The sequence below is a fragment of the Heteronotia binoei genome, chromosome 11 (assembly GCF_032191835.1).
Source record: "Heteronotia binoei isolate CCM8104 ecotype False Entrance Well chromosome 11, APGP_CSIRO_Hbin_v1, whole genome shotgun sequence".
Lineage (NCBI taxonomy): Eukaryota > Metazoa > Chordata > Lepidosauria > Squamata > Gekkonidae > Heteronotia > Heteronotia binoei.
In genome coordinates this window covers 84063420-84342655 of record NC_083233.1, presented here as the reverse complement: position 1 = coordinate 84342655, position 279236 = coordinate 84063420, and the positions used below count along the sequence as shown (strand labels likewise).

Genomic DNA, 279236 nt, shown 5'->3' with positions numbered 1-279236 from the left:
GTGCTTCTCTCCGCAAAGCTGCTGCCAGGTGGGAGGGAGTTCCACAGCTGCTGCCAGGCTGGCCACGGGTGCTCTGGAGTCCACAGGGGAGGCTGGCAGGAGAGCAGGTAGCCTCTTGATGCCCAGAATCATCTGCTTCTTTTGCTTCTGGGGGAAACCCACGAAGGGTGGAGGCCAGCTCTGAAGTTCAGCTGGTGGGGCCAGAGGCTCCTCTTCAGACTTGGTAGCAACAGCAGGGGGGGCCCTGCTCTTCGGGGGTCGGCTCTTGTGTCGACACCTCCTGGGTCCCCTTTTGCACAGCAAGACCACAGCGGCCATTTCTTTTGCCCCACCTGCTGATCTCTTGAACTCCCTTGCCTTTTGAACTCCTGCATTCCAGGCAGCCAGCCAGTGAGAAGCACCACAGCAGCACCAAAGGTAACGATGCGCTTAAGAAGCAGACGGCAAGAATGTGGATGGAAAGAGCTGGGGCCAGGAGGCAAGCGGAGTGCGTCAGCAGCCGCCTGCTGCAAGAATCAGGGTGCTCTCTGCCTGGTCTCCTGGGCCAGGCCACAAGGACCAGGCAGCTCTGGAATCGATCTACTTCTGACAAATGCAAGAAGACGGAAGAGAAGATGGTGAGGGGTCTGCAGACCGAGTCCTGTGAGGAAGGGCTGAAGGAGCTGGGCCTGTTTACCTGGAGAGGAGGCAGCTGAGAGGTGATAGGGTCACCATCTTCAAGTCCTTGAAGGGCTGTCATCTAGAGGATGAGGGGTCTGGAGACCAAGTCCTATGAGGAAGGGCTGAAGGAGTTGGGCCTGTTTAGCCTGGAGAGGAGGCGGCTGAGAGGTGATAGGATCACCATCTTCAAGTCATAGAGAGGATGGGGTGGAATTGTTTTCTGTGGCCTTGGAAGGTAGTAGGACCAGAAGCAATGAGTTGAAATTAAAAAAGAGTTTTTGGCTCAACATCAGGAAGAACTTCCTGACCGTTACAGTGATTCCTCAGTGGAACAGGCTTCCTCCTTGGGAGGTGGTGGGCTCTCCTTCCATGGAGGTTTTTCAACAGAGGCTGGATGGCCATCTGACAGCAATGAAGATCCTGTGAATTTAGGGGGAGGTGTTTGTGGGTTTCCTGCATTGTGCACTGGGTGGACTAGATGACCCTAGAGGTCCCTTCCAACTCTAGGATTCTATGAGAAAGAAATGGATTCTCTGTCCCCAGTTTCTCATTCAAAAAACTGAATTGGGGAGAGCACTCCCTATCAACCTGTGATCATGAGACCCAGACGGTTCTCTTTGCCGGGAAACCGGAGGGAGTTTGGGTTGGGCACACTCAGAACCCTTTACGTGGCGCTAAAACACTGTGTGTGAGCCCAGCCACAGCCGCCTCCTCCCTTGCCTTTGCCGGGGAATGCTGCCTTAGTGCGGCCAGCAGGAGGCGCTCTCCCTTTCTTGTGCCAGGCGAGGGATCGCAGACATTGGGGAGTTGGGGCTGAAGGGAACCCTTTGCTGAGAAGGGGAGTAAAAGCATTTCTGGAACAGAACGCGGATCGGGGTTGCCTGAACTGCTGCGCGGCGCGGCCTCCTGCCTTAACGGAGATGCTCTTGAAGCCCTTGTGCTTCCCCCACCCCCTCGGCTTCCTAGGGAACCCTGCTGCCCCCTCCCTGCTGGCACCGGGAGCCCCCTCCCTCCGCTTGAGCAAGGCATGGCATGAAGGAAGACATCGAAGCAGGTGCAGCTCGCCTGGGGAATGAGCCCCCCCACCCCCCGCCAGGCGGAAGGACAGCAGGCTGCCTCCCCCAGGGAGGGACCCAAGCCGGGACTCGGCAGGTGGGGCGGGGGCTTCTGCAGCACCGACTGGCTTGGAACAGGGACGTCTCCTCCTGGCGCTATCCCTAGGAGGCCCGTCTAGAAAAGGAGTGGGAGGGCCAGCAAGGGCAGAGGAGGGGCTGCCCTACCAATGCCCTCCAGGCACAGAGGCACCAAGTCTGTGGAGGGGCAGATGGCATCAGAGAAGCCATCTTGGATCAGGCCAATGGCCCATCCAGTCCAACACTCTGTGTCAGACAGTGGCCCAAGAAACGCAGGTGCCATCAGGAGGTCCACCAGTGGGGCCAGGACACTAGAAGCCCTCCCATGGTGCCCACCAAGCACCAAGAAGACAGAGCATCACTGCCCCAGGCAGAAGAACATAAGAGAAGCCAAGTTGGATCAGGCCAATGGCCCATCCAGTCCAACACTCTGTGTCACACAGTGGCCAAAAACACCTAGGTGCCATCAGGAGGTCCACCAGTGGGGCCAGGACACTAGAAGCTCTCCCACTGACCTAGCCAGGCCATTCTGGTGTTTGAGGTGAAGAAACGGTGGCTGGGCAGTGGAGATGCGGAGTAGGAGGGGGGAAGGCCAGATGTGGTGAGGAGGGGTCCTTATTCCCCCCCCCCTCAACAAGAGCAGCTGCTGTCTGGGCCTGGCCCTGGGAGGGGGGCCTTGCAGCGTGTCCCACAAGGAGGCCTTCTGCCCCCCCTCCACGTTCCTTTGAGTCTGGAGTGGGGGGGGGAGTCCTTGCTTGCTGGCTGCCTGTCCCTCCCTCCCTCCCCCCAGATGGCTCATCCAAGCTGTTCTGATCTGATCCACACACCGGGACTGAGGAGGGCCTTCCAAACACACAGCACAATCCCCCGCCCCCCCACACCCAGCCAACGCGCGGCTTCTTTGATTAACCGGAGGGCGCAGCAGGTTTGGAAGGGGATGTCAAAAGAAGAGGCCTGGGAAATATGGTCTGTTCCCCTCCCTTTAGAGGGGTGGAGCCTCCTCCCCACTTTGCCCTCCTCAGCGGAAGGGGCAGCGAAGGCTCACAGCAGGCGGAGATCCTGCGGGAGGGAGGCCTGGGGGCACCCCCCACATCCCCCTTTCTGGCATCAGATTCACCAGCTGCGCTGTGCTGTGAGCAGGCCCCCCACCTGCCTGCTCCAGCCCTTGGCCAAGTGCATTTAGCACTTCAGGACCCCCTGGAGGCTCTGCTAGTTAGCCTCAGGGCTAAGCAGGCAGGAAGGCGGCTTGTTCCTTGCCCTGGTTGCAGTGCTGTGCAAAGTGGTTCTGCCAACATCCCTGCACCCCCTAGGGTCCTTTCTCCCATCTTTCTCAAACCTGAGCTGGAGCAAAGCAAAGTTTTGGGAAAGATCACAGGAAAGCCACACACACACACACACAGGGCAGCCATTTCCCCCAAATGCCCCACAGCAGCCACTCCCCCACCCCACGCTGCCCACCATAACTGAGCCCCAGCCAAATAAGCCTTCCCCCCATCTCTCCACAACAAAAGAGCAGAAGCGGTCTGAGAGGCAAAAACAGCCCTGGGAAAAGCGCCCTCCCCAACAGAAAAGGGAGAAAGGAAAACTCAGCTCCACCCTCCTCCACCCTCCCCCTGCCACACCCAGCAGAGCCACAAACCCAGGAACCAAACCCAGCTTCAGGCCTTAATGCCAACTTTTCATGTCCAATTTGAGTTCATTGTAGCTGATACTATTAAACCCTGTGGGGTTGTGTTCATTTACTGGCCCATCATCCAGCGGACTAGGGGACATCTGTGCCCTCATGCACCCTTCTGCTGTCTACACTGGACAAACAGATTGGTCCAGAGGTGAAAGAATCCATGAATGCAAATCACACCATCTAGAAGCCAGTGGGAAGACATTTGTATCTTCCTGGACAGACTATTGCAGGCCTGAAAGTCACTGTTCTAGACATAAAAAATAACTTCCAAGGGAATATAAAATGTGAAAGTGCTGGATTAGAATGCATCCAATATTACACTCTGTCCATCACCCAGGACTAAATGGAGTCTTGGAGTTCCTTAGTCATTAATGGCTCTCTTTGTAGCCACTTTGTAGGGATTTTGACTGGCTGTTCTTACTATAACTTTATACCAGGACCTGTACATTTCCATTTAAACTTATCACTTTGCTCATCTGTTCAAACCTCTGACCTCTCTCATCATCCATTATTTATAACTGCTAATTCTATGTCAGATATACAGAGAAATCGCACTTTGAAGTTCTACAGCTGGATTGACACCTAACCTCTCTACCAGCTCCACAGATTTACACTTGAAAGATTCGCGATGGACTTCAGCCTGTATGCCTCCTCCCCTCCTTCCCCTCGTATCATCTCCCCCAACTTGGCTCCCACAAATCTGAGGAAGTGGACTTGTTTGTTCTGAAGGGGCCCGGCATCTTTTGCAACAGGGCTACCCCTTTGCAATCAAAGTTAGTCTACGTCTGCCACTCGGCAAGCATGGCATGCGAGATTTGCCCCAAAACGGGGAGGGACATGATACCTCTCACCAGGCTGCAGAATGATGGGAGCAGAACTGGAGCAAAGCAAGAAATAACATTGAGGGGGGATATTTCTGGCTGGCCCCACTCTTGGGAAATGGCCTGGAAAATTTATTTATTTATTTATTCATTTATTTATTATTACTCCTCACAGTACCTGCATCGTCCTCTTCCAAGGGCTGGTACAGGTGGGAGCTTTGAACCTGTGATCTTGGCTGGGTAGCTTTGCACTGGTTCAAATGCAGAAGGAAGGGAGGCAGGGAGGGAAGGTGGGAGGGAGGGAGGAAGGAAGATAAAGGGAGGGGGGAAGGAAGAAAGGGAGGGAGGCAGCTCCCTGCCATACACCGGGGATTGTCCTAGCAGAGCCTGAGACGAAAGGCTAATGAATGGTCCTTCATGCCCACACTTAAGTTAGAAACAGCAGAAACCTGGCAGGAGGTGGTGGTGGTGGTGGTGGAAGCTCCCCACTTGCTTCCTCTGGCTCTCCTTCCCCTCCCCTTCTGTTGCCCACCACATTTATTTTTGCATCCTCCTGCTCTTGCAGTGATGTGGGGGGGAGGGGTTATTTTCTGCAATTGATGTCTGAGGGCATCCCACATCACACTGTGGAGCCAGGGGGTGCCTGCTTTCTGCTGTGGTGGGGCTGCAACTTCTGCATTAGCAGTTTCCACCACATCAAGTGTTCTGAGGCCAGAGCCAGTAAAGGTCTTCCTCCTGGCGGCTGATGAGGCCCAGTTACACCAGGGCTTTTCTGATGTTCTTCTCAAGGGAAGGTCTCGGCCTCTCTGCCCTGGTACTGGCCCTCCAGAGGAACTGGTTGGCCTCTGTGTGAGTCAGGAGGCTGTGCTAGATGGACCCTCCCTGGTCTGATCCAGCAGGGCTCTTCTGATGTCCTTCTCAGGGGAAGGCCTCAGCCTCTCTGGCCTGTTGTTGGCCCTCCAGAGGAACTGGCTGGCCACTGTGTGAGGAGACAGAGGCTGGAGTAGATGGATCCTCACTGGTCTGACCCAGCAGGGCTCTTCTGATGTTCTTCTCAGGGGAAGGCCTCAGCCTCTCTGCTCTGTTGTTGGCCCTCCAGAGGAACTGGTTGGCCACTGTGTGAGACAGGAGGCTGGACTAGATGGAACCTCCCTGGTCTGATCCAGCAGGGCTCCTGTGATGTTCTTCTCAGGGGAAGGCCTCAGCCTCTCTGCCCTGTTGTTGGCCCTCCAGAGGAACTGGTTGGCCACTGTGTGAGACAGGAGGCTGGACTAGATGGACCCTCCCTGGTCTGATCCAGCAGGGCTCTTCTGAGGTTCTTCTCAGGGCAAGGCCTCAGCCTCTCTGCCCTGTTGTTGGCCCTCCAGAGGAACTGGTTGGCCACTGTATGAGAAGACAGGAGGCTGGAGTAGAAGGACCCTCACTGGTCTGACCCAGCAGGGCTCTTCTGAGGTTCTTCTCAAGGGAAGGCTTCAGCTTCTCTGCCCTGTTGTTGGCCCTCCAGAAGAACTGGTTGGCCACAGTATGAGAAGACAGGATGCTGGACTAGTTGGACCTTCACTGGTCTAATCCAGCAGGGCTCTTCTGATGTTCTTCTCAGGGGAAGGCCTCAGCCTCTCTGCCCTGTTGTTGGCCCTCCAGAGGAACTGGGTGGCCTCTGTGTGAGACAGGATGCTGGACTAGTTGGACCTTCACTGATGTAATCCAGCAGGGCTCTTCTGATGTCCTAATGTCATAAAAAGGCTGAGGGGCACTTATAGCTTCTGTTCCCTAAAACCTTTTCATCCACTCCTTCATCCTGAGCCTGTAATCTCCTGATGCTTTGATAGTGTCACTCTTATCCCAATGCTCTCCCCCCCTCCTCCCAGTAGCTCAAGGGCATCCATTGTTGAGAGCTCTCTCCTTTTTTGCCTCCTTTTCTAGTAGCTGCACAGAGTGAAGGGAAGGAATCCATCTATTCCCCCAGGAGCCCCACTTCTCAAAGGCATAATGTGCTGCCTCCATTGTGGTCGTGAGCAGATCTCCTTTGCTTGAGAGCTTCTTCTGGAGCCTGAGCCACAGAGTCCATTGCCTGCCTTTCTGGGGATCCGCAGGAAGCACTGTGCGTGGCGGGACAGGCACTTGGGTAGCCATGGTGTTGTAATGGTAAGAGTGGCAGGCTATTATCTGGAAGGCCCAGGTTCAAATCCCCACTTGGGCCAGGGAAGCTGGCTGGGTGACCGTGGGCCAATCACACACACTCTCAGCCCCACCTGCCCCCCAGAGTTTTGGGGAGGAGAAAATGGAGGAGAGGAGAATGTTGGAAGAAAGACATGAATGAAAGGACATGAAATACTTTGGGAGTCCAGCAGTTTCTTGCGGGGGGGGGGGGAGTGGTCATAACTTGGATGTGTTGCAGAGCCCAGTTTGCCCAACCTGTTCCCCACACTCAGATGACTTTTCTGCTCTCTCAACTGATAAAATGCTGCCCATTTATCATGCGCCAAGATGGTTCAGTTCTGCTGGCCCCCGCCCACCCACCCACTGGAGGGAGGTCTAATAGCCCAGAATGGATCTTCTGTTCCCGCTTATCTCTGGCAAACAAGTCCAGGGCTGCTCTTGTATCTCTGGAGCGGAATCAGAAGACACCTCTTTCTCTCATCAGTGCAGCTGCTGCTGAGGCCAAGGTTTCTGAGCCCCTAAAACCTACTGTCTTCCTTTGCTTTGTTTAATTTGAAACACCCCCATGTCCAGCTTGCTTTGGATCAGTCGGGGTGGGGTCACACACCAGATAAGAATGTATTATGAATGGTGTTCCTGCCTGGCTCATTGGAGCCTTTAGGCCTGAGCTTGGAGACTCAGGACCAATGGGCAGGAGGATCTAAATCCCTGCTGGCCTGCTCCAATCACAGGCCCCCTGCTGGTTTGAATGGCCCAATGGGGTCCTTGCACGGGAACCCTGAAGTATATATAGTTGGCCCCGTTGGCCCAGCTCCTCAGCCTTAGAGTTCGGCCACAACCATGCTGTGCTTAATAAAAGAGATCTGGTCACTGCAACCTTGTCTCTCCATGCATTGAACCCACTCTATTCTGCTTTCAAAAGGTGCACCGACATGAAGGGGGCATGAACTGGCAAAGCAATTGTGCTACGGAACTTCTACACCTGGGCACAACTGGCGTAGAGTTCAGCTCCCTAAGAAGATGAAGACGGCGGCAACCCCCTTCCCCCATTCCAGAGGGGGACAGCAGGGACTCTTCCCTCCTACAGGAGGGCTGGCATGAAGCTGCAGAGGCCTAGGCCCTTGTGTCTTGGGGAGGGGGCTGGGAGCACAGCTCATCCTGCAGAACCCCACCTCTGGCTCACCTCTCAGATGCACCCAGCCCCTCCCTGGCCTCGCATTCAGACATCTGCCTGTCCTTGTCCTTTTGCACCTCTCATCACCATCATCAGAGCAGAGAATCTCAACCACCAGGGCAGCTTCCCCACCTCTGTCACCCTGTGACAGGAGAACCTCTCTCTCTCCATCTATGGGAGGTAGGGGAGCTCCCCCCCCCCAAAGACTGGCAGTTGCACCTCTCCCCACAGCAGTGCCTGAGTGGAGCAAGGGAGCGGGGGCGGGGGGGGCTGTTTTCACAGGCTGAAATGAAAGAGCCATCCTGCAAGGAGCTGTCTTGACCCAGGAAGCTCTTTCTCTCTTGGTGCAGCCGCATAAGAAAGAGGCTTCAGATGGATTCATTGTCCCCTGGCACAAAGGGAAGAAGAAGGTAAGAGTGCATGTGCAGAGTGTTCCCCTCCCATCAGAGAACAATGAAGCCAGGCTGCATACCTCAGAGATTAGGGGGTGGGCTCCCAGTTTATTTGGTGCAGCTTTCAGGCTGGCCAGAACCTCCCCCCCTCACCTCACCTCCCCCTCTCCATTCAGATGCTGTGCCTGTGTGGACTTCACCACAGTGCCGAAGAAGCCTGTTTTGCATTCCCCTCCAGCACAGCAGAGAGGAGCGGACAGAAGTTCCCAGCAGCCACATGGGTATGCTCTCCCTCTCCCATCTTGCTTTGAAAAATAAAATGAGAATTCTGAAGCACAAAGAATCCACCCAGAGAGACTCATTGAATGCGACAATAAAAAGAGCGATTTAATTCAGAGAGTTTTAAAGACTCCCTTGCACGGGATTTATCTTGGTCGGTCCAGATTGGCCACCGTGTGTGGCAGCGCATCCCCCCTCCCATTGATTGGGCCAGATTAATTATTTTGATAAGCCTGTTTAAAAAAACACACCCACGGCTTGCAAAGAGTGGGCCCAGCTTGCTGTGCCTGCGTGGCCTGTTCTGCCGGTCCCATTCCTTCCACCCAGAGATTCATGTAATCTCCCCATTTAATTCTTTGGTTCAAGGAGGAGGAGGACATCTAGCCCCCTCCCTGCCACTGCTGCCACAACAGCGGAGTTAAATGGGAGCCTTCCAGGATTATTTCCAAGGCCACGGCCGTTCCATTCATCTCTGAGCCCTGCACCCTTTGGAAGAGTCATTCTGGGCAACGCATTCAGCCCACCCTCGCACACTGCGTTCATTTGGGGGGGCGGCGGCTCAGAGTGGCATTGAGAGGATTCCCAAGCCTGCCACGGGCCCCACGTGCCTCGGGGAAGATGCCTGCCTGGGATGGCTCCCGCCTGACCTTTGTCCCCAGCATCTCGCACTCAGCAGAATGCAGGTTACACAGAGAGTTTATCACTCCCATATCGGATAAATGGGTCATAAATAAATGCTGTTTTTTAAAGAAGAAAATCTGCCATCCGGAGTTCAACTCAGCAATCCCTCACAGCTGCCAGCCCTCACTGACCCAGTGGGTGGTTCATGTCCACTCGAACACCTCGAGGCAAACTTTAGGATTATCCCAACTTGTAATAGGTCTTGTGGACTCTCATCTTCTCCTCTATTTTGACTGAATCCCGCCTCCTCTCTTCCCCAGACATTTGCACTCAAGACATGGAGGCAGCCCTGCCTGGCTTTTCCCATCCAGAGTCAGTTGCCAGGTGGCTGGGGGAGATTGCCCTCTCCCTTGGGAAAAGGAGTGAAGGATCCTTTCTCTTCCCAGGCAGAATCCCCACCAGAAGCAGCAGGAAAGGGCACCCAGTCTAGAAAAGCTGGCTGCAGTCTAGGAAGCTCCCAACTGAGGCACACCAGGTTGCTTCCAGGCAGCCAAGAGATCCCTTCCCTTTGCTGTGGCCATAGAATCATCGAGTCGGAAGGGACCTCCAGGGTCATCTAGTCCAACCCCCTCATGGAGCAGCCACACTTCTCCTGGCACTTTGCGGGCCTCCACCCTCACAGCCAGACATATCCTTAGAGCAATATAATGTCCTTTCTGCCAGATCCTCTGAATTCCCTGCTTTGTTTTTAAAAGGAAGTCTTTAGCCCCTGTCACTAAGGAACGATAAGGGGCAAGACATATCTCCTGAACAAAAAGAACTAGAGATCTACTTTTTGTTTTATTGAAAGCTGGGAATTCAGAGAAACTAGAGCATGCTATAATAACCTGTCAAAGTAGCTCTCTGGTGGTGGAGTGGGGGGAATAGTAACTGCTGGGAAGGGATGAGAATGTGCACTGTCCTGCCTACACCACCTAGAAACATGTCTTGACTGAACTGTTTCCAAAAGGTTGCAGCAAAGCTGCAAAACAGGTGAAAACCTGGAAAGAAGCATGCAATTTAGGGAAGGCACCACAAACCCTGCTCCAGTCTGGACATAAAACTGGAGCAGCCCAAGCAGGCCACGCTTGGAACCATTCAGCAGCTGCTGCGGCTGCAGACGGGATGCAGCCGTTCTATCTGGATCTCAGGAGCAGGTACGGTTATGTTTGCATAACTGCATCAGCGAATCCTGTTAATCTCACCTGGATGCTTGTTTCACCTATTGTGGCTCTGCTGAGCCTGTTTGCTTTTAAATTTGCAAAGCTCCTTCTCACCTGGAATTCTGCCACTGCAGCTCCGGAGCTTCCACTCCATTTGCCTAAGCCAAGCAGCTGCTCTATGCCTTTGCCTCTGCACACCGCCTCCAATGCCTTTGTGTAGGATTGCCAATCCCCAGGTGGGGGCAGGGGATCCCCCGGTTTGGAGGCCCTCCCCCTGCTTGAGGGTCATCAGAAAGCAGGGGAGGGAAATATCTGCTGGGCACTCCATTATTCCCTGCAGAGACTGATTCCCATAGGGTATAATGGAGAATTGATCTGTGGGTCTCTGGGTCAGCTGTATTTTGAGGTAGAGGCACCAAATTTTCAGCATAGCATCCTGTGCTTCTCCCCAAAACACCCACCAAGTTTCAAAAAGATTGGACTAGGGGGTCCAATTTTGTGAATCCCCAAAGAAGGTGCCCCTATCCTTCATTATTTCCAATGGAGAGAAGGCATTTAAAAGGTGTGCAGTCCCTTTGAATGTGATGCCCAGAACTCCCTTGGAGTTCAGTTATGCTTCTCACAACCTTGCTCCTGGCTCCACCCCAATGTCTCCTGGCTCCTCCCCCAAAGTCTCCTGGCTCCACCCCTAAAGTCCCCAGATATTTCTTGGGTTGGACTTGGCAACTCTACCTTTGTGCCAACTTTTAGGCACATTTCCAGTCGCTTTTGCCCTGATTTCAAAGCTTCAAAGTACTTCGCAGTGCTCTCTCTTCTCTGGCCAGCACCCTTCTGGTGGTGAAAGCAGCACAGCCAGGCAATCACAAGGAGGAGCAAAGGATGACCTGGGCCCATAACCAAGAGTTCCAGGTCAGTCCTGGGGGTGGGGGCGGGGGGCGGAAGACAGGGAAGGAGGTGGTCTTATGCTGAGTGGCCCTTTCAGCCACACTCATGGGAGAAGGAACCTGAGCTGGTTTCTGTGCTTCTGGCATAAGCATCGAGACAAGAATGGGAGGTTTGGAGCAACTTCTCCAAAGTCAAGTGGGAGCCACCAATAACAGTTTTAGCCTGGGGTCCTCTATTCCCCCCCCCTTTCAGCCAGGACTGAAAGTCTGACCCAGGGTGGGGTGGGCACAACCCCAAGACAGATGGCTGCTGCAGGGGGCAAAGCCAACCACACCAACAAAGCCCTGCTGCAGTGAGAAGGGGGTTGATTCACAAAACACCCTGGCAAAGAGAAACAAGAGAGAAGGAAGCCCAAGCTGGGGTGGCAGCTGCCACTCAAACCCTCTTATTTGAATCTGCCCAGCCAATTGGATCTTTGGAGGCTGCATGTCTTCCACCTGGCCCTATTGAGTTCCTTAAAATATTTGCTGGGCAGCAGGAGAGATGCTGGTGGGTGCCCTAGCACCATTGGCACCCCACACTGGAGACCCTGGGTCTAGTGGCCAGGCTGCTGGGCCCTTGTCTCTCTATCACTGCAGCAGATCCCTTGGCTCTCAAGCACCATCTCACTCCACCCCCCTCTAAGCCAAGACTAAAATATCCTGTCTCTGCCCCCCCTCCCCCCCGGCCAGGAGATGAATGGAGGCTCCATGCTCTGTGCCAGCTTCTGCAGAAACACTGTGCCTTGGTTGCTTGGAAAGCAGCAGCTTAGAATCATAGAGCTGGAAGTGACCTCCAGGGCCATCTAGTCCAGTCCCCTGCACAATGCAGGAAACTCACAAAGACCTCCCCCTAAATTCACAGGATCTTCGTTGCTGTCAGATGGCCATAAGAACATAAGAGACGCCATGTTAGATCAGGCCAATGGCCCATCCAGTCCAACACTCTGTCTCACACAGTGGCCAAAAAACCCACAAAAACCCAGGTGCTATCAGGAGGTCCATCTATCCTCTGTTTTAAAAACCTTCAAGGAAGAAAAACCCACCACCTCCTGAGGAAGCCTGTCCCACTGAGGAACTGCTCTAACGGTCAGGAAGTTCTTCCTAATGTTGAGTCGGAAACTCTTTTGATTTAATTTCAACCCGTTGGTTCTGGTCCTACCTTCTGGGGCCATAGAAAACAATTCCACACCATCCTCTATATGAGCCCTTCAAGTACTTGAAGATGGTGATCATATCACCTCTCAGCCACCTCCTCTCAAGGCTAAACATCCCCAGCTCCTTCAACCTTTCTTCATAGGACTTGGTCTCCAGACCCCTCACCATCTTCATCGCCCTCCTCTGGACCCGTTCCAGCTTGTCTATATCCTTCTTAAAATGTGGTGCCCAAAACTGAACACAAGACTCCAGGTGAGGTCTTACCAGAGCAGAGTAAAGCTATACCATCATTTCATGTGATCTGGACACTATACTTCTGTTGATACAGCCCAAAATCACATCTACCTAAATGCAGAACTTTACATTTATCCCTGTTAAAAATCATTTTATTGGTTTTAGCCCAGTTTTCCAGCCTATCAGATCATCCTGTATCCTGTTTCTGTCTTCTACTGTATTTGCAACCCCTCCCAATTTAGTATCATCAGAAAATTTAATCAGCATTCCTTCATCCAAGGAATTGGTCATGTTGTCCTCTTGTGGCTGGGGGGGGGCATTCCTGGTTTGAGGTTGGCTCCTCTTCTTCAGCCTGAGCATGTCCTTCTGCCCCCCACCCCAGGCAGAATTTGGCTGCCGGTTCCAGGAGGGAGTCAGCCAGGTGTTTTGTGGCACCTTAAAAAGCAATGGATGATGGACAGCAGAAGCATCTTGCTTCTGCCACAAGGGCCTTCATCTCTTCCAGTGCTCAGCTCAGATGATGCCCCCTTAGCTCCTGTCATGAGCCCCCCCCCCACCACACCCTTGTCAGAATCCTGCAGGGCCTCTTTGCCATGGCTTTTAAACCCCCTTTGTTGCAGTCTTCCTCCGGCAGCCCCTGCCTCTTCCTCTCATGTTTCGAAGGGGAACTTTCCCTTTCATCCAGCAACCTCCATTATGGAAATGGCGGCAGCAGACTCATGGATGTCAACATGACCAACCCGCTACTTTAACAAAAATACAAGCATGACATTATTTAAGAAGGGAGGTTCCTCAGGGTCTGCGCTCATCCCATTATGTTCCAGAGAACGCTTCTCGCTCTGGGATTGAGCTCCAAGAAGACCAATCACAGTATGCTTGTAACAGCAGGCAGCTGAGCATAGCACTGGCTGGCTGGCAGCCGTGACATCACAGTCCTACCCTCCCCCCACCCCTGAAGAAGTTCTGCAACACCCTTCAAATGGTGCTTTTTAAGGAAACAAGACAGTGCATGATTTAAATGCATAAACATGCCTGCAAAGATTTAAAAAGAAACAAAGGCTGTCAGTTCTGCCTGAAGAGCTGGACAGAACGGAAACAAGGCTGCCAACGGAATCTGTGTCTCCTGGAAGCTGGGCTCCTCCAGTGGGCGAAGGGAAAAACTCTCTACTGCATTTAAAGTTGCATTCCCAGGCCACTCTAGGTAAGGAAGGGCAAGATCTGCCAGCCTGCTTCTTGCGCTTTTCTCCCAGTGACTGAGCATCTTCTGCAGTGCAGGCCTGTTGGCCCATCGAGCAAGGACCCGGCTCCCCCCAGGCCCAGCTCTAAGCCACACCCCCTGGCCTGGGGGCTCTTCCCCCACCTGCTGCTTCTTGCTCTTTCAAGTGTCTGAAGGGAGTTCTGCCAATCACATTTGAAGGGATTACATGCCTTTTAAATGCCTTCTCTCCATTTGGAATAATGAAGAATCGGGGCACCTAATTTTGGGGCTCATAGAATTGGACCCCCTGGTCCAATCTTTTTGAAACCTGGAGGTTGTTTTGAGGAGAGGCACCAGATGCTATGCTGAAAATTTAATATCTTTACTTCAAAAACAGCCCCCCCCCAAGCCCCAGGTACCCACAGATCAATTCTCCGATATACCCTATGGGAATGGGTCTCCATAGGGACATTTCCCTCCCCCCCTGCTTTTTGATAACCCTGAAGTGGGGGGAGGGCCTCCAAACTGGGGGATCTCCTGCCCCCACCTGGAGATTGGCAACTCTACCCTCTAGACTTCCTTGGCCCCTCCAAGGGCAAAAGCTCCATAGCCAAGAAGCCATTGAAGGGCTGCCCCCCCCTCCCCCTCCCCGAGGCAGAACAAAGATGTCTCCCTCCTCCCAGTCTCTCCTTAGGGTTTCCAATCAGATAAAAGGAAGCGATGCGGCAGGCCAAATAATCTCGGAGAGCTGGAACAATTAAGAGGGCCTCCCACGATGCCTTCTGATGAGTTCCCCCCTCCCCCGCTTTGAGATCCCCCTGGAGGCCGAGTCCTCCATGACCCTCGGATTTCTGATTCTGCTCAGCTGGTCTTAATTATATTAAGAAGGATAATGAGAGGTCTTTATAGCGGGAGCGACTCCATTTGGAATGGAAATGATGCGCTGTGTTCAGAATCACAACAGGGGCTGGGAGGCCCAGCGGCAGCAGAGAGCATGCAGTCTCCGGTCCGGTTGCAGCCCATCCCACGCATTGGCTAAGGGCTTTTGCCCAAAACCAGGATGCAAAAGAGCAGAGGGCCCTGATCCTCTCCCACTGGGGCTGCCATTGATGCTTCACCCCCTTTTCCCTGGAACGTGGTTGTTGCCGGCACTGCTGCTGCTGCTGGAATGACTGCCTCACAAGTGGGTACGTCTTGTTCCTTGGCTGTAGCATCAGGTGTTGACTCACACATACAAATCAGCCATTGCAGATCGGAGATCACAGAGAGACCTCTCTTCTCTTCCAATTCACTGCCACAGGAGGTGGCGGCAGCTACAAGCATAGCCAGCTTCAAGAGGGGATTGGAGAAACATCTGGAGCAGAGGTCCATCAGTGGGTATTAGCCACAGTGTATTGTTGGAACTCTCTGGGGCAGTGATGTTTCTTGGTGTTTGGGAGGAGCACAGTGGGAGGGCTTCTGGTGTCCTGGCACCACTGGTGAACCTCCTGATGGCACCTGGGTGGTTTTGGCCACTGTGTGACACAAGAGTGTTGGACTGGATGGGCCATTGGCCTGATCCAACAGGGCTTCTCTTATGTTCTTATGTGACACAGAGTGATGGACTGGATGGGCCATTGGCCTGATCCAACAGGGCTTCTCTTATGTTCTTATGTGACACAGAGTGTTGGACTGGATGGGCCACTGGCCTGATCCAACAGGGCTTCTCTTATGTTCTTATGTGACACAGAGTGATGGACTGGATGGGCCATTGGCCTGATCCAACAGGGCTTCTCTTATGTTCTTATGTGACACAAGAGTGTTGGACTGGATGGGCCATTGGCCTGATCCAACAGGGCTTCTCTTATGTTCTTATGTGACACAGAGTGATGGACTGGATGGGCCATTGGCCTGATCCAACAGGGCTTCTCTTATGTTCTTATGTGACACAGAGTGATGGACTGGATGGGCCATTGGCCTGATCCAACAGGGCTTCTCTTATGTTCTTATGTGACACAGAGTGTTGGACTGGATGGGCCACTGGCCTGATCCAACAGGGCTTCTCTTATGTTCTTATGTGACACAGAGTGATGGACTGGATGGGCCATTGGCCTGATCCAACAGGGCTTCTCTTATGTAGACCTCCTCATCATCATCTTCCTGCCATCTCCACAAATGCCATGTGCTGAATCAGGTCACATTCACACCCTTAGCTTGACTCACTGGTCGGTGTCCCTGCTTCAGAGGGTCTACTGCAGCTGCTGGTCTGCAGGAGAACAGGCTGCAGATTTGAGTCCAGCAGCTGCACCGTAGAGACCAACAGGATTTGGGGGACAGATCTGAGGAAGGGAGACTTGATTCTCCAAAGAGCTCATGCCTCAAACACTCCTTCGAGAGTGTCCATGTCAGAGCCAGGGTGACTGGATCATTGAGCCTTCAGATTTAATACTCCCTTGCTCAGAAATAAGCAAGCTGTATCCTGCTTTCCTGCTTTGAGTTCCTTTCTCCTGGTTTGCTGATTCAAAGGGCACAAGGACCACTTCCTGCTTTGAAGCAGCCTGTGGTCACCTCCCTCCTCTTTGGGCCGTTGTTGCAGCCTCACCTCCGGCAAATGCCCAAAGAACCTGACAGAAGACCTCCACCTCTCCTTTCTTATCTAAAGACCTCAGGGAGGCCTCATCTCACCTCACCTCACCTGGCCTTCACATCACATTAGTTTGGTCCAAAGTGACACAAATGTGCGTGCCTTTCAGGCGGAGACCTTACAAGTGTCCCTGATCAAGTTGGTGCATTTGCCACTGTTGAAATCAGACAATATCAGAGATCCCTCTGGCTTGTCCCATCTGCTATTATTTGTTATCATCTCTTACAAGCTCTTGTTATCTTCAGGGCTTTTATTGAGCAGGGACACACAGGAAAGCAGTTCCGGCTAGATTGGCATTGGGGTGTGGCCTAATATGCAAATGAGTCCCTGATTGAGAGAGCCAGTTTGGAGTAGTGGTTAAGTGTGCAGATTCTTATCTGGGAGAACCAGGTTTGATTCCCCACTCCTCCACTTGTACCTGCTGGCATGGCCTTGGGTCAGCCAGAGCCCTGGCAGAGGTTGTCCTTGAAAGGGCAGCTGCTGTGAGAGCCCTCTCAGCCCCACCCACCTCACAGGGTGTCTGTTGTGGAGGAGGGAGATAAAGGAGATTGTGAGCCGCTCTGAGACTCTTGAGTGGAGGGTGGAATATAAATCCAATGTTTTCTTCTTCTTCTGATGGACTTTTTGTTTTTTTCTTCATCCACAAGCTCAACTCTGAGGACTCTTGGTGACAGCCTCCATCTTGGTTTGGCCTGGGCATCGTGGAAACTGCTTGAATAGTTTAAACGCCATCTTGTTAGGGTTTAAGGATTTTACAGTTTTCAATGTCTGATTATTTATTGTTTTATAATTACTGCTGTAACCCACCCTAAGCCTGTTTGTGGGAAGGGTGGGACAGAAATTGAATAAAATAAAATAGACAAAATCCTCTAACGACAGGGGCTGAATGAAAATGACTTTTATTGTATATTCTGTTTTTTAACCTTGTATGTTGTTTTTTAAATTGCTGTTAGCTGCCCTGAGCCCACGAGGGGAGGGGAGGGGAGGGCAGGATATAGCTGGGACAAATAAATAAATAAATAAATGCTGACGTCCCATTGTTCTGCTTCTGTCTTTTTCTATACACTTCTTTAAAAACTCCAACATTTTAATGTTTTCTATTAAATCGCTATGACCCACAATGTTTTAACTGACACCTGAATTGCTTGAAAGCCAACTGTATTTGGACCTGTCTCTAAATCCCAGCTTTGCCTAATTCTCAGTCTCAGTTTCCCAACTGCAAGAGGGGAACTCTTGGAACCCCCTTTGGGGGTCAGTGAACAACGGAAGGAACTGAGCAGTCCCCAAGTGCTTGGAGGAGAACGCCCCACTGAAACCAGCCTGTCTCTTTTCATGAGGTCAGGTGGGCTTGTGACTCCCCCCCCCCACACCCAGATTTGAGCCTTCCTGGGACATGGGGCTGCCAGGTCCAGTTGGGAAATTCCTGGAGATTTGGGAGTGAAGCCCAGGGAGGGAGCTAAGTAGGGATGTGACACCCCAGAGTCCACCCTCCAAAACAGGGGAACTGGTCTTTGTTGCCTCGAGATAGGCTGAAATACAGGAGATTATCAGGCCCCACCTGGAGGCTGGCAACCCTTTGTGGGACCTGATGGTGTGAATGGAGGAAGCAGAGATCAGTCTATAAAGCAGGGCTTCCCCCTCCATTGGTCCTGGGGTTGTCAATTCCTGCAGCTTGCTGGATAAAACCCAGATCCATGTTTTGTTTTGTTTTCCTCCACCAGCATCCCAAGAGAAGTTTCCAAGGGGGAAATGGGGCTGAGCAGCCCCATCTATCTGCATGCATTTGCATCTGAGCAAGAACCTTTTCTCTCCTCATCTTTTGCCTGCCTCTTGTGCTGTAAAAACTGGCCCACGTTTTCCAGCCACGAGACTGTCTCCAGCATTGCCCGCCGGCTGGAAACCTGAAAGGAGAAGAGGCACCTCCTCGTGGCTTGCCAGCAGGCAACAAGCTGGTGGATTAGAAAGGTCAGTGGGGATCCCCACGCTGCCCGGCCCCCACGCTCTGCCCCTCCACAGTTAATAGTGTTTGCCCCCCAGGGGGTACACCCACTCTGGCTGTGTTTTCCACAGCCCCTAAGCATGGCATTGCTTCATTCTTGTTGCAGGAGGTAACTTTTCCACTGATTTCCATTCTGAGCAAGCATCCCTCCCTCCCGAGTCCCCGCAGCTCTTCTTTCAAGTCAGTTTTAATTAAAGGTAACGCTATAACCAGGGGATCAAGCTGAAGTTTTTGCTTCTCTCTCTTAACACGAGGACTCGGGGATGGGCTGCCAGGAGAGCAGCGCATTACACAGCCCAGAAATAAGCTCATGGGGCTCGTGGTCACAGGAGGCGGCGAAGGACGCCCACTCTGGCAGCTTCTAAGCAGGGTTAGCTCCAGTCACAGCACATGGATGTGTCCATGACCACGGTCATACCAGACCTAAAGAGAACAGCTGTGTCCAGGGATGGGATTCCTGCAGCTGGGTTAATAACCCTGACCTGGATGTAGGGTTGCCAATCCCCTGGTGGGGGCAGGGGATCCCCCGGTTTGGAGGCCCTCCCCCCACTTCAGGGTCATCAGAAAGCAGGGGGGGGAGGGAAATGTCTGCTGGCCACTCCATGGAGAGCGATTCCCATAGGGTATAATGGAAAATTGATCCGTGGGTATCTGGGACCCTGGGGGACTGTGTTTTGAGGTAGAGGCACCATATTTTCAGCATGGCATCTGGTGCCTCTCCTCAAAACACCTGCCAAGTTTCAAAAGGGTTGGACCAGGGGGTCTCATTCTGTGAGCCCCCCAAAAAGGTGCCTCATCCTTCATTATTTCCTATGGAGGGAAGGCATTTCAAAGGTGTGTGGTGCCTTTCAATGTGATGGCCAGAACGCCCTTTGGAGTTCAATTATGCTTGCTGCAGCCTTTCTCCTGGCTCCACCCCCAATGACTCCTGGCTCCACCCCCAAAGTCCCCAGATATTTCTTGAATTGGACTTGGCAGCCCTACGTGGATGGCCCCGGCTAGCCCGATCGCATCAGATCTTGGAAGCGAAACCAGATCAGACTTGGTTTGTACTTGGATGGGCCACACCCCCACCCACCCAAGGAAGTCAGGGCTGCTCTGCAGAAGCAAGCAAGGGCAAACCACCCCTGTCCTGCCTCAGAAGCCCTGCAGGAGCACCATCAGGAGTCTGCGACTTGACTGCCTTTTCTACCACCACCACCACCACCACCACCAGCAGCAGCAGCAGCTGTCTGTCTGTCTGTCTGGCTGGCTGGGTGGGTGGGTGCACAGAGGCAAAATGCACCAGGAATCCAGCAGCACCAAAAAGACTAAGCCAGTCTGCATTCACAAAAGCATGCTAAAGTCAGAACGCCCAAATGCTTGGGCTGGAATAAGTCCCCTTAGACTTGAAGGTGGTCCTGGGCCGCCAGCTCCTTTGGCCCCCTGCCCCTCCAGTCTTTGCAGGCCTGTCCCGTCGTGTCGCCTCCGGCTTTTGTGCAGCTGCTGGGTGGGGGCTCTGCCTCTTCTGAGTCCAGAAGCAGATCTTTGCCTGTCTTATCCCAAGAGGGATTTGGTGAGATCAGAGCCACAAGCTGGCTGGAGATGCTCTCAGCGCTCTGGGGGTGGGGCACGCCGTGTACTGAGGCTCCTGAACAACAAACACCACTTCTCCTCTGCTATTTACTGAGATAAATTTCAGACAAGAAGCTGAATCCACCGGGCGGCTGAGCAGAGGCAGGCGGGGCCTGGGCTAAGGAAGGGCACCAACTGAGGTTCTGCCCTGGGCATCCCTAAGGGGCAGCCACTTCACTTGGCATCCGTGCCCGCTTAGGAGGTCCATTGCCCCAGATCTCCTGCTCAGGCTGGGATGCTGCCCAGGGCTTTCCTACCTGGGAAGGCATTCTTGTTCCCTTGAGCCAAAAGGGATCCACATTGCTGGCCCTCAAAACCCCAAAGGGGACAGAGGAGCTTTTAAATAAATCCTGGGGGTGGGGAGCCAATAAGTGTGGGGATGCCTCCTCCAGTTTGGGACCAGTGGGAAGACTCAGGGTAATATTGGCAGGAGCCCAAGAGGACTTGGGAGTGAGGGTAGGATGTGGAGGAGGCGACAGGGGTCTTGTGAGGGAAACGTCTTATAGGTGTGCCTGTCTGCCAGTGCTAGAAACCTCGCATCACCAGCGTGTTTGTACAAGAGCCTGGCTGTGATGGGCTGTGCTCATCTTCCTCAACAGCTTAAAATGATGCCCAGGAGAGACCATCCCACAACTCTCAGAAAAGAGACAGGTGAACTTCCACTGACCTCTTTGTTCCCAGAGAGAGATTCCTTAGAAATCAAGAGGGAGATTTCTCTCCTTTCCCTTTGCTTTTTTAAAACAGCAACTGATTAATATTGTACTGATATAACCTTAATATTGTACTTAATGTTGTACTGATATAACCTAACAAGGAGATTGACAACAGGCTGGCAAAGGCAAACCGTGCCTTTGGCCGACTGCACAAAAGAGTGTGGAGCAACAAGCATCTGAAAAAAGGCACAAAGATCAATGTTTACAAAGCGGTTGTGATGACAACCCTCATCTACGGCTCCGAATCGTGGGTTTTATACTGTCATCAACTGCGACTCCTTGAGCACTTTCATCAGCGCTGCCTTCGCACCATCCTCAACATCCACTGGAGTGACTTTGTGACCAACACTGAAGTTCTCAAGCGGGCGGAGGTTACCAGCATCGAGGCACTGCTGTTGAAGACGCAGCTGCGCTGGGCAGGGCATATTTCTAGGATGGAAAACCACCGCCTTCCCAAGATTGCCCTGTATGGCGAACTCTCCACCGGCCATCGAAATAGAGGGGTACCAAAGAAGAGGTACAAGGACTCCTTGAAGAAATCCCTTGGCACCTAGCCTCAGATCGCAAAGCATGGAGGCACACCATCCACCAGGCTGTCTCTTCTTTTGAGAACGCACACATAGCTGGTCTTGAGGACAAAAGGAGATTGAGGAAGAATCGCACTGCTACAGCACCAACGCTAAATCAGACTTTTCCCTGCAGCCACTGTGGCCGGACCTGCCTGTCCCGCATTGGTCTTGTCAGCCACCAGCGAGCCTGCAGCAGACGTGGACTATTGCACCCTTCTTAAATCTTCGTTCGCGAAGCCAAGCCAAGCAAGCCAATATAACCTTATAATGGCATGTCTGTCTGGTTTACTGAATTCACAATTTTGATTTGTTTTTAAAAGTCTCTAGCCCCTTTCTTTGCAGAAAGGCATATGTCCACAACAAAAGCCGATAGAGACTTGCTCTTTTTAAAAATAAAATCTGGGGATTTAGGAAATCTGATGCACATATTGTTATAAAGTTGTTTTGCTCTAATCAGGACTTTTTTTGAGCAGGAATGCATAGGAATGCAGTTCCGGGCTCCGGCTCAAAAAGGTCTCTGGCAGAGGGAAGGCACCAGGCAGCCACATGCTCCAGACCCTCTGCCGCCTTCAGCCTCCAACAGGCTTGTGAAGAGAGGGAGAGACCTGGAGCTGCCCTCCCAGGAGAAGCTGGGCCTGCTGCTGCCCACTCTGCCACACGTGGTTCTCTTTGGCCATGGCCGGGTGCAGGGGGGAGGAACGTCTCTCATTGGCTGTGTGAGAGCACACATCCATGGAAATGCAGCGCTGGCACTGTACTGTACTGTGTCCATATGCTGAAAGTAACCTACTGAATAGCTGATGTCACTTCCGGTGAGGTCAGGGGGTATGGCCTAATATGCAAATGAGTTCCTGCTGGACTTTTTCTTTTTTTAAAAGCCCTGTGGAGGAGAATGCGGTAAGCTGCACTGCCATCCCCTCCCTATTCAAGAGGAAGGCAGGGTACAAACAGGCTTTAAACAGGCTTTTGCGGTTTGATTGAAAAAGGGCTGCCACCGGACATCTTACAGAATGCTGGCGATCACAGTCGAGAATTCAATACTGCCTATACTGTACTGAAATAGCGCTATAGAATGGTTTTAAAGCTGTTATACGTAAATTATGGTTTTATATGTTTTATTGGATTGATTGTATTTTATGATGTTGTAAGCCGCCCTGAGTCCACTTGCGGAGAGGGCGGGATATAAATTGAAAGTTATAAATAAATAAATACAAAGGGAGCAAATAAATGCAGGCAACGTTTTCCTAATGGCTAGATTCGAGCCCAGAAGCACGTGAGAGACCAGCAAGGTTTGCAGGCTCTCAAAAGAAGAAGAAGCAGATTTATACTCTGCCCTTCTCTCTGAATCAGAGACTCAGAGCAGCTTACAATCTTCTATATCTTCTCCCCCCACAACAGACACCCTGTGAGGTTGGTGGGGCTGAGAGAGAGCTCTCACAGCAGCTGTCCTTTCAAGGACAACTCCTGTAATAGCTATGGCTAACCCAAGGCCATTCCAGCAGCCGCAAGTGGAGGAGTGGGGAATCAAACCTGGTGTGGACTCTTAACCACTACACCAAACTGGCTCCCAGCTTCTGCATGAAAGATCTAGTTGGGCTCTTGGGTGTTCCTGGACTCAAATCTTACGGTTCTTCTGGGCTGACTGGCAGGGCTCCCCTTTGACGTGGCTCTTGAGTTGTATCTCTTGGGCTCTCAATGTCCTTTTTGTCACTTTGTTCTAGTTCATCTGTAATTAAATTGGTTGGATCCCACAGATCTGTTCCATTACTGGGGTGTGTTCCTCCCCGCTGCTGTGACCCGCCCCCCAGCTCACCCCCACCCCATCTTGCACTGCAGTTTCGCTTTTCAGACCTTTTGGCAGGAGAGGGATTGGGGGATGTTTAGAGGGCTACAAGTGCAGGCCCCTCCTTCTCCACCCCCTCCATCAAAGTGGCACATGAAGGCCCCACTGGGAAACCTGCCCCATGGATGCTACGAATAAAGGGGGGGGGGCTCCCATCAGGGTCACAAACCAGGAAGAGGGCCAATGAATGACAGTGTCTTGTTTGTTTATCACCTTGGCAGCCCTGATCAAAAATAAGGGAAATGATCGTGACTCCAGCAGTTGTAAAAAGTCTAGAAATAGCTGAACACACGGGGGGAAGGGAGCTAATCTGTGCGCTGGTAATGCTCATAAAAACAATCTGAAATTGCAGCAGCAGCCTGCCTGTCTCTCTCTCTCCCCCCCTCCCTCTCTCTGCTCCTGGCTGGATGGCTCAGGGTAACTACCCTTCCGTGAATAAATTCCAAGAGATCCTGAGAGCCTCTTAAACAAGATGGTGTGTGTGTGTGTGTGGGGGGGGGGGAGGAATTAGGTCGTTTTCAGATATTTCAGTTGGTGTCAGCAAAGTGACGGAAAGGCCACAGGAAGATCAGAAGTGGAGCCGAGACTGGAAGGAAATTAAGTGTGAGTGTGTGGGGGCGGGGAGGGCAGTGAACGCCTTCTGCACTGCAGAGTATCCCCCAAATATTCATCAAGCATTCAACTTTTCCAGACTGGCGAGCGGGTTGGGGGTGGGGGGGGAGATGAAACACTTGCTTGGCTGGACCATCCTTCAGATACAACAAACCAGAGCCCCTTTTCTGCAATCTTGAGTGCAGAATTTAGATTTTATTCAGGACTTCAGAGACAGAATGCTAGAGTACGTGGACCACTGGCCTGACCCAGCAGGGCTCTTCTTATGTCCTTTTAAAGGATTACATTTTCCCCAAAGGATAGTGTGAGGGGGGAAATGCCTACTAAGCTCTCTTGGAAACTACCATCTGAGATCTCGGGGGTCCTTCTGGGTGTTAACTGAGCCTTCCAAGCGTTGGGTCTGGGGTGGAGTGGGAGGCCAACAAAGTCCTCCCCCCCCCCCATCATGTCCCTAATGGAGGAAGACTTGCTGAGGGCAGGCAGCCCACAAGAATTCACCCAGGCTGAGTGCTACAAGGACTTCCCCAGCCAGGCCCAGTAGCAACCAGCGCAGAACTCCTCCAGGCCTGGTGGGGAGCGGGCACAACACCACGGTTGCCAGAATTGCCAGAGGGAAGGAGGGGAAGCTGAAGACGGGGGTGGCTGGGAGAAATGGAGGATGGCTGGGGTGGGAAGGAGAAAAGGAAGCTGGAAAAGGGGAACAGCCTGGGGGGCTGGCAGGGAAGGGAAAGAGGAAACAAGGAGGGTGGGAGAGAATACAGGGAGAGATCTCATTTCCCCCTCCAAGGCCTGGTTTGTCTCCTTCTCCTGAAAATGCATTGCGGAAAGCACAAAAACCAATATTCTTGGCACGAGATGGCAGCGTAGCATCCGCCCTGTGCCAGTGGCCACGAAAAGCAGAAAGCCTCATTTCAAAAGCTGTCCCACCTCACAACATTCGCAGACTTCTCAGAAAGAGTGTGAGGTCAGAGCATTTCATGTGTGGGGGGGTAGGGTTGTCAGAAGTTTTGGGGCGGCCACTGAAACTCTGGCCTTTCTGTGATGAAATCTGAAGCCAAGCGTCCCCACCAATCAAATGTCTGGGTGCGCTTAACAGAATTGCCTGCGCCTGGGTCTTTGTGCCCTCTCCAGAGAAACATTAAACCTGATTTCCACATCATTCTGTATTGAAATCTGAACAGATCTCCTGGAAAGCAGCGTTCTTTGCTCTCTACCTCTCTGGAGTTAATTAGTACATTTTAATCCCCCCTCCTCCAAGGAGCATCGTTCTCCTCCCCACCAGCATATCTTCACAACAACCCTGTGAGGTGGGTGAGGCAGAGAGACAGAGAAAGCGGGGAGGAGGGAGGGAGGGAGGGAGATCTCTCATCAAGCTTCCCTGGCAGAGTGGGGATTTGAACCCAAGTTTCCCAGATCCAAGTCTAACACTCCAGCCTCTGCACCACCACCACCACGCTGGTTTAAATTGCAGCAAAACATGAAGAGTAGTCCTTTGGAATTGGAAGGGACCTCCAGGGTCATCTAGTCCAACCCCCCACACAATGCAGGAAGCTCACAAACCCCTCCCCCTACATTCACAGGATCTTCATTGCTGTCAGATGGCCTTGTAGCCTCTGTTGAAAAACCTCCAAGGAAGGTTTTTAAGCAGAATTTCTGTTATGTCCCCCCCACAACTGCCTTTGTCCATGGAGTCAGCCCTGCCCCCCTCTAGGACAGGGCACTCATCTGAAGTGCCACTTGGATGCCAGGGGCCCAAGAGCCAGCCAGAAACAGGAGCGCAGAGAAAGGCTCAGGGAAGAAGTTGGGCCTTTTCTTCATCTGGCTCAATGAGGCTCTTTGCAATGGAGGTGTTGGGGGTGGTTCTGAGGGGAGGGGGTCACAGGCACTCACAAGCTCTCTTTCTCTTGGGAGGTGTCAAGAGTCACTCCATCTTGTTCCTCTTGTCATGTGTATTCAATTGTACAATGCTGAGCTGTGCTTCAATGCTATGCTGCGCTTGCTATGCCTTTGATATAACTGTAACTTGTTGCTTATCTGGAGGGAGGATGGCATGTCTGGGAATTGGCTAGTTGCTAGGTAACCAAGGGCAAGAGCTGGAGGAGACGAGAACCATGAACTGATAGTGGGCACCTGCGGTGATGAGAGCTTTGCAAAAACCCTGCACAAAACCCCCGCTTTTGCTTGGCGCGCTTTGGCTTGAATTATAACGGTCAGGGCAAAGGTTTATAAGTTGGGGAACTGACAGAGAGGTCAGTTCCGACAATGCGTGTGTATGCCCAGGAAGCTGGAATAAAGATCTTGAACTTCAACTGTTTCTTCCTTGACTCTGGCTCTGACATTTTGTTGGAACTCCCTTATCACCTTGGCCTAGCCGAACCCCAGACTCACGTTGGCTGGTGAACAGGACCAGGCTATGGGGATTACCAAAACGAACGGTGAGGAAGAACCCAAGCCCAGTCACCATGACAGTGCTGAGGAAAGACTGGGGCTCCATGGATTTCTGGGAGAGTATTATCGGAGATCTGAGAGAAGACCCCCAGCAGCACCACCGACTTTCGGGATTGTAATGCTCCTACCACCCGTGGGGGTTCCAGGGTGATGAAAGACAAGGGGAGGACCCCCAGTCTGGTGGGCCGGGGAACATGACCGCAGAGTGGATGCAAGAAGCTTTAGCCACTCAAAGCACCCAACTCCGGGAAGAAATGCAAGCCATGCACGCCTTCAAGATCCGAGAGATGCAGGACCTCGCTCGGCAAGTGCAAGCCATGGGGGAGTGGATCGCAACTGCACCCCCCCGCAACCAGCCCGGGGGGGGGGGAAGACCGCCGATTCCTGCTGGGGGGGGAGTCCCTGCGGGAGGCGAATAACCGGTGGGTGGTGACCGCGTGCCACAACCTCAACCTGAGCCGGAGGAACCGGTAGCGGTGCCCGGCGGCCCCCAGTGAGTGAAGCGAGATTTGATGGGGATCCATCGGAACAAGCCTACTTCATTGTGACTGTACGGGGGCACCTCGGCATCTGGGTCTGTCATTTCCCGACGGAGCAGTCGTGAGTAGTGTACATTAGTAGCTGCCTCCGAGGCCCGGCGGCCCAGTGGTATGTCACCCTATTCGAGAGGCGATTCCCTGCGCTGAACTCGGCCACGGACCTCCTGAGGGCTCTACGACGCGACTTCGAAGACCCTCTACAGGAGGCCAACACGATAGCGGCACTACAAGACCTGAAGCAGGGTGCTGGATCGGTCCAAGAGTACCTCAGCGAGTTCAGGGCGCTGAACTCCAAAGTCCAGCGATGGGACAACAGGGCCAGGATCGAGCAATTCAAGAAGGGCCCCAACTCTCACATATATGGAGGAGCCCTGAAACTGGGGAAGCCACGAGATGTGGTTGGGTGGACCCAGCTAGCTTGCGAAATAGAGGATTGCAACAAGATGATTGCTCTCCATAAGAAACAACAAGGGGGTCCCCCAAAAGAAGTGCGGGAGAAGACACCTCAACTCAATCTACCCAAGCGTGCCCCTGAACAGCTGTCCCATGAGGAGCACGACCGAACAGGCAAAGCGAAGTTGTGCTTCAAGGGGAGGGGGGAGGAAATCAGATCGCCAGCGAATGCCCCAGCAAGCCGAAGGAGCCGCAGACCTCCACACCTCTGAAGGCGGAGGCTAAGAAGAAAACTGCCGGCAGCAGAGCCCCAACGGCCAAGGCCAAGTCAGAGGTGCTGCAGTTCCGCAAGCCGGTCCCCGAGGAGACCGAGGAGGATGGAAAGGCCCAGCTGCCAGGAAATGACCCAGACCTGCTGTGAGGAGCGTGCAACAACAGGTCAGAGCCACGGCTGCGCCACTATGGGTGAGATTATCTGGGACTTTGTATTATGTACCCATAACACTCGTAAACCCTGTTACAAAACGCTTTTCTTGCATCAGGGCCCTACTGCACTTGGGATGTTCCAAAGACTTACTATCCCCGAGCTTGGTGGAAGCACTAGGATTAAAGATGGTGCCCCTGCAAGAATCCTATGTATTTGAGCCTCGGGTTTGCAAATTTTTATAGGGGGTTCATCAATAACTTTGTTGAGATCACCCTACCCCTCACAGAACTGTTGAAAGGCAAGGGGAAGGGGCCGCAAGCCACTAAGGGCAGCTCTAACCTCCTGTGGACGGGGGAGTGCCAAAAGGCGTTTGATGAACTTAAGGTTCACCTCCAAGCCCTGCCTAATACACCCCAATGAGAACAAAAGGTTTGTGGTCCAATGTGACATGAGCGACGTCGCCCGTGCAGCTGTGTTACTCCAGGAGGGGCCAGATGGCCAATTGCACCCCTGCGCGTACTTGTCCCAAAAGTTCAGCCCGGCTGAACGCAAGTGGTCAGTGTGGGACAAGGAAGCCTCAGCCATCAACCTGGCCCTAGAAAAGTGGAGGCACTACCTAGAAGGGGTGCGGGAACCATTTGAACTCTGGACAGATCATAAAAACTTGGCCGCCCTCATTGCCACCCGCAACCTCATCAATAAGCAAGTAAGGTGGGTGGTGCTATTTCGGCAGTTCAATTTTAAGCTGGGGCACATCCCTGGGAAACTGAACTTTTCCATGGACGCATTGTCCCGCCTCCCTCAACACGATAGCAAGAGGGAGGAGGTTATCAACTCATTGTTGATGCCCTCCCAACTAAGTGAATTGGTAACCATGAACAGAGCTGGAAGGAAAAGGAGCCCCCTGACGGGCTCTTAACCGAACTGAAACAAGCTTTCCTCAACAGTCCCCCAGATGATGGGTTTTGGTGCAGATGATGGGTTTTGGTGCCGAGGGGAGAAACTCTACGTGGCCCCTTCTTTACGTGAACGAGTGATCCAGAGGGTGCACAACTCCAAACTGGGGGGGGGGCGGCATTTTGGGTTTGTAAAGACAGTCCATTTGATTCAGCGACAATTTTGGTGGTTAGGTGTACGTAAGGATGTGGGAGAATATACAACCAGGTGCCCCACCTGTATCATGACTAAAAAGAGGGGTGGGGTTGCCGCCGGGGCACTTGCACCTCTTCCCCCCACCTCGTGCCCCTGGGAATGCATATCCATGGACTTCATAACTGACTTACCCCCCTTGATGGGGAATCAAGGTGATCTGGGTGGTAGTGGACGCTTTTTCTAAGCAGGCTCATTTCGTGCCGTGTGAGCAACTCCCCACGGCCAAGCAGCTGGCTCAGTTATTTATCCAGCACATCTTTGGGCTGCACACCTTCCTTGCTAAGGTAATCTCCGACCACGGCCCACAATTCATTGCCAAATTTTGGTTGCACCTCTGTGAACTAGTGGGAATGGAGCAAGGGCTCAGCTCAGCCTACCACCCCCAGACGGACGGGCAGGTGGAATGCACCAACACGGTGCTTGAACAGTTCTTACGTTATTAGGGTTTGTAGAATCTTTCGGGCTCAAGTGCCGTGTTCTACTGGAGACCGTTTTCCTTCCAGACGTTTCGTTCTCAGCTGCGGAGAACATCCTCAGTGGCGTTGCAGCCGGAGCAGGCACTCTGACTTTCTTGGCTGCTGTGCATTGAGTTCTTACGTTGCTATACGTCCTTCCAACAGGACAATTAGGTGACTACTACCCTTTGCAGAGTATGCTTACAACAGTGTGCATAGCACCACTAAAGTGAGCCCCTTCCAAGCGGTGTATGGATATGAAAGCAAACCATTCCCTGAACTTGCTCCCCCTCGTCAGCCCCCGCAGACTTTACGAGATGGTGGCAAGGGATAGCGGGAGGCTGGGAAATTATTAGTAAGCAACTACAGAGGGCGCAAGAAGCCTACAAAACCCAATATGACAAAAAACACTCTGAACTTTGGGACTTAGCAGTGGGGGAGAAGGTGTACATTTCGACCAAACACTAGCCTAATGCACAAAACTGTAAAAAATTGGGGACGAAATATCTGGGACCTTTCCCAATCAAAAGGATTATAAATAAGGTTACTGTTGAACTGCAACTGCCAAAAACCTTTAAACATGTCCACCCTTGCTAGCTACTTGAAGAAGGACCCTGGACCCTCGCGTTGGCACCCCCAGACGAAAGCACCACCCCCGACTCTGGTTCGTGGTCAGATTCATCATGAAGTGCAGGAAATCCTTGATGCCAAGAACAAACGTGGTGAACTGTTCTATCTCATCAAATGGACTCATTTCCCATTAAGTCAGGCCGAGTGGGTCAGTTCCAAAAATGCCAACTGCAAGGCTTTAATCAAAGACTTTTACAACAAACATCCTAATAAGTCCGGGGGAAAGGGGTTTTAGGGGGGGCAGAATGTCAAGAGTCACTCCATCTTGTTTCTTTTGTCATGTGCATTCAATTGTACAATGCTAAGCTGTGCTTCAATGCTATGCTGCTCTTGCTATGCCTTTGATATAACTGTAACTTGTTGCTTATCTGGAGGGAGGATGGCATGTCTGGGAATTGGCTAGTTGCTAGGTAACCAAGGGCAAGAGCTGGAGGAGATGAGAACCATGAACTGATAGCGAGCACCTACGGTGATGAGAGCTTTGCAAAAACCCTACACAAAACCCCCACTTTTGCTTGGCGCGCTTTGGCTTGAATTATAACCGTCAGGGCAAAGGTTTATAAATTGGGGGAACTGAAAGAGAGGTCAGTTCCGACAATGCATGTTTATGTCCATGAAACTGGAATAAAGATCTTGAACTTCAACTGTCTTTTCCTTGACTCTGAGTCTGACAGGAGGGGAACACCATGCAAGGGAGTCCCTGGGCCCCGGAGCATTCCCCTCTTGCCCTAGAGGCTTGTTTTGTGTTTAGAAAGATGTCTCCTGGTTAAGAAGCTTACCTCATCCATTAGATCTAATTTAGCCTGTCTGGATTTGCAATTTGGTCTGCAGCTTCCCGCAGATCTGATTAGACAAGAGAGCAATTCTGGCCAAAACCCAAGCTGAGCTTTGTAGCTGAAGGGACGTGGTCACCTTCCGCATGGAGAAGGTGTCAGGGGTCTTGGACAAAGCCAGAGCTCTGCAGGGGCCATTCAGAGCGGACTGGGACACACACACCTTCCTTCGTTCCCCACTCTCCAAACCCTTGTGCTTGTTGCCAGCTTTCCTCTGCTTGAATAGATCCTGCAGTTCAGCCACCTGCGTGGTGAAGAGTTTTACATAACTGGTGAATGTGCATCTTCTACACCAGGAGAACATAGAAACCTAAGTAGAGCCCAGCTGGATCCAACCAAAGGCCTGTCTAGTTCAGCATCCTGTTCACACAGTGGCCAACCAGCGGCCTCCAGGAAGCCCCCAAACAGGAAGCCTGAAAGGGCACCATCTTGCCCCCAGCCCCTGACACAAAGCAGCCTGCTCCCTCTGGGACTGGGAGCAGCAGACCCCTCTCAGCCTTGGAGAGCCCCCTCCTCTGTGAATTTGACCATTCCCCTTCCAAAGATTCCCAAGTTGGCAGCCATAACCACCTCCTGTGGCAGTGAGTCCCACAAGTTAACAAAACACTGGGAAGAAAGACTTTCTTCTGCATGTCTTTCAGCTTCATTGGATGACCCCGTATTCTAGTACTACAGAGCTGTTATAGCCACTCTCTCCACACACACAACATGCATGATTTTATAGACCTCCATCATGTCTGTAATGACTGTAAAGGGCTCAAACAGGCAGCCACCAGGTGGCGCCACCTCCTCACCACTGACTGAATTTCTGTGATTCTCCAGAAAGCTCACAAATCGGCTACCTGCGAGGATGCTGAGAACTGGGGGGGGGGGGCTTCACATCCTGCTGGGAGGCAAGAGGGCTGCTGGGATACATCTCACAGGCCTAAGGGTGGGAGACAGGAGCGGATTTGGGGGCAGCAGGGACCAGGGAGGCCGAGGGATGGGAAGAGATGGGGAGTTTGTTCCACCGAGAAGGCCAAACATTTTGCACCTGGCCGCAGCCACAGGGATCTGCCTTGCTCACTTTTGACCTCCAACAAGCATTTGCAGACGAGTTCTGTTTTTCAAACTGCAGCCGCTCCAAAGCAGGCTGGGCGCGTGGCATGGAGGAGGAGATTCCCCCCCCCAACCCCCGCTGGCTGGCTGTTTAGCAGCTTACAGGGAGCAGCTAATGGAAAAAGCCTTTGGGGCACTGGCGAAGAGCAGAGCCTCTTTTAGAAGGCCCCCCTCCCCTCCCCAAGAGGCTTCCTCTCTCTCTAGATGGCCATCTGACAGCAATGAAGATCCTGTGTATTTAGGGGGAGGTGTTTGTGAGTTTCCTGTGAGATGGCCCTAGAGGTCCCTTCCCACTCTAGGATTCTATGATTCTCTCTCTCTCTCTGTCTCTTCAAGGTTCCTCTCATGCCGAGGTCCTGCTGCACCACAAGATGCACCCCACAGGACAGCAAAGGGCGCGAAGAAAACATTCCCAAACAAATTGTTTCCATAGTCCCACACTGAGCATGTTCTCCGGTTGTTGGCAAAGTCCTGCGCTGGCTTGCGCAGAGGCTTAGTCAGGGCAGCCGGCCAGCCAGAGGGGTACTCCCACAGTGCTTTTGCCATGACTCATCGCTCAGCTCGGTGTCTGCACCCGAACACAGCACAACGCATTTGTGCTTGCCTGCGTGGGGGAGGGGAATTAGAAATGTGATGGGCTGCAGTGGCAGCCAGCAGGTTTCTTTGTATGGCAGCTTCAGATCAGGAGGAGTCTATCTGGAAAGGGGGAACTCGGCATTCCCGTCTCCTCTCTCGTGGGGGTGTCAGTGGAGACCAGCGGAGTGGAGAAACGAAAGGCTTCAGCAACACCACCCCGGGCCTATTCCTGCCTGCCTGCCTGCCTTTGTGCCAAGACGGATTGCGGTTCACGTGGCTGATGCTTCCTGGAGCTTTTCAGGGCTCCCTTCTCCCCCTTCCAGCTCTCGCCTCCTCCTCACCCCCAGCCTTTAGGCTGCTGGAGGGAGCAGAGAAGGACTCCCCCTTCCTCTGTGTGCCCCAGAGGGAGTTGAAAGGAGCATCCCTGAGCCGGGCTTCCCTCCTGGCAGTGCCCCCCACTGCGGCCAGCCCTGGGGGGGGGGGCTTGGGCAAGAAGAAAGCCCCTCCTCCCCCCCTCCTGCCCCCCCAGCACCCCCCCGCCTCCCTCTCCTCTCTGCTGCCTGGCTCCCTTCTCAGAGCTTCGAGCTCCCCAAGAGTCGCGGCCTTTGCTCTGGCAGAGAGGGCACCATCACGGGCAGCAGCAGGAGGGAGCGCCCACGACCCCTCCCTCGGTGCCGGGGCAGAGTGCTGCTCCTCGGTCATCGTGGGGGCCTCATCTTTGCTGGTGGCTCCTCTGCTAGCTCCATCCCCTCGGTCCTCTCTCCGACTGCGGGAGGCCTCTCTCCGGCGGGTCAGAGTCCGGCTTCTGCCTCACAGGGCAGGCTGCAGAATGGACAGGGGTGACAAGTTCAATTCCAGAAATATCTGGGGACTTTGGGGGTGGAGCCAGGAGACATTGGGGGTGGAGCCAGGAGCAAGGATGTGACAAGCATAATGGAACTCCAAAGGGAGTTCTGGCCATGGCATTTCAAGGGACCGCACACCTTTTCAATTGGAAATAATGAAGATTCTCTTTTCCTCCATTTGCGTAATTTATCAATTGGAAATAATGAAGGATAGGGGCACCTTCTTTGGGGGGCTCATAGAATTGGACCCCCTCGTCCAATCTTTTTGAAACTTGGGGGGTATTTTGAGGAGAGGTGCTGGATGCTATATTGAAAATTTGGTGCCTCTACCTCAAAAAACAGACCCTCCCCAGAGCCCCAGACACCCACGGATCAATTCTCCATTATTTCCTATGAAATGTCTCCCTAGGGAATAATAGGGTTCCCAGCAGACATTTCTCTCCCCTGCCCTGCTTTCTGATGATCCTGAGGCGGGGGGAGGGCCTCCAAGCCACAGGACCCCCTGCCCCCACCTGGGGACTGGCAGCCCTAAGAATGAAGCCCCATGCAGGCTGCTCCAACTCCTCAGGCCGCCCAGAAGGTGCACTCCCAAGCAAAGAGGGCTCTTTTGGAGCAGAGTCCCAGGGCTCTCCCCACCTGGCTGGCTGCCTCCCAAGACCTCCTGTAGGGGGAAGGGGAGGGCCAAGAGCACCCCCCACCCCGCTGCTCGCTCCCGGACTTTCTCTTCCCTTCCTAAGGACCTTTCCAGGAGGAAGCCAGGGGGGAGCTCCAAGGGGCTGAAGGCAGAAGACCTCGGTTTCCCGCCCTGCCAGTTATCCTTCTGACAGCCCTGAGAGGTACGTGAGGAGAGAACCAGGGCCCAGGGACAGCACCCCCCCCCCTCGGCCAACATCAGGGGCTCCAGCCAACTGGCAGCCCCCTTCCGTCCAGTCTCCCTGCAGCCCTGGTGAGAACAGAGGTGGATCAGGAGGAAAGGCCTGCCAGGGACTTCCTGCCTCCCATTTCACAGTCAGACACACAGGCACATTTTGTCCTCCTCGCGTGCCAAATGCTGCCAAATGCTGGTCTTGTAGCAGCCGCCTACCACATTTGGGGTTCCCGAACAATAGAGTCAGTCGATCCACTGCAGCCGTTCTAGGGGGCAGAATCCTGGAGGGGGGCAGGAGGAAGTGGGGGAGGGATGAGAGAGGCAGGCTCAGGAAGGATGGGCTGCTCCCTCCTGCTGCCTTCCTAAGGAAGCCACAGCATCACCCCCAGCCCTGCCCCATCACAAGGGCAAGGCGGAACCTCCTCCTCTTTTGCCCCCCCTGCCCTGCCTCTGGGTCCTCTGCCCCCCCCTGCTCAGCAACCCCCAAACTCTCTCCTCCCACTTGCTCTTCCTGGTGCTGCAAGGGCTTGGGGTGAGCAGCACCATTTTCCTTTCTAAAAGCAAAAGAGACAGCAGTGCTCCCCCTAAGCTGTGGGGTCCTGTGAGCAAAAGTTCTACCTCATGAGCTCCTGGCATGAAAGTTGTGAACTGCTGCATCCATCAGTTTGCTCTGGGGCCATTTTTCCAGAGCCAAGACAAAAATGTGAGCCAGAGGCTAAATAACTTTGAGCTAGCTCACACTAATTCAGCTTAGAGGAAACACTGGCACAGGAGGAATGCTGGCTTGTGTGCAAAGCAGTTGCCTTTCTGCACAACCCCCCCTGGAAGCAATGCAAAGCGGCACCCCACGGCATGAGCCCTGCCAGCCAGTAAAGTTCTCTGTATGCAGCCCCATCACCCCAAGGGCTAGCAGGCAAAGAGAAAAGGAAATCAACTGCGTATCATAATCCAGAACAGGCAGTAAAGCAATAGCGACGAACAACCCTAAAACTGGGGAAATGTCAGCAGATAATATTCCAAATGATTCATTTTAGCAGCCAAAATGAAACAAATAAGCAATTTTTACAAACGACTTTGTTCAGCAGAAATAGAGGCCCAAACCTCCTCCTCTTTTGTTGTTAGCTATAATATATGATTTTAATGTATGATTTATAATATGTATTAATGATCTATTATATGTATTGTGATTGTTGAGGTTTTTATGCTGTGAGCTGCCCTGAGTCTGCTTTGGTGGGGAGGGCAGGATATAAATTAAATATTATTATTATTATTATTAAACAGTTTATAAGTGAAAGTGAAAAGAGAGAAGTATGTCCAGAGCTTGAAGATCAGCAGAAAGGCACAAGGCATGATAGGACACCGGGGGAGGCATTTCAAAGGAAGGCTGCCACTACAGAGAAGGCCCTGCCCCACAGGGCCACTCCCCTCGGCAGAGAGGAGCACATTCCACGGGGACTCTGATGCTGGTGACCTTACTGTTTAGGCTGGCTGGCTGGGTGGGAAGGGGTAGTCTGGGAGACATTCAAGAATCAATTGCTGACTTTGAAGACTGGCAGGACAAGGTATTGTGCAGATTTATCCATCCTCAGCTGTACTGCTGCATTCTGAACTAACTGATGTTTTCAGGCAGTCTTCAAAGGCAGACCCATGGAGAACACATTGTGGTATTCAAGACAGGATAAGAGTGGACCACTTATGGCTGGGACAGTTCTCACTTTCCCCCAAGAACAGAAAGAGCTGGCTGGCCTGTTCGAATTCATGCACCACAGGCAAGGCCTGCACATCGCAGTGATGTTATCTGCTAATCCCCCATCCCCCAAGCTGCGCACCTGATCTTCTGGAAGGTGTGCCACCCCCACCCTTCCAAAACAGGCCAACCCCCTTTCCCCTGCACAGGATGGTCAACCCACTGGCCATCAGCCGGCCTCTGGCTGGAAGAAGAGATGGAGGAGACAGAGCACAAGCCCCTCTTCCCCCCCACTGACCCAACAGCACCTTTCTGATCCTGGTCAGCCAGAGATGAATGTGGTCCGCCTGCCCGGTCCCTGCTCTGCAGACAGGCTAGACTGGGATACGGAGGCCGCTGCCAGCAAAGGCGCCTAAGGCGACCATTTCTGCTCCCCAGCTCAGTCTCCAGTCCGGCTGGAAGAGACCTCGCAGATCCTCCCACCTGTGAGCCCCAAAGCAAGGGACGGTTGCTTCCTCCCTCAGAGGAGTCTCACTGCTGCCTCCCTGAAGGCTGCTAGAGCTGAGACACATCTGCAGTGTCACATCCCTTGGTGAGCAGAAGTCAGCCAGGACAGGCAAAGCTCAAACAAGACTCTCCGAACACTCCCCCACCCACCCCCACCCCCTGACTGCCACAGGTGACATTCCTCCTAGCTCTGGAGCCTCACCTGCCCTGGATGCTGAGTCTAGGAACAAGCAGGGGTGGGGGAGATCAGTAGGGGGGAGGTATCTCCTGCACTAACTGGAAGCAGGCCATTCAGCCTGGGGAAGTGTCCCTGGGACCCGGTTGTGAGCTATAAATGGATACCAGTGCATTGTGGGCTGCCCTTCCTCTTCCTGCACACCTGCTGATGCAGAAGGCACGGGGCCAGAGCCAAGAAGCTCTAAGAGAACTGGCCTGCCCAGGAGGGTCTGCTGCCTGCCCTGGATCACTTAAAGCAGGGGTGTCAAACATGCGGCCCAAGGGCTCCTACCACCCCCCCAACAACTGGCTGTCATCTGCTTCCTCCTCCCCTGGCTAGGGGCAGAGTTCTGGCCAGACTGCAAGGAAGCAGCAAAGGGACTGTGGAGTATACCACTGTGTCTAGTACACACCAGCTGTTGCTGTCTGTATTATCCTCTGGTGGGATTTCAGCAGTGTTGGACATGGCATATGCTCTGTTTCAGCTTTGTTCCAGATTGTTACCGGGCTTTAATTTTTGCAATCCTAACCATATTCCACTGCCTACTGGGTGCAGAACAAGTCCTATGAAGAAAAGTTGAAAGAGCTCAGTATGTTTAGCCAGGAGAGGAGATGACTGAGAGGTGATAGGATCGCCATCGGCAAGTGCTTCAAGGGCTGTCCTACAGAGGGTGGTGCAGAGTTGTTTTCTGTGGCCCCAGAAGGTCACACTAGAAGCCACAGGTTAACATTAAACCAGAAGAGTTTCTGGCTAAACATTAGGAAGAACTTCCTGACAGCACTTCCTTGGGAGGTAGTGGGCTCTCCTACTTTGGAAAAGAAGAAGAAGAAGAAGAAGAAGAAGAAGAAGAAGAAGAAGAAGAAGAAGAAGAAGAAGAAGAAGAAGAAGAAGAAGAAGAAGAAGAAGAAGAAGAAGAAGAACTCAGCTTCATTCTATTGCAGCTCCACCTAAGGGATCTTTGGTAGGAGATCTCTCCCTGGGATTTTGAGACTCTGCCTCCAGTTGTGGGCTAACTGGACAAAAGTGTGTCTCAGCAGAAGGCAGAGCTGGGTGTGAACCATCTGAGCCAGTGGGCCTGATGACCTGATCATCACTGGGAATGAGGGTGCCCTTAATAACCTGTGGGGCTGGCTAGGGGGCAGAGGCCTCTTGGCTTGAGTTCTGGGCCACAGCCGAGCATCCCCTGCAATCTGGAGCCTCAGCAGAGAGAGAGAGAGAGTCCATTGACTCCAGTGGGGTGGGGTGACCAAGGCCCTGGGGGTCTCCAGCACAGGAGCCCAGCCAGCCACCGCTCCTGCCACAGGCAGCAAAGTCCTGATGCTCATGAGAAGGAGCCGACCTGAGCTGCAGCCCCTGCAGGCTGGGCAGAAACTGATCAGCCGCCTGCCCCGTTGGGCTCTGGGTCTGAGTTCCCCGCAGGGCTTGCCTGTTCAGAGGAGTAGGGCTGGAGCTCTGGCCCACGAGGCACCCTGGCAGCTCCCACCCCACAAGAGCAGCCACCTGCTCTCCTGCACGAGCACGCCCCCACGCCGAGGGGGCCAAGACTCCTTGCAAAGCAAGAGGAAAGTCAGCCGGCCCCCTTACTTCCAGCATTCTGCTTGGCTGAAGGCACAAGGGAGAGAGGGAGGGGGCCCTCAAAGAAGCACTTCCCGCCAGTAACAGCGTCGGCGCCTGTCTTCTGCTGGCTTCGCTTTCATCCTCAGGAGCCGCAGGTGGGTGTGGAAAGCCTGCCTAATGGCTCTTAAGAAGGGCCCGGCCCGGCAGGAGGGTCCTTTGCCCAGTGGCCTAAAGACAGCTGCCTTGCAGAGCGGAAGAAAGCCTTGAAGGGTCCATCATCAAGGGGCTGGGGGGAGTCCTTGTCCACAGGAGTTGATCTAAGTGGTTCTGTGATGCGGCCAGTCGAGGAGTCCTCTCCACAAAGTCAGAGTTGCCCATAAAACATGAGAACCCGCCAGGGGGGTTACCAAGGGCGGCTCATGCAGCCAACAGAACGGTGAGCGGCGTCTTGTTCGTCTTTGTACCTTGTCAGGCTACAGACCAGCCATCCGCTTGCTCCCCCCCTCCCCCGCGAGCCTCCTTGTTTGCAGAAAGGCGGCTGCCCAAGCCCCTCTCCTGGTTTTGTGGAGGCCGCGAAGTTCTTTTTGGGCAAAAGAGAAAAGATTGGGAAGCAGCCAACGCAGCAGACCTCTCATCAGGAGAAGTTTTATCCCTCGATTTGATTTTCTTGATGAAAATCTGTGGTTTTGCCAACCAAGCTGTGTTTGGCAAACCAAGGGCTGGAGATGGGGGTGATGTGGAGACCAATTCTCTGCCCCTCAGTACCGCCCCCCTGCCAGCCTCAGCCACTTTTCCTGCTGTTTGCAGAAATCATTTGCTCAACAGAGAAGGTTGAGCCTCGCAACACAGCCCAGCAAATTCAAGGAAGACGGAGGATTTACAGCTGGACCCACTCAGGGGGGCCCAGGAAGAGGGCTCCAGCAGGAGAGAGAGAGAGGGAGAGAGAGAGAAGGGGCACCCAAGACATTGCAGAAGGTGCAAGGCTCCCCCCGCCCCGCGCCCAATATTTGTCTGTCTCTGATCCTGAGGTCTTCTGCTAAGCCGGTTCTCAACTGGCGAAAATGGTTGATTACAGATTGGGGGGGGGGGCGGGGGTTGCAATTGGCCTTCTCCAGCGGGGGGGGGGCAGGAGGGGCCACGGAGCGCAGCTCCGAACCGGCCTTTCTCATGGGCTTGTGCCGCCCTCCCGCCCGCCTCCTTCCCCTTCGGACAGGAGAGAAACGTGCTTGGCACAGACGCGCTGGGTGCGAGCTCTGGGCTTCGGCTTCCCGCTTTGCAGCCCCGCTCGAGGAGCCCTGGGGAAACGTGCTCCGCTCTCCGCGGCGGCGGCGGCGGCGGGCAGGGGAAACACGGCCCGGGGCGGCGTCCTTGGCACCCAAGGCGCAGCAGAGCGAAGCCCGCCGGGGAGCCAGACGCCCCTTCGGGGAAGAGCGCTGCGGAGCCTCTCCCCCCTGCCAGCAGCCGGCCCCGCAGGCCCCCGACGGCGGCGCTTCCCCGAGAGGCCCCGGCCAAGGACGAGCGAGCCGCCCGGAGCGCCCTCCCCGGGAGCTGTCCGGAGCCCCGGTGCTGAAAGGAGGCGGCAGCCGCCCCTCGAGCTCGCCCAGCCCGCCGAGTTGCTGCTCCCGGAGGGGGCCCCCCGCTCAGCCCCCCGCCCGCCCCGCCGGCCACGCTCCTACCTGGGGGGCGCCGCGCCGCCCGGCTGTGCACGACGACGAGGAGGAGGACGAGGAGGAGCAGGGCGAGCCCGCCGGGGCCCCGCATGGCGCTGCTGCTGCTGCCGCCTCCCGAGCCCGCCTCGCCTGCCGCTGCCGCTGCCGTCGCCCTCGCCTCGCCTCGCCTCGCCCGGAGTGGAGCTCGAGCAGGGGAGGAGGGAGAGGCGGAGGCGAGGGAGGGGCGAGGGCCGGGCTGGGGCTGCCCTGGCGGGAGCTCCGCCTCCGGCACCCCGCGGTGAATCGCCCTCCTTCCAGAGAGCTCTCCCCCGTGCCGGGGCTTAGCTTTGGAGAGGGAGGAGAAGGCAGACTCCACAGTGCCTCTGAGCATGCGAGAAGAGATTGGAGTTAGACCCTGCCCTTCACTATCCACAGGAGTCTTGAAGCAGCTCACAATCGCCTTTCCTTCCCCTCCCCACAGCAGGCACCCTGTGTGGCTGAGAGAGCTCTGACAGAAACTGCTCTTGAGCAGAACAGCTCTGCGAGAACTAGGACTGGCCCAAGGTCACCCAGCTGGCTGCACGTGGAGGAGGAGGAGGGGGAATCAGACCACGTTCTCCGGACTGCTGTTTGGAAGACCTTTTTTCAGTCTGCGAGCCTATCAGAACCCTCCTCAGGCTTCTCTTTAGACACAACACCACATGACTGAAAGCTCCAGCGATGCCCTATCCTGCTGCTCTTGACTGCGCCAGGCCCCAGCATTTCTCAAGGCTTCCTAGGCCCCAAGAGGTGTCTGTGCAGCCCGAGTCTTTCACCCTCAGGATCAGGTCACTTAGCTTTAATGGCAATTTTCCTCCAGGCCAGTTTGGCCAGGGATCCTGGAGCTTTTTGCCATCTTCTGGGCATGGAGCCTGCAGGGCTCACTGGGGATGTGTGTGTGTATGTGTGTGTGTGGGGGGGTGTATTTGTGAATTTCATGCATTGTTCAGGGGGTTGGACTAGATGACCGTGGAGGTCTCTTCCAACTCTATGATTCTAGGGGTGAACTTTCATCAGTCACAGTTCTCGCAGAGCTGTTCCTCTCAAGAGCAGTTTCTGTCAGAGCTCTCTCAGCTCCACCTACCTCATAGGGTGTCTGTTGCGGGGAGGGGAAGGAAAAGGAGATTGGAAGCTGCTTTGAGACTCTGAGTGAAGGGTGAGGTATAAACCCAACCTCCTCCTCCTTCCCAACCAAACTTTGTCTGCCTTAAAGGTGCCATGGGACTCAAAACTTTGCTCTCTTACCAGCTTTTACGGCTTAGGCAGCTGCAGCCTTTCCAGGGCAACTGGTACATGTCCTGGTCATATCTAGACTGGTTTCCTATAATATGTAATCCGGGGTTACCCTGGGAAAGTACTCAGAAACTTCAGTCGGCACAGAATGCTGCAGCCAGTGTGTTGTGTGGGCCAGGTCACTCCAGTCCTGCCCCCCCCCCCCCCCGGCTACACTGGACATCTGTTGGGATCTGCAAATGAGCCCACTTGTGCCATGAAAGAGTTCTTTTGTTGTTTGTGTTTACCAGCAGTAGTTAATTAGCACAGAGCCTATTAAACATCGTGTAGATTTCCCCACTAGAGAAAGAGGTGGTATTCTAAATAAGGGGATCTACGTTTCTGTATTGGTTAAAGAAGAAGAAGAATTGCAGATTTATACCCCGTCCTTCTCTCTGAATCAGAGACTCAGAGCGACTTACAATCTCCTGTATCTTCTCCCCCCACAACAGACCCCCCTGTGAGGTGGGTGGGGCTGAGAGGGCTCTCACAGCAGCTGCTCTTTCAAGGACAACCTCTGCCAGAGCTCCGGCTGACCCAAGGCCATTCCAGCAGCTGCAAGTGGAGGAGTGGGGAATTAAACCCAGTTCTCCCAGATAAGAGTCCGCACACTTCACCACTACGCCAAGGTTAAACAGTTTTATTGGGGTTATTACATGCAGTTTTGGGGAACTTTCCATTTATTTATCCTAGAGACAAAAAGCGTCTTAGCCAAGGTGGTGTTTAGTTCAGCAGAAGTTAGTGAGACTGTTTATTCTTTGTTATTTTTTTATCCCAATGTAACCCTCCCTTTTATTTCTTAGTAAAGTTTTCTTTTTAATCAAACATGCAAGACTTGTGCTGCTTTTATTCCGCTGTGCGTTTTTAGTGCTCTGTTAATTTCCCCCAACAATTTCCATGTGTTTCCAGGCACAAAGATGCTGGTCTTATGAACATACGAAGCTGCCTTATTCCTAATCAGACCCCCCCTGTGTCCATCAAAGTCAGTCTTGTCTTCTCAGACTGGCAGCGGCTCTCCAGGGTCTCAAGCTGAGGTTTTTCACACCTATTTGCCTGGACCCTTTTTTGGAGATGCCGGGGATTGAACCTGGGACCTTCTGCTTCCCAAGCAGATGCTCTACCACTGAGCCACCGTCCCCTCCCCGTCTTGATCTTCATGGTCCAATATGGTTGGGGCCAACATGCCTGAAGGACTGCCTACTATCCTCTGAACCTACCTGAGCCCTAGGGTCATCTTCAAAGGCTCTGCTTCCAATGCCCCCACCTCCAGAGCCCAGACAGGAGACAGCACCAGAGCCTCCCTGGGGAGAGACATCCCCTTTTTGTTTTCAGGAGCACTCCCTCAGTGGCCCCTCCTTCCCACCCTACATTTTAATTACTGTTTTCCTGGACTTCGACATATGCATTTCAGTTTGGTTTTAAAATCTTGTAGAACTGTGGCATGTCTTGGTGACTCTGCCAGGACAGGAAGGTGGAGCACAAACGAACAAACTTTGCATTGCCTCTCAGGGTGGAGTGAAACAGGACATCTTCCATTGTCCCTTCTCCTGCTCCTTGAGGACAATACGGGAGGATGGATCTCTTCATCTCCTGCCTCCTCTCCTCTCCTCGGAGTCAGGGCAGGGCATGGCTGCTGCCCCCTGGTGGAAGGGCAGAAGGACGGTCCCTGTGCAGGGTTAGCAAGGAGCATTGCTTCAGTCTTCAGGTCCTCGGGGGAAAGAACGCTCTGCCTGTCCGGGGGGTGGTGCAGTGAGAGCGAAGCCCCACCAGCTCGCCAGGCTCTGCCAACGATTATTATATCAGCTCTGTTTGTGCTGCCGTCTAATAAGCTCATGTTACCTGGCTGGGCCCCCCCCTCCCGCCCCGCAATACAAAAAAGAAGGCATTGTGCTGATTCTGGTTTCCTCAGCAACAGGCATCACTGAGCAGCATCACGGAGGGAACGGATGCCACAGATGACTCAGAGGGGAAGACAGTGGAGCTCTTGTTTGCACTCAGAGCAGGAGTTCCCCTTTGCGGGGATTTCTGCAGAAGTAGGTTGCCTTCATGCACTGGGGGTGGATCAAGGGGTTGCTTTCCGCTTTTCCAAATTCTGAGCAAAAGGAGAACAGAGGCTGGGCTCAGTGCTGGGCTGGCATCTCGCCTGGCAGCTCAGAGGCGCTGGGAGGTTATGGCGGTGGCTCAGTGGTACAGCATCTGTTTGGCATGCAGAAGGTCCCAGGTTCAATCCCCGGCACCTCCAGGTAAAAGGACCAGGCAGTGGGTGATATGAAAGACCTCCAACTGGGGCCCTGGAGAGCTGCTGCCAGTCTGAGTAGGCAATGCTGATGGACCAGTGGCCTGATTCAGTATAGGGCAGTTTCATGTGGGCGAACAGCAGAGGGGTGGAAGCCAGCCTCCCCTCAACCCACCTCTCCATGTCTTCCCAGAGCTCCAGGACTTCCAGGCAGCAGCAGCAGCAGCAGGAAGACACTCAGCAGGGCCTTGGCAAGCCCTCTCACACAAAGCTGCGAGGACGAGTCCCGCAGGCCCCAGCGAGGGGAGGGGAGGGGCTGTTCTCCGGACAGGGCTCCTGCAGCAGGAGAAGAGAGACAGCAGGCAAAGGCAGGACAGAATGAGACAGAAGATCGATAGCCTGGGCAGAAGATGCTTTGCAGTCCTTGTTCCTGGAGGCAACGCCGACAGCCTGGCTCAGTTGCAGGGAAACCCAGGCCTGGGGACTGGCAAAGCTGCAAGCCCTCCGTCTGCCCTGCCTCTGAACTGCCTTCGCAGCGATTCTCCTTCAAACAGCCCTCCTTTCTGCTCCCAAAAGGTTTCCATGGCCCTCCTGTGCACAGTGTCGAAGTAGCCGGTGAATGTCAGTGCTGTGGAAACCAAGGAGCAGGACTCGTTGGGGGCACATTGGAGGGAGCAGCCAAAGAAGCATTTTTTAAAAACGGTTTACATCTGGAGAGTAATGCAGCAAGTCCACTCGGGTGAATAAAGCTGGCAGGAGAGGGGGGAAGCCTCGGAGCTCCTGTCCTAGACCTTCTTTTGACGTAAGGCCCTGTGAGGAAAGAAGACACTGCAGTTCTTGCTGCTGCTGCTTCTTTAGAAAAATTAAATAGAGCCTTCCAGGGGGCCATCTGGGTTGGTGCCCTGGAGCCGTGTCACTTGTGGAACTCATGAACACATGAAGCTGCCTTATAGTGTGTCAGACCCCTCCCCCCCGGTTCCAACAAGGCCAGTATTGTCTACTCAGGCTGGCAGCAGCTGTCACTAGCTTCACTGGCTGCTACCTGACCCATTTAACTGGAGATGCTGCTAGGGACTGAACCTGGGACCTTTGGTAGGCCAAGCAGATGCTCTGTTGCTGAGCCATGGCCCCTCCCAAATGTACAAATGAACTCACGAGGCTGTCTTATACTGAATCAGACCCCCCCCTTGGTCCAACAAGGCTACTCTTGCCTCCTCGGGCTGGCAGTGGCTCTCTGGCAAGTAGAATACCCTCAAAGCAATGGGGATGAAGGATTCCCATCTAAGCCTGTGCTCCTGGTGCTCACAAGGAGGGCTCGTGGTGTGCTCTGGGCCAGCAGTAACAGAAAGAAAAAACTCTCCGTGTAAAATGCAATTTTAACTTGTTGTGAATAATAAGTATCAAAATACAAAACGAATAATATCAGTCCATATCACTAAGTTAAAACCTCATACGTTACTCAGTGCTTCTACTGTCCTTATGTGGCTGAAAGCCCCTAAATAACATTCAGTCCAGTGTTAAAAGTAGGTGGTCCAACGGAAAAACGGTCCACTTTGCAAGCCGTTTTGGATCTCAGATCCTTCTTCCAGGGACCATTCTTATAAGTGTTCTGCAATTTCCCAGGTCCAGTAGTGCCAAAAGAATTCCTAGCTTTCTCTAATTAGCACGCATAATAGCGGGAACGCCATAGTAAGTCCCATCCTTATCAGCAATGCAGTAGACAGTCTTAAGCCCAGCCTACGTGGGCCAGCTCTCCAAGCAGCAAGAAGCAGAGTTTAGCCATTAAAGCTAAGTGAACTAGGAGGACCTGGAGCAACCAGGCTCATGTACTGGACACAGAGAGTGATTAAAATGTGGAATTCGCTGCCGGAGGATGTAGCAATGGCCACAGGAATAAGCAGCTTTCAAAGGGGATTAGATCGATTCCTGGAGGAGAAGTCTGTCAGTGGCTACTAGCCATGGTGACTGAGGGGAACCTCCACCTTCAGAGGCGTCAGTCCTCTGAACCCCAGAGCCTGGAGGCAACAGCACAAGAAGGCCTCCATCTGCAATGCTGAGTGTGTGATGGGGGTCAGTGGTCGTGGATATTCAAAATCTGCCTGACTTTAGAAGAGGCTGTGATGCTGGTCCACTGGGCAGCACTTTGGTGGCTCCTCGAGAGAACTTCCGTTGCCTCTCCAAGATCTCTCAGCCAGAATCCCCACTGGGGGTTGATCCCGGGATGACGTTTGGCATGCAAAGAATGCATTGTTGTAATCTATCCAGGTGTTCTCAAGGAGGGAGGGAAGGGGGTGACTCTCTGCTTGCTCCCAGGTTGCCCCCCGTAGGGAAAGCTGCCCCCACGCTGCCCCCCACACTGCATTTCTGAATGAATCTGAAGTTCCCACCACTGTCTGTCAAACCCTAGGCTAGCCCCACCCCCGTGCTTGTATCTTTCTGACCTAGTGTGGGTGACTTTCACCATCTCAGCCAAGCACAGAGCTCCTCACCCCCACCCCACCCCTGCCCTGCCCTGCCCCTTTTTGGCCTCCAAGCTCTGGGTTCCCTCACATACACATGCGTGCACACACACACACACACCCCCCTTCTCTGATCCTCTTTTTCTTTCCTTTTCCTTCTCGAGCAACACGTTTTTCTTTCCCCCCTGCAGGGAATCGGCAGTCGGGCGCACTTGTTTTCCATGGCACTGCTGTGTGACTGAACGTCTTTTGAGACTTGACGGCTTCATTGATTCAAGAGTAAAACGCCTGACAAGAAATCAAATCTGGTGTTTGTAAGTTTCCGACAGAACCGCTTATAGATTTCATACCTGCTTGAAGGGTCCCTGGGCCCCATTCCTCCTTCCTGCAGGAGTCTGGCGGAGGGGGGGGGCACCAACTGCCTGCCTTGTGCAAAGGCTCTGCAACAGCCCCTTCCCCAGGACAGAAACTCCAGCTCCTCAGCAGTTCACCATTTGCCACTCACTTGGGGATGGGTTCCTTGCCCTTGGGTCTCCTTTGGCCACAGCCTAGAACAAGGACCAGTTTGGTGCAGTGGTTAAGAACAAGAGCCAGTTTGGTGTAGTGGTTAAGTGTGCGGACTCTTATCTGGGAGAACCGGGTTTGATTCCCCACTCCTCCACTTGCACCTGCTATCATGGCCTTGGGTCAGCCATAGCTCTGGGTCAGCTCATAGTCCTTGAAAGGGCAGCTGCTGTGAGAGCCCTCTCCAGCCCCACCCACCTCACAGGGTGTTTGTTGTGGGGGAGGAAGGTAAAGGAGATTGTGAGCCGCTCTGAGACTCTTCGGAGTGGAGGGCGGGATATAAATCCAATATCTTCTTCTTCTTTCTGAGCGATCATCTCAAGACTCCTGCTGGTTGCAAGATGGATGCTAGAGCCCATTTCCCGGTGGGGTGATGTGGCAGCTAAGGAACTGCTCCTTCCACTCTCTTCTTGGATGGCAGAACTCAGGCCTGGGACTGAAGCATCTGAAAGACCACTGCCCAGAGGGCAAATCTTTGCAGCTGCCTTATAGCAAATCAGACCAGAAGGCTGCCCCAGCTCAGCGTTTTCTCCCCAGAGGGGCAGCAGCAGGTCTGGCTCATCCCCATGAGCAATGATGTTCCCTTTAGGACGACACATTGTCCGAAGTGAAGCCAGTGGGCACAGGATATGGTGCCGCCTTGGCTCTTGGAGGTTCTGTGGAGGTGCCTTCATAAGAACATAAGAGAAGCCCTGTTGGATCAACCCAATGGCCCATCCAGTCCAACTCTCTGTGTCTCATAAGAACATAAGAGAAGCCATGTTGGATCAGGCCAGTGGCCCCTCCAGTCCAACTCTCTGTGTCACATAAGAACATAAGAGAAGCCATGTTGGATCAGGCCAGTGGCCCCTCCAGTCCAACTCTCTGTGTCACATAAGAACAGAAGAGAAGCCATGTTGGATCAGGCCAGTGGCCCATTCAGTCCAACACTCTGTGTCACATAAGAACATAAGAGAAGCCCTGTTGGATCAGGCCAATGGCCCCTCCAGTCCAACACTCTGTGTCACAGAAGAACATAAGAGAAGCCCTGTTGGATCAAGCCAATGGCCCATCCAGTCCAACACTCTGTGTCACATAAGAACATAAGAGAAGCCATGTTGGATCAGGCCAGTGGCCCATCCAGTCCAACACTCTATGTCACATAAGAACATAAGAGAAGCCCTGTTGGATCAGGCCAATGGCCCCTCCAGTCTAACACTCTGTGTCACATAAGAACATAAGAGAAGCCCTGTTGGATCAGGCCAATGGCCCATCCAGTCCAACACTCTGTGTCACAGAAGAACACAGAAGGGTGTGGTCTACTCCACCCTCTTTGCATTTTAAGCTGCGCCTTGCCAAAGGCTGAGCACATCTCAGAGAGGCCTGAGAGGAGCAGAACAGAGCAGAGCAGCTCTGAAAGGCTGAGACAGCTGGAGAAGTTGCTAAGAATTTCTGTGTTTTGAAAGACTTCATTCTGAGGCTTGGGTGACTGCTGAAAAGGCTGAGTTGTGATAGCTGGGGAACTGCTGTATGTTTGGGTGAGTGGGCTAAAGGTGAAAGTGATTGATTGATTGATTGATTGATTGAGAGTAATTGTTGATGATTGCTTAGGAGTGGTCTACTCCACCCTCTTTGCATTTTAAGCTGCGCCTTGCCAAAGGGCGAGAGCTAAAGGGCTCTTGGCCTGTGGCTCTTTGCCTGGGGGCTTCCTAAGGACCGGGAACCCAGATCCCTGATTTCCTTGTTCTCCCAATAAGGTAAGTTGACCTTCCAGAAGGGGAGCCACGTAAACAATAGCATTTAAAGAGGACTGTATATTTAATATATATATATATATCATGAAGGTAGAATGCCAGCAGGGGGGTGGGGGCTTTCCAGTGTTTTGCACTGAGTGTCACATGTATGACTATCTGCCCACAGGATAGAAGTCTTGGGTGTGTGCTCGATGCAAGGAGCTCCTGGTCCTCAGGGAACGGGTTCATGGCCTTGAGGCCGAGGTGACTGCCCTGAAGAAGCAGAGATAGTCAGTTAGGCAATTGGGGAAGACTCTCGGGGGCGTATTAGATGAGCCCCACTCTGAACGTGGCAGCCCCGTTGCTGCCAGAGAGCGTGAGGGTCGAGAGGGAACAGGGCACCTTGCTGAGGACAAGGGGAATGCGCCCTCAGAAGGGACCTCTTCTTCGGTTGGTGAGCAGGTATCCTTTCGCGCCAAGGAACCATCCCTGGGCAGGGGGAGAAGGGGGGTCTTGGTAGTTGGTGATTCGATCCTTAGGCAAGTAGACAGCCGGGTGGCAAAACCGCGTATTGACCGTATGGTGACTTGCCTGCCTGGTGCGAAGGTAGCGGACATCACACGTGTAGTAGATAGGCTGATAGACAGTGCTGGGGAGGAGCCTGTGGTCGTGGTGCATGTTGGCACCAACGATGTGGGGAAATGCAGTCGTGAGGTCCTGGAGGAGAAATTTAGGCTGCTAGGTGGGAGACTTAAGGCCAGGACCTCCAAGGTGGCCTTCTCGGAAGTGCTACCTGTTCCACGTGCAGGGCAGGAGAGACAGGCGCAAATTAGAAGTCTCAATGTGTGGATGAGGCGATGGTGTAAGGAGGAAGGGTTTAAGTTTGTTAGGCACTGGGATGCTTTCTGGAACAAGCGGGAGCTGTACAAAAGAGACGGTCTCCACTTGTCTCCGGATGGAACCAGGCTGCTGGCGCTTAAAATCAAAAAGGTGGCAGAGCAGTTTTTAAACTAAATCTTGGGGGAAAGCCGACAGGAGATGGAATGTCTCTGGTTCGGGAGGACTCGTCTCAAAGAGATGAAGGGTTGGCTTCTATTTTTCTACCGAGTAACGGATCAGAGTTGTCCACTGTGATGGTGACAAACAGTATGGACTGTCTGCCAGAGTCTCGAGGCGGCAGGAGGAAGGTGGCGGGCCTAGCTTGCCTGGGAAATTATAAATGTTTGTATGCAAATGCTAGAAGTGTCCGAAGTAAAATTGGTGAATTGGAATGTTTAGTGTTGGGAGAAAACATAGACATTGTGGGAATTTCAGAAACTTGGTGGAATGAGGAGAATCAGTGGGACACGGTGATTCCTGGATATAAGTTATATCGGAAGGATAGGGAGGGAAGGGTTGGAGGTGGGGTGGCTCTGTATGTCAGAGAGGATATACGGTCCAGTAAGACTGAGGTCAGAGAATTAGATTCCCTTTTAGAAATGCTTTGGGTTGAAATAGAGGGCCCAAAAGGAAATTTAACTATGGGAGTTTGTTATCGCCCACCAAATCAAAAGAGAGAGGACGATTATAATATGATGGAAGGATTAAAGATAGCGGCTAAACGTAAAAACTGTGTCGTAATAGGTGATTTTAACTACCCGCAGATTGATTGGGTCAATATGTGTTCTGGTCGAGAGAAAGAGATTGAGTTTCTTGATGCTCTCAATGACTGTGCTATGGAGCAGATGGTCTCAGAACCTACCAGAGGTGGGGCTATCCTGGATCTGGTCCTAAGTAATGCCCAAGACTTAGTGAGAGACGTAAAAGTGATTGCGCCACTTGGGAGCAGTGACCATAATGTTATTGATTTCACCGTTTGTATAAATAGGGAGTTGCCCAAAAAGACCGCCACAACCACATTTAACTTTAAAAGGGGTAAATTCTCTGAGATGAGGAGGCATGTGAGGAGGAAACTGAAAGGAAAGGTAAATATGGTCAAAACCCTTGGGGAAGCTTGGAGACTATTTAAAACTATAATCCTAGAAGCTCAGATAAAATACATACCACAAGTTAGGAAAGGCACAAACAGGTATAAGAAGAGGCCAGCATGGTTAACAAACAAAGTAATGGAAGCTGTAAAAGGTAAGAAGGACTCCTTTAAGCGGTGGAAAACCAGTCCAAGTGAGATTAATAAAAGGGAACACAGGCAGTGGCAAATCAAATGCAAGACTGTGATCAGGCAGGCAAAAAGGGACTATGAGGAGCATATTGCAAAAAACATAAAGACCAACAATAAAAATTTCTTCAAATATATTAGAAGTAGGAAACCAGCCAGGGAAGCAGTGGGGCCCTTGGATGACCATGGGGTAAAAGGATTACTGAAGGAGGATGGGGAAATGGCTGAGAAGCTGAATGCATTTTTTGCCTCCGTCTTCACCGTGGAAGATGAGAAGTGTTTGCCCGCCCCAGAACCACTAATATTGGAAGGGGTGTTGAAAGACCTGAGTCAGATTGAGGTGACAAAAGAGGAGGTCCTACAACTGATAGACAAATTAAAAACTAATAAGTCACCAGGTCCGGATGGCATACATCCGAGAGTTCTGAAAGAACTCAAAGTTGAACTTGTGGATCTTCTAACAAAAATCTGTAATCTTTCATTGAAATCTGCCTCTGTTCCTGAGGACTGGAAGGTAGCAAATGTCACCCCCATCTTTAAAAAGGGTTCCAGAGGAGATCCAGGAAATTACAGGCCAGTCAGTCTGACTTCAATACCGGGAAAGTTGGTAGAAACCATTATCAAGGACAGAATGAGTAGGCACATTGATGAACACAGGTTATTGAGGAAGACTCAGCATGGGTTCTGTAAGGGAAGATCTTCCCTCACTAACCTGTTACATTTCTTTGAGGGGGTAAACAAACTTGTGGACAAAGGAGACCCGATAGATGTTGTTTACCTTGACTTCCAGAAAGCTTTTGATAAAGTTCCTCATCAAAGGCTCCTTAGAAAGCTTGAGAGTCATGGAGTAAAAGGACAGGTCCTCTTGTGGATCAAAAACTGGCTGAGTAATAGGAAGCAGAGAGTGAGTATAAATGGGCAGTCTTCGCAGTGGAGGACGGTAAGCAGTGGAGTGCCGCAGGGCTCGGTACTGGGTCCCATGCTCTTTAACTTGTTCATAAATGATTTAGAGTTGGGAGTGAGCAGTGAAGTGGCCAAATTTGCGGATGACACTAAATTGTTCAGGGTGGTGAGAACCAGAGAGGATTGTGAGGAACTCCAAAGGGATCTGTTGAGGCTGGGTGAGTGGGCGTCAACGTGGCAGATGCGGTTCAATGTGGCCAAGTGCAAAGTAATGCACATTGGGGCCAAGAATCCCAGCTACAAATACAAGTTGATGGGGTGTGAACTGGCAGAGACTGACCAAGAGAGAGATCTTGGGGTCGTGGTAGATAATTCACTGAAAATGTCAAGGCAGTGTGCGTTTGCAATAAAAAAGGCCAACGCCATGCTGGGAATTATTAGGAAGGGAATTGAAAACAAATCAGCCAGTATCATAATGCCCCTGTATAAATCGATGGTGCGGTCTCATTTGGAGTACTGTGTGCAGTTCTGGTCGCCGCACCTCAAAAAGGATATTATAGCATTGGAGAAAGTTCAGAAAAGGGCAACTAGAATGATTAAAGGGCTGGAACACCTTTCCTATGAAGAAAGGTTGAAACGCTTAGGGCTCTTTAGCTTGGAGAAACGTCGACTGAGGGGTGACATGATAGAGGTTTACAAGATAATGCATGGGATGGAGAAAGTAGAGAAAGAAGTACTTTTCTCCCTTTCTCACAATACGAGAACTCGTGGGCATTCGATGAAATTGCTGAGCAGCCAGGTTAAAACGGATAAAAGGAAGTACTTCTTCACCCAAAGGGTGATTAACATGTGGAATTCACTGCCACAGGAGGTGGTGGCGGCCACAAGCATGGCCACCTTCAAGAGGGGGTTAGATAAAAATATGGAGCAGAGGTCCATCAGTGGCTATTAGCCACAGTGTGTGTGTGTGTGTGTGTGTGTGTGTGTGTATGTATATATATATATATATATATATATATATATATATATATATATATATATATATATATATATATATATATTTGGCCGCTGTGTGACACAGAATGTTGGACTGGATGGGCCATTGGCCTGATCTAACATGGCTTCTCTTATGTTCTTATGTTCTTATAAGAGAAGCCCTGTTGGATCAGGCCAATGGCCCATCCAGTCCAACACTCTATGTCACATAAGAACATAAGAGAAACCATGTTGGATCAGGCCAGTGGCCCATCCAGTCTAACACTCTGTGTCACATAAGAACATAAGAGAAGCCCTGTTGGATCAGGCCAGTGGCCCGTCCAGTCCAACACTCTGCGTCACATAAGAACATAAGAGAAGCCCTGTTGGATCAGGCCAGTGGCCCATCCAGTCCAACCCTCTGTGTCACAGAAGAACACAAGAGAAGCCCTGTTGGATCAGGCCAATGGCCCATCCAGTCCAACCCTCTGTGTCACAGAAGAACATAAGAGAAGCCCTGTTGGATCAGGCCAATGGCCCATCCAGTCCAACACTCTGTGTCACAGAAGAACATAAGAGAAGCCCTGTTGGATCAGGCCAGTCGCCCATCCAGTCCAACACTCTCAGTCACACAGTGGCCAAAAAACCCAAGCGCCATCAGGAGGTCCATCAGTGGGGCCAGGACACTAGAAGCCCTCCCACTGTTGCCCCCCCAAGCACCCAGAATACAGAGCATCGCTGCTCCAGACAGAGAGCTCCATCTATACCCTGTGGCTAAGAGCCACTGATGGGCCTCTGCTCCAGATGGTTCTCCAATCCCCTCCTGGTGTTCTGGTAGTGGGAAGAGCCATCATGTCAGAGACAATTTATGACAAGAGACATTCAGAGGTAGTTCCCCATTGCCTGCCTCAGCGTAGCGACCCTGGTATTCTTTGGTGGGTGGTCTCCAGGGCTTCTTTTGTAGCAGGAACTCTTTTGCATATTAGGCCACACACCCCTGATGAAGCCAGTCCTCCAAGAGCTTACATTAGGCCCTGTACGAAGAGCCCTGTAAGCTCCAGGAGGACTGGCTACATCAGGGGGGAGTGGCTTAAGATGCAAAGGAGGAGTTCCTACTTCAAAAGAAGTCCTGGTGGTCTCCCACTCAAGTCCTAACCAGGGCTGACCCTGACTAGCTTCTGAGATCACAAGAACATAAGAGAAGCCATGTTGGATCAGGCCAATGGACCATCCAGTCCAACACTCTGTGTCACACAGTGGCCAAATAGCTCATAACCACTGTGGCTAATAGCCACTGATGGACCTCTGCTCCGTATTTTTATCCAATCCCCCCTTGAAGCTGGCTATGCTTGTAGCCACCACCACCTCCTGTGGCAGTGAATTCCACAAGTTAATCACCCTTTGGGTAAAGAAGGACTTCCTTTTATCCATTTTAACCTGACTGCTCAGCAATTTAACTGAATGCCCACGAGTTCTTGTATTGTGAGAAAGGGAGAAAAGGACTTCTTTCTCCACTTTCTCCATCCCAATAAGATCTGATGGGATCAGGCTGGCCTGGGCCACCTAGGGGAGGGCTCCTGATCTTCTGAGGATCCATTAAGACCCACTTGCTCTGGATGGCTGTTGTGCGCTTCTGTCATGGGTCAGGGCATATACATGGCATGCAGAATGTTCCAGGTTCAATCCCTGGCATCCCCAGTTTAGCAACGATTAGTAGGAGATGTGAAAGACGCCTCCCCCCACCTTGAGACTGGCCCAGAGGAAGGCAGCGTCTTCCTGTGGATGTCCCTGATCAGACTTTCACTACTGCTGATTGGCTTTTGTGGTTAGAAGAAACCCAGGCTAAGCAGAGGTGTCAGGAACAAAGGAAGCTGGAAACGGAGAGTTCTGAGGGGCAGAGGAGCCCTATTGCCTGGCCCTTGGCTGTGGGCACTGGTGGCTCTCAGGGAAGAAGAGCGGGCTGCCTGGGCTTCTCTGCCTCCTGTCTGACTTTGCCCGTTGTTTTATTAATGTTGTGGGTTTTTTCTCTCTTGTCACCTGGTGTGTTTTGTGAGCAGCCTTGGTTGCTTAATGAAGCAGCACAGCAGGACAAGCAAATACAGAAACAGGCCTACAAGTGCTCTCTTCTGCCTCTCCAGCCAGGGGTCCTGTGAAGCTACTTTTCCTGGAGGGTGGCAGAGGTGGGGGCAGTTCTGTCCCACCCCTCCCGAGCCCAGTTCAAAGGGCACCAGAGAGGAGCCCAGAACCTCAGTCGGGGGACCCCACAGGCAGCAGCTGGCTCTGGAGGTCTCACGTAGCAGCACTGGCCCTGCAGCTGGAGGCCAGAGTGGGGCTGAGGGTGGACTGGGGACCCCAAATTCAAACCCTCCAGGGAGGAGCACATGATCCTTGGCTCCCTGCCTTTTATGCTCATTGTGTTTCCTTCCAACGGCTTCCATTCTCTGTTTCCACAGCTGGCTTTTGCATATTTGCTTGCCTTGTGCCTGCAGGTTGCAAGGTTGTCACAAATAATATTGAAATCTGTGCGTGGAAACAGAAAATAGGAGAGAAGCAAAGATTCGCTAGTTCAATTGGCACAAGGCAGGAGTCAAACTGAAGCAGGGATGCCCGGAGGGAAGAGAACTCCCCGATCCTGAAGTCTCCTGGGGCTGCCCGCCCACGGCTCACACTGGGTCAGCAGGGCAGGGAGAAGAAGGCAGTCAAAGGATCCCCTCCCTTCTCAAGGCTAATGAGATGCATGGGAAAACCTGCTTTACAGCTCCTTGAAGTGAAGCAAGGCAGAGTCTGGGCCCAGGAGACTTAGAAGCAGCGGCCCCAGGAAAGGGCCAGACGCCACCACCCCCACACCATAGGGCTGCCAATCCCCAGGTGGGTCATAAATGCCAAAATGCAAAACGAATAATATCAGTCCATATCACCAAGTTAAAACCTCACACGTTACTCAGTCCTCCTACTGTCCTTATGTGGCTGAAAGCCCCTAAATAACATTCAGTCCAGTGTTAAAAGTAGGTGGTCCAACGGAGAACCGGTCCGCTTTGCAAGCCGTTTCGGATCTCAAATCCTTCTTCCAGGAACCATTCTTATAAGTGTTCTGCAATTTCCCAGGTCCAGTAGTGCCAGGTGAGTCCTGGGGGGGGGCGGAAGGAAGGGAAGGAGGTGGTCTTATGCCAAGTGGCCCGCCTGCACTGCTGATGAGAGCACTTGCTATGGGGTTCCCGCTAATATGCGTGTTAATTAGAGAAAGCTAGGCATTCATTTGGCACTACTGGACCTGGAAATACTCAATACTCATAAGGATGGTCCCTGGAAGAAGGATTTGAGATCCGAAATGGCTTGCAAAGCGGACCGGTTCTCTGTTGGACCACCTACTTTTAACACTGGACTGAATGTAATTTTACACAGAGAGATTTTTCTTTTTGTTGTGGCTTAGTCTCTCCTCCGGGATCCTGTTTACATTGTGAAATCCCCAGGTGGGGGCAGGGAATCCCCCGATTTGGAGGCCCTCCCCCACTAGGGTCATCAGAAAGTAGTGGGGGAGGGAAATTCTGCTGGGCACTCCGTTGGCAACCCTACCCTACCTAATGGCCATCTGACAGCAATGCTGATCCTGTGAATTTAGGGAGAGGTATTTGTGACTTTCCTGCATTGTGCAGGGGGTTGGACTAGATGACTCTGGCTTAAATCAAGAGTTTCTGGCTCAACATGAGGCAGAACTTCCTGACCGTTAGAGCGGTTCCTCAGTGGAACAGGCTTCCTCCTCGGGAGGTGGTGGGCTCTCCTTCCTTGGAGGTTTTTCAACAGAGGCTAGATGGCCTCTGACAGCAATGAAGATCCTGTGAATTGAGGGGGAGGTGTCTGTGAGTTTCCTGCACTGTGCAGGGGTTGGACTAGATGACCCTGGTGGTCCCTTCCGACTCTATGATTCTATAATTCTACCCTGCCACCCCTCTGATCAGGCCACCCCCAGGAGGTCCTGTGCTGTCTTCCGGTTGCTGGGAGTTGCCTGGCCTTTCCCACCTGCCCTGGGCTGCCTGCTCTGGGCCCTTGAAATGGGGCAGGCAAAGGAGCAGGGTGATGGTCCAGCAGCTGCATCCAAGAGCAGACGAAGGTGGCGGAGCCTTCCAGCAGGCCGGTGCCAGGGAAGCTTCCAAGGGGGAAGACATCCACTCCTGCTGAGAACACAGAGGCTCCATGAGGAGATCGGAGTGGCAAAAAGCCGTGTCTTTCTCTGGCAGAGTTTGGTTTGCCACTCATAGAACCAAAGAATCCTAGAGTTGGAAGGACCATCCAGGCCATCTAGTCCACCCCCTGCTCAAAGCAGGATCAGCCTCGAGCATCCCTGACAAGGGTTTGTCCAGCTGCTGCTTCAAGACTGCTGGGAGGGGGAGCACGCCATCTCCCTTGGGAGCTGATTCCACTGCTGAACACCTCTGACTGTCAAGAAGTTTTTCCTAATATCCAGCCGGTACCTCCATGCTCTTCATTATTGAGTTCTCTCCTCTGCTGCCAACAGGAACAGCTCCCTGCCCTCCCCTCCCCTAAGTGGCAGCCTTTCTTAAAGAGAACAATCACGTCCCCCTCAATTCCTCTTCTCCAGACTGAACATTCCCAGGTCCCTCCGCCTTTCCTCCTGGGGCTTCCTGGTCTCCAGGCCCCGGATCATCCTTGTCGCTCTCCTCTGCACCTGCTCCAGTCTGTCCACATCCATCTTGAACTGAGACCTCCAGAACTGCACACAAGACTCCAGGCGTGGCCTGTAATGCAGTGTACAGCAGGACTATGACATCTTGCGATCTGGTTGTTATGCCTCTGTTGATACACCCCAAGATCTCATTAGCCTTTTTTGTCACTGAATCACACTGGCTGCTCATATTTAACTTATGGCCCACCAGTTTCCCCATATCTTGTTCACACGCACTGCTACCCAGAAATGTATCCCCCATCCAGTACAAATGTTCATTTTTGCTACCCAGATGTAGAATTCAGCACTTATCCTCCAAGGGAAGCCTGCTGGGTTACTTTGGGCCAGTCCCAGTTCTCTCAGAACTCTCTCAGCACCTCCTACTTCACAAGGTGTCTATTGGGGGGAGAGGAAGGGAAAGGCAATTGTAAGCCACTTTGAAACTCCTTAGGGTGGAAGAAAGTGGGATATAAAAGCCAACTCTTCTTCTTCTACCATAGGGTGAAGCCAAGTTCTGTTAGTGGGGGCAAAAATGATTGTTTAGTCTCCTTGCGCCATTCATAATTTTACAGCTTTCTATGTGCCTGTTCTCTCCATGTCCCTCTCTCCTTCTCAGACCCACCCCCCAGTTTTAAAGGCCCGGGGGCAAGACAGGGCAACTGTTTGCTGGATGTACAGACATTCTCTCCCCCCCCTTAAGGAACAGAGAGCAAAGCAGAATCCAGGCTCTGGTCTCCTTGAGCCAGAGCAGAACCAGCTGACTGCTTGACACAGTCCAAAGGCTGAGTCTAGGCTTATAGAGGTCCCTGTGTCTGCTCCCTAATTTCCACCCCATCTTTTCAGAATGCTTTTGCACTATCTCCCAGCAGCAGTGCACACAGTCTCCAGCCCTCTGGCACAAATCCATCCCACAAGTGAGGCTGAGTGTCAAACTCTGGGGCAGAAAGGGCGTGGGTGGAACGCCAGGGTGGCTGAGCAGGAAGTGATGGGCAATGCGGTGGAAAAGACAGATGGGCTGCTTTAATGTGCTGGAAATGCAAAGAAGTTTCTTGACAAAGGGAAGTGTCTCTTGCTGCCCACCAAATGCGAATCTGTGTCTGCCTCGTTGGCTGTTTAATATGCATCATTAACTCATCGCCTGCCCTGAGGAGAGTAATTGGGGGGAAGGTTCAGAGACTCCTGGTAAATATTTGCAGAGGAAGAAGAGTTTGGGGAGGGGAGGGGCATGCCCCTCAGTTAGGGCTCCTGGGGACCCGTGTGAGAATTCTGCGGCAGGAAACAGAAGCAGGCCATGAAGTCACACCAGCTCAGCCAGTCTGAGCCAGGGGGCTTCTTCCATTCCGCAAGAACCATACAACAGGGGCCCTGACCTAGAGAGCCCAGCTGCAAGCCCAGTGGTCTCCTCAGATCTCAGAAGTTCAGCAGGGTCAACTCTGGCAAAGACTTGGATGGGAGACCTCCTTGGAATACCAGCAGTTGGGACGCAGGGGCAGGCTTTATTCAACCACTTCTCTGGATATCCTCCAAGCCCCGTTAGGGATCAGTCACCAGAGGTTGACATGACTTCCAGGTGCACACACACACACACACGCACATAACATAAATATAAATACACAAAACATAAAAAGGTAAAGGGAGTCCCCTGTGCAAGCACCAGTCATTTCCAACTCTGGGGTGACGTCGCTTTCACAACATTTTCACGGCAGACTTTTGATGAGGTGGTTTGCCATTGCCTTCCCCAGTCCTCTACACTTTCCCTGCAGCAAGCTCCGAAGGATGGAAGGCAGAGCTCAGAAGGATGGAAGGCTGAGTCAACCTCAAGCCGGCTACCTGAACTCAGCTCCTGTTGGGATCGAACTCAGGTCATGAGCAGAGCTTAGGACTGCAGTACTGCAGCTTTACCACTCTTTGCCATGGGGCTCCACACAAAACATAAAAAACCCTAAAAGAACAATACAGCAGAGGTGAGATGAGACGCACACTCAGTTCTAATTAGAGCTGTCACTGGATAAAAGAAACCTGAACCAAATAATCACATGAGTTTTAGTTAAACTGTACAGATATAAACAAAAACAACAGTTCTGAAGAAATAAAGCAGCCTTTGGTTTGGGCTTGTGGGTGTGGCAGCCAAAGCAGTGCTCCTTGTACTTGATTGGTGGACTGATGAATGGGAGCACCGTTCTAGCCAGTTTTGGTGCTTTTACTTGATTGATCCCGCCTCCGGGTTGCCAATGGTTGCGGCCCTACGTTGATGGAGTCTTATTCGGTGATCTGCACAGTGCCTTTGAGGTGTGGTGGGGGAGGCACATCTAGTTGCCACCAGCTAACAATCTTTGGGGGAGGGTCACTGGTTGGCTTTGCAGCCTCCAGGTTCCTGCTGTTGATTCTTATTGTCCTTAAAGCTTTTTGAAAGGGCTGCTGCCTGACTGGCCCCACCCTAGGGGGCTAACCACATCAGCCAGTTCATGCTTTCCAAGCATTCCCAGGATTCTTTGCAGCCTCAGTCCTCCCCAGAGCCCTGAATTTCTAAATTCTGGACAAGATTCTGCAACCCTTTCCAAAGCCCCCTTTCCCCATTGTGCTGCTGCCCGAGGCAAGATCTCAACTGAGGCACCGTCAATATTTGGGCCATCTGATAAGGCTGGAAAGTTAAGTCACACAATGGCATTAAGGGAGATTTGGTCTGTATCTGTCCGTCTGCTTTAACCCATTCCACAAATCCTTTCTCCTGTGCAATTCCCCAGTGCACAAAAGAGCAGCAGACTGCAGAAGGCGAGTAAGGAGCAAACACACCGCCATGGTGAAGTCTCCATTTCTTGGAGAGCCTGGAGTGATGCAGGTGGCTCAGCTCCCCCCGCCCCCCTCCAGTCCAGTGGCAGAAAAATGGCTACCTGCAGGGACCTCCTCCTAGTGGTAGAATTTGTGCATGAATGAGAGGCCAAAATGGAATCCTTCTTATGGCGCTCCAGGGCAGAGGGAGGGCATGCTGAAGCCCATGGAAGAGCACAGGAGGGGCAGGGATTGTCAGAGAAGCCCCCCCCCCCCCCAGCTGCAGGGCCCACAGCAGGAGGCAGGAGAAGGGCATTGGAGCAGCTGGCTGATATTCAGTTGTTTCAGGTGGTGTTGGAGTCAGTTTGGTGTGGTGGTTAAGTGTGCAGACTCTTATCTGGAAGAATCGGGTTTGATTCTCCACTCCTCCACTTGCACCTGCTGGAACAGCCTTGGATCAGCCATAGCTTCTTGCAAGAGTTGTCCTTGAAAGGGCAGCTTCTGGGAGAGCTCTCTCAGCCTCACCTACCTCACAGGGTGTCTGCTGTGGGGGGAGAAGACATAGGAGATTGTAAGCCACTCGAAGTCTCTAATTCAGAGAGAAGTGCGGGATATAAATCTGCAGTTTTCTTCTTCATCAGGAAGGAGGTTTTATACCCACATACTGTAATTGTGCACCCTCACACACACTCCCAAATTTGGCAGCCACAAATGCAGACATTCTGCAAGTCAGGCACCTATTTTGATACCTGCAAGGCTGGATCTGTCATTTTTAGCTTTCAATGTTTAGTTCTGCAATTTTGGATTTTATATCATTTTAATTTGGTTTTAACTATTGATTGTCTGTTTCTGTGATGAAACCTGCCCTGAGCCTGTTCTATGGGAAGGGCGGGTTATAAATTGAATAAAATAAAATAAAATGCTTCTCTGCATGCATCATACAATGCGCAGGCAGGCGGGATTTATGCTTCCCTTGCACAGCTTCAAACAGGGTCCTCAGAGTTGGCTTCAGTTGTGCATTTGTGCTGCTCCTTGGTGCAGTTCTGACTCAATGGTCATGCAGGTCTCCAGTCCAGCCTGGGAGGGAGCTCTGTCACCCGTTCTCACCCGCAGGCTCCAAGAGGCATTTCTTGTGGAACTACTTTCCCAGCAGAGTCCTCCCAGACTCTGAAAGATAACACAACCCTCCAGTATAGCATGCCACAAGCATAAGAACAGAAGAATATCAGAGGAGTCCTGCTGGATCAGACCAGGGAGGGTCTATGCAGTTCAGCCTCCTGTCTCACACCCAGTTTCTCTGGCCAACAACAGGGTAGAGAGGCCAAGGTCTTCCCCTGAGAAGAACATCAGAAGAGCCCTGCTGGATCAGACCAGGGAGGGTCCATCTAGTCCAGCCTCCTGTCTCACACAGAGGTCAGCCAGTTCCTCTGGAGGGCCAACAACAAGGCAGAGAGGCCGAGGCCTTCCCCTGAGAAGAATATCAGTAGAGCCCTGCTGGGTCAGACCAGGGAGGGTCCATCTAGTCCAGCCTCCTGTCTCACACAGTGGCCAGCCAGTTCCTCTGGAAAGCTAACAACAGGGCAGAGAGGCTGAGGCCTTCCCCTGAGAAGAACATCAATAGAGCCCTGCTAGATCAGACCAGTGAGGGTCCATCTAGTCCAGCCTCCTGTCTCACACAGCAGCCATCCAGTTCCTCTGGAGGGCCAACAAAAGGGCAGAGAGGCTGAGGCCTTCTCCTGAGAAGAACGTCAGAAGAGCCCTGCTGGATCAGACTACTGAGGGTCCATCTAGTCCAGCATCCTGTCTTCTCACACAGTGGCTGACCAGTTCCTCTGGAGGGCCAACAACAGGGCAGAGAGGCTGAAGCCTTCCCCTGAGAAGAACCTCAGAAGAGCCCTGCCGCATCAGACCAGTGAGGGTCCCTCTAGTCCAGCATCCTGTCTCACACAGTGGCCAACCAGCTCCTCTGGAGGGCCAACAACAGGGCAGAGAGCCCGAGGTCTTCCCCTGAGAAGAACCTCAGAAGAGCCCTGCTGAGTCAGACCAGGGAGGGTCTATCTAGTCTAGCCTCCTGTCTCACACAGGGGCCAACCAGTTCCTCTGGAGGGCCAACAACAGGGCAGAGAGGCTGAAGCCTTCCCCTGAGAAGAACCTCAGAAGAGCCCTGCCGCATCAGACCAGTGAGGGTCCATCTAGTTCAGCATCCTGTCTCACACAGTGGTCAACCAGCTCCTCTGGAGGGCCAACAACAGGGCAGAGAGCCCGAGGTCTTCCCCTGAGAAGAACCTCAGAAGAGCCCTGCTGGGTCAGACCAGGGAGGGTCCATCTAGTCCAGCCTCCTGTCTCACTCAGTGGCCACTCAGTTCCTCTGGAGGGCCAACAACAGGGCAGAGTGGCTGAATGCAATGAGGAATTCCTTGCAGCCGGCCCAGTCCTGTTCTCATGGGCTGTGAGGCTCCCTAGCAAATGAAACAGGTTGTCATTGTGCCAGTTTGAAGCTTATAAATAAGAAAGAGGTATTAGCAAGCAAGAAACTGGTCGGAGCAGGGAAAGAACTGCCTTTCCAAGCACAAGTGACAAGCAGTAGTATCAATTACTACAGTGACGGGTTATGAAAAACCTTAAATAAATAAAGAGAGAAAGAGTGAGAGGGTGTGAGACAGAGAGATTCTAATTTCATATTTGTCCTGTCACCTAAAGAAAGCCCTTCTGGGCCTAGCAAGAACCTCTCTCTCTTTGACATCTTAATCACTGCTGCTTCTCCGAGGCCTCAGCTGGCCCAGGGGTGGTGGGGATGGGCAGGAGAGAGTGTGGTGGGGCTGCCTTGAACACTGTCTCATCTTGTCTCTAGGGCTGCAGAGCAGAGAGGGCCACTCTGAAACCGCAGTTCCCATGGCAACCCCATCACCATGCGAATTGGCAATTAAAAGGACATGGACCTGTCATGGAGAGGCACAGGAAACAAGACGTCTGGATCGTTCACAGTAGGGCAGTTCCCTTTCCCCATACATTCCTTGAAGGGTGCTGCCGTCCTGAACCCGGTCCAGTCCAGCTTGCACAGGTTGCCCTCATGGATGACCTTCAGAGGCCCCTGGATCAAGGCAGGTCAGTGCTACTGCTGCTTTTCGATCTAACAGCAGCATTTGACACAGTTAGTTACAATCTCCTGACCCACTGCCTCACTGCTGACGTTGGGACACGGGGGCTGCCCATCAATGGCTTTTCTCCTTCTGCAATGGTCAGGGAGAGGGGGTGGGGCTGGCAGGGGGGGTTGTCCTGGTGACACTCTCTTGAATGTGGTCTCCCCAATGTTCTTTATATGCACCCCCTCGCCCAGCTGGCCCAGGGGTACGGGCTGGAATGTCAGCAATATGCCAGCTCTCTCTGTTGATGGGGGGCCAGCTGGACTCTGCCCCAGAGGCCTCAGAGGGGGCATTACAGGCCGTGGCTGGGGGGCTACAACAAAGCCAATGAAGCTGGAGGTCTTGAATCTGAGTCTGGGGGAATCCAGCTCCCAGCCCTTAACAAGGCACCAGAGGTACCAGCACTGAGGGGGAGGAGCCTCGGGGTGATTTGGGATGCCTCACTTCCCATGGAGGCCCAGGTCTCCATCGTAGCCAGATTGGCCTTTTATCATTTTAGGCTGGTCAGGCAATTGGTTCCTTACCTCCCCCCTCCCCCCCCAGGACTTTAGCTGCAGTGGCCCCTACAACGGTCACTTCCAGACTGGATTACTGCAACTCGTGCTGTGGGGGGGATGCCCTCGAACCTGATCCAGAAACTGCCACAAGTGCAGAATGCTGGCAGCGACACCCCTGTGGGTTCACATTCAGCCTGCGCTCCACACACTGCACTGGCTGCCCACAGAGCACCAGATCCAGTTCAAGGTTATGGTTTTAACCTTCAAAGCCCTATGAAGCCAGGGGCTGGCATATCTTTGGGACTGTCTGTGCCAACAGGGCCTCGTGCTCTGCAGAGCAACACCTTCTGGAGGTCCCGGGCCCAAAAAACGTTTGTTTAGCCTCAGTCAAAGCCAGGGCTTTCTCTGCCTTGGCCCCAGCCTAGTGGGAAATGTTCCCACTCAAAACTAAGGCCCTGCAGGTCCTGTTACAGTTCCATAGGCCCTGAAAAATGCAGGACCGGATCTACATGTTTTTTTGAGGGGGGCGCAAGATTTAAAAATGGTGCCCCCTTATGGGCCATTCTGTCTTATGGTCCCATAGAATACAATGGACTCCATACGCAATTTGGCACCACCCCCCTCTGTCAGCACCCAGGGCAAGCACCCCCCTCTGCCCCCCCCTCCCCGTAGATCCAGCCCTGGTAAAATGGAGCTGTCCTGCCAGGCCCTTGGATGTGGTGACAGCTGTCCATCAACTCCGGGCCTCCCGTATGATGCAGAGATGTGTTTAGCAATTAAACCTCTCGAGACTCCGCCAAATGAGTGTCCCTCCACAGCACAGTCTACAAGGCGATGATATGTAGTCAGCCGATGCCCTAACCAAGACTGTTTTACATACTTTACGTTCTGTTGTGGGTATTGTAACTCTATTTATTTGTCTATTACAGTCACTACATTTGCGGAGCTGACTTGTGCGCCGCGCCCCTGAGCCTGCTTGCGGGGGAGCCTGGGATAGAAATAAAACCAAATAATAATAAATACCCCTCCTGCTCCGCTTTCCAGAATCACTCCCTCAGGGGGACATGGCTAGGAACAAGGGGTAGAAATAAAGGCACCCTATGGGATAGTGGGAAATATGCCGGTCTCCTGCCACAAGACCCATCCCAAGGAAGCTTTCCCTGAGGAAGGCGCAGGTGTGGAAGAAAGAAAAAGAGACCCCCACCCCCAGCCCTAGGAGCAGAGCGGCAGAGCCAGGCCCAGAGCTGAGCAGGGGGCCACCAAGTGTCTGTCCACACATACACTTCCCTTTGGGATGCACAGTTCGGCTGGAAGGGCTCAACATGAGGAAGAAACTTCCTGAGCGTTTAGAGCGATTCCTCAGTGGAACAGGCTTCCTCGGGAGGTGGTGGGCCTCCCCTTCCTTGGAGGGTTTTTAAACATGGCTAGATGGCCAACTGACAGCAATGAAGATCCTGTGAATTTAGGGGGGCGGGGTTTGTGAGTTTCCTGCCTTGTGCAGGGGTTGGACAAGATGGCCCTGGAGGTCCCTTCCAACTCTAGGATTCTAAGGGGAAGGGGGAAGGCACAGGTGAACACAGTGAGCTGCCTGATACTGATAAGGTAGCTTCTGTTTCTAACCCCCCCCCCCCACACACACACAACACCTTGCGGTGGTCCACATTGCCTACTCAGAGTGGCAGCTGCTCTCCAGGGTCTCAGGCAGAGGGAGGCCTCCCCAGTCCTTCTAAGGGGGGCTGCACCTGGGAGCTCAGGGGTGGGGCAGCAGAGGCTCTGCCAACTGGGCAACGACCGGACCGCGATTTCGTTTTGCAGGCATTCTTCAAATCAGATTCCTCAGGCTTATGCTGTTCTTGCTTTCCCCAAACAGAAATCCCCCCTCCCAATTAAAAAAAAAAAGCCCAAACCAGGCGGCAAAGTGCAGTTCTTGCCCTGGGGGTTGCCAAATGACATTCTCCGCATTCTGCTCCCTGCCCTAAAAACAAAAACAACCAACAGCCACCTGGGGGAGGGGGCTGCAAACCAGAGGCCTGCTGCTGCTTTGTGAAAAAGAAGAGTTGTGTGTGAGAGTGAGTGCGGGTGTGCCTCGCGGCTCCTGCTACTCACACAAGGCTCCAGGAGGGAGATCACAGCAGGCTCATCTGCATTGCAAATCCCCCCCACCCCATGCAGCCCAGTGCTGCTGGTGAAGACCCCTCGGCTCATTAGGGAGACCTGCCGGGCTTTTGGAGGCTCTCCAGGGCTGTCCAGGGAGAAATCCCTTGTTGGACTCTCTCCTGCTTGGCCTTTGCTGCTGGTCATTAGCGAAAGGAAACAGCAGCCGAGGAGGGAGCTCAGAGGAGGCAGCGGCCGCTCTCCTCTCCAAGGGAGCCAGCTCCCCCTTCCCCTCCTGCCTCTGCTCACCCCCCCAAAGCTCAGCGCCAGCAAGACCCTGCAACAGGCAGCCTCAAATCAGAGCGTGTGGGGCTGGGCTGCATGGGGGAGAGGAGGGAGGGAGGGAGGAAAGGAAGGAAGGAAGGAAGGAAGAAAGGAAGGAAGGAAGGAAGGAAGGAAGGAAGGAAGGAAGGAAGAAGGAAGGAAGGAAGGAAGGGAAGGGAGGGAGGGAGGGAGGGAGGAGGAGGAAAGGAGGGAGGAGGAAGGGAGGGAGGAAGGAAGGACAAAGGGAGGGAGGAAGAGAGGAAGAAAGAAAGAAGAAGAAAGAAAGAAAGAAGAAGGAAGGAAGGAGGAAGGAAGGAAGGAGGAAGGAAGGAAGGGAGGAAGGAAGGGAGGAAGGAAGGGAGGAGAAGGAAGGGAGGAGGAGAGGAAGGAAGGAAGGAAGGAAGGAAGGAAGGAAGGAAGGAAGGAAGGAAGGAAGGAAGGAAGGAAGGAAGGAAGGAAGGGAGGGAGGAGGGAGGGAGGAAGGATGAAGGGAGGGAGGAAGGAAGGAAGGAAGGAAGGAAGGAGGGAGGGAGGAAGAAAGGTAGGAAGGGAGGGAAGGAAGGAAGGGAGGAAGAAAGAAGGGAGGGAGGAAGGAAGGAAGGACGAAGAGAGGAAGGAAGGAAGGGAGGGAGGGAGGAAGAAAGGAGGGAGGGAGAAAAGGAAGGAGGGAGGGGAGGAAGAGAGGACGGAAGGAAGGACGAAGGGAGGGAGGAAGAGAAGAAGGAAGGGAGGGAGGAGGGAGGGAGGGAAGGAAGAGGAGGGAGGGAGGAGAAAGAGGAAGGAAGGACGAAGGAAGGGAGGAAGGACGAAGGAGGAAGAAGGAAGGAAGGAAGGAAGGGAGGGAGGAGGGGGAGGAAGGATGAGGGAGGGAGGGAGGAAGGAAGGAAGGAAGGAAGGAAGGAGGGAGGGAGGAAGAAAGGTAGGAAGGGAGGGAAGGAAGGAAGGGAGGAAGAAAGAAGGGAGGGAGGAAGGAAGGAAGGACGAAGAGAGGGAGGAAGAGAGGAAGGAAGGAAGGAGGGAAGGGGGGAGGGAGGAAGGAAGGAAGGAGGGAGGGAGGGAAGAAAGAAGGGAGGAGGGAGGGAGGGAGAGAAGAGAGGAAGAAAGGACAGAAGGACAAAGGGAGGGAGGGAAGAGAGGAAGGAAGGAAGGGAGGGAGGGAGGAAGAAAGGAGGGAGGGAGAGAAAAGGAAGGAGGGAGGGAGGAAGAGAGGACGGAAGGAAGGACGAAGGGAGGGAGGAAGAGAAGAAGGAAGGGAGGGAGGAGGGAGGGAGGGAAGGAAGGAGGGAGGGAGGAGGAGAAAGAGGAAGGAAGGACGAAGGAAGGGAGGAAGGACGAAGGGAGGAAGGAAGGAAGGAAGGAGGGAGGGTGGGAGGGGAGGGTGGGAGGGAGGGAGAAAGAGAGGAAGGAAGGAAGGAAGGAAGGAAGGAAGGAAGGAAGGGAAGGAAGGAAGGAGGAAGGAAGGGAGGGAGGGAGGGAGGGAGGGAGGAGGGAGGGAGGGGAGGTTGACCAGCTAGCTCTGGGGCAGATTTGGGGATTGAAAACTCTCCCTTTTACTTGCTCCCCCTTCCCCTGGCCCCCTCTCACAACTTCAGGGAAAGGACATTGTCTGCAGGAATTAATACTCCTATCCTGCTTTGTCTGCATCTCTCTCCACCTCAGTGTTGTACATCACCCAGACCCAGGGCCGGTGCGTGGGAGTAGGCAAAGTAGGCAGTCGCCTAGGCCTGGTGCCCCCTCCCTGACGCGTGACTCTGGCTCCTGGCCGCTGTCCCCTTGTCCTCCCCCTCACCAAGCTGCCCTCAACAAAGCCAAGCCACACCCCTCTCCCCCCCCCCCCCCCCGATGTGCGACTTGGGCTCCCACCTCATCCTCTCCTGCCACCCTCCTCCCTGGCATGGCCAGCAAGCACTTCGTCTCACCATTTTTTTATAGCATCACATTCTTTTTTTGAAAAATTAAAACTCAGTAAATTAAAAATGTGAAAAGCTTCAAGTTTGGCGCTCTTCAATTTCCCTATATTTTTTAATAATGGGGAGGGGGCGCTATGGGTGATTCGCCTCGGGCACCGGGAAGCCTAACACCGGCCCTGCCCAGACCCCAGTGTGCGCTGCGATGGGGCGATTAATCAAGTGATGATGGTGATTGGTGGTGGTGGTGATGATGCTTGGGCTTTTGGACCAAGGTTTCATATGCATCTATTCTGTGACTACTGAAAACAAAATGTTTAATTCTGTCAGCTCTTGAACTCAGAACTCCCAGTGCTAAAGAACAGAAGAGCCCTGCTGGATAGGACCAAGAGTTAATCTAGTCTGGCAGCTGGCTTCCCCTCCTGGCTAGGCCCAGGACTCCTAGAAAGGCCCAAGCAAGGCAGGAAGGCCAGATGCTTCCTTTGCTTCCCCCCCACCCCACCCCCGGCTGCTCATCTGTATCCAGACTCTCTCTGCCTCCGAACAGGAAGGCTGCAATTAGCCATGGAGGGTGTCTTCTCCATTAATGACAATGGAAGTCATTAGTTACCACATTTATATATTAAAATAAATTATAGATTTTGAGAGCCGAAAGCAATTTGAGGGCATAACTAGGATGAGCTGTGAAGCTTTTGCAAAGTCCTTTGCTGAGCAAAGGTCTTCAAGGCAGTCCGCTCTGTACACTGATCGTAATGCAGATGAGAAACCAGAGACCCCCCTCACAGCGACTGATCCCTTTGCGGATCACATTGGTCTACTTACTGTGGCAGAGGCTGACAGGATCCTGGCATCTGTGAAGGCTGTCCTTTGGATCCTTAAAGCAGGTGAGGACCACTTTGTTGAGTCCCTGTGAATCAGTCACTGCTCCCTTCCTTGGTCTTGAGGGCAGGTGGTCATCCAGACATCCACCTGCTCCTTTAAAAAAACACCCCCAGAGAAGAATGATATGGCCACTGGTCCCCCAGTCCCCCATTGCCCTTACTGAGCAAAATGATGGTGTGTGTGTGTGTGTGGTTCCATAGCAACTCCAGGCCCTCCTGGAGAAATCCCCTGCCCCGGCTGGGCTACAGGAAGGAGAGGGAGCTGTTGGCCCTAATGGCAGAGTGGGTCTCCCAGGCCTTTGCGTGGCAATTGAAGGCCCCTGCTGTGCTGCATACACTGAAGAGGACCTTTTCAGCCTGGCCCCAACCTGGTGACTCTAGGGAGGGATGGTGGCTCAGTGGTGGAGCATCTGCTTGGGAAGCAGAAGGTCCCAGGTTCAATCCCCGGCATCTCTAACTAAAAAGGGTCCAGGCAGTGGGTGATGGAGATGGAGGGACGGTGGCTCAGTGGCAGAGCATCTGCTTGGTAAGCAGAAGGTCCCAGGTTCAATCCCCGGCATCTCCAACTAAAAAGGGTCCAGGCAAGTAGGTGTGAAAATCCTCAGCTTGAGACCTTGGAGAGCCGCTGCCAGTCTGAGAAGACAATACTGACTTTGATGGACCAAAGGTCTGATTCAGTATAAGGCAGCTTCATATGTTCATATGTTGCAAGTCCAATTCAATAAATATCTGGGGACGTTGGGGGTGGAGCCAGGAGACTTTGGGGGTGGAGCCAGGAGTCATTGGGGGTGGAGCCAGGAGAAAGGCTGCAGCAAGCATAATTGAACTCCAAAGGGCGTTCTGGCCATCACATTGAAAGGCACCACACACCTTTGAAATGCCTTCCCTCCATAGGAAATAATGAAGGATGGGGCACCTTTTTTGGGGGGCTCACGGAATGGGACCCCCTGGTCCAACCCTTTTGAAACTTGGCAGGTGTTTTGAGGAGAGGCACCAGATGCTATGCTGAAAATTTGGTGCCTCTACCTCAAAACACAGCCCCCCAGGGTCCCAGATACCCACGGATCAATTTTCCATTATACCCTATGGGAATCGCTCTCCATGGAGTGGCCAGCAGACATTTCCCCCCCCCCCGCTTTCTGATGACCCTGAAGCGGGGGGAGGGCCTCCAAACCAGGGGATCCCCTGCCCCCACCTGGGGATTGGCAACCCTAGGTGACTCTCTGTTGCTTTCACTAGCCTCGTGGGCAGCCTTTGCCATGGGGGAGGAGTGCTCCAGGCACAGGTTGTCTCTCATGCTTATTCGCCCCCTGAGGGGACGTCATGCCTGGTTTGGGAATAGGATGGCATCAATCTGCTGATGCCACCCAGCTCTAGACATCTTTATTGAAATTGCTGGGTGTGACACAGTAGAGATTCTGCCAGCTGCTGTGCGCTCAATGGACGTCTTGACAAGATGGAAAAGATGCTGGCTGGGGAATTTGGCTGCCACTGCCAACAAGGCTTCCTACCAACTCCCCTTAGCCTTCAACCCTGAGTCAGCTGACCTGGCCCCGGAGCCATGCTGCTGCTGCTGTTGTTCAGTCGCTCAGTCGAGTCTGACTCTTTGTGACCCCATGGACAAAGTCACGCCAGGCTCTCCTGTCTTCCACCATCCTCCAAAGTCTACACAAATTTGTGTTTGTTACATCAGTAACGCTGTCCAGCCATCTCCTCTTTTGCCGTCCCCTTCTTCTTTTGCCTTCTGTCTTTCCCAGCATCAGAGTGTTCTCCAGGGAGTGCTCCCTTCTCATTGGGTGGCCAAAGGATTTGAGCTTCAGCTTCAGCATCTGACCTTCCAGGGAACAGTCTGGGTTGATTTCCCTCAGGACTGACTGATTTGTTCTTCTTGCAGTCCAAGGGACTCTAGTTTTGTTGTTCAGTCGCACAGTTGAGTCCGACTCTTTGCAAGCCCATGGACAAAGTCATGCCAGGCCCTCCTGTCTTCCACCATCTTCCGAAGTCTGTTCAAATTCGTGTTTGTTACATCAGTAATACTGTCCAGCCATCTCCTCTTTTGCCGTTCCCTTCTTCTTTGGCCTTCTGCCTTTCCCAGCATCAGGGTCTTCTCCAGGAGTGCTCCCTTCTCATTGGGTGGCCCAAGGATTTGAGCTTCAGCTTCAGCATCTGACTTTCCAGGGAACAGTCTGGGTTGATTTCCCTTAGGACTGACTGATTGGATCTTCTTGCAGTCCAAGGGACTCTCAAGAGTCTTCTCCAGCACCACATCTCAAAAGCATCTATTCTTCTGCGCTCGGCCTTCCTTATGGTCCAGCTCTCACACCCATACATTACTACTGGGAATACCATCGCTTTGACTATGCAGACTTTTGTTGGCAGGGTGATGTCTCTACTTTTTATTCTACTGCCCAGGTTCACCATAGCTGTCCTCCCATAGGAACATAAGAACATAAGAGAAGCCATGTTAGATCAGGCCAATGGCCCATCCAGTCCAACATTCTGTGTCACACAGCGGCCAAATATATATATATATATATATATATATATATATATATACACACACACACACACACACACACACACACACTGTGGCTAATAGCCACTGATGGACCTCTGCTCCATATTTTTATCTAACCCCCTCTTGAAGGTGGCCATGCTTGTGGCCACCACCACCTCCTGTGGCAGTGAATTCCACATGTTAATCACCCTTTGGGTGAAGAAGTACTTCCTTTTATCCGTTTTAACCTGTCTGCTCAGCAATTTCATCGAATGCCCACGAGTTCTCGTATTGTGAGAAAGGGAGAAAAGTACTTCTTTCTCTACTTTCTCCATCCCATGCATTATCTTGTAAACCTCTATCATGTCACCCCTCAGTCGACGTTTCTCCAAGCTAAAGAGCCCTAATCGTTTCAACCTTTCTTCATAGGGAAGGTGTTCCAGCCCTTTAATCATTCTAGTTGCCCTTTTCTGAACTTTCTCCAATGCTATAATATCCTTTTTGAGGTGCGGCGACCAGAACTGCACACAGTACTCCAAATGAGACCGCACCATCGATTTATACAGGGGCATTACGATACTGGCTGATTTGTTTTCAATTCCCTTCCTAATAATTCCCAGCATGGCATTGGCCTTTTTTATTGCAAACGCACACTGTCTTGACATTTTCAGTGAATTATCTACCACGACCCCAAGATCTCTCTCTTGGTCAGTCTCTGCCAGTTCACACCCCATCAACTTGTATTTGTAGCTGGGATTCTTGGCCCCAATGTGCATTACTTTGCACTTGGCCACATTGAACCGCATCTGCCACGTTGACGCCCACTCACCCAGCCTCAACAGATCCCTTTGGAGTTCCTCACAATCCTCTCTGGTTCTCACCACCCTGAACAATTTAGTGTCATCCGCAAATTTGGCCACTTCACTGCTCACTCCCAACTCTAAATCATTTATGAACAAGTTAAAGAGCATGGGACCCAGTACCGAGCCCTGCGGCACCCCACTGCTTACCGTCCTCCACTGCGAAGACTGCCCATTTATACTCACTCTCTGCTTCCTATTACTCAGACAGTTTTTGATCCACAAGAGGACCTGTCCTTTTACTCCATGACTCCCAAGCTTTCTAAGGAGTCTTTGATGAGGAACTTTATCAAAAGCTTTCTGGAAGTCAAGGGGTGTTTTCGCACTCACGTTTTACTGGCGCCACGACCCTCCTCACGCCGGCGGATCTGCAGTGATTTCGCACTAGAAGCGCCGGCGCAGCCCATTGCGCCGGCTACTTCCGTCGCTAAGCCAGCGCAAACGTTTTCCTGCATCTTTGCGATTTCCGTTTGCGCTGGCTTAGCGACGGAAGTAGCCGGCGCTTCTGGGTGCGCCGGCGCTTCTGGTGTGAAATCCATGCAGATTCGCCGGCGTCAGGAGGATGGTCGCGCCAGTAAAAGGTAAGTGCGAAAACACCCAAGGTAAACAACATCTATCGGGTCTCCTTTGTCCACAAGTTTGTTTACCCCCTCAAAGAAATGTAACAGGTTAGTGAGGCAAGATCTTCCTTTACAGAACCCATGCTGAGTCTTCCTCAATAACCCGTGTTCAGCAATGTGCCTACTCATTCTGTCCTTGATAATGGTTTCTACCAACTTTCCCGGTATTAAAGTCAGACTGACTGGCCTGTAATTTCCTGGAAATCCTCTGGAACCCTTTTTAAAGATGGGGGTGACATTTGCTACCTTCCAGTCCTCAGGAACAGAGGCAGATTTCCCATGGAGCAAACATGCTAGGGCTACCTTAAGGAGATGACACTATTGGCCAGGTATGCTACATAGGTCTGCCCTGGAAGACAACTCAGAGGCTACAGCTTGGCAACCATCCAGGGCACCTCCTTCCCTGTGGACATGACTTAGCCATCCACTGGTGGCTTCAAGGCCAGGGGCCAGCTGTTACGTGGGAGGCCTCTTCTGCTGCTGCCTGCCTGCCTTCCCTCCTCTGCGGCTGCTTCCCTCCTCTGAGCAAAGCCTGCTGCAGATGCCACACCGCAACCGGGGACCTGCTCATGCGCCTTCTCTGGGGTGTCTCCTACATTTGGCACAGGGCTGGCGAGGATTTTGAGAAGGACCCATCCCCCATGCTGCTACCATTTCACAAAAAGTGCAAAGCCGAATTGTCCAGGAGGGCTTTGAGGCAGAAGGTGCAAAGCCTCAGTGGGCCAGTTCTGCTCAAGAAGATTTTTAAAATTGGGGTAAAGTCCTTCCTACACTGATTGTCTGCTGGCTTTAAACAGACCTACATTTGCACGCCTTGTGCAGGTTGCTTCCCCCTCGGCTGCCATCCCAGCCTAACGGGGCTTTTGGTCTTACTGAGAATCTTTGCAGCTAGATTTGAACATCATCCTATTATGGAATCCATTTACTAATTGACTGCAAAGCTGATCATACTTGCCTTGGGTCCCAGTGAGAAAGATGGACTATACATGAGAATAATACAATAAATAGCTGTTGCTGTTATCATAATAACTACAGTAACCACGATAACAATAAAGGACATACTCAAGCAAGCACAGACTCTAGGACAGGGTGGCCAAACTGTGGCTCAGGAGCCGCATGTGGTGATTTCACAAAGTCTCCACTGCCCCATTGGCTGGCTTGGAGAAAGCATTTGTTTCTTTAAAGCACTTCTCCAACCAAGCCAGCTGGCAGCTTGGAGAATGCATTTAAAGTTGCTTTCTTTCCACCTCTTCCTCCCCCACCTATTTTCCTTCCTCCCTCCCTCCCTTCCAACATCTGACTGTCTTGTGGCTCTTAAACATCAGATGTTTCTTCTATATAAAGCAAATCCCTGCTCTCAGATTTGCTTCTGGCCAGCAACCTTGCATCCAGGGCTAGGCTGAGGGTTGCCAGCTTCAGCTGGGGACTACCTGGAGATTTGGGGGGTGGAGCCTGAGAAGGGCAGGGCTAGGGGAGGAGTGGGGCCTCATTGAGGCATAATGCCCGAGAGTCCCTTTTCCAAAGCAGCCCTTTGCTCCAGGGGAATGGATCTCTGTTGCCTGGAGATCAGCTGTAATGGCAGGACATCTCCAGCCACCACAGGGAGGCTGGCAACCCCACCAGACTGGAGTCATGGGCGAAGGCTTCCCATGGGGGCCCGATGAGCAGGGGTGTCCCCACCTTGGCCTGGATGGTGGCCTTAAGCCTTCTGGGCCTGTGAATGGGTCCCCTGGATCGAAAGGCCAAGAGGGACCTGGCTTTGATGCCAGCAGCATCCCTTTCCCTGCTGGGCTTGGGCTGAGGTGAGCCAAGCTGGCTGCTGCGGGAGGGAGGGAGAGAGGGCTGCTTTACAAGTGTTCTTGCTTAGAGCTGCAGCCTGCGATGACAGCCAGGAGCCCTCCGCCTCTGAGCAGAAGATAAGGCAGAAAGCAGCCAAGTGTGGCGGCAGCAGCAGAGCTGTTAGGAGCCTGGCAGAGAGAGGGGCGGCAGGGGAAACGACGGGCCTTCTACACTCTGAACGAACGTCTCTTGCACTAGAAAAGCGGGTTAAGCCCAGATCTGCTGGAAGTGGGCCAAACAGTGCGCATCATCCCGCTGGCTCCCGTGCAGCCTCCATCTCCCCCCCCCCCGCTGCACCCCCTGCTGAGAAAAGAACTGTTGCTTTGCCCTGTTGCTGGCCAGAAGGCCCACCCACCCACCCACCCACCCACAGGAGGGGCTGGAGCTCAGCAGGAGGGCCTCTGCTCTGTGTCCCGGCTCAAGGCTTGGCTTGCCAGCTCCTCTGGCAAAATGGGCCAGGCGACAGGAGAGCGAAAGAGCCCCTGCCAGAAACCCCAGGGAGCCCCCTTCAGTCCGAGCAGAGGACACTGACCTTGACGGCTGGATAGTTCGCTTCTGCAGAAAGAAGCTTCATGTGTGTTCACAGCCAGTCATTTGTCCTCCCTTGTGGGGACATCGTGCCCCGTGGGGACATTGGACCTTATCGCAGCGCCATCACCAGCACTTAAAGGTGGGCTTGTAACTGGCTGCTTGACATGCTGTGCCTTTTTCGCCCATGGTGCATTTTATTTATTGGTTACTGGTTTTACTGTTTAATTTTAATGTGGTATTTTAACTCTGTTTTATAGCTTTGTATTGTTTCTATTATACGTTGTGATCCGCCTTGAGCCCGGTCACGGGAGAAGGTGGAATAGAAGCCTACAAAATAAATAAATAAATAAATAGTAATGAAATGGTGCAAAAGCCTGCCAGCCCCTGATTACTTGGAAGAGGGTTCCACTGTGGAAGTGACTGTCGGGGCTTCACAGTCGGAGCTGCATACGAAACTGGCAGGGAAAAGTGGAGTCCTTTGGGAGGATAAATCCACAACTGTGAATGCTGCAGAGAGCGGGGGCGGGGGGTGCTTTGAATGTGTGGGAAGCATCCATAGGATCAGGGCCCTTGAGTCTCCCTGCTGAGCCTCTGGGCGAGGATTCTTGGGCAAAATGATTATTGTCTCTCCCTGCAGAAGATTCCGGTCTGGGAGAAGGGGCAGCCCTGCCTGTCAGGCGGAGAGCCCCAAACTGCTGCCCGTGGTTACAGAACCAGCAGGCCTGAGTGGAGCAGGAAGAAGATCTATCTGGGCAGCCCTGAGTCTCTGCCAGGGCCACTGCGGAAGCTCACAGGACCCTGGATGGGGCGTGGTGAGATGGCAGCTTCCGCAAAGGGAAATAAACAGGCTCCCTTGGGGTACAAAGAAGTGCAACTCCCTCCTCCAGAGCCAGACGGTGGCTCAGATTGACTCCGGAGCATCTCCTCTACCTGGCAGTGACTCTCCACGGTCTTTCCTGGCACCTGAGAGCCTGCAGCTGGGACTGGCCTGGAGCTTCCTCCCTGCAAAGCTGGACCCCATTTGCTAACCCTTAAGAGGCTTAGGTCCACCTGTGGCAGTGAGAGCCACAATGTTGTCTTGTGACATGGAGTTCCATATGTTAGTGAGGCATGGTGTCAGAAGAATATGGGCTGCGTATATAGTCAGGGAGGGAGATGTCCCTGCTGTCCTTCCAAGGATGATCTCTTGCATGCATGCACACATGCCCATACACACACACACACACACACAGACCCCTGATATCCTGGCAAGGGTACCATTCCTTCCCTGTCAGTTGACTTGTTCTCTGGCACATCTGGGGTTCCCACACTCACCAGCTAACTTCCAGATGTAAAGACTAAAAGGAGTCTCTTGCAGAAGTCACTGTACAGCCTCAAGTTGCCACAAAAGCCAGATGTGGGAACTGCCCGTGGCTGTTCCCACTGGAAAAGGCCGGCCAATTTTCTCTTGGCCACAAGGCTGTGGTGACAGGCTGTGCAGAGCTCCTTCCCTTCCAGTGATGCTCACATTTGCAGAGCGCCCGATGCCTTCACCCCTCCGCTAAGCCCCCCCTTTACTTAAAGGGATGACAGTGACAGATGCTCTCATTACACCCAGGTATGGTGCGTGGCAGATGATGCGCCGAGGCAGGCGGGCAATTTCCTGCAGGCTTTGCAAGGAGCGTGTGAGAAGCCTCTGCAAAAGATTCTCCTTCCCACTCGCCAGGAAGGGGAGACACAAGGGAGGGTTGGGCTGCTTTTGAGGCTCCTGAGCCAGGAGCAGCTGGAGCGGCTGGAAGGGCCAAGGCAGAGCCTCCGAGGCGGATGCATCACTCCCGGGAATCCGCCCAGCCGCCATTAATTAAGCAGCCGGGCTGCCGTTCCTGAGGCTGGGCGCCTTCTTTGGAAATAGTTTACTAATCGAAAAACATCCCATCTGTTTTGTCAGACATTTAAAAGATTATCACACGCATTTTAATAAGACTAGGAAAATCCACCATATTAATTGTAAGAAAATCTCTGGGCTGTTTCCCTTCACTCCCAAATTAACCTGGCCAAAAGACAGTTGCCCAAGCCGCCCCCGATGCTTTCCTCACCTCTCCTGGAGTTCAGCCCCCCCCCCCTTCTGCATGAGCAGTCCTCTTCCGTCCCAGCCCTCCACTGGGTCTGTTTTGCTGGAGACCAGTGCTGGGGAGGGGGGAAAGGTCTGCCCCACACCCAGTCAGAGGAGGTGGAACTGGGCTGTAGGTCTTGACCCAAGGAAGATGGCAAGAAGGGCAAAGGTCCTGTTTCTCCATTTCACTTCCCATGAGATAATGCTGACTTATTGCACAGAGAGAACAAAGTGGCAGTCAAGTTGCACCTTTAAGACCAAGAATGTTTTATTCAGAATGTCTGAAGAAGTGTGCTTCTAGCACACAAAAGCTTCCATTCTGAATAAAATTTTGCTGGTCTTAAAGGTGCCACTTGACTCCTACTTTGTTCTGTTGCTTCAGACCAACACGGCTGCCCATCCGGATCTATCTTATTGCACAGATAACATTTCGCAGAAGATGCCCTCCGCCTGCCTCAGAGGAGCCCGACTGCAGCTCCCTGCCAGCTCAGGGTGGGCCAGGTGGGGGCCGCAAGTCTGCAAAAGCCTGTTAAAGAGGCAGGGTGGAATTGCATACAGAAACTTCCTTCCCACGGAGCTTTGACTCCTGAGAGTCTGGCTGGTGTTTAAGGTGCTCCTGGACTCGACCTGAGCTCTTCTTCTTCACCTTCTCTTCCTTCTCCCAGGAAACCCAAGGCTTGCTCAGCAACAGCGCAGCCCCAATGGGAGGCTGGAGGGGAGGGGGGTCTTCTGTGGCAAGCCCCCCCCTCCTCTGTAGCTGGCAGAATAAATTGCACAGGCACAGCACTTTGGGAAGGTGGCGTAAAAGATGGAAATGCAAACCTCTTTCATTGCAGAGATTTCTGGGGTTCGTGGAGTTCAGGTTTTCTCAGGGCAGGGTTTGGATTGCTGGGTGCCAGCTTTGGATTCAGTGCAGTTTGCCAGGCGGCACCCAGCCTGACCTGGTCTTATTCATGGCTCTGTGGCACTGACCAGCGCAGAGCAAAGTGGCACTGGCCAGAGAATGGCTGCTGAGCAAACAGTCCCAAGTGCCACAGGTGCAAGGGAGCCGAGTCACACACCCCTCAGATGGCCCTCTTGCCTCTCTTTAGAAAACTCCAAGGAAGGAGAGCCCACCACCTCCCAAGGAGGAAGCCTGTTCCACTGAGGAACTGCTCTAACGGTCAGGAAGTTCTTCCTCCTGTTGTTGAGCCAGAAACTCTTTTGATTTAATTTCAACTCATTTGTTCTGGTCCTACCTTCCAGGGCCACAGAAAACAATTCCACACCATCCTCTATAGGACAGCCCTTCAAGGACTTGAAGATGGTGATCCTATCACCTCTCAGCCGCCTCCTCTCCAGGCTAAACATGCCCAGCTCCTTCAACCTTTCTTCATAGGGCTTGGTCTCCAGATCCCTCACCATCTTCGTCGCCTTCCTCTGGACCCGTTCCAGCTTGTCTAGATCCTTCTTAAACACAATACTCAAAGTGAGTTCTTACCAGAGCAGAGCAAAGCGATACCATCGCTTAACATGAACTGGACCCTACACTTCTGTCGATACAGCCCAAAATTGCATTTGCCTTTTTAGCTACTGCATCACACTGTTGACTCATGTTCAGTGTACTGTCCGCTAAGACCCCTAGATCCTTTTCATACATACTACTGCCAAGGTAAGTCTCCCCCATCCTATAATGATGCATTTGGTTTTTCCTACCTAAATGAAGAACTTCATATTTATCCCGGTAAATATTCATTTTATTTGCTTTAGCCCAGTTTTCCAGCCTGTCAAGATCATCCTTTATCCAGCCTCTGTCTTCTACTGTATTTTTGACCCCTCCCTATTTAGCCTCCTCTGCAAGTTTAATAAGCATTCCCTCTATTCCTTCATCCAAATAATGTATAGATATTGTTGAACAAAACAGGTCCCAGGGCAGATCCTTGGGGCACTCCACTGTCAGTCCTCTCCAAGAGGATGAGGAACCCTTCACAAGCACCCTTTGGGTATGATCTGTCAACCGGTTACAGATCCACCTAACAGTAACAGGATCCAAACCACATTTTAATAACTCGGCAACAAGAACAGTATGTGGAACCTTATTCAAACCTCTCTGCCTGCTGGTCACAAAGTGTCAGAGGGCAGCCATGTCCGTCTGCAGTAGAACAGCCAGATCCAAGTCCTGGAGCACCTGAGAAACCAACAAGATTTTGGGGGCCTGAGCTTCAAGGATCTTTTCATCAGAGACCACTCAAAGACTCCTCCATAAATGAATGTTTTCCAGATTTCCAATATAATCAGAAACTAGAGGTACTCTTAACCCAAAAGATTTATTTTTAGAGGGTGTAAGACTAGCCCACCCTTAGGGACCTCTCCCCTTATGCTTCTGTATGAGAACTTGGGAAATCCTGATTGGAAGGAGACAAAGGACTCATGTAGAGATACAACAGGCAGCCTCCTCTGAGACCAGCCAGTTCTGACATGTCTCTCTGTTGGTAGTGAACAAATATTCCTACCCCATCCAATGCAGAGATGTAGAATTGCTCTCCCCACCCAGAGGCAAGGCCAGAACACAAGACATGCAGAGAAGCATCAGGCAGCCTCTTCCGAAGGCAGGCTCTCTGGGCTCGCAGAAGCCATTAACAAGATAACTTCTTCCAGCACATCAACCCTTCTCTTACGGCAGGCGATTTGGAAATAATACGCATTTTATTTCCCTGTAAATCAAAGGCTGTAGTGGAAAAAATTACAGCCATCATTAATTTGCAATCAATGGTAACACAGAGCAAACAGCAAAGGATGTAAGTACAGGAATCCAAAGAAGTGGAGCTGGAGCTCTGGTGGCTGATTTAGCATCCCGTCACTTCCGCCTGCGGCCTGGATGCTTTTGCATTGCTTTTGGCCCTGAGCTGGAGGGGGGCAGAGATTAACAGGAACAGCCAGTCCTCCGTCTCCAAAGGGGGGGGGACTGGCCTCCGAGGGAGGGGGGCTTCGTCTGCACACCCCAGCAGAGGGGTTTCCCTTGCTCAGCCCTCTCCCTGCTGCTCTGCTCCCAGGCTGCTCCCCCAGGGGTGCCAACTCTGGGTGGGAAAGACCTGGAGGTTCAGGGGGCGGAGCTTGGGGAGGGCAGGACCTCAGCAAGGCCCAGTGCCAGAGAGACCCCCCTCCAAAGAAGCCATTTTCTCCAGGTGGACTGCCACCTAGAGATCAACTGTAATAGTGGGTGGTCTCCAGTCCCCACCTGTAGGCTGGCAACCCTAAATTGTTCCTCCAGCCCCTGTCCTTGTTGCAGACCCAGAGGCCTTCTCTGGTTCCATTGCTGTCCCTGGGGATGCTGCTGGGTCAGCCTCAGAGGGTCCTGCAGAGACCCTTGGTGGGGCCTCCAGCTTGGACTGGGTCCAGCAGATGTCTCTCCTCCACCTCTTTACGGGCCTGGAATGCAGCAGAAGCCCACCCGCTCAAGGTGGCAGGAAAGGGTGGCAAATTCAGCACATGCTGCACCTGTCCTGAAGTATACAGAGGGTAGCCAATCTCCAGGTAGGGCCTGGAGATCTCCCAGAATTCCAACTGATCTCCATCCTACAGAGGTCAGTTCCCCCAGAGAAAATGGCTCCTTTGGCGGAGGGACTCTGTGGCACTGTGCTTTGCTGAGCTCCTTCCTGCCCCCAAACCCAGCCCTCCTCAAGCCCGCCCCCCACAAGCAGGCACACTCCATGAAGAGCCTCTTCTGCAGTCAGACCTTTCTCCAGAAGGGGAGGCCCAGCCTGTCTGAGGAGACCATACCGTGGGATGGCCCCAACTCTACCCCCATTCTGCACCAGGGAGGGAAAGCAGAGCCCATTTCTGGCCAACCCAACCCAGCACCTCACACAGTGGAGGGAGCAGGCTCACCCGCTCTTATTCATGGCTGCCCATGACATGGGGAGGGGCAGGCAACATTTCCTGGACACACTCTGGCCCAGCCGTCTCCCAAGCAGCCCCTGAGGCTGGCAGGGGGACCCAAAGGGGCCATCCAAGTGACCCTGTGCGGCCAAGGGGTGCTGAGAACGTTCTCCTCCTATCAGGAATAGGGCCACTGGAGAGATCCCAGCCCCCAAAGAGCACGACATGCCTGGTGTGCCCTGGTACCATAGAGTTTTTACCTGAATCCTAGAGCATCCCTGGCACAACATGCCCAGTGTGATGGTGTCACTTCCGGGTGAAACATCCCACCCCCCCAAGCCAAGGTAGGAGGACGTGGGAATCCTAATCAGGAAGTGGCGGTGGCTACAGGCGGAGACAGCTTCAAGAGAGGATTGGAGAAGCATTTTTCGGTCCCGGCTCTGACTTGGTGGAATTTGCTGCCAGTTAACCTCAGGGCCCTGCGGGGCAACCCTGTGACAATCCCACAGGGCCTGTGAGGAAGAGATGTCCTGCCAAGCAGCGGGTTGAGGACAGCAGCACTTGTTAACAGCTCAATAGTTCTTAATAGCTGTCTGACACACAGTCTACTTGCACCCCTCTTTGGCTTGCCGGACCCCGGTCCCAGCAGGACCAAGCTGCAGGCAGGCAGGAGGTGGTGAGCAGGCAGGCCCAGTGGCTCTTCCTAGTGAGTGTGTGAGAGAGGAAGCAGCAGCAGGGGCATGGGGGGGGGGCGGCACCAGCTAAGGAAGGTGGCACAGAGTGCTGCTGCCCCTTTGGGGGTGGGAAGGCCCCAAGGCTGTGCTAAGCCCAGTAGGGAAAAGGCCTCGACTGACATGCTCCCGTATGGAGGTGTGATCATGCTGCAGCCCTCACACCATCCCTGAAGAAGCCCCAGGGAAGCGGCACGAGGAGCTGGCTCCTGCATTGTGGGCAGCACAAGCAGCTCCCAGGCTGCCCCCCCCCACCTCCATGGACATTGTGGGGAGGGAGGTGGTTTATTTTTAACTGCCTTGGAGATCACAGTCTCTGCCTCTGTACTCCACAAGCCCATGGTGCCCTGGAAGGAACAAACGGTTCAAACACGACCGACCGCTGGAACACCTGCAGGATCTGTGGAGCTGCATACAGATGCCTCACCCGTCTCTCAGCACTACAGTGAGCCTCCAGTCTGGTGTTGTGCTGAAGTGCGTGGACTCTTACCTGGGGAGACCGGGTTGGATTCCCCCCTCCTCCACTTGATGCTGCTGGAATGGCCTTGGGTCAGCCAGAGCTCTAATAGAGAGCCAGTTGGGTGTAGTGGTGAAGTGTGTGGACTCTTATCTGGGAGAACTGGCTTTGATTCCCCACTCCTCCCCTTGCAGCTGCTGGAATGGCCTTGGGTCAGCCACAGCTCTCGCAGAGGTTGTCCTTGAAAGGGCAGCTGCTGGGAGAGCCCTCTCAGCCCCACCCACCTCCCAGCAACTCAAAGCCAAAATGATTGTTTTTTCAGGGTTGTTGTTTTTTTAAAGCAGAGTTTTTAGCAGGAAAAAAATGGGCTGTTAAAATTTTCAGCAGGAGTGGAAAATGAAGTCATGTGGAAATGAGAAGAAAAAAACACACCAGTGAAGTTGCTGAAATGGAGAAGAAGAACCTCGGGGGGGCGCAGGGGGGCAGAAGGGATTCCAGCAGGAGTACAGATGCTCTCCTCCCCCTAACTGGGCAGCTTCCCCAACTGCCTGGAGCCTGACACTTTTCGCCCTTAATTCCTATTGTCTCCCATCCTCAGGAAGAGCCCCGAGGTGCAAAGTGCTAAAGCTGCAGTCCTGCAGTCCTAAGCTCTGCTCACAACCTGAGTTCAATCCCCAGTGGAAGCTGGGTTTTCAGGTAGCCGGCTGGAGGTTGACTCATCCTCCCATCCTTCCGAGGTTGGTCAAATGAGTCCCCAGCTTGCTGGGGGGAAGTGTAGAGGACTGGGGAAGGCAATGGTAAACCACCCCGTCAAAAGTCTGCCGTGAAAACGTTGTGAAAGCAACGTCACCCCAGAGTCGGAAACGACTGGTGCTTGCACAGGGGACCTTTCCTTTTTCCTTTCCCATCCTCAGGCCCCTCCCCAGACCCCCCCTCTTGGCTCCTGGGCAGGCCAGGCCACGCCATGGCAGCAAGGGGGCTGGTAGGCCAGGAGGACAGAAGATGGGATCCCCGGGGAGGCCAATCCCTCAGCCTGCTTGCGGAGAGCAGACCGGAGGGCAACTCCATCCCTTGCCTCTGGCAAACTGTGACACGCAGACCCACCCACAGCAGCCTGGTGCAGCCGTTTCAGAGCACCCAACTCTAATCTGGAGCACTGGGCTGGATTCCCTGCTCCTGCACATGAAGCCTGCTTGGGAGAGGAAGGGACGGTGGGTGTCCCTTCAGCCGCCTGGAGATTCCGCAGGGGAGGGAAAAGTGGGATGTAACAATCAGCTCTCCTCCTCCTCCTCCTCCTTCAAAGCCGAAAGGAAAATATAAACTTTCCCAGCTGAGTCTCCCACACATTGCTGGTAGGAAAGACAGAAAAGAGTGTTGTTGCTGCTATTTTAAAGAAAGCAGGGGAGGTGGTGAGAATGCGCATGTGGCGAGGAGCAAGAGAGGGGCTGGGGCCTTGCCTGGCAGGGGGTGAACCCTCCTGAGCTGCCAGCGGGGGGGGGGGGGGAGAATCCCCTGCTCTGAGGGGGGCCAAGGCAAGCAGGCCTCCAGCCTAGCCAGCGAAGGGAGTCCATTGCTGCCTTGGGGGGGGGGGGGCGGGGGGAAGGTGCGTTTTCCAGTTTGAGCTCAGATGCTCAAGTGTGGCAGGCCAGTGATGCTCTTGAGGTCCAGATGACCATCTCCTTCTTTCCAGACCCAGCCACTCCCTCCTCATGATGGATTCACACTGCTTGGCTTTCACATTTGGGGCAAGGAATTCAACCCCTGTGGAGCCAGCAAAACCAGGCAGGCCTTTCACTTCTGCTGCAGGACCAGCCACAACATTGTGAGGCACTCAGATTCTAATGGTGATTCCTCTTGTCATGTCAAAAAGCCTGAACCCCAGTGAGTCTCCAGGGGCCTGGAGGAGAAGAGGCCGGTGTGGTGGTTGTGGGGGGGGGGGGCTGTGGGGAAAGAAAGCGCCATTTCCTCTGTGTTGGGACTTGTAAGGTTGCCAGTTTTGGGCGGAGATTGGAAAGCGGAGCCAGGGGGAGGGCTTGAGAGGCACCCTTAGTTGGAAGAGACAGAGCAAAGCGGTTAGGGGGCAGAAGCACGTTAGAGGGGCAGTCTCTTGCTCCTCCCCTCCCTCCCTCCCTTAGGCATTAGAACATAAGAGAAGCCATGTCAGATCAGGCCAATGGCCCATCCAGTCCAACACTCTGTGTCACACAGTGGCCAATACACACACACACACTGTGGCTAATAGCCATTGATGGACCTCTGCTCCATATTTTATCCAATCCCCTCTTAAAGCTGGCTATGCTTGTAGCCACCACCACCTCCTGTGGAAGTGAATTCCACATGTTAATCACCCTTTGGGTGAAGAAGGACTTCTTTTATCAGTTCTAACCTGACTGCTCAGCAATTTAATTGAGTGCCCACGAGTTCTTGCATTGTACGAAAGGGAGAAAAGTACGTACTTCTTTCTCTACCTTCTCCATCCCATGCATAATCTTGTCAACGTCTATCATGTCACCCCACAGTCGATGTTTCTCCAAGCTAATGAGCCCCAAGCAGGGTTGCCAGAGAGCTTTTAAAAATCCGGGACAGGCTGTTGACCCTGAGAAAAGCAGAAGCCTGAGGCCGCAGAGGCTGCTGTTTCCTTCCACCCTTAGACTCAGACTGGTGTTGCCTCCTCCAGGCCCAGACAACAGGCTTCTTCACACGGCTCGGGCTTGGTCCAGCTGTCAGCTGACCCGGGCAGCTCAGGTGTTTGCTGATTGTTTGGGGAAAACTGACACAAAACCCCCCAAACTGTCCAGGTCAGAACCAGAGGCTTGGCAGCCTTCCCCTTGAGGCTGGCTGGAGTGAGGCTGAAAGCACAGGGGCTCTGGGGGTATGCCATGGCTTTGCATCAGCACCCAAATCCCTACAAAGCAACAAGGGAGAGGTGAGGGCCTGCAGCACCTGCGGAGCACCTGGGAAGAAGTGAAGGCAGGTGCTGGGTGAGGCTTCCAGGCCATCCAGCTCCACTTAATGAGGAAAGGCTTTGGCACTCTCCCCGCCCGCGGCCACCTTGGCTCCATAGGCCTCCCAAACAGGCTAGCATTCACATTGCCAGCTGCAAATGCATTCTGCTGAACAAATGCTGTTATTTATTCTGATGAAATGTGCTTACAATTGCAAAAGCAATTTGCTTAATTGAAAGCACAGCCAGAGTTTTAATAAAGCTACAAAGAGGAGGGTGTAAATGCACACACACACACTGCAGTGGCCTCCTTCATGGCCCAGGGCTGGCGGGCTGCTCACGGAAGCCCTGTGGAAAGCCCCCCCACTATCCCCGCCCCGGGCTCAGCAGAGAGGGCCAGCTGGTGCCTTCCGAGGGCTATTTTGTGAAACGGACCTGCAACCCCCAGCAAGGAACATAGGATGAGGCAGGAAGGGGTGGAGCCTTTAGATGCAGAAGGGTGCGGAGAATGTCGGGGAAGCAGAGGAGGGAAGGCAACGGTTGCCAAGTCCCTCGGAGCTGCGTGTGCAGCGCTAGGAAGTGACGTATCATGCCAGGCACACCGCGTGGAGACGCTCTAGGAATTCATGGGAAGCTTTATGGTTTTGTGAAGGGATGCTCTAGCAATTTTTTTTTGGGGGGGGCTCTATAGTACCATGGAGACTCTGTGGGGGGGGCAGGGATCCCCTGGTGGCCGCCTCTCTGCCAGAGGGTTGAGGTCTGCCAAACTGGGGGATCCCCCACCTCTGGTGGGAACTTGGGAGCTCTAGGGAAGGCAGACTGCCCAGCTGGAGGGCTGGAACCTGGATCATTCTAGGCTCTCTTAATACCCAGTTTCAGGGCTGGGTGGGAAGGCCATTTGGGGCCCCCATCTTCAAAGCCAGGGCACAGAGTGTCCAGCTGGAGGCTTAGTTATTGATATTTATTGATAGTTTCGATCTGTAAATTGCTGTATTCCTGAGGAGTCAAGGCTCTGAGCGACGGGCCCCCAACAGAGGAAAGAGATGGACGGGGCGGGGCAAGCTGTGAAAGAGGGGAAAGTTCATTGTTTGGGCTGTTCTGCTGTGCTACAAAGTTCTATGTTTTTGTTACCTGGTATGATGTTAAGTGCAGATGGCTGGGGAAGGAAATGGCAAAGCACCCCATGAAAAGTCTGCCAAGAAAACGCCATGATGTGACGTCACCCCATGGGTCGGTAACGACTGGGTGCTTGCACAGGGGACAATCTTTTGACCTTTCTGTTGCTAAATGTGTTATTCTCTTTGAATGTGTTATTCTCTTTGAATTATTGCAAGATTCATTGTAAGCTCTGCCCCACAGAACCCACAAGCTGAGGTTACCTACACACACACATACACAGAGGCACACCGAGGCAGGACCTGATCTACATGTTTTCTGACGGGGGGGGGGGGAATTAAAAAATGACGCCCCGTTATGGACCCATAGAATACAATGGACTCCATACCCAATTTGGTGCCCCCCCCCTTCATCAGCGCCCGGGGCAGGCACCCACCTCTGCCCCCCTAGATCCGGCCCTACACCAAGGAAGGACTCTGCAGGTTTCTGGTGGTTCTCTGTAGCTTCCAGCCTGGAACTGGCAACTCTATCACAGCCCTTGTGGAGAGGCTGACATGTCTGCTTCTCGGGGCTTTGGAGTCAGCTAGAAATTGCATTTCAGATGGTACATAGAATCCCAGAGTTGGAAGGGACGTCCAAGGTCATCTAGTCCAACCCCCTGCACAATGCAGGAAACTCACAAACCCCTCCACCTAAATTCACAGGATCTTCATTGCTGTCAGAGGGCCATCTGGCCTCTGCTTAAAAACCTCCAAGGAAGGAGAGCCCACCACCTCCTGAGGAAGCCTGTTCCACTGAGGAACCGCTCTAAACTCACAAATCCCTCCCCCTAAATTCACAGGATCTTCATTGCTGTCAGATGGCCATCTAGCCTCTGTTGAAAAACCTCCAAGGAAGGAGAGCCCACCACCTCCCGAGGAGGAAGCCTGTTCCACTGAGGAATCGCTCTAATGGTCAGGAAGTTCATAGAATCCTAGAGTTGGAAGGGACCTCCAGGGTCATCTAGTCCAATCCCCTGCACAATGCAGGAAACTCACAAACCCCTCCCCCTAAATTCACAGGATCTTCATTGCTGTCAGATGGCCATCCAGCCTCTGTTGAAAAACTTCCAAGGAAGGAGAGCCCGCCCATGCCAAGGAGGAAGCTTCTTCCACTGAGGTACCACGGTGAAATACTCCACATGTGCACCGGTGGCCTGGCCGTCCGGAGGGCAGTGGGCTGGTGCTGGCCTTGGGTCACCAGCCGATCCTCTGAAGGAGGCCTGGCTTGGTCTTACACACCGCCTGTGCCTCATTGCGGCTGCAGGCCGAAGCTCAAGGGCCCCGTGGGTGGGAGGCCTCCTGCTGCTTGCTTGCACTGTGTAGGGGAGGGCCCAGAGACATGCTGCTCTCTGGGGTGGGAGGGAATGTCTCTGCCCCCTGAAGTCACCTCTGCGGTTTCTGACACCAAAATACTGGCTGCACTGGAAAGTTGGCAGCTCAGATGTTCTAACTGAAACTGGCCACTCCAGTGAGCAGAATGCTCCCCTCTGCAAAATTTAAAATAAGATAAAATAAAATCTGTTTCTGATGTTTTTGGCACGTCCTTCCCCTCCACTCCTTTCTGAAGCAGGCATGTGGGCGATTCCAGCCCTTGGCAGCCCACGGTGGAGGGGGTGGCACCCCCAAGCCCGGCTGCTCGCGCGTTGTGCAAAAGGGCACTGATCCGAGCCCCCCTGCTTCAACAGCTGTCTTTATTTAAAAGCACCCTTCTCTGTCTGCATGCAGGTCATCTGGTTTTACAGAAGGGTTTTTGTTGTTTCTGAAGGAAGACCAATTAGAACAAATTAACATAGTCCAATCAAAAAAACCCTTTTGATAAGGAATTAGAACAGAGTATGACTAATTTGTACTTTCCACTGCAAAGGGTATTCTCTACTCCCCCTCCCATGGCTGAGGCTGTGCACCCATTTCCAGAAGGAGGAAGGGGGGGGGGGCTCCTTGTAGACTTTGGGGGAGTTGTTCACAGGGAGCCAAAACCAGAGGCCAGGAGATACATGCTTCCAGTGGTCTCTGAGCAGCTGTTTCCATGTGCAGGGCATCTTCCTTTGAGTTTGCATCAGGGTTGCCAGCTCTGGGTCGGGAAATTCCTGGAGATTTGGGGGTGAAGCATGGGGCAGGCGGGGTCTGGGAGTGAAGGGAGCTTAGCAGGCCAAAATGCCATAGAGCTCACCCACCAAAATGGCCATTTCCTTCAAGAGAATTGACCTCTGTCACTTGGAGATCCAAGTCCCCACCTGGAGACTGGCAACCAGGGGTGGAATTCTAGCAGGAGGTCCTTTGCATATTAGGCCACACGCCCCCTGATGTAGCCAATCCTCCAAGAGCTTACAAAAAAGAGCCTTGTAAGCTCTTGGAGGATTGGCTACATCAGGAGGGTGTGGCCTAATATGCAAAGGACCTCCTGCTAGAATTCCACCCCTGGCAACCCTACTTTGCAAGCCTGGACTGCATGAGTGAATGAACTTACCTCACCTACAAATGGATGCAAACGCAGGGGTTGAGTGAGTCCCCCTTTGGAATGAGCTGGCTGACCCTCCTCTAACTAGCCTGACTTCTGGTTGATTCTGGAGCTCTTTTAAGAAAGGAGTCTTCTTCTCGTGGAGCTTCCCAGAAGGTTCTTGCACTGCAGAGGAGCCTCCGCCTCCATCCTGGCGCTGGGGCTCATTAGAGAGCTGGCTGGCTCCCAAAGGCAGCTGGCCTTTTCTCTGCCTGCTGGAGTGATCCTTCTTCCGTGCCGTCTGAACGTGGGCTGTGCTGGATGCTGCAGTGATGGGCAGTTGGGGAGACCTCGGCTTGAGTCACAAGATAACGCTTTCTGCTCACTGGATCCAGTCCAGATTCACCTGCCCCACCAGCTCCCCCTGCATCAAGGTCTTCAGCAGACAGGGTGGGGTGGGGGCAAAGGCTTACAATGAGTCTTGGAGATAATGAAGAAGAATTGCAGATTTATACCCCGTCCTTCCCTCTGATCAGAGACTCGGAGGGCTTACAATCTCCTATATCTTCCCCCCCACAACAGACCCCCTGTGAGGTGGGTGGGGCTGAGAGAGTTCGCACAGCAGCTGCCCTTTCAAGGACAACTCTGCCAGAGCTCTGGCTGACCCAAGGCCATTCCAGCAGCTGCAAGTGGAGGAGCGGGGAATCAAACCCGGTTCTCCCAGACAAGAGTCCATGTACTTAACCACTACTCCAAACTGACAAACACTGAGCCATAAAATGAGATGGCAAAGAGCTCAGGACAGGGAGGCAGGGCCTGGGGCTCCCTCCTGGGCAGTTGAGGAAGTGCATTTGGGGAAGGCACAGGCCGGCTGGGGTGAAGGGCTGGGCTGGCTGCTGAAGCCGCAGAGCAGGGTGGGAGAAGCAGGCGGAAGTTTCAGGGCCTGTAGCTGGGCAGAGGCTACCTGCCTGAGCTGGGGAAGACTTTTTTCTTTCACTTGGCTCTGCTTTATTTATTTATTTTATTTAGCCGATTTATAGTCCATCCTTTCCCCATAATGGGCTCAGGGCAGATCACAGGCACGATAAAACAATAAAACAGTAAAATCCAACAATAAAATCATAAGACCATAAAACAGTCAATGAACAATCAAATGATGCAACCTGGATGGTAAAGCACGTAGTATAGGTTGCAGTACAGATCTCCTAGGTGTCCTAAATGTCCGAGCTGTAGGCTTGATATCTAGCAGTCCGAGTAGGGAGGTCTGCTAGATGGTGTCAGCAGTAAGGTAAGGACACCCACCTGCCTCAGTCAAAGGCCTGGCAGAACAGCTCCGCTTTGCAGGTCCTACGGAATGGCAACAAAACTGGTAGGGCCCGAGCCTCATTAGGGAGCTGATTCCACCAGGTCGGGGCCAGGCCTGAAAAGGGCCTGGCTCTGGTCGAGGCAAGCTGGACGTCCTTTGGGCTGCGGATGTCAGAAGATGTTGATTTGATGATCGTAATGATCTCTGGGGTTCATATGGGGAGAGGCGGTCCCACAGGTACTTCTACTGTGGTTTGTGTATTTTAATTGAATTGTTTTATAATTTTAATAGTGCTTGGGATTGTTTAATTTTTTAAAATGTTTTTTTCACCTTTTTTTTCACCCCGTCCTGGAAGAAAGGCAGCATAAGAACATTTTCAATCATCCCTTCCAACTCGACTCTCTCTTTCCACCCCACAGGGATGCCAGGAGGAAATGGAGGGTGGCAGAACAGCTTCCTTGGCAGAAAGATGGGCAGAAAGTGTGCTAAAGAAAGAATAACTTTTTCATATGGAGCATAGGTCCATCAGTGGCTACTAGCCACAGGGTATAGATGCAACTGTCTGGGGCAGTGGTGCTCTGTATTCTTGGTGCTGGGGCGGGGGGTAACAGTGGGAGGGCTTCTAGTGTCCTGGCCCCACAGATGGACCTCCTGACGGCACTTGGGTTTTTCGGCCACTGTGTAATACAGAGTGTTGGACTGGATGGGCCATTGGCCTGATCCAACATGGCTTCTCTTGTGTTCTTATGTCTGGGGCAGTATTCTTGGTGCTGGGGGGGGGCAACAGTGGGAGGGCTTCTTGTGTTCTGGCCCCACTGGGGGACCTCCTGATAGCATCTGGGGTTTTTTTTTTTGCAACTGTGTGACGGAGTGTTGGACTGGATGGGCCATGGGCCTGATCTAACATGGTTTCTCTTATGTTTTTAAACAAATGAGAAAAGATGTTTCAGGCCAGGATCTGGGGGCTTCTTGCCTGGAGGATCCTGGGCAGAAAGAGGGCTGTTCTTCCCTGCTCCTGACCCCCCTTTCCTGCAAGATTCCCCCAAGCTGTTTTGGTGCCATCTTTGGGGGATGATGGCAGTCAAAGTAGGTTTGCAGGCCATGTGAATGGGAAGCTTTGCCCTCATCAGCAGGATTTGCCTTGGTCACTTGCCCCCTCCCCCCCAAACACACATCCCTCCTCCCACCAGAGGGCTTTTGAGACAAGGTTCCTGGCTGCTCAGTCGCTATAGCATTACAGTGTCCTAGCAATATAGCAATTTTGGGTTTTTCAGAAGTCTGGAAAATGGCACCTCGTGTCATGGGAGGGAGCAGTGGGCTGCAGGGGTAGCTACGGGATGGCAGGTGTGTCTCACGTTGTCTCTGCATGCTGCATTTGTAGCAGCAGTGAGAACATGACAGGAATCGTGGTGCGGATGTAACTTAGCCTGAGCTTATCCCCCCCAGCCATCCTCATGCCTCATTTCCCCCTTTCACCCTGCGATCGATTGTGCTGCTTCATCAGAACCTTTTGTGTTTTATGTAACAGCCTTTGATGCCAGCAAAATAAGCAGAGGCTATTTCAGGTTTGATCTGATCACCCCGGCTTTCCCATCGGAAGGGGAGATCAATTAATGTAATGAGTCTTATCGCTGCTGCCCATGATGAGTGCTCCCACAAGGATTCCCAGAGTCCAACAGGCATCTCCCCCAGCCCTTCCTCCTGGGCCAGAACTGGTTCTGGGGTGCATCTTCTCCAGCAAGCAGGGCCCCCCTTTGAGCCTCCCCCCCCCAGGGAGAGAGTCAGAATTGATCTGTTGTTAGGTCTCCTCCCTGGGGGAGCCAGGGGGCCATCTGAGGACATGCCAGTAAGCAGGAGGTGGTCCCACCCCCAACTCAGAAACGAGGGTCTGATCTCAAGGTGAACTCACCAGTGAGATGCATTGCCTGTTCGCTGGGCCTCTTCCTGTGGGATGTGCCTTGCTTCCCATCTGTGGCAAGCAGAGTTCTTTTGCCCGGGAAGCAGCAGCTCCGTTGAAACAAGAAATTGTGGCAGTTGCTAGACAGCCTAGAGAGGGGATCTGGGCACAAAGCCACCCCCCAGCACGGCCTTCTGCTGGGGCGAAGGCAGCAGCACCTGGAGACACTCACCCAACAGCCCCACGCTGCTCTTCCTTTCTTTCCATTTTGCAGAACTGCTGTGAAAGCCCTCTCAGCCCCACCCACCTCACAGGGTGTCTGTTGTGGGGGGAGAAGACATAGGAGCTCTCTGATTCAGGGAGAAGGCGGGGTATAAATCTGCAATTCTTCTTCAAATCAAGGGGCCCTGGTGGGATCAACGGGGGCCTGGCTATCTGTGCAGGCAAAGGTCTTACCATCATGTTCCCCAACTCACCTTTCCTGGGGCTGCATGGTCAGCCTGTCCACACAACCAGGTTGGTTGCAAGACTGCAGCCACCAACGTTGCATTTGTTGCTGCAGCATCTGGGAAGCAGCCAGCTCCTCTCCCTCCAGCATCCTCCACTTAGTCTCAGGTGCACTTGCTCCTTGCATTGCATGGAGTGACCTCAGTTGCCCACAGAGGCAGAGAGCACCTGAGTTACGGCTGAATCATTCACCTGCCCAGGGCTCGATCAGCATTTGTGCAAGTTGGTCTCTTTCAAGTGTGACACTTAACAAGCAAAGCTCACAGAATAGCTTGAAACCTCTGCTTCCCTTGTCAGTTCTGATTCATCTGCAATGAGGAATGCACTGAGCAGAGAGTGTCCCAGGCAGGCAGCGGGGTGCATGTGCATCCTCAGCTATGATAGCCCAATCATTTGGGTACCCCCGATGCTGCAGAATGAAGCCAGCGGCAGAGGAGATGAACTTCCTGACCATCAGAGCGATTCCTCAGTGGAACAGGCTTCCTCGGGAGGTGGTGGGCTCTTCTTCCTTGGAGGTTTTTCAACAGAGGCTAGATGGCCATCTGACAGCAATGTGGATCCTGTGAATTTAGGGGGAGGTGTTTGTGGGTTTCCTGCATTATGCGGGGGGTTGGACTAGATGACCCTGGAGGTCCCTTCCAGCTCTATGATTCTATAAAAGTTCTATGTACAACCTCAGAGCTGCATGAGGCAGCCCCGCTTTGGCAAGTCAGCGTCCTTTTTTTACTGGCTGCATTTGCTGGCTGTTTAGGGCCAGGAGAGGAAGCAGCCTTGCGACCTCCCGGCCAAAGAGAAGGAAAGAGACCCACGGCAAAGGACTGCTGGTACTGACAGACCTGAGCACACCGTTCCCTCTTCAGCCCGTCTCTGTGGCCACACCTTTCCAGAGCCTTCCATGCTGCAAACAGGTCAGATGGGATCAGGGCAGGATTAACAATTAGACCAAGTAGGCACTGGCCTATGGGCCCCCCTGCCCTTGAGGGCCCTGGGCCAGCTTCCCCTCTGCTTGCAGCCCCCCCAGCCTGCACTGCAGGCGCAGCCAGCAACGGAGCCGCTCTTTGCCTCACTTGCCTGGTGTGGCTGCTGCTGGCATCATCGCCAAGTTTGCCTCTCTCTGCCTCTCCCCTGCAGCTTTCTCCAAGGGCCTTTTGCAGCAGGGCAGGTGCTCCGACTCTGAGATAATTTGCGAGGCCCCCCCTGAGATTTCGACTGCCTGGGGGCCTCCACAGGGTTTAATCTGGCACTGGATGAGATCCCTCCCATGCTGACCAAGCCCCATCCCTGCTTGACACCCGAAAGGGGCTTCGGGCTCCTTCTCACGCAAGCCATAGTCCAGTTGTGTTTGTATGAAATCAGGCAGGTGACCATTCTGTGGCACGGACCCCCAGTCCTGTGGACACCTCTGCAATTCTGACAGGGCGTGGGGGCTGCAGGTACCCATAGGAGGAGAAGGCGCCAGTCACAAAATGGCCGCTGCCCTGGCTTCCCTTCAGCCACCCAGTGACGTTCCAGGTGCTGGGGGGGGGACGGGGGGCAGCACCTGTTCAAGCAACGTTCTTCGTATTATTATTATAATTATTATATATTATATTATAATATATAATTATTATATATAATTATTATATATGAGGTGTCAATCACCTCATCCTGCCCAATGTACAAGAAATACACATAAAACCAGTGAATTTTAAAAACAGCTGCAACCCAATCAGCCTAGCTGACATGGCCAATCAGAAGCCTCCCTGGGCAAAAGCTCTGCCTGGCCCCGCCCACTTTCTCAAAACACTGGCAGGCCCCAGGAAAGAGGTTGGCTCTTGTGGTCACCCCCGTGCTAGGAGATCCCCAAGCGGCAAGTGTGAGGACAAGGATCCTCAGGGGATAAACCAATCTTGTGGCAAAGTCTGTGGAAAGAAAGGCAGCTGTAGAAGAGAGGCACAACCATTCTCTGCCCCTCAGCAGCCCCAGGGCCAAGTTCTCAGGGATTTCTTCACTACTACCTGCACCCCGCCCCCCTCCCCTTCATCGCTCCTGTCTCTTGCCTTCTCGGTCTGGTATAGATTCCAGCTTGCTGGGGAGTGAGTGTGTGTCCTTTCTGGGCTCCAGCATCTTGCAAGGAATGCTGGGCTAAAAGAGAGAGACACCCCCCCCCCCAAGACTTGTGGCACTGTGTCGGAAAGGGGGAGGGGGAGAGAAAAAGGCCTATCACAAGTAAGCAAATGTTTTATTTTGTTTCTGTTGCAGAGAGCTCCAAAAAACAGCTTCTGCTCCATTCGTCTGTCACACACCTTTTGCGCTTTTGGGTCAGAAACACAGACAGGACGGGGGGGGGGGGGGGAGAAATCACTGCCTGTGGAAAAGAACGGTCCAAACGGATCCATCTTTGATGCGGCTTCTGTTGAGATTTAGGTTCCTGAAGGACAGAAAGGAAAAGAGAAAGAAATGCAGACCCTGGGAATACTGACAGGGACTTGACTCAGAGGGAGTGGGGCTTCCATCCCAGGGGGAGGAGCACTCTCCCTCCCCCCCCCTCCTCTTTGACGTCCAGACTGCCTGTTCCCCTCTGGCCCCCTGGCCACTTCAGCCTCCCTCCCCAGGGCCCAAGTGCTGTGCAGAATTGCAGGGCAAACCCCTTTGTTCCCTTTCATTTTGGAGGGCTCTCCCTGCCCTCCAAAACAGGGCTCCTCGGGGCAGGGAGCTTCACAAAACGCTGCCATCGGCTCAAAGCCCGCAGAAGGTGTCCACACCCTAGGATGGACTGATTAAACATTTGCTGAAGCTGAGCTGCTCAGATCTGGCTTCTTAATGGGCTCCTAATTAGTCCCTTTGCTCTCAAGCTGAGCAGGAGCCCAGATCCACTTCCTTCTGCCTCCTTCAGCTTTGCCGGAGAGAAATGGGTCGGCCATTATGAGCCAGGAGGAGGCAAAGGACTAAAAGCACTGCCCTACCTGCCCCAGGCTCTCTCGCCTTCATCCCAAAAACAGTCAAGCCCCCCCACCCCTTCCCAGTCCTGGAGCGCCATACAGTAAACAGCAGGGCTTGATGGGATGCGCCTGGAACTGAAGAAGAAGACGGCTGCGGATTTATACCCTGCCCATCTCTCTGAATCAGAGACTCAGAGAGGCTCACCATCTTCTCCCCCCACAACAGACTCCCTGTTAGGTGGGTGGAGCTGAGAGGGCTCTCACAGCAACTGCCCTTTCAAGGACAACCTCTGCCAGAGCTCCGGCTGACCCAAGGTCATTCCAGCAGCTGCAAGCGGAGGAGTGGGGAATCAAACCCGGTTCTCCCAGATAAGAGTCCGTGCACTTAACCATTACACCAAGCTGGCTCTCAGAAGACAGACACCCTGTGAGGTGGGTGGAGCTGAGAGTGCTCTGACACAAGCTGCCCTTTCAAGGACAACTCTGCCAGAGCTCTGGCTGACCCGAGGCCATTCCAGCAGCTGCAAGTGGAGGAGTGGGGAATCCAACCCGGTTCTCCCAGATAAGAGAGCTCTGGCTGACCCGAGGCCATTCCAGCAGCTGCAAGTGGAGGAGTGGGGAATCCAACCTGGTTCTCCCAGATAAGAGGGCTATGGCTGACCCCAGGCCATTCCAGCAGGTGCGAGTGGAGGAGTGGGGAATCAAGCCCGGTTCTCCCAGATAAGAGACCTCTGGCTGACCCAGGGCCATGCCAGCAGCTGCAAGTGGAGGAGTGGGGAATCAAACCTGGTTCTCCCAGATAAGAGGGCTATGGCTGACCCCAGGCCATTCCAGCAGGTGCAAGTGGAGGAGTGGGGAATCAAGCCCGGTTCTCCCAGATAAGAGAGCTCTGGCTGACCCAAGGCCATTCCAGCAGCTGCAAGTGGAGGAGTGGGGAATCCAACCCGGTTCTCCAAGATAAGAGAGCTCTGGCTGACCCAAGGCCATTCCAGCAGGTGCAAGTGGAGGAGTGGGGAATCAAACCTGGTTCTCCCAGATAAGAGGGCTATGGCTGACCCCAGGCCATTGCAGCAGGTGCGAGTGGAGGAGTGGGGAATCAAGCCTGGTTCTCCCAGATAAGAGACCTCTGGCTGACCCAGGGCCATGCCAGCAGCTGCAAGTGGAGGAGTGGGGAATCAAACCTGGTTCTCCCAGATAAGAGACCTCTGGCTGACCCAGGGCCATGCCAGCAGCTGCAAGTGGAGGAGTGGGGAATCAAACCTGGTTCTCCCAGATAAGAGGGCTATGGCTGACCCCAGGCCATTCCAGCAGGTGCGAGTGGAGGAGTGGGGAATCAAGCCTGGTTCTCCCAGATAAGAGACCTCTGGCTGACCCAGGGCCATGCCAGCAGCTGCAAGTGGAGGAGTGGGGAATCAAACCTGGTTCTCCCAGATAAGAGACCTCTGGCTGACCCAGGGCCATGCCAGCAGCTGCAAGTGGAGGAGTGGGGAATCAAACCTGGTTCTCCCAGATAAGAGGGCTATGGCTGACCCCAGGCCATTCCAGCAGGTGCAAGTGGAGGAGTGGGGAATCAAGCCCGGTTCTCCCAGATAAGAGAGCTCTGGCTGACCCAAGGCCATTCCAGCAGGTGCAAGTGGAGGAGTGGGGAATCAAGCCCGGTTCTCCCAGATAAGAGAGCTCTGGCTGACCCAAGGCCATTCCAGCAGCTGCAAGTGGAGGAGTGGGGAATCCAACCCGGTTCTCCCAGATAAGAGAGCTCTGGCTGACCCAAGGCCATTCCAGCAGGTGCAAGTGGAGGAGTGGGGAATCAAACCTGGTTCTCCCAGATAAGAGGGCTATGGCTGACCCCAGGCCATTCCAGCAGGTGCGAGTGGAGGAGTGGGGAATCAAGCCTGGTTCTCCCAGATAAGAGACCTCTGGCTGACCCAGGGCCATGCCAGCAGCTGCAAGTGGAGGAGTGGGGAATCAAACCTGGTTCTCCCAGATAAGAGGGCTATGGCTGACCCCAGGCCATTCCAGCAGGTGCAAGTGGAGGAGTGGGGAATCAAGCCCGGTTCTCCCAGATAAGAGAGCTCTGGCTGACCCAAGGCCATTCCAGCAGGTGCAAGTGGAGGAGTGGGGAATCAAGCCCGGTTCTCCCAGATAAGAGGGCTATGGCTGACCCCAGGCCATTCCAGCAGGTGCAAGTGGAGGAGTGGGGAATCAAGCCCGGTTCTCCCAGATAAGAGAGTTCTGGCTGACCCAAGGCCATTCCAGCAGGTGCAAGTGGAGGAGTGGGGAATCAAGCCCGGTTCTCCCAGATAAGAGAGCTCTGGCTGACCCAAGGCCATTCCAGCAGGTGCAAGTGGAGGAGTGGGGAATCAAGCCCGGTTCTCCCAGATAAGAGGGCTATGGCTGACCCCAGGCCATTCCAGCAGGTGCAAGTGGAGGAGTGGGGAATCAAGCCCGGTTCTCCCAGATAAGAGAGCTCTGGCTGACCCAAGGCCGTTCCAGCAGGTGCAAGTGGAGGAGTGGGGAATCAAACCTGGTTCTCCCAGATAAGAGGGCTATGGCTGACCCCAGGCCATTCCAGCAGGTGCAAGTGGAGGAGTGGGGAATCAAGCCCGGTTCTCCCAGATAAGAGAGCTCTGGCTGACCCAAGGCCGTTCCAGCAGGTGCAAGTGGAGGAGTGGGGAATCAAACCTGGTTCTCCCAGATAAGAGGGCTATGGCTGACCCCAGGCCATTCCAGCAGGTGCAAGTGGAGGAGTGGGGAATCAAGCCCGGTTCTCCCAGATAAGAGAGCTCTGGCTGACCCAAGGCCATTCCAGCAGGTGCAAGTGGAGGAGTGGGGAATCAAGCCCGGTTCTCCCAGATAAGAGAGCTCTGGCTGACCCAAGGCCATTCCAGCAGCTGCAAGTGGAGGAGTGGGGAATCCAACCCGGTTCTCCCAGATAAGAGAGCTCTGGCTGACCCAAGGCCATTCCAGAAGGTGCAAGTGGAGGAGTGGGGAATCAAACCTGGTTCTCCCAGATAAGAGGGCTATGGCTGACCCCAGGCCATTCCAGCAGGTGCGAGTGGAGGAGTGGGGAATCAAGCCTGGTTCTCCCAGATAAGAGACCTCTGGCTGACCCAGGGCCATGCCAGCAGCTGCAAGTGGAGGAGTGGGGAATCAAACCTGGTTCTCCCAGATAAGAGGGCTATGGCTGACCCCAGGCCATTCCAGCAGGTGCAAGTGGAGGAGTGGGGAATCAAGCCCGGTTCTCCCAGATAAGAGAGCTCTGGCTGACCCAAGGCCATTCCAGCAGGTGCAAGTGGAGGAGTGGGGAATCAAGCCCGGTTCTCCCAGATAAGAGAGCTCTGGCTGACCCAAGGCCATTCCAGCAGGTGCAAGTGGAGGAGTGGGGAATCAAGCCCGGTTCTCCCAGATAAGAGGGCTATGGCTGACCCCAGGCCATTCCAGCAGGTGCAAGTGGAGGAGTGGGGAATCAAGCCCGGTTCTCCCAGATAAGAGAGCTCTGGCTGACCCAAGGCCGTTCCAGCAGGTGCAAGTGGAGGAGTGGGGAATCAAACCTGGTTCTCCCAGATAAGAGGGCTATGGCTGACCCCAGGCCATTCCAGCAGGTGCAAGTGGAGGAGTGGGGAATCAAGCCCGGTTCTCCCAGATAAGAGAGCTCTGGCTGACCCAAGGCCATTCCAGCAGGTGCAAGGGGAGGAGTGGGGAATCAAACCCGGTTCTCCCAGATAAGAGAGCTCTGGCTGACCCAAGGCCGTTCCAGCAGGTGCAAGTGGAGGAGTGGGGAATCAAGCCCGGTTCTCCCAGATAAGAGAGCTATGGCTGACCCAAGGCCATTCCAGCAGGTGCAAGGGGAGGAGTGGGGAATCAAACCCGGTTCTCCCAGATAAGAGAGCTCTGGCTGACCCAAGGCCGTTCCAGCAGGTGCAAGTGGAGGAGTGGGGAATCAAACCTGGTTCTCCCAGATAAGAGGGCTATGGCTGACCCCAGGCCATTCCAGCAGGTGCAAGTGGAGGAGTGGGGAATCAAACCCGGTTCTCCCAGATAAGAGAGCTATGGCTGACCCAAGGCCATTCCAGCAGGTGCAAGTGGAGGAGTGGGGAATCAAGCCCGGTTCTCCCAGATAAGAGAGCTCTGGCTGACCCAAGGCCATTCCAGCAGGTGCAAGGGGAGGAGTGGGGAATCAAACCCGGTTCTCCCAGATAAGAGAGCTCTGGCTGACCCAAGGCCGTTCCAGCAGGTGCAAGTGGAGGAGTGGGGAATCAAGCCCGGTTCTCCCAGATAAGAGAGCTATGGCTGACCCAAGGCCATTCCAGCAGGTGCAAGGGGAGGAGTGGGGAATCAAACCCGGTTCTCCCAGATAAGAGAGCTCTGGCTGACCCAAGGCCGTTCCAGCAGGTGCAAGTGGAGGAGTGGGGAATCAAACCTGGTTCTCCCAGATAAGAGGGCTATGGCTGACCCCAGGCCATTCCAGCAGGTGCAAGTGGAGGAGTGGGGAATCAAGCCCGGTTCTCCCAGATAAAAGAGCTCTGGCTGACCCAAGGCCATTCCAGCAGGTGCAAGGGGAGGAGTGGGGAATCAAACCCGGTTCTCCCAGATAAGAGAGCTCTGGCTGACCCAAGGCCATTCCAGCAGGTGCAAGTGGAGGAGTGGGGAATCAAACCCGGTTCTCCCAGATAAGAGAGCTCTGGCTGACCCAAGGCCATTCCAGCAGGTGCAAGGGGAGGAGTGGGGAATCAAACCCGGTTCTCCCAGATAAGAGAGCTATGGCTGACCCAAGGCCATTCCAGCAGGTGCAAGTGGAGGAGTGGGGAATCAAGCCCGGTTCTCCCAGATAAGAGAGCTCTGGCTGACCCAAGGCCATTCCAGCAGGTGCAAGGGGAGGAGTGGGGAATCAAACCCGGTTCTCCCAGATAAGAGAGCTCTGGCTGACCCAAGGCCGTTCCAGCAGGTGCAAGTGGAGGAGTGGGGAATCAAGCCCGGTTCTCCCAGATAAGAGAGCTATGGCTGACCCAAGGCCATTCCAGCAGGTGCAAGGGGAGGAGTGGGGAATCAAACCCGGTTCTCCCAGATAAGAGAGCTCTGGCTGACCCAAGGCCGTTCCAGCAGGTGCAAGTGGAGGAGTGGGGAATCAAACCTGGTTCTCCCAGATAAGAGGGCTATGGCTGACCCCAGGCCATTCCAGCAGGTGCAAGTGGAGGAGTGGGGAATCAAACCCGGTTCTCCCAGATAAGAGAGCTATGGCTGACCCAAGGCCATTCCAGCAGGTGCAAGTGGAGGAGTGGGGAATCAAGCCCGGTTCTCCCAGATAAGAGAGCTCTGGCTGACCCAAGGCCATTCCAGCAGGTGCAAGTGGAGGAGTGGGGAATAAAACCCGGTTCTCCCAGATAAGAGAGCTCTGGCTGACCCAAGGCCGTTCCAGCAGGTGCAAGGGGAGGAGTGGGGAATCAAACCCGGTTCTCCCAGATAAGAGAGCTATGGCTGACCCAAGGCCATTCCAGCAGGTGCAAGGGGAGGAGTGGGGAATCAAACCCGGTTCTCCCAGATAAGAGAGCTCTGGCTGACCCAAGGCCGTTCCAGCAGGTGCAAGTGGAGGAGTGGGGAATCAAACCTGGTTCTCCCAGATAAGAGGGCTATGGCTGACCCCAGGCCATTCCAGCAGGTGCAAGTGGAGGAGTGGGGAATCAAGCCCGGTTCTCCCAGATAAGAGAGCTCTGGCTGACCCAAGGCCATTCCAGCAGGTGCAAGGGGAGGAGTGGGGAATCAAACCCGGTTCTCCCAGATAAGAGAGCTCTGGCTGACCCAAGGCCATTCCAGCAGCTGCAAGTGGAGGAGTGGGGAATCCAACCCGGTTTACCAGATAAGAGAGCTCTGGCTGACCCAAGGCCATTCCAGCAGCTGCAAGTGGAGGAGTGGGGAATCAAACCTGGTTCTCCCAGATAAGAGGGCTCTGGCTGACCCCAGGCCATTCCAGCAGGTGCGAGTGGAGGAGTGGGGAATCCAACCCGGTTCTCCCAGATAAGAGAGCTCTGGCTGACCCAAGGCCATTCCAGCAGCTGCAAGTGGAGGAGTGGGGAATCCAACCCGGTTCTCCCAGATAAGAGGGCTCTGGCTGACCCAAGGCCATTCCAGCAGCTGCAAGTGGAGGAGTGGGGAATCCAACCCGGTTCTCCCAGATAAGAGAGCTCTGGCTGACCCAAGGCCATTCCAGCAGGTGCAAGTGGAGGAGTGGGGAATCAAACCCGGTTCTCCCAGATAAGAGAGCTCTGGCTGACCCAAGGCCATTCCAGCAGCTGCAAGTGGAGGAGTGGGGAATCAAGCCCGGTTCTCCCAGATAAGAGTCCGCGCACTTCACCACTACCCCAAGCTGAGGACTGCCAGGTCTAAGAGACATGCTGGGCACTGAACACGGCCACAGCCTCTCCCAGGTGTCTTCGTGCTGCCCCTCTTACAGTTACAACCACCCTGGAAGAAAACTCCTGTTGGTCTTCAAGGTGCACTTTGTTCTGTGGCTTCCCACCTGAATCTCTAGATTAGCCTCAGCTAGTTAGGAAGGAAGGGTCTGCCCTGCCAGAGGTCGAGGCGGAGGCAGCCTGCTGTGGGGCTCTGCCTTCCCTCTCGCAGCTGTTCCATGATGCTGATGCTGCGGAGCTCCCAGAAAGCATATTGGGACACTTCCTGCTCCCCCCCCCAGGGAATGGCCTTCCAAAGATTCATGGGCAAGACAGGTGAGCACCCCGGAGAGGGGAGTCTGCATTTCCCGTTTGTGCAAAGCACCTAACTGGGTTCAGGCTTCTGGCTTCTTTAATATTCCTCCCTGTGTTTCTGGGCCTGAGCACGGGGGCTTGGAAAACAGTTCTCTGGGCTGAGAGTGCAACCCCCCCCCCATCTCTCACTCCCCACTCCAACCTACAGTTCCCCATAGCCGATTTAAACAAAGAGCCGGGCCCCCTCAGCCCCCCAGATGGTGCGTCCTATAAAGAAATGTTTGATTAACACATCGGAGGCCGCTGAGGTGGCTTCAGCCGACTTGTTCAGTCCCCCGGCAGCTTCATCATCTAACGCTTCTTAATTTGGTTTAAGCACTTAACTGCAGCAGAGGGGGCTCACGAGGGACGCCACAGGGGCTTCAGGGTACTAAATCCTAAGTGCCAACGTGGCCAAGCGACTGAGTAATTTGGAGCTGATGCAAGTCTAGAAGCAGAGGAGGATTCTTCGTACAGAAACCCAAGAGTATTGAGATAAAAATACCTCCTCAAATAGACGTGCCAGGACTCCAGAGACACCGCAACACAAAGGCTAAAATGAATATTAAAAAGCATGCCACAGTCTTGCAGTGCCCGCTGCTTAGAAATGCTCAAATGTGGATGTTGGTGCATCTCCGGGAAGATCCTGCCACTGGGAAGTTCCTGGTTCATACGGACCAGCCCATTTCTCTCTCGACATGCCCTTGGCACCCAGGTGAGGCAGGACGCTGGGCAGCTCCTGGGGGTTCCTTTGGAAGGATGTGACAGCCCAGCAGGGAGGAAGCCGCCCCTCCCTGGGGAGCCGAGCCATAGTGAAGGCCCTGAGCTATCAACGGGAAGCCACCGGTGGGCTCAGGGGGCACCACCTGGGCTCTGCCATTGCCTCTGCAGAGGGTCCACTTTTCAGGCCACGTGGGCCGCAGGGCAGCTCCGTTGTCCACAAAGCTGGCCCTGCCTTGGAGGACGAATCACCCCCCCCCATCCTAGCCAGCACTGCCAGTGTCTCAGAGGGGCTTACAATTGCCTTCCCTTCTTCACCCCACGACTGTGAGGTGGGCGGGGCTGAGAGAGCTGAGAGGAGGAGGGGGGGGGGGAACCAAGGCCGGTTCTCCAGATCAGAGTCCACCGCTCTTCGCCACGAGTGTGCTGCCACTGGGGCACGCAAAAGACTCTGCCTGGCTGGCTGTGCTCAGATCTGGAGGTCAGGCTCTGCCTTCGCTGGCTCCAGCAGCTTCCTGCCAAGTCCTCGGGGCCTCCAGCAACTCTTTGGGGCCATCCAGGGTTTGAACTGCGGCTGGAGGGGGTGGGGTGGTTCTCTCTAAGGGCTGAGAAGGGCAGCGCAGGGCAGAGGCTATACCTTGGCGATGCTAAAGGCTCTGCAGCAAATCTCTGGGGGCTTGCTCCAACACTGAGCCCGTGGTGGTTTCGCAGTTAGAGCAGGGACTAGGACTCTGGGCTGGGGGAAGGATCCACAGAGACATGGAGTTTGCAGGCTTTGAACTAGCTGCCATCCATTCAGCTGGACCCTTACAGTGGGTGGGCGTGTTAGTCTGTTGGCAGCAGCAGAAAAGAGCCGGAGCCCAGGACTAACAACATTAGTGGCTGCAGGGCAGGAGCTTTTGGGAGTCACTGCCGTCACTTCTTCAGATACCATTAGAACGTAAGTCCATCTGTCCTATCTGTTGGAAAGTGGAGTGATTTCAGATGCCGAATGAGATTAGCAGGCAAATGATAATAGCAGATGAATGACAAAAGCAAGTGTGTCTGCATTAAGCATGACACGCACAGATATGCATTGTCTTGCGCTTAAATGCACCCACCTGGACTGAATCAAGACCTAGGTTTCCTGTCTTATTACCAATGCTGATTTCTCCACACCTACGACCCCCTCTGCATATCGCACTTAATCCAATCATGCTTGCTGTCGTCATTGATCTGCTGTTGCCATTTGCCTGCTAATCTCATTTGGCATCTGAAACCACTCCAGCCTCCAAGTTAGGAGGACAGAGGGACTCACGTTCCAGCTGTATCTGAAGAAGGGAGCAGTGACTCATGTAAGCCTGTGCCCACCACAAGGTGCTACTGGACTCTTGCTCAAGAAGAGGGGGGGAGGAGATTGGATTTATACCCTGCCCTTTACTCGGAGTCTCAGGTTGGTTTCCAATCTCCTTTCCCTTTCTCTCCCCACAACAGACACTTTGTGGGTCTGAGAGAGCTCTGACAGAAACTGCTCTTGAGAGAACAGCTCTGAAAGAACTTGTGATTGACTCAAGGTCACACCAGCAGGTGCAAGTGGAGGAGTGGGAATCAAACCCATTTCTCCACACTCTTAACCACTACACCAGACTGGCTTCTGCTCCAGCTTCACAGTCTAGTTCCATCCATTCCATCAGCTGGTGACACAGCTGATCTCCGGCACCCGTTCGTGCCCCAAGGCACCAGCCACTTGCCTTATTCTTTCCCCAGGTATTTCATCATGATGCTGTTCACGTCGTCATCTTTCCCATCTGCCTCAGACCGCCCACCATCTTTGGCACTCGTGGTGTTTCCTTTCTCAACACATCCTTCCCCTTCCAGCCTCTGGATCCTTGGCCGACTCTTGATGCTGTCAGCACTTTTGAAAGATACGCCCGAGCTGGAAGATGAAGAGGAATCGGAGAGGTGCCCGGGGTCCTCTTTGGGTCTCAGGCTTGGCGATAAGGGGGTCTTGGTGGAGATCTGGTCTTCAAAATGGACACTCATGGGCCGGTGCCCTTCCCTCCGTTCCCTGGGGCCTCGGGACAAGCTGCTGGTCGACTGGGCTTTCCGGATGGCTGGGAGGATGTCGTCGAATTCAACATTTGTCTTTCTTTCATAACTTAAAGTTGGTATTTCCCAAGAGAAGGGGTCACTTTCCTTTCCTTTGCCTGCAGCATCTCCAAAGCTCTTGCTCTGAAACACCAGAGGATCCTGGCCCAGATCCGCTCCCATCGCTCCTTCCAACGGTGCTGCCAGACTGCTCCTCCATGGCTTCTGCCTTGAGGTGCTGAAAGCGTCTCCTCCCAGGGCAGGTGAGCTGAGTTCTGAGTGTGCCTCACCTGTGCTCTGGACAAGGGAGTCGTAGGAGCCGAACTTGGAGACCCTCTTCAGAATAGGCGAGGGGGCTGGGCGTGGCTTCCCTTCAGAGGAGATGCTTCGCAGGCTGGAGGACCGCGTCAGCCCCACCCCACCGCTCTCCCCAGGTTGGTCTGGCTTTGCAGGGTAATCGTCTTCCTGCAAAGTCCTGCATCTTCGAAGGGAAGAGGCCCCGGTCGTTTGGTAGATGGGCAAAGAAGACGCCTCCTCCTCCAGTACCAAGGCTCCCGCTTCTTTGTCTTTCAGCCTCTGTCGCCGCAGCTCTTCGACGTATTCCGAAAGTGCCGATGAAGAGCGTGACAATTTGCCATCAGCTGAAGGAGACACCTTTCTGATCACTGATGGGGATGCAGGACTTGGCAGTTTTCCATCTGCAGATGCTGCTGGGGAGGACCACTTCCTTACTATGGATGGAGAGGCAGAGCCTACGTCTTTGGGCACCTCAGCCTCCTCTCGGGACACGAGCTTCCCATAGTCCCATCTCTGAGCACCAAGGGAAGGGCTCATGACTTGGCCCGAATCCTCCTCCCTTCCGTTCCTTCCATATTCCCACCTTTTGACACTTGACAAGGACGAGGCTGGGGGACTCCGGCCATGGTCTTTGATGATTCTAGGAGGGAAAGACAAAAGACAGCCATGTGAGGGGGGGGGCAGCGCCAACGGAGAAAAGCAGGTCTCCGGGAGTTCAAAAAGAAACATGCATACACAAATTTCACACAAAGTGTAAATATTTAATTTGAATATTAAATTAGAAACATCTTCTGGTGCACGCCGCTAGTTCACTCGGTGTTGAGTAATGTAATTTCTGAACATAATTAGAGTAATAATAAAATGGCTGAATGCATTAGAATAGCTGGGAATCCGAGCCACTGTTCCAGGAACGCAGCACATTTGGCACTGCCTTGCCATGACTGATGGATTTACCTGTTTCGATATGGCTGAATTCTTTATTGCATTTTTACTGAAACTACCTTGAGTGGCCTGCAGACACATTTTAAACACTTGACACCCCGGTGTCTGCACAACTTTGCCACAAGCCCAGCCAGGGAAATGCTCTGAAGGGGCGAGCAGCCCCCAAAGCCCCAGAGGGGAGGAGGGGACTCTCCTGAACCCCTGTGCAGAGTTACACAGCTGAAGCCAGTGCGCCTGAAGCATTACTGAGAGTGCACAGACCATATATGAACATATGAAGCTGCCTTCTACTGAATCAGACCCTCCTGGGTTCATCAAAGTCAGACTGGCAGCAGCTCTCCAGGGTCTCCAGTTGAGGTTTTTTACACCTATTTGCCTGGACCCTTTTTAGTTGGAGATGCCAGGGATTGAACCTGGGACCTTCTGGTTACATATGAACATATGAAGCTGCCTTCTACTGAATCAGACCCCCCTGGGTCCATCAAAGTCAGTCTTGTCTACTCAGACTGGCAGTGGCTCTCCAGGGTCTCAAGCGGAGGTTTTTTACACCTATTTGCCTGGACCCTTTTTTAGTGGAGATGCCGGGGATTGAACCTGGGACCTTCTGCTTACCAAGCAGATGCTCTACCACTGAGCCACCGTCCCTCACCAACACCAGTCCCCGGGTGCATCAGATGCGCCTTGAACATCACAGTCATTGCAATGGAAGCAACAAACTCTGGATGCCGGTGGAGCATTCCCGCTGTCGGGTAGACAGAGCTCCACATCTGCCTCACAGCACACGCAGGGCTCTGAGCTGTGCTTGAGCTTAGGGCCCGGTTTAGCCCCCCGAGGCTTCCTCCCCAGCCCCAGTGTGGCCCCACTCATGAGTGTCACATGCAAGCCAAGGCCTTTTGAGCACAGACAGCGACCAAGGCTTGGGCAGTGTTCTCGGCTCCCAGCTTCCCTCCCATACAGGAGAGCTCCGTTCAAGGCATTATGAATGACCTACAGCCCATCCTGGACAGTGACCCTTCCCTCACACAGGCACCGGTGTGTGTGTGTGTGTGCTTTTCTTGCTTACAGTCAGCCTGCTAACTTGAAACACTTGCAACGATAAACTACTTCACAGTCCCAGTCCCGTGGACTCTGGTACCAAGACCTGCAACAAACCAAGATGCCAACTTTGCTCTCCTATGGATCCCTCCCAGCAACACCATCCCGGGACCCAGCAGCATCAGCTGGACCACCTCCGGCTCCTCCTCGGATGTGAGTTCTGCCATCACGCATCAGCAGTGCCCTTCCAACCTCTACATGGGACAAACAGGCCAGTCCCTTCCACAAAGAATTAATGGACATAAGTCTGACATCAGAAACCACAACCTTCAAAAACCAGTGGGGAAACATTTTAACCTTCCAGAGCATTCATAAGAACATAAGGAATGCCATGTTGGATCAGGCCAATGGCCCATCCAGTCCAACACTCTGTGTCACATAAGAACAGAAGAGAAGCCATGTTGGATCAGGCCAATGGCCCATTCAGTCCAACACTCTGTGTCACATAAGAACATAAGAGAAGCCCTGTTGGATCAGGCCAATGGCCCATCCAGTCCAACTCTCTGTATCACATAAGAACAGAAGAGAAGCCATGTTGGATCAGGCCAATGGCCCATCCAGTCCAACACTCTGTGTCACATAAGAACAGAAGAGAAGCCATGTTGGATCAGGCCAATGGCCCATCCAGTCCAACTCTCTGTATCACATAAGAACATAAGAGAAGCCATGTTGGATCAGGCCAATGGCCCCTCCAGTCCAACACTCTGTGTCACAGAAGAACATAAGAGAAGTCATGTTGGATCAGGCCAATGGCCCATCCAGTCCAACACTCTGTGTCACATAAGAACATAAGAGAAGCCATGTTGGATCAGGCCAATGGCCCCTCCAGTCCAATACTCTGTGTCACATAAGAACATAAGAGAAGCCATGTTGGATCAGGCCAATGGCCCATCCAGTCCAACACTCTGTGTCACATAAGAACATAAGAGAAGCCATGTTGGATCAGGCCAATGGCCCATCAAGTCCAACACTCTGTGTCACACAGTGGCCAAAAAACCCAGGTGCCATCAGGAGGTCCACCAGTTTTTATTTATTTATTTATTTACTTGCCATACTTTCAATTTATAGTCCGCCCACTCCGTGAGTGGACTGGTGGAGCCCTCCCACTGTTGCCTGCCCCCCAAGCGCCAAGAATGCAGAGCATCATTTGTCCCAGACTGAGAGAGTTCCATCTATACCTAGTGGCTAACAGCCACTGATGGCTGTTTATCCAATCCCCTCTTAAAGCTATCAATGCTTGTAGCCGCCACCACCTCCTGTGACAGTGAATTCCATGTGTTAATCACTCTTTGGGTGAATTCAATTGCTGACCTAAAACCTGCAGTTGTTTTACAAAGGAATTTCAAAGGGAGGTTGGAAAGAGAGGCTATTGAATTGCAACTGATAACGAAGCTCAAGAAAAAGGCATCCACCTGGACTGAATAGAGACCTAGGATTCCTGTCTCATGAACAATGCTGATTTCTCCACATCTACTGGTGCAGGGTGGCAAGCTGCAGTACTGCAGTCCAGGCTCTCTGCTCATGACCTGAGTTCGATCCCAGCGGAAGCTGGTTCAGGTAGCCAGCTGCAGGTTGACTCAGCCGTCCATCCTTCCGAGGTCCGACTGGGGAAGGCAATGGCAAACCACCCCATAAAAAGTCTGTCATGAAAATGTTGTGAAAGCAACGTCACCCCAGAGTTGGAAACAACTGGTGTTTGCACAGGGGACTACCTTTACCTTGACTACTTCTCTGCATATCTTACCTAATCCAATCACACCTGCTATTGTCATTTGCCTGCTAATGTCACTTGGCATCTGAAACCACTCCACTTTCCACTATATAGGACAGATGGACTCACACAGAATCATAGAGTTGGAATGGACCTCCAGGGTCATCGAGTCCAACCTCCTGCACAATGCAGGAAACTCGCAAATGCCTCCCCCTAAATTCACAGGATCTTCATTGCTGTCAGATGGCCATCTAGCCTCTGTTGAAAAACCTCCAAGGAAGGAGAGCCCACCACCTCCCGAAGAGGAAGCCTGTTCCGCTGAGGAATTGCTCTAACGGTCAGGAAGTTCTTCCTAATGCTGAGCCGGAAACTCTTTTGATTTAATTTCAACCCACTGGTTCTGGCCCTACACGCTAGCTGTATCTGAAGAAGCAACTGTAGGGGCTCAGGAGAGCTCCTTCCCTGTGGCCACAAATGTTGTCAGCCTTTAAGGTGCTGCTGGGCTCTGGCACTTTCCTCTTGAGACAGAAGGAGAAAGGGAGGGCACCGCCAAAGCCCCCTGGGAGAGGAAGGTGCAAAAGCCCCCTGGAGCCCACCGTCCTCCGAGAAAGCCTGGATCAGCCAGCCTTGCTGCTGCAGCTGGCTAAAACTCTCCTGCTAACCACAACCAGAGGGCCAAGACCAAACGAGGTCTTCCAAAGGTGGGACACCCCCGCTGGTGGGTTCGGAACCCCCCAGGCCTGAGCTGCCTTGCAACAGCCAGGCTTTATACCCGTCCTCCCACCCCAGGGAAGGAAGAAAGGCTGCCGTGAAGCCATCACGGTGGAATTATCCTTGCACATGAAAGCAAGGAGATTTTCTTCCCTCTGTTGGAAAATACAGTTGTTAAAGATTTAGCCTTGACTATAATAAACCCTTCTGGCTAGGGAGAGGGGATGTCGTTTCCATAGCAACATTATGCCAGTCTGTAATCTGGCAGACAATGCTGGGCGCATGGAGACCAGGCCCGCCTGACCTGAAACAAATTTACACCTGGAGATCTCTCGAGGTATCACCGCCTCTGAGGAGAAGACCCAGCTCGAGAAAGGGCTGGGGGAACCAAGCGCTTCTGCAGATGGCTGCCATAACCCTCCTGGCAAGATCCGGGCAAGGGAGAACGCAGGAGGCAACCAGCGAGGAGGCCGGCCAGCCCTGGGAGTGAGAAATGGTGAAGGGAAGAATCCTGTACGGGGGCTGAAGCCAGGCAGCAAGCGCCACCAGGAAGAGCTCTGCGGGCACAGATGGCCACACACCCCAGTGGGCAGCTTGGCGGCTGCCCAGATACACAAAAGCAAAACCATGGAGCAAGGGCAGGAGAAGAGGCACTTCCAGCCATCTGGTAGGAAAGAAGCAAACTGGCACTGGCCTGCCCTGAGTGAGAGCAAAGGACCCAGCAATGCCAAGAGGTGGGCACAACTCAAGCCAGCCAGAGCCTCAGTTGGAACCCCAAGGGAGGGGGGCACAGACTTTCCCGAGCCTGTTGGCAGGGCCAAGAAGGACCCTGCTTGTTCACCCTTTCCCTTCAATTGCCCTCTCGCAAAGGGCTGTTTAAGAGCGAGGGCCTCTCCCTCTCATTGGCACCACGGACGGGCTTGGTGCTGCTCTGATCCCTGGCACCTTCCTCCCAGAACAGAAGCCCTGCATATGTTCCCCAGAGAGCACTGCGTTCAGGGACACAAAACCTGTTCTCTGTCCCTGGACCAAGGGAGGCCAGGCTGTGTTCCGCACGGGCCAGGGCCTTCTCAGTGGCAGCACCTGAAATGTGGAACGCCCTCCCAGAGGCCATAAGGGCCCTGCGGGACCTCTCCCAATTCTGCAGGGCCTGTAAAACTGAATTGTTTCGACAGGCCTTCAACTGCTAAACCAGGAGAGGCCCGCCACCCTACACTGCTGAGCGACATTACTCATGAGGAATTATGATCAGTATAGGATCGCTGTCAGAAGAAAGAAAGTCATGATCCTGCCTATACTGAAATTTTGAGTAGCACCATGAAATGTATTTTAATTGTTATTTTATTGTTTAAATTGTAACTTTAAATTGTTTTTTTTAAATTGACTGTTAGCTGCCCTGAGACTCAAGGTTGTATTCATTGAAGACAATGTCTCTCTCTCTCTCTCTCTCTCTCTCTCTCGGCTTGACTTCGCGAACGAAGATTGAAGAAAGGTGCAGTAGTCCACGTCTGCTGCAGGCTCGCTGGTGGCTGACAAGACCAATGCAGGACAGGCAGGTCCGGCCACAGTGGCCTCAGGGAAAAGTCTGATTTGGGGTTGGTCCTGTAGCAGTGCGATTCTTCCTCAATCTCCTTTTGTCCTCAAGACCAGCTATGCGTGCGTTCTCAAAGGAAGAGACAGCCTGGTGGATGGTGTGCCTCCATGCTTTGCGATCTGAGGCTAGGTCAGACCACTGGTGATGGTTAATGCAGAAGACAATGTATACTTTATTGGAAACTCATTGCTGGATACAGAGATTGAGACTAATGCCAGAGACTAGGGGTCTCTGGGTCTTATGGAATTCTACATCAAAGCATTATCTAAACAAAGTTATTCTCATAACAAAAGGGAATGAAGGTGCAAACTTTCACATGAGAGCTCCCCCTTATCTCTTTGCCTAAGGGAGGATGCTGGCCGGACGTGGTACCTATTAAGGCCACATTCCTTTGCTCCTTTCACACTCTACACAAGGTTAACACTTCAGACAACCTCCCTTTGATATGCAGGCTGGTTACATTATAACAAAAGCTTTGGAGTTAGTATGAAGAGTTCATTTGGTTAGTATTTTATAGCCTTTAGCATAATAAAGTTACAGAGCCTGACAGCAGGATGGATAGAAAACTAAAGTGATAGATAGATAGATAGACAGATAGACAGATAGATAGATAGATAGATAGATAGATAGATAGATAGATAGATAGATAGATAGATAGATAGATAGATAGATAGATAGATAGATAGATAGATAGATAACAAATAAATTGCCAGCCCTTTTTTCAAAACGACTAATGATGCTGAGCCCCCAGGTGCTTCTCCCTGGGCCCACCTGTGGTCTGTGCCAGCGGCAAGAGGAAACAATACAGAACAGCTGGACTTGGCCAGCCCCACCAAAGGAGAGCAGCCCACTGCAGGGCGCGCAAAGCCACAGACGCTCCATGGGGCAGGTGCCCTCCCCCCTCCCTCCCCCTCATTCTGAGCCCTGCCCTGCCCCCCCCCCCAAAGCACCCCTGCTGCTGCTGCTGCTGCACACACAGACCCTACCCCTGCTGGGGACGGGAATGGCCTCTTGCAGTCGTCCCCCTTCCCTTCCCTTCCCGCAATGCTTCCCTTCCTCCAAGCCCTGGAGCAGACATGAATCTATCTGCAGCCAACACATGAGGTGGCAGCAAGCCCTCCCCCCCCCCAGCCCCATGCCAGCACTTTCCTCCAACCCTTCCCCATAGACAAGCCCTCCCACCCCACCCCCACCCCCACCCCGCGGGTTCACTCCAGCTGCCACCCTGCTTTGCCCATCACTGGGGGGGCTGAGGACTTCCCAACCTCCGGAGCAGATAGCTTTGCTGTCACCCAGCACCATCTCCTCCAAGGAATGTTTTAATCATTGATTGGTTTTAATGTGAATTTAATATGAATTTATTGTTTTATTATTGTGTTGTTCACCTTAAATGTTGTTAGCCGCCCTGAGCCTGCTTCGGCGGGGGAGGGCGGGATACAAATAAAATTTTACATTACATTACATTACAAGCCTTGTCCAATGTCCCCAAAGTCCCTTCCACCCGGGAGGGCTGAAGAGCAGCTGACTGCCTCCCCGGATGTTCCTCGGCAGTGCTGGGGGGGGGGGGGGCAAGGGAGACCAGGGTCTGGCTCATAGTTCCCTCTAAGCTGCGCTAGGGGGCGCTGGCACACAGGTTTTTAACAGGCTGCTCAGGTTTCTGCTCTCTGCTCACAACCTCCATTGGAAGCAATGGAGAATGGGGGCACCTCTTTCTGAGGCCCATAGCATTGGGCCCCCTGGTCCAATCTTGTTGAAACTTGGAGAGGTTTCTGAGGAGAGGTGTCAGCAGCTATGCTGCAAATTTGGTGCCTCTACCTCAAAGAAAAGCCCCCCCCCAGAGCACCAGATACCCCCAGATCAATTTTCCATCATAGCCTATGGGGCTTTTTACTATAAAGGTCCTTATAGGCTGCATGGAGCTGGGGGGGGGAAACAATTTTTCCCGCACCCCTTTTATGCTCTTCAGTATGATTTGTAACCTGCCTTGAAGGGGACAGTGGGATATAAATATTTGAATAAATAAGTATTTTGGGCAAGTTGATAACATTTGAGCAAAAGGATGCCCACAGAGCCCTGAATCTGTGTGTGGGGGAGGCGGCGGGGGGTGAGGTGAATCTGAAAAACAATCAGGAAATGGAGCCCTGCTTCTGTCCCCCAGGCCGCCTCATCACAAGAAAAGCAAGGAGGGAACAGCTGGAAGTGCTGCAGTCAAGCCCAGCTTGGCTTTGCCGAAACAGCTGCTTGGGAGCCTTCCTCTGGAGCCTTGCAGCGCCTGGTCTGCAGGGTGCCCCCGCTGAGATGCAGCCCCTCCCCCTCCAATGCTTTCGGGAGCTGAGATCCAGCTAGGTCTGCCGAGGTCATCTCCAGCACTGGAAAAGCACCCCTCTTTCCACTCCCCTCCCCACATTCCTCTGTCTGCGATACAGAGATCATAACACTGACCTACTTTGCAGGGCTGTTTTAAAGATGACAGAAATATAAATTGGCTTGAACAAGTAGGAAAAGCTTGTGACAGATGTCAGGGTTATTCACAGCTCCATCCATCAGCACACAACTGTTTCTGTTGTTTTGCCTTTCCCCATTTTGAAAACAAGCTTCATTCTTAACTAGGCTGAGATGACATCTCCTGTTCTTTCCGGAACAACAGCCTCAGAGACTGACCAGTGTGGCTTAAATTAACAATCACTGAACACAGTTTAGCTCCACTTGGCAGCCAGACCCAGCCAGGGCACCTGGGCCAGAAGGGCAATACGTTTGATTGCAAGAGGAAGGACTTCCGACAACTTGCGGCTTTGGCTGTACCTCCCATACAGCTGCCTAGAACAAGGTAGAATTCTAGAGTTGGAAGGGACCTCCAGGGTCATCTAGTCCAACCCCCTGCACAATGCAGGAAACTCACCAACACCTCCCCCTAAATTCACAGGATCCTCATAGCTGTCAGAGGGCCATCTGGCCTCTGTTTAAGGTAAGGGTCTGTGATCCCAGCAGGGCAAGTGGGTAAGGGGGTGTCTCTCAGCTCCACCATTAAATGAGGTCTGTACCAGAATCTCAGCAACTATCAGGCACCAGGTGGGCCACGATCCAGAGAACCAGCAGCTGTGGTCGAGTGACCATTTCTCTTCCACCCACCCCAACAGCCTTTCACCACCAAGCAGTAAGATGCTTCCCACCCTTGGTCTCTGCACAAAACAAGGAATTTGCCTCCCCCGGTAAAAAAAGTGCAAGCTAAGTTCCAGTAGGAGAATCTGAAGGCTCCCCTTAAGCCAAATGGAATGTTGTAGTGTGCAATCTACACCAAAGCAAATGACATACAACAGTAATTAGTGAAGATTACACAGTAATTAGGGTGATTATGCTTATGCTCGTTGAAATCATTTATGCAATAATATCTGTGCTGGAATTGAAGCAGGGGGCAAGGCAGGAGGGAAAAAGAGGAGGGCTGGAACCCTGCGGGGGGGGGGGGGGACATGGAAATGACCAGGCAGGGGAGGGGGGGAGGGAGGGGGGACTCTGCCGTGAACTGCACATCTCCAGTCATTCTGGCTCTGGGAATCTCACCAGGACAGCAGGAATCCCGCAAGAACTCAGCTCCAACCAGCCTCTCCTGCTTGCAGCAGCAGAGCAGCACCTACCAGCTACCTGCAGCCTGGACCTTCATGGACCCTTCCCACATGATGACCAATCCCCTCCCAAAAGAATATACATGGCACCACGGCAGCAGCCCCCCCACCCCGGGTAAGTGTCCCCACAATTTAGCAAGCCTGGGAATCTGAGCCAGCAGGGCAAGGAAGGGCAGCCCCCCCAAGGCTCCCCCTGCCTGCTCTGGCAACAATCCCCCCCCACCCTGAACAGAACAGCCAGCAGCCCTATCTGCTCATGCCACGTGCACATGTCGGGGCAGGGGGGGAGTCCGCTTTTGCACAGAATATGTGGGGCCTGCAGTGCTGAAGCAGTGCACCTCAGAGCCTGGGCAACCACTGGTCCATTCATGCAGGGGTGGGAGCTCGTGCTCAGCCTGACCCCAAATCTACAGATGCTGGGAGACAAGGGAGCTCGGGGGCAGCCTGTGCCCAACATCACAGGGGGGCTCCACCCACCCTTCCGCCATCTTGGTTACACCCTCTCCCCTTTTCCTTCTCTTCACAATTCATAGAATCAGAGAATCACAGAGCTGGCAGGGGCTGTGCAGGAGGCTCCTCTCACGCAGTCTCTGGAGAACACACCCCAGGCACCTGAGTGGGGCCCTTCAAAATGGTGTCTTTTGCCTGGATTCATGAGTCATGAATTGTGACTCATCCCATCTCCCGGCAGCCACCTTTCTGGGCCCGATTTTTGACCTTCAGCATCCACCCCTCCCACCTTGTGGTCTGCTCCACCTCTCTGGCCCCCGTCCCTTCAAACGCCTCTTGCCATGCCCTTGGGGGGGGTGTCCATCAACTTCAGTGGACTGCAGCATGCTTGTGTTTTGTGCTTGCTAGGCACTAATGTGACTACACTCTATGAGCTCCGCATGTGGGCCTTTCCACCATAGTTAAAATGTCTATTTGGGTTTTTTTTGGGGGGGGGGGCTCTTTCCTCCTCTTCAGCCTTTCTAACAGTCAGCATCATCAAATGCATAATTTATAGCGTCCTGTAAAAATTGTACTACTTAGCATATTTATGAAGCTTAAAAGTATAAATGCCTTCATTTTCTACAAGTACAGTTGAAAATTAACCTAAGGAGACTGAGCAAGCGAGAGAGCGAGATACAAACCGCTGTACCTTTTGCTCCCTTGGCACATGTAACAGAGTTAGGGGAAGAAAATGATAGTTGAAAATAGAAAACACAAAGTTAGTCTTAAAGAAAAGAAAGCACATTATCTGCAGAGCAGCAGACATAACAGTCCCCAGAGGGTCCGCAGCATATCTGGAGATCAAGCTAAACTTTATAACACTGAAAACACTGAACTCTTCTACAGCATACTATACTATGCTTTTTGTGTCAATGGTCAGGTTCCAAGTAATTTTGAAATGTTCAGAACGGGAACTTACTAAGCATCACCACCAGGATTTTTTTGGTATCAGGAACTCCTTTGCATACTAGGCCACACACCCCTGATGTAGCCAATCCTCCAAGCGCTTACAGGGCTCTTCGTACAGGGTCTACTGTAAGCTTTGGGAGAACTGGCTACATCACGGGTTGTTGCCTAATATGCAAAGAAGTTCCTGCTACAAAAAAAACCCTGATCACCACAAAATGACTGTTGCGTGTGTGTGGGGGGGCAATCACAAAAATGTCCTATGGCAGAGGGAGCTTTTTTCCTGCATGGGTGGGTGGGGGGAGGGCTATCTTGTTTGCTTGCAGAAGGTCCCACAGTCAGTTCCTGGAAGCACCTCCAGTTACAAAATCCGCTGGTGCCCTGGAAGAAGACTGCAGATTTATACCCCACCCATCTCTCTGAAGCAGAGTCTCAGAGTGACTTACAATCTCTTTTATCTCCTTCCCCCACAACAGACATCCTGTGAGTTGGGTGGGGCTGAGAGGGCTCTCCCAGAAGCTGCCCTTTCATAGAATCATAGATGTTTCTGAGGACATAGCTGGGGATTGTGCATCCTGTAAGACAGGGGTGGTCAAGGATAGCTCTCCAGATGTTTTTGCCTACAACTCCCATCAGCCCCAGCCAGCATGGCCAATGGCTGGGGCTGATGGGAGTTGTAGGCAAAAACATCTGGAGAGCTACTGTTGGCCACCCCTGCTGTAAGAGAACAGAAAGTTGGATCTTGGCCAATTTTTGCCCATAGATCTTTCCTGCAAATCCTTGCATTCCCCCCCCCCAATTTTTCCCCACATGGATATGTGGGGGAAATGACCATGAAACATTTATGTAAGACTTTCCACATTACCCACACACATGAAGCGGCCTTATACTGAATCAGACATGCGGTCCATCAAAGTCAGTATTGTCTCCTCAGACTGGCAGGGGCCCTCCAGGGTCCTTCGCGTCACCTACTGCCCAACCCTTCCAACTGGAGATGCTGTTGGGAAGTGAACCTGGGACCTTCTGCATGCCAGGCAGATGCTCTGCCACTGGGCTATGGCCCCTCTTTGGAAGCTTAACCCCACACCAGGGGCATCCTCATGGCCAAAAATGCTTCCTCGCATTCACTTCATTCATTCCCAAGGTACCTCGTTGCTAAAAGAAAGAGCCAGCTCTGACTGCCTTCCACCTCACTGAAGCAGGAGATGCTTCGAAAACTCCAAGAGGCATCATCTTTGGGTCTGCAGGGATCCCTGCACATAAATTGCCCTGTCACTGTCCATATTGTCTCCTCTCTCTGCCAGTTTGAGCCCCCAAACCATCAGCTGGGGCCAGAGCCATTGATGTCAGCACTTCGCACCCATCACCAGCCAGCAGCCTCACTAGAACTGGCCTTGCAAGATCCAAGCAATAGTGGGAGACGATGCACTCGCCCCTCATTGGAAAAGTACTTCTGTAGGGCCCCTGTTCTGCGTCTTCAGCCGCAGCAAGCCCCTCCCCGGAGCCCAGTCTAATGTGGCATCCAGCGGGGTCAGCCACGTTCCTTTCCCAGTGGAGGTGTTTACAAAACACCCGACGGGTCAGGCTGGAAGTTTCGGCTGGCAGTGCTCAGAAGTGCTTTAGCTGACGAGGATCTTTTCCAAACGCTTTAATATTCTGTGCGTTATGCAAACTTTGCAAATCTGCAGCACTGTTTAGATTTCCATGGCGCAGCAGAGTCCTGGGAAACCAATAAAGGGGCATTGTTGCTTGGATGAATCCAGCAGAAGTGCTTGCAATTGATTCCTCTGCTCAGGGAGCCACATTCATTTGTGCTCGGGAAAAAAAAGCAAGGCAACAACCGACAAAACCTCACTTGATTCTGGAGGTCTCAACTACCTGAACACGGGGTCAGGGCGGAAAACTGGCTCCAAGCTGAGTCTTCTTCCTTAAAGTCCACCTTCTACAACAGCCACCCATGACATACTTCTCAACACCCAGCTTAGGTATTTCCCTCATGGGAACAAGCCTCATAGAAACACAGAATCCGAGAATTATAGAGTTGGAAAGGACCTCCGGGATCATCTAGTCCAACCCCCTGAACAATGCAGGAAACTCACAAACCCCGCCCCCTAAATTCACGGGATCTTCATTCAAGCCTCTGCAGTTTCCCTGTTGCTACTTAGAGTTGCCACCTAGAGATCTCCTGCTATTATGGTTATTTACCTCTAGATGACCAAGATCAGTTCCCCCCAGAAGGAGGAGGAGGAGGAGAATGCAGATTTATACCACCCTTCTCTGAAACAGAGTCTCAGAACAGCTCACAATCTCCTATATCTTCTTCCCCCACAACAGACACCCTGTGAGGTAGGTGGGGCTGAGAGAGCTCTTATAGAGCTCTTGAGAGAGCTGCCTTTTCAAGGACAACCTCTACCAGAGCTATGGCTGACCCAAGGCCATTCTAGCAGGTGCAAGTGTACGAGTGAGGAATCAAACACGGTTCTCCCAGATAAGAGAGCTCTGGCTGACCCAAGGCCATTCCAGCAGGTGCAAGTGGAGTAGGGGGGAATCCAACCTGGTTCTCCCAGATAAGAGAGCTCTGGCTGACCCAAGGCTGTTCCAGCAGGTGCAAGTGGAGGAGTGGGGGATCAAACCCGGTTCTCCCAGATAAGAGAGCTCTGGCTGATGCAAGGCCATTCTAGCAGGTGAAAGTGGAGGAGTGGGGAATCAAACCCGGTTCTCCCAGAAAAGAGAGCCATGGCTGACCCAAGGCCATTCCAATACGTGCAAGTGGAGGAGTGGGGAATCCAACCTGGTTCTCCCAGATAAGAGAGCTCTGGCTGACCCAAGGCCATTCCAGCAGCTGCAAGTGGAGCAGTGGGGAATCAAACCCGGTTCTCCCAGATAAGAGAGCTCTGGCTGACCCAATGCCATTCCAGCAGGTGCAAGTGGAGGAGAGGGGAATCCAACCTGGTTCTCCCAGATAAGAGAGCTCTGGCTGACCCAAGGCCATTCCAGCAGCTGCAAGTGGAGGAGTGGGGAATCAAACCCGGTTCTCCCAGATAAGAGAGCTCTGGCTGACACAAGGCTGTTCCAGCAGGTGCAAGTGGAGGAGTGGGGGATCAAACCCGGTTCTCCCAGATAAGAGAGCTCTGGCTGACGCAAGGCCATTCTAGCAGGTGAAAGTGGAGGAGTGGGGAATCAAACCCGGTTCTCCCAGAAAAGAGAGCCATGGCTGACCCAAGGCCATTCCAGTACGTGCAAGTGGAGGAGTGGGGAATCCAACCTGGTTCTCCCAGATAAGAGAGCTCTGGCTGACCCAAGGCCATTCCAGCAGGTGCAAGTGGAGGAGTGGGGAATCAAACCCGGTTCTCCCGGATAAGAGAGCTCTGGCTGACCCAATGCCATTCCAGCAGGTGCAAGTGGAGGAGAGGGGAATCCAACCTGGTTCTCCCAGATAAGAGAGCTCTGGCTGACCCAAGGCCATTCCAGCAGGTGCAAGTGGAGGAGTGGGGAATCAAGCCCTGTTCTCCCAGATAAGAGTCCACACACTTAACCACTACGCCAAAGTGGCTACTTTGGTGGGTTGGCCACTGTGCCAATGAACCTGGTGGAGGTCCCTCCTCTCCCCTCTCCTGCCCTTCCCAGGCCTAATCCCTAAAATCTCCAGGTGTTTCCCCAGGCTGAGGCTTCCCATAAAGGGCAGCTTTCCCTATCCCAGATCCCCAGTCATGGCCACTCCGTTCCTGAGCTACTGGGGATTTCACAGTTTTCCAGCAATTGAATAACGTTAAATATCACTACAACACTGTTGATCCTGCTCCTGCCCCGCCCACGCAGGGCTCCGGGTGGCTGAACCGCATTGGCTGCATTCCGGGCTTCCCATTAAGAAACAAACAACAACCCCAAACAGTCCCTTGTTCCTTTTGCTGTGGAGAGAGGCTTCCCCCGTTATTTTTGTTGTTCAGTCACACAGTCGAGTCCGACTCTTTGCAACCCCATGGACAAAGTCACGCCAGGCCCTCCTGTCTTCCACCATCCTCCGAAGTCTGCTCAGATTTGTGTTTGTTACATCAGTAACGCTGTCCAGCCGTCTCCTCTTTTGCCGTCCCCTTCTTCTTTTGCCTTCTGTCTTTCCCAGCATCAGGGTCTTCTCCAGGGAGTGCTCCCTTCTCATTGGGTGGCCAAAGGATTGGAGCTTCAGCTTCTGCATCTGACCTTCCAGGGAACAGTCAGGGTTGAACTCCCTTAGGACTGACTGATTGGATCTTCTTGCAGTCCATGGGACTCTAGTTGTGTTGTTCAGTCTCACAGTTAAGTCCGACTCTTTGCGACCCCCTGGACAAAGTCATGCCAGGCCCGCCTGTCTTCCACCATCCTCTGAAGTCTGCTCAAATTCGTGTTTGTTACATCAGTAACGCCATCCAGCCATCTCCTCTTTTGCCCTCCCCTTCTTCTTTTGCCTTCTGTCTTTCCCAGCATCAGGATCTTCTCCAGGGAGTGCTCCCTTCTCATTTGGTGGCCAAAGTATTTGAGCTTCAGCATCTGACCTTCCAGGGAACAGTCTGGGTTGATTTCCCTTAGGACTGACTGATTGGATCTTCTTGCAGTTCGAGAGACTCTCAAGAGTCTTCTCCAGCACCCCCTTATAGTTAATCACTGATCAGAAATGACAAAAAGCCCCCAAGTGGCAGGGGGGGTGAAACAGCTTGCTGTGGGGGGAAAGGCTGCCCTGGGGGCAGAAAAATCCAAACTTCTCACCCTCGCAGCAGCTGTGCAGGCTTTGCTACAACCCTTCCCAGAACTTTGCAACAAAACACCTTTGGGAACGATTGGAGAATCCCCAAGAGGTGCACAACAGCACCAGGATGCCGGAGGGGGGGGGGGTGAGTCAGGGCGGGAAGCAGCTGTGCAGAGAGGGCCTTGGACTTGGGGCCAAGCAAAATATGGCCCAGAAATGCCAGGAAAGCCACTGCAGAGGTCACTGACTATGGGAGGAAGATGAAAAGCCACTGCTGATGAGGAGGGGGGCAACTTTCAACAGAGAACGGAGCACGTTCCCACCAGCAGCCACTCCCCCACTCCCAGCCTGGGGCACCTTTCCAGTTCCCTGTTTCCTGTGTCAGAGGTGTTACTTTGGTGGGCAGGGTCTGGGGGGAGGGCTGTGAGGAGACCTAACCAACCTGGGAAGCCTCTGGTTTGTCTTTCCTCTGCTGTCAGGTGACCTTAGCAAAAAAAAAAAAACCCTCTCCCCCTGCATCTGTAGTGTCACCTTTAGTGTAAAGTGTCAAGATGCCTTGCCCTTATCTTGAGCTGTGAATGTGCTCTCGCTTTCTGCTTCTGGCTTGCTTCCCACCTATCTCAATGTAACCATTATCAACATTCCTAGTGCCTGGTCTGAAGGGTTACTAGGGGCAACCAAGGTTGCTCTAAGATTATGTGCACCTGCAAAAGGGGCCTGGGAAAGACTTGGGGGGAGGGATTGCAGCTTCCTGCTTTTCTTTACACTTGTAACGGCTTAAGCCAACCCTATATAAGAGGGGCAAAAGCCCGCAAAGTCAGTTTTCGCAATGTCCGTCCTGCCTGCAACTGTCATGTATCAATAAACCTCCATTAATGAAGTGGACCATTTGTGATCACTGAACTGTGGGGTCTTGACATAAAGATTACAACAACGCAATACATGTGAAGCCCTCTGAACATCTGAAAGTAGTGTGCATTAAGTTTTGTTGTGGTTGTCTCATGGTGGTGGTGGGGGGGGGGGTTGCTGGGGCTGCCTTGCATGCAGCTGCTCCTTGAAGGGGCAAGTTTGCTCCTGCACCCCCCTCTCAGCCTTCCTGTTCCAGGGCCCCCCCAGAGAGACACTCTGGAGGGATGGGAGCCTGTGTACATTCCAGACATTTGTTCTCCAAGGCCTGAAAACCTCTGCAAGAGCTAAATATCAGCAAGTGACCTGGAATGTCAGCAAATGCCACTGCTTTGGTGCTCTTCGAAGAAGCGGAAATGCCAAATACGTAGAGATTTCTTGAACCTCCAGTGCCCAAGAAGGGTGCGATGTGTGCTCTGAGGCTGCTGCCTTCCAGAACAGCAGGTACTGGGAGGAGACAGGGGGCCTGACAGCTTGCCAGGAGCCCAGCCCAGCCCCCACGCAAGGGCAGAGCTCCATCCAGTTCTGCGAAACGTTGGCCCTGGCATAGGACTGGGGCATTTTCTTATGGTGGGCTGCCAGGCCAAGCCCCCTTTTCACTGGAGACGAGTTCGCCCCTCACTCAGAGAAAGAGGCCTGACCTCCACAGCACTTGGGCTGTGGGGGAGTCAAATGCCCAAGGGGGCCACCAGGCTCAGGCCATGAAAGAAAGGGCACAGGCAGAGCAACGGGGAACACCAGAGCAAGCCTGTCAGCTCCAGGGGACCTCAAGATTCATCTCCCCATCCCTCTAATGCTGGCTCTCCAGCTCGCATTGCCAGACAGGAGGTTTAAAATGCTGCTTCTCGGAGCCTGAGATTCACGTCAAGCAGCAGAAGGCCTGGGCAGTGGCGCCCCAAGGCCAAGATCTCAGGCAGGGAAAATGCAAGGAGCTCCCTGGAGATGCTGGGCCTGAACGAGGGACCTGGCAGGGGCAAAGCTGATCCTGGGTCCAGATTCCAAATGGCAAATGTGAGCCAGTTTGGTGTCATGGTTCAGTGTGCGGACTCTTATGTGGGAGAACGGGGTTTGATTCCCCACTCCTCCACTTGCAGCTGCTGAAACGGCCTTGGGTCAGGTTTGAACCAGGTTTGATTCCCCCCTCCTCCACTTGCAGCTGCTGGAACGGCCTTGGGTCAGCCAGAGCTCAGGCAGAGGTTGTCCTTGAAAGGGCAGCTGCTGGAAGAGCCAGTTTGGTGTAGTGGTTAAGTGCATGGACTCTTATGTGGGAGAACCGGGTTTGATTCGCCACTCCTCCACTTGCAGCTGCTGGAACAGCCTTGGGTCGGCCAGAGCTCTCACAGAGGTTGTCCTTGAAAGGGCAGCTGCTGTGAAAGTCCTCTCAGCGCCACCCACTTCACAGGGTGTCTGTTGTCGGGGGGAGAAGATAAAGGAGGTTGTGAGCTGCTCTGAGACTCTGAGATTCAGAGTGGAGGGTGGGAAATAAATCCAGTATCTTTTTCTTCTTCAACCCGTTTTCAGCCCTGAGCAGGCTGCAACATCACAATAGCCTGACAGCAACATCTCCCATTTCAGTGCATGCATGTCCAGAGGCCCCCCTCCCACCACCGCACTCTCACCTCAGGCTCTCTGCACTGCGCCTGTCCACAGCTTGTCTTGAGAGGGTTCCAGCCAGACTCGTGCCTGAAGTAGCCGACCAGCCAGACGTTGAAGCTGACCACGACTGGACGCTTCCTTCAGGTTCCAGGTTCAAGCTCCAACTGGACCCCAAACTCAGCTGGCTCCCCCTGCAAGCAGAACACAGCAGGCTGTCAATCAGGGCCCCTCCCGCAAGAGTCCCTCCAGCCATTGGCCCGGCCACACCTCTGCTTTTGCTGGGCCAGCCACTTCTAGCCAGGGCTTTTTTAGAGCAGGAACGCAGTTCCAGCTGGCTTGGTGTTGGGGTGTGACCGAATATGCAAATGAGTTCCTGTTGGGCTTTTTCTACCAAAAAAACCTGCGTGAAACCATGGTGATGTCAGGGAGTAATGCCCAATATGCAAATGAGTTCCTGCTGGGCTTTTTCTACAAAAAAAGCCCTGCTTCAAGCTAGTGCAGCTTCATCCTGCCCCGGGTGCAAACAGCAGACTTGGATCCCAGTCTGGAGGCAAAACGGAGGGAGAGGGACAGGCCCAAGGATCAGGAAAACCCAGGTTCACCCACACCAGAGGGGCTAACAGCAGGCATCTGTTCATGAGGCTCAGCTCACTTCCTCACGTGTGGGGCAATCACTTTGAGTGCCTCAGGAAAGAGACAGGGTCCAGGAGCGCCTTCAAGACTAAAACAATTTGTGGTAGGTGGCAGCAGCTACAAGCATAGCCAGCTTCAAGAGGGGACTGGATGAACATCTGGAGCAGAGGTCCATCAGTGGCTATTAGCCACAGGGTACAGATGGAACTCTCTGTCTGGGGCAAGTGATGCTCTGTATTCTTGGTGTTTGGAGGGGCACAGTGGGAGCACTTCTAGTGTCCTGGCCCAATGATGGACCTCCTGATGGCATCTGGGTTTTTTGGCCACTCTGTAACACAGAGTGTTGGACTGGATGGGCCATTGGCCTGATCCAACAGGGCTTCTCTTATGTGACACAGAGTGTTGGACTGGATGGGCCATTGGCCTGATCCAACAGGGCTTCTCTTATGTTCTTATGTGACACAGAGTGTTGGACTGGAGGGGCCATTGGCCTGATCCAACAGGGCTTCTCTTATGTTCTTATGTGACACAGAGTGTTGGACTGGAAGGGCCACTGGCCTGATCCAACAGGGCTTCTCTTCTGTTCTTATGTGACACAGAGTGTTGGACTGGAGGGGCCATTGGCCTGATCCAACAGGGCTTCTCTTATGTTCTTATGTGACACAGAGTGTTGGACTGGATGGGCCATTGGCCTGATCCAACAGGGCTTCTCTTATGTTCTTATGTGACACAGAGTGTTGGACTGGAGGGGCCATTGGCCTGATCCAACAGGGCTTCTCTTATGTTCTTATGTGACACAGAGTGTTGGACTGGAGGGGCCACTGGCCTGATCCAACATGGCTTCTCTTATGTTCTTATGTGACACAGAGTGTTGGACTGGAGGGGCCACTGGCCTGATCCAACATGGCTTCCCTTATGTTCTTTTGCAGAGGAGGAGCTTTCATTGGTCTCTGCTCATTTCTTCACTTTGAATGCTGCGAGTCTTGAAAGGTGCCCTGGGGCTTCTGTTTTTGTTTTGCTGCTATTGACTCACAGGGCTACCCTTTTGCAGTGACCTGAGATCATGCAGAGAATGGTGTGGGGATTGGAACTTCTGTCTCCTGCCTGCTAGCACTCCACCACCGAGAATCTGCATCGTCACAGATGTGCTCAGTGGCACAGGGCAGGAGGGCACCAGAAGGTCAACTCAAGGGGGTCACCTCAGAGGAAAAAAAATGTTATGAGTACTTGGTGTGGCCAACAATGAACACCAATCCCTGCGTAAAGAAAGAAATGGAATCAGGACATCCCCTGCTCTTTATACTGTTCACCAGAGACCATGGGGTCTCTGCCCTTCAAGGGTGCTGGCTGTAAATGTTTGTGATGATGCAGCTATCGTGTTATATAGCCCCTGCCCTGCATCTCTAGCGATCTTCATATGCTAGCAATAGTTCATCTAATCGCACCCTGTTGGTTTGTTTCTTTTTCTTGGAGTCTGGTCGTTTTCCTTGACGGGGGGAGAAAGTGTCTTAGGTGGATGCTGGGAAAAGGGCTCTGGGAACAGCATATTTTGCTGGTTGGAGAGGAGAGGCCAAGGGGGAGGTTCCTCAGAAGTCTTGGGAGGGGAAGGATTCTGCAAACCCCACCCCCACTCACACCTGCTAGGGATGATGTGATTCTGCCACATGCGCTGAGGAACTGCAAGAAAAAGACATTGGACAGGAACTGCCAGACTGGCCAGTCAGATCTGCTGCCCCCCTCTGAGCAGCTCAGCCTGACCTCCAGGACTTCTCTCTGGGGCTGAACTTAAGCAGCCCATCAATGGTCCCATAGTTTGAGGAGGGGGGCCTCAGTCACAAGTTGCCCCCTCCAGTGTGGTGTGGTGCTGAAGAGCCTCTAATTCAGAGAACCAGGTTTGATTCCTCCTCCTCCTCCTCCCCATGAAGCCAGCTGAGTGACCTAGGGCTGGTCCCAGTTCTCAGTCAGAGCTCTCTCAGTCCCACCTGCCTCACAGGCTGCCTGTCGTGGGGAGCGGAAGGGAAGGTGATCAAAAGCCGCTCCTCAGGGCAGAGGAAAGTGGGGTATAAAAGCCTCCTCTTCTTCTACCTCTTCCTCCTTGGTGAATGGCGACATTTGCACACTGCTTCAGGGAATGCCAAACTGCATGCTGGGAAACATGCTGGGCCTCTTGCTGCATGAGAAAAGAGCCACGCCAGTCTCTGCAGAGGCAAGCAATGCAAATGTCCTCAGACAGACCTTTGAAAGCACTTGGGGGCTCTGGTTGGTTCATACGGAGACTGCAAAGCCTTCCTTGTCTTTCTTGCACCCCCTCCGCCCCTTGAATGCCATTGGACAGAAAGGAGGGCTAGAGTGCCTCAAAATGGAACAAATCGTCCATAATGCTCATTTGCATCACAAATGCATCTGTTCTCTCTCAGCAGCTCAACTAAACAGCAGGCAGTTGAGGATTCCAGAAGGCTCAAAGGCAGTTGAGGATTCCAGAACCTCAGAAAGTCATCAAATCCGCCCCCCCCCCCCCTTCAACACATGGCCACGACCCTCCAGCTCACTTACGTCTCTTGCCTTGAGCTGAGTGATTCTCGAGCAGTCTGGACACTGGGGGGAAAGGGAGGGAAAACCATTGTTATTTGTGCTTCAGGATTTAAATGCCAGCATAAGCCCCATGGCGCAGTGGTAAAGCTGCAGTACTGCAGTCCAAGCTCTGCTCACGACCTGAGTTTGATTCCTGCGGAAGCTGGGTTCAGATAACCGGCTCAACGTTGACTCAGCCTTCCATCCTTCTGAGGTCGGTGAAATGAATACCCAGGTTGCTGGGGGGAAAGTGTAGATGACTGGGGAAGGCAAGGGTAAACCACCCCGTAAAAAAAAGTCTGCCATGAAAACGTCACCCCAGAGTCGGAAACGATTGGTGCTGGCACAGGGGACTACCTTTAAAGTTGGGTACTCATTTTACTGACCTCAGAAGGATGGAAAGCTGAGTCAACCTTGAGCCGACTAACTGAACCCAGCTTCCGCCAGGATCAAATTAAGGTTGTGAGCACAAGCTCTGCTCACAACCTTAGTTCTCACAACCTTAACTCAGGTTTCAGGAATCGAACTCAGGACTGCAGGACTGCAGCTTTACCACTCTGTGCCATGGGGCTCCTACTACCTTCACCTTTTTATAAACCTCTGAATGCCCCTGCGTTGCTCAGGGTGGGGTGTCTGGATCAGGGTTCTACCTTCCTTGCCAGACTGCCTCACCATGCAGCACAGCTTTCCAGAATGGTGAAAGGTTTCCAAGCCCACAGAGAGGCACAATGCCAACCCCTTTTGCCTTGCTTATTGGATGCCCTGTCTCTGCTGATTTCCTTCTCTCACACCGTGTGATCCACCTTAAGCCCTGGTGGGAAAGGCGGATTATAAATAAGCATACTCACGGCCCTGGAAAAAGACCCTTCACTACCCACCCAGGGCCTGGTACTTCTGGCAGAGCAGAGGAAGAATCTGGGCTGTACTTCCAGCTTACTCTTGGACAGAGCAAAGAGAAACGTTTGGTTTCACGGAAGAAGTTCGTTTGGCAAGGGTGCCAGGCTTTTGTGTTTGTGTACATGCATCTTTCTGTTTAACTCCTTTTATTCACTTTATATAGGAGGCCCTGGCAAGGGAAAACAGGAATGTGGGTATCAAATTGGGGCTGGCAAGAGAGAACACAACCCAAAACATTTTAATGGAGCAGGCTCTGGCTTTGAAGCCCGGCTCTTGGAATGGTGCCGACACATTCACTGCTGAAGAGAAGCACAATTAATTCTCACGGCTGCCAGCCAACGCTCACTCCAACACGGAGAACATCACGGCCTCTGTTTGTAAGGCTCTCTGGATAGCTCCGCTGCCCCGTATCTTCCTGCTGAAGGCTGCCTCCTCGCAGCGCCTGCAGGTATCAGGGATGTCCAGGGCACACCTGCTGCCGTTCACTTGGAACCATCCCTTTCAGTCTGCCCAGCAATTGCCTTATCTGGGGTTTGCTAGCAGGAAAGAAGCTGAGGCTGTCAGGCTGATGAATGGCTGTGCAGAGGATCTCGATTAACGGCTGTGCAGAATATCCCAGACGGGTTCCCTGGGTAAAGATCACCGCGGGGGAGGGGATTTAACCCATCAAGGGCCATTCTAAGCAGCATCATTTTGGAAAGGGGGGTGGTAGATGTCTAAACATCACCTGAGCCAATCTCAAAGATCAAGCCAGCCTCCAACCTTCCTGAAGGCCGCAAGCGCTGCCTGCTAAGATTCTGCCTCCCAATCCCAAATGAATGCGCATTAAACCAGAGTGGAAAGCTGTCTGCACATGCTCAGAAGCCCAGAGTCCTGATGAAGCAGCTGACACTGAGCCAAAAGGATCTCCTGCTGCCTGGCCAGTCCAGGGGCCACGCTGGATCCAAGAGCATCTCCTAAATTGCTGATCTGGGCAAGTCCCAACCTGCCTGCATCAACTTCTACCCCGGAAGCGATGGATGGAGCCAGTCCCTGAGAACCAAGGAGGACACCCTGTTCTCAGTCCAGCCAACCGTGTCTCCAGCCCAGGATTCTGTTCAAGGGATGAGGTCAGCACAGGCAGACAGCTTTTGCTGTTTCTCTTGGCAACTCTGACACAGGGAATCCCTGCAGCCCTCATCTTTTCTTTATCATCTCACACTTTGGATGAGGGCTGAAGTAGGTTCTGAGCCCTACAAAGATGCTTCTGGAAATATCTCCAGCAGGGAGCCACAGCTGTCCCCAGGGTGGGGAAAACCCCTCCCTTCACCTTCGAGTCCAGCCCATTATTTCAACCCTGGGACTACACTCCAGCAGTGCTCCCTCTAAGCTGTGGAGTCTGGTGAGCAAAAATTCGACTTTGTGAGCTCCTGCATCCATGAGTGTGCTCTGGGGCCATCCTTCCTGAGCTGAGACAAAAAGGTGTGAGTCGGAGGCTAAAAAACGGTGAGCCGGCTCACACTAGCTCAGCTTAGTGGGGACACTTGTTGGCACCTGACTGCAAACTTCTGTCTGGCAAAAAGGGAGGGGGAGGGGCTAGCCATGAAGCACCACAGCACAGAGCCCTTTGTTTATCTCTTTGATTGCTAGCCCTCCGTCCCCTGCATCGCAGGATAAGGAGACAATATGATATACCAGGAATGTCGAACTCATTCGTTATGAGGGTCAGATCTGACATAAGTGAGACCTTGAGGGGCTGGGCCAAGCATATATATAACATGCTTAAAATGTTAGCATTCATTGGTCTTAAAGATGCTTTCTTTGTATTTCTCCCATGAGATCCAGGGAACGAGGCAAAGGAAGCTCTGGCTCTTTCCTGCCTTCTTCAGGGGACTCGGGGGGGGGGGCCTCAGCCAATGGAGAAAACAGAGGTTTTACTTTGTAGTTCCTGAGCAATTGAGCAAGCCTTGCAAAGCAAACTGTGATGCAGAAGGAAGCAAGAGAGAGGGAGAAGGAAGCAGATGACAGCCAGGTGCTTAGGGGCCTGATAGGAGCCCTCCGGGGGGCCTGATTCAACCCTGAACTGCATGTCTGACACCCCTGTGATATTCCATAGTTAAAACCCAAACAATCATTAAAACCCAAATGTAAACATCAGTCAGTAATAATGACTGCATAGCAATCAATAGCACCAACTGATACCTTTACTCCTGTATAAACTCCACATATGTGCCCAGTAGATAGTACTGAGGGAGACGGGCAGATGAGACGAACAATGTTAGATGGACCCAAGCAGGGGAGACCAGTACTGATAGGTCTCCGTCTTCTCAACCACAGGCCTAGGGAAACATCTCTGTTTTACAGGCCCTGCAAAACTGGATCTGGAGAGAGTTCCACCTGGCCAGCCTGGAGCAGAAAAAGCTCTCGTTCTGGTTGAGGCTAAGCGGACCTCCTCTGGCCCGGGGATCTCCAGTAGATACTTTACATAGTTTGGGCTGACAAATGCTCCAGGGGCAGCCGAATGCCTGCAAGGGGTTCTGTTCTTCTTGAGGCAGGAAGATCAGAATGGCCCCTTTGGGGAGGGAATTTTCCAAGGGGAGAGTCTAAATTCTCTAGACTCAGGGAAGATGCTCTCCTCTCTTCCATCTTGCTCTTCTCCTTGGATGGCCACAAGGCCTAAAGGACTCAGCTTCACTGAAGGACTCCATCTTGTCCATCTGGCCACTGGAGAGAAATTCCAGCTCTGAGAACCAAAGTGATGCTCCACTTTAAATGACTGCAACTTCAAGGAAGATGGGAAAGAAAGGACCCCTATGGAAGCACCAGTCGCTTCCGACTCTGGGGTGACGTTGCTTTCACAACGTTTTCACGGCAGACTTTTTATGGGGTGGTTTGCCATTGCCTTCCCCGGTCATTATACTTTCCCTCCAGCAAGCTGGGGACTCCTTTGACCGACCTCAGAAGGATGGAAGGCTGAGCCAACCTGGAGCCGGCTACCTGAACCAGCTTTCGCTGGAATTGAACTCAGGTTGTGAGCAGAGCTTAGGTCTGCAGTACTGCAGCTTTAACACTCTGCGCCACGGGGCTCTTTTTCAAGTAAAATGAGTCTGTCCTTATTAAGCATTGCTTATTCAGAAGCAAGACTGGCAGTGATTTGTATCAGGGCCTATTTGATGGCTTCCAGAAGGCTTCAGAACACTCAGACTTTGCTATGGGCTCCTTCCCATCAGCCCCACCCCCCCAAAGATGAGAATGTTTTGGGCTCAGATGTTCTTTGTTCACAATGCCTTGTAGTTATGCATGTGTAGGATATACAGCTACATCAGTGAAATAAACAACACAGGGCAGGAACCAGATTTCCCCTGGCCCTGGAGATCCACCAGCTTTCTCCACCTGCACAAAGACCAGGTAACTCAAGAAAATGAGCCAAGCTGCAAACTGCATGGGGGAAAACAGAATCCCCAGGACTTCCCAGCGCCCCGATTCCTCGGGTTTTCAAAAAGGAACTGTTAGGGTGTAACTCCAGAGCGCTCAAAGCTCACCACTTTCTCCCAGTGTTTAGTGCAAGTATGTGAACTGGGAGGGGGAGAGACCAGTGCTACTGAAGGGAAGCTCTGACCACTGTCTAGAAATGAAGATCCACTGTGGTGATCTTGAGGGATACGGCGGAGGAGCAAGCCAGTCTGTGATTCCAGTCCTGCAGTTGCAAAGCTCTGCACCCCGAGCATTCCTGCGCCCCCTGAGGCAAGCCCCTGTGCATGCTCTCCTGCCTCTCTTGCAGCTTCAGGAAGAGCTGCAGCTGAGGAGGGGGCCATGCCTCTCTCACCATCGCTTGCTGCTGCAGAGCAGATTCTGCCCGCAGGAGACACCCAGGAGCTGGCAGAGATTAGAGCCCCTTGTCTGGCACAGGCTTTGTGCAGGTTTGGCTGGGTTGCTGACACACTTGAAACAGGGCAGTTTCCTGAAAAGGAGGGGAGGCAATCTACTTGCTCCCCTCACCCCTTGCAGTAAATCTTAGCAGGATGCTGCTTGCACTGAGCGCCCTCTTCACTCCTGCATGGACCTTGTGCTGGTTCCTTCTCCCAGAGGTCCAGATTTTTAAAATTTCATTCAAGACTGACCGCCTGACTCTTGGGCACCAATCGCTTGCAGCCCTAGTGCCAAAAGCCAAGCTGGAAGCTCCCAGCCAGTTACCACAGAGCTTCCAGAGAAGGCAACCCGGGGCCACATCAGTCTGCCTTGCAATGAATCAGACCCTCTTTGGTGCATCGAAGTCAGTCTTGTCTTCTCAGGCTGGCAGCCGCTCTCCAGGGCCTCAGGCAGAAGAGGTCTTCTTGGACAGGAGATGCTGCCAGGGACTGAAACTGGGGCCTGCGTGCCAAGCAGATGCTCCCTCACTGAACCACGGCCCCTCCCCATTAAGGGAAAGAGGCAGGTATGGAAGCTCCAGGCAGCTGCCCTCCCCCCCCCCCCATATGCGTGCTCACCTCTCCGTGTCACTTTCATCGCTTGACTGCACTTCCTCCAGAGCTGCCTGCAAGTCTGCAATGCGCCGGATTGAAGTCTCCAGGTCTGCTTGCAGCGTCTGTCTCACGGCAGAAAGCTCCCCCACTTGCTTCTCCTAGTGGGACAAGAGTTCGGGGTTAGTGTCCATCCCCTGAGCAGGACTGGGATTCGTGTCCTCATCACTCCCTGCCCTGCCCCAGCTGAGCCTCCTTTTGGCCTGCAAAAGTGCTGCATGGATGGCATGGGAATGAGTCAGGGGCACGATCCTGCCCTGCATTGCCAAACAGGGGCAAATGTGCACCACAGACTCTCCCAAATCAGGCAGACCAGTGGAACTGGCTGCAAAAATGCTGGTAGGTTGAGGAGTCACAATGGCCTGGTTGCCAACAAACCCACCAGGCCTCCCTTCTCTCCTGCCCACCTGCCTGCTTCAGTGTCCTTCCACCACCTGACCTCCCTCTGATGGCGCTGGGCAATGTGTGGCTGAGAGTGCCACCCCTGTCGCTGCCCCCTGCCCTTCCCCAGTGACGCTGGGCGCTGCTTGTGGCAGGAAGGGTGTGCAGTGGAGTGCCAAACGGTTGAGGGAAAGGGCAGGCGCACAGATGGCCGCAGGGCAGGCAGGTGGGCAAGGAGTTGGCGACAGCAGGTCCTGCCAGGAGTGCAGGCGGGGTGCTGAAAGGGGCCCCACCTCAGAGGCTGCTGTCGCTGGCCCTGCTGACCGGGGGCTTCACAAGGGCAGTGAAGGAAGCCTGGCGGGTCGACTCAGGGGTGCTGGGAGGGAGGAGGCGCAGCCCAAGCGGCCAATGAATCCAGGACGGGGGAGGGGAGCAGCTCTTCCCACCTCTGCCAGTTCTCCTCCACCCAATCCGCCTCAGCTCCAGAGAGAGCAGGATGAAAAGAGAATGGCTGGGGTGGGGGGAAGAGATTGCCGCAAGCATTTTTCTAGAACTCGGCTTGCTTTCCTTTAGACCAGAGAAGGGAGAGGTGCCAAGCAAGGAATGAAGGCAGCAGCCCCCCCCCCCACCAAAAGAAGGGAAGTGGAGGGGCAGGCCAGGCCTCTCTGCAGGCAGGGGGGGCACGTTCAGAGGGCCCTAATCAACTCGCCTCGCTGGTTTCCAGCACTTAGAGAGCACTCCATTAGAAGAGCTTTCTCTCGACAAAGGGAACGGGGGTTTATTATTATTTAAAAGCAGCGGCGCAGGCAGGCGCTGCAATCCAGCCTGCTGCTCTTCACAAAGGGGCCTTTTATGCACCAAGACGCTAATTTATGCAATGGTTTCTATCTGCATGAGCCTCTTAGGGAAGAAGGGGGCTTCTTCCTTCCTGCTTTTGAGTTTTCCAAGGATTCCCCCCTCCCTGCTCTGAGTCTCTTGTTCAAAACAAAACAAAAAGAAACGTGGGATCCAAAGCGGGATCCAAAATCCCTCCCTACCAATGAAGACCGGAGGTGCAGGGCTCTCCCCTCCTGCACCGGGAAGCCACTGCTGGGAAACCACCCTCAGAGGTGGCCAGACAAGGGACAAGACGCACATCGGAGTGCCCAGGTGGCTTCTGGATGTCAGCTAGTCCACTGCTGAAAGAATGAATGAAAGGTCCAGCTTGGCGGGAGGGGGGCACAGGTGCTGGACTTCGGATGGCACAAAAGAGCTGCCACACCTGGAAAGCATCCAGAGCGCCCCCCCCCCCCGGTTGAGGAGAGGGTCAGCTCTGGCTGTCCACAAAGAGAAGGCACACCACCACCACAATCCAACTAGCAGAGGCAGGTGGTGTATTCCATCCCTGGCACAAACATCCTGGCACTCCTCCACTGCGGCCATCGACCCCACGGAAGTCTGTCACAGGCCGTCCACATCTGGAAGGAGCAACTGGTGCTCCAATGCACTGCTAGCCCCCCCCCCCACTCCCATGATGGATTTCAGCACTGGGGTGAGCCAGTGACACCGAAGCATTCTGGCCTGCAGCCCTAGGGAGACCCACTGCAGGGAAGGGGGCTGCTCCCCGCCAACCCCCCCCCCCCGGTAACATTGGGAACCCATGAGGCTTTGTTGAGTTCCCTTTGGCTCTCTCCGGGCTCCAGCTCAAAGGCAGCCGCTTGCAGAAGCAGGAGAGCAACCAACGCGATGTGCTACTTGTCATTCTCGAGGGAGGGCTGGGGTCAGTGGCAAACTGCAGAATTCTAGGCGAGGGAGCCGGGAGGGACCTGGAGCAGTAGCAGGCAGCCTGTCTTGCACAGAGTGGGTAAGTGCCACTTGAACAATGGCTAGAGAAGAGTTAATTTATTTTTTTTTGCCTAAAGAAGACCCTCTATGGAATGCAGGAGCCACCAGACAGTGTCAGAGGCAGGCAGGGAGAGATGGCATCTCTCAGGAACCACACTGTGGTTATTGGAGAACGGTGGCTGAAACCGGCAATTTGTAAATGGGAAACAGGGAAGGAAAACAACCTATTGATTCCAAATAAGCTCCATTCTTTCATCAGGGCCATGATAAAAACAAGCCATTACAATAATTCCCCCATGCGATCCCTCTCCCTTCCCCAGAAAGATGAAGTCGTAGTTCACTGGCAGGGGTCTCTCTAGAAGCCCCCTCCCCCTGCTTCATCGGAGAACGCTGGGTGGCCGAGAAGGGATGGGGCAAAATTGTCTGGCAAGGTCTCGGCATTTTGCCCCCACCTTCTCTCCTGATTCAGTGCAAAATATACCAAAGGCCCACAAGCAATTTTCTAAATCGAGGAAAAGATATTAACGAACAATGCAGTCTCCGGGGCTTTCATTAGCGAGACAATTCCTGCTCTCCTCTGCAGATGCCTTCCTGCCGCCTGCTCCTGATGCTCATAAATGGGGGGGAGGACTCGTGAGTTATAGCCTTCTGGTGGAAGTTGAAGACTGGAAGGTTTGCAAGCTGTCAAAGAGAGACAGGTGCCTCCTGGGCCCCCGATAGATGGAAGCAGGACTAGGAAGCAAAGCATACAGGAGCTGGAGTGGAGCGGGGCATAGAGGCTCATGCGGGGGAAGGCAGCAGGGTACGGTTCATCTCATCAGATCTTGGAAGCGAAGCAGGGTTAGTACCTGGGAGGGACACCGCCAAGGAAGACGCTTCCGAGGAAGACGCAGGTGGGTGGCTGAAGCAGCAGAACCACGTCTGAGTCCAGGGCCACCTTTAAGACCAACACCATTGCATTCTGGGTAGAAGCGTTCCTGTGCGGGCATGCTTCGTCAGAGGAAGGAAACGGCAAGTCGCCTGGACAGACCCTTGCTGGGGTTGTCATAAGTCGGCTGCAAGTTGCCAGCACTTTACACAAACACACACACTGAGGCTTGTGCAACAGAGGGGGCATCTGACCTGTTTGCGCCTTGCAGGGCCTACAACTAGGGTTGCCAAACTCCAGGAGGGGCCTGGAGATCTCCAGACTACAGAGATCAGTTCCATGGGAGAAAATGGATGCTTTGGAGATGCATTGTACCCTGCTGAACCCCCCTCTCCTACACAGGCTCAATTCTCAAATCTCCAGGAATTCCCCAGTAGGGAGCTGGCAACCCTAGCTACAGCAAGAGCCACTCTTAATTCAGAGGCAATGTCTGCAGCCCCTCGGCCATTCTGAAAGACTGGCTTCTCTCGCTGGCCTCCAAGTGCCGCCTCATCTCCTGACTGACAGAGATCGGCCAAACGACAATCCTGCGTGTCCCACTGGCACCAAAGGCCGGGCAGACGAGGAAGCTCCTTCACCCTCAGCATAATTTGCTTCCCTCACAACCAACTCTGGTTCACCACTGCTTTTGCCCAGCTGCCTCTTCAGGCTTTGACCTTTCTACCACCGATGCGAGTCACAGAATGTCCCTGTTCCCCTCACTGAGGGATCCCACCACTGCCACCACACAGCCTGGACTCAGCTGGGAAAAACCTGCTTCTCAGATGACTTTTGGACAGCACTAGCCTCCTATACCTAGAACAGCAGTTGTGCAATATAGTCCAAAGGCCTACATTTCTATGCCAGGGACTCATGATGTGCCCACCTGGCAGAGGGGCATTCAAGCCCGGGTAGCTTTTGCTCTTGGAAAAACATGCGCCATTTGCTCACCAAACATAAGACAAAGAATATTTCCCTTAATGTGGGCAGGGGGCAGTGCTGAATCCTTGACATTTATGCCCATAACGGCAGCTCTGCAAATATTTTCAAGCTCTCAGGCTCGTCTTGTGAGACAAAGGACTTTTTGAAGCAGGTCTGGAAACAGAGAATTAGTTCTGAAAGGAGGCTGGTGCTGCTCAGGCAGACTGCTTTATATTCAGGAGATGTTAGACAGGGATTATTACAAGTCATGTCAGTTTGTTTGAAAACCTGGTAAGTTAAGTGTGGAGGCAGTTATTTTCCATATGAAAGATAATTTAATGCCATTGCTGAGGTGGGAGTCGCAGGAGGCTACCTCTATGCCTGCAGGAGCGGGAGAAACCCCTTGGAGACGTGCACGAGGGGAATTCAACACGACAGGGCCCTGGCAAGGATGCGCAACAGGCCACACTTTGGGGTCTTCCCCACCCCCTTCCATATTGACAGCTCCATTGAAAATGTGCTGCTGCAACTCAGAACATAGCCAGGGTGCTGAGGGAGGGAGCGGAGTGTCGGTGAGAAGCACGATGAGGCCTGGAACAGACTCTCCTTCTCTTTTTTTTTTTGCCGGGGGGGGGGTGGGTATGACTTAGGCAGGGCCTTATACAGGGGCTTACAAAGGACTGGCTTCATCCTGTGGGGACTCTGACATTTTCTCTCTGCGCTGACCTGCTCAAGCTTCTACCCATCCAGACCCAGAAATCCCGTCTCAGGGCATCCCCCAATCTTGAGCCTGTGGGCACCTTTGGAAATCTGACACAGTATGGGGCACGGCCACAAAATGGCTGCTGCCACAGCTTCCCTTCCATCACACAGTGAGGATGCCTCGTGCTATGGTGGCCACTGCTGTCAAAGAATCTGCCCAGCCAACCAGATCTCCAGTGGCCAATCAGAAGCATTGCAAGCTGTTGCAGGCTGGCTCAGGCTGAGTAGGTTGAAGTTGAACCCAGCGAAGGCAGATTTCCTTTGCCTGAGTCGCAGCAGTCTGGGCAGGGAAATCCCCCTACCAGCATTTGACGGTGCACCATTACAAATGGCGCGCAAGGTCAAGAGCTTGGGGGTGCTGCTGGAGCCTGCCCTGTCAATGGAGGCCCAGATAGCAGCCACTGCTAAATCTGCCTTTTTTTCATCTTAGGCAGGTGAGACAGTTGATCCCTTTCCTGGAGCGCGGCGGCCTAGCAACAGTGATCCATGTGACCGTCACCTCGAGGTTGGACTACTGTAATGCCCTCTACATGGGGCTGCCCCTGTGCCAAACCCGGAAACTGAAGCTATGAACATATGAAGCTGCCTTCTACTGAATCAGACCTTTGGTCCATCAAAGTCAGTCTTGTCTTCTCAGACTGGCAGAGGCTCTCCAGGGTCTCAAGCTGAGGTTTTTCACACCTATTTGCCTGGACCCTTTTTTGGAGATGCCAGGGATTGAACCTGGGACCTTCTGCTTCCCAAGCAGATGCTCTACCACTGAGCCACCATCCCTCCCCCTAGCTAGTGCAGAATGCAGCGGCCAGGCTGTTATTGGGGCTCCCTAGATGAGAGCACATACAGCTGGGGCTGTGGGAACTGCTCTGGTGCACTGGATTCGGTACAAGGTGCTGGTTATTACCTTTAAAGCCCTATATGGCCAAGGACCTGCCTACCTGAGGGACCGTCTCTTCCATATATTCCCCAGATGGTACTGTGATCTGGTTCTCAAAATCTATTGACAATCCCCGGGCCGAAGGAGGCCGAACTGAAAGTGACTAGAGAAAGGGCCTTTTCGAGCTCAGCCCCACACTGGTGGAACCAACTGCCAGAGGAGGTGCGGGCCTTGCGGAGCCTTGCTGCGTTCCGCAGGGCCCACAAGACTGCTCTTTTTTAGCTGCCCATTACTTAATGATCCTACAGCATACTGGTGAAGGAATACCGTCGCCACGGAAAAACTGTACGATGTACAACATTAAGATTTTAATATTTAATCTTAGAATGCTTTTTAATTATAATGATGACTAATTTTATAAATGTTTGATTTATAATATGTATGTACGTGTAATATGTATTGTTTTAATGGTTGACGTGCCTGTTTTGTGAGCCACCCGGAGCCTGCTTCGGTGGGAAGAGCAGAATATAAATGAAATATTATTATTATTATTATTACCCCTTTTCTAAAAACAAGGGCTAGGAAAGGTGCAAGCAGGCACGATGATTCCCAGAGGCATTGTGTTGGGGGCTCTGCCATCTGCCGCACAGCTGCCCTCAAGAGAAGAGGGGAAGACACTTGGTGCCCCCCCCCACACACAATTCTTCCCTGCCTCCCCAGCATGTCACTGGCTGGATTTCTGCAGGCCTGTGCTTGTTGATCAGCAGCCACTATTTGGAGGTTGGTAACCCTACTGGAGAGTCGTAATTCTGGGAGGTCAACCCCAGGCTTCACCTGGAGGCTGGCCAATGAAAAAGAACATAAGAGAAGCCATGTTGGATCAGGCCAATGGCCCCATCCAGTCCAACACTCTGTGTCACACAGTGGCCAAAAAAAATTATATATAGATACACACACACACACATATATACACACTGTGGCTAATAGCCACTGATGGACCTCTGCTCCATGTTTTTATCTAATAATAATGTGGAGGCACTTGAGCCAGGAAGGGCAAGTGAGGCTGGGCAAAATGCCCCCCAAGTCACTCCATAAGACAGTGGTGGTGCCACCTCAGAGAGAGGCTGAGCGGGACGTCTTCACCCTTCCTGGGCTTCCTCCTCCTCCTCCCAGCCAAGGCAAAATGCTGCTGCTGCTCCCCAAGTCCCAAAGATGCAGGCTGACCATTTGCTCTAGATCAGGTATTTATCTGAACAGCTGAGCTGCAGTACTGCAGTCCAAACTCTCTGCTCACGACCTGAGTTCGATCCCAGCAGAAGCTGGTTCAGGTAGCCGGCTCAGGTTGACTCTGCCTTCCATCCTTCCGAGGTCGGTCAAATGAGTCCCCAGCTTGCTGGGGGGAAAGTGTAATGACAGGGGAAGGCAATGGCAAACCACCCCGTAAAAAGTCTGCTGTGAAAACATTGTGAAAGCAACATCACCCCAGAGTCGAAAACGACTGGTGCTTGCACAGGGGATGACCTTTTTTACCTTTATTTTGCTCTGGTTTCAACTGGAAACTATTTTAAACTACTAAGAACATAAGAAAAGCCATGTTGGATCAGGCCAATGGCTCATTCAGTCCAACACTCTGTGTCACACAGTGGCCAAAATACACACACACACACACACTGTGGCTAATAGCCACTGATGGACCTCTGCTCCATACTATCCTCAGCTGCCTTGAACCACAAGGAAAGGTGGGGTGTAGCTGTTTTAATAAATGAACAAATTTGCTTGCTCATCACCCTCCCTAACCTGGAGCCCTGGGGAGGCCTTGCCAGGCAGAAGAGACGATGCACAGAGAAAGGAGACAGTTGTCCATCTTGGCATAAGAAGGCAGACGAAGGCACCCTGGAATTTGCGAGGGTGGGCACAGCAGGCAGGAAAGCACTTCTCTGAGAAGCCGCCCCAGCCGTGATACCGCTTGGCTGCCTTGGTTGACGGCAGAGCTTCCCTTAACCCAAGGCTGAGCTGGAGGCAGCTGGTCCTATCCCAAAAGCTGGTGTGGGAGCCCAGAAGGAAGGGGGACAGGATTCCCTTTCCTCTGGAGTGAGCAAACCTCTAAGCTTCAAAGAGCTCTTGCGTTCCTCCTGGCAGAACTTGCAGGGCACTGCTTAGACATTTACCTGGCCAATGTAGACATCAAGATAATGGTGAAAGGGCTCATTGGCCTCATTCAGGGAGTCCCCACTAGAGGCTTCCCCAGAACTCTGTGCATCCTGGAGGGAGGGGGTGTCTGTGGCTCACGACTCACAGCCCCCAGCATCCCACACTTGGCAACAATTTGCAAAACAGACTATTTGCGGCAGCTGACCTAATTAGCACAGAAACCTCTCCAGCAAAGGCAGAGGACTCCAGTGATGCTATAAAGCCAGCCCTGGCCAGGTTGACACCAAAGAGGATGAGGAGATGTGCTTTCAGTTCCAAAAAATCAGCAGAATTTGCTCTTTTAACAGGGTTGCAATGACAGAGGTGGAAATTCCTGGTGATGTGTGTGTGTGTGGGGGGGGAATGGAACCCGCAGAGGGACCTCAGCAGGGCCTAATGCTGTAGAACATTCATTTTCTCCAGGGAGCTGGTCTCTGTTGCCCGGAGCTCAGTTCCAGGAGACCTCCAGGCCCCAACTGAGGATAAGCAACAAAGAAATTCAAAGAAGGAGAACCAAAAAGAAACCGTGAATGAAATTACTAATAATCCCAATAATATTCAATAGCATCGGGCAGTCAGTTTGGTGTAATGCTCAAGTATGTGAACTCTTAACTGGAAGAACTGGGTTTGATTCCCCACTCCTCCACTTGCAGCTGCTGATGTGAGCGTGAGTCAATTATAAGTTCTCACAGAGCTGTTCCTCTCAAGAGCAGTTCTTGTAGAGCTCTCTCAGCTCCACTTGCCTCACCGGGTGTCTGTTGTGGGGAATGGAAGGGAAAGGAGATTGTAAGCTGCTCTGAGTCTCTGATTCAGAGAGAAGGGTGGGGTATAAATCTAGTCTCCTCCTCCTCTTCCTCTTCTTTGGTATTTGAAGGCTTATAGTAATAATCTCAACGTAGTACAAAAGAATACAGAAGCCTTCACAAAGTTCCAGTTCAGTTTCATGCAAGGTGCAACTCTAATTATGATTTTTTTCCCCAGTTCATTGTGCCAAAATTTCAATACAGTTCATCAGTTTCCCGAAAACATTTCTCTGAAGACTTGTGCTTGTCATACTTGTTGGCTGAAGTAGTGGCTTGGAACAATAAGAAACTGCGGGAGAATATCCAGCCCCTCCCCGAAGAAGGTCCTGAAACAGACTGGCGGGCCAGCAAGCACCACTGAGGTGGTTTGAGACGCCCCTCTATAGATTCCACGCTTGCACGTTGGAAATCGATGGACTGTATTGAGCTGTAGCCCTATTTTTGAATGTTATTGGGATTATTAGTAATTTCATTCACAGTTTATTTTTGGTTGCTCTGCCCACCTGGCGAAGAGCAGCCCTTCTAAGAGACGTGTTATTCACATCCAGCCTGTCAAGAAGCAATTACTAGCCAGCCTTCCTGCCCATTCAGAAGTGACCAAAGATCTCAGGAGAAGCAGCCATTAGAAAGGGTCCAACCAGACAGAGGGTGAGAACTGGCTATTTGCTCCTGGGCTGAAGGACAGATTCAAGGCAAAATTAGGTTTCTGTCGAGCTTGGATGGCCTGGGGAAATCAGCTGCCCTCCCAAAGAGTGAGAGAATATTCAGAACATTCAGTTTCAAGGAAGCTGGCACTTGTTTGTGCCCCCCCATAGTAACTGGTGGTGCTTTTTTTGGGGGGGGGGGTGCAGCTGGCCCTTATAAGGAGCAGGAAATTGTCCAGCTTCTCCTGTCAAACTCACAGTCAAAGCTGAGAAGCCATTAAGATGTGCAGGTGAGAAGCCAAAGTGGGAATGTGTGGCGCCACCTTGGGAGAGTTTGCGATCACACCTCCCTAATTAGGAAGGATGTCTCTTCTCTCGAGATCAGCAGCTTTGCTGGGGCACAACAGGCCAGTCACCGGGAAGCTGCAACTCCAGGCCCTGCAAGGAGATTCAGTGGAGGGTGGAGTGGTTTTCTTGGGGGGGGGGGGGAGGGGTGTCTCCATCCTTCAGTCTTTGTGGCTCCTTCAAAACCCCCACTAGAGAAGAATGAAGTGGCCAAACAATGCCAGGCCTCTAACCTGTCCTATCTCGGTGAGATGATAAAGAGGGTGGCGGCAGAACAATTCTAGGCTTTCTTGGACAATGCATTGGTTGCTGTGGTTAATGGTTAAGGGTGGATTTTAAGTTGAAACTAAATCCCGAGCAGATGGAGGAGCAGTTGGTTAGGATGGCTGATGTCTTGAGGGACACCTCCCTCGTTTGATGGAGCCCAGCTGACTCAGGGAAGAACCGAGGGGTTATCTGGGATCCAGAATTGTTGCTGAAGAAGCAAGAGGATGCAGCAGCAAAAAGACGCCCTTCAAGCTTCATTCAACCCAGATTTTGGCCTCTGGACTATGGTAACGCACTCTGTGTGGGTCTCCCCCTAAAGTCAACCAGCAAACTCAGAATACTGCAGCCCAGTTATTATTGGGTGTGAGGCAGAACACGCCTTTCACACTCACCCAGCAGTCACGTCACTGGTTACTGACCAGTCACCCAGTTCAGATCAAGGTTCTGGGTATGACAGCTGCCCATTCACACACGTTTGGTTATGGCCACTAGATGGTAGGTGGATGTTTAAACTGATTTTTAAAAAAGTTTTAAGTATTTTGGAGTCTTGTGTATTTGTATTGTCCTTCTGCATAACTGGTCTAAGGGCCGTTAGGATAATAAACATTCTCTGGGGTGACTCCCACAGGAGGGAGCGGCCTGCCTGCGAAGGTCGGAAAGAATCCCACACATCCATTCTGCACAATGTGGAAGCCAGAACTGCTCAGGAGACATTTCTAGAAAAGGAGGAGGATTTTAGTCTAATGGGACCACTCAGGAGGCTGCTTCTTACGGCAACAGGATGGCAGTCCATGGCAGTGCCTGCGGTAGGTATGCCTCACCTTGCTTTTTTACTGCATTGTAAATCGATGGTGCGGTCTCATTTGGAGTACTGTGTACAATTCTGGTCAGCCCACCTCAAAAAATATATTATAGCATTGGGAGAAGTGCAGAAAGGGCAACTAGAATGACTAAAGGGTTGGAATACTTTCCCTATGAAGAAAGGTTAAAACGCTTGGGGCTCTTTAGCTGGGAGAAACGTCAACTGCGGGGTGACATGATAGAGGTTTACAAGATAATGCATGGGATGGAGAAAGTAGAGAAAGAAGGACTTTTCTCCCTTTCTCACAATACAAGAACTCGTGGGCATTCAATGAAATTGCTGAGCAGTCGGGTTAAAATGGATAAAAAGAAGTCCTTTTTCCCACAAAGGGTGATTAACATGTGGAATTCACTGCCACAGGAGGTGGCGGCAGCTACAAGCATAGCCAGTTTCAAGAGGGGATTGGATAAAAATATGGAGCAGAGGTCCATCAGTGGCTATCAGCCACAATGTGTGTGTATATATATGTGTGTGTGTGTATGCATTTGTATATATATATATATGTATATATATGCACACACATATATATTGGCACAGAGTGTTGGACTGGATGGGCCACTGGTCTGATCCAACGTGGCTTCTCTTATGTCTGGGACAGTGATGCTCTGTATTCTTGGTGCTTGGGGGGGGGGGCAAAAGTGGGAGGGCTTCTGGTGTCCTGGCCCCACTGGTGGACCTCCTGATGGCACCTGGGTTTTTTTGGCCACTGTGTGACACAGAGTGTTGGACTGGACGGGCCATTGGCCTGATCCAACAGGGCTTCTCTTATGTTCTTATGTGACACAGAGGGTTGGACTGGATGGGCCATTGGCCTGATCCAACAGGGCTTCTCTTATGTTCTTATGTGACACAGAGTGTTGGACTGGATGGGCCATTGGCCTGATCCAACATGGCTTCTCTTATGTTCTTATGTTTTCTACCTTTGTAACCCACTCTCTTCATTATGGTGCCCCATATCTTAGGAAATGTTTCTTGGCATTGTTTTCTAGTTCTGTATTTCTAGCCCTACTGCATTGCTTATTGGGTGCCGTAAACCATCCGGTCAAATTTTCGAAATAAATGTTGTAATCTCTGCCTGGAGTCTCCATGTGACGGGCATCTAGTGCAGGGGTCTTTAACTCACTTGTCATGAGGGCCAGATCTGACATAAATGAGACCAGGTTGAGCTGGGCCATATCGGGCCAGGCCATGTGTGTACCTATTTAAGATTAGGTAGCAGAAAGATAAACTTTATAAAGGACACAGACAAACACAATTAAATCTATATATTTAAAAAAATTAAAACGTGCTTTAAAAAAGCACCTGTTGGTCTTAAAGGAGCTTTCTTTGTATTTCTCCCATGGAATCCAGGGAACTGGGCAAAGGAAGCTCTGGCTCTTTCCCTCCCTCCCCGGGGGACTGGGGGAGCCTCAGCCAATAGAAGAAAGGGAGGCTTGGCTCAGGGAGCCTGGAAAAACAAGCTCTGCCTCTCCCCCCTTCCTCCCCAAGGGAGGAGCATCAGCCAGTGAAGAAAACAGAGGTTTTGCTCTGTAGCTCCTGCGCAATTGAGCAAGCCTGGCAAAGCAAGCTGTGATGCAGAAGGAAGCAAGATATAAGGGAGAAGGAAGCAGATGACAGCCAATTGATCCAGGGCCTGGCAGGAGCTCTCCAAAGTACTGAACGAACTCAAAGGTTTGACCACATGTTTGACACCACTGGTCTAGAGAATAAATAAATTACACATTTTGGTTTTGTTCTGTGGGGCTGAACCAGAGCAGAGCTCATCCCCAGATCCCCCCTGTGCTCACCAGCTTCCCACCCTCTCTGCTATGCTGCTGCCAGGCTACAACTGATGGGGCACCCAGCAGAAAGGCACCCTTGGGGGCTCCTGCCCAGCTGCTCCATAGCTTTGGAGGGGGGGGGGGGTTCAAAGGTCTGGTGCAGTCCCTGCCATCTTCACAGAAAAAGTCTCCACACTGAGAAAGACTCTTTTATGCCAGAGTTCCCGGAGAACGTCTCCCTAGCCCTGACAAGCCAATTTTGCTCTGAACAAAGAAGCTCTAGGGCCTACCTGAGTTTCTTTGCATCTGCTTTTCTGGACTAGCTTTTCCCACCCACTGTCTTTCCTCCTCCTCCAAGTCACCAGGGTAGCTCAAAATGGCTGTCCCTCCACCCTGTCCTCCCTAGCTCCTGTCAAGATCCTAGGCTTAGTGAGGCCTTCAGGCTCCAGGGAACCCTGTGCTGGTGTAGCTACAGAGCCTACATTTCCCAGGATCCCTTCTGTCCCTCTGATTGGGTAGGCAGCAGTTTTGGAGGGAAAACTTGCCCAGTGGAGACTAGAGGTGTGGTCCAGAGAGCTCTTTCTGGAAAATCTGGGGCTGGAGAGAAGGCAGCAAGAGGGCTCCCTCACCCAAGGAGTGGTGAGTCTGTTGGCATTAGGGCTGTTATTTTGCTTCATAACACCTTTACTGTTTTCATATTCAATGTTGCACTACAAGTTTTTACAACCTGCTTGTTTCTTCTTGAGCACTTATAGTAAGCCTGTTGCTATACTGCCCGGGTCCTCATGTCTCTTCAGTCATGAACAGGTGTTTGTTAAGAAGGGAGACATGGGGGTTGGGTGGGTGCTCTGAACATATATGAACATATGAAGCTGCCTTCTACTGAATCAGACCCCCCTCTGTCCATCAAAGTCAGTGTTGTCTGCTCAGACTGGCAGCAGCTCTCCAGGGTCTCAAGCTGAGGTTTTTCACGCCTATTTGCCTGGACCCTTTTTAGTTGGAGATGCCGGGGTTGAAGCTGGGACCTTCTGCTTACCAAGCAGATGCTCTGCCACTGAGCCACGATCCCTCCCACACATATGAACCTATGAAGCTGCCTTCTACTGAACCAGACCTCCTGGGTCCATCAAAGTCAGTCTTGTCTACTCAGACTGGCAGCAGCTCTCCAGGGTCTCAAGCTGAGGTTTTTCACGCCTATTTTCCTGGACCCTTTTTAGTTGGAGATGCCGGGGTTGAACCTGGGACCTTCTGCTTACCAAGCAGATGCTCTACCACTGAGTCACCATCCCACCCCAACATATATGAACATACGAAGCTGCCTTATACTGAATCAGACCTCCTCAGTCCATCATAGTCAGTCTTGTCTTCTCAGACTGGCAGCGGCTCTCCAGGGTCTCAAGCTGAGGTTTTTCACACCTATTTTCCAGGACCCTTGTTTTTTTAGTTGGAGACGCCAGGGATTGAACCTAGAACCTACTGCTTATCACGCTGATGCTCTACCACTGAGCCACCATCCCTCCCAGACAGACCCTTCCTGGTCCCCTGCTTGTGACAACTCCTCTTACCAGCTCCACCCTCCTGCGACTGGCTTCCAGTTCCCTCTGCGCCAGCTCAGCCAGGTCTGCCTTCATCTCCTCCATCCGCAGCTGGTAGTAGTGGGCATTCTCCTTTTCTCGCACTTCAGCTTCCTTTGCTTTCTCCATCTCCTCCCCCACCTTGATCACGCTGTCCCGAAGGCGAAGAACCAGCATCTACAAAGAGACTCATAGCTGGGTGAAGAGCGGCTGGACCCAACAGGCCAGTGCCCATTCCGCAGCTCTGCCCAGGCACCGAACGTGCCACAGAGCTGAGCTCCCTGAGAACTGCAGCTTTCAGTCTCCATGGCCAAATTTGTCAGGGAAGGAAAAACCGTCAGGAATTGATCAGCTGCAGCAGTGGGGATCGATACCTCAGCAGCCAGGAGCGCTCTCAATGGCCCACAGGTGCACAGCATCTTCATCTTTCTGTCCTGGGCTGGCGCATCCCCCCAGCCCCACCCACGCTTCCGGCAGCCACATCAGGGGCCCACCAGACCGCAATGCACGCAGCTGTTGGCACATCTGTTCTGGAAGCACATTGTAGGGCAATTGCCAGACGATCGGTGGCAAGACCAGTGCAGAGGGGCACAGAGACCAGAGGGCCAAGGGAGGCAGGACAACGGGAGGCCACAGCTACTCAACATCCGTGTCTCGGCCAGATTCCCTCCCAAAGAACGGCAGCAGCCGTCATCTCATGGAGGCACGATGATGATTCTCTACCCGGGGTCCTAGTCTCCCCCCACCAAACTCCAGTTCTCAAGGTCTCTATGAAATCGGCTCAACTCCCCATGTAGACCCTCCTGAGCTCTTCTGCCCTTTTTGTCCCCAAGAGCATCCTTTTGTCTGCTCACCCTCCCATCCTGCTGCCTCCCTCAGCTGGCGGCTTTCCTGGGAGGTCTCTCTTGCCCACCCACCCCCACTTCAGCCCGCGCAGGAGGCAGCCTGCCTACCTCAAAGCGCTTGATCTGAACCCTCTGGAATTCCAGCTTGTTCTCCAGGTCACAGATGAGGGCTTCCTGGCGACTGACGATGGACCGCTCCACCATCGACTGCTCCAGGTAGGCCAGCTGGGTCTGAGCGGCCTGCAGCTGCGGACAGACAGGAAGCGGGAATCCATCGGCTTTCCTGAGGCTTCATCTCCTCCCTACAACTGAGCTCCTGCTACTGAAGTCACAGGCTCTCAAGTCACTCAGAGGTCAGTATACAATAACAAGAAGAAGAAGGTGAATACCCAGACTGTGTGGAGGAAAGGAATGGAGGCCACCCCTCCCTCCGGGGCTCAACAACCTCTAACACTCTTAGAAGAGAAGAAGGCCATCCCAGCAGGTGCAAGTGGAGGAGTGGGGAATCAAACCCGGCTCTCCTAGATAACAGTCTGCACACTTCACCACTACGCCATACTAGCTCTCACTGCAGTCACCAAACTGGGGGGACTAGAGGCAGCTCCAAAAGTGGAAAGAGACAGACAACACCCTGTTCATGTGAAAAAGAACCAGAGGAAGGGGCTTTTTAAACAGTAGGCTGGCTGCAGAACAGGAGGCAACCCCCCCTCCCCACACACCACCACCTCTGCTTCACATGCCTGTCCATTCATGTCTTTCAGTATTTTCCTCCCAGTCAGGGCTAAGTTCTAGATGAAATCAAGTCTGACTTCTCCCTAGAAGCTAAAATAACTACTACTACTACTACTACTACTACTACTACTACTACTACTTGAGAGCCAGTTTGGTGTAATGTTTAAGTGCACAGACTCTTATCTGGGAGAACCGAGTTTGATTCCCCACTCCTCCACTTGCAGCTGCTGGAATGGCCTTGGGTCAGCCAGAGCTCTCGCAGGAGTTGTCCTTGAAAGGGCAGCTGCTGTGAGAGCCCTCTCCAGCCCCACCCACCTCACAAGGTGTCTGTTGTGGGGGGAGAAGATAGAGGAGATTGGAAGCCGCTCTGAGACTCTGAGATTCAGTGTATAGGGAAGGATATAAATCCAGCTACTACTGTCATTACTAATAATAATATACCTTGGTCACATTCTCCAAAGACAAGAGTCGCTGGAATGTCGAAGGCAGCGGGAAAGAGAGGAAGCCCCAACCTGAGCTGGGTTGAGCCAGTCAAGGAAGCCAGAACGGCCCCCAGTTTGCCAGACCTGAGCGAGGCTGTTACTGACAGGAGGGCCCTGCACAGACCCCCCAGGGGCGAGGGGCAGGAGTTCCCTCCCCCGCTCACGGGCTGCCTTTCGGCTTTCCGTAGGCAAGAGGCTCCCCCTGCAATGAGATGTGATTGGCAGACACTGGACTCTACTCGGCCTTTGAAAGAGGGGCACTTCCACTCTCTTCCAATAGCCCGAGAGGAGATGGTGAGAGTCCCAAGCTCTAAGCACATCACCCAACTAGGATGGGGGAGGGAGGGGGCGCTGGAGCTGGGGAAAAGTTTCTCTTTGGATTTGTAAAAAATGTGATACAAAAATAGACACGCAGCAAAGACATTTTAAAGCAGACTAAGAGAACACTGTGCACATTCCTCATTCACGCCGACCTCTGAGCCCCCAACTCTTTCCTCTTTACAAGGCTGAGTTATTTGCAATCTAAATCCGCTCTTCAGCGAGGTGCCGCCTGCAGGAAGATTTCCTCTCTGCGGCTGTTTGCGCAGGGCGATTTTGCTCCAGCTTTCTGCCTAAATTGGGGTGGGGGTGGGACGCATCTGGGCATCCAAGTCTCCTCTTAATCATCCACTTCTCTGCAATCTTTCACAGACCTGGTTTGGTCGGCTCACTGGAGAGATTTTTCAGATTTTTTAAAAAATGAGCAATTGATTAGTCATTATTGCATTAAGCGACAATTATACGTCAGTGATCAGTCTTAAGAAGCCTGAGAAAGCCCTCCAGAAGGCTCCAGGGGAGGGAGGAGCAGCCTGTCTCTGAAAACCCCCAACCTTCCAGGCAATGGAAGAATCCTAGAATCTTAGAGTTGGAAGGGACCTCCAGGGCCATCTAGTCCAACCCCTGCACAATGCAGGAAACTCACAAACACCTCCCCCTAAATCCACAGGATCCACATTGCCGCATTGCTCCTGAGAGAGCTCAGTGCTGAAAACAAAAGGTCAGAATCTGTGCACTCGTGACTACTGTGGCCACTGCGTACTTTCTCTTGCAGGCTGTGCTTCTCCTTCTTCACCTCATCCAGCTGTGTCTGTAACTCCTGGATCTGGGTGATGTCTGTGGAAGACTGGAAAAACACAGGAGAGCTCAAAACACACAAGGCCTGGAGGGATGGGAGGGCATGGATTTGGCCATCAGGGTCACGTGTTGGTTGCTGGAAGTATTTCTGACTTCCACCAGCCTCACACGTTTCCACAGCTCCCCTTCACTGGGAATGCCAGGCTGGGCTCTCTGGGTTGGGCCGCAGGACTCGAGTGCCCCTCCAGGCACTGCTGGTGCTGCTTGATGAGGCTGGCAGCTGAGTGCAGGGGGCATGGCTGCCCAAAAGGCACTGTGGCAGCCTTCCAGACTAGGGAGGGAAGGCTCACCCCTCTGGCCTCACCTGAGACACTGGCCAAGCCACCTGGAGGCTCACCGTGCCCCCCCCTGTACCTGGGCAATCAGGGCCTTGTGTTTGGCCATCAGCTCGTTCAGGTCTTCCTGGTCCTCCTCAATGCGCTTCAGGAGATCGGCTCGCTCATGCTGCAGCTGGTACAACTGTTCATCGACCTGAGGCAGAACAGAACACCGCAGGCTTCAGAAAGGAGGGACCGGCATGAGGGCACCACAACCTCTGGAGAGAGCAGCTGGATTCCCACAGGGACGAGCTGCAGAAGCCCTGGAAATCACGCCGTCTCTGAGGAGGCAGTGGAGCTGGGCTGCAGGGCAGGAACGGGCAAAGCACTTCTTGGGCACGGAGGCTGCCATGAAGTCAGGGTCGTGGCTCAGGAGTGCAGCATCTGGAATCTCTGCAAGGAGCTCTTCGGCCTGGTGGCTGAAGAAAGACCCTGCTCCAGACAACCAAAGATTTGTGAAGATCTGTAATTTTATTGATTTGATTGTATATTACTGTTTTAACGATTTACATCGTGTTGTTTTTATTGGTTGTTAGCCGCCTTGAGCCCATAATGGGGAGGGCAGGATACAAATCTAATAAAACAAATACATAAACAAACCAGGGAAGCCCCAAAAGTCCAGGAATGGCTCTGCCAAGCAGCTGAAACACGTGAAGTGCTGCAAGGAAAGGAGTCAGTCTCTCCCACAATGCCATTTCCCCAGAACCTCCTGGACGTTTACCTTGTTGGAGGCAACTAACCCACTGCCTGGATGTCTCTGGGATGTGTCTCCCCTCCCCTGGAAATCCCAGGGGGCATTTAAACCTGGAGGGGGGGACCACATGGGGAAATAAATCAACTTCCCCATCTCTGTGTTTGCACAGGAGAAAGGTTGCTGGATCATGGCCTTTGATTTGCCCCCTTGGGTCTTCATCCCGGAAACCGACCCCACGGGCCACCTACCAAATTCTTGTTGCGACTGATGGCCTCCAGCTCCGCATGGCGGTTCTCCAGCTCCTGGGTCAGCATCTCATGTGACTTCTGGGCCTCTGCAAACCTGGCCTCACTCTCTGCCCACTGCAAAGGACAAAAAGAGGCAGGGGATGACTTCACACCCCACTGGCTGCACCACACAGCAGAGTGAGTCCCATCTCGCTCCAGAATGCTGCCAACTCTTCCTCTCCCCACTCAGTCCAGTCCTCCTCGGAGGCCCTGCCATCTGAAGGCAGACCTGTCTCAAGTCAAGAAAGGGCCTTCTCTGTAGGGGCACCAGAACTTTGGAACTCCCTCACAACAAGATCTCTCCCTCTCCCTCTATCAGTGTCTTCCACCAGCCTACCCCAATAGCGGCTGCTGGCCCTCCTTCTAGTGTCCTTTGGTTATAGGTTTTTAATTGGATTATTTTGGAATGCCGACTGTATTTTAATTGCTCAAATGCTTTAATTGTTTTAATGTTTGCTGCCTTGTGGACTCTGATCAGGTGGAAAGGCAACATAAGCATATTTTAAATAAGGGGGGGGGGGTTTCAATAAATAAAGCCCCTCCCCAAATTGCAGCTGCGTCCCTTTCAAGGCAAGTTTCCCAAGGCAGGCCAAACGTCTTCTCTGGAAAGGCCAAAATATGGCAGGCGCTGGTGATGTGTACAAGGAGAACCTCCCCCTCCCTCTCCGCCTTGGAACTGGAAAGAGCCCCTGTCTCCTCGCTGTGTGCTTGGGCCCGCTTCTTGCGCCAGCCTCCCACTTTATCCTGCCGGTCGCCTGGCAGTTCTGGGCTCAGGCATTTGCCAAATGACGCAAGTCCCATGTAATTTGTGAAGATTACAGCAATTCACGAGGCAGAGTTTTACCACCACCGGTCTTCTTCCTTCACAGCATAAATTGCAGTTTGCAAATCGGAATGAGATACGGCACTTTTGCTACCTGCCCCTTCCCTGTCCTGGTCGGATCTGCTCCGAGCTTCTACAAAGGAGTAGGGGGCTTCCCCAAAAGCCCACTGGCAGCCCCAAGCCCTGGGGGAAGAGGGCCCCCCCTCACAGCCTCCAAGATTGGGAGGGGGGAAGGAGGCTGCCACTACTGTCAGCTCCGGCTTGTCTCACAACTCAGGCACCAGGGCCACCCCTCAAAAACAAACCAACCTTTCTGGGCGCTAAGAAAGTTAGCATGGCAGGGAAAGAGATTCTGTCTGGACTTCCATCTGACATACTGCTTTTCTACCTGCCCTCTGAGGATGGTGCTGAGGGCACACACAGCTCCCCTTTTCAGATACCCTTTTGGCTCTCTTGGGCCACAGACTCTCTAGCATTCTTTTGGGGGGGGGGGTCTCCCTTCTACATCGGTGGCCCCACTGATGGATCTCCTGATGGCGCCTGGGGTTTTTTTTGTCCCCCGTGTGACACAGAGTTTTCGTCTGGATGGGCCACTGGCCTGATCCAACAGGGCTTCTCTTATGTTCTTATGTGACACAGAGTGTTGGACTGGAGGGGCCACTGGCCTGATCCGACATGGCTTCTCTTATGTTCTTATGTGACACAGAGTGTTGGATTGGATGGGCCACTGGCCTGATCCGACATGGCTTCTCTTATGTTCTTATGTGACACAGAGTGTTGGACTGGATGGGCCACTGGCCTGATCCAACATGGCTTCTCTTATGTTCTTATGTGACACAGAGTGTTGGATTGGATGGGCCATTGGCCTGATCCAACAGGGCTTCTCTTATGTTCTTATGTGACACAGAGTGTTGGACTGGAGGGGCCACTGGCCTGATCCAACAGGGCTTCTCTTCTTTTCTTATGTGACACAGAGTGTTGGACTGGAGGGGCCACTGGCCTGATCCAACAGGGCTTCTCTTCTTTTCTTATGTGACACAGAGTGCTGGACTGGATGGGCCACTGGCCTGATCCAACAGGGCTTCTCTTATGTTCTTATATCCAAGAAACATGGAGCCATGATCCCAAGACAAAGAAGCCAGTCAAAATCAAGACAAGCATGGAGGGGGGGGGGGGGTCTGGGGGACTAGCTGAAGTCCTGTCCTTCAATTGGAGGACACAGAGGTAGTTAACTTAAAGATGAAGAATGATAGCAAAAACCACAGGAGCCTTGGTTGGCATCTAGGGAAGGGCTTCAGGCATTTCACACCCATCAGCTCACTAATCCACAGAAGAGCAACCCCTGCAAGGTAGGCCAGTATTATTATCCCTGTGGGGGAGACTGCAAAAGCTTCCCTAAAGCCCCCTGACTGTATTTGGGGTTGAAGAAGATTTGAATGGCTTACTTCCAAATCACAGAACTTGCTCTCTCCCTCACAATCAATGCCAGATGGGAGCTGGGTTGCCAACCCCTAGGTGAAACCTGGAGTTCTCCTGGAATTGCACCTGATTTCCAGACTAGAGAGATTAGTTCCCCTGGAGAAAAAGGCAATTTTGGAGGGCAGACTCTGTGGTAGACCATAGGAAGTTCTAGAGCAGGAATGGCCAAACTCACTTAAGAGCCACATAGAATAAACATCAGATGCTTGAGAACTGCAAGACATGAATGCCAGATGTTTGAGAGAAGGGAGGAAGGGAGGAAGGAAAATATGGGGGAGGGAGAGGTGAAAAGAAAGTTACTTTAAAGGCATTCTCTAAGCTGCCAACTGGCTTAGCTTGGAGAAGTGATTTAAAGAGACAAACGCCTTCTCCAAGCCCGCTGGTGGGGCAGTGGGTGTTCCGAGAGCCACACAATATGTGTGAAAGAGCCACAGTTTGGCCACCCCTGTTCTAGAGTAATATCACATCCTCTGTAAGCTTTGTCCTTTCCCCCAGTCTCCCCTTTCTTCAGCCACAGCACCAAAGGTCCACAAATGCCCCAAAACAGAGTCCGCAACCCTGGATGGGAGGCCTGGAACAGCGAAGCCAGGGCTGGGGGCTGACCACACCTGCCCCCCCCCTTCCAGATGCATTGCTGGTCAACAAGGCTTCCCTTGATGCTCCTTGGCAGCACTGCCAGAATACGCTGGGAACCTTGTCACTGAGAGGCCTGTCTTGTGCTCATCCCAAGAGGAAAAAGCTACCTGGGCCTCTGATCCAATCCCAAGAAAAGCCCCTCCTGAAGAAAGCAGCATCATCACCTGGAACCCCCCCCCCCACACACACACGCACTCTGCAAGACTCATGGAAAGACAAGGCAGCGTTTCCAAGAGTGGCAAAATTACTCTGGAAGCGATTCCGCTGCACCTACAGTAGGTCTGTTGCAACGGAACACCGTGTAATTTGCCATCGGTCCTGTAGGCGAGTCTCGGGGGAGAGTTTCAGCTTCGGTAGCTGCATAGCAAGCCACAGCAAATCCCTTTCCATGCACAAACTGAAAATAGCCTGGGCTTTTTATGCACAGCACTTCATAAACCATAATTGAAGTTTCCTCCCAAAGGGGCTCCAGGTGGGATCAGATATCAGGGGCAGAATTAGCAGCAGCCAACTCCACAACAGCAGCACCCTGCGGAAGACGGAGGAAGTCACCCTCCTTGGGTTTAATGCGCACCTTTTCTTGGAGAAGGATGCCGCACTTGGGGGGGGGGGGGGGTTGAGAGCAGGGACATTATCCAAAGGCATGTTATGTTCTGCTTCAGCACAAGCACCAAGAGCATCAGTCACACACACAATTGGCACAGTTGCACTCAAACTGCCCAAACTCATTACTATTACAAATGGGACCTCCATGGTCAGAGGCTGTTTACCCTGCCCTGAGCCCCAAAGGCAGGGGGCAATCAGTGGGAGAGAACTCTTGTCTCCCCCCACTGCTTATGGGATTTCTGAGGCATCTTGGCCACAGCTGGAAACAGAGTAGTCGTCTGGACAGCCCTCTCCACGGTCTGATCCAGCAGGGATCTTCAGATGTTCAAATGTAATGTGTCCAATTGCTAGTGCCACCAGCCACTGAGGGTCATATTTGAAAATAATTTAATGCATCAATACACCGTTCAGAAAACATTCTAAAGAACTTTTTTATTCTTAATGAGAATGAACACTTTATCAGACAAATAAAATCTGGAAATCTCAAGTACTTTTTTTGGCCCCAGTGTGCATTACCTTGCACTGGGTCATGTTGAACCTCAGTTGCCATGCTGATGCCCACTCGCCCAGCCTCAACAGACCCCTTTGGAGTGCCTCACAATCCTCTCTGGTTCTCACCCCCCTGAACAATTTCATAGGGAAAGCGTTCCATTCCTTTAATCATTCTAATCATTTAATCATTAATGCATCTTTTCTCCTGATGATGAGAAGTCCTACATTGTCTCCTGTTTCATCATCGTGCTTTGTGTGAGACCCCCAGCGGCAGCAGTACACAGCTGTAGCCCCTCCCCCCAGGTCTTTCATGTCAAATGCATGAACTACCTTGAGAGTATCTTTCTGGATATGCCAGCTGACCCACCGCATCCCAGCATGTCTTTGGAGATGCATGTTTTGTGAGCAAGGTATCCAGCGCCTGCTGCTCCAGCAGCAAATGAGATGGCTGCCTACACTCCATTTCTAAACAAGCTCCTTCCCATCACAGACAACCATGTCTCTTTGCCTATTACTGAAAACAAAAAGCTGAAGGAAAGGCCAACTCTGTGCTGGAGCAGCTTCTTCCCTTTTGCCTCCTCTTTGTTTTAAGCGGCTGAGTCCCGCACGTATTTCACCATCTCTCCCGCTTGGATTTGAACTTTTGTCCAGTTTCACACGGGTTAGAATCACAGAGTCAGAAGGGACCTCCAGGGTCATCTTTAAGTGGGTTAACAAAAAATCTTGCTTCATCTTTAACCCAGGTTACAAACACAATTATATTTATATCTGTATCTGACTGCAGTTTTTCTCTTTAAGTTGACTTCCTCTCTTGCAAAGCTGTTTCCCCCACACCCAGGCATACGGGTGCATATTCTCTCTCTCTCTCTCTCTTTCCTCCCCACTTCCTCTAAAAGAAAAATCTGCATAATGCAATTTTCCCACTTGGGAACAAACAAATTGAAATTCCCATCCAAGAGGATGCATTATGTATGAATAGATCAACAGCGTGAGGTTGGTAACGTTACACCATCTGTTAGGTACCTGTTTAAAATGGATGCTTCAGACATAGCAAAACACCACTAAAAGATAGTCTGGATTTTGATGAACATACAGAATGAAACCTTAGACTCCCCACCCCAATTCACTTCCCTCCACCCCCCCACGCCCCTCCTCCCCTTCCTTCTTAAGTTTACTGATGAGAACAATTTGCACTTAGAATGCTGACAGGAGAACAGGGAAAGGCGGTTCTTTTGCAGGTGTTTCTCCGCCAAATGACTTCCTGGCCCCCCTTTGCCTGTTGCAATCTCTTATAAGAGCCAGTGTTGTGATTTCCACTGTCATGTCTGCCCATCCACTTTGCAAAAGGAGGCTGTGGACAGACCAGATCTTAGTTCCGTCCACAAAGTGTCAGTCATCAGCAGAATGGGAAACCACACAGTCACGCAGCATGGGCCCCTCTGCCGCACACCCAAGGCTTCAGTTGAGGACAAGGGACATTCACAGATATCTCCCAAACTGAGAACACGCGGAGCTGCCTTCTACCGAACCAGATGCCCGTTGGTGTCTCTGGGCCTATGTTGTCTACTCAGACTGGCAGATGGTCTCCAGAGTCGCAGGCAGAGATGGGTCTTTCCCATCTCCTACCGCCTGGCCCTTTTAACTGGAGATGCTGCTGGGGATTGAACCGGGGACCATCTGCATGCCAAGCAGATGCTCTTCCACTGAGCCACAGCCTGATTAGACACCGCCCTCTTTTATTTCAGCATTACGGTTCTTCTCTCCTGCTTTAATATGAGCAGACTTGGGCAAACCCAGCAGCTAAGACAGAACCAGCACCTGTCTTTCTGGAACTTGGTGGTTCACTGCCACTGTACATGGAGACTCCAGTCTTGGGTAATAACTGTGGCTGGGACTAGCCTTCATGACAATGTCTATTCCCTTTTTGCTAGCATCTCATACCAGTGGGTTCCAAGGTTCTCAGACTGAGATCTTTCCCATCACCTCCTGCCTGGTCCTTTTAACTGGAAATGCCGGGGACTGAACCTGGGACCTTCTGCATGCAAAGCAGAGGCTCTGCCACTGAGCCATGGCTCCTTCCACACACTGGCAATGGCTCTTCAAGGTCTCAAGCAGAGGCTTTCCCATCACCTATTGCCTGGTCCTTATAACTGGAGATGCTGGGGATTGAACCTGAGACCTTCTGCATGTCAAGCAGAGTCTCTACCACTAAGCCATGACCAGAGTCTCTACCACTGACTCTTTTGAAAACAAAGAAAGCCATAACTTGTCCACCTGCCCCCTCTCAAGGGGTACTCAATCTCCACCAGCAAGGACCCAACCTTTGTGGGACATTGCCCAATTCCGCAAAGCCTGTAAGACTGTGCTGTTCCACCTTGCATTTGATGGTTAGTCATCAACTGGAATTAGCAACATCAAACCTGCAATGTCATTACCTAAGACATCAGATGAGAAGAATGGTTATAAAGTTTAATTGAATGCCACCAACTTAAATTATCCATTTAATCTTTTACTGAATGGCATGGAGATGAGCACCGGTTGTTTTAATTAAAGTTTTTATTGATCTTGTTTTATTGTCATATGTTGTGAGCCGCCCTGAGCCCGCTTGTCGGGGAGGGCGAGATATAAATGGAATAAATGAAATGAAACGAAACGAAACCTTTGCAACAGCCCCCTTCCCTCTCCTGGTTTCTGTGCAACAAACCTTCCATTTGTCACGCGCTCCCGGCTTCCATCCAAACCACAAGCACAAGGCTAAGCCTTGAGAAGCAGCCCAGATGTTCCTGGCCAAGGGCCTGGGCGAGCCGTGCTGATGCTGCCCGCGTCACCAGGTGTGGAGGCAGGTGGCCGCCTTTGCTGCCAGCCCTTTCTCGCAACAAACTGAAATGAAAGAGCAACTGGCATTTGGTAAAGGCCTTTGTCAAGGCATAACGAATGGCCCAATTAAGCAACTCATTTGTCTGGAGTGCCAAAGAGGGACCCAGCAGACGGGCAGGAAAGTGGCGTTCACCTCAGGAAAGACAGAGAGGTGAGTTCTCTCCGGGTTCACTTGAAAACCGAAGCACAGGGATGCTGTGGAACAGCACAGATGGCAGCAGGGGCTTCAGAGCAGTGCTGAAGATGAGCAAGAGCAGGCCCTGTGAATCATGGGGGAAGGAGGGGAGGATGACCTGGTGGGGATGGAGGACACACCTGAAGCTGCCAAAAGCTTTGGCTAAGGGGGGGGGGCAGTGGCAGCTGAGATCTGGGGCAGCCAGCACCGCTTCGGAGAACCTCCACTTCTGAAAACAGCAGCTTTCTGATCACTCTGGACTGAAGTGGAGGTTCTCCATCCATGGTGAGGAAAGCAAGAGCCTTGCCATTTCTGTGGGGCTGCTGCAAGAAGATGAAGAAGAAGATATTGGATTTATATCCCGCCCTCCACTTCAAAGAGTCTCAGAGCGGCTCACAATCTCCTTTCCCTTCCTCTCCCACAACAGACACCCTGTGAGGTAGATGAAGATATTGGATTTATATCCCGCCCTCCACTCTCAGAGCGACTCACAATCTCCTTTCCCTTCCTCCCCCACAACAGATACCCTGTGAGGTGGGTGGGGCTGAGAGGGCTCTCACAGCAGCTGCCCTTTCAAGGACAACCTCTGCCAGAGCTATGACTGACCCAAGGCCATTCCAGCAGGTGCAAGTGGAGCAGTGGGGAATCAAACCCGGTTCTCCCAGATAAGAGAGCTCTGGCTGACCCAAGGCCATTCCAGCAGGTGCAAGTGGAGGAGTGGGGAATCAAACCCGGTTCTCCCAGATAAGAGTCCGCACACTTAACCACTACACCAAACTGGCTCTCCACACCAAACTGGCTCTCCTGCACACATTGCACTTCACATACATCCCGTGTAGAGTTGCTCAAGAAGTGCCTCCTTTCCCATTTTTATGGGAGGGGCATGTTTTTTCTGACATAAAGGGGGATAGAGAAATGCCATCCACCCCCCTGAGCTTGCCCTCTGTGAGTTGGCTCCCAGCTCCAGACTCCAGAAAGGGAGGGGCAGGGAGGAGCCATCAAGCCCACCTGCAGATAACGTGAGTCCCCAAAGTGGGACAAGGGCTCCCCTTCTTAAGTCTCACTAGAATGCGCCCCCCCCCACCCCCGTGAAAGTACAGAGAAGGAAACAAATAAATATCTGGAATGGATCCTCCTCCTCTGTGCAGCTGAGAGAGTCCAGCTCAGGAGGAGAGATTAGGTGTCACACTCATTTGTTAAGAGGGCCAGATCTGCAACAAGACCTTGTTGGTCCGGGCCATGTCAGACCAGGCCACGTGTATACTTAGTTAAGATTAGGTAGCACAGAGATAGAAACTTTATAAAGGACACAGACCATTATTTTTTTTTTAAAAAAACCCAGTTAAAACACGCTTAAAACCTTAGGACTCTTTGGTCTTAAAGGTGCTTTCTTTGTATTTCTCTCATGGAATCCAAGGAACTGGGCAAAGGAAGCTCTGGCTCTTTCCTTCCTTCCCCAGGGGACCTGAAAGGGAAGGAGCCTCAACCAACAGAAGGAAGAGAGGCTTGGCTCAGTAGCTTTGCTGTGCGATTGAGAGAGCCTGGAAAAATAAGCTTTGCCTTTCTCCCTTCCTCCCCAAGGGAGGAACCTCAGCCAATGGAGAAAATAGAGGCTTTGTTCTGTAGCTCCTGTATGACTGAGCAAGCCTTGCAAAGCAAGCTGTGATGCAGCAGGAAGCAAGAGAGAGGGAGAAGGAAGCAGATGACAGCCAGTTGCTCGGGGGCCTGATAGGAGCCCTCTGGGGGCCTGATTCGGCCCCTGAACTGCATGTCTGACACGCCAAATCTAGACACAGATCTAGACAAGTTCTCTCCTGTTTTGGTCTTCTTCTCCTTGGTTGGGCCCAAGCCACAAAAGGCTGTGTTATACTGAGGTGCTCCATCTTGGAGGACCATGGGGAAAAGTCCTAACCGTCAGAACAAAGGTAATGCTGAACTTTAACAGCTTCAGCCTCAAGTCATACCAGCCTGTCCTATTGGAAGGTGAACAGCTCAAGATGGGCTGCCATGTTAGTCTGTCTGTAGCAGTAGAAAAGAGCCAGAGCCCACGAGCATCTTAAGTCTAACAAAATTGGTGGCTGCAGGGGGTGCACTTTTGTGAGTCGCTGCTCACTTCTTCATCAGTGACTCACAGAAGCTCCTCCCCTGCAGCCACACATTTTGTGAGACTTTAAGGTGCTCCTGGACTCTGGCTCTTCCCAATTTAAATGTGGCAAGTGCTGCGTGTAGGGACAGGGCACTGTGCTTTTTCACCTTTTTGCTCCCTTGCTTAGCACAGACCAAATGGATTCTTTTTATTCACTTATTAAAGTTTCTTATCCTTTGAACGCTCTAAGCCTGATCTCTGTAATGACACCACACCTATTCGACCTTGCTCTCTGGACTGCGGCAAGGGGGAGTAGCAACGGGGGACCTCACTGACTGTGGAGCGCAGATGCTCGAAGCGGTGAAGTTGCTCTCAGTCACATGGCTCTTTTCACCTCAGCTCCTGCCAGCTGCACCCTGTAGAGGGGGAAATGGCCAAGGGGAAGGAGTTGCAGCAGGAGACGGAGGGCAGGCAAAAGGCCAGCACCCCTCTCCTAGCTGAAAACCATAAGAACATAAGAGAAGCCATGTTGAATCAGGCCAATGGCCCATCCTGTCCAACACTCTGGGTGTTTTCGCACTCACCTTCAGCCGGCGCCGCGACCCTCTTGACGACGGAGGATCTGTGCTGATTTCCCACACGAAGCGCTGGAGCAACCAGAAGAGCCGCCAATTTCCGGCGCGAAGCCCGCTCAAACGCAAATCGCCAGGAAGCAGGAAAACGCTTGAGCGGGCTTCGCGCCGGAAATTGGCGGCTCTTCTGGTTGCTCCAGCGCTTCGTGTGGGAAATCAGCACAGATCCTCCGTCGTCAAGAGGGTCGCGGCGCCGGCTGAAGGTGAGTGCGAAAACACCCTGTGTGTCACATAAGAACCTAAGAGAAGCCATGTTGGATCAGGCCTATGGTTCCTCCAGTCCAACACTCTGTGTCACATAAGAACCTAAGAGAAGCCATGTTGGATCAGGCCAAAGGCCCATCCAGTCCAACACTCTGTGTCACATAAGAACATAAGAGAAGCCCTGTTGGATCAGGCCAATGGCCCCTCCAGTCCAACACTCTGTGTCACATAAGAACCTAAGAGAAGCCATGTTGGATCAGGCCTATGGTTCCTCCAGTCCAACACTCTGTGTCACATAAGAACCTAAGAGAAGCCATGTTGGATCAGGCCAAAGGCCCATCCAGTCCAACACTCTGTGTCACATAAGAACATAAGAGAAGCCCTGTTGGATCAGGCCAATGGCCCCTCCAGTCCAACACTCTGTGTCACATAAGAACATAAGAGAAGCCCTGTTGGATCAGGCTAGTGGCCCCTCCAGTCCAACACTCTGTATCACATAAGAACATCAGAGAAGCCCTGTTAGATCAGGCCAATCCCATGCATTATCTTGTAAACCTCTATCATGTCACCCCGCAGGCGACGTTTCTCCAAGCTAAAAAGTCCCAAGCGTTTCAACCTTTCTTCATAGGGAAAGTGTTCCAGCCCTTTAATCATTCTACTTGCCCTTTTCTGGACTTTCTCCAATGCTATAATACCCTTTTTGAGGTCCATCCAGTCCAATACGCTGTGTCACATAAGAACAGAAGAGAAGCCCTGTTGGATCAGGCCAATGGCCCATCCAGTCCAACACTCTGTGTCACATAAGAACAGAAGAGAAGCCCTGTTAGATCAGGCCAATGGCCCATCCAGTCCAACTCTCTGTGTCACATAAGAACATAAGAGAAGCCCTGTTGGATCAGGCCAATGGCCCATCCAGTCCAACACTCTGTGTCACATAAGAACATAAGAGAAGCCATGTTGAATCAGGCCAATGGCCCATCCTGTCTAACACTCTGGGTCACATAAGAACATAAGAGAAGCCATGTTGGATCAGGCCAATGGCCCATTCAGTCCAACACTCTGTGTCACATAAGAACATAAGAGAAGCCATGTTGAATCAGGCCAATGGCCCATCCTGTCCAACACTCTGTGTCACACGGTGGCCAAAAAAACCAGGTGCCATCAGGAGGTCCACCAGTGGGGCCAGGACACTAGAAGTCCTCCCACTCTTGCCCCACAAGCACCAAGAATACAGAGCATCACTGCCCCAGACAGAGAGTTCCAACAATACACTGTGGCTATTAGCCACTGATGGACCTCTGCTCCAGATGTTGATCCAATCCCCTCTTGAAGCTGTCTACGCCCATTCTCCTCCTCAAGTGACTTTTGAGCTAAGCATTGACACACACATACGGTTTTCACGCCAACAGCTAGGGGTGTGCATTTGGTTACGTCTAATGCAAAACAATGCCCAAATTTCCTTTTTGTTTTGTATGGGAAATGTTCAGACTGAAACCAAACAAGGAACTTTGGGCCTGTCTCAGATCAGAAATATCTGAATGTGCCCCCCTGCACACAATGGTGGGCAGCACGGGCTTTCTGCCAAGCAGCAACGCGACCCCACCCCCACCCCCTCTACAGGCCAGGTGGAAGCAGAGCTGACTGAAGTCCCGTGCCTCCAGAACAGCACAATTTTTGCTGGAAGTAAGAAAGATGGATTATTTTCAGAACTCTCCCCAGCGATCATTTCTAAGACCATTGAGACAGTTTGTGGGAATCCATTCTGGTAAGCGCCTGTTCTCACACACCTCTGTGGTGTTGTACCCAGATTGCTGGCTAGTATTGGAATAAAAGACTCTGAGCAGAAGTCAAAAACTTAAATTCAGAAGGGGCCTTAAACGTGCCTGCACTTCAAAACAACATTTAATGGAACATTCTGCCCTGCTAAGGGGAGCCCCCAGAAGCCCTTCCCTGCACCTCTGCTCTGCAGAAGGCCTTTCCCCCTGCCAAACCGAGCATCACTGGGTGCCTCCAAGGGAGAGGGAGAAAGAGCCCTCTCCGTCCACCTTCTCTTCCTCATGCCTCATTTCATAAACTTCTACCGCTTTCCCCTTCTTGTCCTGTCTTCTGAACTGAAATCCAAGACACAGGAGAGGTCGATCACCGTGACCACCACGCCAGCACTCGGCAAGCATTTCCCCCCTTTCAGATCCATCTCTCTTCTCCCCGTGCACTTGGCCTGGAGTCAGAATCTGCCATCTTTGAGGGGGATGAATGGGGCAAACTGAAGAGCTGAGGCAGAGTCCTCCTGGGCTATATGCTGCTCTGGTTGCTACCTCACAAAACAAGGAAGCCTTCAGAAGCCTCCTTGTTCTCTGACAGCAGATGTTGACAGCAAAGCCCAGCGATTCCAACTGGGTAGAAAGGCAGAAAACACACTGGGAAAGGAGCAATTAGCACAGGCCATGGAAATAAAGACAGAAAACAATCTATTTAACTAATTGCCTTAATTAAAATCTAAATGCTTCCTGAGAAGGATTCCTGTCAGCACTGAAGGCTCTTTTTTAAAAGAACAGGTTGATGGGTTTAAATCTTAATTCTTAGCAGCGAGCTCCCCCCCCCACCCCCCCACCCCAGTTGCCTGTCTGTCTGTCTGTGCGCACTGCCCTGTAACACAAGGAAGAACCAGGGGTTGGTACCAAGCAAAACTGAGATCCATTCCTGCCACTTCACCAGCTCAGTGAAACAATGTGTGTGTTTGGGGGGGGGGGAAGAGATGCAGAATGGATGTCTTATTGCTAAGGAAAGATGGCTTCCTAGCTGGTGGAGGAGCACCCCCCACCCACCCACCCGGGGCCAGCCTCTTGCATCACAAATAGGGAGTTGGAAACGTCTATTTTCCAACTGCTCCAAGGCAGACTAGCTGGGCTTGAATTGCAGTGCTGTTATCCTGCCACCCTTTCCCCAGAAGCAGGGAAGAGACCAGTCCACACCTCTGACCCTTTCCTTCTCTCCTTTGCAAGAAGGAAGCCGCCTTCGGCAGGAGAACAGACAGCCTTTCCTTCTGAACTGGCTACAGAAACCAAGCAATTTTATGACTGCAAGTTCACAGGAGAGCAAACTGCTGCTCTTTGGAATGAGCAGAAAAAGAAACCTATAAATATTGTTAATGACATGACTTTGCTCTCTCACGTGGATTCCCAGAGAACAAAACTCTACAAATCCCCTCCTGATCTCTGGCACACACAAACACTGTCAATCTGGAGATGGTGCGGAAGACCAGCTTGGACTCCTGGCCCACCTGATCATGCAAGGTGGCCAAACCAAGTTGAAGCTCGGGAGGGGGGGGGGGGTCTCTAGCTGGAATGTCCTGCTCTGGCTGCCGGTGGGTCTCCAGATCTCAGGCAGTGGAGAACCTTTGACCTCCAAGCCTTCCTCAAAAGGTGAAGCCTCGGCCCTTCTGTGGGCGTTCAGCCACCCAGGCCCCTTGAAGGCTGTAACCAAGCAACAGAAAGTGTGGCCTGCCCACAGCCTCCCCTGCAAGCAGCAACCCATGAACTAGGCCCGGGCAGGAAAATGCCTCTCTGCCCAAAGGTTCCCAAGGAGATGCAGAGGAAACTCTCCCCCGCAGCCCCCATGGCCCTGGGCAAGAGCCACAGCTTTGGGTCCGCCTGCTTTTGCTTTCCAGTCTTCTCCTGCAAGGTTACCCCCCTGGCCACCTCCCTGGTTGTGACAGCAGGTTTTCAACCTCGTTTCTCCACCTGCTACTTTTCACTGGAGGAAAAGTGAGACAGGTGGGGAAAGGGGGGCTGCAAAAGTGCCAGGGAAGACCAGGGCTCCTGGGGGCCTTCGGCCGGGCAGGGGGGAGCAAAGGATTCATGAAGAAACCTGCACGAGCAAGCGGGCAAAACCATCTGGCTTCCCGGAGCTTGCAACTCATTTGAGGTTAACCGTGAGAAATGCAGGCCGAAGATGGGGCAAAGGGCAACTGGCAGGCAGGTCTGCCTCTGGCAAGCAAGGCAGCTGGCTGTGCTGCTGGGTGAAGAAGTCCTTGCTGCGGTGGGGGGGGGGGGTGGAGTTAGGGAGGTCCCTGAACCAACTCTCCTCCCACCTGGCCACGAAGCTTCTCCAGCTCCTCTTTGCTCCCCAGCGGACCGGCATCTCCCCCGGCAGTGGACAAGAGAAGCTGCACGTCAGCCAGCAGAGCGTGGGTCCTCTTCAGGTCGCGCCGGAGCCTCTTCTCCACATCAAAGTCCCGGTGACCGATCTGGGAGGGGGGGCAATGAGACAAGTCACATTTCTGCTCCCTGGAGAGACAGCCCTCCCCCGGCAGGAGGGGGCCTTGCAGGGGCTTCATGCCGCTGCTCCCTGCAGGGTCAAGGAACAAGAGTCAGGCTGCTTTTCACTGCCCTCCTCCCTGGGGGAGCGGACTGAGCTCTCCACCCTGCCCCCCACCAAGGGTCCTGCAGTCAACCTCTGGATCTGGGGACCCAGCAAGGCTTTGCACAGATGGCACAATTCACACATTACAAAACCCACAGGGACTTCCCACCAGATGTGTCTCTGGGGCCCCATGCTCAAAACTCAGATCCCTGGAATGTGCAGCCCCAAGGAGGATCGGGACTGTGGACCATGGAGAGAGGGGGCTTAAATCCACACCCACCCACACACCCTTCTCCCAAAGGCAAATGGAGAAGCCACCATTTGCCTCGCTGGGGTAACGTACGTGTAACTCCTCAGCACATGCAAGTTTCTCCACAGGGCTGTTTCAGATGGAGAAAATGGTGTGGTGGGGAAGACTTAAGGCCCCCTGTTCCTGTGTGCCGTGGCCCTGATCCAAAAGGACCTGCACATGCCTGAAAGCTGAGTTCCAAACTCCCAGAAGACGTCTGGCTGAGGCTAGTCTGGGGGCCACAAGGACAGCCTGATCTGTCTGTCAGTGTTGAGGCTGCCTGCTCCAGAGTCAGGCTCTTCATCCATCCAGAGGCCTTTCTCAGCAGGTGAGATCTGAGATGCCAGGGGCGGAATTGGATCCTTCCATACACAGAGCTGCTGTGGCACTGCTGCCCTCATTCCCTCTCATGCCCGGTGGGCTCTCAGCCTTGCAAGGAGAGGGGAGCCGTGGCAGGCTTCTGCTGGCTTGAGAGGTGGCCCAGACCGGCCAGCAGGTGCCTCCTCCTTGCCCAGGGGCTGCTGGTTGCCAGCCGTGTCCTACCTGGTCACACAGGGTGGCAATGAGGCCTTCCAGGTCCTGCTTCTCGCGGAGGATCGTCTGCTTCTCGTCGCCCTCCTGCTCGCACTGCATCTCCAGCTGGCGGAGCTGCAAAGAGGCCAGGCCCAGAGGGGAGGCAGCCTTAGTGGACCCCACTGGGCTTGCCGGGCAACACCCAGGCCGGAAAGGGCCTCTGGAAGCTGCTCTGAGGCCAACGCTGGGAAGTGGGGCACCAATAGAGGGCAGCCAGGCCAGACAACACCCGGCCCCCTGTCTGCTGCTCTCCCGCCTCGTAAGCCAGAGAGGGTCTCAAAACCCACCCCTCTGGAAGCAGGGCCAGGCCCCAGCACCTCTCAGCAGGCACCCGCAGGGCCAGGCCCCACACGTGCTCTGAGCTTTCCCCATTTGCTTCCGTGGGGGAGTCCTGGCTCCAGCAACCGCCCACTCAGGATGGCGCTCCAGGGCCAAGAGAGGCCAGCTGGAGGCAAGCAGGGCCAAAGGCACGAGCCCTCCCATCTCGCTCACACCCAGCCCAGCCCTGGCATGCCGAGGGAGACTGTCTCTGTGCACGGAGGCTACATTGAGATGCAGCTTCTAGTCACTGATAAGGTCTATATAGCGTGAATTCTTTCAAGTGACCCTAAGCGAGTGGTAGCAACAAGGTCTTGGCAAGTGAGCTCCATACCAGCTCAAAGGGCAGCCATCCGGCATAGGTGCAGGAAACCACCCCCGGGTCTCTCTTGCCTCAGGCAGAGAAAGGTCTTTCCCATCCCCTCTGACCCAATCCTAGTTTCAACTAGGGAGGCTCCCGGGAAGAAGAAGAAGATGATATTGGATTTATATCCCGCCCTCCACTCCGAAGAGTCTCAGAGCAGCTCACAATCTCCTTTCCCTTCCTCCCCCACAACAGGCATCCTGTGAGGTGGGTGGGGCTGAGAGGGCTCTCACAGCAGCTGCCCTTTCAAGGACAACCTCTGCCAGAGCTCTGGCTGACGCAAGGCCATTCCAGCAGCTGCAAGTGGAGGAGTGGGGAATCAAACCCTTTTCTCCCAGTTAAGAATCCGCACACTTAACCACTACACCAAACTGGCTCTCTATTAGAGCTCTGGCTGACCCAAGGCCATTCCAGCAGCTGCAAGTGGAGGAGTGGGGAATCAAGCCTGGTTCTCCCAGGTAAGAGTCCACACACTTCACCACTACCCCAAACTGGCTCTCCAATTGAACCTGTGACCTTCTGGAGGCCAAGCAGATGCTCTGCCCCTGAGCCGCAGCTCCCCTCCCTCTCCCCAGTGTACCCGTTTCTGGCAGGACTGCCGGACGTCCTCCAGCTCTTCCTCTTTGTCCTCCAGCTCCTTCTGGTGAAGCTGCTTCATCCGCTCAATTTCCAGTTCCAGTCTCAGGTGCAGCTGGAGGGGAGCCAGGAAGACAAGTGGGCTGAGCACTGGGCAGGGGCTGCTGCCAAAGGGACGGGCAGCTTTGCAGACGTTGGTGGGCTGTGATCTTGGCAGGACGGGGGGGTGGGGCAGAGATAGAGACTTGCCGAGGCCTCCCCCTGAGCACATGACGGAGAAGAGGTCCGGACAGGGCGTCCCCCTGCAGCTGCTCCGTTGGGCCTCTGGCGCAATGGGCTGTGCTGCTGCTTCACGCGGAGCCAGAGACCTGGCCGGGGGTGCCCCCTTCCTAGCCCTGCAGCTCCCCTTACCTGTTCCAGCTGCTCAATGGTGCGCAGTTGGCTGCTCAGCTCCTGCTGCTGCTCGGCGGCACTGGACTCCAGGTCCCAGAGCTTCTTCCGGAGAGCCCCCACGGCACCAGGGTCCAGGCCGCTGGAGGCGCTGAGCTCCTGCACACGGGCGCCCAGGACTGTGACCCGCTGGCTGAGGCTGGCCTTTTCAGATTCTCTTTCCTGGGGGCATGGAAAAGGTGGCAGGCAGGGAAGGGTTTGGCCAGCGGACCACGTCAGGAGGAAGATTTTTGTTTGTTTGTTTTAAATGTTGAAGTTCTAAAGCTGGAAGACACCTTGCCAAGTTCCATCAGACGGGTTTTCAGCCCGACTCCCTTCAAAGCACAACGTTCCCTCTAACCTGCAGAATCTTGTGAGCAAAAGTTCTACTTTGTGAGCTCCTGGCATTGAAGTGGGAAGCCCCTGCATCAATGACTGTGCTCTGGGGTCCTCCTTCCTGAGCTGAGACAAAAATCTGTGCGCTGGAGGCTAAAAATCTGTGAGCTGGCTTGCGCCGACTCAGCTCAGAGGAACACTGGGCATCACCCACGCCAATATCTTGATGCGCTCCACCCAAGGAGCCGGCGGGTGGCCTGGTGCTTCAGCCCTGCAGTGACCCCACGGCACAACTGTGCCCCCCCTTGCAGAATTCCAGATGTGCCCCTCCCCCCTTACCTCCAAGTGCTGCCGCAGCTTGGCCAGCTCGTACTGCAGGCCCGTGTTCTCCAGCACCACTTTCTCACGCAGGCTCTTCTCAAAAGCAGACTCCCCCAGGGCCTGGGCCAGCTGCAAGTCAAACCTGCCAGAGCAGAAGCATTCCGTGGGTCCTCCAGCACCCACCTCCAGAGCCCCAGGAGATGGCCACCCCCAGCACCTCCCCCGGAGAGATCAGGGGATTCACTGCTGGAGCCAGAAAAACCAGAACCGGATCTGCGGCTGACAGAAGGCCCCGCTGGGCCAGCCAGACAAAGCCAGATGCCTCCAATCAGACCCCTGCAGCCTGCCTGTTCCTTTGGAGGTCCTGCTTGGCTCTACGAAGCCCAGCTTCCAGGGTCAGGGCTGGAGCAGGGCCTCTTTCAGGGTGACACCTCTATGATGCAGCACAGCCTCCTCACCTGGCACCACATTAAGACACAAGTTTGCTGGCTTTGCTGCGGGGGGTGGGGTTTGAACTTCCTCTGTATTGCACTTATTGCTTGGTTACTATTTATTTTATTTTATTTAGTGAACTTATATTCCACCCTTTCCCATAACGGGCTCAGGGCGAATCACAGTATAAATTAGACAATAAAAACCTACAAGTCAAATTTAAAGCAATATAATAAAACCAAACAGAAGGACGATAAAACGAAGTAAGGTGCATCACCGGCGGAAAGGGCACATTTCACAAAGTACAATAGCTTTTGGTCCAAGAAGAAGTGACGATGTTAATAGTCAGATTCAGCCCCTCAACAAGGCTGTGGAGCCTGACGCCACAACCAGGGAGGCCAACTGGTGGGTGGAACAGGGCACCCGCTGCCTCATCCAAAAGCCTGTGGAACAGTTCCGTCTTACTGCTTGCAAAATGGCAGCAGCTCAGGTAGGGCCTGGATCTCCATAGGGAGCTGATTCCCCCAGGCAGGGGCCAGAGCCGAAAAAGCCCTGGACCTGGTTGAGGTGAGACGGACGTCCTTCGGGCCAGGGGGGGGGGTCAGGAGGTGCTGTGCAGCAGACCGCAACACCCTCCAGGGTGTATATGGGGAAAGGCGGTCCCTCAAGTATGTCGGTCCCAGGCTGTGTAAGGCTTTGAACGTCAGTACTGAAACCTCAAAGTGGATCCAGTACACAACAGGTAGCCAGTGCAATTGGCGCAGCACCGGCCGAATGCTTGCCCAGAAAGGCTACTGCTGCCCACCCCTCCTTCCCCATCCCTTCCCGTCGTCTCACCCCTGCACCTCCCTGCCACGCCTCCTCCTCCCTCCGTTCCCCACCCCGTGTGGATTTTCAAGCTGGAACCGGCTCTAGTGCCGCGTTCCGACTATCTAAAGCACCCCCACGTGGATGGCTGGAACGGCGGGTAAAACCGCTCCGCAGGGCGTTCTCACAGTCTTTCAGGACCGGAGTCCTGACAGCGCAGCCTTGCTGTTGCTGACTCCTCCCCTCTCCCCACTTCCTGGATGGGAGAGGAGTCAGCGACAGTGAGGCTGCGCTTTCAGGACTCCGGTCCTGACAGACTGTGAGAGCGGCCCCACGGCATGGTTTTACCTGCCATTCACAGCGGGGGGTGCTTTAGATAGCCAGAACATGGCGCTAGAGCCGATTCCGGCTTGGAAATCCACACGGGGTGGGGAACAGAGGTAGGAGGAGGCACAGGGGGCAAACTAGTGGAGTTTGCACAAAGGGCTCCTCAAGAGAAGCCCTCCGTGCAAACAGGGCCATCTGCTCCCCCCCCCCCGAATTCTTACCTCAGGGGCCCCTCCACCCCAAATTTTCTCGCTACGGGCCTGCCATAGGGTCCAAAGACCTCACAGCCTACTAGTTGACAGTAGACTAGGAACAGTTCTTTCCCAAAGCCAACCCCTTTCCTCTTCTGCGATCATCATCTGCAAATCTTTTTCCCATTTTCTAGTATAGCTCAATGAACTACTGTTCCTATTAACTATCCAAAAAAGCAATAGTGCAATAGCATCTTTGACATTACTGGAAAACAATAACTCAAAAAAACTTTTAGATCGTAAACTTGCGTATATCTTTAAAAGTTAATGCATTTGAATGTCTGATTTTGGGGGGGGGGGGCTGAAATAATGGGGGTTTTATCTCCACCCATATTTATCATCACCTCTTCATATGATAATATATATTGACCTATAGTTAATGCCTCTAAAGTATCAAAATTATTTTTTCTCCTGGTTTGGAGATTACCTAAATTAGACAGATCTTATATCTGTTCATTAAAGAATACTGATGTCATTGGTGACAATTCCGGACTAAAACTACCCTTTAACTTACACCAAACTGCCATTACTGAATATATAATAGGATTAGCCCAAGTTGCCTTCTCATACCAGATCAGATCTTTCCATTTAAAACCATCTTTAAGAAAAGTTTCCAAATATTGATTTTCTTTCTCATATCTGCCACCATTCCATTTCCTGTTTAAATCTGCAGCTTTTCTTCTAAATGTACCTTTGATAGGCTTTGAATATGTCTTGTTTCACTGGCCAAGTTACTTCTGTGATTATATTTAATCTGAAAAAAACCATCTGTACTTGTTAATTCCTGAACTTCTTCTCTTTTCAAAAGTCAGCTTCCAACTTCCAACAATTGGGACAGCTTCTAGCCACTTTCAGATATTTTATTGCTGTTGTTAATTATGCATTTTTATCTGTTCTGAGTGTTGCTGTATAATCATAGACAGCCTCCAGTTCAAAGAATTAGAAAGCTGGGGGAGAGCTCCCTTGCCCAGCGGAGGGGGGGAGCAGTGAGACTGCCGTCCCAGAGGGACCTGTCTTGATTTACTTAGAAAATATCCCCAGAGAAGCTGCAGCTTACAGTTCTCATAAAACTGGCTAGAAGCAGACTGCAAAAACCACTATAAAAGCTCACTTTTAATTAATAGCCTGGGTAAAAAGAAAGGTTTCGCGAGGCGCCTCGAAGAGAGTGGGGCAATTTGCTCAAAATGCTGTGATAAATATCGATCTTCAAACACGCAGCCTCCAAGAACTTCTGCCAAAGTTGAACGCTTTCCAATAATGGGAGGAAATCTGAATGATTTGATTAGATTAGCAATTCATGACCTTGCCATTCATAATTCATGATGTTGTGATCTAAAATTCAGCGTAAAACTCTGCGCCTCTGATGAGCGGACTTGGAGCTTCGGCATCTTTAACAAAACCCATGTTGACAGGACGGGCGGGCAGTGCCAGCCAGCAGCAAAGTGCGGAGTTGGGGGGGGGGGACTTGAATTGGGAGCAGAAGGGCTCAGAGCAGGAAGACGGCAGCAGGTGGGAGGCTGCAGAAGGAACAGGCAAAGCAGGACCAGGCAAGAGGGAAAGTCAGGAGACAAGGCAGGCAGAGGGGCTGCCAACACAAGCCCCCGGGCAGTCCGCATTGGCACAAGTCAGAGGCACTCCTGGCAAAACTAGCAGAGGGGGCAGCAGGGCAATAGGAAGCCCTGGTCTATGTCAGGCCTTCCTATTGTAGTTTTATTGAACTGTCAATGTAGTTTTATTGATTGTATGACTAATGTATGAAATAATGCTGTTAGCCGCCCTGAGCCTGCTCCGGCGGGGAGGGCGGGATACAAATAATTTTTGTTGTTGTTGTTGTTGCTGGTCTAGAGCTGCAATGGACAGGGGGAGTGCAGGGAAACACTTGAGGGAACCACCAGCAACCCCAGAAAATAACCAGAAGGCAGTCCGGTTAAACATAAGAGAAGCTGCGCTGGATCAGGTTAATGACCATCCAGTCCAACACTCTGTGTCACCCAGTGGCCAAACCCAGGTTTCATCAGGAGGTCCATCAGTGGGACCAGGACACTAGAAGCCCTCCCCCTGTTGCCCCCCAAGCACCAAGAATACAGAGCATCCCTGCCCCAGACATAAAAAGATAAGAGAAGCCATGTTGGATCAGGCCAATGGCCCATCTAGTCCAATACTCTGTGTCACACAGTGGCCAAAAAACCCAGGTGCCATCAGGAGGTCCACCAGCCAGGCCAGAAGTCCAGAAGCCCTCCCACTGGTATCCCCTCCCCCCAGCACCAAGAATATACAGCATCACTGCCCAGGCAGTGTTCTATCTCTACCTTGTGGCCAGTAGCACCGATGGACCTCTGCTCCCTATGTTTATCCAGTCCCCTCTTGAAGCTGTCTATGCTTGTAGCCACCACAACTTCCTGTGGCAGTTACGCTTTAATTACTCTTTATGTGAAGAACTTCCTTTTATCCATTCTAACCTGACTGCTCAGCAATTTCATCGAATGCCCACGAGTTCTTGTATTGTGAGAAAGGGAGAAAAGTACTTCTTTCTCTACCTTCTCCATCCCATGCATAATCTTGCAGACCTCTATCATGTCACCCCTCAGTCGATGTCTCTCCAAGCTAAAGAGCTCAGGGCAAGTGTCCTGACCCCTTATCCATTTTGGTTGTCCTTTTTTTGCACATTTCCCAATGCACTGGGGATGGGAAGTGCCTCAAATCACTGTTGACCTTTGGTGACCCTGTGGGGCTTTCCAGGCAAGAGTTTTCAGAGGTGGCTAGCTGTTGCCTGCCTCTGCATCCTGACCTTGGTATTCCTCAGAGGTCTCACATTCAAGGACCAACCAGGGCTGACTCGGCTTAGCTTCTGAGTTCTGGTGAGAGTGGGCTGGCCTGGACCATCCAGGTCAGGGGAGGTTAGCACTTACCAGTTTCAATCTGGTTCAGAAGTCTGCCCACTTAGTGGAATTATCAAGGAAGTATTATCAAGGAAGTGATGCTCTGTATTCTTGATGCTTGGGAGGCAACAGTGGGAGGGCTTCCAGTGTCCTGGCCCTACTGGTGGACCTCCTGATGGCACCTGGTTTTTTTTTGCCACTGTATGCCACAGAGTGTTGGACTGCAGGGGCCATTGGCCTGATCCAACCTGGCTTCTCTTATGTTCTTATGTGACACAGAGTGTTGGACTGGATGGGCCATTGGCCTGATCCAACATGGCTTCTCTTATGTTCTTATGTGACACAGAGAGTTGGACTGCAGGGGCCGTTGGCCTGATCCAACCTGGCTTCTCTTATGTTCTTATGTGACACAGAGTGTTGGACTGGATGGGCCATTGGCCTGATCCAACAGGGCTTCTCTTATGTTCTTATGTGACACAGAGTGTTGGACTGCAGGGGCCATTGGCCTGATCCAACATGGCTTCTCTTATGTTCTTATGTGACACAGAGTGTTGGACTGGATGGGCCACTGGCCTGATCCAACAGGGCTTCTCTTATGTTCTTATGTGACACAGAGTGTTGGACTGGATGGGCCACTGGCCTGATCCAACAGGGCTTCTCTTATGTACTTATGTGACACAGAGTGTTGGACTGCAGGGGCCATTGGCCTGATCCAACATGGCTTCTCTTATGTTCTTATGTGACACAGAGAGTTGGACTGCAGGGGCCGTTGGCCTGATCCAACATGGCTTCTCTTATGTTCTTATGTGACACAGAGTGTTGGACTGCAGGGGCCATTGGCCTGATCCAACATGGCTTCTCTTATGTTCTTGTGTGACACAGAGTGTTGGACTGCAGGGGCCATTGGCCTGATCCAACATGGCTTCTCTTATGTGACACAGAGTGTTGGACTGGAGGGGCCACTGGCCTAATCCTACAGAGCTTCTCTTCTGTTCTTATGTGACACAGAGTGTTGGACTGGATGGGCCATTGGCCTGATCCAACATGGCTTCTCTTATGTTCTTCTGTGACACAGAGTGTTGGACTGGATGGCCATTGGCCTGATCCAACAGGGCTTCTCTTATGTCTGGGAAGGTAATGCTTTGTATTCTTGGTGCTTGGGGAGGCAACAGTGTGAGGGCTTCTAGTGTCCTCGCCCTACTGGTGGACCTCCTGATGGCACCTGTTTTTTGTTGGCCACTGTGTGACACAGAGTGTTGGACTGAAGGGGCCACTGGCCTGATCCACATGGCTTCTCTTATGTTTGAGACAGTGATGCTCTGTATTCTTGGTGCTTGGGGGGCAACAGTGTGAGGGCTTCTAGTGTCTTGGCCCCACTGGTGGACCTCCTGGTTTTTTAGCCCCTGTGTGACACAGTGTGTTGGAATGGATGGACCATTGGTCTGATCAACATGGCTTCTCTTATGTTCTTAAGTAACCCTGTTTTCATCACCCCAAACTCAGGTGGACAGTGGATTGAATTCTTCCCCACGGATGTACAGCTGCAGAAGTCCGGTCCCCTCATGCAAGACATGAGGGAGGGAGAGTGAGAGGCCAAAAAGGAAAGAGAGATGCCAGGGAAATCCCTCCTCCTGGACCAGAGCCTGGCCGAGTGTGAGCCCTCTCCACCAGGGCCTGGAGAAGGCTCCTCTCCTCCCCTCCCCCCCTCGCCAAGCCTTACTTTTTCTGCTTCTTCTCCAGCTCGTGGCTGCGGCTCTGCTGGCTCTCCATCAGGACTCGGGTGTCTTCCAGGTCACAGGTCAGCTGCTTGCACTTCCTCTTCAGCTGCAGCACCCCCCGCTTGGCCCCCTCATAGGCTTTCTGGGCCCCACTGAGCTGGAAAAGGGCAAGTTTCTGGGTCAGCAGTGAGTGCGAGAGAGGCATCCATGGGCTGTCACACATTAGCCCATGCTGTGTTTCCAGTAGTGGCTGATGCTGCTGGAAGTTTCAAGCATGGCGTGAAAGAAGGTAGCCTGCCTTTGCCCAGAAGTGGCACTCAGAGATAGACTGCCTCTGAGCATGGAAGCTCCACCATCTCACGTTAACAGATTGTAGTTCTTGTCTGCCACTAATAGGGTCTGTGTGGAAGCTCTGAAACAAATTCTCCCTAACCTGTGCTTTGCCAAAACCCATTTCAGTTTCTGTAGTTTACAATCAGTACTCTGCAGTTTCCCCCCCCCCTTTTCATTGTTTGCTTTCATTCCAAGAGAGGATGCTGTTGGGCTTTAGGTGGTGCTTTTTAAGTGTAACAGTATTTATTTATTTATTTCTATTTGTATCCCGCCCTCCCTGCGAACAGGCTATTGAATTTGGCAAGTGGATGTTTAATGTTTTCTTGAACTTGAGACAGAGGGATATGTTTTAAGGGTTTTAAATATAATTCTGTTTCCCAGGTGCATCTTATAGTTGGATTTGGGGGGTGGGGAGGGAGCACAGAAGTTCCATCATCTCTCACATTAACTGACTGCAGTTCATCATCTCTCACATTAAGCCACTAATACACCTAACCCGTTTCTGCATGGAGCAAGGAGCCCATCCGGGCATCCAGACTAAAGAGGGCACCTGCACGCAGCTGGCAGGAGCTTGCCCAGTTACAAACCAGAGGCCCACCCCACACCTCTCCCCCTAGGCTGTTCAGGGCAGCGCTTGTCACCACGTCCTGCACCCTCAAACCTCGGCAGAGAAGGGGATTCAAAAGAGCAAAGCCGACTGAAAAAAGCAGAGCATCGAATTAATGAAGCCTATAATTCACAGACATGCTAATGTGCTGCCTGCCCTCGCCTGCTGCCCTGGAATAGCCAAAGCTTCATTGCGCTTTAATGTACTGTGCATTTAGCCGGTTGCTCCTGCCCTGCTTTGCTCAGAGTGACTGGATTTGTTATCCTGCACCCTTCGTGGAGGCTTTTCCCCAAAAAAGCAAACTCGGAGTTTCGGCTGGACGAATTCACGAGGAGCTGCTGCCCTGAATTTAAATGGAAGGCTTACTTTTGAGCAGGTGTAAGGAGAGCCACAGCCCCCCCCTCAGTGGAAGCCCCCCAGTCCCACCCCCTGCACGAGTGCCCCAAAGATGCCTCTGTGGAGGGCAGACAGTGCCTTGGCCTCCGGGCTCTACAAGGGGCCCCGGCTCCAGAAGCCTCCACCCAGCCTCCGTGGCCCACCTTCTCCTCCAGCTCTTGCTTGGCGTTCCGCTCCGACTCCAGCCTCTCCTCTAGCTGCGAGACCCTCTGCGAGAGAACCCGATCTCGGTTTGAGCGCAGTCCAGGCGCATCTGCCACTCGCCCTCTGCCAGAAAGAGGGGCACAGGTGGGAGCAGAGGGGTATCTGTGAGCCTGGAAGGGATCCATCCTGGAGCACAGCACCCTCTCCAAAGGCACGTTGTTGGATGTTGCTCTCTTATCTGGGAGAACTGGCTTTGATTCCCCACTTCTCTACTTGCAGCTGCTGGAATGGCCTTGGGTCAGCCAGAGCTCTGGCAGAGATTGTCCTTGAAAGGGCATCTGCTGTGAGAGCCCTCTCAGCCCCACCCACCTCATAGGGTGGATCTTGAGAGCCAGTTTGGTGTAGTGGTTGTGTGTGGACTCTTCTGGGACCGAGGTTTGATTCTCCATTCTTCCACTTGCACCTGCTGAAATGGCCTTGGGTCAGCCAGAGCTCTTGTAGAGTTGTCCTTGAAAGGGCAGCTTCTGTCAGAACTCTCTCAGCCCCACTACCTCACAGGGTGTCTGTTGTGGGGTGGGGGGAAAGGTAAAGGAGATTGTGACCGCTCTGAGTCTCAGAGTATAGGGCAGGATATAAATCCAATATCTTCTCTTCATCTTCTTCTGTGCAAAGTGGAACGATCCAAAACCAAGGTTTTTTTGCACAAATAACAGAGTTTCTCTCTTCAAAATGGCTTACAAATGTACTTAAATAACTGATTAGGGCCTGTGGTCTCTGCTGCTGTGTCGAGCTTAGGATAAGTAGGATGTTGTAATGTGATTTCTGCACTGCTTAAATGTGTCATGTTTGGGCTTATGCTGCACTTCAGCTCTTCCTCTTAGGTTTCTGCTTGTTTCCAGACATCTACAATCCTGGGGCATCATTGACCAAATGTCCCATCCTGTCGACTGCATTGACTCACTCGGTGTAATCCATCGTGAGTCCCTGGGAGAAAGGCACACTGGGCATGAATGCAAATAAATAAATTAAGGAAAGAAAAGTGTTCCGCCCCAATTTCAAACAGGCCACGGGCCATACAGAAGCCCTCCTCCAGCCACATGACTGAAGGAGGCTGCTTCCAATGGGCAGATGCAGCTGTGCAGGAAGAAAGCATGGGCTGAAAATGCAGATCTCAAGAATCTCAAAGGTCGGCCGCAGCCAGAGAGTGGGGGCACGCCAGGCCTTTTGCCTGTCAGTGATCTTCACGGCCCCCTGGAAGGAGGGAGGCCGCTGGGCTCCTCTCGGGCTCCTCTCTCGCCACCTTCCCAGTGACCTTCGCTGTTCTACACTCACAGGCCCTCTGCGATTCACGGGAGGGACAGCCACTGCTACAAAGTCCTCCTGACATATCTAGAGCGCAAATCCCCAGGGGCGACAAAGGCTTTACACAAACTGACACCCTCCCAGTCCTCTCCGAGTGAGGAAGGAAGATGGATGTCATTCCCTGAAGTTGTTAGATGGAGCAATACAGAGTGACAGAAGAAGGAATGGGCTGGAAGGAGGGCAGCAGACCCCGGAGAGAGAAAGGCGGCTCAGGAGTCAGAAAGAAGGAAAGGGGCAGGTTCTCTCTCTCTCTCACACACACACTCTCTCACTCTCTCTTTCACACACACTCTCTCTCTCTCACACACACACACACTCTCTCACTCACACACACACACACACACTCTCTCTCTCTCTCTTTCTCTCTCACTCACTCATACAATTTGCAGAGAAAATACCTGTTCTATGTCGGTTATTTGAAGCAGAAGAATTAAGAGATTGGATTTATACCCCACCCTTCACTCAGAGTCTCAGGACAGCTTACAATCTCCGTTCCCTCCTCTCCCCTGTGAGGTAAGTGGGGCTGAGAGAGCTCTTGAGAGAACTGCTCTTGAGAGAACAGCTCCGAGAGAACTGGAGCTGGCCCAGGGCCACCCAATCGGCTGCATGTGGAGGAAAAGCCCTGGTGGCATGGGGCAGGAGTGACCACTGCCAGGGGTCTGGGACAAGGAAGAGGAAATGATGGGGCATCTGGGGAAAATCTGCCCTGTGGAAGCCACAGCAGCAGCAACCGCTGAGAAAGGCTGGGTGCCAGAGGATGAGCAGGCAGCACAGGCCACACCCACACCCCAGCAGGAGGACTTCTGCGCACCTTTCCCAGAGCTCCGGGCTTCAAGGTCGTGGATCTGCAACTCCTGCTGCATCTCCTCCAGCCGCTTTTCTGCAGACTCCAGTTTCTTCTGCAGCTGGTCATATTTGCTCTGAAACAGAGAAACGGGGTGGGAACTTTTTCACCCTCAAGCAACAGCGGAGGCATGCAAGCCTCTCTCTCCCCTCCCCCATGGAGCTCAGGCCAGCAGGCGTGGTCTGGGAGGGGCCATGCAGAAGATCCCAAGTTCAGCCCCCAGGATCTCCAGTTAAAAAGGACCAGGCGGTGAGTGATGGGAAAGACCCTTCTCTGGCTGAGACTCTGGAGAAAGAGCTGCTGCCAGTCAGAGCAAGTAATACTGGCCTTGAGGGACCTTGAGGCAGAAGGCAGAGTCCATCCCCCAACATCAGTCTACAAGGGTCAAAATGGCACAACATTTCTCCAAAATGCACAGGTGCATGTGGCAGGAGGCCTGACAGGGCTGCCAATGCATGCAAGCTGGCATGTGTCAAGAACTGTCCATCATGCACCCTTACATGGGTGCAGTGGCCTGATCCAGCATGGCTTCGCTTATGCTCTCATGTTCCTAAGCTGCAGAGTCTACTCTGGTTTCTCAGTCTTTGCAACCTCTTCTTTGGGTGAAGTAGAGCTTTTCACAGCACCCCCCTGCCTTTTCCTGCCCCCCTCCCCACCAGCCATAACCGCCCCGCCCCCATGCACAGAATGCAGTTTTGGTGACTGCAAGAAGTTCCAGTTTCTTCCCACAGGAACCTCCATGGGTTGAGACCGGTGGAGTTCTTCATCTGAAGCAGAGCCGGTGGTGTGAAGTGGTTGTGGCCTTCCCTCCTTCCCTCCCTCTTCCCCTCCCCATCTGCAGCTTCTCTTGGAAGAGCATGCCAAGAAAGGCCTTCTTCAGGCAGGCCTTTAGCCCACTTCCCCTTGACTTCTGAGTCGCTGAGGACTGACAATGGAAATTAAAGAGGAGCAAAGGGTGGTATTGCTGGATTTTCTTTCCGGAGGTTCTATTTAATAATGAATTTGTATTACTGTCATTCTGTGTTCCATTGTAAGCCACCCAAGGGCTCGAGTGCAGCCAAGCGGCAAGAGGAAAGCAACAAAATAAGCAGAACAGTGGCCTGATTCCAAAGGTGCCGTGCAGGAAGAAGAGCATGGAGCAGACACGCAGCTCATTCGCCACCAATGCAAATGCCGCAGGCGGAACTCCTCTTCCACGGAGCAGCAGCCCCCGTGGGGACTGTGGAAGAGGGGCTTTACCTTGATGCGAACGTGTCCAACCCTCCCCCCCCCCATACCTGCAGCTCTCTGATCTCCCGTGCCCCTCGCAGCCTCTCCGCACGCTCCGCCTCCAGCGCCTGGCAGGCCACGTCCCCTTTCAAGCGCTCATCTGCGAGCTCCGTGGTGAGGTCCACAATCTGGAGAAAGAGACCAAGAGGTGGGGGGTGGGGGTGGGTTTGCAGCCGGTTCTTCCCAAGTGCTCCAGAGAGGCAGGCCTGATACCCCAGTGAGTGACGGAGGAGCTGAAATGTGGAATGTGTTTGGGGACCAAAAGACCTCTGGCTGCTTCTCTGGAGGACGCCAACCAGAAGCATCCCAGAGCCCAAATGCTCACAGCCCTGAATGGTCTCCTTGGCTCTCTCCTTGGCTCTGGTGTGGGTGATGGGAAGGAGCCCTGCTTTCCTGAGATCTGGCAAGATCACTAGATGGTGCTTGCACAAGTAGTTCCCGGTTTGCACTGTCTCATGCAAAGCTGCATGTCTGGAGCGTCTAGCAGCACCCCTGGCTGACCTCTGACCCATGGATTCCAGAGGAAAGGAAGCTGCTTGGCTTCCGGAAGGAGCCGCTGAGGAGCTTCTGGCCCCTCCCCGCTCTTGGCTGCAAACCTCTCCGCTCAGGCAAATCCTTTCCTCTAGTTTCCTGGAAGCCTGAAACAATGTGACAGTCTCGGGGGTGCTCAGGGCATAATGAACTGTTAATTAATTAATTGCTGAAAAGAAGCTTTGGCGCTGCTTGCCAAGGAACTGCAGTGGAGTTTTCCACACGAATGAGTGCGTGCGTGAGTGTGCGTCTCATGTCTCCCTGGTGCCAGAGTTTGCACTCGAGGCAGGAAAGAGGGGAGCCCCCCCCCCCTCACGGCTGCTCAGGGAGCAGGGGAAGGAAGAAGAAGCGGCTGCCTGCCTCTGGGTCTGTCTGATGGAGCACAAAAGAGCCCACATTTGCCTGGTGGGAGGGAGGGAGGGGCGCAGCTCAGCCACCCAGAGGAGCCAAAAGGGGGTCATGCACTTCCGGATGCATCCAGTTCCCAGCAAAACAGAGCTACTTTTGGGGGGGGGGGGCGTGCACAGGGCAAAAACATTCACCTCCTTCCAATGGGCCAGGCCCTGTTCCCTTTGCGGGGGGGGGGGGGGAGGGATCTGGCCTCTTTGGTTTGTCGGGCATCGTGCCCCTCCTTCAGAGCAGCAGCAAAAAATGCCCTCCCCAAACATTCAGCCCAGCCTGACTCAGCCTCCTGCATCCTCCAGCCAAGCCTCAAGCAGGGTTTTGCCACCATCCCAAACTTGATCAGAAACCCACCCCCCACCCCCCCCAAAAAAAACCCAGATGAGGGACAAGCTGCTGCCCCTTGGCAGGGTGATGCACATGCCCCAGTGGCCAAGTTCCAATCTGTGCGCCTTGCTTGCGCTCCTGCTGGGAAGATGCTCACAGCTCATGAAGCCACCTTGCCAGGGACTGCCGACTCTGGGCCCACCTCTCAAATGCCTCAGAAGCCAGAACTTGCCCTGGGGGGGGGGGGGGGGAAGGCGAGGCCTGTAAGGTCCATAGACAAGGGGCAGCAGGCGTGGCTCCATCCTGTGGCCACCCACCCCATCTTAAAAGCATCTGTAACTCTTTAAAAACTGATCAAGAAAGAGCAGCCAGTGCAATGGCCCCAAGAGCTCTTGTGTCCCCCCCACATACCATGTGTCATTTAAAGTTTGCACCTGAATAGGTGGGGGGGGGGCAAGAGCTGCTGGAGACACTGTACCACTTTCCCCATAGGAATTGGGCCTAAGAGCAATTTTGAAAGAACTGCAAATGCTTTTAAAATGGCGCTGGTGGCCACAAGACAGATCCTTGCCCACTGTCTCTTGTTGTTTGGCCCAAAGACGTGGTGCTTGAGCCACAGCCTCTGGCACCCAGGCCCAGGGGCCACCCTCTCTGTGCCACTGCAACAACTTGCCAGAGGAGAGATGGGTTGGCCTGCTTTCTGCCGCACCTCCCTGGAGCTGCTCAGAGGGTGGCACTGCAACTGGCAGGACTGCGGAAGCCTGGTGCACCACGAGTCCGTGGCCGCCTCCTCCTCCGTGTTCACTCATCATTCAGGGACAGAGTGAGCAACATCCCCGCTGGCCCTCCCTCCCTCCCTCGTAGAACACCAGTCCACGGCCCCCCTGCGCAGCCAGAGTCTTTCCTGCATTCCCTTGGGCAGGAGGAGGAGGGGACACCAAGGCAATGGGGGGAAGAGAGAAGCCTGCAGGCAAACAGACTGCTGGGAGGGAGGCCCCTGTGAGATGCAGCTGACACCTGCCACACACACACACAAGATCCCTGGCTCTACATCTCTGCCTCTCCTGGAGTGCCTCAGGATTAAGTAGCAGAGGTCTGGCTCCAAGCGTAGCTGTCAGACACAGCAGGAGGCAGACAGGGAGGCAATGGGGCAGCCTGTGTCTGACCCACTCAGAAGCAGGGTAAGAAGCTGAGCTGCTCAGGCCTTGGGATGGGCCAGTGGCCAAGCAGAAGGCCTCTTTTATTTTATTGTATTTATTATTCAGTCTGTAGCCTGCCCTTCCCACAGAACAGGCTCAGGGCGGATTACATCATAAAAACAAACAGTAAGAAAACCACAATAAAAACCCAATTTAAAACATATAAAATCTAAAACTACAGCGTGACGATAGAGACTAAAACGGCAGGTTCTGCCCCACAGAATGTTCAGGTCCAGCAGGCCTTGTAGCCCTGGGATGGAATGAAGGGGGGAGGCCGGTAACAAACCATGCCCTCTGTCTCTACTAAAAGCCTGGTGAAAGAGCTCTGTTTTACAGAACTGGAGCAGATCTCCAGGGGGAGCTCATTCCACCAGGCAGGGGCCAGCGCTGAAAAGGCCCTGGCCCTCATCAAAGCCAGACGGATGTCTCTGGGGCCGGGTATCACCAGAAGATGTTGGGCCGCTGATCATAAAGACCTCCGGGGCTCATGCAGGGAGAGGTGGTCTTGAAGGCATGCTGGCCCCTGGCTGTAGAGGGTTTTAAAGGTTGGCTCTCTCCCTTTGCCCCGTCTGCGTCTGGGGGTGGCACATGGGCAGAATCACTGCTGCAGCTTCTGTTGCTGGGCATCCCTCAGGACATGGGGCTAGGCTCCTGAGAGTAATTATGACTGTCCTCCGTCAACAGAGGCCAACACAACCCAAGGCTCCTGACATGAGAGTCATGAGGCCTGTGCCATGTTCCTCTGCACAGGGCAGCCAGCCTGATGGGACAGTCCAAGCCCTTCTCCCCAAGCAGACCCCTCTCCACCTGGCCGGCCTGGCTGACAGAAGAGAGCTCTGAGCAATGCAGCCCAGGCTGCTGCTGCAAAGTCTGGATTGCTCCGCTGTTCCAGAGAGGAAGATCTGGCCCAGAGGGTGGAAGCGAAGCCCTCCCCCCCCCACCCCGCCCCGCTTGTAGGCGGCTAGAGCACGTCAGCTCGAAAACAGGGCATTTAACTCCCACGGAGAAATCTCAAAATGGGAACAAAAGAAGGCAACACGCCAATCCCAAAATTGCTTTCTTCCTCCGCTGGGCAGTTCCGGCAGCTCAGCAGCAGGAGGGCCAAGGAGGGGGAGGCAGGGGCTGGCTGATCCAAAGGGCTCCCCCTCCTCTGCCGTCTCCCCGCTGAGCGTCCCTGGCCTGGATGCTGCCTCTGTGCTTACACGACACTTTGGGCTAATGAAGATTAACTCCCACCAATCCCACTTCTTCTCCACACTGAGAGACCTCCAGGAACGCCTGCCGGCAGGACGAGCTCCAAGAAGGGAGTTCAACGGAATTCTGTTCAGTGGTCTGACCACACAGCGCAGCTCATGAACCTTCGAAAGATGCCAACTTCCACTGTTATGCAGAGTTGCCACTCACCAGGTGGGACCTGGAGATCTCCTGTGAGTACCGCTAAGTCATCGTGGCAAAGCCATTTCCAGCACAGAAACAGCTAAGTTTAGGGATGCTCAGGGGACACCCCCCAGGTGAGTGGGTGCCCCATTCCAGGTTGGGGGGGTCCACATCTTGGACAGAGGGAGAAGCGGACTGTGTGAACCAGCCTGGGATGGGATGTGTGGGAGAGAAGCCAGACAGTCCCCAGCAAGGGGCAAGTAGATCGGGAAGGCTGACCTGGTTCCTGAGATGGGTTGAATGCAGGCCTTGAATTCAGCAGGAGCTCACAGGAGCCCAGCTCCTGAACCTTTCTGAGGGTTCCCTCTCTTTCTCCCCACCTACCTTGTCCATTCAATAGTAGGTGCAGCTGCATAACAATCCCTGGATTAGGAGAGCGGGCAGCCAGCCAGCCACCAGGAGCTTTGCCACGCCCCCAGCAGCCCTCATTAAACCCTGGAGAAGCCCGCGCCACCCTTTCTGATGTGATTTGGGGTGGAGGGTGGCTTGTTGACCTTTTGGCTGTGGGGGAAGCAGCCAAGGAGAGCCCCAGGGGAGGGAGGCCTGCTTGGGCTGGCTGGATCTCTCTTTCTTGCGTCGGGTTGCTTTTGGCTGGTGAGGGGCAGCATATGCAAATGAGTTATGCTAATGAGCTCCACCACCTATTTTTCTACAAGACGCCCCTGGGTTGAATGAGGGCTTCAGACCTACTGACCTGCAGCCCGGCCCACCCAGCAGCACTCAAGAAAGAAGTTGCGTTAAACAGTCATCAAGCCTTCAGGCATCAATCTCAGCCTCCTCTGCCCACCAGCAGCCCCAGCAGATCCTTCGCCACCCTGAGGTGTGCCACAATCACCACACAAAGAGCAGAGTCCATCACCCACCCCCGAAATTAGGCCCCGTCTGAACGAGCAGGGCCTTCTTCAGAGGGGCTGCCTGCCTTGGCCAAGGATGGGAAAGGACACTGCCGACTCTGACCTTTGTCTCCAGGACTTCTGTGTTCTGCCGAAACTCCTGGCGTGAAAGATCCAAGGCTTGCAGCTTCCTCCTGAGCTGGGCAAGCTCTTCCTAGAAGAAGAGAAGAGGAAGCAGGGAAGCATCTCCCAAGCCCTGAAATTCCCCACTCGGTGCAGGTTTCCCTGGTTCAAGACTAAGTCACCCCTGGCTATACCTCCCACCCCACCCCTCCTGCCACAGCTTTCACTTGTAAACTTGTTAATGGATGAGAGTTCCTTGTTTGTTGATGGAATGCAAGGTCCCCTGCAGCAATGATGCAACACACACACTGACCGATTTCGCACGAGGGCCTGTTCCAGGCGCAGAACCCTTTTGTTCCCGGCACTTTTCTCAGTTTTTGAACAAGCTGCCAGAGCTGCAAGTTGGTGCGCTGCTTTTCCGCAGCAAACAGAAACAGCTTGTAAGAGGATCTCACTTACAGAGGAAAAGCGGTACACCAACTCACAGCTCCGGGGCAGCTCGTGCGAAACGGAGAGAAGCCCAGGGAGCAAAAGGGTTTTCCGCCCAGAACAAGCCTAGTGTGAAATCGGTCACGGTGAACAAATCAGGGTGTGTCTGCTGGTTTACTTGAAATTGTCTGATCACCCATTTCTACCTAGATAGGAGTACAAAGCAGCAGGCCTCTACATAAATAAGGAAAAAGAAAGGTCCCCTGTGCAAGCACCAGTCATTTCCGACTCTGGGGTGACGTTGCTTTCACAACGTTTTCACGGCAGACTTTTTATGTGGTGGTTTGCCATTGCCTTCCCCAGTCTTTTACATTTTCCCCCCAGCAAGCTGGGTACTCATTTTACCCACCTCAGAAGGATGGAAGGCTGAGTCAACCTTGGGCCGGCTACCTGAACCAGCTTCCCCTGGGATCAGACTCAGGTCGTGAGCAGAGAGTTCAGACTTCAGTACTGCAGCTTTACCACTCTGATAAAGCCATAAAAACCAAAAAGGCTCAAAAAAACCCCTCCAGCTAGTTTAAAAAACCCCAAAAAACAAGCTCCCAGAAGCCTTCTGCATAAAGACTTGGACCCTTCCCCAGCCACACACCACCCTTCTAAGATTATCCTTCCTCTGTTTATTTTGGGCCTCCATTCCTTTGTTGCCTGGATTCTTGCACTCTGCACGTGCTACGTCTCTTGGAGGCAGAGAACAGAGCCTTCTGCTGGGCGAGAGAACTGCCTGTTTTCTCCCAAGCCTCCCATCTGACAAATGGATCTGGTGCTCAACAGGCGACACCTGGGGGTCTGAAGGGAAGGCCGCTCTCCCTCACTTCTTCCTGGGTGGCTGCATCATTCTGCTTCCTGTCCCTCTGGGAAGGGTCCTCAGAGGCTGGCCTCGCTGTGTCCCAGCCACCCACCACCACCTACCTCCTTGGCTCGGAGCTGGCCTTCCTGCAGGCTGGCACTCAGCAGCGGGCGAACGCGGCACACCAGCTCCCACCAGGGCCAGGCCTTCACTGCTTGGAACACGGCCACGTTCTTCTGGATGCAGCGAATGGCCAGACGCTGGAGCTGGAAGGAGGATGAGAGGGCTTTGGCTTCCCTGGGGAGACGACCTCTGCTCAGCAGCCCCGCTGAGGAGGCCGCAGGGAAGGAGGGAGCGATCCACGCAGGGGTCAGTCCTGAGCACCTGGCCCTACCCTGGCCTGGCCTACACACTTGCCAGCTTCCCAGGGAGGCAGGACGAGTTAGTTCTGGTGTGGGAACATGGCTGCTCACTCGCCAGCCACAACGCATTCATCAGGAGGTGGCTGCAGGAGGAGGCCCAGCACAGCAAGCAGCTGTGGGCAGGGAATGCTCCAGCTACCCAACGCTGCAGCTTAAGGCCAATGCTCGCTCTAAGCTGTGGAGTCTGGGGAGCAAAAATTCTACTTTGTGAGCTACTGCCATTCAAGTTGTGAGCTACAGCATAAACTAGTTTGCTCTGGGGCCATTTTTTGTGAGCTAAGGCAAAAATGTGTCAGCCGGAGGCTAAAAAAAACGGTGAGCTAGCTCACAATAACTTGGCTTAGAGGGAACACTGCTTGAGGCAGACCCCATGTGTCAGTGGGGAGTGGGTGGGGGGCTTGGTGAGAGGAACAACAGCCAGAATTTTGCTTGCAGTGCTGAAGGCTGACTTTTAAAAAAGGGAGTCTGTAAACTCTCGAAGTCTACAAAGCCCCGGGATGCAGGGTCAACATCCCGAGGATGAATAATGCTGATAATAAAAAATATCTGAATGTCTGAAACCCTTTTCCTTCTCAGTCACGTTCACAACAGCGCTGTCAGGCAGGCCTCTGCTGTTAACCCCCCACACTGCATATCGGGAGGGAGGGAGGGGAAGCAGCGAGGCTTCAATGGGGACCTTCCTGATCTATGGCCCATGCCATCGTGCTGTGCTAGCAAAGGCGGACATGGAAAGCTGCTGGTCACCTTCAGCTTCTTGAATTGCTGCCGTGAGAGGAAGCCCTTGCAGGCGGCTTGGAGGAGAGTCAGGTTGGGCGACACCAGCTTTTCCCGCTGCTTCTCCAGCCTGGCAAGCAGCCCGGCCTTCAGGAAGACCTGCGGAGAGAAAGGTGTGAAGGGCCAGCTCTCTGGCCAGGGGGATGGGGGGAAGACCTCCTGAATGACAACCGAACTCCAGGAGACGCAGCTCTGTGCCCCTGCAGGAAATGGCCGTGGAGGAGGGTGGGTTCTATGGAATTATTCCTCTCCCCAGGTTCCATTAGGCTTGCCAAGTCCAATTCAAGAAATATCTGGGGACTTTGGGGGTGGAACCAGGAGACTTTGGGGGTGGAGCCAGGAGACGTTGAGGGTGGAGCCATAAGCAAAGTTGTGACAAGCACAATTGAACTCCAAAGGGAGTTCTGGCCATCACATTTAAAGGAACCGCACACCTTTTAAATGCCTTCCCTACAGTAGAAATAATGGATAGGGGCACCTTCTTTTGGGGGCTCATAGAATTGGACCCCCTTGTCCAATCTATTGGAAACTTGGAGCACATTCTGAGGAGAGTCATCAGATGCTATGCTGAAAATTTGGTGCCTCTACCTCAAAAAGCAGCCACTCCAGAGCCCCAGATACCCCCACATTAATTCTCCATTATAACCTATGGGAATAAATCTCCATAGGGAATAATATAGGGAATAATGAAGTACCCAGCAGACATTTCCCACCCACCCCCCGTTTCTGACGACTCTGAAGCAGGGGAGGGCCTGCTCCCACCTGGGGATTAACATCTCTACTCAGAGCTGCGGAACTTCCAACTTCTTCAAAGTCACACAGAGCAACAAAAGGTTCAAGTTTACCTTTCCTAGGCAAACGACCTCTGAAAAGATTATGCAACCAACAGAGGGCTGCAAACGACCTCTGCAAAGATTGTGCAACCAATGGAGGGTCTGGGCTGCTTTCACAGCCACTGGGAGCAGCCATGTTGTTCCGCCTGCTCCCCCCAAACCCATTCAGTCTTAAAGACACAGACACCCCATCCCAGGAGTGCTCCACTTCTGGATTGCTAGGGCCAAATGAACAGAAGAACATATGAGAAGCCATGTTGGATCAGGCCAATGACCTATCCAGTCCAACACTCTGTGTCACATAGTGGCCAAAACCACCCAGGTGCCATCAGGAGGTCCACCAGTGGGGCAAGGACACTAGAAGCCCTCCTACTGTGCCCCCTCTCCAAGCACCAAGAATACAGAGTATCACTGCCCCAGACAGAGAGTTCCAATAGTACGCTGTGACTAATAACCACTGATGGACCTCTGTTCCATATAAGAACATAAGAGAAGCCCTGTTGGATCAGGCCAATTGCCCATCAAGTCCAACACTCTGAGTCACACAGTGGCCAAAAAATCCCAAGTGCCATCAGGAGGTCCACCAGTGGGGCCAGGACACGAGAAGCCCTCCCTTTGCCGCCTCGCCGACATTGGGGCTAGGGGGCTGGCCTTGCAATGGCTCTCCTCCTTCCTCTCAGGTCGGGGACAAAGGGTGGCTATTGGGGGGGAGCGATCCCAGAGACACACACTGGATTGTGGTATGCCTCAGGGAGCAGTTCTCTCCCCAATGTTGTTCAAAATTTATATGCGCCCCCTTGCCCAGATTGCCCGGAGGTTTGGGCTGGGTTGCCATCAATATGCAGATGACACCCAGCTCTATCTACTAATGGACGGCCGACCCGGCTCCGCCCCAGGGAACCTGGATCGAGCTTTACAGGCTGTTGCGACATGGCTCAGATTGAGTGGGCTGAAGCTGAACCCAGCAAAGACAGAGGTCCTTTGTGTGGGTCGTGGCGCTCTAGGAGGGGAAATAGCTCTCCCAGCCTTCGACGGCGCGCCATTGAAACCAGCGCGCCAGGTAAAGAGTCTGGGTGTTTTACTGGAGCCTTCACTATCAATGGAGGCCCAGATAGCAGCCACTGCCAAGTCAGCATTCTTCCATCTGAAGCGGGCAAGGCAGTTGGCCCCTTTCCTGGAGCGTCGCGACCTCGCAACAGTGATCCATGCAACAGTCACCTCAAGATTGGACTACTGTAATGCCCTCTACTTGGGGCTACCTTTGTGCCGGACCCGGAAGTTGCAGCTAGTGCAGAACGCGGCGGCCAGGCTACTGTTAGGGCTCCCGAAATGGGAGCACATATGGCCGGGGCTGCGCGAACTGCACTGGCTGCCAATTACATACCGAGTCCAGTACAAAGTGTTGGTCATTACCTTTAAAACCTTATATGGCCGAGGACCAGCCTACCTGAGGGACCATCTCTCCCCATATGAACCCCAGAGGGCACTGAGGTCAGTCGGAAAAAATAAAATGACTATCCCTGGGCCGAGAGAGGTCAAGCTCCAGAACACCAGAGCACGGGCCTTCTCAGCTGCGGCCCCTGCCTTATGGAATCAGCTTCCGGAGGAGGTGCGGGCCCTGCGGAACCTTGATCAGTTCCACAGGGCCTGCAAAACTGTCCTCTTTAAACGAGCATACGCCGGCTGCTGAATTACTGTGAATTAAGGACCCACCAGCATGGTCCTGTTCAAGGACCTACATTATTACAGAACTATTTAAACTGGCAGAACCAGCGTCAGAATGCCACCATTGCTGCCAGATTAACTTAAATTAACTTAAATAATGAATTCTTAAATATTAACTGGTTTTTATAATGTTTAAATGTTTTTATTGTTAAACTTAAAGCTTTTATTTATTATTGTACATGTATAAAAGGTTGTTAGCCGCCCTGAGCAGCCTAGGCGGGGAGGGCGGGATACAAATAAAACTTATTAAAATTTATTATTATTATTATTATTTGTGCCCCCCCTCCAAGAACCAAGAATACAGAGCATCACTGCCCCAGACAGAGAGTTCCAATAATATGCTGTGACTAATAACCACTGATGGACCTCTGCTCCATATAAGAACATAAGAGAAGCCATGTTGGATCAATGTTGGATCAATGGCCCATCCAGTCTAGCACTCTGTGTCACATAAGAACAGAAGAGAAGCCATGTTGGATCAGGCCAATGGCCCCTCCAGTCCAACACTCTGTGTCACATAAGAACATAAGAGAAGCCATGTTGGATCAGGCCAATGGCCCCTCCAGTCCAGCACTCTGTGTCACATAAGAACATAAGAGAAGCCATGTTGGATCAGGCCAATGGCCCCTCCAGTCCAACACTCTGTGTCACATAAGAACATAAGAGAAGCCATGTTGGATCAGGCCAATGGCCCCTCCAGTCCAACACTCTGTGTCACATAAGAACATAAGAGAAGCCATGTTGGATCAGGCCAATGGCCCCTCCAGTCCAGCACTCTGTGTCACATAAGAACATAAGAGAAGCCATGTTGGATCAGGCCAGTGGCCCCTCCAGTCCAACACTCTGTGTCACATAAGAACATAAGAGAAGCCATGTTGGATCAGGCCAATGGCCCCTCCAGTCCAACACTCTGTGTCACATAAGAACATAAGAGAAGCCATGTTGAATCAGGCCAATGGCCCCTCCAGTCCAACACTCTGTGTCACATAAGAACATAAAAGAAGCCATGTTGGATCAGGCCAATGGCCCCTCCAGTCCAACACTCTGTGTCACACAGTGGCCAAAACCCCCCAGGTGCCATCAGGAGGTCCATCAGTGGTTCCAGGACACTAGAAGCCCTCCCTCTGTTCCCCCCAATCACCAAGAATGGAAGCCCCTTGGAAAAAGAAGGGCCAGCTGTCTCTCCCACGGCCAGCTACCTGTGTGTGACCCACGGCAATGCTTTTCTTCTCCAAGTCAAGAGCCTGGAAGAGTTCCTCCAGAGCCTGCAGAAGGGGAAGGCAGAAGAGAATCAACATCTCCGCAGAGCTCAGAAAGCAATGCTGTCTTCAGGGCACCCCCCCTCCCCATCTGTGCCCCCACCCATACGAGGACCGCAGGGACCCCTGCCTGGGCTGCTCCACAGCTGCGGGTCCTCCCTCCCTGTTTCCAGCCCACCTTCCAGTTCCCAGAAGCCCTTCTGCTGCCAAAATGGGGAAGGGGGGCCAGAGGTCAGAGGGCAAGTGTGGCCACCCACCCTCCCATAATCAGTGCTAGGCCTCAGCCTTGACTGCACAAGAGACACAAGGGAGCAAGCCGTGTGGGTGGGGGATCTTTCTGGCCAGTACTTATAACTACCCCACCCCCCATCCTGGCAAAACCATGGCGCTCAGCCCCAGGCCTCAAGGCTGAGCACAAAGGAATTGCCTGCACTTGACCCCGGAGGCTTTTTAGCCCAACATTGAAAACAGGGAGGGTGGGGCTGAGCACCCACCCATTGATCCCCTCCCTGCCCCCAGCTGCCACACCTGTCCGCAGCTGAGGGCCCAGCCTGCATTAATCTCGCTTGAGAGTTCCTGTTGCTTTGGGGAGGGTTCTGTTTTGCACATGGTTTGCTCCCTCCAGTGCTCAACTCAATACTGCATCACTTTGTGTTTGGCACAACGCCAGTCTGGTGTAGTGGTGAACTGTGCGGACTCTTATCTGGGAGAACTGGGTTTGATCCCCCGCTCCTCCACTTGCACCTGCTGGAATGGCCTTGGGTCAGCCATCGCTCTCTTATCTGGGAGAACCGGGTTTGATCCCCCGCTCCTCCACTTGCACCTGCTGCAATGGCCTTGGCTCAGCCACAGCTCTGTTGGAGCTGTCCTTGAAAGGGCAGCTGCTGTAAGAGCTTTCTCAGCCCCACACACCTCACAAGGTGTCTGTTGTGGGTGTGGGGGGAAGGTAAAGGAGATTGTGACCGCTCTGAGATTCAGAGTATAGGACGGGATATAAATCCATCATCATCATCTTCTTTTTCTTCTTGAAGAGCGAGGTATAAATCTACAGTCTTCTTTTTCTCCTCCTCTCCTTGCAAATTTTAACTGCAGTATATTGAGTTGACTACTACAGTGAGCAGAACACATGTGGAACGAGGTGGGGGGAGGGGAAGAATCTCCTAAAGCAACAGGAGCACACAAACAAGGAACAAGAGAATGCAGAAAAGCCCAAGATTTACTGCAGAAGGGTGCGTAGTCCAATGAAAGACCAACATTAGCAAATGTTTTGCAGGGGATGACTTTTAAACAGAGATTTCAGCCACACCAAAGGGACTGAATTTCCTGGGTCTTCATACCAGAAGGCAGCAGTCCCTTCAGGGAAGGCCATTTTATGACCTTGCAGGTCCCCGAAGAAGTCACATCTGCAGCCAGAATATGTGGAACTCCCAAAATCCAGAATAGCAGAAAAGCTGCCGTGGAACTCCCCAAGGCCAAACCAGAGCGGTTGTCTGAGTGGCCGTCCTTCGGAAAACCTCACGCGCCCCACCCCCACCAGCAGGCTCCTCACCCACCTTCTCCTCGTCTGTCGTCTCATAGGCAGAGGTGTATTTTTTCATCACTGGCTGCGCGAGGATCTGGAAGCGGCGCCGGAACTGAGTCAGGGCCATCCGATCTGCGTACCCTGCAAAATGCAGAAAAGGCCGCCCAACCAACCCGGTCATGGGCTGGCCCTCACTATGACTCCGCTGATGGGGGAGGCTCAAAGAACCCAACATGGGGCCATCAAGCCCACCCTGCTGCAGTCCACCCAGAGAAGCAGATTATCACACACACACACACCCAATAGCAGCACAACAAGCAGAGGCCAAGGTGCCACAAGCACAGCAAGTCTCTGTAAGGGAGCAGCAGAAGGCACCCTCTTCAGGGTCTCCAAACAGTTCACCTGCAGAAGGGGGAGAGCTCTGCCCCAACCAGAAAAGGCATCAGTCAAGACCCCCTTTTACTCATTCATTCATTCATTCATTCATTCATTCATTCGCTATGTCATTTATGGATCCAAAGCCGCTTACATTGTTTTCCTGGCCATTTTACACTCACAACAATCCTGTGAGGTAGGGAAGTAAGTGACCAGCTTCCATGGGAGAGTGGAGATTTGAAGGTGGTCCTCCCAGGTCCCAGCCCAACACTCTACACCTTATATCACACGGCACATCCTCTGGTCACTGCATTGCCTGGAAGCCATGTCAAGGCATGAAGGACTTGGAAGCTAAGCAGGGAGACCACCATGGAAGAGTTGCAGAGGGAGGGAAGGGCAAACCTCCCCTGCTGAACCCCTGACCTTCAGCAACCCTGGGGCGGGGGGGGGGGGAGGGTAGCCACAAGAAGGCTGCAAGTGGATTTGGAGTTTATGCACCCATGGGAATGAATCAGCATTAAGAGCCTTGCTTGGGCCTTGCAAACTAGGGCGCCAGGGCATCCTTGACTGAGTCAATGCATCTCCTGTTGGGTCTTCTTCTTTTCGTAGCGTTATTCTTCTTTCCAGTGACTCTTGTCTTCTCATAATGGGACCAAAGTACAATCGCCCCAATTATTGCATCTGGCACCCACCCCTCGATTGCCCCCACCTCTCTAACTTTCTAACATAGATCGGAACTCTGCTTGGCAAGAACCGTGGAGCTCTGAAGAGCACCCAGCACACCGCGGGCAGGTCCTGTCAATGCTACCAGAGGGGGCAAGACCCCCGCAATGCCATTTCCAGCCCACCATTAATTAGAAGGCTCCCCCCTTTGAGCCCGCCTCACCTGCTCTGAAGAGCCTCAAGGCATCCAGGATCTGTCCCCCAGAAAGCTGGACTCGCAGAGCTGGGACATCCCACCCGCTCCCCCCGGGCTTCCCAGAGGGCTGTAGCGTCTTCTCTTTCACCCCCTCCACATCCGTTCTTGGGATCAGGCAATGGACAAAATGGATCTGAGATCGCTTCACGAGGTTAGCAAGAGCATCCTGCAGCAGCAGAGGGAAATGCAAAAAGAAAAAAGATCACCCACCCCTTGGCACTTGGCCACTGCCCTCCAGATAGGCCACCCGCCATGGCCACCTTCCACCCAACAAGCACCCTCGTGAAGAGTGTGAAGCGTGGAGCAGAGGGGCCCCAGGCCTGGCCCTTGCACTTACCACCTGAAGCTTGATCTGCGCACACACAGATTTCTTCTTCACAGCCGCAAAGCTGCTCGTGAAGGTCTTTCTCACGCTGCCGACCCGCTGCAGAGTCTGCTGGGAGCTCCCGTCCAAGCCGGCCACTGACCGGCACACCAAAGGCATCCTGGACCGCTGCAGGAACAGCTTCTTCAGAGCATCTCTGGCAGAAAGGGAGTGATGCAACAAGGCAGGTCAGGGGCACCATGCATTCTGACCCCCAGAAGAAAGCCAACTGCTCCTGGGGAAGAGAGGCAGGCTCCCAGCTCTAAAAGGCCCCTCTTCTCAGAGCCCCAGCAAAAGGCCGGGAGGTGGGCTGAGAATTCTGCCTCCCCCCCACACACACAGAAGGAGAGCCCCATGGGGGCAAACCATTAATGCAAGCAGGCGTGTTCTACGGAGTGGCGTCTTCTTGCCACTCTGACCACCTAACAGGCAGCAATTTCTCAGGCCTCGCTCCCTCCTTCTGCAATGATGCCCCTGGAGAGAAGCTCAGTGAGGGAGGGTCAACTGGTCACATGATGCAGAAACTAAGAGGGAAGACACGGGTCACTTCCTCCAGAGCTGCATGTCAGAGATGACTGCACATCCTGGAGGGACATTCACACAGGTCCTCACACGTTTATGACTTAACTAAAGAAGGAAACCATTTCAATAATGGAAACATCAAAACGCCACTGGCCGACCACAAAGGTAATGGATAACAGTAATCTCCAGGAATCTTTGAAGAAGGACATTGTTTAATCATCAAAGGGGCCTTGCAGAGAACCAGAGCTGCGAACTGGCAACCGTCCTCTAGGGCCATTGGTGGACTAAGGGCTTTCCCAGCTGACCCTTTTTATTGCAAGAACAATGTGTCCTGTCAGATGGGATCAATGTCAATCAACTGCATGGAGTCCACAGTAGGGCGACCCTTGGAGAGGCTGAAGGACCTGGGAAGGAATCTCTGCAGGGGCGTGACGCAGCCGCCTCCTTCCAACTCAGGGGTGCGGGCCCTTTTCTCTGCCAAGGGCCGTTTGGATATTTATAACATCATTCGTGGGCCATACAAAATGATCAAATTTAAAAACAGTGCTCCATCAAGGGAGGATGGTTCCAGCCAGCAAAATTAACGCAAATAATTGTTTTTCTATTTGAAGTCATGTGGGGTGAATGTAATTTGGCATACCTCCCCCCCCCCCCCCGGCCTACTGCTTTAGGCAAATGCATAGGTCCAGGGCTTTTTTGGTAGAAATAATAATAATAATAATAATAATAATAATAATAATAATAATAATAATAATAATAATAATAATAATAATAATAATAATAATAATAATAATAATAATAATAAACATTTAATTTATATCCCACTCTCCCCGCCAAAGCAGGCTCAGGGCGGCTCACAACATAATATAAAATACAAAGATTACATAATAAAACAACAATCTACAACATTATACAATTTCCTTAAAATTCCCTTAAAACCATCTAATTAAAACCAACAATTTCATGCGATCGTACTCGGTGCTACATTTTCAAAAATATCCGATCTTGCTCATTTACAGATTTTCGTAACGGTACAGCAGAATCCACATTAAGAAAAGGCCGGCTGAAAGAGGGTAGTCTTGCAGGCCTTGCGGAACTGAGCAAGACTCCGCAGGGCCTGCACCTCCTCTGGTAATTGATTCCACCAGTGGAGAGTCATGATTGAGAAGGCCCGTTCTCTTGCCGTTTTCAGTTTAGCCTCCTTCGGCCCAGGGATTATCAGTAGATTTTGTGAACCTGATCTCAGCACTCTCTGGGGTACATATGGGGAGAGACGGTCCCTAAGGTAGACAGGTCCTCGGTCATATAGGGCATTAAAGGTAATGGCCAGCACCTTGTAACAGATCCGGTACACAATTGGCAGCCAGTGCAGCTCCCGTAGCCTCGGCTGTATGTGCTCCCACTTAGGGAGCCCTAATAAGAGCCTGGCTGCCACGTTCTGCACTAGCTGCAGTTTCTGGGTTCAGCACAAGGGCAGCTCCATGTAGAGGGCATTACAGTAGTCAAACCTCGAGGTGACCGTTGCATGGATCACTGTTGCCAGAAAGGAAGGGAGCCAACTTCTGGGTTTAAACTCTGAGATTAAAATTCTGAGATGAAATAAAATAAATAAAACACAATTTTAAAAAGTCCAGCAGTGACTCATTAGCATATTAGACCACATCCCCTAATATTAGCATATTAGGTCACACCCTCATGATCCTTGCCGGCCAGCCAGGCCCCAGGGACACCACTACATAGTGCAGCTGGGCTAGCAATCCCCAAGGGCCAGACCAAGTGATCCCGAGGGCCTTTTACGGCCCTTGGGCCTGACCTTTCCCACCCCAGTTCTAAATGATTACCATGCAGATGATTGGGGGGGGGGGGGGGGGATTTGGTCACGTCAGATGACAGGACTCGGAGTAATGGATATAAACTACAGCAAAGGACGTTTTGATTAAATGTGAGGAAGAACTTCCTGGCAGTGAGGTGCGCTTGACACTGGGATGGTGGTTCTTCATTGTTGGAGGCTTTTTAAAGTATTGATGGGATAGCTACTTGACAGGGATGTTAGAACAGTGGTTCCGGTAGAGAGTTGGACTAGATGACATGTCATGGAATCATAGAGTTGGAAGGGATCTCCAGGGTCATCCTAGACCAACCCACTGCACAATGCAGGAAATTCACAAATACCTCCCCCCACACACACCCCCAGTGACCCTTGCTCCATGCCCAGAAGATGGCAGAAAAACATCCAGGATTCCAGGCCAAACCGGACGAACCTCGTAGTGGCGAACAGCATTTCCCAGGGTGTGTAAGAAAGGGCCACGAGAACTAAGCGTTGATGCAGCCCTTCCTGCCCTCCTTCCCATGACCTGCCTCATTCACAGAATCCACATTGCTGTCAGGCGGCCATCCAGCCTCTGTTTAAAAACTCCAAGGAAGGAGAGCCCACCACCAGCCTTGAGGACAGGTGCGGGGTGCAGCCTTCCACTCTGGAGGGGAGGGGGAAGCACAAGGCAAGCCATGAGAGGAGGGGGGAGAAAGGTCTTCTGGAATGGCCTTCCACTGGCCAGGCCTCCTGGGGCAGGAGAGCCTCTCTGCAGGCTGAGAGAAACAGGGTCCCTTCTGCATGCCCCTCTGGGGCAAAACCCTCGGGGTGCTGAAGGATACCAGCCTAAGTCTCCTTGATTGGTTTTGCATCCTTTCCACGTTGCAGCCCCCAGCTGGTTCCCAACCACCTCTAAAAATCGTTTTCCGCTTCCTCATTGTCTTCTTCTGGGCATTAATGGGAAGCGAGCTGGAGGAGGGAGAGCCACAGATGGCAGCGGCTCTGCTTGCCTCCAGCAAGAGCGCGGCCCCCCCCCCCCCCCACTATTAACTTTGCTCTCCAGCCCCAGGGAGACACTTTTACAAGTTCCAATTCCAATTAAAGCTCTTTGTTCATTAAGGAAGGGATGCTATTCCTAGCGCATAACAATGCTCATTGACAAAGCGCATAATTGCTGGATGGGGAGGAGGAGGAGGAGGAGCGGGCAGCCACAGAGAAGGAGGAAGCAGCCTGCCGCAACACGCAAACTACTACCTGGGGGTACATTGGCTTCATTGCCCAACTCCTCTCCTGCCCTCCTTGGTTCCTAGCGCTGCTGGCTGCCGCCTGTGCCCCAGACCGTGATGCCACGCTTCCTTCACGCACAGCGCAAACAGGCATAAGGGAACGCAGCAGCTGTGCCCACAGCACAGTGAGACAGCTATGTCTGTGGACGAGCACCAGTGCCTATCTGTGCCCTGCCACGCATGAGAAAGCAGCAGCCAGGAGAAGGGGCAGCCAGGGCAATGGAGGCACCAGGAGCAGCAGGGGTGCAGACCTGCCCTCTGCCACAGGGTCCTTGTGTGGTCCTGGCCAACTCACTCTCTTCAGACCTGTTTCTAAAAGGGGATGACTGCAGCCCGCCTCACAGGGCTGTCGTGTGGCTGATATTCCTATGGAATGTTTTGCAAGCTGTAAGTGCCCTCTGAATTGAACAGCAGCCATGGGGCCAGCAAGGGGAGACAGCCAGGGAGCTCATCTTCTCTCCACCCTGCTGAGCCTGAGCCCACTTCAGAAGGCCCATCCAGCCCAGGTCCTGCTCACACAGGGGTCATGCCCCCAAAGAGTAGGACTGCAAGAGCATCCTCCCACCCAGGTTCACCAAACTCTATTGAAAGAGGTACTGGAGGGAGAAGAAGATGTCCATCGTGATTGGTAGCTCTTGATAGCCCCGTCCTCCATGCATTTGTCCACCCACCCCTCCTTAAAGCCTTCTGTCAGCAGCCATGACCACTCCTGTGGCAGCAAGTCTCACAAATAACCCATGAGCTGTGTGAGGGAATACTTCCTTTGTCTGTTCTAAGTCTCCCACCTTTCCGCTTCAGTGGATAACCCCAAGTTCTAGTATTATGGGAGAGGAAGGAAAACTTCTCCCTACCCACCCTCTCCACCCCATGCATGAGTTTATAAACCTCTTATCCAGGGGTCGTTTTGTATAAAAATAGGTGGTGGAGCTCATTAGCATAACTCATTAGCATATGCTGCCCTACCACCACCAGCCCAAAGCAACCCCACGCAAGAAAGGAGAGCCCTGGGTGGGCGAGGCTTGCTTGGCCTGGTTAGAGATCCAGTCAGCCCAAGCAGGCCTCGCTTGTCTGGGGCTCTCCGTGGCTGCCCCCCCAGTCAAAAGGCCAGCAAGCCACCCGCTGCCCAATATCACATAAGTAGTGGAGAAAGGGTGGTGTGGGCTTCTCCAGGGGTTGATGAGGGCTGCTGGGGGCGAGGCAAAACTCCTGGAGGCTGGCTGGCTGCCCACTCTCCTCACCCAGGGATTGTTATGCAGCTGCACCTCCTATTCAATGGACAAGGTAGGTGGGGAGGAGGAACCCTCAGAAACCCTCAGAAAGGTTCAGGAGCTGTGCTCCTCGGAGCTCCTGCTGAATTCAAGGCCTGCTCTTATCAAGTCTCCCCTTACTGGCCTTTTTTCTAGGTTAAGCAGCCTGAAGCATTTCAACCGCTCCTCACAGGGCAGCGGCTCCAGCCCCTGGATCATTTTGGTTGCTCTTTTCTGCCCCTTTCCAAGTTCTACAATATCCTTTTTCAGGTGTCATGACCAGAACTGAATACAATATTCCAAATGTGGTCTCACCATATGTACATCTAAGGGCAGCACGACAGCGACAGTTTTATTCTAGGTTCCTGTTCTAATTATGGCCAGCATGGAATTGGCCTTTTCAAAGCAGCTGCACGCTGGGCTAACCTTTTCATGGAGCTCTCCTCTATGACCCCAAGGTCCCTCTCTTGCCACTGGCAGATCAGAGGTGAAGTTGGGATCATTTGCCTCAACATGCGCCACTTTCCACCTCATTGGACATTTCCCCAATACCCCCCGCCTCATTGCCAGAACTGACCCTTTATTGCTCCTCTCTGCTTCCTGTTTTTCGCCAGTTCCCCACCCATCAGAGGACAATGCTCAGCTGAGCCTCTCTCATTAGAATTAGAACATTAGAATCATAGAGCTGGAAGAGACCTCTAGGGTCATCTAGTCCAACCCCCTGCACAATGCAGGAAACTCACAAACACTTCCCCCTAAATTCACAGGATCTTCATCGCTGTCAGAGGCCATCTAGCCTCTGTTTAAAGACCTCCAAGGAAGGAGAGCCCACCACCTCCCGAGGAGGAAACCTGTTCCACTGAGGAATCGCTTTAACGGTCAGGAAGTTCTTCCTAATGTTGAGCCGGAAACTGTTCTGATTTAATTTCAGCCCATTGGTTCTGGTCCTATTTTCTGGGGCCACAGAAAACAATTCCACCCCATCCTCTAGATGACAGCCCTTCAAGTACTTGAAGATGGTGATCCTATCACCTCTCAGCCGCCTCCTCTGCTGGCTAAACATCCCCAGCTCCTTCATCCTTTCCTCATAGGACTCGGTCTCCAGACCCCTCACCTTCTTAATTGCCCTCTGAATGTTCCAGCTTGTCTAGATCCTTCTTAAAATATGGTGCTCAAAACTGAACACAAGACTCCAGGGGAGGTCTCACCAGAGCAGAGTAAAGCGATACCATCACATCATGTGATCTGGACACTAGACTTCTGTGGATGCAGACCAAAATTGCATGTGCCTTTTTAGCCACAGGGATGCTCGTCCCGACCCAGGGATGTTCCTTCCGTCCCGGCCCTGGCTGGCACACAGACTCCTCTGCCTCAGCAGAGACACTCACATTTTGGACTGCTGCAGAAGCTGGATGGCGTTCTCTGCAGAGAGGTTCCACTTGGCCTTGGCCACCCAGCCGGTGGCATCGTAGCGGACGGGGTCTTGGCCAAGCTGATGGGAGATCTCAAACTGCAGCGGCTGCTCACACTTGCGGAGGAATCCCTGCTCTGGAAGGAGGAAGCATCAGCCCTGTGAGCAGGTGGCAGCAGTGGGCAAGTGAGAAAGCGCCGCCACCCGGGGAGCCTTCCTTCAGAGGCACCGGCCTGTGCACCTGCCAGCGGAAGCTGCTGAACCGGCTGGGCACTGCGCACGTTCTGCAGACCTCCGAGGTCTCCCCACAGCCCTCCTGCCCCCCACCACTCCCCATTTGCTCTCCTTCTCCTCCTGCAAAATGTGTAGCCTGCATCCGCCACCCTTTTCCAAGCGCAATTTTAAAAACCAGGAAAGCAGAATGTCCAAAATTTGCAGAATGGAAAGTGTTTGCAGTCTTGAAGAGGAGGGGAGGTTATACTTCAGAAGTATTTGTTTTTATTTATGTATTTGTCTTTATATATTTATAAATGTATTTGTCTTTATTTATTAATGTATTAACAATAATTAATTGTTTCATTGATTGATTGATGTCTTAACAAGCCAATGAGCCAGCAATCTTGGACAGTCTTACAACCACCACCCTCTGTTTCCATCCTCACGTAGAAACCACAACTGCCAGAAATGTAGCTGCAGCCAAAGTAAGAATCAATGTATTTTTAAAATGCCCAGGCTGCCTCTCCAGACACCTGGAGTAAAAACAATATAATAAAACCATAAAAGCAACAACATAAAATTATCACTAATGAAAGATGCCATAAATACAAACTAGGGGCATAAAAGCCAACACAAAACCATACTCAGCAGACTAAAGTCATATTCATCAAGCTGTCCTCAGGTTTGCAGCAGGGCATAAAGCCAGCTGAGAATGGGGAAACCCCTTTGTTCTAAGCCTGGGGAAGCATTTCTGGCCTGGCACCTAAAGCCATAGCCAGGTGTCAGGTGAGTTGCGCGGAGGATGGCATCTGAGAGCCCAAGGGCCACGGCTGAAATGCCCACTCTCTAGCTGCCACTCACCTCTGAAAGTGATGCGGGGCACAGAGAGCATGAAAGGCTCATCTTATTGGCCAGCTGGAAAACAGGGGAGGAGTCTGCCGGCCCTTCCTGCACCTTGGCCCCAAACTAGGTAGGGCCTTAAAGGTAAGATGCAGCACTTTGAATGGCGCCTGGAAACAGACGGGCAGCTGGGGCAGACCTTTCAGCACAGGGGTGATGTGATCCATGCAGGCCTGGCACTAGGGGTTCTGCCGTCCCCCCCGCCCCCCCCCAAGGACTCTGAAAGTGACATCATCACGATGGCGTGCTCTGCTGGCCCAGCCAGGTCCCTCTGAAGGGGAATGAACTGAAACAAAGGAAGAAGCACACAGCTGGCTGGCTGGGCAGCGGCTACCCACATCTTTCTTCCGTTCATTCAGCGCGAGTGGGGACGGGGTGGGGGCACCTGTCCCTGCCCCCACAGAGAGGTGGCGCCCCAGGCGGCCACCTACCTCACCGACTCCCACCCGCCAGCCTGGATCCATAGACCCGGCCTCCGGCAGTAGCCTGGCTGCCACAGTTTCCAAAGGCTGTCTCCACTTCCGCTGTGTCGCCTGGCTGTGCTTGGGATGGATCACCATGGTCTGATCCTGCTTCCCAAGGAACGGCTGCATCTTGTTACATCTTAGAACAGGGGTGGCCAAGGGTAGCTCTCCAGATGTTTTTTGCCACAACTCCCATCAGCCCCAGCCAGCATGGCCAATGGCTGGGGCTGATGGGAGTTGTAGGCAAAAAACATCTGGAGAGCTACCCTTGGCCACCCCTGTCTTAGAAGATGTTCTTAGGAGGCCGCAGGTGTCTAGTCTGGGAGGCACACCTGGGGCTTGACGTCCAGAAATGGAAACTCTCTTATCCTTCAAAGCTCAAAAATGACTCTTCCACTGCCCCCAAAACTTCCCACTGCCCCCCCTGACACCTCCCACCCCCCAATCTTACCTTCCTTGCATATCCCTTCCTTCACGAAGTACGAGCAGAGGCGATCGAGTGCAGCACCGTCGCTTGAGCCGTGGATCAAGGCCTCCTCGTCCAGAATCCAGAACAGGCCCTTGGGCTCCTCTGCCTGGCCCCCAGCTGAGACGTGAACCTGCGGGGGGGGGAGGGGAGAGAATGTCCCTGTGGCTCTCCAGGCTCCCTGGCTCAGGACGAGGCAGAAGGGCTTCCCTGCACAAGAGAACCTCACATCCCACCAGCCCCAGGAGATGGATCTCGCCTAGCGTTGCCAGCCATAGGTGGGGGGAGGGGAGGGCTGCCAGCGCCAGGCTGAGAAACTCCTGGAGATTCAGGGATGGGGTGCAATGCCACAGAGTCCACCCCCCAAAGCATCTACAGATTTCTGCAGTCTGGAGAGCAGCTGTAATACTGTCGGGATCCTCAGCTCCCACCTGGAAGTTGGCATTCCTAACCACACCCCCCCCCCCCATGGGTCCTCACATCTCTCCTGAAGCAGATCTCTTCTCTCAATGGAGGCCTCCTTTTTCTCTCCCACACTCAAGGTGCAATTTTGTCACTGAGGAAAATTCGTTTCTCCTTCCCAGCAGAACATCAGCTCCAATCACCTGTCCCGTCTCAGCTGCAGTTCTGCAGGCACCTTAGTCACCAAGCAGGCCTCACCTGTGCCACCCCTCTGCCCGTCAGTGCCACCACCAGGCCGCCTGCAGCAGCGGACCCCACCTCCAGCGACACCAGTGCTGCTCCCGGGTGGGCCTCCAATGAGCATTGGTTTGGTTTGTTAGTCTCCCCATTCCCCTCCATGGGCTGTTTGTCTGCTTCAGGCAAGAGAAGTCTGGTGCTGCCTCTGCCGCCCCCCTCCCCCCCCCCCCCCCGCCAGCTGGGCCTGGTCTCTGAGGCTGGAGGGCAACTTTGGCTCCAGGCTGTTTCAGCCACCTGCAATAATCAGATTCCCCAAGACCCACATGAGGATTCAGCATCTCCCAGTTTGGCTCTTCCAAGCTGGGAGGCAGGAAAACAGCAGCCACCACTGCCCCCTCCACTTTGCCGTCTAGCCCATCAGCACATTCTGGCCTGCCTCTGTGTAGCCACCCTGGCCTTCCCTTGGGGGCCTCCTGTCCAAATGCTGACCCTGCTTAGCTTCTGAGATCTGGTGAGATCGGCCAGCCTGGGTCATCCAGGACAGAGCAACAAACAAAACAAGTTGTCTATATGATACATAGTTAGGCTTGGATCCAGTAGCACTTAGATACCAACAAGGCTTTTGGGGTGTAATGAGATTCTGAGAGGCAAAGCTCCCTTGGGCAGATATAACAAGGAAAAAGGTAAAGGTATTCCCCTGTGCAAGCAACAGTCGTTTCCGACTCTGGGGTGAGGTTGCTTTCACAACGTTTTCACGGCACGCTTTTTACGGGGTGGTTTGCCATTGCCTTCCCCAGGCATCTACACTTTCCCCCCAGCAAGCTGGGGACTCATTTTACCGACCTCAGAAGGATGGAAGGCTGAGTCAACCTGGAGTCGGCTACCTGAAAACCCAGCTTCCACCGGGGATTGAACGCAGGTCGTGATGTGAGCAGAGCTTAGAACTCTGCGCCACGGGGCCAAGATATAACAAACACAGCCATAAATAAAAGAGAGCTCTTGGCCCTTTGCAATGCTTTAAATGTTTAAATATGTAATAATAATCTAAACTCTTTTTTATTATTTGCTGTGAGCCGCCCTGAGCCATTTTTATGGGAAGGGCGGGATATAAGTCATAGAATAAATAAATAAAAATAAAAGCAGCCTCCTGACCGGTTCCCTTTTACTACAGCCCTGCTCCTTTTTGCCTCCTGAAAGATCTCCTTTGACTCATTCTGCAGACTGACAGGAAGTGGGGGTGGGTGGGGGTGGGGAGTATCTTCCTGGCCTCTTTAGGCAGCCGCTGCACAAGACGGGAGCCGCCACAGAGAACACTTCTGTGTGGGCAGCTGCTGTTCTCACTCATTGGCAGAGTGGCCCCTTCTGCAGATTCTACTCAGGCGTGTGCAGCTCTCACAGTGGGGCATAAAGGGGGGAGGTGGCCCTTTAAATAACTGTAGGAGACAGTCAACACCTCAAACTAAACCTGACAACTAACAGGACCAGATCAGCCAGGTCAAGGAAGGGGGCTGTCTTCTAGGCATGATGAAGATGGCAGAAAGCATTTTTTGTTGCTGAGTTAACTTGCTTCTCCAGCAATGCTCCGGAATCCACTAAGACCCCTAAACTCTTAACTGAGCCCCCCAAAAAAAGTCAGCTGAACCCCATCAAATGTGGGAACCCCAACGTCCTCCAAGACCCCAACGTTCCCAACCAACATCTCCTCCATCTCGTCACGTTTCAAGTTTCCAGCGGATTTCAAGGGCTCCCTGAGGTGATCCTTGCAAGGTTTCAGCAACCAGAGTGGCCAAGGATCCAGAATACAAGCGGTGGCCATCAGACCCCAAGGTCCTGCCATTACCCATCATGGCCACAAAGTCCCATGATCCATAAGCAGACCAGGGAGTGCACTGGCCACTATGGCTGCTTGAGTTATATTGTGGATGGCATTCAGATCACAAAGCCTTAGTGATATTTTAGCAGCAAAAAAAACTTTACAGGATTGTCATAACTAATCATCATCAGGTCCTGAGAATTTAAGGACTCAAACCTCAGAGCTAACAAGTGTCGAAATACCTTAAGCAGCTGAGCTGATCGTGAACTAGCTGTCACAACAGTGGCAGAGAAATAAGAATCCTTTGCGGAACCACTGTTACCTCAGAAGCCTTGCTGTGTGGTACCCTCACTCAGAGTCACTGCAAGTTTTCTGCCACCAGCTTTCCAGACATCTCCCTGCTCTCTCCAAGTCACCAGCTCCATGATGAGCCCAGGGGATAAACCAAGGGGTCCCACCCCCCAAAAAAGAGGGAGAAGACAACAGAGGGCAGCCCTTCGTATCACTTCCAGAAGCTTCACAGTCCAAGCTCCCACCCCAGCCTTGACTGAACTATCATCTGGGATCCTAAAATCCCACAGAACATTCCGGAAGTTCTAAGTCTCTGTGGGTGGCCCATTTTGACAGAGAGGGGAATGCTGGGCCTACCTCCCCCAACTGGAAGGCAGAGCTTCACTCCACCACCTCCCCAGGCTAGCTCCAAGGGACGACGCTACCACAAAAAGGCTGCAATGGAAACAACCCCGCAGATTCCTCTTTGAGACGGCGTGGGGGGTATGTTCTGGTCAAAGGGGAAAGTACAGGAGCCCCACAAGTTGGACTTTGAATTGGTACCACATGATGTGGAAGCTCCCACTGTAAGTGTCCATCTGGGGCAAAATTCCGACGTGGAAGGGGTCCACGTTTCTCCTGAGCAAAAGAAGTTGCACTATGAGCCATGGCAAGGGCTGCTTGAAGGGCAGCATCGGCTCTTTTGGAGAGCTTTTTCTATCTCCCCAGCTGAAAGAACCTTCCTGTCAGGCCCACAACGACCATTCACTTCCAGCCACAAACGCATGAAAGCTTTTTGGGTCAGCTCTCCCTTTGCTATCACGGGAAATACTTGGGTTGCCAGCAAACACAGCAATGCCCTGCGCAAGACACAAGATCCCTCAGCTGGGGCAGGGGGGTGTATAAAGGTGTCCCTTCCTGCCACTTGAAGAGATCGTGGCCATAGCAAAAAGACAGCCCTTACTCTATCCCTCCCAACCCCCCCCCCATTTTTACCTTGGATGAGTTTTTATCCATAACAGCCACCGTACTTGCAGGAGAAAGATCAGGCAGCTCAAAAGCCATCTCGATATTTTCCTAGAAAACATTAACGAGAAACTTTCAGTCTACATTTGAGAGAGAGAACAAAAGAACACATTTCTTTTTAAAAATAATTAAATAAAAGACACCCCCCCCCCGCCCCAAACCCTTCCCGCATCTTCTCTGTTGCGTGCTGACATTTTGAAGGTTCCTGATCAAAGTTTACCTCTGGAGCCTCTTTGAACTGCCAGCTCCTTTGGAGCCAGGATCCGCTGTGCCCCAGGCATCCTGTCATGCAGGGAGACAGGCACCGAACAAGCGGCAACACACACACACACACGCGCGCGCTTCATCAAGAATGGACAGCCTTTACAATCAGAGGGATATGCAAGCACCTGGATGCTTATTGAAGGGAGTCAGTCTTGGCTGGGCTGGTTTGATTCTAAGTGGAAGACTCTGCATTTACCAAACCAAAAGTCTTTTATCTCCAGAGCCACCTTCGGTTAGGCCTGGCCGGTCTGGGCCCAGGGGATGGATGGGAAGGGCCGTCTGCTCATCTGCACACCCTCCCCTCATTAAAAGAAAAGTGCCCAGTGCCTGGAGACAGGGCCTTTTCAACAGTGGCCCCTGGAGTCTCCTCCAATGTTTCACTTCCCAGACTTGACTGCTCTGTTTTCATATCCTTATTTGTGAGCTGTTCCCTTCAAAACACATGAAACCACACTCATGGCAAAGACTGGTGCTGCCTCAATTCTGCTTTTGTCCTTCTGCCCCAGTGAGTGAGCATTTTAATGGTGCTAATGCAAGATGCCCCCCGGAAGGGTGGGAACAATTCCCTCCCCAAACTCACACACGCACTTTTCTTTGGCCCGAAGTCTGCCACGTAGGGCCTCACCTGCCGATAGCGCTCCAGCGTGGCCACGAAGGTTCTCTCGTAGAAGAGCATCTGCAGGCGGTCTTGAGCGTAGTTGCGGCAGAGCTCTTCAAAGGTCGCTGCCCTCTCCTTCCTCTGGTGCCGTGGGCTGCAGAAGCCGGGCGTGTCCACCACCATGATGGAGGCCATGGAGAGATGGTTCGAGGAGAAGGACCTGCGGGACCACAGGCAGAGCAATGGGACATGGGGAGCCACGAGGAAGGCTGTGAACACCAAGGTGGGGGGGCGCATATATGCCCCTGGCAGGCGGGGTACAGCAGCTCCAGGCCGAAAGTACGTGGCCCAGGAGGAAGAAATGTCCTTCTGTCCTATGGCACACAGGCTTGCCAAGTCTATCGTGGCCACCAGCAGGGGATGGGAAGGAAGGGATGCAGCCTTCAACTGAGGGGTGACATGATCGCAGTTTACAAGATTATGCACAGGATAGAGAAGGTAGAGAAAGACGTCCTTTTCTCCCTTTCTCACAATACAAGAACTCATGAACACTCAATGAAATTGTTGAGCAGTCGGGTTAGAATGGATAAAAGGAAGTCCTTCTTCACCTAAAGGGTGAATAACATGTGGAATTCACTGCCGCAGGAGGTGGTGGTGGCTACAAGCATAGCCAGCTTCAAGAGGGGAATGGATAAGCATATGGAGCAGAGGTCCATCAGTGGCTATTAGCCACAGTGTATTGTTGGAACTCTCTGTCTGGGGCAGAGATGCTCTGTATTCTTGGTGCTTGTGGTGCAACAGTGGGAGGGCTTCCCCACTGGTGGACCTCCTGATGGCAGCTGTTTTTTTTGGCCACTGTGTGACACAGAGTGTTGGTCGGGATGGGCCACTGGCCTGATCCAACAGGGCTCCTCTTATGTTCTTATGTGACACAGAGTGTTGGACTGGATGGGCCACTGGCTTGATCCAACATGGCTTCTCTTGTGTTCTTATGTGACACAGAGTGTTGGACTGGATGGGCCATTGCCCTGATCCAACATGGCTTCTCTTGTGTTCTTATGTGACACAGAGTGTTGGACTGGATGGGCCATTGGCCTGATCCAACAGGGCTTCTCTTCTGTTCTTATGTGACACAGAGTGTTGGACTGGATGGGCCATTGGCCTGATCCAACAGGGCTTCTCTTATGTTCTTATGTGACACAGAGAGTTGGACTGGATGGGCCATTGGCCTGATCCAACATGCCTTCTCTTATGTTCTTATGTGACACAGAGCGTTGGACTGGATAGGCCATTGGCCTGATCCAACATGGCTTCTCTTATCTTCTTATGTGACACAGAGTGTTGGACTGGATGGGCCATTGGCCTGATCCAACATGCCTTCTCTTATCTTCTTATGTGACACAGAGAGTTGGACTGGATGGGCCATTGGCCTGATCCAACAGGGCTTCTCTTATGTTCTTATGTGACACAGAGAGTTGGACTGGATGGGCCATTGGCCTGATCCAACATGGCTTCTCTTATGTTCTTATGTGACACAGAGAGTTGGACTGGATGGGCCATTGGCCTGATCCAACATGCCTTCTCTTATGTTCTTATGTGACACAGAGTATTGGACTGGATGGGCCATTGGCCTGATCCAACAGGGCTTCTCTTATCTTCTTATGTGACACAGAGTGTTGGACTGGAGGGGCCACTGGCCTGATCCAACATGGCTTCTCTTATGTTCTTATGTGACACAGAGTATTGGACTGGATGGGCCATTGGCCTGATCCAACATGGCTTCTCTTATGTTCTTATGTGACACAGAGTGTTGGACTGGAGGGGCCACTGGCCTGATCCAACAGGGCTTCTCTTATGTTCTTATGTGACACAGAGAGTTGGACTGGATGGGCCATTGGCCTGATCCAACAGGGCTTCTCTTCTGTTCTTATGTGACACAGAGTGTTGGACTGGAGGGGCCACTGGCCTCCAGAGTGTGGAGGTGTGCTGCAATCCCAAGGGATCCCCCAGCGCCACCTGGAGGCTGCTGGCCTCCCTCAGCCACGCTGCCCCTGCTTGGGAGAGACAAGAGAGGTCTTTTGAAGGGAGTCGTTCCATCCCCCTCCTTCCTTCCAAGCAGAGGCCTCTCCCTCTTGCCCAGAGAAGAAGGCCAGCGGGCAGGTAGGAGGCCAAGAAGCAAGGCGGTGCGTGACTGAAGCAGAGAGGAGAGCAGGACCCTTGCTGCCAAGGGAAGCAGCCGGCTCACAGTGTGGCAACGTCCCATCGCTGGGAGGCAGGGCAAGGCAGCCTCTCAGCCTGGTTCCCAGAACAAACTGGGCATAGATCTAGGATTTGCTCCGGGTATTTCATTCTGGAACTCTTCTGGCCTCTCCTGGGATTCCAGGAGCACAGGGCAACTGAAGTCCAGCATCAGCTCAAATGCGAGCAGCGACATTTTTGTGACATACAAAACCTTGCAGCAGGAGAACTTAGAAGGCACCGCGGGCCCTTTGGCGCTTCTGCAGAAAACCCAGCAGCACGCAAAGCTCTAGAGACCGGGATCGCCAGCCCCCTTCTCCAAGAGGGACATGCAAACATACTGTGTGTGTTTTAAAAAAATGAGTTGGTTTCTCCTACACCAAGCTTCAAGCGAGGCTGAAACCATTTTCAGCTGTCTCAAAAACTGCCAATTTCTGAATTAAAACAGAGGCACAGAAAAGTCTTACTCATCCCACCCCCACTCCCCAGAAGACTTCATTTATTGGGTCATGATCATTCAAGTCATGACTGAAGAAGGAAGATTGACCTGGCACAGTAAGATGGCCCCTCTTGAAGCCAGGGGGCAGAAGAAGAACCTGGGATGTTAAACGGAGTGGGTGGTGAACCACACAAATCAGCCCTGCGGGAGACAAACCCTTGGGAAGAGAGAGGCCTTGGCCAGCCTGTGTGGTATAGTGGTTAGAAGAAGAAGAATTGCAGATTTATACCCCGCCCTTCTCTCTGAATCAGAGACTCAGAGCGGCTTACAGTCTCTTATATCTTCCTCCCCCACAACAGACACCCTGCAAGGTAGGTGGGGCTGAGAGAGCTCTCACAGCAGCTGCCCTTTCAAGGACAACTCCTGTGAGAGCTATGACTGACCCAAGGCCATTCCAGCAGCTGCAAATGGAGGGGGAAGAAGAAGACAGCAGATTTATACCTCGCCCTTCTCTCTGAATCAGAGACTCAGAGCGGCTTACAATCTCCTATGTCTTCCCCCCCACCACAACAGATACCCTGTGAGGTGGGTGGGGCTGAGAGAGCTCTCACAGCAGCTGCCCTTTCAAGGACAACTCCTGTGAGAGCTATGGCTGACCCAAGGCCATTCCAGCAGGTGCAAGTGGAGGAGTGGGGAATCAAACCTGGTTCTCTCAGATAAGAGTTCACACACTTAACCACTACACCAAACTGGCTCTCTGAACCATGAGCTGAGGGATCCAGGTTCAAATCCCCACTCTGCCATGGAAGCTCACTGGGTGACCTTGGGCCAGTCCCACACTCTCAGCCTCACCTACCCCCCCCCCCCCGCCCCCGGGGATCTTGCAAGGATCAAAAGAAGAGAGGAGAGGAGAAGAATGTGGTTAGCTAGCTCACTGTGGGTCCCCTTGGGGGACAAAAGCAGAGCATAAAATAAAAAAATAAAGCATTAAAAGAATGGAACATAATGGGGGGGGGAGGAAAAAGTGACATGGGGAAGAGATAAGAGGGCTTTAATTATGTTCAAATACTGTGACTGGCTCAGAACCTCTAGAAGTCAGTGGGCCAGAACTCCTAATTAAGTCAGACTGCACACTGGCGTGCCTAACTATGCCAGAAGGGAAACTCCCCAGTCTCACCCTTGACAACGCTGATGGGGGAGCAGCCAGGGGTGCCCCAAGGAGGCCACCTCCTCCCCTCCCACTGGATCCCACCCCCATCTTCAGCACCACAGCATCGCCTCCTCCCCCAGCAGGGGCCCAGAAGGCTATCAAAGGGTGCTTTCAGACAGCAACTGATTGCAAGTAGATTCTGCTATCCTGTCACAGCAAAAATCCAGTTGCAAAGTGTGTTATTTAGTGTGTGCGAACACACCCAAAGTATTACCCCTGCTGCCATCTCCCCGTAGGAGCGTGTGGAGCCCCAGCCCATGGTGAGCTCCCACCAGGAACTCCACTCCTCATGAAGTTGGAGTCATGGAAGGGAACACTGCCCAGCCCCCCCCCCCAGCTTGTAGTGAGGCTCCCCCACCCCTGCTTCTGAAGCACAACATGCAGGTAACCTTCCCTTCCATTCTGCAAAGTCACATCCATTATTAATCAGTAAACACCCTCCGTTCTCCACATGGCACAGATTTCCTCCCTGCCACCTCCCCCCTTTTAATGAAAAATAAACCCTTTGTATTTAGAGCTACTCAGAAGGCAACAGGGAGCTGCTCTTAGAAAAAGGTCGCAGCAGGAAGCCGCCCAAATGGCAACTCGAATCTACTCTGCTGCCAGGAGGAGAGAGGGGGCTAATTTGCAAAGACCCTCCTGTAGGAAGCTCTAATCCACAAAGACTCCTGGCTAACAAGAGCCTTTGCATGCCGAGAATGTTAACTGCTTTGAAAGTCTTTGAACTACCCGTCGTTGCCTTGAAGGCAAAGCAAAGCAGGTAAAGCTGGAACTGGATTCTGAACTAACTGGCAAGACTGGTTTGCTGCCCTGCTGGATACGAGACATCTTGTGAGACTGGCGGCTCCCCCTCCCCCTCCCCCCTGAGCCTCACAGGATAAATCCATCTGAGGAGAAGGAGAGAGAGAGAGAAAAAATGGAGGCGCTTTTGCTCAAGGATCAGAACTAAGCACAAGTTGATTGCTGGGAATCACCTTGGAGCAGGTCTAATTTCTACATCAATACATTGTTCATACTCCTAGCAACATCACCTCTATCTATACCATTGTTTTAAGACTCAGGCATGTCCATGTTTTGGACACATGAGTCCCCCCCACCACACACCCACCCACCCACCCGAGGCTCTCGTGGCAGAGAGGACTGAAAACACTCTCCTCCTTCCCCAAGGCCCCACCACTCTCTGCAACTATCCAAGAGCACCTTTCTGAATACCTACATCTGTGCAACACGTTCCTATGGCAAAGGCAATTACCCAGAGCACCAGGCAGAAGTATTTAAGGGAATGCGTGGCTTTCTCCATTGTAGGCAACATTTCTGCTGCGACAAGAGCCAAGTTCTTTGTTCTCCCAATTTCAAAATATGTCTTTTTTATGAGCATCATGGGTGGAGGACAACACAGACAGCAAGCCGTAACTCCTGGCTAGTTCTTTGTTGCCTGAACTACTGCAAAGTCTTGCCTGCATGCAAATGAGACATGCCTGAAGCCAAGCCTTCCCCCACCTGTTGATCAGAGACACAAGAGCGGCAAACAGCTCCTCGTAGAGTCCGGCAGCCATCCCCTCAACGCACTCCACACCGGTCATCTTGGGACCTAGAGATTGGAGGAAGAGACAGATGATGGCCTTGCTTTCCATCTCGGTCTTCAGGGTGGGAGTCTTTGCTCCCCGCCCCCCCCACCCCCCGCAACTGCCAGCTCCATTTTGCTATCAAAGCAGCTTCACCCAAAACTCCTCGTTATTTCTTTGGGATATTTCTGTGCTGCCTCTTCAGAGACTTGCTTGAGGGCAGCTTACAATTAAGAACACACCATTTAAAACAAGCCACTGGACAGAACCAGCATAAAACTGTCCATAAAACAGAAGAGGCCGTTTATAAGTTGGCAAGATCAACCCCTGATTGAAAGCCAGGTAGAAAGATGTGCTTTTTTCCTGGCACCCACAAGAAAGTAAAGTAGACACCCGGCAAACCTCCAGGGAGAGGGCATTCCAAGGGTGAGATGCCACAGAGAGCCAGTTTGGTGTAGTGGTTAAGTGTGCGGACTCTTATCTGGGAGAACCGGGTTTGATTCCCCACTCCTCCACTTGCAGCTGCTGGGATGGCCTTGGGTCAGCCATAGCTCTGGCAGAGGTTGCCCTTGAAAGGGCAGCTGCTGTGAGAGTCCTCTCAGCCCCACCCACCTCATAGGGTGTCTGTTCTGGGGGAAGAAGATAAAGGAAATTGTGAGCCGCTCTGAGATTCGGAGTATAGGGCAGGATATAAATCCAATATCTCCTTCTTCTTGTCTCCAGGGGCCACCTGTCTCACCTGTGAAGGTGGGGGGGCACAGAGAGCAGGGCTTGAGTGGCAGATCTTCACTGGAGGCCTGGAGGGGAAGGGCCATCTCCTCCCCTCCCGTTGGAGCCAGAACACCAGTTAAAATCCACAGAGATGAGGCATGAGGTGACTAGAGACAGGGCATTGAAACCACAGGGTTTGGAGCAAAAGACCAATATGATACTGTCCCATTGGTTCCCTGCTGGAAAGGACACTGCAGATTGGCATGATGGAAGGCAGGCCTCCCCCTTTCTCATCCCCCATCCCGTCAAGCGGCTGAGGGAGGTGGGGGCCCAGGCCACCTCCCTGCAGCTTAACTCTTCTCTCCCCCCATCCTGTGAACCAAAATGCATGACCAGAGAGACACAAATGGGGACTCAGATGCCTGACCTGAGTGGTTTTCACACATAGGATTGGTGTCACTCACTTGGGAAGTGTTGTTCTGGGGGGAGATTCCCTTTTCACCAGCAGAAATGGCTGTGTCCCCACAACAAGTCAGATTGGGGACCCGTGCCTCGACCCACTTCACACCTATCATGTATTCTGGCCCTGAATTGGGCCTTGTGCACCTCAGAGTTGTGTTGCCCGCAGGGAACTTGCAAAACAGAATTTTGGCTGAAAAGCTCCAAGGCCAATTTGGAGAGGAAGCAAAAGTAGAGAAGGAAGATCAGCTGCCAAGGGAGCTGGTGAGCTCCCCCTCCCTGACAGTCTTCAAGCAGCAGCTGGGCGAACCCTTGTCAGGGATGCTCTAGGTTGATTCTGCATCGAGCAGGGGGTGGACTAGATGGCCCCTTCCAGCTCTGTGAGTCTATGATTCTAAATGATGGTGCAGTGGGAAGAAGTATGTCATTATATTCCACACAATCTGGAGAGGAACAGAATGTGCAGCTTGGCCCACGTACTGCCAGGAACCAGCATGGAAAAACTGCAAGGGAGCAACCAAAAATCATAAGGTTGGGAGGTCTGTAGCCTCCTGCCAAGCAGTCTTTTCTGCAAAACTCAGGTGGAGTCTCACCCCCCCCCCCCGATGTTTATAGCACTCAACAGCTGTTTTCCAAAGGAAGCAATGCTGAGCTGGGTGCCTGCCAGGACATGGCAGCCTCTAACCCAAAAACCTCTCAGCACCCCCCCCCCACCCCTGCACTTCTTCGATATTTCTCAGACCTGCTCAGCTGTGAAGCTTTGGGGAAAGTTAGGATTTTCCCACCCATCTGGCAGCCATTTGCCTTGCCTGTGGCCCAGTGGTCCTTTAAAAAAAAAAAAAATCAACTACTGCATATTATATAACAATCAGGGCCTTTTTTTTTTTTTGAATAGGAATGCACAGGAACGCAGTTCCGGCTGGTGTCAGGGGTGTGGCCTAATATGCAAATGAGACCCTGATGGGCTTTTCCTACCAAAAAAGCCTTTTGTGAAACAATGGGGATGTCAGGGTGTGTGGCCTAATATGCAAACGAGTTCCTGTTGGGCTTTTCCTACAAAAAAAAAGGCCCTGTATAACATTATAGCAATATTTAATCAAACAAGTTTCTAGCAGCTTCAGTTGCTAGAAGGGGGAAGGCATGTCTCCACAATGAAAGGGGCTTTGGACTTACTTGTTGTGAATAATGCAAGCTGGGAACTGGGAGAGCCGGGTGCACCCCAGACTGTGAGGACATTCTATCACTTGGAACCCTGGCCTGGGCAAGAGGTCATGGTGGCTGCACAGGGACTTGTGTGCAGAAACTGTGAGGAAGCCATCTCTGTAGATGGGACCACCCCTGCCACCAAGCAAACTAGGTGATTGCCTAGGGCGCCAACCTTCTGGGGCGACAAAGTGGGCACCCCCATGTGACTTGGATATGTCACCAGTGCAGGGGGGGGGGTGCCAGAAGTTAGTCTTGTCTAGGGTGCCAGAGTGTCTCGGGCCAGCCCTGTCTGTGGAAGGCCTGTTGTCCATGTGCTATACTGGCATCCAGCAGTCCCAGCAACCAACAGGGAAGCCCCAGAGGCCCATCCCCAAGTGAAAATCTCCTGAGTTGGATCTAGGGACCTATTCGTTCACTCTTCCCAGCACCAGGATCCTGAAACCACTCTTAAGGTGGCTGAATTGTGAGCTTGGCTTGGCTGATAAGGAAGCTTCGATCGCAGTGCTTATGAAAGTTAAGAATTGTGAAATTGTTTTTGCATGTTTTATCTGTGTTTTGCTTGCGCTTTTATGTTGGTTTTGGTTGAACTTGGGTTGTTATGTCGTACACATTACAAAAAAATCCCAGCTTCAAGAACAGGCGAATGGGATCTGAATTTGCTGAGACTAAAATGGAAAAAGATCTTTCCAAGGGATGGTGGCTCAGTGGTAGAGCATCTGCTTGGGAAGCAGAAGGTCCCAGGTTCAATCCCTGGCATCTCCAAAAAAGGGTCCAGGCAAAAACCTCAGCTTGAGACCCTGGAGAGCCGCTGCCAGTCTGAGAAGACAATACTGACTTTGATGGACCCAGGAGGGTCTGATTCTGTAGAAGGCAGCTTCATATGTTCAATGCAAGGAAGTAAGCAGTGGGGTCCCACAAGAATCGGTATTGGGACCTGTACTCTTCAATTCATTCATCAGTGATCTGGAGCTGGGCGTGAGGAGAGCAGTGGCCAGATTTGCAGATGACAGCCAGTTCTTCAGGATGGTGAAGAAAAGCCAGGCTGGCTGAAGAGTTCCAAGGGGACCAACTGGCCACCAACTGGGTGAGCGGGCGACGACAGTGTGGCAGATGACGTTCAGTGCTGGGACAAAAAAAAATCCCCGCTTCAAGTCTAGGCTGCTGAGACTGAGAGGGACGAAAGATCTCAGGAGCGGAGAACTCAGTGAAGGTGTCGCCCCAGCCTCCTGCAGCAGTGCAAAAGCCAAGACCTGTGTTAGGATATTAGGAAAGGGATGGAGAATGAAACGACCAATGGATCCATGGCAGAGCCTCATGTGGAATCCTGTGTCCGGTTCTGGTCCTCCTGGTATCTCCAAAGGGTCATTGCAGAGCTGGGGAAAGTGCGGAGGATGAGGGGAGGGGAGGGGGCTGGAGCCCCTTCCCTAGGAGGAAAGGCTGGAGAGGCTACTGGGACCTTTCTCTTTGGAAAAGAGACAGCTGGAGGAGGGGGGTGGCAGCATGATAGGGCCTTAAAAAATTACGCAGGGAGTGGAGAGAGTTGACAGAGAACTTTTTCTCCCTCTCCCCAAATACTAGGACGCTGGACTAGATGGACCACTGATCTGATCCAGCAGGGATCTTCAGATGTTCTTATGTTGATAACCAAAACAAAAGAGGCAGCCAGGTGGAATCTGCTGGCCACTTAAGACTGCTGGTGGGGGGGTGGCTTCTATGGCCCTTGAAGCAGCAGCAGCTGCTTCCTTCTGCCTTCATCTGATTCGAGGAGAGGGGATAAAAGGAGCACCTGGAAATACTGGAGGGGGGGGAGGGAGGTGTGTGGAGAGGTAGATCGGGCAGCTCTTCAAGCATTTTACAAGCCCACATCCACCCTGGAACCTGAGCCAGTTGCTAGGAAACCAGCCTTCAGCTGGTACCTTTCAGAGACGGCTTTCTGGGCTCTTTCATGGCAGATTGCGGCCGTGAACACTGGATGTATCACAGTGCGTAAAAATAAGGAGCAGAGCAGAGAAATTAAGTGGGGGGATTGGGGGGGGGGAGAACAGCCAAAGAACTGGCAGGGAACAGCAGCTGCCTGGTTCCAACTTTCAGCAGGCAAGTGGGGTCCTTGCTGCCTGCCTGCCTTCAGAGTCCGTGGAACCAGCCCTATTCCTCTCCCCCCCCCCCCCTATCTCTGGCATTTGCAATTCAAAGAGGCATTTGCACAGAAGAAGCTGGCTTAGGCACTCTGCCTTCCTGCCTGGTTTCTGGAAAGGGCTGTAAAGAAAGGGGGATTTCAAAACAGCCTCCCCCTCCTTTGTGTTTAAGCATGAAACAAAACACGAAATGCTACAACACACACCTCTGATTGCCCTGATTGTTGGGAGAGAAAGGAGGCAGAGTTGGACTCCTGTCGCCTGGGAGGAGGAGGAGGGCGCCTGCTGCAGCGCAGGAGATGCGTGCACAGGTTGCAGAACAGAAGCAGGACTAGGGGGGGGGGCAACCTCCTCCCCATGAAAGATTTGGGCGTGTCCCCACATCCATTCCTCCCCTCCCCACAAGTGGCAACACAGAGAAACAGAATTCAAATGAAAGGGAAGCACAGGCAGAGAGCAAAAAACCCCAAAGGGCCACGGCAGCCGGAGTCAGACCAGGCTGGATCCTGGCAGGATTGGGGCAGCCTGCTTCGCATGCAGAGTGCCAGGCTGGCGGAAGGGAAGGGGGAGGGGGAGGAGATCCAGCAGCAGAGAGAGGGAGAGGGGCCCACCCCCACCCTGACAGCTCTGACTCTGCATTCTGGGCTAAAGAGTGGGGAGGCAGTCCTGGGGCTAATCCCATGGAACACACCAGCCAATGGGCTACAGGAAGGTGATTCTTTTAGGGCAGTGCCCCCCAACCTTTTGGGCACCAAGGACCAGTTTTGTGAAAGACAATTTTTCCATGACTGTTTCTGCCTCCCTCTCCCATTTAAAGACCCCTGTCAATCAGCTGATGGGTGGAGGTCTATAAATGATGGGCAGGTTAAGGTCACAGCAGACCTGCTGCTGGTCTGGGACATGAGCGGACAAAAGAGGCAGTGAGGTCTCGCTCCGAGCAAGGACGTGCCATGCAAGGCCACACCACCTCTTTAATCCGGGGCTTCTCTGCCTTGATCCGTGGCCCGGTTGCTAGCAGGGTCCAGGGGCCAGTGGTTGGGGACCCCTGTTTTAGGGGCCAGGCCCTGAGAAGATCCCTTGAGGTGCCACTCCGGGGGTCTGAGATCCCTTTTAAGGTCATATAGATATTTTGGGATTTGAACCCAGAGCCAGGCACAGAAGAGCAGGGGGTGGGATGGGGCAACAGCAGGCTGTACGGAGAAGCCTCAGGTTTACCTTGACCTGGAGGCTGTCTGTCCTGCAGCGCTAGGGTTGCCATCCCCCAGGGGGTGGCTGGAGATCTCCTGGGATTACAAGTGATCTCCAGGCTACAGAGATCACTTCCCCTGGGGGAAATGGCTGCTCTGGAAGGAGGGGGACTCTATGGCATCATGCCCTCTCCCCAGACCCCAACCTGGACCCCTGGCCCACTCTAGGCAGAGTTCAGCCCGTCAGCCTCTCTTCCATCGGAGACGTCTGGGCCCTTCCAGGCCTTGGGAGTTTGGAGCCAGAGAACCTGAACAGCACAAGCCAGGATTCCAGCTGGCCTCCCCCCCGCCCCACAAATGGCAAAGCTGCAGCCGGCCGTTGCAGTAGCCGGGGAATGAAAGCAGGCCACTGGCCATGAGCAGAAAGGGGGTGCTGGGGTGGGCTGAGCAGAGATGGGGGGGGGAGACAAATGGTTCACACCAGCTCTGCACACGTGCAAATTCTACCCAAAGAGAGGAGGAAGCGCAATACCCTCAGGCTGATCATCGTGGCCAAGCGATCCCCTAGATCCAGAGGTGACTTGCTCAATAATCCGCTTGAGGTGGTGCTTGAACACGGAGGTCGTGAGCTCCTCGAACTCACACCCCAGCACTTCTGCTGCGTTGTTGGCCCACTCGAACCTCATGAACTGCTTCCTGCCAACTGAAGAGAGAGGAGAAAGAAGCTCTGAAGAAAGAGACGGGGCTGCCCTCGGCCCAGCACACACCAGCCAGCAGCCGCCCCACCCATCCTGAGGACCAGCGCTGGATCTGGGCTCAGCGGACCCACTCGCGGTTTCCAAGGCTGCTAGCAGAAAAGACCCGGGGCCCCTCCTGGGCTCGAGGAGGGGGAGGCACCAGGCAGCTGGTCCTCCTGCCCACCCAACCCCCTTTCTGAAAATACAAGCTGCTTACATTTCAGTCACCATGGGGCTAACTGATACTGGTCACTGGTCGTTGTTAGTACACAGGACATGACATTATGTTGGTTTTGTATCCAATTAGACACTGCAATCGGCCTGGGAAAACTAAATAGGAAGTATGTTGACCTGTAACCTTACTATTATTGGTCACTTAGCAACTTGTTTGTATGTATCGCTTTGATCTTCTATGCAACCTTTATTGCTGAAGTTCCGGTCACAATTGCAGACTATAGGCAAGTCATGTAAGAGTTAGGATGTAGTTAGCAGGTAGAATGCATTTTGCTTTCTTTTATCCCAAGCACCCTTCCCTAATGTTTTCCAGAAAACTATTTTTCTTTATAAAGTTAAGCATATGTCTTGCTCCTTTGTCTGCATATCACCTTTGATTTGGGGAGGGGCAGTGGCTCAATGGTAGAGCATCTGCTTGGTAAGCAGAAGGTCCCAGGTTCAATCCCTGGCATCTCCAACTAAAAAGGGCCCAGGCAAGTAGGCGTGAAAAACCTCCGCTTGAGACCCTGGAGAGCCATGAATGGGGTTATGGCTCAGTGGTAGAGCACCTGCTTGGGAAGCAGAAGGTCCCAGGTTCAATCCCTGGCATCTCCAACTAAAAAGGGCCCAGGCAAGTAGGCGTGAAAAACCTCCGCTTGAGACCCTGGAGAGCCGCTGCCAGTCTGAGGAGACAATACTGACTTTGATGGACTAAGAGTCTGATTCAGTACAAGGCAGCTTCATGAGGAAGGTCTGTGTGGTTCAGTGGTAGAGCACTTGCTTGGTAAGCAAAAAGGTCCCAAGTTCAATCCCCGGCATTTCCAACTAAAAAGGGTCCAGGCAAATAGGCATGAAAAACCTCAGCTTGAGACCCTGGAGAGCCTCTGCCAGTCTGAGTAGACAAGACTGACTGATGAATCCAGGAGGGTCTGATTCAGTAGAAGGCAGCTTCATCTGTTCATATGTTATTCATATGAAAACCCAACATTTTCCCATGCCAAAACAGCACTGTGGAGCAGCAAAAATTGTGGGGTGGGGGGGGAGTGAAAAATGGGAGGGGGGAGAGCTGGGGGGAGGGGTAGGCAGCAGCCCTTCCTCAGCCTGGGGGGGCATTCTGAGTCCCTTTAGCTTCTTCTTTGTTTTGTAAAAGCTACTCCCAGCGGCTGCAGAGAGTTGGGTCGGGGAAGCCAGATCTACCCCTTCGAAAACTTGCAAGTCTAGTTTGGCCCTCAGTTTGCAGTGCAGTTATCAGCTTGGGTGTGTGTGTGTGAGACAATTGAACCTGGGGCCGCAGAACCTGCAGACACCTCTGGAACGCAGGAGGGGGCGGGAAATCGGCTCCCGATGAATGGCTGCACAGGTGAAAGGCAACAGAGCTAATTAGCTGCCACTTGATGGAAGCCATTCATAAAAGAGACAGAGAGCAGAAATAAACTGATTGCTGCAATTAGATTTCATTTCACCTCTGAGCAGCGCCTTCGATTTCACGCTGCAGGAGTCATATTTTTATATGCCAAAATGCAGCAAATCTATCGCTAGCGGTTTTAAAGGGCATCGGCAAAAAATGCCCGGTGCCTCCAGCTCTCCTCATCCTCACTGTTCTCCAAATTGGAGGGGGGGGGGTCTGGCAGGGCCCTTGGGAAAGGAGCAGAAGAAGAGCCCCATGGAATTGACCCCCTGTGCCCCTGACTCCTGCATCTCATTTCACACAGAGGACTAACAAAGCAGAGGGCACAGAGGGCGATGCCTTCCCCTGCTGCTGCCTCTTGGCACTGGGATCCAGAGCATGACTGCCCCTGACTGTGGAGGTTCCCTCTGGTCACTGTGGCCTCTGATAGATCTCTCCCCTGTGAATCTCACTCACTGTGCCTGTAGCCCAAGGCTCAACAATCTCTCTCTACAACTGATGCTGCCACAAAGTCTACCACAAGCCACAGCAAGTTGGGCCTGATAATAAATGGAGATTTGTGCCCTGGCTTGGTTAGCCCAGGCAGGCCCAGTGATCTCATCAGATCTCAGAAGCTAAGCAGAGTTGACCGTGGTTAGTACTTGGATGGGAGATTTCGTTGGAATACCCAATGGAGAGGCAGGGTCAGGCTCTATTCAGTCACCTCCCTGAATATCCTCCAGGTCCCCAGAGGTCAACATGACTTCTGGTGCAAACACACACACACACAAAATTTACAAAATACCAAAATAAATTAAATAAATGGAGATTTGTGGGTTGCTGTGTTGGTACAAAGCAAAATACAAAAATAACAGCCCTGTAATCTCATTCACTAAGATCTGCCAAAAGGACACAAAACCACGCAGAAGCTTCCCAGAGAAGCTAGAGCTCCCGAATGCTTGTACGCTGTTCAATGTCATTGTGGCTCATCTTAATAAAGGACAATATCTGGGTCGGGATTTCGGATTTTGCTTTGAGCCAGCAGAGCCATCTGCAGCCTCTTAAGCGGACAGAGAGAACAAGACGTCTATCGAGTGGCGTAAAGAGAGGTCAGAAGAGACAGTGTTTATGGGGTCCCCCCTACACACACACACACACACTTCATAAAATCGCCCAATTTTGCTTCCCTTGAGACTTTCCTTAAATCATCTTCTAACCTCTGACTCTAGTTTTGTTCACATAAGGAACAGCATGTTTTTCCTTGGCTATTCCCCTTTTATGGTCCCTTCGGTGGTAGCAGATATTTGATCAACTCCCAGTGTTCACGTGTTTAACTGGAGGCTGGTCTTCCTTTCTTCTTCCTGGGAGGCGGAAGGGGCCATCTAGCCTGCCTGGGCTAACCAGCTCCACCCAACACCACTTAACCTTTGCAAACTGACCTGCCTTTTGACACATCATACAGGTCAGAGCAGGGCCTGAAACAACATTGTTCCCCACCCCCACCCCTTTATTAACACCCAGCCTGGTGACTACTATGGGAGAACTCAAAAGCTGTGTCCTTCATGATTTGTTCCCCAAGAACCTTAGTTTCAGCTTCACATTTAAAAAAAAAAGGCTCAGTGTGGGGCAAGCTGCAGAACAAGCCTGCTTACCAAACCCAGAAGCTGCAGAGAGAGACTGTGAACAGGCAGGCAGGCAGAAACCAGTCTCTTTTGGCCCCCTGCCCAAGCTATGGGGGAAGGAGAAAGAGGTGTGGAGGAGTTTTCCCTTGACCCTAGGGCCAGACGGAACAGGAAGGAACCAGCATGCACCTTGGGCTGATCTATACCACAGTGATAGTGGTGTTTTTGGAACACAGTGGGTCCCAATGGCCTACCGCCTCACACATGCATGCACCCAAACCCTTCCTAGAATCATAGAGTTGGAAGGGATCTCTAGGATCATCTAGTCCAACCCCCTGCACAATGCAGGAAACTCACAAACATCTCCCCCTAAATTCACAGGATTTTCATTGCTGTCAGATGGCCATCTAGCCTCTGTTGAAAAACCTCCAAGGAAGGAGAGTCCTCCACCTCCCAAGAAAGCCTGTTCCACTGAGGAATCCCTCTAAAGGTCAGGAAGTTCTTCCTAATGTTGAGCCAGAAACTCTTTTGATTTAATCTCAACCCACTGGTTCTGGTCCTACCTTCCGGGGCCACAGAAAACAATCCCACACCATCCTCTAGATGACAGCCCTTCAAGTACTTGAAGATGGTGATCCTATCACCTCTCAGCCACCTCCTCTCCAGGCTAAACATGCCCAGCTCCTTCAACCTTTCCTCATAGGACTTGGTCTCCAGACCCCTCACCATCTTCGTCACCCTCCTCTGGACCCATTCCAGCTTGTCTATTTCCTTCTTAAAAGGTAGTGCCCAAAACTGAACACAAGACTCCAGGGGAGGTCCAGAGCAGAGTAAAAGGATACCATCACATCATGTGACACCTACAGCACACACACACACACCCCTGTTCCCCACAGGGCCCCTCCTCATTCAGCCCCCAGCTGGAAGGAAGTCTCATCTGTGTCCTCTTCTTCAGACTCGCTAAATCTGCCCTTGTGACTCTTAGTTTTACAAATCTTTGGATGCTTTGAGCTAATCTCGTGCTCAGTCTCTCCTTGGGAAGGTCTTGAGCACATTCGTGTGCGTCTTCCTCTCCCTTGCCGCTCTCCGTCATCCGTTCCCATCTGGCGTTTGCTCTTTTCAATCAACTGCAAGAACTCACATTTCCTGCTCTCTGCTTGGAGCAAAATATGAATGAGATCTCTTCTCTGCACCGCTTTTTTAATTTTCTCCAGAAAACAAATTATTTTACTTATTGTTAATAGGACAAATCTAAATCTATGCCTGGAGCTGCTGGCATTATGAGATTGCAGGCTTGTCTGAATGCTCTCCGTCTGGCTGCCTCTCCTGAAAGTCAAGGAGCTACAGGGTGAAGGAAACCCACTCCCCTGACCACCTCTGGCTGATTGCTTGTCCTAAATCCAGGTGGGCAGCCAGCCGTGTTGGTCTGAAGCAGCAGAACAAAGTTCAATCCGCGGGGCTCCTTTGAGACCAACAGAGTTTTATTCAGGGTGCCAACTTCCATGTGCAGCCACACTTCTTCAGATACGGGATATCTGTCCATCAGTCCCTCTCAATGTTGACTATGCTCTTCCCTGGAATAAACTCAAACAAATGGTTACCATATAAACTAAGGTTGTTAATCCTGTTTGGTCCTTGAGAGAGCAATCCTAAACAGGTCTACTCTGAATTCTACTAAAGTCTATTCAATGGGGCTTACTCCCAGGAAAGTGCTCTTAGGATTGCACTGTGAAACTGTTGCACATCTATTACGCTTGGGACTCTTTAGCTTAGAGAAAGGTCGACTGCGGGGTGACATGATAGAGGTTTACAAGATAATGCATGGGATGGAGAAAGTAGAGAAAGAAGTACTTTTCTCCCTTTCTCACAATACAAGAACTCGTGGGCATTCGATGAAATTGCTGAGCAGACAGGTTAAAACGGATAAAAGGAAATACTTCTTCACCCAAAGGGTGATTAACATGTGGAATTCACTGCCAAAGGAGGTGGTGGCGGCCACAAGTATAGCCACCTTCAAGAAGGGTTTAGATAAAAATATGGAGCACAGGTCCATCAGTGGCTATTAGCCACAGTGTATGTGTGTATATAAAATTTTTTGCCACTGTGTGACACAGAGTGTTGGACTTGATGGGCCGTTGGCCTGATCCAACATGGCTTCTCTTATGGTCTTATGTTCTGCTCACTCTCTACTTATATGTATGGACTGGTAACTTCCATTTCATTATATCAGAGGAGGAGGAAGAAGAAAATATTGGATTTATATCCTGCCTAATACTCTGAATCTCAGAGTGGCTCGCAATCTCCTTTACCTTCCTCCCCCACAACACACACCCTGTAAGGTAGGTGGGACTGAGAGAGCTCTGACAGAAGCTGCCCTTTCAAGGGCAGCTCCTGCTATAGTTCTGGCTGACCCCAGGCCATTCCAGCAGGTACAAGTGGAGGAGTGGGGAATCAAGCCCTGTTCTCCCAGATAAGAGAGCTCTGGCTGACCCGAGGCCATTCTAGCAGCTGCAAGTGGAGGAGTGAGGAATCAAACCTGGTTCTCCCAGATAAGAGAGCTCTGGCTGACCCAAGGCCATGCCAGCAGGTACAAGTGGAGGAGTGGGGAATCAAGCCCTGTTCTCCCAGATAAGAGAGCTCTGGCTGACCCGAGGCCATTCTAGCAGCTGCAAGTGGAGGAGTGAGGAATCAAACCTGGTTCTCCCAGATAAGAGAGCTCTGGCTGACCCAAGACCATTCCAGCAGGTGCAAGTGGAGGAGTGAGGAATCAAGCCCTGTTCTCCCAGATAAGAGAGCTATGGCTGACAGGAGGCCATTCCAGCAGCTGCAAGTGGAGGGGCGGGGAATCAAACCCGGTTCTCCCAGATAAGAGAGCTCTGGCTGACCCAAGGCCATTCCAGCAGGTGCAAGTGGAGGAGTGGGGAATCAAACCCGGTTCTCCCAGATAAGAGAGCTCTGGCTGACCCGAGGCCATTCCAGCAGGTGCAAGTGGAGGAGTGAGGAATCAAACCTGGTTCTCCCAGATAAGAGAGCTCTGGCTGACCCAAGACCATTCCAGCAGGTGCAAGTGGAGGAGTGGGGAATCAAGCCCTGTTCTCCCAGATAAGAGAGCTATGGCTGACAGGAGGCCATTCCAGCAGCTGCAAGTGGAGGGGCGGGGAATCAAACCCGGTTCTCCCAGATAAGAGAGCTCTGGCTGACCCAAGGCCATTCCAGCAGGTGCAAGTGGAGGAGTGGGGAATCATACCCAGTTCTCCCAGATAAAAGAGCTTTGGCTGACTCAAAGCCATTCCAGCAGGTGCATGTGGAGGAGTGGGGAATCAAACCCGGTTCTCCCAGATAAGAGAGCTCTGGCTGACCCAAGGCCATTCCAGCAGCTGCAAGTGGAGGAGTGGGGAATCAAGCCCTGTTCTCCCAGATAAGAGTCTGAGCACTTCACACACGCACAAGCTCATAGCTTGAATAAAACTGTTGGTCTTAAAGGTGCCCAGCTGGACTCAGCCTCCGTTCTGTTTGCCCAAAAGGCCCGTCATCAAAGGCATCAGGGCCCTGAATCGATGGGACCCTGACAAGCAGCATGAGGAGGCGGCAGAGCCAGGAAAACACTAATAGAAATCTAAGGGGGGGGGGAGGAGAAGCCAAGTCAGCAGACCTGACCCCTCAAGCCCCATTCCTCGCCTTCTAGGCAGTCAACCCCAGTCGTCCAGGAAGAGGGAGCACTCCCAGGTGGGCCTCCTTTCCTGGGGCTCAAACCAAGCCCTGCCTGTGTGCTCAGTGCCTTCCAGCGAGTACAGAAGGGAAAGGGAGTTAGGCAGCCTGGGATGCCCGGGAGCCTGGCTTCCTGCCCTCGGCTGAAATCTTTGGGGACTGGTCTTGGAGGCTACCCAGGGAGGCAGGAGGTCTCCCTTGAGCTGCAGAAATGCTCTGAAAGGGGGCAGAATCCAGCCTTCTCTCTCATCTCTCCCAGCCTCTTTGGGACCAGCAGCTAGGAAAACGAGGCCTGTGTTGGCTCAGGGTCGAGCCCAGTTTTGAAACAGCAGCCCCTGCTCTTCACCATTCGTTCTGAGAAAGGTCACTGCACCTCTGAGGCCGGCGAGAAAAGCAGTTTCAGGGCATCTCTGACTGAGCGGGAGGGAGGGAGGCGGCAGCAGCAGTGCTGCTCTCAGGAAATTGGGTAATTAAGGCCTGCTGGATGCTGCCAGGTGCCCTAATTGCAGTGCTGACTGACACCCCAATTACTGTGCTCTGCTAGATGCCATCGCCAACCTTTGGGAAACCTTGCACTTAAGGACGGCAATCTCTCCTGCACAGATTGCAAGAGCTCCTTTGCGTAAAACACGGAGTATGCCTCAGGGCCTTAGAGAAGACGCCCTTTCCAGACCCCTTGGCTGCTCCCAAGTGCCTGCCCTGCAGTGCTGCACTTCTGTCTCTTGGCCTCCCTTTCCTGCCCCTCCCACTGTCAAACAATGATTGTGAACTCCTTGGGGCAGAGCTCTGTCTGCCTCGCTCGCTAAGGGTCAGACTAGACAGGAGGCTGGAAGATTGGGGGGGGGGGGAGGAAGCAACAGGACACCTGTGTGACAGAATGTGGCTGCTCTGGCCTGCAGACCCTATTCTGCCCTGCCCTCCTAGGGGTTCCCAGCTCCTGCCACCATCACCTAATGGCAGTTGGGATTTCCCACTGGGAGGATCAGCTTCTGACTCCCAGGTTCTCATCCAAGTTCAGAGGCCTGGCTTCAGTGACTCCTGTTGCCCAGCCAGCACCTGGTCACTGCGGGAACCGTTTACTGCCTGGAGCACCCTTGGAGGAAGAGCCCCTTGCCAACTGCTTGCCTTCCCCATGGGTCTCCTCTTCAGATGCCTCTGTATTCTTGGTGTTTGCAGAGGGGGAGGGGCACAGTGGGAGGGCTTCTAGTGCCCTGGCCCCACGGATGGACCTCCTGATGGCAACTGGGGTTTTTTTGGCCACTGTGTGACACAGAGTGTTGGACTGGATGGGCCAGTGGCTTGATCCAACAGGGCTTCTCTTATGTCTGGGGCAGTGATGCTCTGTATTTTGGGTGCTTGGGAGGGGAGGGGCACAGTGGGAGGGCTTCTAGTGTCCTGGCCCCACTGGTAGACCTCCTGATAGCACCTGGGATTTTTGGCTACTGTGTGACACAGAGTGTTGGACTGGATGAGCTATTGGCCTGATCCAACATGGCTTCTCTTATGTTCTTATGTTTGAGATGGTGGAGGTCTATGTGGTACAGAGAACCACACCCATCATCAAAACTGCGGTGCCTTGACCAGTTCTGCAGGGCTTGCAAGACCACCCTTTTCAGGATGGCCTTTGCTGGCTGAGAGACCGCTGTTGGGTGACTTTCGCTGTTATCATTTATAAATGGAATTAGCACCTGGAAACCTGTATAATACTTGGTTAACTGGAATGTTTTAAAGTTAATGTGATTTTAAACTCTGTATAATTTTATGAAATGTTGCTAGCCGCCTTGAGCCCACCTCGGCGGGGAGGGCAGGATATAAATAAAATGTTGTTATTATTATTATTATTATTATTATTATTATTATTATTATTATTATTATTATTATTATTATTATTATTATTATTATTTATTATTAAAAAGAAAATGTTCACAAGCACATTTTTAACAGAGCACCAGACTGAGCAAGGAACACAAAAGATATTGGTAAAAACACAAAACCTTGGCCCCTTCCTCTATACAAGCCCTATTAGTTGTTAAAATATATGGCAGGCTTTTTTGTTTAGATGTTCTAGTTCGCTACAGAGTTTTCTATTACCTTAAAGCTTACTCCTACTCTCCCGGGAGAACACATCGTCAACAGCCACATGCTTGCAGCCAAGCGCTCTCATGCACGCAGCATCCCAAAGAAAGAGAGCCCCCCCACCCCCCGCTGAAGGAAGGTGTTTTTATCATCTCTGTTGTCCCCTCCCACTTGACCCAGTCAGGCCAGGTCAGAGAAGTGGTTCCTCCAGTTCCTTCTTTCCTGGAGATCATCCCTGGAGCTGTTCTGGCCTACAGTCCTCCAAACTCTGTTTCCTGCCTGGAGAAGGGAGATGTTTGACCATCCCACTGTCTAAACCTACTAGCTTTTGTACGAAGATGGGCTGAGATAAGACTGGAAACATCCCCCCTTCCTGCCTGTTCTCTGTCTGGGGTGTGTCGGGGGTGTGGGGGGGAAACCTGTTAAAATGCAAAGTGGAGGCTTTGCTGCTTGCCAACCTCCCAGGAGAAAATGCATTTCTTCACAGCCTGCACTGGGCAAACACACACATTCTCCAATAGAGAGCATGTTCCATTTTTAAAAACAATTAATAATTTATTAATGAGAGAAATTACCATAAGCTATGCCAAGACACACTGTGGAGACATTATCAAATGCCCCCCCTCCCAGCCGACTCTGCAGCACTTCGTATCCCAGGCCTTTGAAACCAAAGTGCATAAATCATGGGCAGCTGTCGTTCGAAGAAGTTACAGAACGTCTTTAAAATAATTCATGAGGGACATCAGAGTCTGTCTCTCTGCACGTTTTAATAAAGCCTTCAGAAACACGATCTCCACGGAATATTCTCTTGGCTGGAGCTCAGACACAGAACCACAAGAACAAAACCGAAACAAAGCCGGAGTCCAGGGGCACCTTTAAGGCTGACAAAGGTTTTATTCATGTGCAGGCACACTTCTCTATCTGAAGAAGTATCTCAGGAAGTGAGCAGCACAGGGAAACTTACACCCAGAAGAATAAAAACTTGGTGAGTCTTCAAGGTGCCTGACTGGACTCAAACTTTGTTCAGCTGCTTCGGGCCAACGCAACCACCCATCGGCATCTAGAACCAAAAGAGCTGCTGTGAGCCCCCTGGGGAAACTCTGAGGAGGAACACAGCATTGCCGGGGTGAGCTGGCTCTTCCCTGTCAGCTCTATTCCCGAGAATGCTCTCTTCTCTCCATGCCCTGGACCAGCAAGTTCAAAATACAGGGGTGTTACGTATGAGGACTTAATTGAAGACTATGGGTGTTCCTGCCTGGCTCATTGGAGCCATACAGACTGAGCTTGGGGACTTGGGAACAATGAGCAGCAGGAGCCAAATCTCTGCTGCCCTAACCAATCACAAGCCCCCGCCGGTTTGAATGATCCAATCTTGTGCTTGCACAGGAACCCGGAGATGTATATAAGTTTGGCCCCATTGGCCCAGTTATCAGACTTCACTGTGCCGCCATCTACAATGCTGTACCAAATAAAGAGCTGTTATTCACTTCCACCTCTTCAGTACCTAAGAATCCACTAAATTATAAGGGGGATGCTTCCCCCTGGTGGGACAGGGCTTTGGGGGGACGTTGACAGCCTTGGCAGACGGCTGCCTCTCCTGGCCTTCAGAGCAAGGCTGCAGGTGGTGATCCAGGAAGAGACCCTCAGAAGTCCCACTTGTCCAGCTGGTGCATTTGTGTGAGAGACTGTGGGGCCTTTCTCTTCAGCCTGACCCAGTGTAGAGACCTGGAACTCTCTAAGCCCCAATCTTTGTGGCTGATGCTCCTTAGCTCAGACCAAGAACCACACTCTTCTGGGTTCTTCTGTCCTCCGACTGCACGAGGGTTCCTCTGATTTCCTGACAGTTCCACTCTCTCTTCTGGCCACCAGGTTTCATGGGGCTTCCAGCACCCCCAACAAGAGCCTGGCCAAACCAGCCACAGACAAGAGAGACCCTTCTCCATACCTGAAGAGGTTGCCTTGGAGAGGGGGGCCATGCCAAAAGGGGCCATGTCAAAAGGCTCCTCTTCACCTTGGAGGAGGGCGGGTCTGGTGGGACCTGTTTGGGCTGGCCAAACAGCTGCCTCAACTAGCAAAACTTGAATGCTCCCCCCAATACCCTTGCCAGATGAACCCTGCACTGAAGTATTCCTTGCTCCTAACAGAGGGCTTCTAGTGTCCTGGCCCCACTGGTGGACCTCCTGATGGCACCTGGCTTCTTTGGCCAGTTGTGACACAGTGTTCAGCTGGATGGGCCATTGGCCTGATCCAACATGGCTTCTCCTATGTTCTGTCTGGGGCAAGTGATGCTCTGTATTCTTGGTGCTGGGGGGGTGCACAGTGGGAGGGCTTCTAGTGTCCTGGCCCCACTGGTGGACCTCCTGATGGCACCTGGGTGTTTGGCCACTGTGTGACAGAGTGTGGGACTGGATGGGCCATTGGCCTCGTCCAACATGGCTTCTCTTATGTTCTTCTGTCTGGGGCAGTGATGCTCTGTCTTCTTGGTGCTGGGGGGGGGGGGGGGTTGCAAGAGTGGGAGGACTTCTAGTGTCCTGGCCCCATTGGTGGACCTCCTGATGGCACCTGGGTGTTTTGGCCCATGTGTGACAAAGAGTGTTGGACTGGAGGAGCTATTGGCTTGATCCAACAGGGCTTCTCTGATGTCTTATGAGCAGGCCAAGAGGGAACAGAGTCCCAGCTAATGAGCCAGGCAGATGGTATTGGCCAGATGGTTTACTTTCCAGAACATGTGGATGCAGCAGCAGCTGCAGTAGGAAGAGCAGAGGGGCACAGGCAGTTTCTCTTGGTACCAGCCCTTTGCTGTGCCCCACAAAATGCTTGCCTTGTCCACCCTACCTTTGCAGGCTCCCGCAACGCCTAGGTGGTAAATGGCAGCCAAGACTCGCCAAATGGCTTTCTGCTCCTCCGCCATGATTCCCAGGGTCTCCATGGCAGCTTGGAGCTGAGAAAACGCAGCCGATGCCTTCTGTTTCTCTTCACCCTGCAAGGAGAAGAAGCAGCAGCAGAGGGAAGAAGAGCGGGTGGTCAGGTTTTTGGCAGAGAATGAATGAAGGAGAATTCAGAAGACCGTGAGCCCAAAGCAAGGCGAGAGACTGGGGTGCTTTTGGAAAGCCATCCTGTGAAAGCATCCAGCAAAGACTGGAAGATGCTGTGCAGCAGAACTGAGCCATAGAATCACAGAATTATATGTTGAGCCAGAAACTCTTTTGATTTAATTTCAACCCCTTGGTTCTGGTCCTGCCTTCTGGGGCCACAGAAAACAATTCCACCCCATCCTCTAGATGACAGCCCTTCAAGTACTTGAAGATGGTGATCCTATCACCTCTCAGCCACCTCCTCTCCAGGCTAAACATGCCCAGCTCCTTCAACCTTTCCTCATAGGACTTGGTCTCCAGACCCCTCACCATCTTCGTCGCCCTCCTCTGGACCCCTTCCAGCTTGTCTATATCCTTCTTAAAATATGGTGCCCAAAACTGAACACAAGACTCCAGATGAGGTCTTACCAGAGCAGAGCAAAGCGATACCATCACATCACGTGATCTGGACACTATACTTCTGTGGATACAGCCCAAAATCATGTTTGCCTTTTTAGCCATCACATCACAGCACTGACTCATGTTCAACCTAGGGATATGCATTCGGTTCGGCCGAACCAAATATACAGCCGAATCAACACTGATTCGGCTGTATTCGGAATTGGCCGCAGCCGAATGCCAATGCCATTTATTATGCGGCAGCCGAATACGGCTCGCCGTATACTTCCGAATAGCTATTCGGAAGTATGCGGCTGTCAAAGCTGTCAAAGAAAAAGGCGGGAATGGCTTCTCTGCAGCCTCAAAGGAGCTGCTTTCCCGCCTTTAGTGGCCTCTTCCCGCCTCTCCCAGCCTCCCTGGGATCCGGGAGGGGGGGAGGGGGAGGAGGAGCCCCAGCAGCCAATCCAAAGCATGCATTTGCAAAATACATTGCAAATGCATGCTTTGCAGGGCTGTTGTGTAGCTGATGGCCCAGCCATCAGCTACATTGTTGTTATTTTTGATCTTTTGCTTACTTGGGTATCCAAGTAAGCACTGTTGTCTGGCCAATCAGAGAGCAGTGCTATTTTTTTAAATTGCTCTCTGTAGGGCCAGAGAACCTTTTTAAGGAGTCTTCCTGCTGGACTCCTCCATTGCTGTGTTGGTGTATGTGGGTTGGTGTGAGAGAGATTGTGCTGCTGCTGGTGGCTGGCCCTTGGCTTCAGCTCCTGCCTGCTGCTCTCTCACTGCCTTACCAGATCTCCCTGGACTCAGAGAAGACAAGGTAAGACAGTTTTGGGGTTCTTGTTTTAGTTTTTGTTGGTAAAAGGACTAGAGTCCCTTTACTTGTCCAGATTTGGGTGGGTGAGTACTGGGTGGGTAGGGTAGCCTATTTGGGGTTGGGGTTAGGTTCTGTTGGGGGTGGGGGCCTGGGGTGGGGGGGTTTTTGCTAATTTGCCCATATCTTAATTTAGTGAGAGGACTTTTTAAAGTGCAGTGTCCTTTTACTTCTCCTGATTTGGGTGGCTTGGATTTCTTGGGGTTAGGGTGAAGGGTTTTTTTTGGGGGGGGGAGTTCCTGTATTATTAAAAGTTGATTTTTTTACTGTTTCATTGTTTGATTTGTTGCTGCTGTGTTGTGTTGCTGCTGTGTTACTTTTATCTTCAGGTTATTGGGGGGGGTGCTGTTTGGCCTAATTTTCATTGTTTAAAAGGCCACTTTTGTCCCCCTTTTCCTTCTGGTTTTAGGGGTGGGGGTGTTGTTGTTGACTGATTTGGCCTGAGTTTTCTTATTGGTAAAAGGCCACTTTTAAAAAACTTGAGTTGCTTTGCTTGGCCTTTTTTTCCTGTTGTCACTTTTCTTGGTTTGGGGGTGGGGGGGTGTTGTTGACTGATTTTGCTTAATTTTTCTTATTGGTGAAAGGCCACTTTTTAAAATCTTGAGTTGCTTTGCTTGGCCTTTTTTGGGGGCTCTCCCTCAAACCCCCTACCCCCCAGTAGCCTCTAATTATGCCCTATGTTGCCATTGATTTCAATGGCCCATAGGGTATAATGATGGAATAGGGCACCCTCTTTGGGTGCCCCTGGAATGGGATCCCCTGGCCCAATGTTTTTGGGACTTGGTGGGGTTGGAGGGGAGAGTCCCCTGCAGGTCCCCTGCAAATTTGGGGGCTCTCCCTCAAACCCCCTGCCCCCCAGTAGCCTCTAATTATGCCCTATGTTGCCATTGATTTCAATGGCCCATAGGGTATAATGATGGAATAGGGGCACCCTCTTTGGGTGCCCCTGGAATTGGATCCCCTGGCCCAATCTTTTTGGGACTTGGGGGTGTTGGAGGGGAGAGTCCGCTGCAGGTCCCCTGCAAATCTGGGGGCTCTCCCTCAAACCCCCCCCCTCCAGGCGGCTTCAAATATACCCTATTTGCCATTGATTTCAATGGCCCATAGGGTATAATAGGGCCGTATATTCGGAAACAGCCGCGCATTACCGTATATGCGGCTATTCCGAATACGGTATTCAGTAGTACACGGGGAATCCGAATTTTTTTTCCCCGTGTACTTCCGAATCCGTGTAATTCCGAATATTTTTTTTTTTGCACATCCCTAGTTCAACCCCTGCCACCTGCTGCCTCCTGCTGAGTCAGCCTCCTTTCGGTCTGCTCAGGTCAAGCTTACCTCCTCGGACTGGCAGCAGCTCTCCAGGGTCTTGGCAGAGAAAGGTCTTCCGCATCGCCTCCTACCTGGTCCTCATTTGACTGCTGCAAGAGGCGGAACCTGAACCTTCCTGCATGCCAGCCAGACTCACCCTGCAGGGACCACTGTTTGACTAGCAAACAGAACAGCTGTGAGTGACTCTCCAGGGCAGGAGGAATTGCTTAACCCTGGCAAGCTGGTTGGACAGGACAAACCCTGATCACCTCCCCCCACAACACAAGAGACTGAAGCCACTGGAGTGAGGAGGCAGGCTTAGCCCCTGAAGAGCGAGAGGGAGTGTGGAGTAGTTGTTAGATCAGGGGTGTCAAACATGCAGTTCAGGGGCCGAATCAGGCCCCCAGAGGGCTCCTATCAGACCCCAGGGCAACTGGCTGTCATCTGCTTCCTTCTCCTTCTCTCTTGCTTCCTTCCGCATAACAGCTTGCTTTGAAAGGCTTGCTTATTTGCACAGGAGCTACAGAGCAAAACCTCTATATTCTCCATTGGCTGAGGCTCCTCCCTTGGGGAGGAAGGGGGGGGAAGGAGAGCTTGCTTTGCCAGGCTCTCTCAATTGCACAGCAGAGATACTGAGGCTCCCCCCCCAGACCTCTGGGGAAGGAAGGAAAGAGCCAGAACTTCCTTTGCCCAGTTTCCTGGGTCCCATGGGAGAAATATAAAGAAAGCATCTTTAAAACAAATGAGTGCTAACGTTTTAAGCTTTTAAAAATATATATATTTGTGTTTGTCTGTGTCCTTTATCGGTTTATATCTCTGCTACCTAATCTTAAATAGGTACACATGGCCCGGCCCAACCCGACATGGCCCAGCCCACCAAGGTCTCAGTTATGTCAGACTCGGCCCTCGTAACAAATGAGTTCGACCCCTCTGGGCTAGAGTGCTGGTCTGCAGCATGGGAGAAGCGAGTTCAGATCCCCCCATCTCCACACTGTTCACTGGGTCAGCCACACTTTCAGAGAATCGGTGCAAGGATAAAGATGGAGGCGAGGATGGAGTGATGTGGCTCTCCCAGAGCAGAAGGCCTAAGAACACAAGGAGGCTAGGAAAGTCCTGGGACTTTGGGGGTGGAGCCTGGGGGAACCTCAGAGACCACCCTCCGAAGCAGAAGCAGCCATGTTCTCCAGGGCCGACTGACCTCTCTGGGAGACTGAGAGGCTCCACCTGGAGGCTCCCCCAACAGTATTTTGTGATTGTCCCCAGTGATTGTGCTTGAATTCTGTCTCCAGCTGAGCCGGTTCTCTCAAGGCCCCAAAGAAAAACCTCACCCCTCTCAGGGCTCTCTCAGCATTTCTGCAAAAGTCGTGGCAAGCAAACAGGACCACGGAGGCACAGCTGGTCAGTTCCTGCAAAGGTCAGCAGAAACCAGAGTCCTCTGGAAATTGCTAAGTGGACAGCTTCAGCGTGGGGTCAGGTGCAGTCAGCAGCTGGCTGGAAGGAGGAAAGGCTGCCAAGGAGCTTCCCACAGGAGAGGCCCCCGACCACCGACCACCCTACTCCCCCGAGAAGCTCTGGCTGAGTCAGTGGGCAAGGCTGACAGAAAGCCACCTCAGCCTGCACCCACACCGGCACAACCAAGGCCTCTTGTGGCGCTCTCTCTCCCCTGCTAACAATGTGGTGTTCATGTGAACAAAGCAAGGGGGCTCCTCGAAAGCAAAGGGAAGCCTCATTTATGAAGAAGACGAAACTGGATTTCAGATTTCTGCTGTCTGCAAGAACAGCACTTTGATGGCACTATGCACAAATAGCAACATGTCCGTACCCCAAATTCATGGCACACATTTTGAATGGGGAGGGGTCTACTCGGTGTTTACAAAGGGCAGGAGAAAACCGCCACTGGAATTCCCAGGAATTGAAGAAGCCATTCCCACATTCACATGCAACTGGAATCACACGTTAAGTGCAGGGATGGGGACAGACACACCTGCTTCTCTGCGGCCCAGCTCTGGGGCTGCTTCACACATTATAACGTCCATGTAGTGGAGAGAAGGTTGCCAGCAGGACACCAGACCAGACACCAGGAGTTCCATGCTGGGACCTTAATTCCCAGAACTGGGAGATTGGATCAGATCAGATAGCTCTGTATGTGTGTGTGTGTGTGTATGAGAGGGAGAGAGGAGGAAAGAGAGAGAGAGAGACTTGTTCCTTCCCCCTGTGTCATCTTCTGAACCTGAAACAGCCCTGGGAAACTGCTGTTTGTCCCACTGGGGAAAATTAACGTTGCACACATTATCACTTTCCTCTGTGGGCACATAGCAGCTTCTCAGGTTGTTTCAGCTCCAGAAAACGGCACCAGGGAGGCTAGGAATTAAGATCCCAGCAGGGAACTCCCAGAACCTTCCGGAGGCTTCCAAACCCCAGGTGGGGCTTCTGGATATGGAATTGCCTCTTACAGTCAGTTTCCCTGGAAAAAAGGGCTGCTTTGGAAGGTGGATTTGATGGCATGGCACCTGCTGCAGTCCCTTCCCTCCCCCAGTCTGGTGTGGTGGTGAAGTGCGTGAAATCTGGTTCTCCCAGATGATTCCCCGCTCCTCCACTTGCAGCTGCTGGAATGGCCTTGGGTCAGCCAGAGCTCTCTTATCTGGGAGAACCGGGTTTGATTCCCCACTCCTCCACTTGCAGCTGCTGGAAGGGCCTTGGGTCAGCCAGAGCTCTCTTATCTGGGAGAACTGGGTTTGATTCCCCACTCCTCCACTTGCAGCTGCTGGAAGGGCCTTGGGTCAGCCAGAGCTCTCTTATCTGGGAGAACCGGGTTTGATTCCCCACTCCTCCACTTGCAGCTGCTGGAAGGGCCTTGGGTCAGCCAGAGCTCTCTTATCTGGGAGAACTGGGTTTGATTCCCCACTCCTCCACTTGCAGCTGCTGGAACGGCCTTGGGTCAGCCAGAGCTCTCTTATCTGGGAGAACCGGGTTTGATTCCCCGCTCCTCCACCTGCAGCTGCTGGAATGGCCTTGGGTCAGCCAGAGCTCTCTTATCTGGGAGAACCGGGTTTGATTCCCCGCTCCTCCACCTGCAGCTGCTGGAATGGCCTTGGGTCAGCCAGAGCTCTTTTATCTGGAAGAACCGGGTTTGATTCCCCACTCCTCCACTTGCAGCTGCTGGAATGGCCTTGGGTCAGCCAGAGCTCTCTTATCTGGGAGAACCGGGTTTGATTCCCCACTCCTCCACTTGCAGCTGCTGGAATGGCCTTGGGTCAGCCAGAGCTCTGGCAGAGGTTGTCCTTGAAAGGGCAATTTCTGTGAGAGCTCTCTCAGCCCCACCCACCTCACAAAGTGTCTGTTGTGGGGGAGGAAGATAAAGGAGATGGTGAGTTGCTCTGAGACACTTAGTTCCATCCAGGAGGATGCAAAAAAAAAAAAAATGGACATAAGTCTGCCATTAGAAACCACAACATTCCATTGCTGACCTAAGAGCAGCAGTGCTCTACAAGGGATTTCAAAGGGAGATTAGGAAGAGAGGCGGCTGAACTGCAACTGATAAGGAAACTCCAGCCAGGGCCCCCTTCTGGACTGAACGGAGAGCTACTTTTCCTGTCTCATTACTGATGTGTGCTATTATCATTTGCCATCTGAAATCACTCCACTCTCCAAGATAGAAGGACCAATCCAGGTGCTCTAATTCCTAATCAGAGTCTTTTTGAAAGAAAATAAAATCCAGATAGGAACAGAGAAATCTTTTTTTAAAAAACAAACAAAAAACCCCAACTTTCCAGAATCAGCCAAAATTTACATTGTGCTTGTCGGAAGAATCCTTCCATTCATCCAGCCACCCTCCCTTCCTCCCCCCAAAGAAGTTTTCTCTCTCTCTCTTTCCTCCTCCTCCCTTCCTCCCCCAAAGAGGAGCAGCCCCAGAGAAGGACGCAGAAGCTCTCTGTGTGTGCACAAGAGAGAGGGGGGGGGGAGAGAAAGGCCTGTCTTTGTAGCTCTCCTGCATGAAGCAGCTACGGAGCTCTTTGTGTGCCTCTGTGAGAGGGGGGGAGAGAGGGAGGGAGGCAAGAGGCAGGAAGCAAAGAGTTAGGGAACTAGGGGGGAAAGAAAGCTACAGTGTGGTTGCAGTGGCAGCCCTGGAAAAGGTAGAAGAAGGAAGTTGCTGGGGGGGGGGGCAGACTTGAACCCTCTACGGGCCACATCCATTTCACGGGCCAGATGTTTGACACCCCTGTCTGAAGCAGAGCACAGCAACAATAGCAATCCCTTCTTCTTGAACCCTCCCCCAAAACAACTCCATTCCTTCACCCAGGCCAGTATTGCAGAGTGCCCTGGTTAACCACATGCTAAAGCCTAGTGCAGGACTTGTGGAAAACTAGAAGGGAAATGACTAATCCAGCACTGGCACAACTCCGTGCAGAGAAGGGCCCTCTCTATTAATCCTCCTTCCGTCTAAACCTGCTCGGCCGCCCAATGCCATGCTTCAGAGCACCTGGCCTGATTGATGCAGCGACTGCACGCACACACCACAGTGCTTCCAAGGAGCCTTCAAAGGCCGCCCTCTGGAGACTGCCCAAAGCCTTCACTGCCCTGCCTTTGAAGCGATGCACTTGCGGCTCAGGGCTGAGCTTGCCAGGAAGATGACTTGCCCCTTTCTCCACACTTCTGGCCTGGATCCCTCCTCTCCTCCCTGCCAGGCCACAAGGAGGGAAGGGAGCAGCAGCCGGGAGGGAGAGCTGTTCCAAGGACAAGGTCACTTTGGAGCCGGCCAGCACCTCCCAGCAGACGCACCACAAAGCGGCCATCTGGCATCCCTTGGCAACAAACACACTTGGCGGCCAGTTCAAGCTCCTTGCCTGCAGACACGACCCCTGAAAGGGCTTCCCTGCTGCCAGAGCCTCTTCCAAACCGCAGACAAAGGAAGCGTAACAGGCTTCTTCTGCCCAAGGGTGCCAGGAAGGAACCTCACGCCACACCCCTCCCCCAGACACCCACAAGGGCCCAGCTGGCGGAAGCCCTGTTCCCACCACTTCTTCCAACCCTTGCCTACCAAATGAGCATCCTGCACACTGCTCTTTGTCACTCTTGCATTTTCCTTCATTTTGGTAGCTGCAGCCCACCCCAGGCCTGGACCCACCCTGCCCCTTCAATGCAGCCTGCATTCCTGGCACACCTCTGCATGCCCATAAAACCACTCCTGCCTGTGCGCCTTGCACTGATGCGCCAACACACACACACACGGGCTTTTGTGAGTTTCCTACCTTCAAGCACGGGTGAATGCCAAAAGCGTTGCTCTCCACCATGTGATGTAGATGCAGGGCTGTCCTAGAGGCAAAGATGGAAAAGCACAACATTCGGCCACCGCCAGATCCCAAAAGAGGATCCCTCCCCTTTGGCCAGGAAGAGCAGATCCCAAGAAGAGGAACTCCAGCAAGGGGTGGAGCTGAAGGTCCCACTGGTGGGGAAACAGAAACTCCAGCTGGAGCAGCTTTCGAGGGTGGCCCTGAGGACCTGAAGGAGAACAGCCCAGTTCAAGTTCTGGAGCCCTCTCATGAGTGGTCAACAAGATTTGGGGGGAGGAGCTTCTGAGAGTCAACGTTCCCTTCAACAGGTACCCCCAAAACCCTGCTGGTCTCTAAGATGCTGTGGGGCTCCAATTCAGACTGGGGGGGGGGGGAAGCACCCCTCCTCCACTGGAGTGGGTGACCTGGGAGAAGGCTGGCTGTTCCATTCACCTCCTTGGGGCTCATCTCCTAGCAGACCTATGGCCAGATAGTTCTTTTTAAAACCTGTTTATCTCGAGAGTGTCAGAGGTCTGCAGGAGAACAGCCCAGAGCACCCAAGGGATCAGCAAGATTTCCAGGGGTAGAAACTTGTGAGAGTCAAAGCTTCCTTGGTGTCTGGCAAAAGGGGTCTTGACTCCCAACATCTCAAAAGCCCAAATTCTTGTTGGTCTCAAGAGTGCTCCTGGACTCGAACTGAGCTCTTTCAAAATCCTGTGGCAAAGAAGAGCTGTGTGTTGCCAAGTCCAGAGAACAGAAAAGGGACTCAGGTATCAAAGACTCGGGTCCTTCTGCCACAGAACCTGCAGGTGGGCCTCAGTTCTGCCCATGTGTAGCCCAGCAACAGGACTGTACAAAGTCATTCCCTAAGGACATCTGAAGAAAGGGCTCTGACTCATGAAAGCTCTGGCTGAAATAAAGGCTGTTAGTCTTTAAGGTGCCTTTAAGGCTCCTGTTTTATTTCTTCTGGGCTCCTGTTTTATTGCTTGCCACCTCTCGCCAAACCCAACACACCATTTCCTCCAAGCAGCTCCTCATCTCCAGCTCTGTCCTGCTCAGAGTTGCAAGCCACACTCCAGCGTGGGATTCTGCCAAAGGCTTCAAACAGCACTGCTCACACACGTTTCTCAGCTTTCCTGCCCCCTCTGCTGGTAAAGGGAAGCACCATCACGACGGATGGTGCCTCTCAGTGTGCATGGCATTGGCTCACACACTCCTTGTCTCTGCAGCTTCCACAAAAGCTTACAAATTGGCCCTTCGCCATGAAAGCAGACTAAGATGCTTTCTTGGGTTCATGGTAGACATGGTGCAGTCTCATTTGGAGTACTGTGTACAATTCTGGTCACCGCACCTCAAAAAGGATATTATAGCATTGGGAAAAGTGCAGAAATGGGCAACTAGAATGATTCAAGGGTTGGAACACTTTCCCTATGAAGAAAGGTTGAAACGCTTGGGGCTCTTTAGTTTGGAGAAACGTTGACTGGGGGGTGACATGATAGAGGTGTACAAGATTATGCATGGGCTAGAGAAGGTAGAGAGAGAAGTACTTTTCTCCTTTTCTCACAATACAAGAACTCGTGGGCATTCAATGAAAATGCTGAGCAGTCGAGTTAGAATGGATAAAAGGAAGTTCTTCTTCACCCAAAGGGTGATTAACATGTGGAATTCACTACCACAGCAGGTGGTGGTGGCTACAAGCATAGCCAGCTTCAAGAGGGGATTGGATAAGCATATGGAGCAGAGGTCCATCAGTGGCTATTAGCCACAGTGTATTGTTGGAACTCTCTGTCTGGGGCAGTGATGCTCTGTATTCTGGGTGCTGGGGGGGGGCGCAAAGTGGAAGGGCTTCTAGCCCCACTTGTGAATCTCCTCACTTGGTTTTTTGGGGGGTTTTGGCCCCTGTGTGACACAGAGTGTTGGACCGGATGGGCCATTGGCCTGATCCAACAGGGCTTCTCTTATGTTCTTATGTGACACAGAGAGTTGGACTGGATGGGCCATTGGCCTGATCTAACAGGGCTTCTCTTCTGTTCTTATGTGACACAGAGTGTTGGACTGGATGGGCCATTGGCCTGATCCAACAGGGCTTCTCTTCTGTTCTTATGTGACACAGCGTATTGGACTGGATGGACCTTAAAAAGAATATTATAGCATTGGAGAAAGTCCAGAAAAGGGCAACTAGAATGATTAAAGGGCTGGAACACTTTCCCTATGAAGAAAGGTTGAAATGCTTGGGAATCTTTAGCTTGGAGAAACGTCGCCTGCGGGGTGACATGATAGAGGTTTACAAGATAATGCATGGGATGGAGAAAGTAGAGAAAGAAGTACTTTTCTCCCTTTCTCACAATACAAGAACTCGTGGGCATTCGATGAAATTGCTGAGCAGACAGGTTAAAACGGATAAAAGGAAGTACTTCTTCACCCAAAGGGTGATTAATATGTGGAATTCACTGCCACAGAAGGTGGTGGTGGCCACAAGCATAGCCACCTTCAAGAGCAGTTTAGATAAAAATATGGAGCAGAGGTCCATCAGTGGCTATTAGCCACAGTGTGTGTGTGTGTGTGTGTGTATATATAAATTTTTGCCACTGTGTGACACAGAGTGTTGGACTGAATGGGCCATTGGCCTGATCCAACAGGGCTTCTCTTATGTTCTTATGTGAAATAGAGTGTTGGACTGGATGGGCCGTTGGCCTGATCCAACAGGGCTTCTCTTCTGTTCTTATGTGACACAGAGTGCTGGACTGGGTGGGCCGTTGGCCTGATCCAACAGGGCTTCTCTTATGTTCTTATGTGACACAGAGTGTTGGACTGAATGGGCCATTGGCCTGATCCAACAGGGCTTATCTTATGTTCTTATGTGACACAGAGAGCTGGACTGGATGGGCCATTGGCCTGATCCAGCAGGGCTTCTCTGATGTTCTTATGTGAAATAGAGTGTTGGACTGGATGGTCAATTGACCTGATCCAGCAGGGCTTCTCTTGTGTTCTTATGTGACACAGAGTGTTGGACTGGATGGGCCGTTGGCCTGATCCAACAGGGCTTCTCTTATGTTCTTATGTGACACAGAGTGTTGGACTGAATGGGCCATTGGCCTGATCCAACAGGGCTTATCTTATGTTCTTATGTGACACAGAGAGCTGGACTGGATGGGCCATTGGCCTGATCCAGCAGGGCTTCTCTGATGTTCTTATGTGAAATAGAGTGTTGGACTGGATGGTCAATTGACCTGATCCAGCAGGGCTTCTCTTGTGTTCTTATGTGACACAGAGTGTTGGACTGGATGGGCCGTTGGCCTGATCCAACAGGGCTTCTCTTCTGTTCTTATGTGACACAGAGTGCTGGACTGGGTGGGCCGTTGGCCTGATCCAACAGGGCTTCTCTTCTGTTCTTATGTGACACAGAGTGCTGGACTGGGTGGGCCGTTGGCCTGATCCAACAGGGCTTCTCTTATGTGACACAGAGTGATGGACTGGATGGGCCGTTGGCCTGATCCAACAGGGCTTCTCTTCTGTTCTTATGTGACACAGAGTGCTGGACTGGGTGGGCCGTTGGCCTGATCCAACAGGGCTTCTCTTCTGTTCTTATGTGACACAGAGTGCTGGACTGGATGGGCCGTTGGCCTGATCCAACAGGGCTTCTCTTCTGTTCTTATGTGACACAGAGTGCTGGACTGGGTGGGCCGTTGGCCTGATCCAACAGGGCTTCTCTTATGTGACACAGAGTGATGGACTGGATGGGCCGTTGGCCTGATCCAACAGGGCTTCTCTTCTGTTCTTATGCTCAGAGTTTTTCAGTTGCAAAAGACAGTCCCGTGGGGCCACCACACTAACCCTGGAGATGGGACATTTTCTCTTATCTCAAAGTCGGGATATAAATCTAATAAATGAAATCAAGGGCACTCAGTGAAGCAGATACAAAGTTGGTTCAGGACAGGAAAACATAAGAGCATCTATCTCCCTGCAAGAGCGTCCCCTGCCCCCGAGAGGTGATCCCCCGCACAAATGTATTTCGCTTAACAGACAAGTACATGTTTTGATGGATCGCTGAGGAGGAGGAGGAGGAGCAGAAGAGCCCCTGCTTGGCATGCCCAAAGCCCCAGATCCAGTTCTTGGCATCATCAGTTGAAAGCACCAAGCAGTAGGTGATGTGAAAGACCTTTCTCCACCTGAGACCCTGGAGAGCTGCTGCCAGTCTGAGCAGACGAGACTGAGCTGGATGGACCCACTTCAGGGTAAGGCAGCTTTGTGTGTTTGTGTGTGTATGCAGTGTTAGTCCTGAGTGGAACCTCCATGTACAAAAGCAGGATCCATGAATTCCCAGCCAGGTTTAGAAGCCTCTGTCGTGTCCCACCGCTGGACTTCCAGAAGGACGGAAGGGCCGTTGGGCCACATGAAGAAGTTGCCCTTGGCTGAATCAGGCCCTCAGGCTCCCCAGCTCCATTCTGTCTCCTCCGAGCGAGCGGCAGAGGCCCTCTGGGCTCCCAGGCCAAGGTCTTTCCCATCACCTACAGCCTGCCCTTTTCACAGGAGATGCTACCAGGGACCTCCTGGATGGCAGGCGGTGCCCTCCCCCTGAGCCCAGCCCTTCTTGGTGGCACAACATCTCCGCAGGGCACTGCTCCTCCTGTCTGCACCAAAACCCCCAGATCCCATCCCCCGCCCTCCCACACACCCCGGCTGCCTTTGCAGCTGTACCTCTGATCCAAATCCAGCCCTGCCAGCATTTGAGAGAAGACGCTGAAGTTGCTCTCTCCCTCCGGCTGCTGCGCCACCCGGATCCTCTCCAGCAGCATCGTCTGGACAGAAGAGAGACGGGGAGGAGGTGAGGGCCTGCTCCAGAGCTGCCAGCCCAACAGCAGACGCCACAATGGCTTCAAGGGCCTCCTGATCTCAGACCCCTGAGTTGAGTGTGCTGCTGCTGTGGTGAAGTCCCAGAGAAGAGCAAATCTGGGGTTGATTCAGGCTGCTGGGGGATTTCCGGCTTCACAAAGCTCTTTGTTGTGCCTGATGAAGAGTTCTGTGAAACCCTCCAACCCCCACAGCCCAAGGCAGTCCAAAGACAGTATAGGAGGAGGGACTTGCTGGTATGTCTAGAACTCCCTCCTACATGCTGCCCCCTCTCTGTCTTCCCTCCAACCCCCCCCCCCCCCCAAGAAGCCTTAAGATCAAGCCCTTCATCCCCACCCCAAGCCTCTCAAGATTAGGGTTGGGCAGGTCTGGGGAGGGGAGGCAGGGCCCACCCTACAAGGCAGTTGTTTTTTAAAAAGGGAACTGATTTCTATAACCTGGAGGTTGTAAATCCAGATCTCCAAACTCCAGCTGGAGGTTGGCAACTCCAGGACTCCAAACTTGGAAGTGGTAACTGCCCATATTCACCTTGTTTTTCCCTCCCTATGACTGTCCTGCCACTGTAAGCTCCTGGGGGTGGGAACCTCTCTATGCTAGAGCATGGATGGCACAGGAAAGCACAGAGGACCACCCACCAAGAAGACCACCCCTTGGTCTGGGAAACTCTCTCTGAGGGATGCTCAAGGCAGAAGAAGAAATGTCCAGTCAAGGATTAATAACAGAGTGAGCTGTTTCCAAAGAGCCCCAGTAATACCATCAGCCCCCATTTGCCGTGGGAAGCTCCCGCCTGGACCCACAGTGGTGGGGCAGCACCAGCACCTGCAGATGAGCAGCCGTTATCCGGCCCGTGGCGCTGAAGTCCAGGGCCACGACCATGGAGAAGTGGGTGGCGGCTGTGCTGTGGCTGCTGGAGACCGTTCCAAAGGCTTTGAGCACCATGAACATGGCCTGGATCTTCTCCACTGCAAAATCCAACAACAGGGGTGGGGAGGCGTCAGGAAAGGAACCAGAGGGCTCACAGAATGCCCCCGTTTCCCACCCCCAGCAATGGGCAGAAGCCTCAGAAACATTTGCTGGGAGGAAATTCAACCAGCCTGCTCTTCTCCCCCCCCACCCCCAGGCAATCTGTGTAATGGGGGGGGGGGGGGCTGCCATTATCCCAGCCGGCCTATGGCAGTGGAGGATCTATAAATTAGGGAGGCGTTTTCTGTTCTGCAGTCTGAGGATGATAGGAAGTCATGTCCAGACTGCTAATGGAGCCCCCCTGAAGTGTTGAAGCAGAGGATGCCCAGTCCAGCCCCCCACCCCACCCCAACAGAGGCCATCAGCAAAGGGGCCTCCATGGGGTTGCCCGCGGGGCCCTGCTCTGTGCCACAGCCATTATGAAGCCCAAAACGGACCCTGGCTCCGTCCACCTCCCCTCCCTGCCCCATCCTCTGCAGTAGAGCCCCCTCCCCTGCAATAAGTCCAGCCTGAGCTCGCCTGTGCCCCCTGGTGGTGCATACCCGTGACTCGGTCGTCCAGGCTGCCTGCGGAGGCCACCAGGTACTCCAGGGCCTGCAGGCAGCACGTTGTCTTGCCGGCCCCGCTCCTGCCCAGAGGCATGATGGTCTGGTCCTGCCGCTGCATCAGCATGCTCCAGTAGGCTCTCTGGGCCACGGAAAAGATGTGCGGGGGCATCCCGTCCCGCTTGCCTTGAAACGCCTGCCCGTGACAGGAAAGACACAGCCTGAATAGCAGCAAATGTTCACTCTCAGGGCAAACCCAGACGTGACAGTATCCTCAGGGCCCCCGCCACTTTCAAGCGCCCCAAGGCACAGCATGGTGGCTGAGGTGCTCTTGCTCCTACCCCCCTGCATCACCAAGGGCTGAAACAGCCTCCTCCAGCAGCCGGAAACGGGGCCTGGCCCTTGCAGCATTTTTAAACTCCTTTCACATGGTGGCGAGATTGTCCTTGCAGCAACAACCCTGCAGAGACGGCCATGTCTTGCTCAGCCCTCAGCCTCACAGGCAGGCCTCATTTGGGGAAGGAGCTCACAGGAGTGGAGCTCTGGAACCTCTAAATGTTATTGTGCTCTTTCTTTCTTACCCCCCCCCCCCAAACAATACTTGCTTCTGGGCTCCATTGTTCAAAGCCCCTGGGAGAATTTTGCTGAACTCTAAGATGTGACAAACTTCCTAATATTTCCCCCCACAAAAAATGGGGAAAGAAGCCAAACCTATCAAGCATGGAAATCTTCCTATCAGATGGAAATCTTCCTCCTGCCACTGTGGCCACAGAGGAGAAAGCCATTTAAAAAGTATGACGGGAGGAAGGTTTTATGATGACCATTCTAATTCCAGAAGCCTTTGAAGGCAGAAGCTGAGGGGATGTCAGGGGGGTGTGCTGCATGCAAATAAGTTGTGCTATTGAGCTCTAGCACCTCTTTTCCTACAAAATGATCTCTGCTCACAGGGTTAGGGTTGCCAACATCCAGGAGGTGGCTGGAGAGCTCCCGGAACGGCAACTGATCTCCAGCCAACAGAAGTCAGTTCTCCTGGAGAAAACGGCTATTTTGGAGGGTGGGCTCCAGGGTCATGCTCCACTGAGGTCTTTCTCCTCCCCAAACCTCCAGGGATTTCCCAGTCCAGAGGTGGCAACCCCATCATGGCCTCACGCTAGAGTTGCTCTCATCAGGGAGTGAGAAGCACACAACCACACACAGCCGACTTTAATTCACGAGGTGCCCGCTAACCTAGGAAACTGTTTATTTATTACACTGCTTACTCAGTTCGATGCTTCTCCTTTAAAAAGGGCCTCAAACGGCTTATAACAAAATCCGTGTGCACCAAAAATCATTACAACCACTCCGCCCTGGCCCCAAAGAGATTTTTAACAGTCCAAACCACGGGGCTGCACAAGATGTGGGGAGAAGCTCCATTTTGTTAAAAAGCAAAATGGTGTGGGTGTAAAATAAAGTCCAGTTGTAAATAGGAGGCAGCTGAGGACAGTTAGCAGAGCGGGGGTGGAAACAGAGCCAGAGCAAAGCGGGGGGCAGAAGCCAGGAGGGATTTCTCCTCTGTAAGTCCCCAACTTAGAAATATTACTAGCTAAATTGCTGAGAGAGCCACATAAAAAATTCAAATGGCAAATTCATCTGGGTTAGTAAAAACGCCATAAACAAAAGCACATTTACTTTACTATAAGTTAAATAAGAACAGTCCAGTTTGAGTTTAGAAGGTTTTACTTTTCAGCCACACCTCCGTTAAATAAAAAACAACTCCATTAAATTAAAAATATAAAAATAACTGCCACATTTGTAAAAATATATTTGGAGCAGGAAACCAGCCAGAGGGCCTGTGGATGGCAAAGGAACAAAGGGATTGCTAAAGGAAAATGGGGAGACAGCAGAGGAGCTCAATGACATTTTTGCTTCTGTGTTCACTGTGGAAACTGTAGAAGAAGAAGATATTGGATTTATATCCCGCCCTCCACTCCGAAGAGTCTCAGAGCGGCTCACAATCTCCTTTCCCTTCCTCCCCCACAACAGATACCCTGTGAGGTAGATGAAGATATTGGATTTATATCCCGCCCTCCACTCCGAAGAGTCTCAGAGCAGCTCACAATCTCCTTTCCCTTCCTCCCCCACAACAGACACCCTATGAGGTGGGTGGGGCTGGAGAGGGCTCTCCCAGCAGCTGCCCTTTCAAGGACAACCTCTGCCAGAGGACAACCTCTGCCAGAGCTATGGCTGACCCAAGGCCATTCCAGCAGGTGCAAGTGGAGGAGTGGGGAATCAAACCCGGTTCTCCCATATAAGAGTCCACACACTTAACCACTACACCAAACTGGCTTTGAAAACAGACCCTGTTTTCAAGAAGGGAGTCGGAAGAACTGAGCCAAATCAAAGTGACTGGAGATGATGTTCTAGACCTACTGGGAAAATCAAGACCAATAAATCTCCAGGACTTGATGGCATACATCCGAGAGCCCTTAAGGAACTCAAGTGTAAGATAGTTGATCTACTAACGTGTATATGTCCCCTATCACTAAATTTAACTGCTGTGAATTAGGCAGATCATAAGAAGGAGGGTGGGAAGAGTTGCATCAGTGCTGAGTTCTTGTGGTCCCCTCTTACATGCCCAGAGAATTGCTGTTCACCACTTTGGGGTCAATCAGCAATTTTTCTCCAGGCCAGTTTTGCCAAGGATTCTGGAGAAGCTTTTATTTTGTTTGCCATCTTCTGGGCTTGGAGCAGGGGTCGCTGGGTGTGTGTGCATTGGGGAGATGTTCAGGAAATTTCCTGCATTGTTGGACTAGATGACCCTGGAGGTCCCTTCCAACTCTATGATTCTATGAAGGACTGGTATTGGGGCTGGTGATGACGAGGGGTCGGAACACCTTCCCTATGAGAAAAGGCAAAAGAATCTGGGACTTTTCAATTTAGAAATGAAATTATTAAGGGGGATATTGTAAGAGTTTATAAAATTATGCACGGCGTGGACAGAGTTGACAAAGAGCTTTTACTTCCTCTCCCAAAACAGCCAAGGAAGGTGATGGGCAGGAGGAAGTGTCTATGCCCTCTTTTGGCCAAGAGTTTCTGCAAATCGCCTTTCCCAGATGGGTGATCCTCTGATGACACCTGGTGGGCATTCTGAGAAGCCTGGTTCTGTGCTGGAAAGCTCCTGGCTGCTCTGGAGTGCCAAAGTCGCTTTCCTGTTCATTAAGCAAGTGCCAATTAATGCTTCCTGTCCCTTCAGGCTGACTCTTGCCAGGAAGCGACAGGGCATCAGAACTCACGCTGCCAGCTGGGTCATTTCCTAAGGTGTCTGCAGAGTGAGCTTGTGCATTCCACGAGCCCTTGTCTCAGAACAGCCTGTACTGAACCAGGCCCAGTAGAAAACTTGGGCCAATTAAACTGAAATGCCATCCCGGGGCTCTCTCCAGCAAGCAGAGAGGATGTCTCTGCCATGACTCCCTCCACTCCAAAGTTGCCAGGTCCCCTGGGCCACCAGTGGGAGTTGAGGGGCCTGGGTGGCTAGCTCCAGGCCAGGAAATCCCTGGAAATCTGGGGGGTGAAGCCTGGAAACCACAGGCAGTTCAGAGAGGAGTGGGACCTCAGTGGGGTACACCCCTACAAAGCACCCATTTTTTTCCAAGGGAACTGATCTCTGTAGTGTGGAGAGGAGCTGTAATTGCTAAGGGATCCCGAGGTCCTTGGGGAGGGACGGTGGCTCAGTGGTAAGCAGAAGGTCCCAGGTTCAATCCCCGACATCTCCAAATAAAAAGTAGGTGTGAAAAACCTCAGCTTGAGACCCTGGTGAGCGGCTGCTAGTCTGAGTAGGCAATATTGACTTTGATGGACCAAAGAGGGTCTGATTCAGTAGAAGGCAGCTTCATATGTTGATATATATGGGAGGGACAGTGGCTCATTGGTAGAGCATCTGCGTGGTAAGCAGAAGTTCCCAGGTGCAATTCCTGGCAACTCTGACTAAAAAGGGTCCAGGTGTGAAAAACCTCACCCTGGAGAGCCCCTGCCAGTCTGAGAAGACAATGCTGACTTTGATGGACTGAGGGTCCGATTCGGTAGAAGGCAGCTTTATATGTTCATATGCCCCACCTGGGGGGCTTGTATCCCTACCTCCCCCCTGCTTTCTTCTTCTACATTCTCTCTCTGGTCTGCCTAGTATGGTGCAGGTCTACCCTCTTAGCAGTTCTGCATCTTTTGCTCCAAAGCACTTTGGCCTGCAAGAGCATCTTCTTTGCCCTCAGTGGTGGGACAGATCTCAGATGCGCAGATAAGCATCCCGACACTAGGGTAGCCAACCTCCAGGTAGAGGCTGGAGATCTCTCAGAATTACAGCTGATCTCCGGACGACATCGAGCAGTTCCCTTGGAGGAAACGGCAGCTCTGGAAAGCGGGCGTCATGGCATTCTACCCTGCTGAGGCGCTTCCCTTCCCAAACCCTGGCCTCCTCAGGGTCTGCCCCCAATCTCCAGGAATTCCCCAGCCTGAAGTTGGCATCCCTGTGTCCCACACCCTGAAGTGAGCAGGAGCACTCACCCCTGGGGAGCTGGCCCGACAATCCCTTCAGCTGAGCAGCTGAAATGCATTTGGCTCCGGCTCTCACTGCCACTGCTGTTGGGAACCATCAAAGTTTAGCTGCACTGAAATCCAAAGCCAACATCTGGATTCTTTCCTTCCTTTCTCACAATACAAGAACTCGTGGGCATTCGATGAAATTGCTGAGCAGTCGGGTTAGAACGGATAAAAGGAAGTCCTTCTTCACCCAAAGGGTGATTAGCACGTGGAATTCACTGCCACAGGAGGTGGCGGCGGCTACAAGCATAGCCAGTTTTAAGAGGGGATTGGATCAACATCTGGAGCAGAGGTCCAACAGTGGCTATTAGCCACAGTTTATATATATATATATATATATATATATATATATATATATATATATATATATATATATATATATATGTGTGTGTGTGTGTGTGTGTGTGTGTGTGTGTGTGTATGAATGTATATGTGTGTGTGTATATATACACACACACATATATTGGCCACTGTATGACACAGAGTGTTGGACTGGATGGGCCATTGGCCTGATCCAACATGGCTTCTCTTATGTTCTTATTCCTCCCAAGTGAGGGATTCTGAGGGAAGCCCAAGAGTTTGGGTTAGGGATATGCTGAACTTCCTCAGCCCCCTAAAGCTTCTCCGAGAGGATCAGAACTTGGGGGCCCCCCTGCCCTGCTCAGGACTCCACACAGGGGGCGAGATGGGTGAGCAAGGCCCCCCCCCACTCCACATCACAGCAACAGGTGCCTCCCCAGGTGAGACAGAGAGCTTCTTTGCAGAGCTTGCTTTGCTTTCCTGGATTCCCACAGCCACTCAGAAATGGGAGCTCTTTCTCTCTCCCTCCCTCCCTACCTTCTTTGGGGAGTTGGTCGTGGAGGAAGAGGGCTGGACGGCTATCAAGTTGGCCCCGGCGTAGGTGTAGAGCAGCTGCGACTGGTACCGGTGCTGGACCGTATGGAGGACACTCGACTCGTTCAGAGAGATCAGGGAGGCCAGGTCTTCAGCGTAGTCAAACCTGGAAGGATTGGTCTGTCACGGTGGAGAGACGCAAGCCACAAAATGAGCCCTGGCGAAGTTGCCATTGCCCTCATCCCACCCTGCCTTCACCCCCCTGCTGGAAGATGGGGCGTGGGAGAGGTGCCCAAGCAGGGTCACTGGAGGAGCCTTTGCATGGCCAAAAGTGGTGGGGTGAGAGTGATCCTCCCAGTGGTTGTTTCCTCTCAAGGCAAGCATAGCCAGCTTCAAGAGGGGATTTGACAAACATCTGGAGCAGAGGTCCATCAGTGGCTATCAGCCACAGCTTATCATTGGAACTCTCTGTCTGGGGCAGTGATGCTCTGTATTCTTGGTGCTTGGGGGTGGGGGTGGGGCAACAGGGTGAGGGCTTCTAGTGTCCTGGCCCCACTGGTGGATCTCCTGATGGCACGTAGGGTTTTTTGGCCACTTGACACAGAGTGTTGAACTGGATGGGCCATTGGCCTGATCCGAGATGGCTTCTCGTCTGTTCTTAAGGCATTTCTCAAAGGACTGCTTGGCTCACAAGCAGGGACAGAGCAGCTTTTGGAGGGCAGGATGCCTGGGCATAGAGAGCCAGCTGGGTGGTAACAGATCTGGGGGTGTGCTTAGAGCTTTAAGGGATGCCCTGCTCTTCCAATGCAACTAGGAAGGGTGCTACAAGTCCCATCATTCACCAAGACTGAGACAAGAAATTTACTTTCAAGGAAACCTCACCCTTCCAACGAGGAGGGGATTAGCCAGGCATGGTGGGTGGGGGCAGTCTTTAAAGAAGAAGAAGAGATTGGATTTTTATCCCGCCCTCCACTCCGAAGAGTCTAAGAGGGGTTCATAATCTCCTTTCCCTTCCTCCCCCACAACAGATACCCTATGAGGTAGATGAAGATATTGGATTTATATCCCGCCCTCCACTCCGAAGAGTCTAAGAGGGGTTCACAGTCTCCTTTACTTTCCTCCCCCACAACAGATACCCTATGAGGTAGATGAAGATATTGGATTTATATCCTGCCCGCCACTCCGAATCTCAGAGAGGCTCACAATCTCCTTTACTTTCCTCCCCCACAACAGACACCCTGTGAAGTGGGTGAGGCTGAGAGGGCTCTCACAGAAGCTGCCCTTTCAAGGACAACTCCTGCCAGAGTTGTGGCTGACCCAAGGCCATTCCAGCAGCTGCAAGTGGAGGAGTGGGGAATCAAACCCGGTTCCCCCAGGGAGTGCTAAAAGTGAACACTGACTCCCTGAATCATTTCCCCTCCTACTTAAACTCTCTGTTCCAAAAGCCATTGGCCTGAGAATCTCCCCTCCAGCGGGGAAAGTATGAGGACTGGCAGGGTGTGCTCTTGAGCCCTTTTTGTGCCCATGGCATGGGCTGCTGCCCATCAGGTCTTTGTGAGTGGTCAAAGAGAGCAAGCAGTTCCAAGATGAGCACAGTGGAGTCCCACCCCCCTCCCTACCCTTGAATGTCGAGGACCCCTAAGAGGCCTGCTGGGCGCCGGAGGAGGGATCGTCACTCACTTTGTGGACGTTTCCTTCATCCACCTCCATGACAGAGCCATCTGCTTCCACTCGAACCCGGACTCTCCCATGAGGGAGCTCTGGAGTCCCAACATCTGGCTTGAGTTCTGTAGCTGTAAGACAAGAGAAACAGCCGGGTAAGAAGCCAGCGTCTTTGCCTCAAGAACTTCAGCAAGGTGCTGATAACTAAAGGGTTGTCCAGATGGAGTCCTGCAAGCCCTGGAGGAGGAGGAGGAGGAGGAGGCGGAGAAGAAGAAGAAATTGGATTTATATCCAACCCTCCACTCTGAATCTCAGAGTCTCAGAGCAGCTCACAATCTCCTTTATCTTCCTCCCCCACAACAGACACCCTGAGAGATCTCTTAGAGCAGCTGTCCCTTAAGAACATAAGAGAAGCCCTGTTGGATCAGGCCAGTGGCCCATCCAGTCCAACTCTCTGTGTCACATAAGAACATAAGAGAAACCATGTTGGATCAGGCCAGTGGCCCCTCCAGTCCAACACTCTGTGTCACATAAGAGAAGCCATGTTGGATCAGGCCAGTGGCCCATCCAGTCCAACACTCTGCGTCACACAGTGGCCAATACACACACACACTGTGGCTAATAGTCACTGATGGATCTCTGCTCCATATTTTTATCCAATCCCCTCTTGAAGCTGGCTATGCTTGTAGCCGCCACCACCTCCTGTGGCAGTGAATTCCACATCTTAATCACCCTTTGGGTCAAGAAGTACTTCCTTTTATCCATTCTAACCCGACTGCTCAGCAATTTCATTGAATGCCCATGAGTTCTTGTATTGTGAGAAAGGGAGAAAAGTACTTCTCTATGTATCGTCTCCATCCCATGCGTAATCTTGTAAACCTCTATCATGTCACCCCGCAGTTGACATTTCTCCAAGCTAAAGAGCCCCAAGCGCTTTAATCTTTTTTCATAGGGAAAGTGTTGCAAACCTTTAATCATTCTAGTTGCCCTTTTCTGGACTTTTTCCAATGCTATAATATCCTTTTTGAGGTGCGGTGACCAGAATTGTACACAGTACTCCAAATGAGACCGCACCATCGATTTATACAGGGGCATTATGATACTGGCTGATTTGTTTTCAATTCCCTTCCTAATAATTCCCAGCATGGCGTTGGCCTTTTTTATTGCAATCGCACACTGTCTTGACATTTTCAGTGAGTTATCTACCACGACCGCAAGATCTCTCTCTTGGTCAGTCTCTGCCAGTTCACACCCCAAGGACAACCTCTGCCAGAGCTCTGGCTGACCCCAGGCCATTCCAGCAGCTGCAAGTGGAGGAGTGGGGAATCAAACCCAGTTCTCCCAGATAAGAGTCCACACACTTAACCACTACACCAAACTGGCTCTCAACCCTCCTCTCTTCTCACCACCCACACCATCCACCCTATACCAACCATCAATGATGGTGCAAAGACCTCAAGAGGAGGAGATGGTCAGAGAAGGTCACTGCAATCGCTGCTTTAAAGCCCCACACCTCAGCTGCTCCTCTTGGACTTGGCTAGACCACAGTTCACTCAACCCCCCTCCATCATACCTCCCCTTCCCCTAGCTGCAACTTCTGTTGCAATCTCAAGCCCACCCCCACCCCCACCTGGGCCTGTGCAGCCCATTCCCCTAAGTGAGGGAGGGAAGCACTCTGCTCCTGCAGCCTCCCAGCGCAAAACCCAGCAGCCTTACCAAGAGTGAATCCGTCCTTCTGGACCAGCCAAACTTTCTCTGCTTCATACCACACGTCCTCCGGCCCCTGGCAACAAAGGAACATATGAACCTATGAAGCTGCCTTCTACTGAATCAGACCCCCCAGGGTCCATCAAAGTCAGTCTTGTCTCCTCAGACTGGCAGCGGCTCTCCAGGGTCTCCAGCTGAGGTTTTTCATGTCTACTTGTCTGGACCCTTTTTAGTTGGAGATGCCGGGGATTGAACCTGGGACCTTCTGCTTGCCAAGCAGGTGCTCTACCACTGAGCCACAATCCCCCCCCATAGGAAGAGGGAGAGTCCGAGAAGTGTGGAGCTTCCAAGGCTTTCCCCTTTCTGCCTCTCTTGACACCCTTGAGCTTGGCCTGCTGCTCCTGGGTCTTCCTGCATTGAGGGGTGGGGAGATCATGGAGCGCTTGCCAGAGCCCAGCTCAGCCACTCCCATTAGAACAGTGGCAGGAGGGAACCAAGCCCAAGGCAATGGCCCAGGCAGGGTACTGGTAGCGAGAGAGGGCTGCTGGGACAACCAGACACACACACCCCCTTGCCGGCAGTGGCTTCATTCTCTCTACAGCCAGCTCTCTCTGGGTTCTTCCAGAGCACCTCCAAGTCTTGCACCTGGAAGATGCCTCATCAAGCAAGAACTTGCCTCCCTCCAGCCTCCCCCCACTGCCTGCTGCTGCCCCAGGCTCAGAATCCTGCCCTCTGCTCCGCACCAAGCCAGCTTCCTGAGGTGGCCCTTCTGGAGAGGAAGCCCCTGCAAAGGGCAGAGGGAGCTGGGCTCAGTGGCCATGTGGGTCAGCTGCTCTCTCTCAGCCCAGCTCCAAAACACAGGGGAAGCCCTTGGAGGCAGGGTGGGAGGACACTGGATTCTGGAATGAACTTTGTGCTTTTGGAAAGCTTGGAGCATGCCCAGTGCATGTGCAGAGAGCTCTTCCCTGGCCTAAAAGCTGGGGTGCCCAGGACAGGCCTTCCCATGCCACTGGAGTCCAGCAAGGAGACCAGTCATGCCAAAGAGATGCCAACCTCACCTGGTCACAAGTGATGCCTTCCCCAAGTACTCCTCCTGTCACCTCCTTGGTTCTATCCAATTTCTCCTTGCTTTCCCCTTCTGGTCCTCCTGCTGTTTCTCCCCGGGCTGGCTCTGGCTTCTTTCTTTCTCCGGCTTGAGCTGGCTTCTCCTGGAGTTCTCCTGGCCCTTTCCCATCTCCTCCCTGCTTCTCCTTTGCTTCTGTAGAGTCTTTCACTGCTGCCACCAGCTCTCGCTTGACTTCGGACTGCTTTCCACACTTTCCCGGTTTCTCTTTGGTTTCTCCCAGCTTCCCTCCAGCCGGTTTCCCTCGGGAGCTTTCTGACTCTTTCCCCTTTTCTGCCGCCTTCTCCTTGCTGCCCAGCCTGGTGTGGGGCTCCTCCTTGGCCTTTTGTGTCCCGTTCTCTTTCTTGGGGGGTTCCAAGCATTTGCTCCAGGGCAAACTCCCTTTCTTTACTGCCTCGGCGGTGTCATTGCGTGACAGAGTTGGGGCCGTTTTGGCATCTCCTGAGCCGCTGTTTTTATTTGGCCGTGGAGCAGGAACTTGAGGGGCCGGGGAGACATCGGAGTGTGTTTGCTGCCCTTCTTTGGGGGCAGCTGGTACCAGTCCAGCCGCAGGTGGTGTAGGCTGCTTGGCATTGCTCCTGGGAGGGGCTGTCTTGAAAGGCAAGGGCTTCCTCTCCTGGATCTCGGCCCTGCCTCCCCCCGTTGGCTTCTCGCCATTCAGCCTCCCCTGTGGCAGCTCCCCCTGGCCGGCTACGTCCTTCCCCACTGGCATGATGTGGGCGTCTTTGGTCACAAACTGCTGGACGGTTCCTTCGACCTGCTTCCCCGGAGGCTGGCAAACAAAAGGTCCTGGGCAGTTAGGACCACAGTGGCCAAGCCGTGCCCCTCCCACAGACAGAGCAGAGCTCAACAGAACTCAAAACGGGGGGCAGGCAAAGCCCAAAGGGTGGGACTAGGTTGCCATGGGGGGGGGGGTCACCTGACACTTGGCAGAGGGAGGCCTGGCCTGGCCACCAAACGGACCCTGAAGAGGGAGGAAGCAGGAGTCAGTCACTGCAGACTGCATCCAGCTGCCCAGTGAGTCTCAGGCCTCAGGCTCTCCATTAACACTTCTGTAACTCTTGGCACAGTGTGGTCAGCCGCAGTCCTGCAGTCCAAGCTCTGCTCAGGACCTGAGTCTGATCCTGGCGGAAGCTGGGTTCAGGTAGCCGGCTTGAGGTTGACTCAGCCTTCCATCCTTCCAAGGTCAGTAAAAGGAGTCCCCAGCTTGCTGGGGGGGGGGGGGGGGGGAAGTGGAGATGACTGGGGAAGACAATGGCAAACCACCCCGTAAAAAAATCTACAGTGAAAACGTCATGATGCGACATCACCCCAGAATCGGAAACGACTGGTGCTTGCACAGGGGACTCCCTTGACCTTTTTACCTCTTGGAAAATTTTAGTTGTAGTTCATGTTGTAAGCCGCCCTGAGACACTTAGGTGAGAAGGGCGGGGTATAAATCTTAATATAAATCTTAATATAAATAAATTAAATAAATAAATAAATAAATAAATAGTGGCCAGTTGGGTTCTCGCTGGCAGAGCCTTTTCAGTGGCTGCTCCCTCGCCCACTCAAGCTCCCCCCAGACTGGTGGAAGGCTGGCAAAGACTTTCCTCTGGGACATCTTTCAGCATCCTGCCTGGAAAGGATCATCTAGATGGGCTTTCTAAGGACTGCTGGTTGGGCTGCCATTCTGTTTGGTGGCTAATCCTGTTTATTAATTTAGAAAATGTTTGATTCATTTTTGTTAGTCTTTTAGGTGCCACTGTACTCAAATCAATTCACCTAAACTCTGAACAGATAAAAATTAAGCCACAGGAATGGCCTTAATTGCTGCAAGCCAGTCAACCAGTTATTCTTCAGGGCTCCAAGGAATCATAAGAACTTAAGAAAAGCCCTGCGGGATCAGATCAGGGAGGGTCCATCTAGTCCAGCCTCCTGTCTCACACAGAGGCCAACTAGTTCCTCTGGAGGGCCAACAACAGGGCAGAGAGGCTGAGGCCTTCCCCTGAGGAGAACCTCAGAAGATCCCTGCTGGGTCAGACCAGGGAGGGTCCATCTAGTCCAGCTCCTGACTCACACAGTGGTCAGCCCAGTTCTTCTGGAGGGCCAACAACAGGGCAGAGAGGCTTTCCCCTGAGAAGAACATCAGAAGAGTCCTGCTGGGTCAGACCAGTGAGGGTCCATCTAGTCCAGCATCCTGTCTCACACAGTGGCCAGCCCAGTTCCTCTGGAGGACCAACAACAAGGCAGAGAGGCTGAGGCCTTCCCCTGAGAAGAAAATCAGAAGAGCCCTGCTGGATCAGACCAGGGAGGGTCCACCCAGTCCAACCCCTGTCTCCTCACACAGTGGCCAACAAGTTCCTCTGAAGGGCCAACAACAGGGCAGAGAACCCGAGGCCTTCCCCTGAGAAGAACCTCAGAAGAGCCCTGCTGGATCAGACCAGGGAGTGTCCACCTAGTCCAGCCTCCTGTCTCACTCAGTGTCCAACCAGTTCCTCTGGAGGGTCAACAACAGGGCAGAGAGGCAGAGGCCTTCATAAGAACAGCCCTGCTGGACCAGACCAGGGAAGGTCCATCTAGTCCAGCCTCCTGTCTCACACAGTAGCCAACCAGTTCCTCTGGAAGACCAACAACAGGGCAGAGAGGCCGAGGCCTTCCCCTGAGAAGAACATCAGGAGAGCCCTGCTGGATCAACCAGGGAGGGTCCATCTAGTTCAGCCTCCTGTCTCACACAGAGCAATCAGTTCCTCTGGAGGGCCAACAACAGGGCAGAGAGGCCAAGGCCTTCCCCTGAGAAGAACCTCAGAAGAGCCCTGCCGGATCAGACCAGTAAGAGTCCATCTAGTCCAGCCTACAATCTCACACAGTAGCCAGCCAGTTCCTCTGAAGGGCCAGCAACAGGGCAGAGAGGCTGAGGCCTTCCTCTGAGAAGAACATCAGGAGAGCCCTGCTGGGTAAGACCAGTCCAGCCTCCTGTCTCACACAGAGGCCAGCGAGTTCCTCTGAAGGGTCAACAACAGGGCAGAGAGAGGCCTTCCCCTGAGAAGAACATCAGAAGAGTCCTGCTGGGTCAGACCAGTGAGGGTCCATCTAGTCCAGCCTCCTGCCTCACACAGTGGCCAACCAGTTCCTTTGGCAAGGGGTGAGTGTTGGGTATTAGAGTAGGGACTGCATAGCTAAACACATCAGGGCTTTTGTTTGTTTGCACCAACCTTTACTGTATATGGCCGATATATCCACAGTATTCCAATGTATTTCTCTTTTAGGATAGTGTATCAGAACAATGCTTTTGTATTGACATACTCAAACTAGGGATATTGGCTGTTTATCTCATTACATATATTAAACCCATCTTCTACTATATTTTAATGTATTTTTTCCTAGTGGCAAACTAGAATGCTGTATATACTTATGTTACATGTTACATAGTTGGACAGGAAAAACGTCTGGGAAAGAAATGCCCTCATTTTGACCCAGGTTTATTAGCAATAGAATAATTAACAGGCATTCTCACATTCTGACATGTTACTGTTTTATGGTTCCCCACACTAATTCAACCCAGATCAAAGGTTTTCTGAATGTGTTCATTTTACTATTCTGCTATTGGTTTTTAACTTTGTACCACTTGGCATTCCAAACCCCACCAGCTCTATGTGGCTCTGCTTACTGTACCTCCTTCCTCGTCTGAAGAGGTGTGCAGGCACACAAAAGCTTGCGTTCCGAATAAAGCCAAGTTGGTCTTAAAGGGGCAACCGACTCCTATTTTGTTCTACTACTTCAGACCAACACGGCTGCCTATTTGGATCTATAAATATCACTGTTTTACCCACTTATTATTTGAGCGCTGTAAATAAACTCTTGCTGTTATACTCCTTGGGTCCTCACGTCTCCCTGGTCACGATTAAGAGGTATTTCCTAATAAGGAAGCCAAGGGCGGTTGGGTGCTCTGGACCCTCCATACAGACCTTTACCAGAGTGGTGGCAGCCAGCAGAAGGCCCTGTTAGGCCCTGCTGTGTGACAGATGGTAACATTATACTGCTTTTTAGGCAATGGGCTAGATCCTAAAGGGTCCACTGCACTACCAGCGGCACTTTCCCCTCGCTCAAGGAGCCTCCATTCCGCAAGAGCCAGCACCAGCGGCCTCCTGGCACCAGAAGAACATAAGAACATAAGAGAAGCCATGTTGGATCAGGCCAACGGCCCATCAAGTCCAACACTCTGTGTCACACAGTGGCAAAAAATTTTATATACACACACACACTGTGGCTAATAGCCACTGATGGACCTGTGCTCCATATTTTTATCTAAACCCTTCTTGAAGGTGGCTATACTTGTGGCCGCCACCACCTCCTGTGGCAGTGAATTCCACATGTTAATCACCCTTTGGGTGAAGAAGAAGAAATTGCTTCTTTGTTTGCATTATTAAACTCCCCGTGCTGGCAAAAACTGCCCCAACTTAGTTAGTCCTTTTGATTCCAACTCATTGATTCTCCTCATTGCCCTTCCCAAGAATGCCATCGATGTGAATTAGTGTAAAGCGTTATGCGCTGCCCTGGATGTTTGCAAGCGAATGTGCTTCGCCCTCAAACAGAACGAATGGCCTGGATGTTAACAAGCTACAGCTGGAAGACCAGCAGCGCTCTCAGCCGCTGAAGGACTCAAGACAGGCCTGCCAAGGGCAGAAAGAAGCCCGTGCAGGGCAATGTGAGCCCCTGGCTGAAGGCAGGTGAGGAAGGAGGCCTGCAAGAAGGGACTGTGCCTCACTGCCCCTGCTGTGCCCTGCCAGACTCTCCAGGGCCCTCAGAAATCACTGGTGACAGCCAGTGGTGGGACTCAACAGCCCTGAATGCACGGCTGGGCAAGCCATGTGGAGTACAGGGGAAGAGCAAGGTCCTGCAAAATCTGGCCCATCCATGGTGGTGAGGCCTTGTGTGCCCATGTGAACAGTGCCAGATTAAACCCCGTGGAGGCCCCCAGGCAGTCGAAATCTCAGGGGCCCCTTGAAAATTATCTGAGTCAGAGTGCCTGCCCCCCACTGCCTGTGGCCCCAGCTTCAGCCCCTGTCTCAAAAGCCCCTTTGACAAAGCTGCAGGGGGGAGGCAGAGAGAGGCAAACTTGGCAACAACACCAGCAGCAGCCCCCCAGGCAAGTGGGGCAAAGAGCAGCTCAGCTGCTGGCTGCCTGTGCAGGCTGGGAGGGCTACAGGCAGGGGGGAAACCAGGAGGGAAAGCCATCCAGGGGCCCCTAAAGGTGTGGGGGCCCATAAGCCAGTGCCTACGTGGCCTAAGGGTTAATCCAGCCCTGCAGGTGAGCCCCAACCCAACACTGGAACGCACAGGTGAGGCATGGGAGGTGTGCCAAGGGCCTTCTTGAGCAGGGCTTTGTGATTATCGGTTGAAACCAGCAGCTCCCTTATGACTTACATCATCCTTAGAGTTTAGCGTAATCTTCTCTTTCAGTTTCGCTTCTTTGGACTCCTTTTCTGTTTCCCGCACCAGCTGCTTGATGAAGCCTCCCGGAATGACGGAGAAGAGCGGGGGCGGAGAGGAGGGCGGGGGGCTGCGGTCCTCCTCCCGGATCTGTTCACACAAGCAAAGGCTCCGTTATGGGGTGGAGCACCTGGGAGCAGCGGCTGCTCTGGAGCTGGCCACACAGACAAGCCACCCCAGCCAGCCAGCAGCACCCCCGGCCCCTCATCGCTCCCGCGGGACTCAAAAGAGGTCGCTCAGAAAGGCAGAGAAGGTGCAGGTGGGATTTGCGCATGCATGCGAGCGAGCGGAAACTTTGACTAGAGAGAAAGATGGATCTGAAAGGCTGAGAGAGGTGTCACTTCCCATGATGCACACACCCTTGTCTCTTTCTTTCTTTTTTCCTGCAGTCACCTCTGGTCAAAGCAGCTGCATAGGTTTTTGAAATAATACAAAACGCTTCCGACCTGTGCACCAGAGGGCAGAACACAAGATCAGTGTACGCACCACAAGCAGAAGTTTCCTCTGCAGGGCCAACAACAGGGCAGAGAGACATTGAAGGGGAGGAATGAAATTTGAAAAGCAGAAGGCAAGGTCAAAGCAGAGACGTTTACACGAAGGGGAAAAGCTAAGCCCCAAAAGAAAATTAACCGTGCAAGCAAGAAGTTAGGGAGGTCGCAGACATGGTCAGTGGTAGACCTTTGCAACTGGACAAGTAGGCTAGTGAAGACACGCTCATGAGGATGGGTGAGGCCCCACCCTTCTGCCAGGGGTTGCAGTCACTCTGCATGCCATGCCAGCCACATGGAGATGGCTGCCACTTTCCTTCTGTTCCCACAGGGCCAGGCGTGAGGAGATGGCCATGCTGGTGCCGTGAGCGTGGCGGAGGAAGAGAGACACAAGGAAGGGGGCGACACCTTGGAGATGTGGGAGACCGGCTTGCAACAGGACTAGAGAGGGAGAGAAAGAGACATTGGCAGTCAAAAAACATCTACAGATGAAATCATCCCTTTCACAGCAGAGGGGCTGGGGAAGGTGAATTCCTTAGGGAAGCTCTGCCTGATTCCTCACGAACCAGGTGTGCAGGCAGAACTGCAGCTGGGGGCAGCGCTAGAGCTCAATTCTGTCCCAGACTCGAAAACCAAATCCTCATCTCAACATAGCCAAAGGCCATGCCTCCTGGTCACTCCTACTGGACTTAACTGCTGCCTTGGAGGGAGACAGACAGACACAAGCACCAGGGGAGGTGCTGTGGATTGGTGCAAATGATGCCTTGCGGACCGCTGTCAGGGCCAACGAGACAGCTGGGGGGTTGCAGAGCTGGGTCTTGCTTCGCTGGAGCCAGGCAGCCGCTGGTGGAGAAAGCTTTTCAAAATAAAGGAGTCCCCATTTGGGCTCAGAACACCACTGCAGGGGGAGGAGTGGTTCTGCCCCCCCCCAGCCATTTTGCTGCACCAAAACTGCTTTGGGGGGGAATTATTTCCTCACTTTTGCTGCTCCACATGCTTAGCACTCTGCATCAAGCAGCGCAAAATGGGGAAAGAGCCCCCCTGTGTTATATCAGCACGAGAAAACGGAGGGCGGGGGAGACAAGAGTCCTTCTCCCCCTGTGGTCGTGTTCTGAGGCCATTTGACATCGCCTTTGGTTTTTTAAAAGCCAATCCTTTAAAAACCAAAATGCCTAATTTGGCCCTGAAACGGGTCCATGAGGAACAATGTAAACCAGTTCAAAGCAGCTCTCCAGATGCCTGGGCTTCTGCCCACAGACCCCTCCTCAAGCTTGACAGCTTGTCCACTGATGCAAGACTCTGGCTGGTGGGTCCTCAGACAAAGCAGTTCCCAAGCACAGTCCCTGGACTTGCCCCTCCACCCGGGGTCTCCCCTGACCACTCTCCCTGGCTCGGGGCCACTTCTTACAGCCTCCCCTTGGAGTAATTTGGGCTGAAAATCTGAACAAAAGGCTAACAAGGAACTATTCCAAGCCCCCCCCCCCCAATAGGCCCAGGGCAGCTTCCAACGCAGGACACCCTCTTGGAAGGGTGGCAACAAGGGAGCAGGCCACTGTGCTCTCCCAAAGCCCCAAACACAGCTGTCCCTCCAGGGCCCCCAAGTCCTTTCGCAGAGGGGGAGCCAGGGCTGCCTGCAGACCCCCTCCTAGCAGCAGCGGAGCACGAAGGACAACCCCCTTGGAGCCCTTTCCCTGGAGACATTCTGGGCCTCCGTGTCTGCTGGCAGCAGCAGCCCCCTGGCACCTCGACAGCACAAATACCTCGGTGGTAAAGTCACCCTACTGTACGCTCCGCAGTAGGCCAGGGAAGGGGGGGAGGGTGAAGGCACCTTGCGTCCAGGGGCACTGCGGCTATTCCTGGGGCACCCTGAAGCTGCCAGCCGGGCTCTGGAAAGTGCCAGAGGTCCTCCCCCTTCGAAAGCCGGCAGCCGGGAGAAGGGCAGGTCTACTGGAAAGGAGCGTGCTGGGGGGAGGGGAGGGGGGACTTCCTGGTGCATCTGGGCCCCAGGCCCAGCCGTGTTTGCTGGCTCAGCACACCACAGAGGTCGAGGAGCAGCAGGCAGAAGGCCCTCGATTCAGCCCTCGCAATCGGCCCAGTGGAAGGCAGCTTCGTGTGGTCAGTCAAAGAACTATTGGGAACTCCCCCAAGCCCCTCAAAGCCGGAGAACCCCTGAGCTCGGTTTGGCTGGAGGGCGCTGAGCACCCAGGGCTAGCGTTGCCAACCTCCAGGTGGGACCTCGATATCTCCCACAAGTGCAACTGACCTTCAGATTTCAGAGATCAGCTCCTCTAGAGAGAAGGGAAACAAAAGGGGAGGGATGGTGGCTCAGTGGTGGAGCATCTGCTTGGGAAGCAGAAGGTCCCAGGTTCAATCCCATCATCTCCAACTAAAAAGGGTCCAGGCAAACAGGTGTGAAAAACCTCAGCTTGAGACCCTGGAGAGCTGCTGCCAGTCTGAGAAGACAGTACTGATTTCGATGGACCAAAGGTCTGATTCAGTATAAGGCAGCTTCGTATGTTCATATGTTCAAAATACACTGGAAAAAATACTGCAGATGTACCATTTGTATATCCTCTGTATAAAACATTATGATACATTAACATAAATAACAAACTCATCTGGTCACTTCTATTATATTGTTTCAAACATGGCAAATCACAGCAGCTAAGTTTCCAGGTCTCTGCGTAGGCAACGTCTCTTTCAATCCTCTTGGCGTGAAGCTCCTTTTTGTAAACTTATCTAACTTCAGTATAGCTGGCCTAAAGTATACATTGATAAATAAACGTTCCAGAGCTTTGCACTTTGAGGAGAATGAACAGAAGCCCAAAAGAAGAGAGAAAGAAAACTCATCCTTTCCGGAACTTCAGGACGGTATCGACGTCCTTTGTCTGCTCAGTCTACAATCACAATCATTCCTAACGGAGCCCCAGAATACATCCCTTATACATGGATCAACACACACTCTTCAAAATAGCTGCACACAGCTCTTCACTACTCCTCTGGAGAAAATGGGCACTTTGGAGGGTGGGTTATATGATATTATACCCCACTGAAAGTCCCTCCCCTCCCCTCCCCCAAATCCTGCCCCCCCCATCTCCACCCCTAATCTCCAGGAATTTCCCAGCAGAGAATTGGCAACCATAACCCCAACAGCCCCTGGGCAGTGCCAGAAGCTAATGGAAATGTTGTGCCTTCTAGGCAGGCTGAGTGAGGTGAAGTGGAACCGCTCAAATATTTTCCATGAGCCCTCCAAGGCTTATTTGGGCAAAGGCCGTCCTGTGACAGGGCTGGAGGTCTCGAGGGCTCGGAGGGCCTGGAGATAAGCAAGAGGCCTGCTGCCCTGAGAATGTGACCCAGACTCCTCCCACCGTTCACACACAAAAATCTCTCCCTGTCATCAGGGCCTGGGAAGCCCTCCTCCTCACACCATGGCCTTGGGAGCAGCTCCCCTCTCCTGACAGGGTCCACAAAGCTGCCTGCAGAACCTTGAAAACAGTTAAGCATCACAAAGGGAGACTCAACACACCCATGGCGTGTTCCTTCCTGTTTCTGTGCCCAGCTCTAGTCCTAAAAGAGTCTTGGTGGACCTGAAGAAGAGAAAGCCATTTTAAAAGGCAATGAAATCCACTGGGAGGAGAAACCACAAGCAAAACAACTACTGGAAAGGCACTTGTGGGGAGCTGCAGCTTCACAAAAAGCTTCGGGACTATCCGGTGCCACTGCTGGCCAAACACCTGTGGTAGGTGCCTGAAACCTTACAGAGAAACCTCTCTGAGTAGCAGCAAATGGCCCACCCCAAGCAGCCCCCTTCCCTTCAGCTCCCTGAAACACCTCTAGGCTGGCTGCATGGGAGAGAAGCCAGCCACACTGGTGGGCCCAACAGCCAGCCCTGGCAGCCTGCCGTGCTCTCCTCCAGCACCTCTGAAGCCCCCTCCTCCCTTCACCAGCCCAGTCTCCTGGGAGCTGCCGGGAATGGGAGCCAGCTAAACAGGCAGACACAAGCGGGCCAAGAGCCTCTCTCCCATCCTGACTCCTGCAGGAGCCAATCTGCCAAAGTGCTTAGCCCTGTGGAAGGTAGTTCTGCAAGGGCCTGGTAGGTTAAACGATCATAGATCATAGAATCCTAGAGTTGGAAGGGACCTCCAGGGTCATCTAGTCCAGCCCCATGCACAAGGCAGGAAACTCAAATACCTCCCCCTAATTCACAGGCTCTTCATTGCTGTCAGATGGCCACCTAGCCTCTGTTTCAAAACCTCCAGGGAAGGAGAGCCCTCAGCCCACCACCTCCCAAGGAGGAAGCCTGTTCCACTGAGGAACTGCTCTAACGGTCAGGAAGTTCCTAATGTTAAACTGGATATGGGGACTCTGCATTTCCCCCCACAGAGGTAGGGAAACAGCACTGTTGGAGCAGAAAGCAGGGCAGCCCAGGCGCGGGTGGAGTGCCCCCCACTGTTTCTCGCTTTCCAGCTTAAAACTACGAGGGCTAAGAATCTCTCTCCTGCAGAGCGTCTGGTCTGGCCCTCCCGTGACAACTGAACCAAGCCCAGAGGCTTCTTCACATGTGCAAAGTCACCACGGAACGACTGCAGCTTCCTAGAGACTCAGGACACAAGAATGCGTCTCCTACCTCCGCCAGCAGGCTCATCCCGTCACCCCCAGTCAGGCCGCTTCTGTCCCAGTGAAGCCCCAACTCACCTTCTCCTGGGGGACCTTCAGGTGGACATGCACCTGAGTGACATTTCCAGGTGGGTGCAGCAACCCAAACAGGGGTTGACACCAACCCCGCCAGTCTTGCCAGGAGCCCCAGCATGCCTGCCACTCCTGGCAACAACACAGTGCCCGGGTGAAGCAGCTGCCTGAAGGGAGATCCAAGACCGGAGGTGTGACGCAGGGTCAAATAATAGAGGAGGCAAGCTGCAGCCTCTTATCTTCACCAAGAGAAGCAGGAATGTCAGGTTACTGCGAAGCAGCTTTCTACCTCCAACTCCGGAACTTTCATTTGACCGCTATGCCTAAGAGCCAGGGATGGCCCCGTCTTTCTTCAGCCTGACCAACCTGCTCCTGAGAACATCTTCTAGACCTCCAGCATCTTCTAGACCTTCTGCAGCCAGCCATGGCGATTGGTCAGTTACTTTTCTTCCGGGGTGGGGGGTGGGGATGGGAGCGGGGTTAAGCTCTTCTTCTGTCATTTCAGCATGACTTTGGGACTGTGGAAGACTGTGACCAATTTCACACTAGACCTTTAATCCTGGTTTAGCCCTGTCCCCAAGCTGACATTCTACACTAAAATCATAGAATTTTAGAATCCCAGGAGTTGGTTTCTATGATTCTAGTATAGAGTCACTATGGGGAGTGACGGTGGCTCAGTGGTGGAGCATCTGCTTGGTAAGCAGAAGGTCCCAGGTTCAATCCCCGGCATCTCCAACTAAAAAGGGTCCAGGAAAATAGGCGTGAAAAACCTCAGCTTGAGACCCTGGAGAGCCACTGCCAGTCTGAGAAGACAAGACTGACTTTAATGGACCAAGTGTCTGATTCAGTATAAGGCAGCTTCATATGTCCATATGTCCAATGTAAGTTTGGAGAGAGGGCTAAACCAGGATTAGTGTGGAATTCTTTTCACATCACATAAGAACATAAGAGAAGCCATGTTGGATCAGGCCAACGGCCCATCAAGTCCAACACTCTGTGTCGCACAGTGGCAAAAAATGTTATATACACACATACACTGTGGCTAATAGCCACTGATGGACCTGTGCTCCATATTTTTATCTAAACCCCTCTTGAAGGTGGCTATACTTGTGGCCGCCACCACCTCCTGTGGCAGTGAATTCCACATGTTAATCACCCTTTGGGTGAAGAAATACTTCCTTTTATCCGTTTTAACCTGTCTGCTCAGCAATTTCATCGAATGCCCACGAGTTCTTGTATTGTGAGAAAGGGAGAAAAGTACTTCTTTCTCTACTTTCTCCATTCCATGCATTATCTTGTAAACCTCTATCATGTCACCCCGCAGTCGACGTTTCTCCAAGCTAAAGAGTCCCAAGCGTTTCAACCTTTCTTCATAGGGAAAGTGCTCCAGCCCTTTAATCATTCTAGTTGCCCTTCTCTGCACCTTCTCTAAAGCTATAATATCCTTTTTGAGGTGCGGCGACCAGAACTGCACACAGTACTCCAAATGAGACCGCACCATCGATTTATACAGGGGCATTATGATACTGGCTGATTTGTTTTCAATTCCCTTCCTAATAATTCCCAGCATGGCATTGGCCTTTTTTATTGCAAACGCACACTGTCTTGACACTTTCAGTGAGTTATCTATCATGACCCCAAGATCTCTCTCTTGATCAGTCTCTGCCAGTTCACACCCCATCAACTTGTATTTGTAGCTGGGATTCTTAGCCCCAATGTGCATTACTTTGCACTTGGCCACATTGAACCGCATCTGCCACGTTGACGCCCACTCACCCAGCCTCAACAGATCCCTTTGGAGTTCCTCACAATCCTCTCTGGTTCTCACCACCCTGAACAATTTAGTGTCATCCGCAAACTTGGCCACTTCACTGCTCACTCCCAACTCTAAATCATTTATGAACAAGTTAAAGAGCATGGGACCCAGTACCGAGCCCTGTGGCACCCCACTGCTTACCGTCCTCCACTGCGAAGACTGCCCATTTATACTCACTCTCTGCTTCCTATTACTCAGCCAGTTTTTGATCCACAAGAGGACCTGTCCTTTTACTCCATGATTCTCAAGCTTTTGTAGAGCTTTATGCATGCAGAAGACCATTGCTATTCTGTTGCTGAATATGCCTGGCATTTTTTCCTTTTTGTTCTGTTGGCACACTGCATTTTTTCTTCATCCTTTCATTTTCGCCAATGAGGCACGAGCCATGACAGGCTAAACCTTTACCTGAGGGGCTTCATCTTGATCACAGGTTGAGGTACAATGGAAGAAGTCCTTGCTCTGAGAACTGAGGCAATGGAGGCCTCTCCTAGCAACAACACCACTAAAATAATTATAGAGTTTAGGGTAAGAGGTGTGTTTTCACCTTGTCTTTGTATGTATCCTTGCTCCACCTAATATTTGACCAGACGGCATTTTCATCCACCAATCTTGGTACCCAGCTCTGCAAAACACCCTACAGACTATAAATTGCAGAAAGTCTCAGAACAACCAGCAGATTCCACAGAACAATCAGCACAGTCAACAACCATCTTCCTTATCTTCAAACCCCTTCCAACCCTCCCAGCAATTAACACAGAACAATGGTCACATCCAACAGCCAGTTTCCTTATCACTACCCTTCTAGGAAGCCCCACCAAACAATGGGCACATCCACAAACCAATTGCCCTTTCATCACACCCCCTCCAGCAGCTCTGGCCCCACTCAAGGCACAGCAGCCAAGAAGGTCAGAGCGCCTGCTCCGGCTGCAACGCCACTGAGGATGTTCTCCACAGACGAGAATGAAACGTCTGGAAGAAAAACTTTCTCCAGTAGAACACGGCACTTGATCCTGAAAGACTCTACAAAACCTAATCATGTGTACTCTGTTTTATCTTTAGAACAAAGCAGTAGACAAGTGCACCTTTAAGACCAACCAAGTTTTATTCAGAATGTCAGCTTTCGTATGCTCTTAAGCAGACTTCATCTGAATAAAACTTAGTTGGTCTTAAAGGTGCACTTGTCTCCTGCTTTGTTCTACTGCTTCAGACCAACACGGCTGCTCTTTGTTAAACTTTCTTATCTTTTGACCGCTCTAAGCCTGATCTCCGTAACCACATTATGACCATTTGGTCTTGCTCTCCAAAGAGCGGTAAAGGAGAGAGACGGCAGAGAAGCTCTCCATCCCTGGAGTGCAATAACTTGAAATCGTAACAGTGCAATGGATCCCCTCCATGCTGGCTTGTAGGAATGAAGCAGAAGATTTGGCAACCAGGTGGAGCCTTTCAACAGAGATTCAGAGTGCTAAATGCACAAATCCATCTGGCAGGAGATAAGTTCATATTTCCTGCCAGCGGTGGTTGTTGCCCAATTTGATCTTGATGCTCCCGTGGGAGTACAAGAAAAGGGCATTGGGCAGAAACCGTGGGTGGCCACTGTTTTTTTCTATCCTCCATGGACCAAAGGGAACAGGACCTGTTAATCCGTTCCTTCACAGATGTTTTTGGAAATTGCTGTGGTTTCTCCCAAGCTGCATCCACACTGTTTCCCTGCCATCGCTGCTGTGGATACAGAAGTATCCACCCAGGCAACAGAGCATCTCCATAGAAGTTGTCCACTTTGTCCACCATTTTCCCTGTGTCCCCCTCCCCCTGCACATACACACACTTCCTGTGCTCCCAGAATGCGTTTTGGACTCTTCTTTTAAAATCAGAAATTGATATAACACTAGGGTGTGATATTATCATGATCTATCTCTTCTGAATTCTCAGCTTGCATTTTGTTAAAAAGTCAGACCGATTTCACACTCACGCTTACGCTGCTCTCAGACCTGTCTTCTCCGCATGGCGTCCTCCCAATTTCCCACTACTTGCTCCAGGGCTGCAGCAAACATCACGGTTTTCGCGCAGCAAACAGAAACTACTAAAAACCAGTTTCCGTTTGCGGTGCAAAATCTGCGATGTTTGCTGCAGCCCCGACGCAAAGAGTGGGAAATCGGGATGACGCCGCGCAGAGAAGACAGACATGAGGGCGAAGTAAGGTGAGTACAAAATCGGCCTCAGTCTCTAGGTGTTTTTATTCTGGAGGAATTCACACACACATACCCCGTTGCCTTTCCCCTTGTATCTCTACAAGGAAAGGGGCCAGAAACTGACTTTACAAAAAAGAAGAAAGCTGGGAATTCAGAGGCCATGGCAAAAATAGTTAGTGAGAAAAGCAGACTATCAACAAAGTAAATAATAAGTAATAGACAATAGTATGGCACACCCTCCATTGCAATGGCAAGGACCCATTAGGAAAAAAAGTCCCCCCATGGCCCCCTGGTGACAAAGGGGAAATGGCAGATGTGGGGCAAAAGCAAGGGAAATGGTGCCCATGTGGGCAGGACCTTCTAAAATGCTCCCTTCCCATCCAGACGGTTTGCTAACACACTTCTGCAGCCTCCTTTCTGAAAGACCACAGCAACCCTGGTTTGAGAAAGAAAGCAACCAAGAGCAGGGAAAGTCTAGGAAGAGGCTGATGCCTCAAAACAAAAGCCACCTCTGGGGGGGATGTAGCCCTGGTGAAATGGAGAAGACCTCGGCAGGGGGAATGACTGGCCAGGATAGACGTACAACAACCTCCCATTATTTGAGGCAGAATACCTCAGGGATGCCCTTCTGAGGCTGTCCGGCCCTTCCGTCTACCAGCAAGCGAGCAAACAGAGCCTTCACACTCAGCCTTGTGGTCAACACTGGACCTGTAAGGACCTGGTACCTGGTCCTGAGATACCCCTGACCAGGAATGGCCAAATTGCAGCTGGGGAGTCACATGTGGCTCTTTCACACACATTGTGTGACTCTCAAAGCCCCCACCACCCCATTGGCTGGCATTTCCAGAGCTGTTGCCTTTTGCAGAATATAGCTACAACAATAGCTTGCACGGTTCAATCAAAGTCTCCCCGTTCCAAGCAGTGCACGGTTACGAGGGGAAGCCCTTCCCAACTCTCCCCGGCGGCAGCAACCCTCCTATCTCACAAGAAGGCCAGCAATGGTGGAAATCGTTAGAAAGCTCCTGGAAAGTCATCCAGGAGAACTTGGAAGAAGCCAAAAGAGACTATAAAGCCCAGTTCAATAAAAAGCACAGCCCGGGGTGGGATTTCAAAGTCGGTGAGACAGTGTTCCTATCAACCAAGAACCTCCCACTTCCCCAAACATCTCGGAAGCTAGCCTACCGGTTCCTTGGTCCATTCAAGATCAAGCGGGTGATCAATAAAGTGACTGTTGAACTGGACTTGCCCAAACTGTTTAGTAAAATACACCCTGTTTTCCATTGCAGTCTTATCCGTCGAGATCCGGGTGGGTCGAAGTGGCACCCTCGGGGCCCCGAGCCGGAACCCACGTTGGTCCGGGGTCAGAAGCACCACGAAGTGAAGGAAATTCTCGACTCTAGAATGCACCGGGGGGTCTTACAGTATTTAGTGCGCTGGCGCTACTTTCCGCCCAGCTGCGACGAGTGGGTCAAGGCCCCAGATCTCAACGCTCCTAAACTGCTTAAGCAATTTTACCTACTGCACCCAGACAAGCCCTGAGCAAGAGCTTAGGGGGGGCAATATGTCAGCTTGTGTTCAATTGCTTCCTATCGATACTAACCATATTGCCTAAAGCACTAAAACAAAGACAATGAACAATACAACAGACAAACACTAAAACCAGCAGTTATGATCATAGCAGTAAAACTCCAAAGCAGTCAACCATCCAGCTGAGTCCAAGAGAGTCCAACAACCCCTGCCGGGGGCTTAAAAGACAACAAGGGTGGCGGCATCAGAATAGCTCTGGGGAGGCATTCTATAAACATGGGGCCACCACCGAGAAGGCATTTGAAAAACAAAGCAATGAAAAAACCTGGTGAAAGCATTTTTAAAGAGTAGTCTTGTCTTTTACACATGGACATCAGGAGCAGGAGCAGGACAGGGTCGAAAGCATTTCCTACTCACTAGGGTCTTTCCTTTCCCAGCCCCCTGGCCCTTTAGGGAGATTAAGCTGAAAGGGGGAGGGGTTCTGCAGGCAAAGCATGGGCGGTACAACTTACGGATTGGTGGCCCCTCCACAAAAATAAGGCCCATACAATACAATCTAACTGTTCTGTGGGTTTATCCTCATGGGAGGGGGACAAAGACTCACTGGTTTCTGCTGCACTGGAGCACCCAAACAGACAACGGCTGAAATCCAGCTTGGGGATGCATAGGAGGACTTTGCCCTGGGAAAACCCAGCCAAGCACAAAGCGAACAGAAACACTTTGCCCACAGTCCAGGGTCTCCCTGGCAGAGCATTTCGGAGCCTTCCTGCCCTCCCTGACTCTCTGAGCCTTCCTGCCCTCCCTGACTCTCTGAGCCTTCCTGCCCTCCCTGACTCTCTGAGCCTTCCTGCCCTCCCTGACTCTCCACGCAGGAGGAACTGTGTGCTTCCAAGTAGGCTAAGGCAGAGGAGCCTCCTTCAAGGACAAGGTGGCAACCTCATTTCCAGGCTCTCTCTTTAGAAATGTGAAAGCTAGAAACATGGCTTTAAAATCAAGTTTTCAGATTCTCAGCATGCCGGATTACGTATTTTGTGCCTTCCACAGACTGCTCAAGGCCACAGCAATTCAAAGAATCCTAGAGTTGGAAGGGACCTCTAGAGTCATCTAGTCCAACCCCCTGCACAAGGCAGGAAACCCACAAACTCCTCCCCCTAAATTCACAGGATCCTCATTGCTGTCAGATGGCCATCTAGCCTCTGTTGAAAAACCTCCAAGGAAGGAGAGCCCACCACCTCCTGAGTTGGAAGGGACCCACCAGGGTCATCTAGTCCAACCCCCTGCACAAGACCTCCCCCTAAATTCACAGGATCCTCATTGCTGTCAGATGGCCATCTAGCCTCTGTTGAAAAACCTCCAAGGAAGGAGAGCCCACCACCTCCCAAGGAGGAAGCCTGTTCCACTGAGGAACCGCTCTGTCAATGCTGAGCCGGAAACTCTTCTGATTTAATTCATAGGAACAAGGGTTAGATTATCCCTGGGGTAGGTCTCAGGTTATAAACAGGATCAGTTGCTCAAAGGATTCTCCACCATGTAAACCCCAAACACCTAAATCAGGCACCAAATCCAAAGGGTTTTGCTAAGCTCTGGTCAGACTAGAGGATCTCAAGTGAACTCTTCTGACCTTATGAGTGACATGCAAGGTGCCTGAAAAAAACAGTTAGCACAGGGAGGATTTTGTTCCCATTTCACTCGCACAGTCTGCTAACAACAGCTTGGGGATTTACTGGGGAGGGGCCCTCAAACACCAAGAGGCAAAGCAAATCCAGACATCCGAACACAAAAATTGCACAGCTGTGAGTAGATTACTTGCCCTAATAGATGAGTTCTCAAGAACTATTTCCTTTGCAATGTCTCAGCAGGCTGCTATGAATTTTGAGCTCAACGGATCTATTTTTATTGATTTTTTTTCATTTCTTAAAAGACATGATGCCCCATTTCCCACACAAAATGCCCAGGGCTGCAATTGCCAAAGTACTACCTACCGACACTGTGAAAGCTTAAAAGCTGCCCCCCCCCCCCCACACACACTCACTCACTCCCAGTTTTTAAATAAATATAGTTAAGGGAAATCCATACACATCCCTCCCAGGGCTCCATCCTCCAGGGAGGTTTCTTGCTCCTGTCTGTCTCTCTCCACACCCCCAGACTTGACCCTCTTCTGGAAGGAACCAGAGCCCCCCCCCCATTTTCCTTTCTAGGAGTTTGGCCCCATCTTTCTTCCATGCCAGCAGAGGCCAAAGAAGCAGCCATGAGCTTCTGGGGAACAGGCGACCCACAAAAAGAGTCCAGAAAGTCCCCTCGCTTGCCGCCACGTTCTTCTTCAGCCGGACCCCGGACACATATGGTGAAGGCTCGGCTCCTGGCTCCTATAGCCTTCCTGCCTAAAAATAGCCCCCGACGCCGGCAGCCAGCACACCCAAAGCAGGACATTTGGGATCCCAGAGAAGCCCACTCCCCAATTCCCTTCCAAATCACGCCCCAGGAAGCCCTCGGTCCCCCCCTCCAGCCACCACAGCTCTTCTCTACCTTCTCTATTCGCAGTGCCGCAGCCACAGGATGGGGCCTTCCTACACAAACACCCCCAAAGCGCTCTAGGAGCAGCTGCTGGTTCCTAGCAGGAGAAAGCCAGGAGAGGACGAGGGAGGCAGCAAGGAGGCCCTCTCCTCATCCACTCCCCCCCCCCCCGCCCGGGGCAGCAGCTGAGCCCAGAAGGCACGTCAGAGCTAAAAATACCTCCCTGCTGGCCTCAGGGCTGAAATGGAGCAGGGCCTGGTTGGGAGGCAGGGCAGCCGGTCAGCTGGGCCAGGGGAGGGAGGGGGGTCCAGCAGCCCCCTCTGGGCACATTTCAAGGGTGGGCACCAGCACGCACAACACATCCCCCACCACACACCCACACCCCGGCCTCCTTTGCAGAGCCGACAGGTGCAAAGAGCAGTTTCTAAGAACTTCACGGCACAGTCAGCTGTCTGGCTGAGCAGCCCCTTGACCCAAGGTTTCCAGTCTCCCAACCTGGGATGGTTTAGCCACAGAGCACCCACTTCCTCCCAGGGAAAGATTTTGCTCATTATCACATGTGTTTGCCCTCTTCTGGTGCCGCCTTCCGGGCCTCTCTCTCCCAACAGGAGGGGAACCAATTCAAGTCCAGCAGCATCTTTGAGACCAGCAAGACGTCCAGAGTATGAGCTCCTGAGAGTCCAAGCTACCTTTGTCAGCTGCAAGAAGTTCCCCACTTGTATCTGATGAAGAGGACTTTGACTCTCAAAAGCTCATACCCCCCAAAATCCTAGAAGACATTGCTGGTTTCTAAGGCATTAACTGGACTTTAATCTAGTTCTTCCACTCAAAGCCAATACAGCTCTGATCCCAGAGCTAGGAGGCAACATTAGGAGAAGGCTTCGGCCTCTCTGCCCTGCTGTTGGCTGTCCAGAGGAACTGGCTGGCCACTGCATGAGACAGGAGGCTGGATTAGAAGGATCACTGGTTTGACCCAGCAGGGCTCTTATTCAGGGGGCGCCTCAGCCTCCCTGCCCTGCCCAAAGGAACTGGTTGGCCACTGTGTGAGACAGGAGGCTCAACTAGATGGACCCTCACTGGTCTGATCCAGCAGGGCTCTTCTGATGGCCTCAGCCTCCCTGCCCTGTTGTTGGCCCTCCAGAGGAACTAGCTGGCCACTGTGTGAGACAGGAGGCTGGACTAGATGGACCCTCACTGGTCTGATCCTGCAGGGCTCTTCTGATGTCCCTATGAAGGCCTCAGCCTCTCTGCCCTGTTGCTGGCCCTCCAGAGGAACTGGCTGGCCACTGTGTGAGACACAATGCTGAGCAAGATGGACCCTCACTGGTCTGACCCAGCAGGGCTCTTCTGATGTTCTTCTCAGGGGAAGGCCTCAGCCTCTCTGCCCTGTTGCTGGCCCTTCAGAGGAACTGGCTGGCTACTGTGTGAGACTGTAGGCTGGACTAGATGGGCTCTTACCGGTCTGATCTGGCAGGGCTCTTCTGAGGTTCTTCTCAGGGGAAGGCCTTGACCTCTCTGCCCTGTTGTTGGCCCTCCAGAGGAACTGGTTGCTCTGTGTGAGACACTTCTGTGTGAGACAGGAGGCTAGACTAGATGGACCCTCACTAGTCTGACCCAGCAGGGCTCTTCTGAGGTTCTTCTCAAGGGAAGGCCTCAGCCTCTCTGTTTATGTTTATGGCTCTTTCGAGGAACTGGCTGGCCACTGTGTGAGACAGGATGCTGGACTTCACTGGCCTGATCCAGCAGGTCTCTTCTGATGTTCTTCTCAGGGAAAGGCCTCAGCCTCTCTGCCCTGTTGGCCCTTCAAAGGAACTGGCTGGCCACTGTGTGGGACAGGAGGCTGGACTAGATGGACTCCCACTGGTCTGATCCTCACTGGGTGGGCTTCCGACTCTGGGCCCTTTGGAGCTTGTCCTGACCCCGCTGCCTCTTGCCCAACTAGCAGATGTGCTCCCAAGGTCTCCTCTCCTCCCTCCTGTTGAGGGGTGAGTCTGAGATGGAGCGGTTTGCCCCTGGCCACCTCACGTGATCATGACTGGCAAACCTGATTGGCCCAGTCGGACACTCCTTCCTTTGGAGGTCTGGCTTTTGGAAAGGGTGGCTGTCCTGCCCAGCTGTGCTCTTTTCTCCCTCTTCTGCTTTTCTGCCTGAGCAGCAAAACCACCAAGAGCCTGAGGGCAGTCACGGAGGGGGAGGGGGGCACACCTGCTTCTGCCAATCCCTCCTCGCCCGTGGCTGCTGCACCCCAGCTGGGCCACACTCAGGAGCATTTCTCACTGAACAAAACCCAGCAGGCTGCCAACGTCCCGACCAGCCCCAGCCCCTATGCCTTTAGTGGCAGCTTTTGGCCCACCCATTTTGGGTCAAAGTTCACAAAGTTACTTGGACAAGTTATTAGGGACTGTTGTCTAAACCACCATGTCTAGTTTGCTGTAAGTTAGACGCCTCATTTAATGCGCCATGTCAACATTTATGCTTCAGTTCTGGGTTTGTTTGTTTTTAGATTTCTGGGTGGTTCTACAACCCTGACCCTATTTGCTTGTTCACTGAATGTCCCATCCTGTAGATTGACTCACTCTCTGTCCTCTGAAATAGCACCATAAATGTAATTTTAATTGCTAAGTTTGTTTTAATACTGTAACTTATAATTGCCAGTTTGGTGCAGTGGTGAAGTGTGCGGACTCTTATCTGGGAGAACCGGGTTTGATTCCCCACTCCTCCACTTGCACCTGCTGGAATGGCCTTGGGTCAGCCATAGCTCTCGCAGGAGTTGTCCTTGAAAGGGCAGCTGCTGTGAGAGCCCTCTCAGTCCTACCCACCTCACTGGGTGTCTGCTGTGGGAGTGGAAGATATAGGAGATTGTGAGCCACTCTGAGTGGAGGGTGGAATATAAATCCAGTGTCCTTCTTTTTCTTGTTATAATGATTGTTAGCCGCCCTGAGTCTGTTTGCAGAAAGGGCAGGACAGAAATTTGAAACAAACAAACAAAACCTGCCCCTTAAGTCCCAGAGAGGAAGTTGGACTGCAACTAGTGTCAAAAATAAATGTAAAAAGGGATGATGCCTCCTTGTCTCTGCTATGAGCCACTCTCCTGGCTGCTTCTTATGCATCAGGGCACAAGGGGGGGAAGGGGGCAAGGCTTTTGCTGATCAGCTGGCAACCCTCAAAGCCATGCAATGTGCATGCGTGCATATGCAGGCATGCACAAGGGTTCAAAGCTGTGCTGGCTGCTCTGGCCCACAGACCTGGACCTTTCACACCTGGAGGGCAGGTGCCTAAGCCCAAGGGCCTTCTTCCTGGGCCTCCCTGGGGTGTCCAAGCCTGGCCTTCCGCATGACTAGCAAGTGCCAAAAACTCAGCATAAAAGCAGCATTTAAAGTGACTGGAATGGCCTGAAGCTGCCAGGACTTCTCGGTATTTCTGAATCACTACCTGGCACTTGCAGTCTGAATCAGGGCCCTGCAAGGAGGGAAGAGGATAACCCCTTGCTTTCTAGGCTGCTTTCCAGACCTCCAGTAGAAGAGGAGAGAGAGAAGAGATTGGATTTATACCTTGCCCTTCATTACCCAAAAGAATCTCAGAGCAGCTTCCCATCTCCTTTCCCTTCCCCTCCCCACAACAGACACCCGGTGAGGTAGGGGCAGCCGACAGAGCTCTAACAGAAACTGCTCTCTGAGAGAACTTGTGGCTGACTCAAGGTCACTCCAGCAGGTGCATGTGGAGGAGGAGGGGGGAATCAAACCTGGTTCAATAGCCTCCTGGATGTCAACAGCACCAAAAGCATCAGGAGAAGGTGGGGGGGGGGGGGGCTTGAAGTCAGAAACAAGGTGTGTGGGGAAGTATCACAATCTCAGTATAAATCCTGCCCCACCAAACCCCCAGCAAGCACTAGGTACCACCACCAGTGCAAAACGCTCAGGATACCCATCCCTGCATCTACCATCTCCTGCAGCTTGGCCTTTCGGGAGCCAAACAGGTTAGGAAGAGTGTGACAGAATCTGAAACACAGACCAAATACCCTTGGAGCGCATGACAATCATTGCATGCACGCATGACGGAAAGCATTATCAGCGTCCCCAGAGTGGAATGTTTTATCTAGTGGAGCCCAAGAAGGAATTTGTTGTGCATCACCCTTGGGGACCACCAGTGCCCATCACCCTGGCAATAAAAGTGCTACCCTGGGCACCTTCTTTCAAAGTCAAAAGCAGTAGTGGGGAGAGAAGGGTTAGGATTGGGGCCACAACTTTTTTAAAATTAAAGGCTACGCAGGCCACCCCCAGTGCCATAACCCTGATCCAGCCCTTGTTTCTGCCACGGCTGATTTTAAAGTTGACACTTGGAGAACTTGTCACAGAGTCTCAGCCTAGCAGGTAAATTCACTCCTAGGAGGCAGCCCCCCCCCCCCAAACTCCCAGGCAGGCCCCAAGTGTCCTTTCAGTGCCTGGTGTTTTATACGGTGGTTCTTAACCCAAAGAGCAGCCCCGTGGCGCAGAGTGGTAAAGCAGCAGTACTGCAGTACTGTGGCCCGAACTCTGCTCACGACCTGAGTTCGAGTCCGGCGGAAGCTGGATTCAGGTAGCTGGCCCAAGGTTGACTCAGCCTTCCATCCTTCCAAGGTTGGTAAAATGAGCACCCAGCTTGCTGGGGGGAAAGTGTAAAAGACTGGGGAAGGCAATGGCAAACCACCCTGTAAAAAGTCTGCCGTGAAAATGCTGTGAAAGCAACGTCACCCCAGAGTCGGAAACGACTGGTGTTTGCACAGGGGACCTCTCCTTTCCTTTTCCTTCTTAACCCAAAGCCGCCTGGAGCAGGCATCTGAAGAGGAAGCATAGAAATACCCAAAACAGGTAGAAATCTGGCACCCTCCGCCACACTCTTCCTCCCTCACCTGCTTCCCTCCAGCTCTAGCAGCAGGGCCTTCTTTTTCTTCTTCCCGCACTCCTTTCTCTACAGCTCCCCCTTCCCAACAGCCAGGGAGCCTCGAAAGGCCGGGGACACAGAGTCCCTTCTCTTTTCAGTGGTGTCCAAAGACGATGCCAGGACATTGTGTGGGCAGCCACAGAGGGAAGCCATGGCCACTGGGGCAACCATTCCCTAAAAGATGCCTTCCTGAGGGCTGCCCCAGAGAGCACTGGTGGACCCACAGAACCCAAACAATCCCACCCCCTGCCAGCCTCAGCTCTGCCCCCCCCACCCTGTAAACATCAGCCGTGGCCCCGGCTCTGACCTCAGGTTGGGGAGTTGTGTGTGATGTTTTTACCTCAGCTTCTCGGAACACAAAGCCAGAGGCTTCCCAATTGGATCTTTCCAGGTAGCGTCACTTAAGACTTAAGTGACATGAGTCTGGAAAAAGACAACCCCAGGCAATAGCCTGTGAACCTGTGTGCCAGAGGCCTGGATTTGGGCACAGAAACTCTTCTCTTGGGCAGGTCTCCACCGTAGTCTCAGGAAGACACCACTGAAATGTGTTGCTTGTCCCTCATCCGCTCAGCCACGGCCAGCCATCTTGCCCAGCTCTGCCTCTCATACCTTGAGATCATCACCTCGGATAAGCTCATGACCCCTCAGCCTTAAAAATAGCTCTGTGTCGTCTCTCTACAGAGGGCAGGAAGTCTACAGGACTCAGAAGTGCCAAAATATCCTGCTAGAACACCAGTAAATCAGGGTTCAAAGCCCTCCCACCTTCTTCCTCAGGGCAAAACGAGGCTTTCCGTGTTCTGGGGTCTAGGTAGAGCCTCCCACCCCCACCACACAGTTCTCCTAATTTTCCAAGTAAAGACCTTTCCCCCACGATCTTTCCCAGAAACCACTGCTGAACATTTGCAGTTACTGGATAGCCTGAAAAACTGAGATATTATTCGCTTTGGGTGGTGTGACTGTTAAGGAAAACTTGCCGGGGGCCATCCGAACTGGCGGCTGTCCATATAAGAGCCCCGTGGCGCAGTGTTAAAGCTGCAGTACTGCAGTCAGAGCCCTCTGCTCACGACCTGAGTTCGATCCTGGTGGAAGCTGGGTTCAGGTAGCCAGCTTGAGGTTGACTCAGCCTTCCATCCTTCCGAGGTCAGTAAAATGAGTCCCCAGCTTGCTGGGGGGAAAGTGTAGAGGACTTGGGAAGGCAAGGGCAAACCACCCTGTAACAAAAAGTCT

General features: G+C 52.7%; 1 protein-coding gene across 1 annotated transcript; it reads right to left on the bottom strand.

The window, feature by feature from the left end:
* Nucleotides 1–103946: 103946 nt before the first annotated feature.
* Nucleotides 103947–260768, bottom strand: MYO18B (myosin XVIIIB). Its single transcript, XM_060249021.1, is given in 43 exon segments — nt 103947–105219; nt 122896–123063; nt 126059–126100; nt 131440–131573; nt 145578–145763; nt 146540–146677; nt 148724–148807; nt 149173–149289; nt 150078–150191; nt 164217–164372; nt 165321–165425; nt 166613–166723; nt 167020–167220; nt 167713–167836; nt 174111–174265; nt 175588–175655; nt 175658–175711; nt 177762–177870; nt 179072–179191; nt 183917–184006; nt 185314–185457; nt 186358–186486; nt 190145–190210; nt 191758–191867; nt 192988–193186; nt 193358–193541; nt 199638–199797; nt 201692–201839; nt 205425–205505; nt 206344–206536; nt 211704–211794; nt 217999–218169; nt 230045–230189; nt 238117–238180; nt 242836–242936; nt 243808–243950; nt 244494–244692; nt 249906–250082; nt 251583–251695; nt 253281–253347; nt 254330–255166; nt 259801–259956; nt 260650–260768. Coding segments are annotated over 43 exon segments (7287 nt in total). The 5' UTR covers nt 260710–260768.
* Between the last annotated feature and the right edge of the window lie 18468 nt (nt 260769–279236).